Source organism: Harmonia axyridis, chromosome 4 (assembly GCF_914767665.1).
Source record: "Harmonia axyridis chromosome 4, icHarAxyr1.1, whole genome shotgun sequence".
NCBI classification, from domain to species: Eukaryota; Metazoa; Arthropoda; class Insecta; order Coleoptera; family Coccinellidae; genus Harmonia; species Harmonia axyridis.
Genome location: NC_059504.1, coordinates 28,843,204 through 29,111,390, shown reverse-complemented (window position 1 = coordinate 29,111,390; position 268,187 = coordinate 28,843,204). Strand labels below are relative to the sequence as shown.

The window sequence follows — 268,187 nt, the reverse complement described above, 5'->3', positions numbered from 1 at the left end:
TTTGGGATATACAGGGTAATGTTCATCTTATGAGTGAAATTTTACATTCGATAACTCTTTAACTAATCGACCGAATAATTTTGAAGTTTTGTCACCCTTTCCTATCGCCTTCCTTCAATATTTCTGAATTCGAGTAAATCAGATCCGGACTAGGAAAATTTCAGACTTTTCCTATTTTCGTGAATATTGGATCACCTTGTACGTGAACATTATGATTTTTTTCCGTTTTCGGAACCACAAAGAATCAATTCATTATTAAAATTCTAAATCTCTGCTTGGCACGGTCATACAGGGTGATCAATAAACATTCCCTTATGAGTGAAATTTTTTTAGTTCAATAACTCTTCAACAAATCCACCGAATAATTTCAATTTTTCAAGTTTTGTGGCCCTTTACTATCGCCTTCCTTCAATATTTCTGAAATCGAGTAAATTAGATCCGTACTAGGAAAATTTAAGACCTTTTCTATTTTCGCGAATATTGAATCCCCCTGTATGTTGATATCATGATTCTTTTCAGTATTCGTAACCCACAAAGAATTAATTCATAATAAAAATTTTAAATCTCCGCTTGGCGCCATCATTCAGGGTGATCAATAAACATTTCTGCATGAAAGAAATTTCATAGTTCAAGATATCTTGAATTCATCGGTAGAATTATTTCGGAAATTGAAGTTGTTTCACCCTTCACGAATGTCTCACCTAAATTTTCCTCAAATTATTCAAGAAAACTTTTAATCATCAAACTGGATAAAGAATAGAACAAAAATATCAAATAAATTGAAAATATTTGATCTTGAGAACAATGAATCAAAAATAAAATATTTTCAGTCCAGCAGGTATTGTTCAATATGATATTTCTCCATTTTAATACATTTTTTATTCGGTTGAATCGGTTGTACTTCTTTCATGAGGGAATGATTATTGGTCACCCTGTATGACGGCGGCAAGCTGAGTTTTAGAATGTTGATTATGAATTAATTCGTTGTGGTTACGGAAACGAAAAAAATTATGATATTGACGTACAGAGTGATCCAATATTCACGAAAATAGAAAATGTCTAAAATTTTAAAGGTCCGGATCTGGTTTATTCGATTTCAGAAATATTGAAGGAAGGTGATAGTAAAGGGCGACAAAACTTGAAAAATTGAAATTATTTAGTGGATTTGTTGAAGAGTTATTGAACTAAAAAAATTTCACTCATAAGGAAATGTTTATTGATCACCCTGTATGACCGTGCCAAGCAGAGATTTAGAATTTTTATAATGAATTGATTCTTTGTGGTTCCGAAAACGGAAAAAAATCATAATGTTCACGTACAGGGTAATCCAATATTCACGAAAATAGGAAAAGTCTGAAATTTTCCTAGTCCGGATCTGATTTACTCGAATTCAGAAATATTGAAGGAAGACGATAAGAAAGGGTGACAAAACTCCAAAATTTGAAATTATTCGGTCGATTAGTTAAAGAGTTATCGAACTGTAAAATTTCACTCATAAGATGAACATCACCCTGTGTATCCCCAACGAAGGCACTCAGGCGATTGGAACATCTTGATACGGGTCCTCCATGATGACCTTAATTTATGGAATTCGTTTGTCGCATTCTTCCCGGGACACCCTGTATTATATTAGGCTATATGAAAAAGACCTGTAAACAAAGTCTTGGCATTGCATCTATAGTTTATTTATATTCTATTTTGAAATTATTTTTTGTTTTTTTTTTGTTCTACAATGAGTAATCCTAAAATTTAATAAATTCTAATTGCTTTAAGAATTTTTACTGAATATTTAATCGAAAAATATATTAAGAAGAGTATATTTGAGAATTTCTTCACCTCCTAACCTCTTAAAGATGATAACAGAATGCAATAAAATTTTGAAATTACCAATTTGAGAATAATTTCATGCAAAAATGCTTTTAGTGAGTGAATCAAAGCTGTTATGGGCTAAATACTTTATGTACTGTGATAGTATAAAAGCATTTCAATAAAAAATAGAAAACTTGAGTGTACAAATATATCTATATTTTTCATACAAGCTTAACCAATCATTCACGTCATGAACAGTTTCAATAAATAGTGACTTTAGAATAGTTATTTATAATACAAGTGCAGAAGGCATTGATATTCTTCCACGAGTTCAAAATTCAAAAACGAGCCACGAAGTGGCGAGTTTTGGAATGAACGAGTGGTAGAATGAGCCTTCTGTACGAGTATTATACATTATTTTCTCTAATTCATTGCATTTTCATTGAAATATTTCCATAAATATAATTTAGTGATTTTTGCATTGAAAAAATGTTGGTTGGCAGAACTGATTTCTTTAAGGCAAATTGATGAATTGACAGATAAAGCCATGGCGGAAAGTTCGGAGTTCCAACATAGAATAATAAAATATAACCATGAAAACTGTGCGTTTCTGATATATTCTCGCACGATTTTGTTCTACAAGATGTGGAAGAATGAACGGAATAACCACAGAATTAGAGAAAGTAATTTACACATCGGCTGATAAATTGGTTGCAATTTTGAAAGTTACAGTAGATTGATGTTGAAATTCTTCATATACTAAATGAGTCCTTTAAATTTTATTTCTGTCTCATTATGATTTTGTCAATTCATTCACTTAGCCACTCAATTCAAAGTAACAAGACATTTTTTCTGATTGCTTCACCAGTTCAGCTACCACAGCTAAAATGATCCATAATCGCTGGGATAAAATAACACGTTCAGAGTTATACGATTAGAATTTTGCACACAGTGTCCATAAAGAATGTAACAATTATTGAAGAGCCTCTGGTGAGAAGGTATATGCATATTTTAATGATCTTTAATGGGATCTTTCATTGTCGACTCTTAAATGAATGGATATCTCTTCTCTTCATTGGAGTTGCTTGAAATTTGAAGGCATTCCACTTTATTTTTTCGTTATCGAATCTGAATTCCCATATATTCAATCATGATTGTATACCTGCCTTCCTAATTTCGAAATTTTGGGTTCTTTAAGATAGAAAAATGATATGAATAATATTTACTGATTATTTCTATGATGAACCATAGCAATTTTTAGTGATATTTTTGTAACTAGAAATAATGCCGCGACTAGACGTTCACGGCCTGCTTCGATGTCAAAATTCCTGAATGGACTTACGTCTATGTATCAATATCAAATTATGTTTCCATCTGAATGTATGGAATTTTTCTTGTGTTTTTCCCAGATTTTTCCATTTGCTTCCTATTTTGGCTTAGGTACATCCATTCCAATGGGATTTTATATTTTTCAAATTTCGTCATAGGACCAAGAGTAATCATAGTGAAATTTTTCAGGAGAAAGATTATTTTGGGAAGGACTATTAGATACCTAATCATATAATAGGATAAGAAAAAGGTTCTCGCTAGAAGTGTTGATTTTTATAAAAGAATTGTTTATCACATTTCATCAATACATACAAACATACAAATATAGATTACTTACTATACATGATTAACATTATATAAATAATAGAACGAAATTATGCTACCTAATGGTGATTTTGAATGATATTGATAAGAAAAAAATGGAAATGAAATTGTATATGTGCTAACTAATCTTTATATTGATCTAATATGTTTACATTTCATGTTTCAACATAAATATTTCGATATAAAATCTATTTTCCTTATACGATAGGAATTTCAAGAACAGCAAATCTTATAAATGGCGTAAAATAACACTTATTGTTCGTTATTTGTATTTGTTCAATTTTGCTCCAATACATTGGAAGTTACTGGAATAATAAAATTACTTCTCCAGGGTATCTTATCATTCGATTTCAAATTTTCAATAAGTACAAATTTAAGAGTTATACCGAGAAAAAAAAAGCGTATAATCTAACAAATTAATTAAAATTAATCACTTTTGAGGGTTAAAAGCGATGCTGCATGTTTTAATGATAACAGCAACAATATGTTCTGATATTACATGATTTTGTAAATTATTGGATATTGGTGTTTCAAAAAAGAGATCTATGATGAACAAATGTTAAAAGTGAAAATTTATCAGTCGAATGGCCTGATACTCTGTATTTGTTCATTTGAACAAATCCTATTATCGAAAAAAAATGGAATTCAAAATGTTCAATGAACTAATAATGAATTAAGTGATACATTCAGTTTGTTATTATTGTATGGTCTCATTTATAGAGACTTTGACACGATTAATTAGAAACTTGGTAATTTTGAAATTTAGAATATTATTCCTACATATTTAGTGACATACCTGAATATTATTTTTAGATTAATGATCACAGTTTTAAGCGAATATTTCATTCAACACAATTTAAATCTCTGATATATTCACCTAATGATAATAATATTCACAGTTTCAACAGATTTACAAGGCTAGGTTACACAATACAAAACATGCCGTATAATTTTTATATCTAACCCATTCTGTACTACAAGTTTGATTTTTTTCAGATTTTTCCTTAAAGTTGAAATATAACAGAAATATTACGCATTACGACAAATGGAACCTTTCGATGTATTCAGTAATGTAGGAAAACTACATTTTTCAATCCGTTGTGAATTTTATATTTGTAAAACAAGAATTATTCAATTGTTGAAAATTTTTCTCGAACAATTTCACATTTGTTTATAATTAATTAAGTTAAATCGATGGAAATTTCACTTTTTGATATATAAGTTGTTATGGGTCGAACTGATATTAGTTTTGAGAGGAGTGGAATCTGTTAACTTTAAAAAATATGATTAAATGGATGGGCAATGTTTGGAACAGTACTGTCAAGGACCCAGTTTCCTTCTTGCGAAAAATTAAATAACAATTAAGAGGGAACACCATCACGTGGCTGCTCCGATAAAACTGAATTAGAGATGGGTTGAAGTGTAAGAGTAGCATAAGCTAAACTCTCGCCCAATGAAGACGATTATTATTATTATATTTCTTCTTACAAATCAACGATTTTTATGAGGTTTTCATATAATTTTCTTAAACAATAATCTACATGAATAAAGTGAATAGTTTCAATTGGAAAATGAGAAATGAAGAAAAACTTTTCATTTTTCGCAAAAAATTGATGATAATATATGTACTTTGTACCAAGCACATAAAAATTTCAAAAATATTCGTTAAAAAAGATTCCACTACAAAAGAAGTAAAACCATAATTTCTTGAAAGTCGTTAAACAGTGCTGCCCTATACTTATTAGCTTCGAAAAAAGAAGAAATACGAAGTGAATGTACAACTTCGAACAACGTACAAAGTTTAGTCATCGCAGGAGCGCCAGAGGGGAAATGAATGGGTACCAAAGTTTGACTGTTACGCGAAAAACCATATGGTGGTAATCCCTCTTAAAAAACTGTTCATATCATCAATATTATTGAAAAACTCATTTTAAATCATCTTTGCAACCTCGCTGTCTTCTTAAAAATACGATACTTCCACAGCAATTACCCGTTTTCAAAATATAATGAATCATAATCTGAAAAAATTCACTCTTGGGAACTTAGTGCCTTTCAATAACAACACATAAACACTAGAAATTTCAACCGATCACGTAATAACTGCTCACATCATTTGTGCGTCTCAAACTTGACTTCTCTCGTAGTGTTCTTTCTTATCGATTTGTTTTTAACTGGAGGTGTTCCGTGTACTTCAGGGATCTTGGGTATGTTCAAGTTCTGCTTGAGAAGGCCCATCGGTGAATTTCTGGCCATTGGAAATGGCGAAGTAGCTGGGAACTGTGTTGCTACAACGGGAACGAAGGTGTGCGGATGTAGCTTCGACAGTGAACCAGCTGGAGATTATGTAATAATGAGAAACACATCCTAAGGTACTATTAAATGCGGAAAAATATGAAAAAAATTAAAAAATTGAGAAAATTCAAGCAAAATCTCAAAAATGAGGAAATCACTGACTGACATTGAATTCAGAAGCTTTAGTGCGCTAGTTCATTCATGCACCAATTGCTCTCTTGGGGACTACATAAATATAGGTATGTGCCATACGTTACTCGTATGACTGCTCAGTCATACGAGCCTGACTTCACGTCAGTACTTTCCTAATTTTTGGTCCCTCTATATTGTTATTTCAGAATCAGGAAATTAATTCCATTATTCACAGATGTTAGAGAATGATTAATAATAAGCAAGTAATAAGCAATAATAAATAATAATTAATAATAAGCAAGTGATAAGAAGTTGACAGTTTTTTCATATGAGTAGAGCAATTCTATGGGATTGGGAAGGAAATAATACCATTGTGGAAAATCGAAAGATTTCTTGTTAATTTTTGGGTGGATTCAATATCATATTAGTTTCGAAAGTGTCAACCTATCAATTCCTGTAAAAACTCACCATCATTGAATATGGAAGCATTTGCATTTATGCGTTGAACCTGGGATTTCTTGTACGCTTGGGATCTCACAAGACCAGTGGTCCCCGTGTTGACAGCATCTAATGACATACTTCGATTTTGTGTCTTCGCCCACATCGCGTTTCTTTTGCTCCTGTTGATGTCATCGTTCAGCCCTGTCAGATGATCATTTATAGCGTAAAGCTTTTGTGTGATATCTTTACCTGAAAATAACAATTGAGTGGAATTAGGACGCACCATGTGGGACATGCCTTCAGTAAGGGCTCCCTTATAACAAATTTTAAAATAAGAGGTTTCATTTTTAATATCTCGCTAACATTTTTGAAGCTGTCATATTTTGACATTTGACAAGTGTTAACACGTTGAAATGGTTGAAATTCCCTACAAAATGGTGAAAATATTGCAGACACAGTTCGCAAAAATAAAGCACTTTTAGGTCGCCGTGAAGCACCTTCTCTTCTGGCAATTATGAAACTGGTAGAAAAATTTGAGCTACTGGGACAAGATAGTCATGTGAAGAATCGAAACTGTGTGCTATAGAACAACTGAGAATGTTGCTACTGTAGCTTGTAGTGTTGACGAAAACCAAGGGCGTAGATCTTGAACTACCAGTGCCAAATTTGAGTTAAATAGGAAAAATCTGTATCTGGAAAACAATTCGTTTGCGGATCCATGTTATAGGACTTTATTTATTAAAATGATCTGAAAAATCTGTCATATTCGTTTGCACCTTCAATTTAGGAACACCCTGTATCATCACTATAATCATCATAAATTTCATCCCGTCCACTGCTGAACGAAAGCCTTCCTTATCTCTAGTCATCTTTTTCGGTCTTGTGCCGTCTGAATCCAGTTTCCAGGTACTCTTTTTATATCGCCTGTCCACCGACTAGGAGGTCATCCTCTACTTCTAAAGGGTGTTTTTTTAGAGCTATAGAACTTTAAATTGCAAAAAAACAACGATGGATTATTCGATTGCCATGAATTTTATTTATCCGCAAGATAATCTTGTGGCATTACATTTTTAATATGATTTCTGGCATATGACCGCCACGGCTGGCTCGGATGTAGTCCAACATTTGTGGCCATATATCGGCAATAACACGGCGAATGTTGTCTTCCAAATGGTCAAGGGTTTGTGACTTATTCGCATAGACCAATGACTTCACATAGCCCCACAGAAAGTAGTCTAGCGGGGTTAAATCACAAGATCTTGAAGGCCAATTCATAGGTCCCAAACGTGAAATTAGGCGGTCACCAAACGTGTCTTTCAATAAATCGATTGTGGCACGAGCTGTGTGACATGTTGCGCCGTCTTGTTGAAACCACAGCTCCTGGACATCATGGTTGTTCAATTCAGGAATGAAAAAGTTAGTAATCATGGCTCTATACCGATCACCATTGACTGTGACGTTCTGGCCATCATCGTTTTTGAAGAAGCACGGACCAATGATTCCATCAGCCTATAAAGCGCACCAAACAGTCAGTTTTTCTGGATGTAACGGTGTTTCGACATACACTTGAGGATTAACTTCACTCCAAATGCGGCAGTTTTGCTTGTGGACGAGGCCATTCAACCAGAAGTGCGCTCCATCGCTAAACAAAATAAAATGGACGTAGTGCGCGATACGTATTCCGCACAGAAACATTATTTTCGAAATGAAATTGCACTATTTGCCAGCGTTGTTCAGGCGTGAGTCTATTCATGATGAATTGCCAAACCAAACTGAGAATTAATCACCTGACAGCTGTTTAATCGGTAGCCATCTTGAATAGTAATGCCAACTTAAAGTTATATACCTCGAAAAAAAAACACCCGTTATATGCCTCATGTCTAGGTCTCCACTCCACAAGTCTCTTCGTCCACCTTCCATCACTCATTCTCGCCACATGTCCAGCCCAGCTCCACTTGAGCTGTAAGACAGCTTCAACTGCGTCTCTTACTCCTGTTCGGTTTCTTATGGTTTGGTTAGGTATTCTATCTCTGAGGGTAACTCCCAGCATTGACCTTTCCATTCTCTTTCTCATTACTTCTGCAGATGTTCTTTTTTGTTAATGTAAGTGTCTAAGCTCCATACGTGAGAATAGGAAAAATACACTGATTGAAGACTCTCCTCTTCGAGCACATTGGGATATCAGTTGTTTTCAGTACATGCCGGAGTTTACCAAAGGCCGCCCACGTCAAACTTATTCTTCTTTGGAATTCGTGAGTTTGATTATCTCTTCTAATGCCGTTCTCATGGCCTTAATACTTGTATATATGCACTTGTTCTAAGTTGATGTTGTAAACTTTTAGAGGGCTGCTCAGTACCAAGTTTGTTATGTACCTACTGAATTTTTGATAGATTCATTTTCAAACCGAATTTTTCTGAGACATCGTTTAGCATATCCAACATGTATTGTGCTTCCCGTATGTTGTTGGTTATAAGCACAATAACATCCGCAAAGCAGAGATGGCTTATCTGCTCACCATCGATGTTCACTCCTGTTGTACCCCAGTTCACTCTCTTCAACATGCTCTCCATCAACGCAACAAACAATTTAGGTGAAAGTGTGTCGCCTTGTCTTACCCCTCGATCGACATCAAACTTATCAGTGCTCTGATCTATGGATACTCTAACGTTTGCTGTAGCGTTGTTATATAGATGTTCGATAATTCCTGAGTATCTATGATCGATGCGACACTCCCCAAGTGTCTCTAGAAGTTTTCGCTGATCCACATAATCAAAGGCCTTCTCAAAATCCATAAACATAAGCATTAGTGGTTTGTTATACTCGATACATTTTTCGATGAGAACTTTAACTGTCAGAAGATGGTCATTAGTTCCGTATCCTGTTCCGAATCCTGCCTGCTCTCTCGAAAGGAAGAAGTCTATTTTATTTGTCAATCGCTTCGCGAGTATTTTGGTGAACAATTTGTACATGTGGTTGAGGAGGCTTATAGGTCTGTAGTTCTTAAGATCTGTTAGATCCCCTTTTTTGTGAACAACTACAATGGTTGCATTATTCCACTGTGATGGTGTAGTTCCTTCCTCGAGGCATTTATTGAAGAGACCCTTTAGAGCCTAGATGATTTTTGGGCCTCCTTCTTTCATTGACTCTATTACTAGTTCATCGTCGCCGGGAGCTCTATTTTTTTCATATCCTGAATGGAATTTCATCTGACCCCTGGTTTTGTATCTTTGGGATATCGGCTTCGATCACCTCTTGCCTGGATGGATATAATTCTTGATAGAAAAGTTTTATTGACCTCAAGATTTCCTGTTCATGCGTCACTATGTTTCCGAGTCCATCCTTGATCCTCTGTATCTCCTTTCTTCCCATCATAACTCTTCTCAGCAGCTTCAAACTCTTATTCTCTTGTTTCCTCATTTCTCTAGATATTTTTCTGTTGAGGATTCTACATTCCTGTGTGGTCTTGTCCTTCATTTCCCTTCTCTGTTTCATTGAATCTTTTGTTTTTTGGTTTGTTCTTTTACTACTTTCGGGCAGAATTTTTCATCCGCCTTTTTTGTAGACTCTCTTATGTTCTCGTATATTGCGTCTATTGTCATATTTTTTTCCATAATTCAGATTTGAGGATATACACTTCATATAGGAATCTGAACTTTCGGGGTTATCCATTTCTTGCTCTTTCTTTTGAGTATCATATTTGTTCTTTCTTTTTTCATGTTCAATTTCATTTCGGTTCTTACGATACGGTGATCGCTACCTGTCGAAAACCTGTTCAAGACACTTATGTTGTTGATTATGTCATGTCCTTTCTGTTGCTGATTATGAAATCAATTGCATTCTTGGTTTCGCCATCTGGACTGGCCAAGTCCACTTTTTGCTGTTTCTTTTTTTTGAAGAAGGTGTTCATTATATGTATACAAGTTGTTGTGATGGTCAAAATCTATAAATGCGTCACCTCTTTCGTTTCGACTTCCTAGTCCATGAAAGCTGACTGCAACTTCTACTTCATCTTGTTTACTACCAACTTTGGCATTAAAATCTCCAATTAACAGAGTGAAGTATGTTCTTCCATATAGTAGGGCCGTGGGTACATCTTCGTAGAAGGTTTCCAACTCGTCATCTGTGCATGCGATGGTCAATCTTTAAAGAGTGTGTTCTATTTAACTGAAGTATTAAATACAGGACTCGTGAGCTTATTTTTTTGACATGCATAATCTTATTTCTATGTCTCTTGTGAATTAGTATTCTAACGCCCCTTAAGGCAGTTTCTTCACCTGAATAACATAGTGTATTCCCAGACTGAAAAACAGTTTGTCCCACTCCTATCCGGCGGGCCTCACTTATGCCTATTATGTCCCATTTTACATTTTCAGTTTTTCTTCTAGTTCCAGAACCCTGTATCAGGGCCCCCGCAACCGCGCGTGCAACGCGTGCACCGCACGCGGGCGCCACTCTAAAAGGGCGCCAAAACCTCTTATAGACCGCATGAAGAACCGATGGACCAAAGGTTTTCGAAAAAGATTTTTTCAAATTTTTTCAACAATTTTTTTTTTAAAACTTCTTTCGTGCAATTTATACAAGTTTCCGAACGTCGCATTGGGCATGAAATAGCCAGATATTGGTTTACAAAAACGCATACTCGATGCTAATCCTAGGGCATTTTTTGCGCTATGTGCTGCACACAGCTTGAATTTAACTGAAAATGATGCTGCTAAGGTTTCAAATAAAACAGTGGACTCTTTTGATATTGTAAAAGAACTTTATATATATTTCTCTTCATCCACAAAGAGATTGGAATGTTATGAAAAAGCATGATCCTCAGTTACGTCTAAAACCCCTAAGTGATACTTGATGGTCAAGTAGAATTGATGCTAAAGTTTCATTTTATTCAAATATGTGATAGCCTTTTAGAAATAGTAGAAAATGATACTTTTAACATAAAAACTAGACATGAAGCAAGTTCTCTTTTATTAAATATTCATTCTTTTAAATTTATTTGAAGTATCATAATTTCTTATGATGTTTCATTCCAGATTAATATTGTAAGCAACATGATGCAAAGTGTAGCGATTGACATTAAAGTGTGCCAAAACCATTTGAAGAATTTAGTTGATCATTTCAAAAATTATAGGGATGATAATGTTCTCGAGGAAAAACTTGCGGGAGCTGGAAAACTAGCGGCTGTTCTTGAGAAAGATCAAGGTTTTTCTCCATTATATACTGTAAGACGAAAGTATAAACCAAAATTGTTCGATTATGAACAGACGGAAGATCCAAAAATCGCTTTTAAAATAAATTTCTTTTAGAAAACAATTGATCAAACACTAAGTTCCTTAAATATGAGATAACGTTAACGTTTTTTGTTTTATTTGTGATATTCTTAAATTAAATGACAAATATCTATTGAAATGCTGTCATGCTCTTCAACAAAAGCTAACTGATGACAGGAAAAAAAGAGACTGACGTGAAAGAAAATGATTTATTCAACGAGATAAAAGCCCTAAGATTGTTTTCATTATCTGAAGCGAAAATCCTCTTGAAATTCTACAATATATTTTGAAAATAATCTAACTTCCTCTCTACCGAATCTTAGTATTGCCTCAAGAATCCTTCTCACTTTACCTGTGTCCTGTGTCTGTTGCTTCTGGTGGGAGATCATTCACTGAATTAAAAATTTTAAAAAACTATTTGAAGTCTACCATGTCTTAAGAAAGATTTTCTGGATTGGCAATCTTAGATTAGAGATACTCGATAAAATTGATTGATTGATAATATAAAAGAATTTGCAGCAGCCAAATCTAGAAAAACATCCATTCAATTTCTGGATTGATCCTAATTAAATGTTTATACCTTTATGAATAATTTATAGAAGAATACAGCTTAAGTTTTGAAACACATTTGAAATGTATTATGTTACAAATAACACCATAAAGTTCTCAAGTCAATGAAGGTTGCTGATAAATTTTTAACCATTCTACACTAAATTCTCAACAAAACTTAAAAAAAAAAAATTTCCGATTATACAGTAGTACTTCTCTCCACCTCCCCCCTTTAAGGGGCGCCAAAATATGTTCCGCACGCAGGCGTTGATGTCCCTTGCGGGGGCCCTGCCCTGTATAGTCAATTTAAAACTAGTGTCTTCTCAAATAAATTGAAATTTGAATGAAACACATTAAATTGTAAAACACAGCATAGACTATTTTTCGTTGCGAATGTCAGCTCAGTTCGTCGATAACTGCAGTATTGAAATTTTATGGAAACAACGGGTAAGTGTATACGTATGACGAATGTAAAAATTACAGTTGACAAAACAAGGAGAACACCGGCAAAGCGGGTAGATAAAGGAAAATAATAAACCTTGAACATAGACGTGCTCGAACTGTAGTAAGAGTATTAATCTTGAAAGCGATAAGAAACTCATAAGCCGGGAAAGGGTCCGATTTTTTTATACCGTGTCGATTTGAAATAAAAGTTAAAAGAAAGAAGTAAAAAGGTTCATTTTATGGAAAAATTTTCGTTCTTCGTCTTTGAGAGAATTCTGAAATTTTATATTTTGGAATTTTTGTGGGGAGTAATTACCCTTAGTACCCCCTTCATTTCTACGCCCTTGACTAAAACCCAGTTTTGTCTTTTTCTCGTCGATCTCAGAATTAGGCATATCAAGAACAACAATACATACCGGAATTGAAAGATATTGATGTGGATGACGTTTATTTTGAAGAATATGGAGCTACAAGCATCGAAACAATGGCAATCTTGCAAGAAAATTATTCTGGCTTATTTCTCGAAGAATTGATCAAAACTAGCTACCGAGATTTTGTCATTTAACACCTTTAGACCTTTTTCTTCGATTCAAGACTTTAAAGATGGAATTCGAGTTATCGAAGACATACAGTCCCTAGACAATTGGTCATGGAAATTCAATAAAAAGGATATGGTGCTGCAACCGTAGCCATGGCGGCCATTTAGCTGATGCTGTTTTTCATCGTGAATGCTTGCTCCTCGCTATGAAATAAGCATTCATCGATTTCTCTCGAAAGGAACTTGTTTCTTTATATCAAAATGAAACCTGTTTTTGGAAAACCTTTTAGATCTCATTATTTGTGGAGCTTTCCAGGACTACTCACCTATAACGCTATCTAATACAACTTTGAGCATTGGTCTATGTCTGAGTACACGCTCTAACTTCATACGTGGCCAGCAGAGGTACACGCTGTCCTCTTCAGCCGTGATTGTCACTTGGAATACGTCGTCTGATTGATCGTGGTTCGCCTCCCACTCTGGAGAGTCGACGAACTGATATACGTTGATATAGTGGAGATGAGTGTCATCGCATGTCACACGTAACCTGGGGAAAAATATTCCGGTTAGTCTTATGAACGAGTCAATTTTTGTTAGGGGCGGTATAGTATATCTAAAATCACTTGGAGGAAGCCAGAATGTTTTGATCGTACAAGAGTTGTTCAAGTTTCCCGTAATTCATTAGGGACCAGGGAATTATATAGCTTGTAGTGACTATGTCTGCTTACAGATGGCGCTATAGGTTTTCGCGCCACACTACTACGGCCTGGAGGATTGACCTAGCTAATCAGGGTTACCCTGTTACGAAAATAATGAGGATGAAAGGAAAGAAGGGATATCCCATCCCCCTAGTGCTTGTCAGAATAGACAAAGCATACAGGGGAATATTTACAAAGTTAAAAGAATGCTGCGGAATTTCAATCCAAGTGGAGAGTCAGAGGTTAAGGTCGGAAGTAATCCAGTTCTACCGATGCCAACTATATGGACATTCACACAGATTTTGCCATGCAGCCTACAAATGCATGAAGTGCGGAGAAGGACACGTGACAGTGGAGTTCCCCAAACCGATCACAAAATAGCCGAAATGTGCGAATTGTGGAGGAGACCATCTTTCGATACTTATCAAATGCATAAAAAATCCTAACAACCCTAGTATACAGAAACCCAAATACAAAGATGCTCCACTACCTAAAGAAAATGCGTTGACTAAAATAATAGAAAAAGCATGGATGTCAAAAAGGAATAAGTTAAAAAGGATGGAGAAACAATATCAGAAAGCATTCTAGGAAGATTTTGTGCTACCAATGTGACAATGAAGCAAAAATCACTTTCCTAGGAGAGCAGGAAAAACTGATTAAGCTCTTCGAGAAGAAATGAGTCACACCGATAATAAAAGACTTACAATTGCGTTCTGAAACGCAAATTCTCCTAAAAAAGACAGAAATTAAATCTTTTCTTGGAAGAAAATGAAATCGATATACTTTTCTTGGGTGAAACTTATTTGAAACCAACCAAAGAATTTAAAATAAGAAATCATGAAGTATATAGAAAAGACACAGAACAATGTAGATGAGGAGGTACAGCCGTATTAGTGAAAAGAGGAATTATACATCACGAACTACCAGAATTTCTAAGTGCAAATATCGAAGAAAAAAGGGTAAGTGTTAAAACGAAAGCAGGTGAAATAAACATTTATTCTGTGTACCGATCCCCAAACAATGGGATAGAAGAAGCCGATATAAAAAACTTCTTCCGGAATAAAAAACCTACGATAATTGCAGGAGACTTGAATGCGAAGCAGCCTGATTGGAATAGCAGAAAGATAAATCCCCAAGGAACTGAATCGTGACTCGTGAGCTATAGTAGACAAATGTAATCTGTTAGTACTAGGGCCAGAAGATCCTACTCATATTCATTAAATCATGGGTACGATAGACGTACTGGACAATAGCATTAATGAAAATTGTATCAGCGAATTATGAAATAGAAACCAAGATTGATCTTTCATCGGATCACAGGACAATGATCTCGACATTAGAAATCGGAACAGACAGACTACCCACAGACCAAAAATCAATTGATTGGGCAAAATTCAAAGAAATAATTCCAACAAAACGTGTGAATATAGAAAACAAAGAACAGCTAGACGAAGCAATCGAGGATCTAAAAAGAAGAATAATCGAAGCTGAAGTACAGTCCATCATGATCAAAAAAATACCGAAGAAGGGACCGCTACGTCTAGAGGTGAGAATTTTGTTAGAGGAAAAGAAAAAGGCGAAGAAACAGTATAGACGCACATTAAACCCCTGAGACAAAACTATACTGAATAAATTGACGAACGAAGTGAAAAACAGAGTCAGACAAGAGTTCAACGAAGACTCAAGAAGTTAGAAAAACTAGAAGACCAATCACTGTAGAAAATTTCGACAGCAATAACTGAAAGAAAAACGAAAGCGAGGATATCAGCATTGAAGAAGGGAAACCAAGTATCTATCACAAATGAAGAAAAAGCAGAAATGTTTGCAGAATCTCTGGAACATCAATTGAAGCCGAATCAAAAAATAAACGACGATTAATTCAACCAATCAGTCGAAATAAACGAAGATCACAATGATATGGAAGAAGATTCAACAGAAGTGACTAAAGAAGGAATTGAAGAAGTTATAAAAATCTATTAAAACATAGAAAAGCACCCGGAAAAACGGAATGCTCAATCAAGCAATTAAAAACTTACCAGGAGAAGCTCGAGATGAAATCTTTGAAATAGCCAGATTCATACTAAAAACAGGATTATCCAAACAAATGGAAAACGGCGGATACAATATTAATTTGGAATAAAGGAAAAGACAAAAAAGACCCAACGAATTACAGAAGACTGATAGATTTCGTAGAAGAAAAGGAAATAATTCCAGATCACCAGTTTGAGTTTCGTAAAGAGCATTCAACGTTTCATCAACTGGTACGACTAACGGAAAATATTAAGGAGCAGAATCTTTCTACAGATACCGGTGCAATATTCTTGGATATAGAAAAGGCATTTGATAAAATGTGGCTTCGGAGCCTGATATACAAAATGAAGTTGATGAAATTTCCAATCAAACTTACGACATTGATACAATCGTACCTGGCAAATAGAAAATTTAAGGTGAATATCGATACTACCAGGTCAACGATCAGAGAAATAGAAACCGGAGTTCCCAAGTATCGGTGATAGGACCGCTGCTGTTCATTTTATACATGTCAGACATACCGAAAATCAATAGACGCAAGATAGCCCAGTTTGCAGATGACACTGCCATATACTATCACAGTAGAATGTCTGGTACAATACAAAAGAAAGGGGTTGGTAAGGATCAGTTGCAAAGTACGCTAAATTCAGTAATCAGAACAGCGGTTGGCGCTCCGTGGTATATAACCAACCAACAAATCATAGAAGAACTAAAAATTGAAACTATTCAGGAAATAGTCAACAAACAAAGAAAGAAGATAATAGAGACGCTGAAAGAGCACGAGAATGAGGAATCAAGAAAGATACTACAAATCAAAATAAGAATGACAGATAAGGGGAAATACCTCTCTCAAAGAACTAAATAGAAAAAAAAAGTGACATGAAGTAGGGAGGAAAGTCTCCCGATCAGACAACATTAGAAAATAGGCTAAGGTAGGGAATGTAAATTCCGTACCTTATTATTTTTGGATCATATCATATCGGGTTTTTGCTTAAGAATGTTTAGTGAATGAGATTATAGTTTTGATGATTGAAGTAGTGGTTGTGTCAACAAATGGGCATTTATTAAACTAACAAAACCAAACAAGGGTGTATTCTTCCGATGTTCTAGTATGCTCGACTCTCCAATTGCTATAAAGTATAAGGCTAGGAACATAGTGAGGCGACCAAGAGGTGCGAAGAGGATAGCAGAGAGGATAGCGGTTCCCGAGAGTAGCGGCGATGACGAGGTGTCATCTCATAGTGAGGCGAACAAGAAATCAAGGCGATAGTCGAGTTTGATTATTATAGAGGAGGCGCGTTTCCGAAAAATGGATTTATACTGTTAGAAAATTCGTTATTGAAACTCTGGTATGTAATGAAAAATGATGAAAATAGAAGAACTTATAGTGTTCACGAAATTAATAAATCTAGGAAAGTACATGGTGAATTTCATCACTTGTATAAAGAATTACATGATCATCCAGAGAAATTTCTTTCATATTTCCGTACGAATATTGCAACGACTACATTCTGGAAAAAATTGAATCTTAATTAATGAAAAACTGGACTAATTTCATTCGCGACCCTATCACTCCCACGGATTAATTACTTATTTGTTTCATTTCATCCGCTACAGCATCCTATAACTTGTCCAAAATATATCAATTATGATGTTGAGCATCTCTCTGATGCCACAAATTTCTTTTCACAAATATCGAACTTATGAATGCCTCCTTTTCCAATTTGATTTATTTATTGGGCAGCTGCGCGGCGATGAAAGAAAACAAACTTCCCCGATCTCGCCTCTATCCTCGCTTAACCGCCTCGCGCAACCGCATTCGGGATCGCTGCACTATGTACTTCCCTATTAGAATATATTCGTTTGAATTCGCCTCTATCCTCTCTACTATCCTCTTCGCACCTCTTGGTCGCTTCACTATGTTCCTAGCCTAAGGGATTGGTTCAATTTTGAGTTTTGGTTTGTATAAAATTTGATTGATTTTTCTGAATGAATCAGATAACAATTTAATAACAAGGTATGTGACTACAATAACATTTATGAACAAATAGGTAATCTGATTAGCAATATTTTTCTTGAATAGGTTTATCTAAAAACTTGTGGAAAAAGTTTCCATACTTCTTATTCATAGGACCAAATGTTATGTTATATCTGTTACCTAGTATCCTCTCGAGATTCACTGACCCATTCAAAGGTGAAACCGAACTTTTACGGATGGAAAATTTTAAAATTGCACCACGTACACCATTCATACTTGACGAGGCTATAATTCTCAGAAGATACCCTCGAGGTTATACTCAAACATCGAATCTTATGAATAAATAGTGACGTCTGTATTTCTGGCACTTGTAAGTTCTGGGACTCATACAAGTCACATCGGTTCGTGTTTCATTATTTATGGAATCTGATGTCTGATTGAAAACTTACTTTCCTTGTAACAAGATGGAGAGCCTCTCGTCTGCCGAACTAACATCTTCCACGGCATATATGTCGCCTTTCTCCAACTGCATAACTTTACCTTCTCGAATCAGTTCCTTGAAGTGTTTTTTGCTTACTCTAAGAGGTTTGAATACCTGAAACGGGTAATAGTACCTATTTAGAAGAATACTGCAAATTTTACTGTATGAGTTATTATTTCCTTGGACCTCCACATTATAGAAATAGATGGTTTCTATACTATTGTGGTACTTCAAAGAATATCCAAAATATTGAGGTTTTATAAAATAGAAACATTGTATTTTTTCTTGGAACTTGGACCCTAGCTAGCAGTATTTTTGGTTCAATGCTTCAACTAACATGATATAATTCGAGTCCTCTCTGAGGAAATATTCTGGTTGAGGGGTACTATCCAACTGAATAGTTGGATGGTAGGCAAAACATTAACAATTTTTAATCAATAGTTGAAATTAACTATTGAGTAAAAAATCGATAGTACTTTGCCTGAAATTGTGATGAGATACAGCAACAATGCCTACACAGATTAAAACTGGTTCTCCTAACTCGTAGAAGATCTGAGTTTCTGATAGGCCTCAAAAGAGCAATAGGAGAATCAGGAGAGAAAACATTTGAATTTGCAAAAAAAGATTACCCTCTAGCTCGGAAACTCGTTGGAATTTCAAATCTCGCGCTGTAAGAACAATATTCGATAAGAGAGAAGAATTAATTGAAGTTTTTGATCATATCAGCGACAATTTGGATGAATGGGATGATATTACAATACGTGAAGCTACCGGTTTGAAGAAAATGTTGAACGATTTCGAATTTTTGTTCATTCTCCACTCTTTTAATTTGATTTTTACATACACAGATCCCGTTTTTTCTTATAATCCAGCATAAGTTATCAGATATAACTTATTGCAACGCCAGAATCACTTCTTTATTATCGATTCTGAAAAAATTTCGCACAGAAGATGAGTATTTCATTCGCTTATATTCAGAAGTAGAAAAACTCCCAGAAAAAACACAAACATATATGTGTGTGTGTGGCCGACCCACATCTCGAGAGCACGAGCCGTCACTGGTAAGCGGTTAACAAATTGAATGACTAAATTAACATAAAGACAGACGTACGTTTCGGAATTTTTGTATTTAATAATACAATAACTCAATAGCTACCTGTCCTAATTGTTGTTCTGTGAATTCGAACTAGAGAAACATTAATTGTCAGTTAATTTTGAGATTCCTCAATTGCAATTTTTGTGAAATAGGTATACCCAGGTTACGGGTAGAAATCTATATTTTCTGATCAAGACAACTTGTTGACGGAACGTGCGCCAATTTTTAATTGAAAAATTCTGTAGACATAAGTATGGTTACTTGAGGTTTAGAGCAATGCTGAGCGTGTGGACGCAGATCGGTTATACAGTCACATGCTGTTAATATTCATAGAGGAATTTCGAAAATTCATAACTTCGATACTATTAGGGTTAGCAATGCCGTTTCAAATTTTGTTTGTTTATGGTAGTATTTTTTGGATAGGTATACGAATTCTTTGAAATCTGATTTCTTATTTTTTTTATTCATGGATGATGTTCTTGAACTATGAGTATCAATGCAGATCAATTTTTGTATCATATCAAATTTCGTGCAAATGGCTCTCAAAGTGTCTGAACAAGGCTATAGACGGAGGACAGACAGATTTTTCGTACACATGCATTGCCGTCTTGTTGAAAAATAAATGTTGAGAAGTAAATCTTTATTGAAAATATGGTGTAATGTCCTTCGTGGAATGCATAATTCCCAAGATCGGCGAAGAATCGACAAGCTTGGGTTTTCGTCAACACTACAGGCTACAGCAGCTATTCTCAGTTTTTCTTGGGCGACGTAAACTGTTCCTATTGTTCACATCACTAACTTGTCCCAATAGCTCAAATTTTTTCATTGATTTCACTATTATCGTCCGAGAAAGTGCTTCACACCGATCCAAAAGAACTTTAGGTTTTCGAAATGTGAGTGAAAATTTTCACCATTTTTGTAGTGAATTTTAACAATTTCATTGGAGCATGTATGGTTCCATTTTTAGTAATCGCGTACTTTTCACTTCTCAAATGTCAAAAGACGACACCTTCAAAAATGACTGCTGCGCAGATAGAGGGCTTTTGAAAATGAAACCTCTAATTGGAAAACACTTCATAAGGGAGCTCCGACTGAAAATATATCCTGCACAGTGAGACCTATAATTTCAATTGTTGTGTAAAGATATCACACAAAAGTATAAGGCTATAAATGTTCATCTGACAGTACTGAACGATAACATCAATACGAGCAAAAAAAACTTCATATTGGAAAATTGAAGGTTCCAATTTTTTTTCTCTAATGATTCCAAAAGGTTATTTTAGAAAAAATAAACCAGAAGAGCCATAATCCAAATGAAAAAAGTAATATTTAGTGACTAGACATCATATTTATTTGAACTGGGTTCGTTGTGGCTCGGTGAGCCTTCCGGGAACTGCGACCATGTAGATTTTTTTTTCTCTACCTTACTCTCTACTCATTCTTGGAAACCCAAAGAGGTCGTATTAACTGGACTTATATACAAACGAATAATTTATTTCTGATCAGAATTCATTTATATCGTTTATTATCCATTGTTCAATACCTACAAATATTTGTGGAAACTTGCATTGATTTTGGTTATTTATATAATTGAGGAAAATATTTCTACTTTCTGAGAAAATAATATGGTAGGCACTCGGTTTAGAAATCTATTTTCTAGTTTAATAACCTGGAAGTTTTATTGTTAGAAACCTTAAACATTTAATTCTTTTCGATTTAACTTACCTTAAGATATAAATCAGTCATTTCTAGGGATAACGTTGGGGGTAGAAATCTCCATGTCAATATCGCAGTATGTGTTACGTTCAGAAACACAATTAGAGAATTCCATAGCAAAATATCTAAAGCACAAATTTCCACCCCTCCCCATATTGTTATGAAACAATGACCAATGGATAATAATGTCCTGAAACAGACGAATACTGATTGTAATGGACATGATATTGTAGGTATTATTCTTTATAATTAGTTTCCTGTTATACGTTTTAATTCTAATAAATGGGTATTGGCTCGGAGAAAATAAGATTTTGGTATTGTCGATTGTTTGACATATACAGTCCACATAATAGATAACTCATTTATTATCACTTTTGAACAAGTTATCTCATTGAAAAGTAATTGTTCCCTAAATAATAGCAAAGGGTATCATTGATATATAATATTAGTTTCGAACAGTGGAATAGACTCGGGAATAGATTTTCAGGGTAAGATTATGGTTAAAATCAGGCTTATTTGGTTCATCAGTAATAAAGATCTCGGAAAATACCTATACTGATCTGTCCATGTATCTCGCTTGAGTGAACTCTGGAATCAATAGGACTGAACCTTCATAGTTAATTTAAAAATAATGATAATATTTCAGATATTATTTGTCAGATTTCAAAGGAGTTTTGCGGTTTTGAAGGTATGCCGCTAAAACTATTGATCTGAAAATTCAGCAACATTTCAGTTATTTTTAATTGATTTTGGCGAAAATTATAACAGATCAGATATTCATTTGTGATTAGGTTCACATAATCACGATCTTGTCTTCTTCTTCTTCATTCTTCTTTTTTAGGCGATTCGCCTGTTTCTTTCCGTCGAATCTCTGCCTACACCGACAAATTGTCGCTCCATCGCTTTCGAGGGCGTCCTAAACTTCTGCGACCTAGTGGTGATTTATCGTGTGCAATTCTGACCATCCTTTCCTCGTCCATTCTACTTCGATCTTGTCAACGGATTATTAATGTTTAACACAGTTTGGCAATTCATGTTGTGAAATCTTCTAACTTCTATGTAGATAATCTCTAGTTTCTGAAGTTATCAAACTGGCTATAGATTCGAAAAAAAATTCCGTGTGATTCAACTGTATTTCAAGAACTCGAAAGGTTTTATATTTTTTATATATATTAAACCGATTATAGACAATTATTTCGTGAAAGAGCGTAGTGACAACTTCCATTATTGCCTGAGATTGGTACCTATACGCAAGTGGTACTTTGATAGCTATAGTGTTTTCAGCACAATCCCACTCTTTCCTTTCTTCTTCAAATTGAATGAATGCATATTCTCCTTAGTATCAAAAATGTCAAAAGCTAGAATTATATTAAAAAATATTTCTTCTACATTTCAGAGGATACCAATGACACTGAGGCAATTACTTACCATCAAAAATTCTACTTACTATACGATTATATTCAATTTGTAATTTTAATAATGAATATATCGTAATAATTTTCGCTTCTTGATTTGCGGATTTTCCTGTTTTTGAATAGAAAGTAACCAAAAACTCATTATCCTGGTGCGGCATCTATTGATTCTCTTGTAATATCTCATATCATAATATCATTTTCGACGAATTATTCATGAATAACTGTACAGGGTGGGCAAATTTCGATGTCTTAGCACTACAACTTTTTATTCAGACGAGATCAAAATTTGAGTTCTCTTGAGTAGTATTCATTTTTGGCTACCACCTTCTTTTTCTATTTAAAAAAACATAACTTCGGGTCATACCTTCGTAATTGAGAATCCTGCCAAAAAGACAAAGAGCACTACACTTAATTTTTCATGAAAAAGTGCCTGTAGGCACACTTTCAGAGCTCCATCATCAGTATTAGCTGAGATATAAATTTTTTTCGATATCGCTATTTTTCCAATTTTCTCTTATAAATCGAACACAAAGAAAGATAGTCAAAAATGAATACTACCCTCATTAGTTTCTCAGAAGAAGAGAACGAGAATGAAGTATCAGATTTTGTCCTCCTCTGATTTAAAAGTTGTAGTGTAAAAACATCGGAATGGGCCCACCCTGTACATGCCTTCAGTGCGAATGCAGATCAATTTGGATAATCTGAATCATTGATGTTTTGTTATAAGGTGGTCTGAAAAGTTCGTAGGCTGACACATATATGGCAAATCTACTATTGAATCCATATGAGTTTAAGTTAGCCCTAAGCTTCAAAAAAGTGAATAAATTTGATAGTTGTTGGACTCAGTTCATGAGGTACAACATTTTGAGTGAGCAAATCACAATCGAAAAACAACAACGAATCGATGGTTCTGAGCAGTGTTTGGAGCTGTTTTATCATATAAAACGTGATGAAGATGAACCGACTCCAAAATGTGGAAAGACGCAACAGTCGGCTGACAAAGTTATGGCACTATAGTATTTTGGATGACCATGGTATTCAATAATCATGGACTATCTTGAAAAGGAAAACCATCAACGGCGACTATTACATAGCTTTATTGGAGCGTTTGAAGGAGGAAATTGCGGAAAAACAGTCCCATTCGAAGAAAAAAGTAATGTTTTATCAAGACAATGCACGAATAATATCACAAATCAATGGGATCAATGGACAAATTGCTTGAATTCGGCTTCGAATTGATACCGTATCTATCGCACTCTCCAGATCTGGCGTTCAGCCAGATTTCATAAAAAAAAAATATGTTAGCTTACGAACTTTGCAGCACAACTGTCAAGTTTTATTCTAACATTATATTTCTAGTTAGCTCAAAGTTTCCAATATCTTGTATTGTATTAGGTACAATCAACAATTCTGTAGAAACTGGTGTGAATTTATGTGAGTTAGTGACAGATTCATTGAAAATTTTGAATTATAAATTGATAGGATTCTAAATGAAGAGTAATGAGGAATGGAAAAAGGCCAATTTATTATGCGCTTTTAGGAGTCTGATAGTTTGAATAACTGTTGAAAATTGACCATACGTTGATGAGATACAGGGAGCTTCATGCTTTTTATCAAAAACTTTTAACCGGTATAACACTTGAACTACGAGGCAATTAAAATATCGTCTATCGGTAATAGAGTTTTTATTCTGTTCTGATCTTCTGTCAACTGTACCTGAACTAAATTGAAAATTGACAGCCACTACACACGTTTGCAACATACATTACAATCTACAGCGTTCCAAAATATAAAACATAGATGCCACTGCAGGTATCAGAGTAAACTTAATTGTATTTGCCATTTGGAGATTTTCATAGACCTATAATATTATTCTATGTCTATGGAGTTTTCTTATATTTAACAACACTACGGTGGTATGGTTTTTTTGAACCTGCATGTTTTTCTTGATGTATAAGTGAACAAACTTTCCACGCGCAAGAAACGTTTTGGGCTATTCACTGAAAATGAAAAAAAAGTTTGGAGAATTCTATGAAATGGTGCGGTTTACAATTTCTCCTAGGTATGCCCCCTATTACAGTTCATATTCTGAAATATGGCTTGTTGAATCTCAATATTTCAGTGAAAAAAACTATTAACGCACTGTAACAGTTGGAGCACGAAAAACGAAAAAAAGTTTGGAGAACTCTTTGAAATCATGCAGCAATTTTCAATGTATTTTATGTCTTCTCCTGTGGTACATATTCTAAAATATTTTCTTATTTATTAAATAACAATGGATGATAACCAAGTAATAATTCTAAAATATGTTTCGGTGAAAAACTGACGAACGCGCATTGTCATATTTGGCACCAGTCCGATCATACAGTTTTGTAGTGTTCTTCAATGCCTTTTCATTACAGCAAGAACTTCAATACTCACTATGGTCATTACATTCAATGTTTTTATATTTCTCTGATTAAAAAAATCTTACCTTACTAATAGAACACTTTGTTTGAAACTACCAGGCACTAGGAATGCTGCGGCAAAAAAGAAATTGGCAGTTTGGAAGAGACTGTGTTGTGCGGGATTCCATTCTGTACAGGCCCAGGGGGGCCTGTCCGTAGTCTTGGTGGCGTTGAAGAACTGGCTCTCGAAGTCGTAGTCTGAACTATTCGTTTGATTGAAAAATATCTCGCTGCTATTCCAGGTGGAAGGCAGGTCCGTGGAGAACGTCAGGTTCCTTCTGAACCCCTCCAACCTGGAGAAGGATTTCATGAACTCGGTGGAAGTTGACATGTTCAGGTCCCTGGGGAACTTGGGAACATCACTCAGGTTTGTACGAACAAGAGAGGGTCTAGTTTCGTGGTGGAGTCTCGCTTGGATCACAGCTATTTCCATCGTTAATACTGTGAAAAGAAAAAGAAGACTTAAAATACGGAGAAATCACGACAAGAGAGTCTGCGATTGTTAAGTTCATGAACGTAGCCAGTGTAAGGGCTGTAGAATACATTATTTCTTTTCGTCGAAATGTTTGTATTTTTTGCCCGCGAATGGTATCGAACGACTCATTGACGACGAAGTCCTGGTCAAATTCAAGATGTCTGACAGTCCGTTAACATGATAACTCTCGAACGGAACGACCTAAAAACTTAAGAATTTCAGTCTAGGTACAGATCTAAATGTGCAAAGCGAAGTGGTCTAGTGCACTTCTGAATAACAACATATAAAACATGAAATGAAAACTACAATAAAAGTTACGAATACTAGTGTTGAAAACCTTTTTTTTTTATGTGATGACATAAATTAGGTTTTCAACACTAGTATTCGTAACTTTTATTGTAGTTTTCATTTCAGGATGCTGTTAATAAGTGCGAAAAAGAGCCCGTAAACTCTCGATTGGAAAGACCTAGAAACTCGGGAACTTCAGGGTAAGTTTGGATTTCGAATGTCGTACTTTAGTTTGTTGGTGGACAAAATCCGACTAGAAATTTTGTAAAAATCAATAAAATTTCATTTTTCTGATACAAGGCCGTAGCTAGGAAAAAATGTCGCAGGGGGGGTTTGCGTTTGGGAACTCATGCTTATAGTCCTATAAGAACTGTTCCAGAAAAAAAATATCACCACAAATATCACATGATGAAAACTTTGAATTGAAATATCTATATCGAATTCAAGTTGAATATCTTGTGAGGGGCAGGTGCTATGAGAAAAAATTTGAAAAAAAAAACTAGTACCGTGTATCTCGAAAACGAAGCGTTTGCGAACCCATGCTTATAGGACCTTTTTTCTTAATATGACCAAAGGAATCTCTCATTTTTGTTTGTGAGTACCTCCAATCTACTTCGAAAGGCTGAACTATCTTAGTTTTGAACTATGTATTTTCTCTGTAGGAAACGCAAATTATTCAACTCAATTTTCATTCATAACATTCATTCGAAATCTTGATTTTATACATTTCCAAATGTCAATAGTGAGAAAAAAAGTAATCAAAATTCACATCATCAGATAGCAGTTATAATAAACATAAATAGATTTCAGTTCAGTTTCAAGGAAACTGCATAAGTCTGGTTGTTATGGAATTTTTCTCTATAAATAGTGTAATGTAATAACACTATACGACTATATGAATAATAAATTAAACTGAAACTTGATTGAGCGAGGAAGTCATGCACGTACATAATATACTACATGAATTCTCGAAAGTCAATGTTCTTTTTCTCACGCAAACAACCACTAAAACTGATATTCATCGCATATGTGACCACAGAATTAGAGATTATTAAATTATAGTTTCATATTTTTCATGTAAAATTAAGAATGTGAGGTTTTTTTATGGCTTTTGTTAATATTCGGCTTTATTCGTAGATTCAATAACATATAATTTTTTTATGTTTGTGCAATATCTTAGGCCCGCTTCTAAGTAATTCAGGAGGAAAAATAGTACAACGAGTGAAGAATTTTTCCTCGTCATACCTTCTTATACATGCAAGAAGTAGTTATCATGATAAATCAAACAAAATCTTTCTGATTATCATCCACTGTATCAGTAACGATAAGATCGATACATATCGTCCGAGTTCTTGTTTATTATCGCTCCCATATAATAATGACAAGGATCATTTTTCATATAGAAAACATAGTCATATTGTTAATGGATTGGCAACAATGATATATTACCAAATTAATTTGGATATAGTATGAGGACACGTGGGATAGATGATAAATCAATTGAGTATCTGATTCAGAAAAGCAGTGACATAAATTGCGGAGAAAATGATGGGGAAATTTGATATGAATGAACATTAATCCAAACAAGTATTCATTGAGCACTTGAAGCTAACATTATACCACCTAAAAATTAAACTTGTACGAGGTATTGAGAATTGGCAACACTGATATTGCCAGGTGAAATTTGATATTGACATCGTAACATTTGACATTTTTTGTGTTATCCATAACGTTATGACGAATAGTATATCCAAAGTCACTTAGAGGAAGCTGAATATTTGGATTATACAGGGTTTGTCCAAGTTTCCAGAAATTCCTTTGGGACCAGTGAATTTATTGCCTAACAATACTTCCAAATAAACTCCGGTATTTAGTGGATCGCGTTATCCACTTCAAAGGGAAATCTATGGCCAAGCGTTTTTAGCGACTTAGTTCAAGTGACTTTGGATATACTATACTAGCACAATTTTTGTTTACAGTAAATTGAAAATTTCATCTCTGTCAAAATATGGATTTAACTCGTGAAAATTTTCGAGGTATGAAAATTATGACTTTCAACTTAAGAAAAATGCATCTATCAACTGAATTCAACAATGGCGATGAAGCACCTTTTAAAGCCAATGTATATCGCTGGTAGGTACACTGAATTCAAATGTAATTCTCTCACGGAAGAAGTTGAAGAAGGTCGTCGAAAACACGTCATTGTACCGGAAAATATAGATGCTGTGCGAAAACTAATTGGAGAGGATCGTCGTGTGACATATCCGGAAATCGGAAGATAATTAAGCATTAATATGATTATCATACATAAAATTTTGCACGAAGATTTGTGTTTATTAGCTCTGTGCATGTTGGATTCCATATTTGTTGAATGATGTTCAAAAACTTACTCTTGTCGTTTGGGCCATAAAATGATTTCGAAATACGACTGTGGTGCATCCAAAACGGTATACAACATCGTCACAGGTGACGAGTTGTGCATTTATGCATACGAGCCAAAAAGAAAAGGCCAGTCGGCAGTTTGGATGTTTCAATATGATGCAAAGCCACATTCAGTCTTTGGACTCACAATTAATCCAATCAATGGGTCATCCACCTTACAGCCCCGACTTGGCATCGAATGAGTTCTTCTTCTTCCCAGAAATTGAAAAATAAACTTCGTGGGCAACGATTTTCATCGCCCAAAGAAGACGTTGGGGCCTTCAAAATGCATGTTTAGATCTATCATCTTTTGATTCGAAAAAAGTTTCGAATGATGGTTCAATGATGGCGATCAATAAAAATATTTTGCATCTAAATCGCTTGTTAATTTTTTGTATTCTCTTTACATAAATAGTAACCCTTGTATGTTTACCCCTATTTATTATTGATGTAACTATTATTATTGATATAACTGATTTGCATTTTGCATCAATTCTGGCAACTATTTTATATAGGTCATGCAATTTTCGAAATTGACAATCATATATTGTGTTTTATCAATCCTTCATGAAGACTTTGTCTCTGATTATGAAATAAATATGAATTTAAGTAAATTGAGTCACAAATAATTCTCTTATAATCATTTTGTGTTCATACCTATTAATACAGCGCATTCACCATTTAGTAACCCCCGATTTGAAATTGAAATGAGGAGAATCTGGAGAACGAAGGATAAATAGAAAAGAAAGTTTTACTTTCTTGAAGTTCAATATTGTCCAAGTTCATGCAAAACTCAGTTTTTTAACTCTTGAAATAAGTTTTACTCTACGTTACTTGATACCTACAATATGATGTAATACATATGTAATACAAAAAACTTTACATATAGTATATATATTATACGACATACGTTTGAATTATATAATTTTATTTAATGCAGAGTATTCAGGCTGGATTAATTTCATGAAAGACAATTGTATTTCAGTTTGTGAATAAATTATGCATATATCATGTCCAATAACGATGATAGGAACGATCTGAATTCACAAGAAAGCTTAAGAAACTTCACATTTTTCAGAACTCTCAATCATTTCGCAACACCAAAGTATACTTGCGAAGGTACCACTTCACTCGATGAGCCGCGAACCTAACTAGTTAAAACACATAGTCACCTTCGAGACAGTAACATTCTTTTCAGCAAAGAATACCTCAATCAAATACTATCTCCAAAGTAAGGTTAGGTATATTATGTCTTAAAACTTTACAATACTTATCTTCTTATCCAATATAAATAAAGCTTACAAAGAAAATCCTGATAGGGCGAACTTTGATAAAAATTTTATTACACTTAGGCCGATTTTCTCATATGCGACTGAATCAATGTATTTCTGCAGCGTAGTTTTTATTTACGAATAAAACTTGCGTAAGAGGAATACATTTTTTTATTCGCTTTATTCGCTCTCACTGTTCGTACACAATGCAATACATTTCCTTTCGTAATTATCTGTTCAATATTGAATTTTAAGTTAAATTAGAACTGAAGAAGTTTTGACGAATCCGAAAATAATTTACAAGTTCTATAATAGGGGAAAGAATTCCTATGACATTTTTCCCAAAAAACACTTGAGGTTGGCAACAACCAACATTTTTAGAATAGGGAGGAGATGTTGGATGTTGTTAAGTTCACAAGTTATTACAAGGATGTTCAGAGAATGAAATAAATTTTTCAACCAAAACAAATCCGCCATCTCTCAACTATTGAAAAAAAGGAGGTTGGTGGTTACCTTATGACGTTAAGTTTAATATCACATTATTTCGTATATAATTAACCGATTTTGAAAATTTAACTGGGTTGTGTACAGAACATGAATAACTTGCAAACTAATGAACACTCGAAATCTCTTCCCTATTCAAACAATGTTGAGGGTGATGCCACCCCCAGGAGGGTGGTTTATTCGGAATAAACTTAAGATGGAAATTCGTTCCCCTCAAAGTAGAAGTTGACTTATTTTCTTATCAGAGACTTATCAGAGATCCACATGCTTGAATGTTGGGGTGAAGGAGAAAAATTGTAATCGCATGTCTGCATTAGTCATTGACCAATTTTGATTTCAGTTAAGGGAACAAGATCAAGTCGTATATGCTTTTCTGACCGGCTATTCAAATTTATTAACATTTTTGTTATTACATGTTTTCTATTCAAATAGGGAAAAAACTTTTCCAATAGTTGTGTCACTGTATCGGGTGTCTCAAATTCGTTGTTAGTACTCAGAACCCCATTGAGCTAGAAAAAAATGGGGGCTCAGTTTTTAAGAGACTTGATTTGGGGAAAACTGTAACCTCATAAAGTCAACTGTTTTCAAGCTACAAGAGAAAATTGGAAAATGGCGTGAAAAGAGAAATTCTCATAACTTCTTCATTACTGGTTCTTTCCACATGAAACAAAAACATTCTACAGGCACTCCATGAGTTATCGTGTTTTCAGACGGAATTGAATTGAGGATAGATTGCGTAGCGACCTCGGACCTCTGGAGTTCGAAATAAGAGAATACAGAATACTACTCTGAATAGTAAATATTTTCATTTTTTCTGCAACCGATCATTATCTGCCTTTATGATGAAGCAAAGTAAATAATAAGTTTTATATTAACTTTTTGATTGAGATAGCCAGTAATGATTACCTTCAAAAATCATTTCCTGATAACCAGCTTTTGAAATTCACTAATTTGTATTTCAAGATAACTTATTCAAAGTCAAATAGTAACTGAATGAATTTCATTGAAAAAAATTTTAGTTTGAATGGTCAATTTTTATAAATGCTCATCTCAACAATAGCAGTACAGGATTCAACTTAAGGATGATCTAGCAAAATAATTATTCAGCATATATTTGTGCTCAATATTGATCAATAAATATTATATCCATTACTGGCTATAGTGTGAAAAATTTTGATATGAATTTTTGAAAGCGCATTCGCCATTTTGCAAAAATAATGAAGAAATACACATAATACAAATTCGATCTTCCTTATTATTTATACACTTCAATTGATTAATACAAATTTTCTGGCTATCGATTACATACTTTGGTATGTAGAGATTTCATTAGACAAAGAAATACCTGTTCTAAATATCCAATACAATATTGTCACTATTCGTAAAACCCGTGATGGAAAATTCCGCCACGAAATTTTCCATTAGCTATGGGGCTTCTTGCTAGTCATCAAACGCTATTTATTTTTTATTACTCACAACTATTATGGAAAATCTAAAACATGATAAAAGTGATGAAATTGCTTACATATTTTGTTATTGGTGAATTATTCACGATGATGAACCAATATCAAACCGTTCGCAGAAAGAATTTAACATCCATGATGACATTCTTATTTTTCACATTTCCTTATAGCAATTGAAATAAAATTAAGGAACAGTCATAAATTTTCTAGTAAGGCATTCATTATAATCTCGATTTTAATAAATATCCTACACAAAAAGAGTTTTCATCTGAAATTCAAAATGTTCAAACTAGTAGAATTAAACGGCACACCAATTTCATTTACATAATATTATTATATTATATTATTATTATATATATATTATATCTCTTTATTTAACTTCTTGGTTTTTAACTTTTGAAATTTATGAATCGATTTCTTGAAGTAGGGGGTACATCTATAATAATATACCCCAATTTATTGCACATGGCTTTTATATTCTCAAGAGTTTCTTAGAATAGACGACTTTAGGTTTCAATGAAAATCTTGAAATAATTCAAGGAAACAACATCATCTTCTAAAATATTCATTGTTCGAAATTCATTAAATTGTATAAAAAATTACAGCTATACTGTATTAATTTTCCTTCTGAGAGAATACAATTCTTGACGAAAAATATAATCAAGGAACTTGAAAATAAAACTGAATAGAATATTTTATATTGGACATTTATAATAGTGCCGATGTAATGAATGCAAATTTTATTCGTTTTTTGGCATTGTGATTTCTGGGTTCAGACCTTGCAACCGTAATATGTGGTTTCGTGAGAGGATCTCAGAACCCCTTTGAGCTAGAAATTAATGAATGCACATTTTCAGGCTCGATTTTTGAGATAATCAATCTGATGGACACCGCAACCTTATGAGTTCAACTGTTTTCAGAGAATACTTTAAAAAGATATGTAGTTTGAAGGGGAGAAAACTGAAAAAATGTCGTGAAATGAAAAGTTCTCATAGTTTCTTCGTTACTGGTGCTAGAAACGTGAAACAAAAATATTCTAGAAGCATATGATGTATAATTTTCTTATCAAACTATAAAAATCATCAGAAATTTCTGTTTCCCTTGGCCAATCAACCAGTTGAAACAAAAACATTCTAGAAGCCCTTTTTTTCAATAGAATCTATTTTTATAATCATTTTCTAATCATCAATTAACAATTTTTTATTGCAATCAGTTTTGAAGTTATATTGCAAACTTGTATTTTTTTTCAAATTTAAGCCATACAAATTTCAGTAACAAATAAAATCTCTTATTTTTCTTTTTTCAAAAATATATACCATAATGTATAATTTGCTTATCAAACTATAAAAATCATCAGAAATTTCTGTTTGCCTCAGCGAATCATCAATGATCATCTGCGAACTTCAGATAATTAAAATAATCGGTGTTGAAGAGCAGTATCCTTAAGAATTCGCTTTTTTCATGCTGACAAGAAAAGGTTGCGGTTTTCAAAACAAAAAGAAATTAATTATCTGAAAAATCGAACCCGAAAATGTGCCATTCATTTTTTCTAGCTTAAATGGATCCTGAGATCCCATCACTAGACGAAGAATTTGGTATACTCGATACTTTTTATAATGTCTGCAAATGTTTTTCCTTAAATTCGAATAATTCAAATTGAATTTGATTTTTATGAATTTTAATTAATTTTGAGTATCAGAAAATTCATAAATCATCATAATTCTGAATATATCACTGAATACGCTCTACTACAGAAAGAAATTTTTGCGATATTCTATATTTCTTACACTATACTATTTACGGGTGCAACATAACCTCAAAATGTTCATTAACCTTTTCTTCTATATTTTGACGACAACAAGTGTGATATCACGGATATACAAATGAAAACGAGTCGTGGTTCATTAACCGCTCAAACGAACCAGTCTGAACCCAAATTGAATATCAATATTGTTTATTCTGTGCAAGCTGTTACAATTTTGAGGTTACTCACTCCTCACTCAATCGCATCGTATGGAACTTTCCGCACTAAATGCATTTGTAGAAGTCGAAACTGTAACTGGATAGTTCTCGCACTGATGATTTTCCCGAAGCACGAAACATGTTTCGGCCGGAGAGTGTTTACGGGAATGGAGAAAACCTCGACGTAACCTCTATGCCACGCCTCGTTCTAGTGCGCCCCATATACTCCGTAGACGATTTCCATCGATTTTCACGTGACTCACTCAGACTGGTCAACTACCCCGTTGTATACTTTTGCGGGAAATCGATAGTTTTAATGGGCATTGAAGATCCGAATTGACAATCGCGCTCTCGAGGAAATTCAATTATTTTTTTATTACGCCGGGATTGGTTGAACTCTAATCTTGGAGGTTTACTTTGGAAAGTTCAGGAAAATCTGGCGATCAGAAGCTTTCATTCTCCTTTCCTTGTTAAATTTTAATGAGTCTTGAGAGAGAGTTCGGTCTCGTTTGCAAGCAGAGGAACAGAGATATGATGTTCCGATTTTCTGTGAGAATTTTTAATTTGCGGTTTAGTTCATGTTGTGGGTGGGAGAAACGTTTTTAGGAAAGAAATATAACAATTCATACAAATCGGTTCATTATTACCCCTATATCACAGAATTTGATCTAATCGAAAGTTATACATAAGCGTATAACTTTGCTTCCGCCGTTTTCTTCCGAAATTCGAGGCTTTATTTTAAAAAACTTGTTAAACATTTATGATTCAAAGTATTGTCCATCGCTGACCACTACTTTCTCCCATCTTTCGGGCAGTGTACGAATCCCGCGTTGAAAAAACTGGTCATCTTTTGAAGCGATCCACGAATCGATCCAATTTTTTACGTCTTCATAAGACCGGAAGTGCTGATCAGCCAGGCCGTGTACCGTTGATCGAAACATGCGATAGTCCGAGAGAGCAACGTCTGGAGAATACGGCGGGTGGGGTAGGACTTCCCATTTCAACGTTCCCAAGTAGCAAAGTAGCAACACGGAGTCGAGCATTGTCATGCTGTAAAATCACTTTATCATGTCTCTCGTTGCATTGCGGACGTTTGTCTTTCAATGCTCGACTCAAACGCATTAATTGCGTTCCATAACGATCGCCTATGATTGTTTCGCAGTCGGTTTAAACAACTCATAATACACTACGCCGAGCTGGTGCCACCAAATACTGAGTATGACCTTGGAACCGTGAATATTTGGTTTGGCCGTCGACATAGATGCATGGCCGGGATATCCCCATAATTTTCTGCACTTGGGATTATTGTAATGAACCCATTCTTCGCCTCCAATCACAATGCGATGCAGAAATCTCTTCCGTCTTTGCCTTTCAAGCCGCTGATCATAACCAAATAAACGCTGTTCAACATCTCTCGGCTTTATCTCGTACGGCACACAATTTGCTTGTTTCTGAATCATTTCCATGACTTTCAGGCATTTTAAAATGGCTTGTTGCGTCGCTTCTAATGATCCTGCCAATTCTTGTTGCGTTTGACACGAGTCTTGATCAAATAATGCCTCCATATCCATCCTGCATCTTCGAAAACTTTCTATCTTCCACCGCTCTACTGGTCTTCGACATCAAAATCACCGTTCTTGAAGCGTTGAAACCACTCTCGGCAGGTTCTTTACCTAATAGCGGCCTCACAATAGGTATTCGAGAGAAATTAGTAAAAACCATAGAAAAAATCAGATTAACGGAAGGACACTTCTCTTGTTATAGGAAGCTCAATTTTTCTGTGCTCGTCAACAGTTGAAACCATAGAAATAATGAGAATCTTAGGTGAAAAAAGGTTTTTGACCATTTTCTATTATTTATATTGATACGAACCATATAATGTTATATATTTTTGAAATCAGGAAGAATGAAGCTTTCAAAAAATAGCACAGAAATCTAGTGTTCCCATTTGAAAAAACATAACTTTGGGTCATAGCTTCGCAATTAAAAACCCTTTTGAAAAGACGAGCACGCCACTGGATTCCACGTAAAAAAGTGCCTGTATAATGTTTTAATTTCAGAGCTCTATCATCAGTATTAGCGGAGATATAGATGTTTTTCGATATCGCCATTTTTCCAATTTTCGCTTATAACTCGAAAACAAAAGAAGGTGGCCAAAAATGAATACTACCCTTGATAGTTTCTCAAAAAAAAAGATCGAGAAGTGGGTATCAGATTTTGTCTATCTCCTCTGGTTCAAAAGTTGTAGTGCTAAAACATCGAAATTTGCCCACCCTGTACACCTAATAATAATTAAACGAAACCTTATTAGGATTAGGTTGCTTTTCTTAATTTGTGGTTTAATTATTATTATAATTAAACCACAAATTAAGAAAAGCAAAGTTTTACTGAATGAGTATAACTTTTGAGTACGAGCAAGCGTAGCGCTCGAGTAACTTAAAGTTATAAGAGTTATGTGAAACTGTTTTTTCACGAGGTTTGTTTATTCTATTTTTTCGCATTTTGTGTTGATTATGAACAAATAATCATAGATACGAAAGCTTTATAAAGATAGAAATTAAAAAAAATATAGCTTATATACCTGTGTAGAATTTCCGAAACGCGAAAAAAGACCCGTCTTCGTGACTTTTTTTTGAAATCCAAGGAAATGTACGCAAGGTATATGACATATTTTGTAATTGGAGGATGACAAAAAATGCACTGGGAACCGATGAGATTGCAATGCTAACCTCTTTTTTTGAGAAGATAAGCATATATATTTTAGTGTTTTCATACAATGTATTCCATTATTTTAGGTGAAAGCTCTCAAGGCATCCAGTTTATGGTCTACATATTCCATGTTGAAATATACTGTACAATAAACGAAAATATATGGATATTTCACAAAAAAATTACTTGCCTTTTTGAAACGTCAAAATTACAAAGAAATTAAAAGATTTGACTATGGAAGTAGAACATTACATAACAAGAGTTGTAAGAAGCATATTATGCACCAGTAGAAATAGTTACGCACGAGCCTCGAAGCGGCGAGTGTGTAATGCTAGGAGTGCGTAATTGTCTTACAACTCGAGTTGAGTACTATACTTTTTATACGACCACATCCATTTCAATAAAAACTTAGGAAAATCCAGAAACTGGTGACAAATCGCGACACAACTACGAAACCAAGAAGAAAAGTGTATTTACCGTAGGATCAGAGTGCAACGGATATGAAATTTATCATAAGTATTCACAATCGAGACCCAAACAAGTAAAACACAATACATTTTTCATTTGATAAATATAATCACGGTCCTCGCTGACACATGAGCTGATATTCAAATACTCAAAATTTCAAAAATTATATTTCATCAGTAAAAAAAAATGGTAACTCAAGATAATTTAGGAATGCAGATGGAGAACCATAATAGTTTTCAAATAAACAAACAAATATATTTGAATATATTCGATGTTTCGAGCTCTTCAAATTTGAATAATTGTACTTCTAATATTAACAATGTTAACAATAATAAATAAACAAATCTCTGTCAATTTGTGTTTTATTGACATTGACAGTATTATGCAGTAAAGTGGCAGGTGTATGTGATAAAATGCCACTTTTTTTTTGAATTTGTCAAACAGTACATTATCAGTCGAAATGCGAAAGAGATATTCATTATATCAAATGGCTTGAACTCGAAGTTTTTCGTTTACTGTTTGAAATGAAATTTTAGAATTTCTCAAACTAGTAGGGGTATAGCTTCGCGGGGACATATTCTTTAATACGATAATATAACCACCGGCAAAATTAGGGGAACTAGCAAAATCTTATCGAAGTTTGTAACCTTTGACCTATTTTAGCATGTTTTTTCAATTGTAGCTTGATTTCTCGGGATACATCTGTTTGAATTTCATCTTCCGTTAATTTATTTCCTGTTGAGTACAGGGATGACCAATAATGATGGAAATCGACCATGTGGGTGTAAGTGAATCTGTACTCTTCATTTCTGAAAATTTCTTTTCTCAGAATTCAGGTATCTACGATATATTCATTTTGAGAGAAATCGGATTCTCAATAATTTTCCGGTTTTCAATGACAATCATGGACGCCTTATCATTTTTCAATAATTTTCATTTTGCCCCCCCCTGAGAAAATTTTCTGCGGGCGCCCATGAACATATCCATCACCTTTATCTAGATTTCATCCCATATGGGAATAAGCGGCAACGAACAAGCCGACCGTGCGGCAAATCTGGCAAGAACTTCGGAGATATCCATATCTGACATCCTTCCTCACGTAGACCTTAAAGCTGCCCTCAAGAAGAAATATGTCCGAGAATGGCAATTCGATGGGATGCATGCAACCAAAAACTTCACGAAATCCAACCCAAAGTAGACAGCCCTCCCAAAATTAGTTTCCTTAGAAGAGTAAGTGAGTAAGTAAGAAGTAAGTGCTCGTCTCTTTTTATTTCAATAAATGATGACTCTTGACATTTTGAGAGGGGGGAGTTTGAACCCCCTAACACAAGACGCCATTAGATGGCGTTAGAAAGATGAGATTTCGTACTACAGAAACTTCTCTGATAGTTTTGTGTAAAAGATGGACACAAGCAAAGAGACAATATGCTATATTTTAGTTTTCCTTCGGTGAAGGTGAAAATGCAAGCCAAGCGGCTGAAAATGTAAATAGTGTTTATGAGCTGAAGATTGCACAAAAAACCGTTTGGAAACATTTCCTTGACGCTGATCTCAAGAAGAAGCTCGATATATAACACGAGTTAACGCAAAAAAAACTTCATTATTGAATATCCATCTGTGAATCGCTGCTGAATAGTAATAAAGTTGACCCATTTTTGAAGCAGTTGGTGACTGGTGATAAAAAGTGAATCATTTACTACAACGTCAAGCGAAAACGGTCGTGATCGGATGGTTGTCTACACTAACTTCAGATCCTATCAAATTTCAAGACACGTCAATTGTCAATATAATATAATTTGAATATATATTGAAATATTTTTCGCAATTTCTCTTAATTCTTGTGGTGTTAAATCGATTTTGTCAGACATAATTCACGAATTTAATGCGTAATTATAAATAATTCGTATTGGAATAAGAACCCATTCTGCAACTTGTTTTAGAATATACTATTACACCACCCCATATGTGTGTGCGGGAAGTGACTCTTTGCTAGCGGAAAAGGCTTGAAAGAGAACGCTTCTGTAAAAATATTTTCCATTCTTTTGCAAAATGCAATAAATTTTCATTATGAAAGGTAGATTTCACTTTTTGCGCTTGTTAGGAACTCAACTATTTATCCAATCCCTGTTTTACTGAAGGGAATTTTTTTCACCACAGAATATTTTAGAATGTGTCGGAGACCACCGAACTGTATATAGGTATACCTAAGGGTGCAATTGGCGACTGAATAAACGAGCGCTCAAAAATTACCTCATTTTTTTGATATTCTGCTCCGATCATCTATGATTTGATTATACTTGCCAAATCTCAACTTAGAGAGATTTTTGTCATTGTCACTGAAATAGGAGTTTTTTTCGATATCCTACTTGAATTTTTTATGGTTCTGAATTCTGATGACATTATTAAGAGAAAATTTCGCGCAAAATTCAGAACAGCTATTATAAATCAACACGCGAAATTTTATCCCTATCATATCTATGAACATATTTGATAATGTTCTCATAACTTTGAAACCGTGGAAAAAGTTTAAAATTGTTATTTCGTTGGTTTTGTGTTTCCACGTTTTGGTTAAGCGATCAAATTTTGCACCAACCTAAAAATTGCCATTTCACATTGAAATACAAAGTTTCATCAAGTCTGTAAGGAAAACAAAATTTCAAATAGCAAGATTTACGGAACACGGATTATGCCCATTAATTTTGGCATTCAAAATCATTTTATGTTAGGTCTTTTTGTTCGAAAGTTACCATGTTGTCTGCCGGCCGGTCATATTTAAATTTGACTACGAATTTGTCACCAGTGAGTGGAACTTTTTTGTTTGAGACTATTTTTGGCCCAAAATTAAAAAAAAAAACATATTCATCGTGTCGAAATTAAAGAGCGAACAAAAAACTAAAGAGATCTAAGAATAATCGAAGGTTAGTTTTCTCAGCTCTGTATGAAATAATTCAGAAGTTCGGAATAAAATGCCCCATTCTATATTCAAATTATGCCTATACTTTCTCATTTTGTCTTTTAAGACCCCTTTCTCTCGATATAGTTTCTACTCTTTCATATTTGAAATCAAATTCCTTTTTACGACAAGATAAAATTTCATTGATATATTGGCATCATACATGCGAAGAATATAAAAATATCGTGACAAAGTGTCCTCATATCATAACTTATCGTATTATATGCATAGGAAAATTGCCATTCTTTTTCTTTTTATTCTCAAAACTCAATATACTGTATAATTATATCCACATTATTCAATATTTATTCTCATAAATGGCTAATGTTTGGAAAAGTTTATTAAACATTAATTCAAGATATAATACCCTGGTAATGTTAGCTCCCATAGATTGAAATTATTATTTCATAAAAACATCCAATATCTTAACTTCATTGGTTTTGTGACTCTTCGATTGACTGATCAACTTGTTGATTGTAGTTTGAAATCTATGGATGTGTCAAAAACTAATAATTTGAACACAGAACAAAGTTTTATGAAACCCACCATAGGTTATTTTTTTTTAATATTCTTACTGAATAATCTATGGTTCTGTCTAAGTGATGAATAAGATAGGATCTCGAAACTGTTTTTTAAATCTGCAAGACAATTTTATAGAAATTACAATGAACCAACTAGTTTCGCCCATTAGGGAACATTCAAATTCAATTCAAACTAAAATGTATTTTCACAAGTCGTTTTAGAAATTGAAATCAATGGTAGAAAATATTACCCAAGCTGTAATGTAGTTTGCTACCTTTTCTATCTATCACAAATATATGTAGGGAACATGGACAATGGGCCAATGAATAATGAGTGGTGAGAATTTCATGTAGTATACATAAATACATAGATATTAGATACAAATATAAACACATATAAAAAAACTATGACTATAAACTGAACTATACAGAGAACAATGACCTAAACATTTTGGACTTCTTCTGATACATAAGTTAACTTATGTATCAAACATATATTATTTGATCTTAAAGATTAAAATATAATTCAAAAGTTGGATACAAGCGAGATATATAGATCCTGAATCTACTTTGAAAATTTCAAGTTTCCATCATATTCTGTTCAAGAGTTATCGTATAGGTACTCGTGTACACGACGGACGGATAGAAATAATTTCGATCTAGAATTCTCTATCAGTGAGCCGAACCCTAACGTTTGAAATCACTTTTGTCTCAACATTTAAATATTACAGACAATTGGTCAGAATGAAACATTCGTGCGCAAATATAATAAACCGTAGCTCTTTTTTATTTGGGTTGAATGAATGTTAAGGAAATAATTACTTAATACAATAAACAGACATGCATTAATTGAGATATTTCAATTCTACTACTCCGACACTTTTTACCTACATTACTCAATGTATAACCATGAGACCTAGTTGATTTCATAATCCAGCTTTGATCCAAGGACAATCGCGGAAATTTTTTTTTAATCACGAACGACCTGCGTATTAATTTCGAGATCGCTATCAAGAATAATTGTCCGTCGTAATGCACGATGACCTTTTTACTCCTTAAACTTCACCCATGGGCTCAAATTCATTATGGTATTCAAATGAGTTCACGCTTCTATTTATAAAGTGACCCATTTATTCAAATCAGCCATTCAGAAAGCAGGAGTTTGTGTTGAAATGATGTTTGCTGCCTGGGAAACTTTACAAATGAGATGCCAGTTTTGGAGATTTCATGTTGATTGCAGTTTTATCGGATAGTAGAACCAAACGGTGAAGAATCTTAGGGGTGGAGCTGAATTGCATATTTTAGTCATGGCGTGATCAGAATTTGAGGTGAGGAGTCAAGGTGAATCCGACACTCAAAAGTGTATTCAATCCACGTCAGGATTTTCCGTGGATATTTCAACATGCTCATCAAGAATTTCTTTCAGAAACGAAGTTAGCAATTATTTTCAATGTGTTTACATATTATCTTTTGAGTAATCTATCATAGTCAACTTTTTTTTGACCAGACTATAATTAATGAATTGCTTCTTATAAAATTAAGTAATATCGGGTAATATCGACGTCAGAACCATAAAAAACCATAAAAAAGATTGGGGGAATGAATCTTGTGAACTGTCAACGGATTTCTCAATTATTGTGAATGATTTGAAGTGTGAGAGGAAATGTTGAAAAAAGCAAATATTAAATTCAAATTCTTCGAGTGACACTCGATACTAATATAACTGAGGAAATTATTCAAGAAATAATATTATGGGCTTCCTATATCATTATTATTTTCATGTATTCTTCTAAATTCGGCTCAGATGATAAGATACAAGAGGTTTAAGTTCCAAAAAATTCATTTGTTTTTCTTTTGTAGCTTTCATATGATTATTCGAAATGAAATTAATTAAAGTCTAACGTTTTCTATGAAAAATATAGTAATAGACAAATTTTTTAATAATAAGTTTTTTTTTACTTATAATTCCAAATTATAGCCTCGCCGATCCAAGACTACGAAATTAGTTGCAAGAAAAGCAATTTAGAGTCACTATTAGAAGACATTAATTCCAGAGAATATCAGTATTCCTTATCGTTTCTAGCAGAACACACCATTTTGAAGATATCCAAGGGCGAATAGATCAATCCCTAAGCAAAGAAATACCTTGCGCACAGCTCATTGCAGTGCAGTTTTTCGTATATTCAAAGTCAAATAATTTACTTCCTAACGAGGGACATGCAAAATGAGATTTTTGCAAAGACTGCTACTGAATCGATGATGCTAAATTAGGGTTTAATTGCAAAATATTAGCTTTCTATCATTTGTTATGGAATAATAAAACCTCATTTCATATGCCTTTTGACTGTATTTGATCACATTGATTGAAATAAAATGATTTTTGAACATAGAGAATAAAATACTATTCTTAATTCTCATGTCATAATTTTATGCATTCATTAGATACGTTAGTTTTATTTTGAACAGTTTTTCTTGTTCGATCCTTGATGAAAATTCACTGTTCATTGCTATTCTACTTTGAGCTTGAAGTGAAAATATAGGCTACATTTGGACCGATTTAAAATTAAAATTAACCCGAAGAAGTCACAATAATATTGGCAAAACAATCGTTGTTAACATTGAAACATTTGTGTAAATTTTTGTTGGTATAAAACAACAAATTCAAGCTTTGTACAGGGTAGGCAAATAAGCGAGGTAAGCGGCTATATCTCAGGATCCACTCATTGTAGAGAATTGCGCTAAAAAAATTTACCACTGAAGCATACAAAAAAACCACACTGGAAATTGATTTGAAGTTCATACCTCTACCGCTAGGGGGCGTAATAGATATCGTCGAGTAGAAATATGAATTTTACTCGAAAATGTTTTATATCAAGGTGATGAAAAAATATCATCACTGTAATCCTTGGAAAATTCTGTATCTTTTCGAATAATCACTTTCGATTTTACGACATCAAATAAGGGTAGGAGAGAGGGATAAATCTGACTGATTTAAATATCTGTAACTTCAATTTGTCTCAACATTTTTGAGCAAATTAGATCTCGTTTGAGAGATAACATCTTGTTGATCAAGGAAAAAATATACTCAGAATGAATTTGTTTTTCCTCCTTCTGATAGGGGGCGCAAAGTCAGAAGTTCATAGATTTTTCCATTTTTCTCCGAAATTTCAAATGTAATGATAGAATTTTCTCAACAGAAACAGAAATTCCATCGCATTTGCATGAAAAACCTCAAGGTCGCAAAGCGATAGTTTCAGGCGTTCTGGAGTTATGGCCGGAAGAAATTATTCTTCAACACTTTCTTCTTTTTTTTAATTAGAAGCACTGAAAAACCGAATTGTCTTTTGGGGTTCTATGGCCACGCATGTCAAGGTTCAAGAAAACAAAGTATAACCAAAAACCATTTTTAATGGAGCATATAGGTAAATGACCTGAATAATGATGACAAAATTTCGATTTGTTCGATTTGTCTTCATTTGTAGCTCATATTATTTTAATCTTTGTTGAGTGGAGAAAAGAGCCGTTTCAATTTTGGCCACTACGAGTTGTTAAATGGCATTTCGGATTCTATTTTGTATATCTACTCTCGTTGTTGGTTGTGTTTGATACACAATGTCTTTTATGCGTTCTCAAAAATAAAAATCGAGAAACGTCAGATCGGGTGACCTGGCTGGCCAAGGAATAAGGAAATGAGCTTTCCCTTCCTATCCAGCGCCACTGAAAAGTTTCGTTGATGTGGTTTCTCACATCGATTGAAATATGAGCTAGGCATTCGTCCAATTGCAGGAACATGTTTTCCCTGGTTGCCAATGGCACATCTTCTAACAAGATTGCAAATCGTATGTAAAAAATTAAAAAAAAAACGGCACCAGTCAATGGCGTATCAAAAAATTGGCGCCCAATAAATCGATATTATAAAATTCCACACCAAACGTTCAGACTCCAGCGACCTTGGTATGGCACTTCTCGCACCCAATATGGATTTTCAGCAGACCAATAATGTAAGTTATGTCTATTGACTATATGTCCATAAAAAAATTATAAAAAAGAATATAAATAATTTTTTCTGTGATAGGAACATTTGGAGCGTTGCTTACGAGATAACTAAAAAAAAGCATTTTGTATTATCGCAGCCTTTCACTTGAAAATTGATTACTTAGCTTGCCAGGTGGTTCTTAAAATTTGAAACTCTGTGGTTCTCACAATAAAAGAGTTAGACCAAACATATGTTATATATTCGAAATCAGGGGAAAAAGAGCTAGTCAAATATAGAAAAATATACAGGGTCTTCCATTTGAAAAAATGAAGTTGCCATCAATATGTTGCTCACTCGGTATATATTTCATTTTGTGAAATCATTTAAAAAAAAAACACTAGTCGATTTCGTGAAACTTTTGTAGAAAACATTTCTTTTTACCTCTTCTAGTAACAAAGTTAAAGGGGGGGTCAAGTTATGGTGAAAAACCCGGTACAATCATTATATGCTCTGAACACCACGAGCTACTCGCCTTCGCCCAGGTGTACAATCCTACCTTTATTCTTGTTACTTAGACATGGCTCCACCTCGGTATACCGAATTCGACTGTAAGGATACCTAACCACAGTCCATTCAGGAATTATTGACATCGAAGTAGTACATAAACGTCTAGTCGCGGCTTTATTTCTGGTTACAAAAATATCACTTAAAATGGCTATGGTTCATCATAGAAATAACCAGTTTGAATTATTTTCATCATTTTTGAATCCGAAAGATCCTGAATTTTCGAAATTACGATTATTACGAAGGGACGCATACAGTCATGATTTCATAAATTGAAATTAGATCATATAACGTAAAAATATAGTGAAATGCTATCTCATTTCATGGAAATCCAATGAAGAGTATCTATTCATTTAAGAGTCGCCCATGAAAGATCCCATTGAAGATCATTCCTTTTCACCAAAGGCTCTTCAAAAATTGTTGCATTACTGATGGACACTGGATACCAACCTGCTTGCAAAATTCTTATCAAATAACTCTCATGGATCATTTTAACTGTGGTGTCTGAACTGGTGAAGAATACAGAAAAAACTGGTTGATAAATTTAAATAGTGTAGCTTAGTGAATGGAAGAGCCATATCATAATAAGACAGAAATAAAATTCAAAGAATCCATTAAGTAGATATATGAAAAATTTTGACATCACAGTTGTACTGTAACTTTCAAAATTGGAACCAATTCATCAGCCAATGTGTAAATCACTTTTTAAAGTCACAATTATTGAAACTGTTCATGACATGATTAAACTTGTATGAAAAATATAGGTACTATTTGTACTCGAGTTTTCTGTTTTTTATTGAAATGCTTTTATACTAGTTTCTATTAAATTACATAAATTATTTTGCACATAACAGCTTTAACTCACTCACTAAAAGCATTTTTGCATGAAATTATATTTCAAATTTTATTGCATTCTATTATTATCTTCAAGTGGGTAAGAGGTGAAGAAATTCATGAAGTTACTCTTATGAATATATTTTTCGATTAAATACTCAGTGAAAATTCTATAAAGCAATTGGAATTTATTAGATTTTTGGATTACTCATTGAAGAACAAAAAACAGATAACAATACTTAATTTCAATATAGAATATGAATAAACTTTAGGTGCAATGCCAAGACTTTGTTTAGCAATCCAATTATAAAATAATTCTCTCTTCATAGATTTATATAATCCTCATGATCACCACTGTCAAAACAAAACATCCAGGTAAAAATCCAAATATCCAGCATTCAAAATAGTGCTCAATCTACTTTTACCCCTCAATATACCTGAAAAACATTTTGTTTTCTTTCTAGAGTCCACTGTTGAATAATGCTGGCATTTTCAAGTAACTAAGTTTCCTCCAGATAAATGAATTTCACATTTTGTTGCAAATATTCTCTGTATTCATCATAAAATCGTACTCAACTTATTATATTTTTCTGTTTATCAATAAGAATTTTCCTTTTATTAACTGTTTTGAACTTGTATAACCAATTAAGTTTATGTAATATTGTCTTTGATTGATTAAAATCCAGATGCTTTTTGGTCAAATTTCATCCAGGCTGATATATTGGTTGCTTCAGTAACAATCAAATCATTCAATGATTCCACTAATAATCCAGGCTGTAATGACTTGCCTTCTTCTTTTTTCAGACAGTACTGTGAGAAATACTCAAATAAACTAATCAATGTGTGTTTGCAATTGATACAACTTTTAAGTTTCATAATTTCTTCGATCAAAAACAATAACACAAACAAACTGAAATCTAACCTCCTGTCAATGACATTTCCAATGCCAACCCGAAATCTGCAATTCAAAATGTTACTGAATGAGCCAGTACCAACTTAATTTCGATTTTCCAAAGCCACCCGGGATGTCAATAATTCCTGAATGGACTGTACGTGCTCTATCGCAGTGATAGTACAACGACGATAGGACATGGCGGTGTATGTATGTATGTTGGTAAGAATGTTGTTGGCGCATCCACCATTTCTATATCTAATGTGAATGCACCAGGCGTTGACAACTTATTTGCCGATATTAAATTCAAGGATTTTTCGGTCACCTTCCGATGTATATACCGCCCACGTACGTGCATTGGTGATGTCACACTTGTCGAACATATTAATCAACTTGCAGAAAGGAGGAACCTATTTGTGGCGGGGGACTTCAACTTACCTGACGTATCGTGGCCCATTTTGATTCTGTCGCCCCCGAACTCACTTTCACTTCATTATGCCCTTCTGGTACGCAATGAAGGTCTACTTCAGCTGGTTGATGGGACCACAAGATATCCATCTGGAAAGCTACCATCTTTGTTCTTACCTTGATCTTACCAACGATCCCGACCTCGGGGCGCAGATTGATTTTCCACCCTTTGGAAAATCAGATCATGTCACTTTCTAAGCCAAAATTCAGTTTCATACATCCTCTCAGACTTGCAATAAGAAAAAAATCGATATCATCGATAACGTGGGGCTGAACAGTCTGATCTCCGATGTTGATTGGATGGAGAGGTTCGAGGGTTTGGATATTGAGGCAATGTGGGACGACTTATTTCGTGTTATAAAATCGGCACTCAAGGACAACACTATATCAAAGTTTGTCGAGACAAGATCAATGAAGCTAAGAGGGAATTTGAGAGTATCTTGGTGTCCTCCGGGAATGGAAAGAAATTTTTTGAGTACGTCCGTTTCTTTTTCAAGACGAGATCTTTTGTAGCAATAGTGAGATGTAACGGTGGGACGACCCTCGGGGGATGTGAGGTGTCGGCTGAGGTATTTGCCGAATCATTCGCTTCTTTATTCACGGCTGAGCCAGATGGACCAATAACCGCAGTGTATGTGATCGTTGTGCTGATGACTTTAGCTCGGTCCAGTTCACCCCTGAAACTGTCTTGTCTCAGCTTCTTGCTTTGAAGATTGACTCATCGCCTGGTATGGATGGCATAAGCAGGGCCGGCGTGAGCAATTTTGGCGCCTGAAGAAAAGAATTTTTTGCGCCCCTGCTGAATAAGTATCAATAACAACATAATCGATCTCTTTCTTATCTCCCCCTATAATATTCAAATGGAAATGGCGAAATAATAAACGAATAAAAAAATGAAACATTATATTAACAAAACAGCTTAGCAGATACATTTTCCATCTAGTGATGTAACTTACAAGTCAAGACGATAAATACCCCTAAAAAATTAAAAATATTAGCGGTCAATGAAGAATAGCCTTTTCACCTGAAAAGTAGCGAAAAAACTATTCAAATATCGTTTCCTTATAATAGGTACATTTGTAACTTTTATCGCTATGTCTACTTCGAACATCCTAAAATTTGGGGACCAGCGTTGATCAGAGTCTTCTGATCAACTTTTCGTATTGAGGGCATACTATAAAAACAAACAATAATAATATTTGAAATTAACCGGTAACCATTTTTTATTCTTACGTCTGGTCCTTTATATGAAAATGATAATTCATTCCATCGGCTACTGCATTGAATAAGTAGAGGTGATTCAGATAATTGACAACCTTCTTGTTTGTTATGCATTGATTCGTTGAATTTTCGGAGATTCTGAAAAATTCATGTCTATCCAGAAAAATAAACGTGGAAAATTCTTCATTCATGTTATGTGTGTTATGTGGACATGAATTTGCTGACAAAATTAAGAGCGCATTCGCCATTTCGTTACACAATTATTTGTACTTAACCTATACCTACTTTCAAACTGGAAGCGTTCTTTCACCGAAACTAAATAATGAAAATATATTTGACCTCTTCGCGTCGAGAATATTTCTCGAAAATTAGTTATGTATAACATTTTCAATTACGAAAAATTAATGACATTTCATGAAAGATCAAATTTAGTTATCCAAATTTCGACTTTAGTTTCTATGTTTTCCGGAAGTCATAGACTACTCCACTCAGTTAGAAATGTGGTATTTCCTTAGTTCAAGTTTTTACTCGATAACTCTTAAATTGTTCATATTCAGGATCAGAATAAATAGGTATTCAAGGATATAGGTAACCTATTATAAAAACTGTTACGACTCATGGCAGGAAATGGTGAAATATTACTATTTTCTATAAAAATTTTTAAGGTAAATAGAGGAATAGATTTGATTGCGAAATATTCATCTTTTTTTACATAAACCATAGAATTTTGCCAAACATCATAATCGAAATCATTATAAACATCAGTCACACAACGAACTAAAACTACGTAAAAATGCATTTCAATAATACCCCTATGGACCACAGTGGTCTATGCGACTCATTAGAAAGTAATTAAGAAGTGATAGATGCAGCCAATGAGTGTAAACAAAAACGCCTCGCAAGTGTTACGGGGAATATTCAACCAATGAGAAAGATCAAATCGGGACATTCTTGTTTCCAAGACGATTTGCTGAATACCTGGGTTTATTTTTTATATTGCTAGCAATATTTTCATAATTTCCAAAGGAATTTCTGAAAATTCGGACAACCCTTGTATAATTGAAATATTCTGGCTTCCTCCAAATGACTTTGGATATACTATATCCATATAGAATATGTTTGAGATTCTACATAATTAGTTAGAGCAGGGAAGGAGCTTTTTCTTGTCAATCAATATTCAAACTTCAAGAGTTATAGTCTCAACATAACCTAAATTTTTAGGAAAGAATAGGGTTAGGTAAAAATCAATCAAATATAAATATCTTTTAATCTCCATCAACCAATTCACAGCTGTGATATTTCGAACTCGTCTCCAACCAGCTTTCCAAATCATTGGATGCCACATCTTCATCATTGGAGGGTAGTTCAGTGAGAGGCTCCATTTCAGCTTGGTCGTTTTGTGTTGAGCAACTATTGTCTTTTTTTACTCCGTATCTTTCGTTTGGTTTGTTCTTGTTGAATATCGGACCAGGAGACATGGAACAAACTCCTAAAAATTAAAACTCTTTGCAGAGAGAGACATGTTGATTCAGTATTTAGAAAAAATTCTACGATTTTTCGGTTTCAACAGAATTATTGTTTGTAATTCTTTCATATAGGGTTTCCCAATAGAAAATTTCATTTTGAATAATTTTCTATCTGGACAGCTGTCACTTTTGAAGCTTCCTCAGTTTGACATTTGAAAAATTGGAACCATGGCATTACTAAAACTGAAACGATACACGCACCAAAAACGCATCGAATTTGTTAAAATTCACTACAAAAATGGGGAAAATTTGGCAGTGATAGTTTTCAAAATTAAATCACTTTTAGGTCGGAAATAGTGAATCCGGTAAAAAAAATTTGAGCTATTCGGACAGTTAGTGATGTGAAGAAACATAACCGTGGGCTCAAAAACAACTGAGAATATTGCTGCTGTAGCCCGTAGTGTTTAACGATTCCTCGTCGATCTTAAGAATTAGGCATTCCACAAACGACAGTACATCGTATTCGGGAAAAGGTTTTACGTCTTATCTTTTATTTTCAAGAAGACAGCGCTACATGTCTCACGAGCAACTGAATAATTGGAATTTTGCAAAAAAATTTTTCTGGCTATGTTATTTCTCGATGAGATGATCACAATTGGCTATCGAGATTTCGCGGTTTAACACTTTTAGGCTTTTTTCTTTAGGGCCAAGACAAAGATAAAGTATATTATAATGCCCCACAATCGATTCAAGACCTTGAAAATGCAATTCTTGAACTTATCAAGGACATACAGCTGCAAATGTGCGAACTGGTCATGAAAAAGTTATGGTGTTGCAACCGTAGCCGTGACGGCCATTTGGCTGATATCATTTTCCATCGTTAATACTCTTTTCAATCAAAATGACATCCATTGATTTCTCCTTAAAAAGAGTTCTTCTTTGACAAATCAAAATGAAATCTTTTATTGGAAAACTTTTTATATATTTTATTGATTCAACAAAATTCATGAAATAGAAATTTCAAACTACAGAAATGAAAATTCGTTGATCTGTTGAATACCGTTCGAGTCTGATTTAAATTGTGAATATTTTGATGAAATACTGATGAGTAATGTATAGCAATACATAACGTTCAGTTAGTTTAGTACAGAAACTTTAGAAACCTTTCTTGCAATTCTGGATATTCATGGCGTTCTTGTCCAGGGCTAAAGGCACTTTTTGCCTAAGTGTCTGTAAATTTCGAATTCAAAGCCGAGAATTGTCAAAAATGTTTGGAATCAATTTTGTTATGTAGAACATTCGAAACAAGTTATAATAAAAAATGTATTGTTATATATATTTCACAATAAAATTTAATTTCTATCGAGAATTTCGAATTCTTTCAAAAATATTTCTGTATTGAGTGCCAAAATACCAATAAATGGAATCGCTTTATGTAAATACAAACGACACTTGACATAATATATGTCTGTATTCTCAGAATGGTCTCTTGCAACTCATGATACATTATAAAATGTTTTGATTGGATAGATAGCATTCCATATAATATTTTCATTTCAAAACTTTTATATGAAAAACCTTATAAGGTTATTATAAAATTATATTATAAGGCCGATATTTGATGCATTAAGCTGTATAATAAAAATTAATATTAATTAATAATATAATTAAGGTATATAATAACAATTTTAAACTTTGTCCAAAATTTAATGTCAATCACATCAAAATAATCATAGAAAGTTTATGGAGAATATCGAAAAAGAAATACCCAATATTTATAGACTGCGGGTCTATAAATTTCAATCATTTCAAATTTCGTTATCAGAACCTTGAAAAACTTGAGCAGAAAATTGTATATAATTACCGAATACTTTCTTTGCAACTGATTCAACATAGCTAAGATTTTGCAAGTCGATATATAAAATAACAATTTTGAACTTTATGTGAAGTTTCGTGTTGATCGCGTAATCAGATGTAAATAAAATGAGAAGAGTATTGACGTCAAATCAGGAGATTTTGGGTGCTACATTATTCAGGCGCTGATAGCGTCCTTGACGATCATATATAGCGAGATATATATCTAAATACAGTTTATGACCCCAAGGGTGCAAATGGCGCATGGATGTACGAGCGCTCAAAAGCTTCTGAATTCACGTCAGTGCTTTTCTCATTTTTGAACGACACCGTTTCTTTGGTTAATATTTTCTTTCATTATCAAAATATTAGAAAACATTGGAAGTAAACAACTGACAAGAAGGGCCACTTTTAATGAACCAAATGACATTCAAACTCTGCCAGAGTGTAAAGAACAGTTGTCTCAACTTCACGTCTAAAAGTGGCAATCTGTTTCTGAAGACTTTTCAATTCATGAATTTTCGGTAATTTATAGACCGAATGCATATCATAAATGGAGATTCATTGAAATTCTTCTAATAGCCATAGAAATAAAATTTAAAATCATTTCAGACCATCTTATGAAAAAGAATGAGATTATTAATGGATATTAAATGCAGATGGTAACAGCACTTTGAATAAATCGAGTTGAAAAGGAGTTTCAAGGGTTGAACCAAATTATACAAACCTCCATTAGCGTTTTTCATTCTAATCGGTGATCTGTATTCCCCACTTGAAGTCAGGGAAGAAGTTATGCTAGGCAAACGGATATCAAGATGGGATCCTTTAGCGGTTACTATTTTATTATTCATGGCATAAAGTTTAGTCGTAATATCTCTGGCAATTAGGGTTGTAAGGACTGTTGCTATGTAAGTGTCCTTCACGAATAAATATTCAAGGGCAGATCTTTGCCAATATAAATACCGACAAGTACTTGCTGCCACTATGGATACCTAAAAAAAATATATTTTTATATTTTTGATAACTTAATTTTAATGATGAATTACTAAAGATTCACTTTCCCCAACAGTATTTTCAATATCCAGTAATGAAACAATGCTACTGATTTATTTGGATAATAATATTTTCACCTCATCGTATTGTTTAGCATGTATAATATTATTATTATTAGAACTCTTAATTGCAACTTCATATATTACAGAAGTGTGAATAAAATATGCAATGGGTGGGCATATCGCTGAGCGATATCTTCCTGCCACCCCTAAATTATATATTAAATAAAATAAATTGTATATTATATTATATATTATATTAATTGAATATACAGAGTTTATTCTTTAAGAGATTCATTATTAAGATCATTTAAAAATTATCAATACTTACTTTGAATTTGTCATCAACTGTATTTCTACTCGACTCAAATTCTGGAGAATCTAGGAATTCACATGGAAGAATAGGATGAAGAAACTGGTTATCAGAGAGGACGTTGCACTACAATGATAGAAATAAAGTTAAATATTTTACGAAATAAAAACACCTATTTGTTGAATTGAAAATTTCTTCATTCATAACAGATGTGGAGGAATATGATCATTGTGGGATAAATATTTTAAGGTAAATCATTCTTCGTAGTTTCGGTATTAGGTGTAAAACTTTGCTTCCGCCGTTTTGCAATGGATAGCTGTAGCGGTATGTGGAAGTCAAAATAAATAATCATAGAAATTTGTTAACATTACGCCATCGAAATATTAGTCGATTTGAATCTGCATCATAAAGTTATTCTCAACTGAACATGTTACGATCCAAATTTCCGTGATTGCGAGAGGTTTTAATTTTCTGCTTTGATAAAAAGAGTCTGCGGCTAAGGCTGAGACTCGTCGAATGCTGTCAAATTCCTATGATGAGGCCGCTTTTATTCAAGAATGGTGATTTTGACAACCAGCATGTCGGTGGAAGAGATAAGGTTTCCGAAGATACATAATTGGAGGCATTACTTGATCAATACTCGTGCCAAATGCAACAAGAATTGGAGGGATCAATGGGAGTTACGCAACAAGCCATTTCAAAATGCCTGAAAGTCACAGGAATGATTGAGAAACAAGGAAATTCGGTTCCGTATGAGTAGAAGCCAAGAGATGTTGAACGGTGTTTGTTTACTTGTGGATAGCTGTTTGCAAGGCAAAGACGGAAGGGACTGCATCGCATTGTGACTGGAGACGATAATCCCAAGCGCAAAAAATCATGGGGATATCCCGGTCATGCTTCCACGTCGACGGCCAAACCGAATATTCACGGTTTCAAGGTCATGTTCAGTATTTGGTGGGACCAGCTCGGCGTAGTGTATTATGAGTTGCCAAAACCGACTGAAACAATCAGAGGTGATCGTTATCGAACGCGATTATTGCGTTTGAGCCGAGCATTGAAAGACAAACGGCCGCAATGCCACGAGAGACATGATAAGGTGATTTTACAGAATGACAATGCTCGACCCCATGTTGCGAAAGCGGTCAAGAAATACTTGGAAATGTTGAAATGGCAAGTCATACCCCACCCGCCGTATTCTCCATACGTTGCTCCCTCGGGCTATCACTTGTTTTGATCAATGGCACACGGCTTGGCTGACCAGCACTTCCGGTGTTATGAAGAAGTAAAAAATTGGATCGATTCGTAGATCTCTTCAAACGATGACCAGTTTTTTCAACGCTGGATTCGTACGCTGCCCGGAAGATGGGAGAAAGTAGTGGCCAGGGATGGAAAATACTTTGGTTATTAAATGTATAACCAGTTCTTTACAAGAAAGCCTCGAATTTCGGAAAAAACGGCGGAAGCAAAGTTGTATGCCTATGTAGTTATAGGTTTTGAAATCTGAGAGATATTTCAAAACTTTCAGGGCGAAACATAATTTTATTTCATATCATCGCATCAATAAATATTTTGAATTCAAGACATCTCTCACAGTTCCCGAGAAAATCTCTGGACTTGCGACTTACGAAGAAAGGAAAAATTTCATATTTGTTTTTACTTATCCTAAAGAAATATTTCTTCGGTTTTAGCAACCAATATCACTATCTTACCTTCCCAGATAAAAGTAAACCTAGTCTATCTGTTCTGGTCAGATTTTGAACAGCATACGCTTCTCCAGCATGCAAAGACATTATCTGTGCGAAATCTATGCTAACCATTCTTTTGAACTGCAACCTAGTTAGCTGAAATAGAAAGTATTTGTATTTCACATACATCGTCTCTGAATGTGATTGTTTCACCTTAAATGGTTCGAATAGGGCATGGTAAACTTCCTCTAGTTCAGGATCAAACTTAACAGGTCTGATTTGGTAGAGGATATGGAAAACTTGTGCAACGTTCATAAGCATGAATGCAAAATTCCAAGTGAATACATCTGGAGCACATATGATGTTCCATGCCCATGCGGAAAATAGCATGAGACCTACAAATTTACAATGCTTTCTTTAATAGAAGAAATCCTATTCAGAAACAATTTCTTCCATATTACCGATTGAATATGTGATCGGATTATATAACGTCAAACTTGAGAGGATAATGATATAAGTAAATTGAAATGGAAAAAGACATGGTGAAAATGTTGATACTTATTATTATATTCAATATTACTTCGTCCTATTATATAAAACATTTCACAGCGTCCTATGAACAATATTATTTCAGTTATTATTATATCAGAGTTAAATATATCAAATAAGCATTGAATTATCAGATTGGAATGCATGGGTTCCAAAAAATTTCATACCGGGTGTTGAATTTTTAATTCAGAAGAGAATTGAAGTTTTATATTTACAAACAATAAGTTATATTTGATATGAAACATTATCAAAGTTATTCAAAAAAGTTGATCAAAAAAAAATGAAATAATGGCATATTTCAACTAAAATACTGAGTTTTGTGATTTTCGAAAGAATTTATTAGACGAAATTAGGCACAACCACATTCGGAAAAGCGTTATTGGACTACTTTGGTCCACTTTTAAGAAACTTTTCTGAAAGAATTGTTAAACTAACGAAATACTAATTTCATGAGATATCCTAAATAATTTCAAATTCAACATAATCTGCCGAAAATTTATGTGAAATTGTGGCACAACTACAAAACATATATACATACAAACAAATAGGTACATACAGGGTGTCCCATAAGTGGCACGTCACAGTGACACCGGAGGTAAGTCAGCTAAAGAGGGACCTAACCAGCCTAACATGACCCCAGTAAAAAAGTTGCATGGTTTTCGAGTTATTACCAGATTACGTTTTTTAGTGAATTTTCACCTTTTTTAACATTGTCAGGGTCAGAATTCTGCTGGAAAGCTCTCGAAGCTTATTTTTTTTGTTGTAATGGAATCTTAAATAGTTATTCAAGATGACATGAGTATGATTCTGTCAAAAAGTTATGTGGATTTCCATAAATTAATGGATAAATCTTGATTTCAATTGCTAGCAAAACGAGAACTTCGACTTTGGACACCTGCTGTGAAAAAAAATCCTTGAAACAAAACGAGCAAGTAACATAAAAAAATTGGGCATTTTAGACAGATTTAGAAATGGTACAATACACGAATCTTATGCCCATAAAACTAGGTATTTTCATCATTTTATCGATGCCCTACTTAACAAAGTTGAAACTAGGAACCCCGCTATCAGGTAATTTTGCCGCTTGCATTTTGATACCGGGCTTTGTTATTATTTGTTAGTCACAATAGGGAAAAATATGGATTAGGGGAAGCGAAAAAGGAATATTATTGAAAAAAAAGGTAAATTAATTAAAAACAGATTTAACTTTCGATTATTTATTTAATTCTTAAATCTAACTTACAGTAAATGTGGATTGGGCGATTAGGACCCATACTGTGGCCACCGCGATCCCCGGATTTGAATCCACTGGATTTTTTTTATTGGGGATGTTTAAAGGACAAAGTGTATGCAAAACCAATAAGAAGCGAGGAAGAATTGCGTGAACGCGTATTCGACGCAGCCCGGACCATATCGGAAATTAGTTTAAGAAAATTGAATCGTAATTTTATAAAACGGTGTCATTTATGCATTAGAGTCCGAGGGAAACAGTTTGAACATTTACTGGAAGCTAGATTTAAGAATTAAATAAATAATCGAAAGTTAAGTCTGTTTTTAATTAATTTACCTTTTTTTTCGATAATATTCCTTTTTCGCTTCCTCTAATCCATCTTTTTCCCTATTGTGACTTTAACAAATAATAACATAGCAAGCGGCAAAATTACCTGATAGCGGGGTTCCTAGTTTCAACTTAGTTAAGTAGGGCATCGGTAAAATGATGAAAATACCTAGTTTTATGGGCATACGATTCGTGTATTGTACCATTTCTAAATCTGTCTAAAATGCCCAATTTTTTTATGTTACTTGCTCGTTTTGTTTCAAGGATTTTTTTTTCACAGCAGGTGTCCAAAGTCGAAGTTCTCGTTTTGCTAGCAATTGAAATCAAGATTTATCCATTAATTTACGGAAATCCACATAACTTTTTGACAGAATCATACTCATGTCATCTTAAATAACTATTTAAGATTCCATTACAACAAAAAAATAAGCTTCGAGAGCTTTCCAGCAGAATTCTGACCCTGACAATGTTAAAAAAGGTGAAAATTCACTAAAAAACGTAATTTGGTAATAACTCGAAAACCATGCAACTTTTACTGGGGTCATGTTAGGCTGGTTAGGTCCCTCTTTAGCTGACCTACCTCCGGTGTCACTGTGACGTGCCTCTTATGGGACACCCTGTATAAACGGCAGAAAAAAATTTAAATTACTTATTTCCAAAATCTTTGAATGAATCAAGTTGTTCATTTTACTTTCGTCCATATTATTGCTTCTTTGAATGATTAAAACATTTTTTTCCTATTGATTCGTTAAAATGTCTGTATTTTCCGAAATTTGAGCTTGATTACTTTCGACTTTTCAGGATATAGGTTCGGATCTCGAATACCTTGGTCAATTTTGTTAATGGGCAAGTCCGATTTGGGGTTTCGTAAATATGGTTGTTGGAGCTGTGAGGTAGTGACACTCTCCCCAGTCATGGCTGAAATGTTTCTGAACGAAATTTGAACCATAATGGAAAGATCATTTCTTGTGTAATGTAAGTCGATTTTCTGAATCAAATCAATAATAATAATGAAGAGGATTAATACAGGATGATCGAGGTATTTCTGAATTTTTTATAAGAATTTCTGTTTCATGGAAAAAAAAAATTCAAAAAAGTGATAAATGACCTCATTTTGAAAATATGTACTTCACTCACGGCATTCCGTTTTGCAGATAGATTGAGTAATTGTATTCCATAATCATTGAATTTTGGGGACACATATTTCTTCAGAGAAAGTAGAAATATTTTTTTACACCTGATTCTATATTTAGAAAGTAGAAACTTGTGAAATATTCAATTAAAGATGTGATGAGAAAATTTCAAAATACTCAACTTTATTCATTATCCAATAGCCAAATTGAATTTCGTAAGTAATTCTTCATAATATGCTTTATGAGTACACAGGATTATTTCGGAAGGAAGTATACTTTACTCACCCAATATCAGCCAGCAGTGCATAAACAAAACTCCTTTCTTTGAACAAGTGGATGAGTATCCTAGCACAAAACAAATATTGGCCAATTGAAATAGAATATGCTGAGGATTCTCCCAGTAGTCACACCAAGGCCACCAAGTGCCTAGAGTAAAAAATATACCTAGTATTTTTGCCCAAATTCTTCTTGTTCGTATTTGTTTCGAACTACATATCAACCGATATCAAATTTTATATTTGTTTTCTCCTACAATTATTATCATATAGACGGTTTATTGTGGTTATTATTATTTCATTATTGATCATCATTTAAAAGCGATTTTCTGTAACTGCAAATTCGTAAATACAAATAAGATAGAATTATGGTGAGTGAATGACGAATTCTCACAAGGATCAAGCAAATTCTTGAATTTAAACAACTTGTTGCTCGTTGCTCTCTTTCCCAAATAGAGCAATTCCTTTATAAAATTTAAGCTTAGGTAGTTCAAATAAATGGCAGGTACTGTATTCCAATAGTATCCTCCATCACATAAGTGTTACGGATGAATATATTAATTTCTTTGAAATATTCATAGATCTTACTCACCTGGTGGTATGTATGTTAAATTCTTATCCTCGTTAGGCCAAGAGAGGTTGTCTCCGGGGCTGACGTGTAAGAGATTAGGCCTGTCATCATGCAGTAGACCCCCAACGTCAGACCCTGCAGTCATTGCAATAATAAAGTTTGTGTTTTATCAACTTTACCTCCAGCTACCACTGTTTGACTTCATTCTTGTTTTGTCTGCATCAAAAATAACAAATCGATAGATGAGTCGGGACAGAAACGTGCAGTTGCGGATGTATTGATTTTTCAGAATTTGAATCAGCGACCGGTAGAGGGCTCTGTAGGACCTCTACTTATATTAAATTCTCTATGAATCGCGTTTACTTTGAAGAAGAAGTTTTACATAATATGCGAAAAATGATAATTTTTCAAACATAATTAGTATGCTATGATATTTTATATAACAGAATTGTGGCGAAATTGTATTTTTTCAGAGAAATTTTTGAACGGTTTCTTATTATGATTTCTTATTTCTGATTATTTTCGATAATGTGAATGTTATTTTTGAGAGCCCTATCTCATTCCTTCACGATTTAAACAATAAGGTTCAACCTTAGACTTCATAAAAAAAATTTCATGTAATTTTATCGATACCTTAAGAACATTAACCTCATCAATAGCGATCAAAAATCATGTAATTTTATCGATACCTTAAGAACATTAACCTCACCAACAACGATCATAGGTACTGATATATAGTCTAAGGGGTCAACTGTCTGATGGATTTTCAGGAAAGGTTCAGATACCGAAGATGCATAACATGCATTCTTTAGATTTTCTAGCTTCAAATAATATATTTCCCGGAAAATATTGATAGATTATTCACTTGAGAGGTTATTATATACATTATACATTATTACATTACAAATTCATAGGAATTCATTTCAAATTATGCTGTTATCCCATACCAAACTATACTACTAAAACTAAAAAAAAATTTAAACCTATTTAAATATTTACTCTTTAAATATTATTAGTATGTATAGTAAATATGTTTTTCTCCGATTGACAGCAAATATTAATTTTGCAAACACATATCAATCAGCAAATAAGGACTTTCCTGCCTAGGTTGCAAAATGATTATTTTTATTGGGAATAAAACATTTGTTTTATTTCTATCAAATTTTGTTTTAATTCATCAATACAGGAAAAATGAAAATATTGTGAGAATTGAAATATAAATAAATAAAATAATAAATGAAATATAATAAATATAAATAAAATTGAAATAAAATATCCTACAAAGATCATTATAAACAATCGGCAGACAATCTGCCTAGTAAAACAAATAACTATTCTGGCATAACGGGCAGATTATGGTCGACATAATCGTACATCTGAGCGTATAACTGGCGAAACAGAGAAAAAATTCGAAGTATTGGATCTGTTACTGATGTCTTAAGACCCATACATCATCGAAATGCACGCTCGACCGAAAATGTTGCTGCTGTGAGTAAAGGTGTTCAAGAAGATACAAATTTATTCATTCTTTGGCGCGCACAGCCTTTGAGCCTCTCTTGCGCCTTGCTATGACGTATTTTGCACCTGGATTTGCATTTCCATCCTAATAAGGTTCTGTTGAACTAAGCCAGCTGACCATGGAACATGTAGAACATATGCCGATTGTGCTTGAACAACAACCTTGGTTGACGATTTTGCACATACAATTTTCTTTAACGATGAAGCACATTTTCTCACTCGGTGGCTATGTTAACAAGCAAAATTGTCACATAAGAGGCAGTTTCATTCCTTATGTTACTGCTGAGAGACCATTACATCCACAAGAAGTCACTGTATATAATTTGGTCTTGTGACGTGAGTGGCCTGTATTTCATTGGAGTTGAAAAGGGCATCACTAAAACCGTCAATTCTCTACGCTTTTGCCAAATCTAAATGATTACAGATTTTTTTAGGAAATGGACAATATTCCTTCGTTCTAAAATTGGATCCAGAGGATGCCTCATCATTTATCATAACTGTAGAAAGAAATTCTCGTAACGGAAGATCTTACTTTCTTTTTGTTTGAGTTGAAACCATGTATAATTTTCCCTGTTAATTATTTCCAACGAAATTCGAATCAAATAAAAAAAAAAATTTTTGTTCAATCAATCACGGCAAAATCATCTGTCCAAGTGTCCAAAAATCCGAAGAAAAAATAGATTTCTGAATTAAATGCAAATCCTTAGATGGCCTGATTTGTACTGATGGAATAAGTACTTCAAGAAATGGAAAGTGAATACTTACATCGAACACAGTTGCAATCTACTTCCGAGGAATAACAGTAAAGAAAGAGAAAACAGGAAATTTCAAAATAGAAAATCAGACGATAGAATGGAAAAAGTAAGCAAAATATCTGGGAGTAATACTAGATGAAAGAATGAACTTTAACAAACAGATAAAAGCAAACAGGAAAAAGGCAAGGCGGTTGCATGGGAGACTGTACCCGCTGCCCAACCCTAAAAGTAAAATTTCCTTAAAAAACAAGCTAAAGATAATAGAAATATTGCTTACACCAAGCATCACTTATGCAGCAGTAACCTGGTATAATACGAAGGACAATAATAAGGATCAGTTGCAAAGTACGCTAAATAAAGTAATCAGAAAAGCGGTTAGCGCCCCATGGTATATAACCAACAAATCAGAGAAGAATTGTAAATTGAAAGTATTGAGGAAATAGTTAAAAAACAAAGAAAGAAGACAATAGAGATGCTGAAAGAACATGAGAATAAGGAATTAAGAAAGATACTACAAATCAAAATAAGAATGACCGAATCAAAGAACCAAAGAGAATAAAAAAGTGACATGCAGTATGGAGGAAAGTCTCCCAATTAAACAACAGTAGAAATAGGAAAAATTAAAGTAGAGGCGTAGGGAATAAAATTCCAGTCCAAAAAGAAGATCTGAGAGACCTTATTTTTATGCTAGGGAGTATATTTACAATACAGAAATCACAATTCTCTATGCTTTTAACATCCGTGTCAATTTTCCCCGAAATCGGCAAAATTTGCCGATAATTGCGTTTGTCCACCGTCACAATGACTTCCTATTCTCGCAAACGAGCGTAGCTGCGTGTGCATTCATGCCCGATTTCATGCAGGCAAATCAAAACCGAGAGCTGCAAGACAACCTGCGATATAAATCAAAGCAATGGCCCAGTGCCCCAAGTAGTCTCGACGTACGGGCAGCTGCCTTGCCTTGATCAGTAGCGCGGAACAACCCCTAACTGCGGTCTGAAGGGATGGAACCAGGGCCGTATTGGGATATAATATTATGCACGCTCATTTTTGGGAACAAGGTGCAATTATTTTGTCGAATTTGTGAATTTTGAGTCGACTATTCCACTATTGAGTGTTCAATGCTAGCAAATAACATTGTAACGACTTGTTCTTTAGTGGCAAAATTCTTAATACTTATTCATGAGATGAGGGCTAATCCCAAAAATGATAGTTGATTCTACTAAAATCATGTTACTTATCATTGAATAAGCAAGATATCTATCTTCATTTGAACTCGTCGAATATCATCCGCAAAAAAAATTTTCCGACAAAAATTTTCTAGTAGCTTTATTGTTGTCAACTCCGCGGAGTTGACATATCATGAGCGCGCTCATGATATTTGTTTTGATGTAATAACTCGTTTCGACAGCTCGTGGTTTTGTCAACAAAATTCATGGCAAAAAGGCCAAAGCAACAAACTTTCATACCAATCGAAAATTTTGCGGGCAACATTTTTTCTCTTATGACATCATCATTTACGAAAATCGTTTTGAACGAATAGGTCAATAGATTATCTGTGATCATCCGTCCGCCATCAGATCAGTTAGCTGATAATATTCGAATTATGAAAGACTGAGCCTAGTAAATGGTTTCCTCCTTATCTAAGGACACTGAGGTTGACCGTTTGAACCTATATCGTAAAATGAATTTTCTGGCTTCTATAAGGGCAATCCAACTATTTGCTGTTGGGTGTTCCAATAAGAGGTTTCATTTTGAATAGTCCTCTATCTGGGTAGCTGTTACTATTGAAGCTGTCGTCTTTTGATATTCGATTAGTAAAAACTAACCAACTAAAATAGACCAAAAAAACAGTTCTTACCTTAATATTTCCTGTTGCGAATGAGGGATGAAGGGTTGGAAGGATAAAAATATTACTTCTGATCGAATTCAGAAGATGATGAAATTCTCCGAGCAAGAATTCACTCACAATGACTTTATACTTGGTCTATTTTGCAAGAAGAGTTTCCTGGCCGTGTTATTTCTCGAAGGGATCATCCATATTGGCTCCGAGATCTTGAGATTTAACACCTTCAAACTTTCTATCTTTGTGAAAGATAAGGTTTATGCCAATGTTCCATATTCAAGACCTTAAAGATGGAATTCGTGAAGTTATCGAGGACATACAGCCACAAATGTGCGAATTGGTCATGAAAATCTCACGAAAAACATATTGCGCTGCAATTGGAGCCGTGCCAGTAATTTAGCTGAAATCGTTTTCCATTGTTAATGCCATACATCCCTCTTTCCAATGAAGTAAACATCGGATGATTTTTTCAAATATATTCTTTTTTTTTAATATCAAAATAAAACCTTTTACTGGAGAACCTTTTATAATTGGCCGCCTATGTTGGTAGTACTAAGAATTGATAATTTCAAACGTCTGCTAAAATTATCATTTTTTTTGCTGAGTGACGCAACTATTTCCTTTTCTCACGTGGAAAGTTTGAAGTTATATAGATAGATAGATAGATATGTTTATTCGTTCTCATTGAAATAAACAAAAACAAGTCACAGAGATAATTACATATATAATTTTCTGTACGTGACTAAAATAAACTTCATTCTACAGAAACTAAATACACTTTAACCAACACCAAAAGGATAAAAATCTAATACACATTATTAAATTCTGTATCAAACAAAGAAACAAAAAACATCATCTTAGGACTGTTACTCCATCCTGTCCATGCCATACGTCGCATATTGGTGATTCCTCCATTCCATTTTCATCTTTACTTTGTCGCTAATCTAGAAATTCTGTGATATATTACTTTTATATTTTGCACTGAAAAAAATAAAAGAAACGTCATCTTAGGATTGTTGCCTCGTCTTGTCCGTGCTATATGTCGCATATTGGTGATTTTTCCATTCCAGTTCAGTTTTATTTTTTTTATTTTTTATTTTTATTTTATGTTTTGATTCATTTCGAATATTCTAATAACCTTTGGAATAGTTCGGCGATAAACGCCGAAAAAAACGCTCCATAACGAATATCGGGCCAAAAACCCAACAACTTATATATAACCCCTACCGTATTCTCCTCTGATATGGCACGTGTCGGCAATGATACTGTTATTGCTGATTTGATAGCTGAATTTTTTATAGCTAAATTTTATAATTTCCAGCCTCGAATAATCTCAAATGATAGGGTACGACTAACTCATCAAATGCCAGAATTCCCTTCCGTCTGACAGTACTCAGAAACTTTTAGAAATTTTCAGGTTTCATTTTCAGGGCACAGTCTAATAAGTTAATGTACCTGCAGTAAAATAATATATTCGAAAAATTAATTAATAATTACATAATCATCAAGTCTCAATCAAATCAAATACACATTATGCTTTAATCTCGTCTCAAAAGTTATCCTTCTTTCCTTCGTTAGGGATCACATAAACATAAGATTTTAGGTCTATAACTGTTTGGATCTTTTTTATTTTCCATTTTTCCGAATGGTATAAGGGTAGGATCAGTCTCATTGTCAGTAAACACATAGCTGTGGGCGATTTGCTAGGAATAAATACCGGCCGGTGTGTAGAGCCATTGTTGGTTTTAAAGCCTCAGGCTATGGGATTGTCCGTCTGTGCAAATATTGAATATTTTATTGAATGCATGGATCGGTGGATATGTATGGGATGTGGAAGATAAGTCGGTTAAGGCACCTCATGGTTTGTTTCATTCGTATAATGTACTGTAGTTCAAATAAATAAATACTTTAAAGTTTTCAAGGTTATACGCATTTAATTGATTGATGCTTTTTCCTCTCCTTCCTATAGGAATGATAGAGACGAAAATGCATTCATTTTCAATTCTTCCTATGGGAAGGAATTATTATTGCGTTTATCGCAGAACATTAGATCAGAAGTTTTTAACCCAATTTTTCAATTATACCAATTGAAACACAATTAAGCTCTGTCGTAAAATTCAGCTAATTGATTCTCTATAAACATTAACATGGGCGTACAATTTTGCTTCCGCCGTTTTCTTTCTGAAATTCGAGGCTTTATGGAAATACTGGTTAGACATTTATGATTTAAAGTATTGTTCATCTCTAGCCACTTATTTCTCCCCATCTTTCGGGTAACGTACATATAAATCCTTCGTTGAAAAAACTGGTCATCTTTTGAAGCGATCCACGGATCGATCCAACTTCTACTTCTTCTTAAGAAGTGCTGGTCAGCCAGGCCGTGTGCCATTGATTGAAACAAGTGATAGTCCGAGGAAGCAACGTCTGAAGAATACGGAGGTGGGGTAGGATTTCAACGTTTCCAAGTATGTTTTGACCACTTTTGCAACTTGGGTTCGAGTATTGTCATGCTGTAAAACCAATTTATCATGTCTCTCGTCGTATTGCAGGTCTTTCAATGCTCGACCCTAACGCATTGTGTTCGATAACGATCGCCAGTGATTGTTTCAGTCAGTTTTTACAACTCATAATACACGACGCCAAGCTGGTTCACCAAATACTGAGCATGACCTTGGAACAGTGGGATTATCGTAATGAATCCATTTTTCGTCTTCCGTCTCAATGCGATGCAGAAATTCATTTCCGTTTTCGACTTGCAAGCAGCTGTTCACAAGCAAACAGACGCCGTTCAACATCTCCCGGCTTCAACTCGTACGGCACCCAATTTCCTTGTTTCTGAATCATTCCCATGACTATCAGGCATTTTGAAATGGCTTGTGGCGACACTCCCAAGAATCCTGCCAATTCTTGTTACATTTGACACGAGTCTTGATCAAGTAATACCTTCAATTCTGCATCTTCGAAAACCTTCTCTCTTCCACTGTCATTCTGGTCTTCGACAACAAAATTACCGTTCTTGAAGTGTTAAAACCACTCTTGACACCTTGGCTCCGCCCGTAACCTATCTTTCATATAAACCATAAAAATTACTGGAAAAAATTTAGTATTTTTCGAATATCTCGAACAAAAATCAAGATATAGTGAAATAGAGATCGGGGCTTCTTGAAGATTTTTTCTCTAAGTCCAAGTTCTCGAGATCCTCTCAGTGAGCATCGAATTTGGGACACCCTGTACTCCTGAATTCCTTACGACGAGTTTCATGAAACTTTGATTGATCGACTCGTTGATTTTAGTTTGAAATCTACGAAAATGTCAAAAATGAACTGAAATTAATAGACGGAATAGTCGAAATCTATCGATCTAGGAAAAATGATGGACTGCATCTAGAACACAAATTTTGAGCTGCGATTTATTAAGATAGAAAGCAGATAGGACTATTGAAAATATATATTGAATACTTTGAATAATAAAAGATAATTGACTACTTGATGAAGGTTTTTCAATATAAATATCGAAAAATTGATAACATTTTGTCCTTTTCTCTTCACAATATAATACATCTATGTATGATATATTCGGTTTTTTTGTCTTGGGAAAAAACCGAATATATCATAAGTATATATTATATTGTGAAGGAAAAATGACACAATGTTGTCCATTTTTTGATATCTATAGCGAATACTTAGCGAGATATCATATCAGGCTTTAAGAATTACCTACGGAATTCTAGTATGAAGTTGTACTAATCAACTATTTTGCTAGAACTAGTGCTTTCAGCAAAATACTTTAGAAATGTCTGTTATATTAGAAGAGAGTAATTTCGAGATAAACAATATATGGAATGGTGATGAATCGGGATTCTCAATAGTTCCTTCAAAAATTTTCACCTCACGATGGGTGTACTAACCAGTGATGAAAAAAACAGCACGTGTACAGATAGGATTTATATTCCAGCAGATATTATTTTCCAAAAACACAAAATAAAAAATTTATTGATGGACAACGACCAACATGCTTGGCAAATTTATAGTATGCAGAATATTTATTATTTTCTGTATCTACCTGCTGAAATCCAAGATTTGGCTATTTTTGCTCTCTCGTTCTCATCCGTTGTTATATGGATCATAAGAAGTGCGTTATTTGTGAAGAAACTCACGAATTGTGAAATATCTCATCACTAATATCACAATATGTTTTCATTTCCGCGCGCTTAATGTCAAATTTGATGGTTCATGTTGCAAACAAAATTTGCTTACTGAAAATGACATATGTATGCTCCCTCTATCTATGTTTATTACTCTGATTTGCCAACTCATCATTACGTATATTTCCAATATTCTGTTCGTGGCTATTTTGTACTAAATCGTAACGTAACCAATATGATATAATTCAAAATAGCCTCGAGCAGAATATCGGTATCAATATTGTGCCGAAAAATTCAAATAAAACAAATGGAAATTACTCCACAAAGAAGGAAATAACTATATTGTATAAACATCATTTGATTTTTGATTTCTTTGATTAATTCTGGATAAAAGCTTACTTTTCAATTTGCTTTATTCACGCCTGTATATAAAATTGAGACGAGATTATATGAGGACGGAATCTGAACAGTTATGTTTCTGAAAAATCAGGCTACAATTAAAACAATTATTGCTAAAATCTAGGGTCCGAGAGAAAATGAACTATACAAACTTCGATGAGAGTTTGTTCGTTGTCTTAATTTTGCTGGTGTGGATAATTTACTTTGATGCGAGCGAAATTATGTTGAAAATATTTTGATAGTTAAATCGATTATTTATTCATACGTATGAAATGAATATCGTTTTCACAGAAACCTGTGTAAAAAAATCTTTGCATCTGATATCAGCGGAAAATTTATTCAATCGAATTTTATTCGTATTCCCACTCTGTGCAAATCGTTGCATTTCTGGGGTAACCACCGACTGATACGATAGACAGGGCTGTACGGCACCTATTCGTGTACGTTTGCAAGCGCTCACTACTTCAGATGTTACGTTTTCTAGTGGACCGAGTCAAACGCATCTACTACAGTAACATGTTCGAGGGGCTTGTGTTTGAGCGCCCCTGTATGTTTATGTGCTGGAGGGGTGGATACCAGTGCGACGCACCTGTTAAGCAAATTGTGATTTAACAGTCAGATTTTTAACGCTTATAAAAATTTGAGTACGCATTATGCATCAAGTTATTCATGGTCGTTCTGTTTGTTTTTTGGGAGATTTGGATGGGTGGGTAAACAGAAAGACTGGTTGGGTGGTTTAACGAGTGAGGTTATTCGATTTTGTGGCTGCTTGAGAAATTTCCTCCATATAGAATAGTAGAGCTGCGTGAACAAGAGTCCTATAAATTACACAAGAGAAGTTAATACTTCGATGATTTGCAAGTCACGAATTCCTTTCAATTACATTTTGAACATATGTATTAAATTTTCAAATTACGGGTGATACCTGCAAATGTTAGTTATAAATATTATCATAAATGTCTATTTGTAAACACGAACAATGCAGTAGAAACTCGAGCGGACCCAGCAAAAACGAAGAATACGATGAGGGTAGCAGAGATGAAAATATTGAGAACTATTAAAGGGGTAAGTTCGAGAGATCAAATAAGGAGCGAAGTTATAAGAAAAGATCTAAAGGTTCAAGATAAATTAAGATCCACGAGAGCTAGACGACGATATTGGAGAGACCACGTCGACAGAATGATGGAAGATCGATGGGCAAGATGGGCAAAGGATGGAAGACCAAATTCAAAGAGAGCCCCCGGCTGACCTCCCAAAAATGGCACGAAAGCTGGACATCTGCTTCCCAAGAGGCTGAATAGTAGAAGAAACAAGACTACGTCTTAAGAAAAGAGAAAGAAGAAGAACAATACAGTATAGGAAATTATTTCGGTTTATAATAGTTGATGATACGTTGTTCGAAGAACATAAATTTAAAACTTTATTACTCTTAACTCTTTGACATAATGACAATACAAAATTTCATTGAGGTTTTTGATTTCCTTATAATCAAAAAACTAAGATTGTTCTTATTTTCAAAGATAGTGATACATTTTGAAACTCATTGACGTTTTCAAAATTTTTACTTTTATCTCCCATTGCATTGCCGGATCAACATTGCCCATAGATCCACATTTCCCATAGATCCACATTGCCATAGATCGACATTGTTCATAAATCTATCTGCCCATATATATTCATTGATATCCGTATTGCCGGTAGATCCAGTCTCCATAAATAATATTATAATCCCAATTTTAAGATTTAAAATATGTGCACTTCTCCAGAAACGTCTCATTGGTTCTCAATAATCATCCACCCTGTATTAGTCTCGGCAAGTCGGCATTAGTATATACTTTGTATCGTATTATATTGATTATATATGAACTTTATTTCTCTGAAGCAATTATCCAATAGAAGTAGAAGAATGTTGATTTTCTCAATTTTTAGATTCCTAAAGGTTTTCCAGAGTCGATATATGGTTCTCGATGTGGCGAATTTTAGAATAATCGAGTGTTAGGTTGAGCCTTCTGTGTATATATAGTTTCTCTAATTCACTGTATTATTTTTGAAAATTATGGATTATTTCCATAAACATCGCTCAGTGATTTCTGCATTGAAAAATTATGTTTTGCACTAATGAAAATAAACACTGCATAGCCAGAAAAAAATTAAATTCGTGACAGGAGAGTTCCGAGTACCAACATATAATAATGAAATATAACCATGAAATCTGTGTGGAACTGAGATATTCAACTCTCTTTGATTCTCAGCAAATCAAAATCCGCAAGAATTGTAGTCAATAACTGCCGAAAACAATGGAGGGTATTCAAACAAGGATTTGGCAACTTTAAAAATGCAGGAATATCCTTATTACGGAATTAGGTTGCTCAAGTGATTAGTAAATTCATTATGTGCGCATCGATGTGTGTATTGATTTCGGGATTATTAATTATTCTCATTCTTTTACTTCCGGTTATGGGCGTATAAAAATTGAACTTTATAGAACTTTCGCCTAATAAAGACGGTTATTATCTATTATTATTATTTGCCTGAGTGAAAAGTGAGGATTTTGAAATCACAGAAATCAAGGAAGGAAATATTAGTTGAAATTTCGAACTCTATAACAATGATTGTAAAGGGTGTAAAATCTCACAATTATTCGAAGTTGCATTGCACAGATTCAATACACTTCCTGATAAACAGTGGCATGGCGAGAATTGAGGCGCCCCATCGCAATCACTCCCTATTAATTGCTCATCGCAATGTTGATTTTAACGCAAATTTTTATTTTTCCATGGTGGATATTACCTCAACTCTTTTTTTTACTATTTTCCATATATATTAATTACTGCGATTTTTCAAGTGATTTTACAATTATATTGAATCTAAATTACCAATTAAATTTGAGTTGGCGTGGTATCATGGAACTAAGACTGATTTTGATATTCAAAAATTCACTTGTTTTATTCTTCAGTTTCTTTAAATTTCATTGAAAATTTTAATTCATTTTAATGAAATTAAAGGCAATGAAATATACATATATTTACATTGGCGTACCCAAGAGGGGTATAGAGAATATATCCCCCTCAGGAGGAATATCCATTATATGTAACAACCTTATATATCACAATCTTATTATGAGTAAGCAAACTTTTTTGGAAAACTTCTTCAAAAGAAGGAAAATTTGAAATTTGTTTTTCTTTATCCCCCCCAAGGCTTATGTCTGGGTACGCCACTGTATATTTAGATAGATAAATGAAAAGTTATAGGGTGAATTTTTTTAGGAGATGTACCGATGAATGATGAATCCCTAAAACTTGGATGTTTAAGGTTTTTTCCATCAGTATGAGGGAATACTCTGTACAACTTGATATACAGGGTGTTCCTAAATTTATGCGACAAAATTTGTGAGGTGAAAGCTCGTATGAAATTAAAATGGGTCTTTCCTATAACAAAATTTCCTCTGCCCACCCTGTTCCGAGATATCACACTTGAAAGGTGGTTACTAAAATTTAGTTTGATATTCATCTAATTCAAAATGGTGTTCTCTTTATGAACTGTTAGCAATCACATAATTCATCAATTATTGATTCAGAAAATATTTAGATCAACGCAAAAACAATCAGTAAAACATATCCTTTTATTTCAAAAATAAGTCTCATCATAAATTTTTCTATACAATATAAAATATAAAAATAAAGTTATTGACATTTTAAATCACATGAGTAGATGACTAGAAACATTCACTGAATTGTAGGTACAGACAAGTAAAATAAAAAATATGAATTGCAACCTTCCTTTGGTATAATGGTATAATTGTCGAAAAAAATAAATAAAATTTTTAGGCTATTTTCGCTCTGGTTTCTTGAGTCCATAATGGGCATTAAGGCACTAGAACATCATATTTCCGTTGTAGTTGAAGGAACCGTTATAAAATGCATCATTTTCGTAATTACAATTATTATTGTAATTCCTCGGGCTTGCTTCATGAAAACGGTCACCACTATTATAATCTTGCATAAAACTCGCGTTCATTATACTTCCGCTCGTCACTACAGCGTTAGATAAACTCTGTCCCGGAAAGTTTCTCGAAGTTATCGAATTTCCATATTTGTTGATCGAAACTTGTACATTTCCCACATTCACAATCACATTGTCCTGGGAACCGCAACTATACTTATCGAAGTCATTCAAGGTTTCTGTTAAGGCGAAGATGTAGTTGTGGGCGAAGCGCAACGTTTCAATCTTCGTCAGCTTGGTATCTTCAGGAAAGGTGGGTAAGACGCACCGCAGCTTGTCCAACGCCTCGTTCAGCATGTGCATTCTGTTTCGTTCACGATCATTCGCTTTCAACCTTCTCACTCTCTTCAGTTTTTGCACTTGCGACGGGCTTCGCGCTCTAGAAACTCTATTTCTTCCTGTGGCGTACCTCTTCCTCGGCCTGGCCTCCTTCGTGGGTGTGGATGTAACGGCGGTGCCTCCATACAAACCGTTAACAAAAGCAGATTCCTCAGTTGGATCGAAATTTTGCGTTTGATCGTTGACCGGCACATCTTGATATATGATTTTTCGTTTGGGCTCTACGATGGCGTTTTGGAAGGCATGGCTGAAGTGGTTGTAAAGTGCTTGGTTTATCTGAGGTTCTTTTTTGATCGGCGTGTAATGATCGGGGATATCTTGACGTGTGTGGAGGCCTTTTTTGGTTTGGGTTGAGTACTCGCAGTCGTACTCGAAGTAATCGCTCTTATCGTCGTAGTATTCAGTTGATGAATTTGCTGTTTCGGATTTGAAGGACAGTTCGAATCCTGAGTCTATGCTGTCTTCGCTAGTGTCAAAGCTTGATCTGAACATTCTGAAATTAAGAAGTAACCTTCAGTTTAATACTATCGAATAAAAACTAAAACAACAAACAAAAATAAAATATTTATTAATACGTTGTATTGAATGAATATTATATTCATGCGAGGATATCAGTACTTCTTGTTAATGATTAGTAACATTCAGGAATTTAAGTTTATTCAACATAAACTCAGGAATTTTATAAATTATTTTAATATCGTAGTGGTATTTGAAATTTTCAAAATACCTATCGTGGTTTTGTAAACATAAGAATTCACATAATTTGAATAATAATTGATAAAAGACAATAATATATGACTATCAATTTTGAAATAGAATAGTTTCCAATATTAGTGAAAGATATATAGAACAGTCCAAAGGCCCATTTTATATTATCATAATTTATAAATACCCTGTACCGTGCTATTTAGTATATTCAATTTTTTTTATTTTCAGAAGATGACAACATTAATTCCAAGAGGAAATTAAACATTTCATAAAGATTTTATGGACAATAGAGTTTAGTTCTCTATAGGTAGACACTGAAATGTTTCATATGACGCAAAATTGTATAGTGGAAATTTGATGAAATTAACATAATTATTTCAAATTATCAATTCTTGGAAGAATATATATTCTTTTCTTTATCCTGTGTAAATATGAACAATCATTTTGATTATAAATTAAAAGAAATATATCTAGTATGGTAAGTATTCCTTGAGTTTTTTGAAGGAAGCGGCAAAGCTATTTCTGAAAATCATTGTCTTGAGGATGAAGGTCAAATGGAATAAATTTATAAAATGAACCGAAGATACTCTTAGATGTTAAACGACATATACTTCTTATATCGTAAAGAAATTTGCTCAAGTTTTATTAAAAGAAAGAACATTTCATTCAGTTAAAGTAGGTACCTACTTCAGAAATAGATTCTAAATACCTATTTCTTGCATTATCATACGCATTCGAATAGTGTAGGACAACTACAATTTTCAGAATGCAAAATAATTTTTCTTCACAAAAAAGGGCTCTTTCAAAAATTTTGTCAAATGCACTGGTATTACCAGTAAAGTTCTAATAATTGATATAATATTAATATTCTATAGCAACTAGTAATGAATACCAATAGCGTCAACTGAATCAATTCAAAATATCTAGACGAATTCAATTGAAAAAACCATTGGTGTTGAAAAAAATAACCTATTTTTTTTTCTGAATTTGATCAGCGGAATAGGGATTATCAATTTTTTCTTAGAATTGTGAAGATAATCGAGTGTCCACCTTTATTTAAATCACTTTATGCATCGAAGTACTTTCATACTTAAGTATTTTCAGATTACGCCAAAATAGGCGAAAGCTAATCGAATAATAGAAAAAAACCAAATAATTGCTACCAAACTAATAACAAATTTAGAGTAAGTTCTCAAAATATTGAATGAAAAATCAAAGAAAAGCCACTTTTGAATAGGTATCTGGTATTCATTCCTTGACAATGGTTAGTTCGCACACAGAAATGTTATTAAAAATTTTTACCGAAACATCCTAGGTTTATAGTAAATATTCCTTGCTCAACTCCAGCAAAAATTTCACCTACCTATTAAGGTATTCATAAACTATCACTACACTATCATCTCCAAGCACTGTTTCCGTTCTGCATTAGCTAGTCCGTCTGGCGAAACCACTAAGGATGGAATAAAATATCAACTAAATGAGTATAAAGGGTGTTTGATTTTATAGGTGGCCCACCCCTCTACCGTTTAACTTAACGTTCGAGGCACGTAAGGAAGTACGTCATTGGCCACTAGCTACCACCCTATTCCCTGACTGATGGGGTACTTGTTGTGAATGCCTGTTGCAGCCCTCAAATCCTTGTAGTGCGGCAAAAACAATTTTTTCTATGAATTTTTCAATTTCCTGATTCATTGTTAAATGGTCCGTAATAAAAATAAAGGCGTGTTGGTTGAAATGTATCGAAGAAAAGTTATTTTCTTTTTACTCTTTGAATTGAAGCCTATTGTTTCTACAGTAGTAAATAAAAGATTGCGGTAACCATGACAGTACAATTCACAATATTATTTTTTCTTATGCAATATTACATTTTAAAATTTCTTTCACAACAAAGAAAAACATACAGGTTTAACGTTAAAAATTGAAACTATTCGACACATATAGAATATATTTTATAATGTAATAAGTTTATGACTTTCGATAAAAAGGCAAGAGCGAATGTTACAAACGATAATTCACATATTAGTGCAGGAAAATTACATTCGTCTTTAAATTAAAATAACAACTCAGTATTCAGCTAAAGTTCAAAGTTCAAAATGTTTTCATGAAAGCTTTTTACTATTGGTCAATGAAAAAAAGTGAAATATATGTATTCGGCGCATAAAAATTCAATAAACAGAAGTTAAACCATCCAAATAACATTTATTTTAAAACATTTCTATGAAGGTTAAAATGTCTTGATTCTGTAGCTACAATAATCTACAGGGTAGCTCACATAAAACAATCCAGACAAAGTATTACTTCTGGAGAACTCGAAAAAAGAGAAAAAGAATATCTCGTGATTCAACACATTCTGGTATTCGTTTCGGTGAACAAACCTGATTGGAAGGGATGAATGAGTGAATAGCATTTGGTTCTTCAGTGAAGATTTATCTGATTATGTGCCTGTGCAGAAATCGCTTAATCGATTCTTCAAATTTCGTATTGCAGTTGAGAAATAATTCATTAATTCTTGTCACAAAAAAATTTGTAGTTTTCATTTGGAGAAATGAAAATTTTTTTCAATCGTATCTCAATTGCATATTATGTCAATGAAGAATTTCAAAATTTTTATCATGGAACTACCAATTTTTAAAAACACTATTTTATGTCAATTGTGATTTATCGCTTTCTTGGTAATATTTTCATTCATTCTGAATTCTCAACTTGAAATACACGAGAATGATGTTTTTTTTTTTTTTTTTGAACTCTTATTAGATTATATTTTTCATCAGAATGTGAAAATTTGAAAAATTTTTGAATTCATCTTTGGAATAATTGAGATACAATTGAAAAATCTTTCAATTTTCAAATGCATATAATTCAGAAACTAGGTATACATGTTTTTGTCGAAACTGCCATACAAATATTCCTCCAAAAAAATGAAAGAATTTGAGAATGCAAAATTAAAGAATCGATAGAGAGCTTTCCGCTGAGAATCAAAATGAATTGGTACTGAAGAACCTAGTGAGAAAAATAGTGTGCTTCCTTAAGTGGTTGAGTTTCCGCACGAATTTTGGTATTAATCAAAATGATCAAAATTTGTTCAATTGTTCATCTTTTTTTTTTAATTTCAGGTGTTATTTCCTTGAATGCTCAGATTCTTAGGTGATGATCTTCTAGAGGAGAAACTATTTTCCTATAGGTTTAAAGGAACTGTTCTCAAATTGTTGGATTCTTTCTGGAAAAACGTAGGACTCAAAAGATAAACTTGAATGATATCTAGTCTTCAGAACATGAAATAACCCGTGGTGTGCCCCTAGGATACGTGCTGAAACCAATAATTTTCATTATCTACATCAATGATATAAACATTGAAAATTGTAATTGCTTGTGCCTCTACTCTTGTTTGAATTAATTTTTGATTCATTGATCTGATTTGTTTTCCTCTACGATTTCGTGCCAACCTACTGTCCAAACTATTGTAATATGATTGGAAAATAATCTCCAAGACATAATAGAATTAAAAAAATCAAAAGATAGTTTGCTGCAAATTGTCTCAAATGTAATTCCAGCAAGACAGTCAAATTAGTACATATTTGGAAATAAACAGAACTAGCTACTTCCAAATTTTTTAGTGTTGTCTCAAATAATAGGTTGAACAAAGTTGACTTTTGCTCTCTGATAGACTGTAGTTGACAAACCATGTAAATATGAAGGCAATAAATCATTATTATTATTATTATGGGAAAAAATGTTGGGCAAAGGAACTATTACTGTTCAGAAATGATCGGAAGGCATTTCGAATTGAACTTAAAATTAATTCAGAAATTCGACCACTTGATACTCTTCAGCTTTATCTAGTTACAGAAATATTCAACTAGATTTTTCTATGTGAATAATAAATAAATTTTCTTGTATATTGAAATAGAAAACGACATTAAAAGCAAGTTAAACCTAAATGAAATCACATAATTCATTCAATAATAAATCAAAGATATATCTGAGCATATGAATTCAATTCATGGTTATTGCTATACATGAATAAGTTATACAAATACCCCTACTGAAAAGTTAGTTCATTGGTAACTGTTAAAAAAAATAATGTTTGATTTATAGCATTCTCACGTAAACGGCAACGACATTTCGATTGGGTTAGATCGCATATTTGCTCAGTTTTTCATTATATTCGTGGAAAATTCAATCTTAGCTAACAGGTGAATGATATACATCCTGGAAAATGTCATCGGAACCATTAATTGCATTGGAAGGACTATATTCACATCAATGATGCCTCAATTGCGAAGGGTCCTTCCTGGTTATTAATTAATGGAAGGCGATAATAACTCTTACCTTACCATAAAATTATAATTTATTCAGGATACTTATTGGTGAACTAAATCAAATCATCAATACAGAATTCGTGCAATATTCTTACATTATTCGATGTTTAACTTTTCGCTGATGCTGGATATACTAGTTGGTCTCCTTAGAAGTTTAGAGTTTCCAAGACTATGGTTGCATAATTTGTACTTTCTTCACTTAAACTGAAATTTGAACTACAAAAGGATTTCCATACACCGTGATGGACATATCAGCAAATCTTATCAGTAAGCAGTACATAGAATGATGTAATAATTTAACACAACACAATATTTTTTATTAGGCACTGAATCATGAATGAAGGGCATTCTATGCAGAATGCCATTTTTATGCATTATCTTGCATTTATCTATTCCGGATGAAATTTATTTTCATATTGAAATTTACAGATTTTTGAGAATAAATACCTCAACCCTGAAAATTTGATGACTAACGCATTTGGCATATTTCGGTCGAGAGTTTTTTGTTTGTTTTCCATGTGTGTACATGGCGTTTCAGATGGTAGGTATTGCTCGGGGGTAAAATTCGATCGTTGAGAACCACCTCAAGTAGAGAAGGACCTTTCTTCATCCACTGAGGTAACTGGGCAGTATTTTAATTTGGGTGTATTTTAATGCATATTAGCACTCAATTGACTGGACAAATTTCAACCCGGTTCAAATTTCAAATTCTGTAAAATTTGTAGCATTGTTAAAAAAAAGAAGAGCTAATAGGAGCTATGTTTTTTATACATACTTGCATCTTCTAAGAAACCTTAGACTCACAAACTGAAAGTTTCAACCGCATTTTTGATTTCCTCGAGATGTTCATTGTCAAACATATTCAATTCATGTTTCCCTCCGATCGTACGTAATCACTGGTTCGGTGTCTAGGAATGAAGATAAATATCCCAAAGGGTTTATATTTAGTAGCTACTGGAGAAGGCGAAGATAATACGCAAATATAAAATTTCATGCTCAATGGAAGTCAAATGATATTTTGAAAATGTCGAAATATTTCATATCACAATTGGTTTTCGAGGTACAAGCCTGCCACAGTCCGACATCATCTTAATAATATACTAAGTTTGGTAGAGCAGTCCTTGAGTGTTAAAGTGAAACTTACGAACTGTGGGCGTCATCTTCAAGGCCCGGTCGGGTATAAATTCGTTCTCGACGACCCATGATTCGATTTTTCTATCAATTCGAAAACGAGATTTTTTCTTATTCGATCCATTTGTTCCACAGCAGCAAACAATGAAATTCTCCCAACCGTTAAATATCACCCTTTACCTAAAATTTATTGGTTTCCACCTAGTTCTTTTATATAACGAATTACACGCCTCTAAATAACGCAGCCCTTTTTCCAATTTTCTTTCTTGCTATTCCATCGAAATTCCGTGACGAACACCATGTGTTCACGATAAAACGGAATAGGGACCAATAAATATTTGAAATTTTTCATCACATTACGTTTTTTCATGTGACAAATCAATATCGTCAATGATTTTTGCCTCGGCAACCCTTTGATTTCATGCCGATGGTGATTTATACCTTTTTTCATGGTCAAATCGCTCAAGGGGTTGCCGTCATGAAGCCTATACGTGAAGAGTTTTATTGGAGAAGGGTTTTAACCAGGTGTTGTTGAAATAAAATAATTTAGTTGCAGTTTATGATTCACTGCTCTTAGGTTATTCCAATCTCAACTGATGAACAATGTTATGAAGGTCGAAAGGGTCTACTTAATAAAGGCAATGAAGAATATCAATATTATGACATCATTATACCAAAACCTTCACTATCTGATATATCTCTTTGATATTTGGTATAATTTTTAGCCGATTACTCAATTGTACAGTTTTGGATAATTTGTTTTTCTTTTGGTTAGTTTTGATATTTACTCAGTTGGAATTGCATTTCTATACAAAAAAAGTTTATATCAAAATGATATTTCAGATAGTGAAGGTTTTGGCAGAATGACGTCATAATTCTGATATTTACATTGGACTGCCTTCATCGAGTAGACTCATTCAACCTTTATAATTAAAAGTAATAATTTCTCAATCAGAGTCATCATCAACCAAAAGATTGAAATGAATTCTCTAAACTTGTTATTTCAATTGTAAATGATGATTTGCATATCGATTTCACAGTAGAGTAAGAGAGGAGATCTATGGCTATCTGTTGAAATTGCTTTTTCTGTGATTCATAACAGAGGAACTTCCTTTTCAGTTAACCTAAGGTAGTAAGCAGTTGCGAAGCGTGACAAGGTAGGCAAATTCAATAATGAACTACTATACTATTTTTTATAATTAGTAGAGGAAGAAATATCAATATTATGTCATCACTGTGCCAAAACTTTCACTATCTGATATATCTCTTTGATATTTGGTATAATTTATTAGCCGATTACTCAATTGTACAGTTTTGAATAATTTATTTTTCTTTTGGTTAGTTTTGATATTTTCTCAGTTGGAATTGCATTTCTATACAAAAAAAGTTTATATCAAAATGATATTTCAGATAGTGAAGGTTTTGGCAGAATGACGTCATAATTCTGATATTTACATTGGACTGCCTTCATCGAGTAGACTCATTTAACCTTTATAATTGAAAGTAATAATTTCTCGATCAGAGTCATCATCAACCAAAAGATTGAAATAAATTCTCTAAACTTGTTATTTCAATTGTAAATGATGATTTGCATATCGATTTCACAGGAGAGTAAGAGAGGAGATCTATGGCTATCTGTTGAAATTGCTTTTTCTGTAAATCATAACAGAGGAACTTCCTTTTCAGTTAACCTAAGGTAGTAAGCAGTTGCGAAACGTGACAAGGTAGGAAATTCAATAATGAACTACTATACTATTTTTTATAATTAGTAGAGGAAGAAATATCAATATTATGTCATCACTGTGCCAAAACTTTCACTATCTGATATATCAATTTGATATTTGGTATAGGTAATTAATTAGCCATTTATTCAATTGTACAGTTTTGGATAATTTATTTTTCTTTTGGTTGGTTTTCATCTTTTCTCATTGGAATTGCATTTCCATACAAAAAAGTTTATATCAAAGAGATATTTCGGAATAGTGGAGGTTTTGACAGGACGACGTTATAATTTTTTATTTTTATTTATAAATTTCTCTTCGACACCTGGGTCATTAGCGATTTTGGTACAATAAAATTTACATTTCATTTACAAAGTTTAGATATTCATATTGGAGTACATTTATCAAGAAGACTCTTTTGACCTTTATAATTCAAAATAATCATGTATTGATTAGAGTAACCATCAAACAAAAGATAGAATTAAATTCTCTAAAATTGTTATTCCAATTGTAAATAACGATTTGCATATCCATTTCACAGAAGAGTAGGATATGTGATGTATGGCTACCTGTTGAGAGTGCTATCTCTGTATATCATAACAGAGGAACTTCGTTTCAGTTAACCTGAGGTAGTGTAAGCAGTGGCCAAGTGTGAGTATAGACAAGCCTAAAAGTCATTAACGCTCGGTTTTGAAAAAATGGCAACATTTTAATGTGAAATGATAAGATAAATCCACAAGGCTTGTGTGGATGTAGAACAACAAACAAACTGTACTGTTTTCCCTATATGCTCTTCGGAGATTATTCATCATGGGCGAAAGAGGGAATTACTACCATAAAAAACTTTGTGACTAAAGCAGATAAACATTTTACTTTTAAGGAACATAGTTCCTCGAACAAATTTTTCGTTCTTCCATATGCTGGGGATATGGATATATTTAGTGCTTTTCATTATGTTCAAAGTGTTTTTGCTCGTCACGTAACTCGTTTATTTTATTTCATTCTCTTTTGTTGGATATATAATCTGATTATATTATTTATTGTAATAACATTACAAAAATCAAATTTTTGCTTTGATCCCTTAATTCCCAAATGAAGTTATAAGTAAATTGTCTAACCAAAAATTTTACCCACGCTTCGGTTCTGAGTGTAAGTTTGTAAATTCAGATATTTTTTCGAACTATGAGACACCAATCAGGAAATATAGTTTTGATATTTATTCCGTTCACTCGATTGTACACTTTGGATTATTTATTTTTCTTTTGGTTGGTTTTGATATTTCGTCAGGAGGAATTGTATTTCTAGACAAAAAAATATATAGCGAAAAAATATAGGTATCAGTGAAAGTTTTGGCACAATGATTTCATAATTTAGATATTTATATGATGTTGTTTTTAGTTGTTACTTTTCAAAATATTGCGAATATTCGCTTCATGTTCTGAAAAATATGTTCTGCAGAGCGATTATCTTACCACATATATACTCAGTTCTATAGATATTCAGTGTTATCATTAGAAATTGTTCCCGAAACAACTCTGAGGATTCTTCATTCGAATTGACAAAAGTTCAATACTTTGTGTTCGATCCAGACATAATTTCTAAAACCTATTCCGACTCCTTGATGATGAGCTTATCTTGAGAATTCATTAGAAATATGAACAATGTCTCTGGCTATGCAGAATTGTCCACATAAAATAGTTTGACCAGAGTATGAGGTTAATTTTTAATTGGGGAGTGGTACATCTGTTGTGACTGTATGATTTTTTTTCTAAGCAAAGTGTCAACATTTAGCAACATAAAAAATTATTTTGCGTTCGTTTCTTCGTAAGAAACTTATTTTTGGGAATTATGGGTGAAGAACATTAGTTATAGGTGGTCGAGTGATAGCCAAATTTCCCACTGTTCATTTGCAAATAATTATAGTCGTTATGTATTTGACACTCTTCAAATGATGTCTCAAAAAAGTCTAGAACTGTCAAAAAAGGAGACCATTATAGGATCTCCCCTACCAATCCGATTTTCGCGAAAATTACTTCAACTACAGCTAACGAGTCCAAATAAGTTTCAAGGTGCCTTCTATGTTTATAAGCTACCTACAAGTTTGATATTTCAATATAATTAGTATTTTCGTTACTTAGTCCTTATTAGGTACCCGCAACTATACCTTACATCACTATCATTTTAAATAATAAACCAACAACATACTGTTAACGATCATCTCTAAGTTAATATGATTATCGCCCGAAAATAAAAGATTTTTTTTTGTTTTTTATCTTTACTAGTATTATTAATTTCAAATTGCTATTTGGGCTGATTTAATTATTCTGATATTTTGCTATTCCAATTATACCATCAACCCTATTGACACCCTATATCACAAGTGATTGATGACTTAATCCTCTGTAAATGAAAGCAGTATATGAATTTTCTGATTTGATCATAGCCGTCAAAGTATTGACATAATATAAAACGGTAATGAATAAACAAAATTTTCATAAAGAACAAGGGAATATACACGAACACGTGCAAAGTCGAAGTGTCTGGTAGCTCTTCCCAAAATTTTTTGTTAATACCGGATTTGTTTATTCTGGTTCAAATAATTATTTACAAATCACTTGTTATGCTAGTTGTCATCTGATAACAACAGATAAAATGAACAAACGTTTCATACATTTCAACTTTAATTAATATTATTTCATTGAAGCTTTTTATGTTGTTATGTATAGGGGAAAATATAATTATTATGTTGATGAAGAATAAATATAATATTATAAATTACTCAAAAAACTGAGAGAACTTTTCTCACATCGAAACTCGACATTAGTAGAGGTTGATAATACTTTTCATATGTCGTAGAAGGCTCGGATTCTAACTTGATGGAAATTCTTATCAGAAATACAATTACGATTTGATCTATTTCCATATTAATAAATTAATATTTTGATTTATTGATGTGATTAGCGAGGAGCAACTAACTCAAAAAAGTGATCATCATTGAAAATGAATATTCATACTCTTATTGAGGTCTTACAATTCCAATAAAAAGTCGACTTTTTTAATGGATATCTTTGGGATTACAGACACAACATTCATCAATATATTACGAAAATCAAAGAAATTTAATGAATTATTTTTCAAATTACGTTGGCACATAATATACATATAATCATACCCTTATTTCATATAATATATTTCATTTTTAAAAGAGCAAATTGACATATTTTTCAATCAACTAACTGCATGAATAAACTATTATTATAACTTGCAACGTCAAATCTCCTTTGACCTATTTCACCAGGTTCCTGGAAGGGACCTACACTGCAATAGCATATTGTAATTATGATTATGATTCATTAGTCTATTGTAATCGAGTTCAATAAATTCAATAACCCAAAAATCTCTGAAATTTCTCTAAATTACCAAATGAAAAATTTACCTGTACCTATAGATACATTGTAACGAAAAAAGTATGAAGCAAAACATCTAGAAAATGGTTAATTTTGACTAAGAGCATAAGGTCATTTTTTCGTATACCTACTCGTTTTTTCTTTCTTAAAGAATTCTTTTGGTTTGGTTTCTGAACTCTTCGAAAGGAATCCCGCGAAGACTACTTTTATTATTTTCCTTTCATCGCAGATGATTTTGAATTATGAAAATTCCTTCTTCTTCTTCTCTTATTTAGGTCGTATATCTTAATTCTAAAATTCAACATTTTTTTCTGCGGCAAGTTCGAACGATCCAAATTGGTTCTCGGATTGAATTGCCAATGATGCTAAGGTTAATCCCTAATCCAGCAGCCCCATTGCGTTTTACCAGAGCGTCCCTAATATTGATCGACGTACCTGATACATGAATATCTGATGCAACGCACAAAAGTATCTAATCTCCTTCAATCTTAAAACATTTCAACCGAACCATGAAATAATACTTTAATCGCCCTGTAATGGACGAATGCGGACAATAGGTGTTACATATTACTGAAGGGAAGTGAAAATTTTTTCATTGTGGGTTTAAGTCAGCTAAGGGATTTAGCACTGTTATCTTTATGCTACAAACTTGTTTTCACTTATGAAAGTTATAAGTTCGACGATTCAACAATATTAAATTCAATGGGGAATTCTAATTGTGGATTGAAATATAAGTTCCTGAAAATATTTCTAGTAACTTATGTTTTTCTTTCACCTTTATTAGATACTAATTTTTTTAACGGACATTACCAAAGTAGTTGGCACAACAGTTTTTATATTCTTAAGGAGTTTGAGCGTAATTTTCCATTAGTTTTCGTATTATTTCATCTTAAATGTGTTTTTAGATATTTACTATCCACAAAAATATTGATTGAACGAAGAAAAAGTCTGTTCTTATTTCGTATGAGAAAATATCGAAACTCTGATCGAAAACTCAGCAAAACTCATCAAAAATCAACCGTTATTTTCATCATTCATTTTCAGGAGTCAGTAAACGCTACGCGAAAATGTTCATTTTCGAGATAAAGGATGTTGAAGTTGAATATTTTTCGTCATAGCTACTACAATTCTCCAGATATTCAGCTGAAATTTGGCGAAGATGTTACTTATACTTTGAGGTTTGGATCGAGTGTGTCAAAATCAACAGGTTTATAATTTTTCTGAAACAATATCGACTACTCATTTCCAAAACATTTTGGCGTGCAACACAGCTATTTCAAAAAAATATGAAAATATTTTTCCATTTTGGATCTTTCTGATTCCATAATTTTTTTTTTATTTCCAAATAAATATGACATATCCTGCAACTCAAGAGAGAATTGCTTCACAATTTTCTGCTCGAAAGTAGTAGTATATAAGTACAAAAAAAGAAAAAAAGAAAAATCTTTTATTTTTCATTTTAATTCCTTGAGGAGAGAAGGGACATTATTCCAGAAAAAAATTCACTCTGTAGGTAGACTATTCCAGAAAATTCATGTCATATGATGTAAACCTCAAAGTTGAATTTTTTCGCCAAATTTCAGCTGAATACCGTTAGAAATGTGGATGCTATGACAAAAAAAATTGAAACAACCTATCTTCAACATTATATATTTCGAAAGGGAAACGTCGTTTGACACAAGTTGTACAGGGTGTCCGAAATTCGATCTTCTGGTCTCCTTTTTCGAAAAAATAAGATATCAGAAATGATGACCTTGAAGACCATAGAGATATCTCGATTCGTTCTCGAGTTAGAAGGCGTTTCTATAAAATGAATTTTTCAAATATGTATTTCGATATATCTTGGTTTCCGTTCGAGATATTCGAAATATCTTAAAGAATTGACTACTCGAAAACAGATCATTTTCCTCAAAGTAGTTTACTACTTGGGTGGATATTATTTTTTCAATAATTTTGGAGAATATTGGAACTAATGAAATGGGCCTGTAGTTATCATTATCTTTGCTATCACCTTTTTTGTAAATAGGGATTACTTTTGAAACTTTCGGAAAGCATCCTGTTGTTAAACATTTGTTTATTAGCTTAGTGAGATGAAGGATGATTCCGTTTATGTTAGTTTTAAGTATTTGAACTGATAGTCCGTAATAGTCAGTGCTTCAGCTATTCTTAATGTTTTTCACTACTTCGCGGACCTCATTAAAGCTTACCTCACGAAATCTGAACTTGATATCGGGCGGTACTTGTTTTTTGAAAGATTTGTCAAATTGTCTGGGAAGATGTGATGCTATTTTCTCCGGAATTGTGGAGAAATAATGGTTGAACACCTCTGGAGCAATTTCTATAGGAGTCGAAGCCTTTGCTTTCTGTAAATGAGCATTTCCTAATTTCCAAGCAGTTTCACATTTATTATTTGAACGTTTAATTTTTTCATTATAGTAAGCCATTTTAACTTTCCCTATCTCCCTTCTATACGTCCTAGTTAGATTGTTTTTAACACTCAGATGGTTATCTGACCCATATTTCGCGTACAATTCCCGAACAAATAGGAGAGATGATTTCATCTCTCGAAGCTCTTGAGAAAACCACCCGGAGTCTTTTTTCGTGTTATTTACCCTCTTATTTTGCATAGGAAAAGACATCCTGAAGATATCTACAATTGTGTCATGAAATTTATGAAAACATTCATTGCAATTAGATTGAGTATTTATGAAATTCCAATTTACATTTTCGAGTTCTTGGTGCATAGTACTGAAACCTCTCTGTGTTAGAGGCCTTTTTGTTCTGTGGATATAGTAAGAGGTCACACTAGAGTCACTTAATTGCAAGAACTGCGCATCATGTGATATAGTAAGAGGTCACACTAGAGGCACTTAATTGCAAGAACAAGAAGTTTTTATAACACCCATAAGTTCATTATATGTCTCAAAGTTTGTAAATATATTATCAATGCAATTCTTATTTTTAGTTGGTTCAAATATTTTCTGTTCAAAACCAAAGGTCGTCACAAGATCAACAACTGCTTTTGACTCTCTATCCAAAACAAAATCAATATCACAACTTACATTAAACTTAACATTGAATTCCCTTATACTTATTAACACTTGAGCAGTTGAGGACTGATTCTAGGTTGAAAATGAAGATATCAAAGTTTCTAGATGGTGATGAATAAATACATACAATGATATAACCTGTTTCAAGGATCTTAACCGCGGACAACTAGCAGTGTACCTCTATGGATTTTTTCCTGATATACTCAACGATTGAGCACTCTGAACAAACCATTTGGGAATTTACCAGTATCATTGTACCTCCATGTCTTGATGTTTGCCTTGTGAAGGCATGTCCTACATACCAATCGTCAATGCACATGCCCTTATATTCCTCCTTTCTGAGCCAATGTTCAGTAACACATATCACGTCATATTTTATTGGTTGAGCGTAAATCAAACCCTCAAAGTCATTTATTTTATTTCTGATACATTGAGGGTTTAAATGTAACAGATCGAGACTGTCAGAATTTTTAATATGATTTAGATCGGGAATAAATACATTTTTTCGGCAACCGTCCGGGAAGTGCTCACTTCCCGGACGCTTTTTCTCTGAGAAAGTAGCATTTCCCGGCCTAGTCCGGAAAGTACGTACTTCCCGGACTAGGCCGGAAAAGAATCAAAGAATCCATAGCAACTGAGATAACGGCTGACAGTTCATATGAAATTAGTTGTCAAAAATTTGCATGTTTTTTGATCGCAATCGCAATAAAATATGGAAAGCAGCAGCGATAGTGTTATTTTACATGGTTGCCGAAAAAATATTGTACGCAACACGCCCGAAAATGGTTTTTTTGGACTCACAGACTTCCAGGACGAGCGTAAGCGAGTCCTGGAATTTTGTCTATTCGTCCAAAAAAACCCTATTTTCCGGACTTGTTACGTAAATTACTATTTTATGCCCTTGTCAGTGCTTGCTTACTCGTCGATAATGTCCTTAAAGGAACTGTATTTATCTGGTAATTTCGACTTCAGTGCTATACATTCTGCTTCAGGGAAGGTTTTCCTCATCATAGTTTCAAAATCCTCGACTTTGTTGTTAGGGGTAATTCTTGAAACAAATAATGCGGTTATTGCGGTCTTTTTTCCAATAGCTTTAATTGGATTGTCTCTACTCTCACCAATTATATTCCAGTGATGTCTTTTTGTCTTCAATGCTTTGTAGTTGGATTTGTTTGTATCGTTTTTATTGACAATCTCATTCTTTGCGTCATCTGTCAAATTATCAACAGTATTTATAATAATGGGACTACGATTTGTTTTAACTGATATACTCTTTATTTTCGACAATTTTCCATTCCTGTTCCTCTCCCTTATATTTCTTCTTCTCTCTCTAACGTCAGTAATTAAATGTCTGCTTCATCATAGGTAGATTTCATACACTTACTCGTTGAATCTGACAAGGATGATGAACTGTTTACTGACCTTGACATTGGTCCATTATTTATTTTTCTACGTTTTTTTGTCGAATTTTGAACCAGCTTTTTAAGGATATTGATTTTATCATGAAATTCCTCTATCAGTTTGTTTTTTTGTTTTATCAATAGATCTTTACATGCAGACTTACATTTCTGTTTCTCCCATTCAATAACCGCTGAAATGTCTTCTCCATTTGGAGCCTCAATTTCATTTGTGCAGCAGTCATCTGTGCTATGCTGAATGGATTTATCATATAAGGATTCATTCAAATTATGTATTCTTATCTTGAGCTGTTTGATCTCTTCGTCCTCGATTTCGCATCAACAGTTTTTGTTGGTCATGTTCGCACAGCAAATAACAACTCCCTCAGAATTGACGTATGTGCCGCTAATTTTTAACACACAGCTAGGGTGATAATTTCTATTACATTTACCACATATTATATAATTTTTTACCTCTTTAGAACACTTTTTGCAAGTAGCAAGTCGGAACACTCTTCGGCGCCATTTTGTTTACTCATAGTTCTCGTAATGCTTTCAGTGAGCTTTGAATTTTGGGACGACCTGTATCTATCTCCAATTTAGAAACAGCGTGTTAAGAATATCTTCTTCTGCATAATAATAAGGTTAAATGAATTAGGATGAATCAATGTTTACAAAGAAATACCTATTATCAGTTTGTGCGAAAGAGCCCTAAATGAACAAAATGAACCCGTATCCCCAAAATTATCATCTACCAAATTTACTATGAGCATTAAAGTAGACTGCAGGTCTCTGACGGCCCCAAATACCAAATCGACACACATTTGTGGGCATTTTCATGCCCGACATAATCTTATTCATTGTCGATATATCCGACACATTTTTTTCCATAATACTGAAATGGATATAAATATTCAAAAGATTTTCCGCCATCGGAGCTTAAGCTGGCATTTAGACCATCCGAATCTGACGGGGATAAACGGTTTTCACTCAGGAGCAAGGGGCCCCTATAGTCGTAAGCCATGTTAGATTCAAGACAATGGGGAGAATTACACCGGCTTGTGGTCCAAGCTCAGTTGAGCACCCCTGACGTTGCCTTTCAGAGCTATTCTTAGTATTTACTATAGATGATTTATATCGGCTACTGAATACTAACTGATTGATCAGACTGCAACGATAAGGGAAAATGTACAAATTGCTACCATAACCTTGATTGATTTTATTAGATAAGATCTTGTATAATTGACAAAAATCTCTATCGATTTGATTTTCGATTAATGTTTTTACGTTTATGTTAAAACTTTGTTGAGTTTTTTACAACATATTGTATAGAATATCGCAACGTAAAAAATACTTCAAATTCAATTTCTCTTTCAAAAATGATAACACCAATACTTGAAAAAATTCAGAAATCGTTCTATTTAAAAGCAGATCATTTATTGAAATCAAATTTTACTGTTTCTTGTAAACAGTCTAGTGACTCTGTGCTTATACTTGGAAGATGGAGTCGTGAGCTCCGCATCTCTTGGAAAATAGGAACTGCTTGGGATATAAACGCAACTTATTTCATTTTGTTAAAATGAATTTTTCCAAATATTGTGATGATTTCTTTGATTAGGTTTATCTTAAATTGATATTATTAGTTGATGTTAGGTAGAGTTGAGTGATGTTATCCCTTTGAAATTGTATGCATGAAAAGTTCCAGTACAAATCATGAAATGCGAAGCATTTAAAGCGCAAAAAAATATTCACGGTGTGCCATTTGAAAAAATGAACTTATTGACATTTTTCAAAGGTCATTTTTCAAAATTGCAGTGTCTTACGGACCACCTGTAGAGTGATTCGATAATTTGCTGAAGATTTAAAAACTTGTTGGTAATTCAATAAAAAATGAATCGTGCAATAATATCGAACGGTTTTCAATAAATGATCTTCAGTTTAAACCATTATAACTTTATGAATTTTTCGAAAAAAGTGGCATACGTCAAAAAGTACCACAGATGACAAGTAGGATATTTCGAAATATAATAGAAATCATAAGTTTGATATAATAATTGGGCATTCACATTTGAAAAAACAGGGTGGTATCGTGTTTCACCACTTTCGGAACAGTCTGTAGAGTCGAAAATAATTTGTTATCGGGTTATCGACCGATCGAACACTATTGACTCAACCTGTATACGTTTCCTCAACAATTGTTTATTAAAAGTGCACAAATATTGTGTACTTTTTTGAAAAAACATTTACTGTTAAAAATGAAACAATTTGATAAAATGACTAAACAATCAAAGATACACAAAATGTGGATATTTTTTACTCAAGATTCGTGCAGTACTTATTCCAGCCCCAATTTGTGGACATTAGGTTGACAATTGTTCTCAAATTAATGTATAATCATTTTTAGAAAAGCAGATTTTCATTTTCAAGATCAAAATTCGATAATTACAGTCAATGTGAAAAATGATTGAGCGATCTTTCCGCTAAACGAGCTCTCAAGAAGGAATACATTTTAATACCTACATACATACATTCACAAATTATTATAGAAAATATTTCAGAAAACTTGTTTATAATTTGTCCTAGTTCGGATTTCTTTTAATTAATTGTTATCATATTTCCAATGGAATGATATTTTTTTTAAATCTACTATTACTGTTACTGAATACTCGGGAAGATTTACGACGGAGCTTGCAATGAAGGAAAAAATTCTTTTGGAAATAACGGACTCTCATCCCAGATTAAAATCTAACAACTTGATCCCTAGGAGAACAGCTGAGGTCTGTATTCCACAAGGACATTACTCCCCTTCGGATAAAAAGTGAAGGAATCGAATATCACAAAGAATTGAAGGATAGCTCCATAAAAATAAGGCAAATGTCGAGTGTGTAATATTATCTCTGCCATTTTGGAAACGTATCTAAGATCACATGTTGAAACATTGCACAGATTTTAGTAAACTTTTTCATTACTTCCTAAACATTCAATCCCGATAAGCAGGTATAAAATATCATTTTGAGTCATACCAGTTTGAAATGTTATGCCCTAAGGCATAATCTGAATACTTTATGGTCCTTGATGGCCAGTAGTTTTTTAACAATTTGATAATTTTTATGAAGAAAATTATAACAAATTATGAATACCATCATCTTTTTTTATTCGAATATGAAATTGGCAATTCTGAAAGGATCCAGTGAATGTTAAGCTCAATACATACACGCATGCTAAGCAAAGTCGGCTGTGAAGTCTGTTGTTCGCTGCCATCTCTAGATAAATAACATCTTACTCTGATAAATTGATAAATGTTTTTTTTTGTTACATTCTTTTTATATTTGTAACAGTTCTCAAAAAAATATCGTTTTGACATAATTTTTCTCTTGAAAACCAAAAAATTCACAAAAATAAAGTTGAGCTGACATTTCATGCGAGCCAGAAGGCATTCGAAAAAATTGTTGGTGGTGTTTCTCTATGATTCCAAGGGGTAGAAAAAGCCACACTCCAAACTTGTTTCGCGATAACTTTTTCTTTATTCATATTTTACAATGAGTAGATTAATTTTGGATAGACTAATCTATTCTTAACAAATGAGGTCTCTTGTAATTTTTTGCTTTTATTCACAGTTTTCGAAAAAAAAAAATCAACAAATAATACGTCTGAGTTGTGGAGGTTGGAATTATTTTCGACCTCAAATTTATCCAATAGGCGAATGTCAAAACGATGATTTTATCGAGAAATGGTACAAATATAATATGAATGAAACAAAAAAAAACAACAATTATAAACTTTTCAAAAATTGAAAACTACTTTTCGGGAGCCATCTTAAGGGGGCTACAGCTAAGGAGATGGAGGCGCAAAAAAAAAGTTTATATGAAAAACCCACCCTATTTTTTGACAAGTAATTTTTCCCTGAATTTTTTCGCAACTATATCATATACACCCTGTATAATATTGGTTATTATTTTGAAACTTAAACGAAAGTATATGACTCAAATTATGAATAAAAAAATATTATAAGAAAATATAATGGGTGAAAAAAAAATCATCGAAAATGGGGGGCGCTGTCTAACATATTGCCACAGGCGCAATGGTACCTAGATACGGCTCTGCCAAACCATAAGGAACCGAACAGGAGTAAGAGAGGCAGTTGAAGCTATCTTACAGCTCAAGTGGAGCTGGGCTGGACATGTGGCGAGAATGAGTGAAGGTGGACGAGGAGACTTATGGAGCGGCGACCAATAATGTAGGTTGTGGAAATTAGTCACCCTTTCCCTACGACATCTTTCTTCATCTGTTCATAGGATCCTCGATAAAAATCTAGCATTCTCTCTGTCATCATTCAGAATGAGTCGGAAAATTGGAGTCTTCTAGTATACTCACCACTCACCATCTGCTAATCCTTGTACTGGAGTGTAGTGATAGGGATGCGAACGGCACCGACCATACTTTTTTGTGAGATATTCCAAGATCACTGGCAGTCGGGTACTTATTGCAGGAGCATGTTCTACTACCTGTAATATTGCTTCACCTTCATCTATAATGTTTCGAAGTCCTGGGGCACCAGCGTTTTTAGCCTTTTGCGCAGTACATATTTGTTTCCGCAAATCTGCGGTAAGTTGATGAAAAGACAATCATGTGAGGAATACGCCTGTTTGGGAATCTACGTGAGTAATCTTTCTGGGCCTCGGAAGCATTTCCATTGCTGTATCCATACACAAAAAGAATCTTGTACAAAATAATAAAATACTTTATAAGAAATAGGATATTGGGATCTTGATCCCTTTTGATTACACACATCCACTATTATTATACGGAACATTCAGAAGGTTTTTTGAAAAAAATTCTGCTGAAACGAAACTATAGTGACTGCATTCTAACGAAAACTTTTTAAGGTACTGAAGAAGGAATTTGACAGGTTTTTTAAATAATTTTGTCATACAAAAATAGTGGAATTCGAAAGTTGCAAGCAAATTGATCTTAGAAATTTATTTTTTTCTCTTCATTTACCAAGTTTCAAACCATATCAAATCTTTTTCTGCTGAAAATAATCCAAAATTAATCCAAACTTGGTCATCGTATAAAAAAATTGACGAAAAACGATGTATGGTGAGAAATCTTTCAAAAATCACAATAACTCAAATATCCTGTTGATTTTCGGATATCAATAAATATGGCTAAAACGACAGCAAATGAGTCATACTAACACGTGCTCCAAGATTCATGTCGAATTTGGAAACACCCTGTATATGGGTATGTAATGGAAACTATAATATATATTATTCTTTTTTGGTTTATTCCTTTTTGTTTTCAGATTGCATTATATTACATGCGTCGTCAACTATTGGTGGAAATGAAAGATTACTACACGGGGAGACAGAGTTTTTGCTTAGGTTTTTATCTGTGCTATCATATCTTACGTTGAAATGTATAATAAATCAATCCAACGATTGTAAAATACAATATATGATGCTCTGTTCTCATCTCCTCTGCTAATACTATGAGAATACATATGCACATGCTTTATTGTTTGAAATGAACAATGTTTTGTATAGCTCTATCTCAAAAGAATATTCTTATATCATAAAGAATAATTTTACCAGTATTAGTGAAAAATGTCACTTCAAATGCCATTGCGTGATGTTACAATTATTTATGAAGACCCTGTATAACTTTCCATATTTCTTAAAAAGTAGATAACTAATTTATGCTTGTAATAAAAGAAAGATACAATCAAACAAATGGACTTCGAGTTGGCATATACACCATAACATTACCCTACGCCCATCTATAGATCTTATATACCTATATTTCATTTCTGCATTTCAAAAGTGAAGTCTAAACGGTAACCTTATATTTTCATATGAATGAAAAAAGGGACAGATGGTCTGAAAATCGAGCACATAGGAAATTTAATTATTCGAAGGGAGCAAATAACTACTATTGGTCTCGATGGGGGGATTCATTGTTTGAGGGATAAGGGAAATTGGCCCTTATGGTAGCGAACTTTAGGGTGGCAGTAACCGGAGAGGGATTACAACCATGGACCAAACCCATTCGATCCAGATCAAACACATACTTGACTAAAATCTTCATGAATAAATAATTAGCGTTAGGTGTTTATTCAGTTCTAATTGACAATTTGGTCAGAGTAAATAAGGCGATGTCTTATTTATTTTGAGTAAAGGAAGGGTTACAGGAAATGACCATCAGTGTTATTTCTAGGAAATTGATTGCAAACACAGGTTTCTACATAATGTATCAATTACAAATTTCAAAGTTTACAACTTAGATTCAAGTTTTTGATCTAGAATACCACTTAAATGTGAGTTCTGTTTAACTTCGTTATTCTGCAAACTAGACCAAACATGTCTTTAACACTGAGAACTCTATTGTAGTGTTATACATCTTTTAATTCCTGTATTTTGAGTTGAATAATATTAAAAAAATTATATGTTACTAGGTATACAAAATCATTTTCAAAATTAATGATCTAGGAGGTGCGGTGTCATTTAAGATGCACAAAGTATACGTGGTGTTTCAAATTCAGTCGGCACCATTGCTAACTCCGTTATTATTGATGCTACGATGTCGGTTAAATGGGCAAACTAGTAGCATTTTTAGTGGTCTTCTCGATGCCGAAAACAAACCAAAATTGACAGTCGCGTTGTCATAATATTCCATAAAATGATATTTTTTTCAATGGAACATCCTATATTTTTTCATGCATTTCGATTCGTAATAACATTCTCAACAACATTTGACTTTTTTTCGTAAAAGTGAAAATAAGACAGTCGTATTAATAGGAAACATTTATCACAAACGGATTTGATAAAGCGCTATAAAATATCGAGTAAATGGTCAAAAACACCGCCTTCTTGTTGAGCACATATTTGAGCCCTTCTATTGACACTATTGATTCACAAAATGAATGCGGCTAGCGGAATGGCTTTAAGATGGAAATTATCGTTTTGTCTATTAATATCAAATAGCTTAGTGGTGTCGATTGAGTGGTGCTACATGATGATCACGGGTTTCACGAATTCACATACCAGCGCACTTTTTTCTTTTTACTGTCTTATTTTGCTATTATCAACACAATATTGTCATTCGTATAAGTACAAAAAATGGTTGTTTGGACAATCATGAGGTTTATTCGCCAAAACGAATAAATGTTTGTACTAGTGAAAGAAATAATTATTTCAAAATAAGTCGCTCATTTTTCACTTTAAGAAGAAAGGTGATATGAGCTTTGTTGTTGAGAATGTTATAACGAATCGAAATGCATGAAAAAATATAGGGTGTTCCATTGAAAAAAATATAATTTTATGAAATATTTTGACAACGCGCCTGTCAACTTTTTTTTTGTTTTCGGCATCCAGAAGACAACTAAAAATGCTACTAGTTTTCCCATTTAACCGACATCGTAGCATCAATAATAACGGAGTTAGCAATGGTGCTGACTTAATTTGAAACACCCTGTATATTTAGAATAACATACTGAATGATTCATTCCCCATCAAAATATTCTGTCATAGATGTGGCACTATCCTTCCTCGTCCATCCCTACTAAAAATTCAACATTTCACACTATTATATTTTCGGTCTAGTTACACTTTCTCCATATCTCGGCTCGAATACCAATACCAAATTTCATGAACCCCGAAATATTGAAAAGGTGCCGGTTTTAAGACTATGTATGGTCCTAATTTGAATATCCACACCAAATTCCATTGAAATTAGATAAAAATTGTAGGAGTTAAAGATTTTCATATGCAGGGTGACCAATTTCTGCTAAATTAGTTTCAGTGAATTCCAATAATACACTAAGCATTACCATAAACAATTGCACTTATTACTGTTAATGTATTTATTTCGTTATTTCGTAAATAAAGAATATTTTTTATTTTCGGCTCCTCGGTGTCGACAAAATAATTTACCTATGCCATCAGGCCAATGAGAACAAGGTTAGCAAATGTAAATTCAACATTATAGATTATACAGGGTGACTCATTTCAAAAGATCCACTGAAATAACTCCTTGGTAATAGTCTGGATCAAAAAATGTTTCAAATTTGACCTTGACGTTTCATGTCAAATTAATTGCAAGGTGAAGTAGATATTTTAGAATATGGAATATACCATTTCTTTGCAGAATGTTAAACTTATTGAAAAACATTTTGCTAATTCGTTTTTTCATAAAATGACTTTTCTGGAGAAATGTTTATGTTATTCATGCTTAAGAGGTCATGAAAAGGAACTTCATAGTTATGTCTCATAGAATTATTTGTTTTTGAATAAGTATCGTATGAATATATCCAAAAATAAAAACTGGTTTGTTTCCTGAATTTTTTCCAAACTCTTATATCTGTTGACAGGGATAATAAAATGTCTCCTCATGCCGAATTTTGAAATTTCATTATCACTACGTTCCTTCTCCAAAAAATTGTCTTGAAACGGTAAAATATGCTAACCGGTCTTGATAATTTATTAACGATTACATCGTACCAAAAAAAGACGAAAAGTCCTATTTTGAAATCATTTTTGACCGAATATGCTGGTAATGTACTACACTATAATGTAATGCGGAATATGCAGAAATACAATTTTCTCCAAAAACGTGGAGCAAATTCATCTCCCATCCCCTTAGTTCTACCCTTACCTTTTCCCACTCAACGGTGACACAACAACGCTCTCCCCACAAATTCAGATTAGTTCAGATGACATAACCCGACAATACTCAGGTGTAAAGATTTTGCGATGCGTATACTTTCATCATTGTCGCCAACTGATCACCGGAAGATATCACCTTGTTGTTTCTTTTGTCATCGAGGTGTCAACATGTCATGCCAGATTGGCCTGCATTTTCATACGAGTTTTTTACGTGGTTTGGAATTTTAGACGGCATCTGGACTGGTTTTCTGGACGGTTAGGTAAAGCTGTTGAGAATATGTGAAATTTGATGAAAAAAGTTGCATTATGGAAATTTGAGGGTCCATCATAAATCCAACATAATGGGGAATAGGAATTTCGTCGAAACAAACTCAATCAACCAGTTTGAACCCCTGATTGCACTTAAATTGACCACAGGAAGTAAAGTTTCATATTTAATGTTTTTCTCTACGATAAGTATATAATTTAAGGGCATATAATTATCAGTTTTACATATTGATATCGTTTATAATGACGAAGGAAAAATGGTTCGTACTTTCTCTTTTCCTCTAATCTCAACCTTTCCGATAGGACTATATACTTGTGAGGTAATTTTCAATGACTCGCCGGCAAATTTTGGGTAATAGGTATCTCATCATTAACTTAACGGGTGTTATTTCTCAGATCGTCGATATTCTGACGATTATCGGTATAAACAAGATCCTTCGCTTAACCCTAGAAAATAATCCAAAGGAGGTCTTGGTGGCAATTCACAACGCAAAAATGAAAAAAATTACTCGTCCTGGGAATTTTTCTTCCAATATCATCAAATAGGGTCGTGTTGTGTGGCTTATTGCAGTATCTTGCTGGAACCCCAATCTTTTTTTGTTCCATATAATTAATTTCTGACCAAAAAGAATCGGTAATCACTTGGCTATAGTGTTGAGAATTGACGGTTTGAGCTATACCTTCTTCAACTGCAAACCATATAGATACTTTTTGTGGACGTAATAGTCTCTGAATGAGATTTTTCACTGTCCCATATGCGAGAATTATGCTTGTTCACATAGTCATCCAGTGAAAAATGTGCTTCGACGCTGAAGAAAATTCTATGCGAAAAATGGTTATCCAAACTTTGTTGTTCAAGCATCCACCCAATCGGCATATGTTCTACGCATTCCATGGTCAGCTGGCTTCATTTCTTGTGTCAACTGCACTTATAAGGATGGAAATTAAAATCTACATGCAAAATACGTCATAGTGTGCCGTAAGAGAGCTCAAATATTGTGCGCGCCAAGGAAAGGATAAGTTTGGATTTACTTCAACACTTTAGCTTACAGCTTATTGCATCAATATTTTCGGTCGAGCGTGCATTTCGATTATAAATGGGCCTCAAGACATCTGTAACAGATCCAGTTTCATCGAATTTTTTCACTGAGAACACACCCTTACTCTACTGAGACTTGTAAACATGCACAACTAAATAGGTAGGTCTATGTATGTATGTAAGGTAACACTTTTACGAAGGAAAAAAACACAAGATCAATTTAGAATAATCACAAGCTGAGTTGCTGAGAATCACCTGAAATTAGTACTGAAACTTCAATCGACTGGAGTCCACAAATTCTGCAATACAACCCAGAAGTTTATTTTTGCTTTTTCATTTTTCTCGAAAAAATTGAAATTGAAATACAGTTTGAAGGTTCACTTCGAAATTTTATGCTAAATTTGAAAATACAAATAAGAAAGAGCGCACAAAACTCCTGACTCACTACAATAAATTCCTCATTTTTTCATATCATTATCACTAATTACATATTATTATCCTACTTTATTTTTACCAACAATGGGAAATAATTTAATTTCTAGAAATATTATGTGAATATCAGAAAATACCCGAATATTATGAATTGATTGAATTCTCAATAGTTAAGATAGTAAATGTAGAGACTCAATTCGTAACTGATACACTTTCAATAAAGATCTAAATTGTTTTGTTCTTCTTCTTCATGTATGATGCGATGGGAAAATTAGCAACACACTTTTGTTCCAAAGACCAACCAGTTCTACATATTAAAAAGTTTTGCATATATTCCCAGCCACTCATGTGGCCTAAACCAACACCCTCAAGAATATAACGGTTTTTTATCCTATCTTGTAACAATCAGCCAACGCAAAAATCGCTGAAGGACGTAATTGATATCAATGTGCACTTCCAGCGGAGGTGTGACACTGTTTAGCTCGTAATTCGCTTCATTACAAGCGACACGCGCGAAGTCGCGTGCTCTTTATTAGATAATATCCGCAAGACACGTGCGCGGTGAAGTATCATGATGTGGAGCTAGAGGTGGAGCTTTCACGCCATGTGGATCATCTGTGGAATATTTGAGGTCTAAAAAATGATACTTCAGGGTGTTTTGTTCTTTTTATTGGACAGATGATATGTTTTTATTTGGACTAATTCGAAGAGGATCTGTGACACTCGAGAGTATGTCGTGTGTGGATTGGGGAATTGTGTCTGGAGTTTCCCTCGGGAGGAATGGTGATTTGAAAGGCTCACGGGCGTCGATAACCAACGATAGTTGGCGGCTTGTCTATAAAGTTAGATAACTGAGTAAATATTTGAGGGTAGATTTTTCTATATAAAATTGAATAAATTAATACAAGAATGATTTTTTTCTAATGATGATAACTGTTGAGAGTGGGATATAATGAAAGGTGTTGAGATATTTTGCGTTGACAGAAGAATAGTAAACCATAATGTGGCACTATTTCTTAGTTTTTTCTCCATCAATCAAATACTTAAATTTTGATCAAAACTTATTGAAATTCAAATAATTCAATAGTGATTAGTGAGCAAAACAACAAAAAATGATATTATACATTGGCGTAAAATTTTGCTTCCGCCGTTTTTCTTCGAAATTCGAAGCTTCATTGTAAAAACCTGGTTATACATTTATGATTCAAAGCATTGTCCATCACTGGCCACTACTTTCCATCATCTATCGAACTGACCATAATCTTGGAACCGTGAATATTAGGTTTAACCGTTGACGTGGAAACATTGCCAGGATATCCCCATGATTTTCTACGCTTGGGATTATACAAATGAACCCATTTTTCGTCTCCAGTCACAATGCGATGCAGAAATCCCTTCCGTCTTTGCCCTGCAAGCAGCTGTTCACAAGCAAACAAACGCCGTTTAACATATCTAGGCTTCAACTTGTACGGCACCCAATTTACTTGTTTCTGAATCATTCCCATGACCGTCAGGCCTTCTGAAATGGTTTGTTGCGTCACTCTCAATGATATCCAATTGCTGTTGCGTTTGACACGAGTTTGTAGTTCCTCAAATTCTGCATCGAAAATCTTCTCTCTTCTACCGCCATGCTGTTCTTCGACGTCAAAATCACCATTCTTGAAGCGTTGAAACCACTCTCGGTACGTTCTTTCACCATTAACGGCCTCACCATAGGTATTTAAGAGCATTCGATGAACCTCAGTAGCTTATTTATATTGAAGAAAAAAATCAAAACCCCCCGCAAATAACGGAAATTTGGCTCAAAATTGTCATGTTTAATCGAGAATAACTTTATGATGCACACACAAATCGATTTATATTTCGATGGCCTCATGTTTACAAATACCTAAACTTATTGTATGAAACCTACAATATTTATTCCGACAATAAAATATTTACAATATTTATTTCGACTACCTCTTACCGCTACAGCCATCTATTGCCTAAAGGAAGTTCTGGAGCTAATATTATATTGAAGATTAATTTTAAAATCATTATTGATATTTTCAACATTTAGTCTGAATATTTTTAATTTACCAGTTCTGTACCCGAAACGATGCCAAATATTGGGTTATACCCCTTAATAGAAATAAGTGGTCATACTGAATTGTGTCCATCCATCTTAAAGAATATTACCTACTAGAAAGAAGACCTGAAATTGAAATTTTGAGGAAACCTAGGAACCAATCCTAAATTCCCGATAAATAGCCTAATTGAACTTTTTATGGAACCACTGAGAAGATAACTTCTTAGTAAGGAAAAATCTCTATGTAGAACTACTAAGAAGTACATAATCTTCTAAGTGTTTCTTAAGAAAGATCTTTCCTCAATTATTGGGAAATAATGTAATTCTATATAATTCTATTGACTTGAAGAAATGTGAATCATGTGAAATCTCGTGGGAATCTCATTTTTGATTCCTAGATTTTTTTTAGAGATAGAATTTCACGAAAATCACAAAACATATTTTTGAGTCCTATGCAACTATTGTGTTCCAAAATAGCTGCATGCTTAAAAATGAAAGGAGATCGATTTTTTTGAATACATAAATGTACGTCTAATTTCAGTAAGATTTCTCATTACTTCAGTACAGGATGATTGTCTGGGAAATAGGTATATGGAGTTGAATAAATTTGATATTTCATATAATATTGTATATATTTTCTCTGCTACGGGGATCACTACATGAAACGAACACAATGAGAATTACAATTTGGAATAGAAAGAAAAAGGGCTTTATTGAAAATTATCAAATCAAAAAACTTGTAACATGAAAGAAAATATTTTCTATTTTAAAACGATTGATAATTCCTTGGGTGTATACATAAGAAATAAAATCAATTTCAACATGTGAAAAAAATTACGAAGCTTATATATCGGGTGTCCCAAGGTGAGTGGCCTATTAGATTATTATGGAAACTATTGATGGTAAAGATTTCAAATTTTGTGGATAGATATTTGGCCATGTAAGGTACATTTTTAAAATAATTTCACATTTCCAGTGTTGCCGGATGTATGACAATTTGGCAACAACTTTGTTATTTTGAATGGGACATCCGGTATTTCGATTTTTTTTTATGATACTCCATAAAATATTAGATCTATTCACTCTTACTTTTCTTCCCTATCTTCAACGGTTTTTGAGTTATTAATTATTTTTAGAAATTTTAGATCAAATTGGCGTATTACGAAAATGACTCTAGTTCGCTCAATATTTGAGATTCAAGTCAGAAATTTTGCAAGTCCTTAGATATTGATCTGATCTGTGTCACTGCTTTTGAATTATGGTTGTCAATAATACAGGACGGACCAAAAAAAAATCATCATTTGCCAAGTTACAAAATTGTAAAAAAGTCTATTTTTTCAAATTAGACAGCTAGTTTATTTTTCAATTTTTGGAATCAGTACAACACACTCTACAATTTTTCTATTCACGTCCCTATACCTATCTCCACTGGATTCCGAGTTATATGCGTTATATGTGTATATCTTTCTTGAGCCATTATTTATAGAAAAACCTCGAAACAAAACACCTGTTAGGCAATAATTATTTATTTTGACATTTATGGATTGAACTGATTCATTGATATATCGATCTATGAACGACATAGAGAAAATAACAATACAAAAGAAATTAACGCTTATTGAATCAATGTGAAATCTAATAAACGCATATAACTCGGAATACAGTTGAGATAGGTATAGGGACATGAATAAAAAAATTGTAGAGTGTGTTGTCCTGATTCCAAAAATTGAAAAATAAACTGGGTGTCTAATTTGAAAAAATAGACTTTTTTACAATTTGGGAACTTGGCAAATGATGATTTTTTTTGGTCCGTCCTGTATTATTGACAACCATAATTCAAAAGCAGTTACACAGATCAAATGAATATCTAACGACTTGCAAAATTTCTGACTTAAATCTCAAATATTGAGCGAACTAGAGTCATTTTCGTAATACGCCAATTTGATCTAAAATTTCGAAAAATAATTAACAACTCAAAAACCGTTAAAGATAGGGATGGAAAAGTAAGAGTGAATAGATTTAATATTTTATGGAGTATCATAAAAAAATAGAAATACCGGATGTCCCATTTAAAATAACAAAGTTGTTGCCAAATTGTTGTACATCCGGCAACACTGGAAATGTGAAATTATTTTAAAAATGTACCTTACATAACCAAATATCTATCCACAAAATTTGAAATCTTTACCATCAATAGTTTCCATAATAATCTAATAGGCCACTCACCTTGGGACACCCGATATAGGTATATGTGGCCTTTAGCAGTTCAAATGGCGTACATATGAATGAGCACTCAAAGAGCTGCTCATAACATATCGTCGGAGCTTTCCTCATTTTAGAGCCCTCTTTCACCAAACCCATTGCTCCATCTTTACGTCGCAAGATCTGTAATTTTTGAATTTTAAGGCGGGGATAGTTATTTTTCGATATATCGCTTGAATTTGTTATGTTTCTAACGAAGGTAATGAGCACAAAAGTTGAAATTATTATTCTGTACATACAAGGTGAGTCTTTTACTTGTACATATATTTCAACCGAAGATACCTGAGGTCAAGAGAAACACCATTTTTTCTCACTTAGTATAGGGGAAATTCTGTAGTTGACCAGACCGGATGGAATTTTATGTTTGGAAACGATTCATCACATCAATAAAAAACTATATTCCGAAAATCATTACTTCGATTCCAGTCCGTTGGCTAGATATAACTGAAAATAACATTTTTTTATGGATTTTCAAGAGCCTATATATTTTCAACCGAAGTGAATCGGAAGAAATGGTAAAGGAAAAAAGTGTTTCCTCTGAACTCAGAAATCTTTGGTTGAAATATATAAAAGTCGAAGACTCACCCTGCACAAGCAAAATCTCAACCCGATGTGTAATTCCGAAAATATCGGTAATTTCTTTTCCAATATTTTTCTTGAAATTATTCCTAATCATGCGATGAGCTTGAAATTTAGCGAAAAGATGGAAATTGTTATTCCACCAAAGCTTCAATTCTAGAGGTCACGAAAATATTGGGTATTTTTTTTCGATATTCCTCTTGAATTTTCTGGTTCTGGTGGTGATTTAGGAAACTTTGGAAGTACAGCATTTTTGAAGAAACTTACGAAGAGAAGGTAGGTTGGACTATTGGATATACATACAGGGTGTTTCCAACTTCGACGTGAACCTTGGAGGAGATGTTAGTATCACTCATTTGCTATTGTTTGAGCCATATTATTTTATATCCGAAAATCAACAGTTTCCGAGATATTTGAGTTCTTGTGTTTTTCAAAGGTTTTCCCACCTTACTTAATTTTTCGTCAATTTTTTCTAAGTTGGCCAAGTTTGATTAAAATTTTGTATTATTTTCATCAGAAAAGGATATGATATGTATGAAAAAAGCAAAACTATGCTGTATTAGATGTTGAATAAGAATCAATATGATTTCTAATATAATTTTGCCTGCAACTTTCGAATCTACAATTTATGTATGACAAAATTATTTAAAAAACTTGCCAAATCCCCTCTGTATTTCCTAAAAAAGTTTTCGTTAGAATGCAGTCACCAGTTTCATTTCAGAAGATATTCATTTGAAAGGGGATAGGAAACTAACGAATTGAATAGTTTTTTATTGCAATTGAACTCAAAATTTCGTTGGAGAATGTATTCATAAATTATGTTCAAAATGACTTCCACCATTCCATATACAAGCACGTGCTCTCTTTCTAATTTCTTCAGTTGCTACTTTCTGCCTGAAATTCACTGCTTCGTCTTTTCTCTCCACCAAGTTGTGGATATGTATGTATTTCCCTTTCATGTACTAATCTTTTAAACTGCTCTAAACATGAAAATTTAACAGTGTTAGATCTGGACTTCTCGTTGGCCAAATAGGTACTCCCCTACCTATCCAACAATTCGTTTAAAAACATACGAACGTTCAGCCTATGTTGTGCGGGATACCCATCCTGTTGGAAAATAATTTCACGTCGGTCAATCAAAGGAACCTCGTCCAAAAAGCTGTTCATATTCGTTCTCAAAAATTCTCGATAATTTTCTCCGTTTAAATTATCAGGTAGATAATAAGGACCTATAAAAAAATAGCTATTGCTCCTATCCAAATATCAACGCTCAATTTCATTTGGAATGATGTTTCCTTTATCAAATGCGGATTTACGTTCGACTAATAATGTAGGTTGTGAAAATTAGTCACACCTTCCCTACTATATCTTGCTTCGTCTGTTCATAGGATCCTCAATGAAAATCTATAGCATTCCCTATCTCAGCGTTCAAAATAAGTCGGAAAACTGGAGTCTTCTAGCATATGGACACCATCTTCTAATCCTTGTACTGGAGTGTAGTGATAGGGATGCACCGACCATACTTGTTTGTGAGATATTCCAAGATCACTGGCAGTCTTACGTGTACTTATTACAGAAGCATCTTCTACTGCCTGCAATATTGCTTCACCTTCATCTACAAAGTTTCGAAGTTCTGTGGCACCGGTGTTTTTAGCCTTCTGCGCAGTACATATCTGTTTCCGCAAATCTGCAGTAGGTTGATGAAAAGACACTCATGTGAGGAACACGCCTGTTTGGGAATTTAAGTAATCTTTCTGGGCCTCGGAAGCATTTCCATTGCTGTATCCACTATCCATACCTACACAAAAAGAATATCTACATATTCAACATTAATAAACGTCGACATAATCTTGTACCGAATAATAAAATACTTTATAAGGAATAGCAAGTAAAAAAGATATTGTGATCCTTTTTGATTATACAAATTCACTATTTTTATGCCAAACATTCAAAAGGTTATTTGAAAAAAAATTGCTGAAACGAAACTAGTGACTGCATTCTAACTGAAACTTATTAAGGTAATAAAGAAGGAATTTGGCAAGTTTTTGAAATAATTTAGACATGTATAAATACTGGATTTCGAAAGTTGCAGGCAAGTTGATCTTAGAAATTGATTTTTCTTCTCTTCATTCACCAACTTCCAAGTCATTTCGGCAATATTGATTCGGCAAGAGTGATTTCGGCAAGAAAAAACATTGGGCAGCACTCATACAACTATTTGAGTATGTGTAATAGAATATTTAATTACTTACCTGAGACGTGAAATTAACCGCATAAATCTCCTGACGAAAATTTTCAAAAGATATATGCTTGATCTAGATAGGAAGATCGTACAAAAATTGATAACAACTAATGATGCCGGATAACAGCATATACTGTGTCTCACTGGTTTTATTGGATTTCATGTCTTGTTGCGGATATTTTGTTTGCATTCTAGCTCTAGCACAGTTAATTGAGTAGGGAAGAGGATTGTTTCAACAGTGGATGAGCACCCACGCACAACTTCGGTTTTAGTTGGGAACTAATGTTTATTTGTGAAATCTTTTTTTTTTTTAATTCTAAAAGTTTTTTTCAATTCTTTTATCTTGTATGAAATTTTCCGAATAAACATCTATCTTTCTTTCTTCTTTCAAACCATACAAATTCTTATTCAACAGGAAATACAGCATAGTTTTGCTTTCTTTATACTTATCAAAACCTTTCCTGATGAAAATAATCCAAAATTATAATCAAACTTGGTCATCGTAGAAAAAAATTGACGAAAAATGAAGTAAGTTGGAAAATCTTTTAAAAATCACAAAAACTAAAATATCTCGGAAACTGTTGATTTTTGGATATCAATAAATATAGCTCAAACGACAGCAAATGAGTCATACTAACACGTCCTCCAAGGTTCACCTCGAATTTGGAAACATCCTGATATTCCCAGTTACATATCATGAAATTATGAATGGATGTTCATTATGATTTTCATATTGCATTCATATTGTTTCTTATAAATTGACTCTAAAGAGAAGTATATACCGTTTCAGCGATCAGTTCAAAAATAAGTACGCTATATTTCACGTTCGGGGTCATCATTTGAGGTTTTCACTATTTTCAATTTTAGAGAATTCGTCATTGGTCCTTATTTATTAATTTTTCTGGAATGAAAAAAAAATCAGGTTAGTTCATGATTTGAATAATAAATATATGCATAAACAAAGCTTTTTTCATGAATTATCATATAATAATATCTGAATAAAATCTTGTCAAAGGCTGGAAATGCGGTTTTTATAAATTCAAAAATGAAGGCTTAAAAACGTATTTTGAATTATTTCATGAGGTAAAGGATGGTGGTAAATCAGAGGAAAGTTTGAGATTGCTTCACTCATCCAAAAAAGTGTTGGCATTTAAAAAACGCCGTATAGAGTAGTTGAACTTTGACAGCTCACGAGAAAGCCACGTAGTATGAACCCCTTTTGAAATTTCTAGTTTTCAGCTACTTATATAAAAAATTGTTAAAATTATGTCCATAACATGATGAAGTGAAGATTGTGAAAATTACATAAAAATGAAACAAAACACATTCTTCAATAATGCATTCACTACAAAAATTATGGAAATTTTTAAGTGACAATTAGCAAAACTTTAATTAAGTACTTCAAGTTCATCGAAAATGTCAAGTAGGTGATGAGAAGATAAAAAACCGTATGCGTTGACTCAAGAATAACTGGCAATAATACTGCTGTGGTCCATACTGTTGATGAAAATCCAGGTTTGTCAATATCTCCTCGATCTTGGGCATCAGGGTTTTTCTTTTGACCGTAAAAGTCATGAACAAAAATAGATTGAAACACGAATTAAAAAAAAAAAATTGTACAAAAAAGCCTTCTACGCTATGAGTGAGTTTGGATCAGCCATTCTTAGTAGTTTCATAATTTGTCATGTGTGTAATATTTGTCTTATACTCGAATATTGACTATCAATGTTTTAAGATTTAGCCTGTTTGGAACTATAATTTATTTTAAATTTTGACTCCATTTATATTGACATTTAGTTATTATCGATTTGATGATACTTACTTAACTTACTTTATTGATGTATTGACGTCCCATGTTGAAGGGTTAAAATTATTCACTTGTATTTATTGTGAAAAAATAAATACATTTTTTCGAATATAAAAATATCGGATCCAATAGCACAAGACACCCCATAACAAGCATGTCCATTCTCCTTTCTCATCACAATGCACATCATCAAAATGTCATGGACCATTATTCCAAGTTAAATAGTTGAAAGTACGTTAAGCTATTAATCAGCCTGCGTCCATACAAAAAGGAACGCCCGACGCGAGCCCAAAAGGGTTGTCAGTGTTTCGCACCCCTATAGGATTTTCTACGGCGGTGCAACCGGAAAGAACGCACTCATTGAAACTTGCAACACCGCTAATCCAGGAGAAACAACATGTAAATATTATAGTTGGTGCATGATGACGAACTGAGAGCCTTAATTTACATGTGAAGGGAGCTTAATAGCAATCTCATTTTAAAATGATGGTAGATACTTATGGCTGATTGTCGCATGTACGGTCGGATTTTTAGATGGAACTTTGCAAAGGAAGGCATGATTAATCGATAATCCAACCTTTAAAAGAATGTCCATTTTCACTCAAAGTAAGGAATAAATTCATATTCTACGATTCAATTTTAGCTTTGTACAGCTAGCGATCTTATGGTGTATGGTAGTATTTATTTTTATTTATTGTCTAATCTTCCGTTATTCTGAAAATATAATGAACTTGTCTATTTCAAATGAACCACTCTGTATATTTGTTGTTCATGAGAGAACCTTCAATAATTTGTATTCTAAAAAAACGAGTAAAAAAATCATGTAGTGAAGCAGAGAAGTCGCTAGCCAAACTGCCGCCCTAGGCAGAGACCCAATTTGCCGTATAACAGTAGTCAACTCTGCAGAAAAAACAATTAATATTGGACTCGATATTGGGTCACCGGAAGATGAAAAAATTTGAAACATCTTTTTGAAAAATTTTATAATAACATTAACAAAAAAACAACACTTTCAAACAAAATTAAATTCATTTTAAGATTGATATGAAAAACTAAACTTTTGTCCTTTCCTTTACATAATACTCACATTATCTGTACTCATTCATCACTACATAGTTGAATATATATTTTCTGTACTCTCATATTTTTGAGTGGTACAGAGATTTTTTCTATTTCGTTAACTTTTTCAAAATAACTTTAGCGATTTTTCCGAAAGGAACAAATCCTGCAAATACTCCCTGAATATCATAGTTCAATAACAATAATTTATTTGATCCTTTCAGACATTTTTTACAATATATAGGACAAGTCTTATCAGTGGACAAATACTAAAATTCCTTTTACACCATTATTCACGAAATGATTTGTGGAACAATTTGGTATATCTATACATATCTGTTTTTTAATTCTTGCGACCTTGTCTCACAAGATCTACATTTGAATAAAATGAATTCATTCGGCTTGAGGGGTCAAATCCATCAATTGATAAGATCATATTTGTTGAATCGTATGGAGCTAGTTGAAGTAGGTTTGTGTGCGTTCATCTTCTCTCGAAATTAAGTGTGGTGTACCACAAGGATCAATATAGGGTCCATTGCTTTTTCTAGTATTGGTTAATGACATTCCTGATGCCATTGCTAATCCATCGGATATAGTAATATTTGCGGATGACAACACACTTCTGTTCTGGTAAATCAGATAATAATACTTTGACTGTAGCACTCGATAATTAATATGTCGTGAATTTTTGTTTGATTCACTAATAATAAACTATTTATGAATAGTGATAAGACTGTCTATTATGTACTATCGAGTATCGACCATTGCAATAATAGCCTTTTATTGAGAATTAATTCAAAATGTATACAGGGTGTCCCGTAAAGACTACGTCAAACCGAGGGAAAATGTAGATCAAAGGATAACCAACCTGCTATGACAAAATTTCCATTATGAAAGTCTTACCGTTTTCGAGATATTTTTTTTTTTGAAAATAATGAATTTTTGCCCCTTTCATTAGTTTTGGATCTGCATGATGTTTTCCAAAATTTGTCGGCAAAATTGAATTTCGTTGAGGTGAATATTTATGCGAGTAATATTTTCGCACGTAAGCAATTGTACTAAGTAATGCAACATCGAAGATTTCTTAACAGAATTGACAAACTTGATTTTATCAGAAAAGTACCCATTTGGATAAAAACAGCCATATCTTTTTTCTTTGAATAACAAATGACTTGTGTGATACCTCTTTGAAATCACTATAAAATAGACAATTTATTGGTGTAATGTGCAGCAGTAGCTCGGTACATTTTTTCAACTACGATGGGCTAAACTTCATGAACAAAATAATCCACTACCAAAATTTCCAATAAAAATATTTCTCATAGCCCCCCTTTAAAATTTTCGGAGGATGTTTTTAATGTAAACGTTGAAATCCTTCTTCAGCAATATTTTACTGAAAAAATTAACCGGAAGATGTGAAATTGTACCAACTGTAAGGGCAAAACTATTGAAAGGGGCAAAAAATCATTATTTTCAAAAAAAAAATATATCTCGAAAACGGTGACTTTTATAATGGGAATTTTGTCATAGCAGGTGGATTATCCTTTGATCTACATTCTCCCTCGGTTTGACGTGGTCTTTACGGGACACCCTGTATGTATTCCAAATATTGAAATACGAATATGTTAAAGCTAACATTCACACATTTTCATCATTAAATGACAACCATACGTACTATACTCGGAGTATGCATGATTTACCAATACGAACACACAAATTGACTGATTATGAGAAATCACCCAGGTACAAGGGTATTAAACTGTATAATGCATTATCTGATGAAATCAAAAAGGTAAAGAATACTCGTTTGTTTAATATATCAGTAGAAGAATATCTGCTGAAGAAGAGCTCTTATACTCTCAAAGAGTATTTTGGGGATTCTTTTCAATTTATTTCCTTATTTGCTGTTTTTTTGTAATTTTTTTTTGACAGGTTCTATGCCGAATGTTTTTCAATGTAAATATGTATGATTCATGTGATTTATGCAAATAAATTGTATTGTATTATTTTTATTTTACGTAACTTTCAACGATAGGTATTACTCAATGCCGAAAAAATTGATTGAAAAATAACAAATTATAGAGCTAACTTTCATTAACATAATTTGAGGTCCACAAATCCAAAGGTAAATTGAAAAAATAAGTATATGATGTCACTCAGGCTACATATACATACATTGAAGGATTAAAATTAAAATAGAATATTCAGTATCGATAACGGTAGGACATTTGACCGATCGAAGACAATAGTAAGGTAAGCAATATTTGTCGCGCAAAAGTGTTTCATTCAAGATGTTTTCCTACAAAAAATGTTACTTCAAAAAAAGCCATTTTCCAACTTCGACACCCTATATCCCGAATACTAATCATATGATCTACTTGTTCAGGAGGTCATATTTTATAAAATACGAAAAATTTACTGGTGACAATTTTTTCATTAGGCTGCTACCTGGTCCTTTTACAGTGTGGTTTATTATTCCGACTTCTAGCCCGTGACTAAAACAGATACCTATAAGAATATCAATTTAGAAAATGTTTAGATGGATATACAGCGGCAATATTCAAACACTTGGTCATTGCTTCCGATTAAAATTTCAGTATACAAATAGCTTCTGTATTTTCCTTAGAACATTAATACTCTATTTATATACTAAGGTATTTTCCGAAAAAAAAAATTAGATGGCGTACGAAGAGCTAGTGGATTACATTGACTCAATTAACCACAGTGGCAACAAGCGTGGTCTCGTTTTTGATTGGCATTTACCTGATTTTTGGGATTTATTGAAAATATAAGGCCCATTTTATTTAGTAACTGTAGTATTCTTCAGTTAAATGAATTCGTTCTATGTACAATAAAATATTATCAGGCCCATGGCCCAATAATTTTGATTTTGACGTGTGTCAGTTCAGTTCAGTGAATTGTATTCATACGTTTTATGGTTTTATGTCCCAATTCGCCATTTTTAGGCTCAATTTGAACGAATTGTCGCCACTATGTTCAATTAAGTCACTATGGAGTGGATTTGTCATACGACTCCATATTTTCCAAAACTGTAAAAATGTCAGGGTTTTTACATTTTTTCCCGGGAACGATTCCCTTCGAGATCAGTATTTTATTGATGAATAAACTCAATTTGAGCATGAAAATGTTTTCAGTTTTCTCAGTCAATTTTACAATTGTTTTCTTAGATGGACAGTAAGACTACACTTTTTTAATTGTTCATAACAAGAATGTCTATTCTATTAACGTTTGTGCGTGCAATGGCCCAAATACACCATTTGTAGTTGTTCAGTCCTAATAAACAGGAATTAGGTAAATTGTTGAATGAAGCAATAAATAAACGACAAATTGTTTATTAAAATTAATAAGGTAAAACAGAACATGAATACATAATCATTTATTTGCGTTCAATTATATACAATATGTAGGTATTCAATATTTTATACTCCAAAAACAAACGGAGTGGAATTTTGTGATGGTATTATATATATATATAAGATTGTGAGAATTCTGCATGGAGGATCAAAGAGTATCAACAAATCTCATTGATACTCTTCAATTCACCCGATGATTTGGTGAATTGGTTGAACTGTGTGACAATGTAACGTTATTAGCTCAAAAACATAGGGATGAATGCTATAATAATTACAATGTGAATGTCACAGCTTCATCTTTTATCTTTAATTATTACTGAATTCAGGTGGTAGTCAAGTATAAACAGCTTTGGATAATATGAATTATTGACGTCAATACTTGAGTACTATGCCATTGTTTAAAGGAATCGTTCGACAATGACGATCTTACATTTCAAAAATTTGTGCAATTTAGCATGGAATTTTGATCAACGAAATGACCCACATCTTAAAAATAACTTGAAAACGAGACTTCACATCACAGGTTCAATAGAAGAATTAGGATTATGAAAGCAGTAATGTAAAAATATATACAATTCAAACAGACTTGTTATAAAAGGGGGGGAAGAATTATAGTTGAGAAGGTAATAGTTAAGAAATGAAAAAGTTCGTTGACCAATATTTCAAAATTTTCATCCACAACTATATTTCATGTTCGAAAATATCAATTTAGAAATCTCTACTGCATTCTTCAGATGAAAGGAGTAGAGAATGTTTTAATATTATAAGGCATTGCTGGCATTATTCCTTTAACCTATGACACATCTGGCATCTTACCTAGAAGGTCTAATTATTATGTAAGTATGTATTAGCAACAACTTATTTAAATTATTATAAGAATTAACGAGATTCCAAATTCCCTGAATTACATTTGTTTATATATATTTATGAAGTTCGTTTTGTACTTGTTCATCCTGAGTTAATACACCTAGATAAGCATAAACAATCGAATCCTTTCCAGAATACATTCTTTGTACTTCATAGAGAAGGGCAGTGAGCTACACCAACTTCTGAGGTAGATTAGTATATAATTTGTACTGTTACACGAAAATTATAATACGAAACAGTAACAGACAAACAATATGAAGTGTAGATCTTATTCGAGACGTATTATTTAATGCTTTTATATACATATAATTTATTCTTTCAACTGCATTTTTTTCGTTAAATCGAACATCAAAGACATTTTGAGGTTAGGTACGTGAATACTCAGAAATTTCAAAACTGATCATTTCTCTCCTTGGTTCTACTATCTCATTTAGTTGGTAGAATTCATTTTTCTGTAGAGCCTAAGTTATTAGACTTTATCATTCATATCATTGTGAACTTTTTATGACTTGATGATGATGACTATGATTACATTATGAGTTGCCATTAAAGAAGATTGAATGAATCACGGATCAGTTTCGAAATTTCTAAAGGCATGAGAACTCCGATAAAAAATACCAACAAAAAATAAACATGCATTTCGTCGACGAATATTCAAATATTTCATCCACTGTACGAATAATAGACATTTAATTCATGCAATAACATTGCATTGCCACGTCACTCTAGCTGAATTTAAAAATATCGAGACAACTGGGCATAAACAGCTAACTGGGATCATATCTCAAATTCAATCGGAAAATTTCGATTCTAATTCGGGCAACATCCCTCAAAATACATTTTGTGACCTTGAATCTTCATCTATGATAAAGAATTTGAGATTTGATCGTGTTCAGCGCATTTCTGACATGAATTGACAAAAGGCATAGCTAGATGCAGTGCAAAGGACATGTAAGAGGTACATGTAGAGATCACCAACATTTAGAAAATAAGAACACCCAGTAAATCCGATCAGCCTCCATTCATTTGAATTTCATTCACTTCACGTCCAGCATAACACTTAATTCAGAATTCATCCCAACGTAACCATATTGCAATTTTTCGGAAATATGCGCCTAAATAATAACAAAAACTTCGGAACTATAAAGAACTATTCAACTCTTAATTCATTTAGTTTTAAAACTAGCTTAATTAAAAACTTAACATGAATATATCAAACCTATCGAACCCTGATGCGTAAGCACATTATTTATAATATTAAAATACCCGTGATAATAAAATACAGTATGTTCATTGATATAATGTCCCACCAAAGAATCCTCATAAATTTCAAATCAAAAAAGGCTGAAAAACTAAAAGCACTTTTACCCAAACAAAAATAAATCATTGATGGGTGTCAGAAAAAACTTTTCGATGCACCAAATGCCAAAAAATATAGGAATATTCAAGTTATAATTAAAAGTAAAACTTCAGTATGGGAAATTACTTCAATGATTCCATGAAATTAACTTGAGTCATTCACAAGAATGGTCTAAGCATATTCATTCAATTTCAACATATGAAATATTGGACAATACCTTCAATAAATATAATTACAATTTGTTTCCAATATTTCTTACGTGGAAATCTTGACGCAATCACACGGTGAACAAACACAACAATTACTAATATAACACAATTAAATCCGACAAGGAAATAAAATAAACAAATTCAAAGAAAAAAGAACCTTTCCCTTGTAAAGGTAGGAAAGATAAAAATGAGGTAGATACATTTGAAATTGTATATTTCAAGGATCGTCGGTCGATATCTATATTGTTGAAATATATGGAAATCTATTGGAGGTAGAATATGTCACAATTATATTGTGTTTTGTACTTTATTTACAAAGACCTGTATTGAGAACTAAATCTAGCATTTCGATATAGTAAATAATAACTATAATGTTGAGTTGTCATGTTACTGAGGTAGAGAATATTTGTATGATGAAATGAATACTATTATTATTAAAATATAATATGAACAAAGATCCGTAGGGAATCGTAAGAAATACTGTAATATTGAGGTAGATAGATTTGACTAGGAGCGTCTATTTATGGAACTATTTTATAAATGGTGGGCCATCAGTTGTTTAGGAAAACTTTGGTTGAATAACATATCATATAAACTTCATTTCGGACTATTTTTAAGAGGAGATGAAATTTCTGAATCTAAGGTGAATATCTTGAAATTTTGATTTGAAAAAGATAATAATAATATAATGATGGCCCCTTAGAAAATATTCAACCAATGGGATAACCTGAATGGAATCTTATGAATTATTTTTTGGGAAATTTAAAATGGAGGAAATATGTCTTCAGGCCATGGTCAGAAGTAACACCAACCAAGGTCATTCTGAAAATACGTTCAGGGTTCTTTAAAAAAATACGGGGCGAAATTCCTTAAAATAACCAACCCCTCTTAATCTATGAACTGTATTTGAGCAAGAAGCTTCAAACGCAGATATAGGTAAATATTTTAGAGTTGCATGGACAACTTAAACGATAAAATTTATGTTCAGTAAGTGATAAAAATCTAAGAGTAACTTATGTGAATATGATCCACCTGAGCTGTTTTGTATTTGTTTTGCCTGAGTATGAATTAATTATACCTGAGCAATGAACTAAATCCTAAGGAAGTTAAACATGTTGCACATTAAATGACTAGCTGAATATACATGTGATAAACGAATGAGGCAGCTTTTCCTGAAACTATGAGGTAGTTGATGGAATTTTCAATCACATTTACCAGAAATGAACTATTTTCTTCACTTCTGGCAATTTCACTCGAAAACGAATCTTAATAAAAGTATTTAGAAAAATATATAAGTACAACGAAATATAGTCTATTGTAGATAACAAAATAAACAAGTTACCTTTTTTCTGCTGTTCACAGTTACCTACGAGGTAGTTAATGGCAGTTTATATTGTATTACTAAGATTACCTGAGTCGTTTAAAGACCACCTCTCAATAGACAAAACTGACGGTTGTGATCAACTGATCGTATCAATACTATTTTATACTCTGATATAAAAAAACTGTATATTCACACTGAAAGATTTACTCAACTGAAAGTCCAATAAGAAAACTATTTGAACTTTTTCATATTATCAGTAATGTCATTGAAAGGTAGAAATATACTTATTGACTAATCGTGCTGATATTCTGTGAGACTTGAGGAAGATAAATTAGTAAAAGTGACCAGCAGAGTGGAACTTCAAACAACCTGAGAATGAATAGAACATCATCTAATGACGCTAAAAACATAACAAGACCAGCTCGTAATGTTGAATCCTTTCAAGTCCAATTTGTAACCGTACATTCTAACTAAAGTATAAAAATGACACATATCATATTTTAAAGTTATAACAACACAGATAAGAGTTATAAATCCGAGTTTGACGGTAAAAGAGAATATATAATATATATTATATGTACATCAGGTCTCTGATTATACCGCCTAGCTCATAAACTGATGCAACATCAGGTAACTTATTATGGGACGTGGTTGTGTACCTGAGGCTGCTGTTGCGGCTGCGGGTGGTTTTGGTTTTGGAAGCTCAATTCGGTTTTATGCTCCCGAGCTATGTGTCTTCTTACCGTATTGTTTCTGGTGAATGTACGTGAACAGAATGGACAAGGTACTCGGATTCCCTGATGCCTCTGCCTGATGTGGGCTCTCAAATTCGTCTCGTAACCATATAATCTTTCACAAAAAGGACACTTCAATTTTCTTCCTGAAACACAATGTTGTCGTGAACATCAACACGCAATTTGGTGAAAGCTCTAAATTTCACTCTATAAGAGCGCAGCGCATCCACCAATTTCTAACAAAAATGTTGACTGAATTGTTTCATGCTTACCATCCGGTGTATTGACGGATCCTGCCTTGTTAACTTTCGCAGCAACTGTATTCCAGAGAGATGTGGGTATCAAATCGTTGTTATCGAGTTCATGAGAGTAATTCGCCATATTGCCCAATGAACCATTAGCGTTATTGGATGAAACAGTGTTGTTGGCACTTTTTCCATTGCCATTGCCATTACCATTGCCATTACCATTACCACCAGTACTACTCGCAGGCTCTTCTCTTTCTTGCTTAATCGAAGGTTCCATCCGCATTCTTAAATCTAAAAGAAGAATACTATAGACTATATTCAAAGACAGCCGCTTTATTAGAGACGTGCTGCACAGAAGAAGAAAGTAGCGAAGAAGGCTCCAGTCAAAAAAGCCGCTTCTAAGAAATATTGTATTCATGATGAGCCATTGATTTGAATCAATTTTGTTTCACAAAATGAATACCTGACACTTAATTAATAACTGGCATTACAAGGTAGAGGTTATTCACTGATTCCAACGTAATATGTTGATGAATATGGAAAATCAGAAAGAAAAACTTACCTTCTGGACAACCAGGATCTTGACATATGTTGGCACTATCGCTTTCTGGGCATATTAATGCAGTGGCTGGGTCAGGATCGAATCGATTCTCTGGAGGAGCATCTGCTTCCTGGTTTGGCTGGCTTGGAAAGGGACAAGAAGAAGTTGGCGAAGGCCTGTATGCCAAAGACAATGGCCCCGGCGATCCAGGTCTTCCAGACTTGCTTCCGTCTCTTAAAACAGACGCTCTATCTTGCAAGGCTTGTTCGATTGGTGGACTTCTTGTGGGTCTTTTGATGTTCAAGTTGTCGAAGGCTGAACCACTCGATGGTATTCTCTGGTCGTATTGCCTGTAATGGTGGGGGGGCTGCATGTAAGGTGACATTGTTGGTGAATAGCTAGGGGACGGACTTGACTGAGGTTGTTGCTGCTGTTGTTGTTGTTGTTGCTGTTGTGGGTGACTGTTCGAACTTTCTATTTCTTCTTTAAGTAGGCTTAGACGTTTTCGGGGTATTGAGGTATCTAGAGTTGTGTCCATGGTCGGATGACCTTGGGCTACTGCTAGTTTTTCGTGTTCAATACTGAGGCCCTTTACCTGCAACCAAAAATTATGTCCATTCTCAGGAGGATAATACATTTTGATATGAATTTAAGTATCAATAATTAATATTTAATTCAAATACATAAGTACTAGTACTTATTCGAAGCTGGACAGATGATTGTTAGATAATATAAAATTTAATTAATGATAATAAGTTCATTCATTTAGCTTTATTGCTACTTGAAAATACAAACATTGAAATACAAAGCATAATTAAATGCATAACAGTTTGTTATTTAAAATATATATTTTCATAAACATTAATTATAACAATAGCTGATCATTTATTGAAAATATACATTTTTAATTATATTGATTGAATTCTATTAATTTAAATCTCGATTGAATATGAGATTTCGAATAATTTGTGTGCAAGTATTTGGAGTAGCACCCGTCATCGTAGAAATAAATGCTAGTGATTTTTTTTTCAGCAAGAAAATAACCGTAATTCTCAACTGATACAATCGATTTAAAAAAAATAATGGATCTAATATCGTCCATTCAATTCCGTCCAGTTTTTCACTGGACAGATTTGAGGTAGTTCCCATTTCTTCAATTTCATATAATTTTTGGGTGCTGCATCTGAGGTTTGCTACCAAAATTTCATGACAATGAAAAAAATTCAACAAAAAAGTAAAAATATCATATAACTCGGAAAATATCAATTTTTTATGAATGACCTTCCTATATAAAAAGAAAGTATATGAAATTTCCTACAAATATTTACCATTAAGTTTTTTGTCCGATAAATCGTGCTGGCTCAAAGAATAGTTGAAAATACGTGTATTTTACTGTCTCTACAGAAACCCACTTTTTGGGGTAGTTTTGATTTCTTCGATTTCATATTTTTTTTGGAATGCTGAATTTTGAGGCTTGACATAGAAATTTCGTGCTGGAACATTGAAAAATAAAAGCAGAAAAAGGTAAACAAATTTCATTTTTTGACGGTGTTTTGCATATAACTCGGAAAATATTTTTTTGTGAATGATCTCTCCATAAAAAAACAAAGTGAATAAAATCCCTTTCATTAAGGTTTTTTGTCCGATAATCCGTTCTGGCTCAAACGTTAGTTGAAAATTTGCGTAGTTCATATGTCTCTACAAAAACCCACTTTTTCCACTCCAAAACTCCAATTTTTTATGTATTAATGGAATGTCATCCAATACAATCTAGATGAGTTTGAACTATCATCAGTTTGGGAAAAGCTTAGCTGACAAATAGCAATAACTTCCTTACCTGAAGACTCTCCGCAGCTTTGAGAAAACTGGAAAGCGCATCTTGGGAGACGTGTACCTCGCCTTTATACATAAACTCCAGTAGCGCTGACATGTTTGAGGCTGACGTACCGTCAAGAATCACTAAAAGATTTTGTTGCAGCATCGCTGGTGCTGTTTCGAAAAGATCCGCTAGGTGCTTACTGCATGCTGCTAATATGAGCTTGTGTGCTCTGAAAGTAACCCCTGAAACAAGCAGATAATCAATGAAAATCAAGAATTCAAGTATTCAATATAATAATGATAATTTTATTTTCTGATTTGGTGCCGAATACATACAAATTATTCGTCTTAAAACACGAAAGTACTGATAACTTGCCTCTGCAAACACTTTATCAATGCAGATGAACATTTGGTTTCTCAAGAGCAATATTGAACCTAATATACGAAAATAAACTTCGCTATAGGTAGGAATATTTTTATGCAACTACCGGTTATACAGGATGAATTAATATAAAACAAAAACTATAAATCTTTCTGTGAAAAAATCATTGAATTTATTCTGTACTAAAATACCAAGGTTTTTTTTCAAAAATTGAAAAAATCGATCAATTCATTTCTGCACAGAATCAGAATGAATCTGCACTGAGAACCTATAATGAGAAAGGTAGTGCACAATCTTGAATCAATTTTTTCAAATGAACAACTTTATCTAATAATTGTACTATCGGTTTCGAGCAGAATAGTCATCAGACTTCTAAGGCAATCCAATTCACATCCATTTGAAATAACAAAGTGATGTACATAGTTCTGGTAATTGTATAATTAATTGTAAAACATAGATAATATAGCTAGGAGTATTTACTCCTAGCTATATTATTATTATTCAATCATTTGATTGAATTGGGAGAAAAAGATCGTAAAGGTTTTTTAATGTAAACAATTTTTGTTACTCAAATATTGTAGTCGTTTTTGCAAGTTTTTTAAATTTTACAAGAAACCGGTTGTTCGAGGAGATCCAAAGTCGATGTTTAGTTGTTGTAAAAATGCCTTAAGCAAAAAAAAATTCAAATTTATATATAGTAATATATAATAGTGTTGGAATATAGATTGATATTGTGATGCATAAAATAACTGGTGTGTCCAGTGATTAGATTTTTTTCAAGATATTTCTGACGATTCAACCACAGCATTCCTGGAACTTCCCTTCCCTTCCGTTGATGGCGCTATTCAATCGAACGACGCGACGGCGGAATTTTTTGTGTGAGCGACAAAGAAAACGATGCGGAAATCAAGTGAAAACTGCTGAAAATCCAAAAAGGCTGGTCCCTTCAAAAGCCGTCAGTTTCATATCAAACTTTGTCAAGAGTCAGTGGACACGCCATAGTTTTTCTAGATATCTTAATTGATATTACCTATATCATTTAAAGAAACAATTCAAATCCTAAAACGAAAGATCTAAGAAGTAGGTATTCAACTAATGAGCCATAAAGAGATTCTGACGTTATTCATACGATGAAAAGTCAATGAAAGGTCTAGTTCATACGACCAGTAAACATGGTATGTACAATTGAGGTCAAAACAATTGTCTAAATTGTTTCAATAAAAAGTGCATAGGAATTTGCTGACATTGTTGTATATGCTTTTACATCAGACTGCATCGATTGAAATATATTTGAATGATGATATCGATATTCATGAATTCAGGATAGGGAGATAAGAAAAAAAAAAAATTTTCTTCGGTAAAAACCATAGAGTAATAAACATATATAGATGAAGTATACGCAATTTTTACACGTCCCCAACAAGGTCAGATTACGTTGTTGGATTGTGATATATTTTCAAATCCACAATTTTACTATATCATTATGAATGTAGGTATATTATTATTATTAAAAGAAATTACAGAGTAGAGGCAAAAGCCTATGAACTCAAAGAACGGTGAAAGAAATAGTTGAACATACTATATATACAGACATAAACTATTATTATTATTATTAATAGTAATAGAACTAAGAATTAGCAACAAACACAAAAGTAAGCACATATTAACATCTGTATTTATGTAGCATATGTCAAGAATAAACTTTATTATTATTATTATTATAAATAGAATGTTCAGATGCAAAACCCATTTTCAAACCAGGCATCAAGTCTGTTCTTGAAGGTATTTACGGAAGGTGCGTTCACGACGTCACCGGGGAGTCTATTCCATGCACTGAACACTATTAGAAATGAAATATTCGCGGCACTTTGCACGAAAAATTTCACGCTTGAATTTTAAAATGTGAACACGTAGATTGTTTGTGCTCAGTTGGTACAAATGCGAGATATCGGTACCGAACATTCCATGGAGCGCACGAAAGGTGATGATCAAATCCCCGCGCAGCCCTCGATCCTCCAGTGAAGACAGCCCCATCCTCTCCAACCTCTCCGGATACGATGGTCTGAAGACACCATAAGGCAGACGAGTCACTATGCGCTGAAATCCCTCCAAGAGCATCAGATCACCTCTGAGCCAAGGGTGCCAAACAGGAACGACAAATTCTAAAATTGGCCTCAGGTATGTTTTATAAATCTGAACTACGGTAGCGACAACACATCCCTGAAAAGATCTCTGTATAATGAAGAGGAGTCTCCTTGCTTTGTTCAGCGTTTTGGTAATGTGGCTTGACCAGGAAAGATCACTGGTGATGGTCACACACAAGTCAACGTATGTGGTACAACCCTCCACTCCAAGTCCATGAACACAATAACTGCGTCGGGGGTTGTTTGCACCCAGATAGGGAACACGACACTTTGACTGGTTAAGAGGTATGCGCCAACGAGATGACCAGAGGGAAACTCTATTAAGATCTTCTTGGAGTTGTCCATAGCAAGTCTCAGCCTCTCCGAAAAACTTGACATCGTCCGCATAGGATGCACTAGGTGGGACAATAGAAGAAGTCAGATCACTTAGATATGCTAAAAACAGAAGATTCCCTGGAGAAATCCAAATAAATAACATCAACAGGGATCAGTTATATTGGATGAATTATATTTATTTGAGCGATTCTCAATTGATTAAGCAAATTTGAATATTTGGAATCCGATAGTTGTCCTAATTGTCGAATTAATAGTATGCAGAATATTTATTATTTTCTGATTCTACCTGATGAAATCAAAGGATTGGCAACTTTTGCTCTCCTAGTGTAATCGCTTTTTTCATGTCGTATGACGCGCTTGAAGTTTGTTTTCTGAATTTCTGATATATATTATTATGATATATTTAGGTATTCATCTCAAAATATTTTGAGTTGGTACAAAACGTTGATTCACTAAGGCACATAAGAAGTGCGTTTTTTATGAAGAAATTCGTGAATTGAGTGAAATATCGTATCACTGTTATGTTTTCATTTCCGTGCGCTTCATGTCAAATTTGATAGTTCATGTTGGGGACAAAATTTGCGCACTGAAAATGACATGCTCCCTCTATCTATGTTCATTACTCTGAGGTAAAAACCATTTCCTGAAATAAAAAATTCAGTTCAAGCTACGAAGAATCATTCATAACGGGTTTATTTTTTCCCATGCCCATTCATCTTTACGTTTCCTCAATTTTTCGACGCAGTATTTCATACCGACTGTGTTGTTCGCTCATGATAGATTGAACTATTAAATTTAATATTTCACATTGCCGAAAGTGCATCATTATAATTGAAGGCTATTACCTACTTGGTGTCATAGGCATATACAGAATATATGTATAGCATAGATTTCGGAATATGGTGAAGAAGATTATATCTCCATTTAATTTTTTTTATAGAATTAAAACAGGAATTTCAATAAGAGAATTCATTTTGAATACTCCGCTATCTGAGCAGCTGTCGTCACTTTTGAAGCTGTCATTCGGCAAGTAAAAACTACACCAAGAACAATTGAATGGCACATCCTTCTACAACGCACTGAAATTCTTAAAAATCACTAAAAAAAATAGTTGAAAATTCAGTTCGCAAAACTATGACATTTTTGGGTTAAGCACTTTCTCGGCCGTCGAAAGTGGAATTGGTCGAAATATTTGAGCTGTTGGGACAAGTAAGTGAAAATCGAAGAATCAAATTCGTGTGCGTCGCTCAAGAACAACTGAGAATAGGTGTTGCAGCCGACGAAAACCCAAGTTTTTCGATTCCTCGTCTATCTTGTAAATTAGGCTGTGATTTTCATGGCCGAGATTGGAAGTTATTGATGTGGACGACGTTTATTTTCAACAAGACGGTGCTACGTGCCACACAAGCCACGAAACGATCACAATTTTGGGAGAAAAGTGTCCTGGCCGTGTTATTTCTCGAGAAGGTGGCCACAATTGGCCACCGAGAGTTTGTGATTTAACACCTTTAGACTTTTTTATTTGGGGCTATGTAAAAGATGAGGCTTATGCCTATGCTCCATAATCCATTCTAGACCTAAAATATGAAATCCTTGAAGTTATCGATGACATACATCCTCAAACGTGCGAATTGGTAATAAAAATTTCATGAAAAGGATGCTGCAACCGTAGCCGTGGAGGACATTTGGCTAGTACCTATCGTTTTCCATCCATTGATTTCTCTTAATATACAGGTTCTTTTAATATCAAAATGAAACCTTCTATTGGAAAACACTTCATTACGTAGAAATAATTGATATTCCGAAGCTAATGTGAATGCAAAGCTAAGGTTGAGTTGAACAGGATATGCACTTAGTGCATTACTGAACTCCGCCTTTTTTCACATATAATATTCTGTAAAAAAAAAAATTTGATTGTGAAAATAAAGTCATTATTATTATTATTATTGTCAACATTCCTTCAACTCAGAAAGGCAATATTCATGATATTTTGTTATTTCATATAAAAATCGTTTTCTATACTTCAGCTAGAAATCTAACTTATCTAACAATGAATACATTTTCTCTATTTCAGCATCAAAAAATGAGTTCATTACAGTTCTAAAAACAGTGCTGTATAATGAATTCATTACAGCATCGTTTTCAGATATATTTTTCGTTTTGTGGTTTTGTCTATACTGACTTCAAATCATATCAAATTTCAACAAACGTCAGTAATTGTAAATCTAATAAAATTTGGATATAGTGAAATGATTTGTACATTATTCGCAATTTCTCTTAATTCTGGTGGTGTTGAATCGATTTCCTCAGACATAATTCACGAATTTATTGCGTAATTGTAAATTATTGCAAAATTCGAAACGTACAATTCATATATTCAAATCCCGGAATCTGTCAATTTTTGTAACAGTCACACCAACTGCCGAAATACAATTCAAAAGTCACTAGGATATATAATCTGAATTTTTCATTGAATATCTTCAGTATTTCACAAAACTTGACTGAAATAGAGAAAATATAGTCTAATACTCGTTGCAGAAGGCAATTCCAACACTCTTGCGTTTTTCGCATTCGTGTTGGTATATAAGCCTATCTGCAACTTGTGTTAGAATATATTATCAATGAGTCTGAAAAGAGTAATCTGATCCAGAAATATCAAACTATCAATTTTTGTAGTTATGAAATAGCAATTACATTTATTGTGTATTTAGTTTTATTCAAAAGTTGGGCTCAGACCTATATCCTTTCTTATTCCAGAGTTATTTTCCCTTTGGTCATTTGAATGTTAGCAACAGACTTTCACGTGAAGGAAAAATGAAGCTTATACGATATAAGAATAAAGCAGTTTATGATGAGTTGCATCACCCGGTTGAGACTTTCATTTCAGTGATTTTCTGGAATATCAATATTTTAAACACAGTCTCACCTCTGCAACATTTTCGGGAAACACCACCAAAAATTGAATTATAAGCTACTGAATCCCTGCACGAAACCACAGAGTAACTATTTCTATTAAACAACCATCATCGGAGGCAGACATTATAAGTTTAGTCCTCGTAGGCTCTAGACAACCCAGGAAAGAAGTCTCCGCGGAACATCTTCATTAAAACCGGTATCAAAACTCGGAGGGTGATGTAGTTCGCTCTATTAGAGTTTCAAATTATCTAGTAGCTCGCTTTCGCCGAAAACCCACAGCCTACCTGATTATATTCTCACATATTACGCGTTTCTTGTTTGCTCTGCAAAGAAGCGGGATTGGGGGTTCGGCAAACTCAATTTTGTACCTTCCCCTGGCTCTGCGCTTTGTATTTGATAATTTAACAATTAAAGGCTGACGGCGCGGCAGAAGCTTCGACGGGTACACCTTCATCAGCCGTTGAGATAGATGAATCGATTTTGCTTCTGATCCGGGCTCACGTGTGAGCCAGTACAGGTGCTGAGATGCTGAGCCTTAGGTGTTCCCTCAGGTGCGTTGGGGATGGCAGTCGAACTTTGGCCATGGTTAGGAGATCTGAATTCTCGCGGGATTAGAGCCTCTAGATAACGGCCTCTAAAAGGATGCGTTAATGTTATCATTGGTAATTATACGCATTATGGGGCCTTGTGGAAATATCGATAAGATTTTGATGTGTAACGCTGAGTTTGGTCTTCAGAATCTGAACTCAAGATGCGGTCTGTCTCAGTTTGGCAGCCGTAGCCCACAATGTACCAAAAATTGTTCATCATCATTAATGCTCTTCAAAAAATAATATAAGTACTTTGAAGATCGAATGAGTCTTCTTGGTGAAGGCATTCTAATATAAATATCAAAATTATGACAATATCCAGCCAAAACTTTCAAAAAAAAATTATTCAAAAGTGTAGATATAATTCAGTACACGGCTAATGAATCGAATAAATAAATTAACATGAAGACAGATATATGTTTTGGAGTTTTTTATTTTTTAATAGATTTTTTCCTCATCAGTCTTATAGTTCAAAAAACTTACACAATTAACAATGTTATAACTTTTCATCTTTTGGTTTTAAATCAGACCAAAGAAAAGAAAAATAAATTATCCAAAAGTGTATAATTCAGTACACGGCTAATGCATCGAATAAATAAATTAACATGAAGATAGACATACCTTTTGGAGTTTTTATTTTTAATAGATTTTATCCTCATCAGTCTTATAGTTCAAAAAACTTACACAATTAACATTGTTATAACTTTTCATATTTTGGTTTTAAATCAAACCAAAGAAAAGAAAAATAAATATCCAAAAGTGTATAATTCAGTACACGGCTAATGCATCGAATAAATAAATTAACATGAAGACAAACATATGTTTTGGAGTTTTTGTATTTTTTATTACATTTTTTCCTCATCAGTCTTATAGTTCAAAAAACTTACACAATTAGCATTGTTAAATCTTCTCATCTTTTGGTTTTACGAGTACGTCATCGAAATACACATTCGACCAAAAATTTTGCTGCTGTAAGTGAAAATGTTGAAGAAGATCCCAATTTATCCTTTACTTGGCGCGCACAATATATTTGGGCCTCTTTCACGAGAGCTTTGGCGTATTTTACATCTGAATTTGCATCACCACAAGAACTAAATTCACTGCAAAGCGTAGAACATACGCAGATTGGCTGCTTGAACAACAACGTTTGGATGACGATTTTTGCATCGAATTTTCTTCAGCGACGAAGCACATTTTTCACTCGGTGTCTGTGTAAACAAGCAAAATACTCATAAAACATGTAACTACTGAGAGACCATCACAATCATAAAAAGTCACTGTATGGTTTGCGATTTGGTCCAGACCAAATCGCAAACCATACAGTGACTCAACCAGTTGAGTGATTGGCCCGTACTTTTTTTTTAAATAATGAAGGTATGACGGAAACCGTTCATTCTCATCGCTATAGCCAAATGATTAATTATTTTTTGGGTTAAATGTATGATATGGAATTGTAAGAGAGATGGTACCAACAAATTGCTGCAACAAGCCACACCACACTCTTTGACTTTATTGCAATAAAAATTCCCAGGATGCATAATTTCTCATTTCGGAGATGTGAATTGGCCACCAGATGTTCTGATTTATCGGCATTGGATTATTTTTGTCGGGACTGACTCATTTTGGATATGTCTATGCATGCATGCATATTAAAAATTTCAGAAAAAGCTCAGCTGAAGTATTTCGAGTTGCTACCAACAAAACATGATTCTCAACATCATCGATAAGGTATGAAAACCTTTCATAAATACTCTAACTCATTTGAAAAAACACTGTAAATGAAGAATAAATAATTTTTTTTTATTTCCTACTACTTGCTGAAAATTTCGATAAATACTTTTTGTTATTTCTTTGTTATAAGGATGACTCATTGTGATTGAAAAAAGTGTTTACGACGTTAAAATTACGAGTAGAAATCCAAAATCGTATGTGAATGACCCTCGGAATGACCACCTATTACTGTAATCTTGATAAGACCTCTTTCTATAACTCCACCTCCATTCTTGTATGGGATGCTGAACTCGATAATGAAATTTCAACTTGCATAATCTATTAGAATAAATACGTCTGAATACGCCCCTGGCAAAGGTGATGCGCAAGTAGGTTTGTCTGATGATCTCACTATCTCAGTACAGTTTGAAATCGTTATAAGATTTGAACAACCACGTTACTATATTCATTAAACATTCGTCAGGTGTCATTGAATATGCTTTAATGGTCAACAAGACCTCCACTTCAAGGAACAAGAATAATATTTTATATACGGTCTTATATAATTCATTGACAAATGTTGTGGAATAAAATTAAAAACTCTTCCTAATGATGAACCATTGGAATATTTAAAAAAAATCGAAATTGCCTCTTTTCATTTTAAAAGTTGGTTTACTCTACACACTCAAGCGTTTCAAGCGAACTGGTTTGCGCAAGCCAGTTAGTGTATGACAAATTGAAGATTCTGTTTGTGTGAACCAGGTCTAAAGTATGTCCTGAACAGAAAATCAGCTGAGGGTTTTTGCGTTCGCAGGGGCGTCTGAACGATATTAGGGTCTCATCTCCAATTTTGAGTATGCGGTGATGTTTACGTCCAATATTCCCCGATCTTATTGGAAGCTTCGAGTTTATTGCAAAAATGGGCTTTCATCTATAGTTCAGAGAATCGTTTAGGATAATTGCGTAAACAAACAATTTAATTGTTATCAGGAAACAAATCTTTTCTGCAACTCTTATTTAAATCATTTTCATCTATATTCATGCTCAAGTTCACATTTCATTTCATTTGCGTAAGTGGCTTGGGCGTGTAAACCAGTTTTTAGTTTCAAGTCCAAAAATAAATGAAAACGCCACAAAATGAATCATTTTCGATTTATTTCAAGAAATTTGTCAAATCCCTGACCATTATACAAAAATATCCCATGTCAGTTCCAATGCAGTGAACATTAGAATCATTAGAAGACATTCATGGTTTTGAAGGGTCTTCCAATAAATGATTTCCATTTGATATTGAAAAAAAAAACGAGTATATTTCAAAAGAAATCAATGGATGCTTATTTCATTGTAAAGAGGAAGGTATGCAATTAACGACGATAAATAATATCAGCCAAATGGCCGCCAAGAATAAGTTTTCAAACCATATTCTTTAGAAAATTAAACTTCATATATTGTACCTAAGAGAATAATTCAGAATCTTTGGTTTGATAATGGCGAATACGCCGAAACATGTAACCGGATGGTTTAATATACAAGGTTCCAACAACAGAAGTGTTTTATAGACTTTTCCTTCAATGTTATACTCAACACTTCAAAATGGGATTTTATGAGATCATATTCTTTAGATCTTGAATCAATTGTGAATAGGGGTTCATCAAGCCAGGTAGCTTTTTTAATTTTAACATTTCAACAAGTTGGTTAAAATGTCAAGCTACCTGGCTTGATGTACTTGATGAACTGTTTTGATGACTTGAAAATCAAGCTCGTGAAAAATTACATACTTGACTTGATTTTAGACATTTATTGCTTGACTTGATATCAAACTAATTGATATTACTTGAGCTAGATATGCACGCGTCGCACGGCATATATTTCTGCAATCTCGTGCGCGCTTAAACTAAATAAGGGGAATCCTCGAGCGCCGAGAGACTGAAGCATTCGGCAGTGTGAATTTATTAGTAGTTTTCTCATATTTCTATGAAATCTATTGGTAGATTTTGGTTGTTTCAGAAATATCTTTCCAAACTTGGCCAAGGATTTTTATCATCGCCAGCATCTTCAGCTTATGTTGAAAGACAATTTTCCAGAGCTGCTCTTACAGTTACAAAAACCCGCAAAAGGTTAGGCGACAAATCTATAAGATGCCTTGTGTGTCTCAGATCCTGGATGGAAAATTATGAAATCAAACAAAATTTGAAGGTTCGTCAATATTGAGAAACTTTATTTTATTATTATTTGTCATTTAAATTTATGTTTCTATTTCAAAAAAGTTGATATTTTCGCTTCTTTTATACAATAAGTTCAATAAATAAAAGTGTTTTTTGCAAGGTTCCTTCTTACTTCATCATTTTTTTATTGATATGACACTACGCAATAAAACTGCTAAAAATCAAATAGCTTGATATGATTCAAGTACTTGATAATAATACTTAATAAATACTTAACTTGACTTGACTTTGGAAAACTATTACTTGACTTGAAATCAAGTAAAGCTCAAGCCAAGTAGCTTGAAAATCAAGCCAAGCCGTGAATAATTGTGAAGCTTCGGTATAGACCTTATCTTTCCTGTGGCAAAGACAAAAACTGAAGTTCAATCACAAGAGTGGCCAATCTCGAGAAATACCATGACCAGGAAACTTTTCTCATAGAATTGCGATTATTGCGTTACTTGTATAGCACGTATCGCAGTCTTGTTGAAAATAAACGTCGCACACATCAAAATATTTCAATCCTGAGCCCAGTAGCGCAATCCATTCACCGTAACAGTTGCACCAGCCTCATCTTCCGATAAGAGCTACAGAAGCAATATTTTCAGTTGTTCTTGGCGACACACACGGTTTCGAATTTTCACATCAGTAACTTGTCGCCGAACTTGCCCCAAAAGCTCAAATTTTATCAACAGCTGCACTATTGCCGGCCGCGAATGTGCTTCACAACGACCTGAAAGTGCTTTAGTTTCGTGAACTGTGACTGCAAAATTTTTACTATTTTTATAGCGTATATTTTGATAATTTCAATGCGTTGTGGAAGCGAGTGCCAAAAGATGAAACTTTCAAAAGCGACAGAGGCCCAAAAAGCTATTTCTAGTCAGAATGAAGCCTCTTATTGAAAAAACCCTTCTCTTTGAATCGATTTTCAGCAAAGGTTTTTTGGTATTTGGTTTTGAAATTACACCTTCCTAAACTTAGTTTTTTCTTCAGAAATGTGGCCGAAAGATTCTTATTTGCTTTCACATAATCAACTTCTAATTATCGTAACAGTATTGCGGTAAAATGTATCATTTATTTTTATTTAATGGATTCGGTCCTTATTTGATGAAAATTAATTATAGATGAAATAATAGAAGTCGAAATATAACCTGATGAAGCCACAGTGTTGACGAAACGATTGCCGTAAACATTGAAAGATTCGTGAAAATTACTTTGTTTCATTATTCGATTATTTTCAATTCAATTCAAATTCATTCACCACAATTCAACATTTCGAACAAGTTCGAAATAGCCTATTTCCGAAATAAAATGCTAATACCTACTTACACCAATGATTAAAATATGTTTTCGACGCATTTTCATCAATAAATTTCAGTACAATAGCGCCTAATTTTCTTTTATCGACATAAAAGTGAAAAGACAAAAGTTTAGAATTCGAATAAAAAAGGGAATTAATATTGGTAATCAAACCTCGAATCAAACCAAAACGTAGAGAGAATAGAATGGAATTGAAAATACTAGCACTCTGGGAAGATATTCACTCGAAGAAGCAACAGAAGGCTTGAAAAAAATCCTATTGTTTTCAGGCCAACAACTAGAGGCGAGCATAAAGGAACGAATAGGTGTGAAAACAAACATCCTATCCGCCATATTCGACTAATGGAGGCGCAGAAATACCATAGTCACAGCGAATAGACGGAATTGCTATTGGGAAAGATTGGAATCCGTCTCATCCTTGGAACAGCATTAGACATATCCGGATGGGATTGAAGTCCGAATATGCCTCATTAAAAATAATTGTTATTAGGCTAGATACAGTTACTAAATTGCTATTCTCCTGCCGCCACTCGATGTCAGTGTTGTTGCGGTGCATTTCTTCTTGCATCGCTGCTCTAACTGTACTCCACGTTCGTATTACAACTATTATGGCATCGGCCGAGTTTCTATGGCACGTTGCACCTTTTCTTCGAATGAACTTTCGTGCTATCTGAGAATGCTAACTGGCGGTTTCTCCTTGTGGTTTGTAATCGTTCTTCAGATCGAGGTACCTCGAATGATGTTCAAGTTTATTTTCTATCATGCATTGCCAAATCGGAAAACGGAGTCATTTATACATAAGTGATTATTAGATTTCTAACCAAAAATAACTGATTGAAAATTTTCTGCTGTAATTTCATAAATATATTCGGGTTATGGATAACAGAGCACATAACGGGCGTCCCAAGTTATCGTATACGGGCAATATCTAGCTCATTTGACAAGATAATAAAAAATTAAAAAAAAATCGCTTTGAATAACATCAAAGTACATTTCCAATGATATATAAAAGAGGTGATAGCTACCCTTTTTATTTTCAAATCGCTTTCCCTGTATATTGTCAGTGAAAATTGCGTGTCACTCTATTTGGAATACAACGATAGCACGTACTTGGTATTTTTTCCGTGATAATAACAAAAACATTAATATTTTGTGACTTCTTTTAGGTTATTTACTTTAATGATCCTTATAAAAATGAAATGCCTCCACCCATGTTTGTACAAACTTCACATATGAGAAGAAGATAAATTGTTTGTTTTAAAAAACCGATGTTTTTTATAACAAAAAACTTGCTTTAAATGTTTCTTCGTTTTTGAATTGCATAGTAGGTATTTTGATTGCAATTTATACTTCACACAATAATGTTGATGTTTTTGTTGTTATTAATAAAAAAAATACCAAGTATGTGCTATCGTTATATTCCTAATAGAATGACACGCAATTTCCACTGACAATGTACAGGGGGTGCCATTGGAAAATGAAAAGTGAGGCGTAGCTACCACAAGGCTGTCAAATGAAAGAACCTTTTTTATTCATAATTGGAAAGGAACTTTGATGTTATACAAAGCAATTTTTTTTATTATCTTGTCAAATAAGCTAGATATTGCCTGTATGCGATAACTTGGGGCATCCGGTATATTGACTGTTATCATAATAGTGAATCTGCTGATTTTTATCTCCTTCAATGAAAAATTGTTCAAGTTTTTCACAACCAATTGCATTGAATATTGCAATGTATGATAATAAATATTTCATTTTAATTTCAAAATTTCTTTCAAAAATGATATCACCAATGGTTGAAAAAAATCAGAAATCGTTCAATTTTAGGCTTGTTTGGACAGACCGCAAATTTTGCAGAAGCCTATGTTTACATATTCACATAATTGCATTTACTCTCAATATTTTCCAACTGGTTTGGGACTATTTATTTCATGATCGTGAACAAGCAATTTATATAATAAGATCTTTCGATTCAATCTGAGGTCTGATTTCAAAATTTTACCTATGTTGCACTAAATTTGTATGAAAAACTGTTCACCTTCCAAAGAGATGGCGTCGTGGACTACGCATCTCTCGGAAAATTGGAACCGCTTGGGATATAAACCTAACCTTTCTACGTTAAAGTCAACACTACCTGAGACGTATATGTGTGTTTTGCTTTAAAATACCTCTAAAGAATCGTTACATCACTCACATCTATGTAAATAATTGAAAATAAATGAAACATTTTTTTCATTAGATATGATCACAGATTAGGTACTAATTAAAATTATAATTTGAACTAGTACGCCCATAGATCTACCTTGTAGGTAGATCAATATATCCTGTAGATCTACCTAATAGGTAGATCAATGTTGTCCATAGATCTACCTTGTAGGTAGATCAATGTTGCCCACAGATCTATGTTGTCCATAGATCTACCTTGTAGGTAGATCATCATAGCCCATAGATCTACCTTTTAGGTTGATCAATATAGCCCATAGATCCATATTTTAATTCATTCATAAATACTTCCATATCTCCTGTAAAATCGATATCGCACTGTATAAAAAATATTCATCGCACGTATATCTTCGCAAATTATGCAAGAGAAAACAAATCTAAAGCTCTTATTCCAATTTCCAGATTTCATAAGGTCTCGATTTTCCAGAAATGTATAATTGGCGCTTGAAAATTGTACACCCTGTATATAATCGTCAATCCCCACCTGTATACCTTCAAGAATTATGCAATTGAATGATAACCTATAGAGCTAACATGACAACTATAAGAAAAGTTTTCAGTTCTCCAGAGACATTTCGGAAATTGTACACTCTGTATAAACGTTATTCATCGCACGTATATCTTCGCAAATTATGTGAGAGAAATCTAACTTGAAATTTCAATTTTCAGATTTCATAAGTTTTCAATTTTACAGAAAAGCATAATTGGCGCTCGAAAATTGTACACCCTGTATAATATGGTCAATTTATCGAAAAACCTCCAATAGGCAACTTGAAAAAAAACAATGTATAATCGTTATTCTTATATGTACTTTGAAAATCGGAAAAACATAATTATATGTGTATACTACGAAATCATTCACACAATAGACTAAACAAAAAATTGATCCATTTCAATAATCCGAAGCATTCACCGCCAAATAATATAAAAATTAATAACTGGCGAAAAATTAAGAAAAAAAAAATTATCACCTGCTGCAAGATTTGAACTCGCATCCCAAAAGAGACCTCAGATTGTACGACCGCATCCCTAACGACCCGGCCACAATGCCTTTGCATAATTATGTGCATTTGTGCTCCTTATAGGAATAATGTCAAAATAACTGGTGACAGAGATTCTATAAATTGATGAATTTTCATGAATTTCGTTTGAAAAATCGTTAAATATAAGGGAAATCGAATTAAAATATCTCTACCTACCAGTTTTTTTCGCCTCAAATGCTGATATCTTTCCAAAATGATATATTTACCTTAACAATTCACATGAAACGGAATGCTTCAAGATTTGACCAATTTCCATGAAAATATCAACAAAACGCAAAAATACCATCATAAAAGGGCGATACATACAGGTGTAGTCTATTATTTCCTCAAATTTCTCGTTAAAAACTTTTCAAATAACCAAATGACTCCTGTAGAGGCTTCTGGCAAACCAAGCTTTCCACTGACACAAAACGATTCCGATTGAAAATATCATAAAATATACATGGAAAAAGGGATATAAATCGCATCTGATTCATCTTTTCTTGCATATTTCCTCTCGATTCGTCCAAATTTCAACATTTCCATTAAAATATCATCTGACGTTTCCCATTTTCATTCTGTATTTCGACGATTTCATGAATGAGCACAGAATTGGTTAAAACGTCAGAATATTTTGAATAGATTATTAGATTGATCCTTGATTTTATTATACAGTTATTCATATTTCAAATAGTTCTATTCATCAAGAGCCCTCTAATGGACACAGTAAAAATAATATAAAACCTAAATATTCTAGAAACGTCAATTGCCGCGGACGTTGCTAGGCCCGTTGCTACCCAAGGACATCGTAGTATTTTCCTATTGGTTGTTCACGTCGACGTGAATCTGGAAATTCGTCGGGAAATTTCCCAAAGTTTATCCGTTCATTCCCAGGTAATCCCGAAAAATCGGGAAACGGGAATATCCGCGGGAGTTAATTCGACATTTTCTCTTTCTTTCCGTACTTTTAGTTTTTCTCGTATCTCTCCCAGAGCCGAGAACACTCGACCGCAAAATCGGTCCAAAATCGTTCGATTTTCGGTGGGAGGAGCGCTTACGAGTTTAATATAGTATACAAATGTTTCATGAATATTAATTGTAAAATTTAATTGTAAATAGCCATGTATATATAGATTAGGAAAGTAATAATAAAAATGCAGCATATGATATTTTTTTTGGTTTGGTTGAAACCAACCACGCTCCGCTATGGAGATGGTAGGTGTATTTAACAGGGATCACTGAATGCCAAACCTATGATTCCATTAGTGATCTCTGGATGAATAACTGCGATCCTCTGAAAGAGGAGCACCTTTAAAATTGGCCTCGCCAAAGCAGAAGTAGAAGTTCACAAAATTTATTCATATGATATTCCTCTACAATTGTCCATAAAACTGCATGCATATTGTGTAAATTAAAAATGGCAACAAGTGTTGCAATGAAACAATTGATAGAATTACTTCGCAATCAATTCCAGTAAAAATTCGCGTATATTAGGATGTCAATTGTTCTTAAATTGTACAACCATTTTTAAGAGTGTACCTACTTTCCTTATCGGCTGTTATGTGTTTCAGATATTTAACTTTGTTTTCGTGTTTCATCTATATTTGAGGGAAAATGGGAATATTGAGAATACATAATAAAGGGTGAAGATATAATTCAAATTAATTTTTATAAAGCTAACCGCAGGTTTTACCTTTGTGAGGTATGTTTATAATTATTCGATATAGATAAGAATAATGCATTTGCATCTATAGCTGCTGAAAACTGTCCTGCAATTTTATTACGGAAATATATTTGCTATTTGTTCTTTCTTATTCCTATTTACCTCTTTTTCTGATTATAATAGGGAGATAAGTAACAAAAATCTCAATTGAAATCAATTTTCGATGTGGAAAACTGGATGCATTCCTAAATAGCGTATCTATTTCAAATTTTGACAGCTTCATAGGCTTATGGTTTCTAATGAAAAGCAGTAGAATGTCTAGATATTTTCAAGTGTAATTTTTTTTGTAATTACCATGTTTTACCAGAAACACATTTCGAATACTCACATTCCGTATAGTGAACATTTTCAGAAGGATCCGTATATGTGTATATGAGAGCTAAAGAGTCTGTACTTATGAAGGTGTTGAAAAAAAAACGCAAGTAATTCCTCTTGAAGTGGGTAAATAGAATTAAAATTTTAATTTAATCCAAAAAGTTCCTGGAACTAGATTACATATGTTAATACATTAATTTTCCTTGTCATCTTTGAACAAGATAGGTCTTTCGTCCTATCTATCCTATAAGTGTTAAGTATATTTCACATCGCAAATCAACACGCCAAGCTCGTGCTTATTGTGTGTTGACTTTATATGCTTAGGTTTTTACCATAAACTTCGAATATATAATAGTAAAACCGTGATATTTTATTTATTCTGCAAAATAATTTTAGCTTCAAGTTTCATTCATTGTTTGAAAAGTGATATTCAAGTTCAATTAATTGATCACTTATTTCATCTACTTTCAAGTTGGTGAAATTTTCATGTTTGCGTATAGACTTAGTGGGCTCAGAAAAATTAGTAGAAGTGATAAAATAACTGTTACTCACCATCACAGAATAACGTCACATCAGCTAAATTCTCCGATTTGAAGAGATTACTGAAAGAAGTGGCAAGATTCGTCCCGAAGCTATTCCATTTCAGGCAAAACTGTTGCTGCTGAGTTTCCATCTCAACACCGGAATGGAAAGTATTATGAGCTGTAACAGAAATATATATTGAAAGTTAAAGAGAAATAATTATCCATTATCATAACAATTTAAAATGATATTGCAATGTTCAGCATTTCGGTCATGTAGATGATTCAAGGAAAATATATTCGTAACAATAATGGAAAAAACGGTTAAATATCAAGAAGTGTTACAAACATCCATTTTTACACTTTCACTGAACGAAGTATGCAGGTGGCGCTTGATGTTGTTTGTTTGCTTCTTTCTACATGACACTATTTTTACACAAAACTCTAAGCTTCTTGAAGGTCTCCTTTCAAGCTTTGGGTAATGTTGAATCAGACTTTTACCATTCAAAATGATTCATCTCCCTAGAATCATCTTTAGCTTATCCAACCAGAAACTGCGTCATTTTTTCATGCACGTTTGTCAATAATTGATAAAAAACGGAGAGCCCAATTCTATTAGGAAAAATAGTGAAGTTGAACGTACAAATAACCCTAAAATAGTCTTATCAGTGAGATAAGAACCGCATTGCTCCTTTTTTATATTTTCCTATGTTGTGGAAAAAAGTTACATCTCTGACCCATATATTATATATGATAGCGTGGCCCTAGAATCGCATATACATGGTGACCCATTTTTCAGTCAAAAGTGAATTGATATTTTCCAAAGTTTCCTCATGAGAAGGGATAAGATGAGCATATTGGTTATTTAGTTTGTTAACAGTGCTTCATCTAATCATTTTTGCGAATTTAATTGAATAAAGCAAGTATTCTTCTGTGCACAAATCGCTTGATCGATACTCTAAATTTTTTGGATGAACCTTCGTATGGGTGTTTAAAATGAAGTCAATGATTTTTCCCGAATGAATTTATAGTTTTTGTTCTACAAAAGTTTTTCAATCGGATCTCAATTATTTCAATGATGAATTTTAAAATTTTTGGAATTTTAACAATCTGATGGAAAAATACATACAATCAGTTTAGAGTTTCTCATAAAAAATCTATTCGTTCTCAGTTTTTCTTTAATTTGAGGATTCAGAAAATTGAGAATGGAATATCAACAAGTAAGAAAGCGATAAATGACAGTTAGCTGAAAGCAGCGTTTTAGAAAAATTTATAATTCCATGTTAATGAAAAAATTCTTGAATTAATCATTGAAATAATTGAGATACTAATGCGAAACATTTCAATTTTGAAAGTGATATAAAATGAATACGTATTATAATGTTTTTCTGGAAAAAATCAGTTAGTTTATATTAAACTGCCATAAGAAGGTCTCTTCCAAAAATTGAAAGACCTGATAAAGCGATTTCCGCACAGAATGAAAATGAATCTGAACTAAAGTGAGAACGGTAGTAGTATACATCTTCAAGTGTGCTGAAGCGCTGTAAATATTACATAATCCGTCAGGTTTGAAAGTGATCAATACCATACCTAATCTGCTCTTTTTTTAGCAATGAAAAATTCGATTTATCGGTATAGATAGGCATATGTGTGAATAGTTTTCTTCTCAGAGTGATAAACATGGATAGAGGGAGCATATGCCATTTTCAATAAGCAACCCCAACATGAACTATCAAATTTGACAGGAAGCGCGCGAAAATGAAAACATTTCAGTTATACGATATTTCACTCCATTCGCGAGTTTCTCCACAAAGAACACACTTCTTATGCCCCATAGTGAATTACCGTTTCATATTAACTCAAAATATATTAAAATAAATAGCTAAATATATCAGTAATTCAGAAAACAAACTTCAAGCCCGCCAAACGACCTGGAACAAGCGATGACACTAGGGTCACTACGAGAGCAAAAGTTGCCGAACCTTGGATTGCAGGAGGTAGATATAGAAAATAATTAATATTCTGCTTAGTATAAATTCAACAATCAGAAAAAATATCGGATTCCAAATATTGAAATTTGCATATTTAATCGGAAATCACTCAAATAAATATATTTCATTCAATAAAATATACATTCATAACGATATGAAAAAATTGTGGATTTGAAAATTTATCACAATCCGACAACGTAATTTAATCATGTTTGGGACATACAAAAATTACGTATACTCCTTCTATCTATGGTTTTCATAAAAAAAAACATAGGTTATGTCATTGCTTGAGAAATGTGTGTCTTTCTAAGTAAAAGTAAAGTGTTTAATGATAAGTTTGGAATTTGTGGAATTTCTATGCATGGAATTTCTATGTGCATTTTCTATGTGTCAGTTTTTATATTCCTGAGATACGAGTATCATTCATCATAAAGAATTCACTTCGAAAGCAAGTTGAAGGTTCAATTCGACGTCAACCGATGATTTTACCTACAAACTCCTAGGAATCCCTTCGAATCGATGACAAACAACCAACAATTTTGCCTAATTAAAGACTTCAACCATAATTTCCAGAAAATCGAATATTCACCGGCAGCCATTACCTCGTTGATAAATGGCGTTTCGGAAACTTCAACTGGTCGTTAACGATTTAACTCCGAAATTCCGGACCCGACCATTTCCAACTTCAAACGAGAAAAAAAACGCCCAGCATAAACGACAGGAATATGGTATTCCTGCATCCTGCTGATTTTGCATCAGATGGCGTCGTTCTGTCAATTTCGTAGAGTTCCTGCTCTACCAGCTCGATTCGGTGCCGCATATATGACACGTTCATTAACATGCGTCCAAATCCTTTGTTGAAATTATTGATTTTGCTGGCGGCACACTGCACCTACGGGGTTGCGTGTCCCGTTTTGCGTTGCAGGAATTCGAACGTGGCATGAAGGGCCTGCAGGAATCGAAAACCGGACCAGAGAGAGGGGTTGAGGATGTATCAATCACGGGGAACCCTTTCGTATGATACCCCTTGATTTTATACAGAATATTGAAGATCGTAGCAGATTAAAATTTTAGAATATGTTTCAGGAGTTAGTATTGAAACCAGGTACTTCAGTTATCTGAAACTATTGCAGTAATCGATTTAGGAATATTTTTCTCTTTTACTTAATGAAAAATAAGTGCTTGGATTTTTTCATGAATGATTTTCGAAACATTCACAAATTGCTATACATTTTTTGAAACTTCTAGATGTACTTCAGTCAAAGTTCATATCGAGAGCTTTGTGAGTATTCCTCAATACAACTTCATGATCAACAACTTGCACAGAAACTATATTGCAGTATTTGATTTAATCAAATTAATTTCTATGGGTGATTCATGTTTATTTGCTGGTTTTATGTTTTTGTTCCAACTATTATTTCTATGGTTCCTAATATGTATCTTGGCTTTGTTTTTTCAAATTCAGCGAATAAACTTATTAATATATTATTATTGTTAATTAAACATTCTCTTCTGTACACTCTTCGACACTGGAATATTTCTGGTTAACCAACTGAAAAAAGTTCTTAGATTTTTTCCCTCAAGAAGAATTCTCGAAAAAATTGTTATAAATTTGGTCGAAACCTCCCGATGTATTTCATTGTTAGGTCATATCAAAAAACATCATAACTCGCGTAGAAATACGGACTAATATTCAATGAAGAACATGGTTTTCTCGGACCGAAAATAATATTTTCAATTTTGTGAAGATTTATCGAAGAAAAATCTAATGCATTATTTTCTTACAATGAGATATACGAAATGAAAATAAAAATTGCTTCAATGTGTGACCACTTTCTTTCACTATTCAAGGAAGATTATTGTGTAGAAAATCAATTTAGTACTGAAACGATTTTACTAATATAACTTGACATTACGTTGTGAAACGTACTTTTGTTAATTATTTTTTGTTGAAAGATTTGAAAATCCAAATTGATTTAAAAAAAAATTTATTCAGGATTCAGGTGAAGAAATTCTAAGCATTTAATAACATCTGATCGTTTTACTTTTGGGTACCTACTGTAGAATTGGATTGTCGTGAAGGATAAGATAATCTATGAGATTTGTTGAGATAATATTCGTTGTAAAATCTATGGATCGCTTAACACTGAAAACAAATTAGTAATCAAATTCAGTTAATTTTTATTCCGAATTCCGTTGGATTTTATGAGTGAGAAAAAAGACTACGATCGTCATAAAGATGCGGTTCACTCCTTTCAAATTCAACCTTTCTCTGCATTCTTCCTTCCTAATCCATTGAATGCATCAGTTAACTTCTAATGTATTCACACATTTCCACGTGTAGTTGGAAAGAGTCAATGAATTCATGAAGAGTAAAATAATAGGTATAGTATATGTATCTTTTTGACGCCTTCCAGTGGGAATAATGGAATGATATTCATTTTTTCAATAAAGGAATTAGGATTTCACACCAGAGGTCAATGTACAACTTTCACAATATTATAAGATGCACATTGCAAAAGAATTCATATAGTAGGTATTTATTTTGTATGCAGATATGATAAAGGGTTAGTTGGCATACAATCAATACTAATATTTCTAGTTCAATAATCAAATTAATGAATTTTTGAGGAAAAAACCGAAACCTATAGTAGGTAGGACCAAAACGGATGAAGGCAAAGTGATATCGAATCATTTTTTTTTTGTATTATCAAAAGAATATATTCGCAATAAGGAGAGTAAAAATAACCTTCTGTTCAAAAATCGCATCGAAATAATCATTATAAAAATTTTTCAAACAGACAAATTTGCTATTCTATAATTAAATTCAAGACCATTTATTCCTTTATTTGCTGAAAAATATTTCATAGAAAAATGATTATTTTACCAAATAAACCAAGAACATTATGGTACTGGATGATTCAAAATTCAGTATCAAGATTTCATGGGCGTACTTTTCAGGCCAAAATAAAACTTTTTTCTATTATTATGTGTCCGCAAACACTTCCTTACCTTGAGCGTTAAAGTTTCAAGATTTTTTCAGTTTTTCTTTCATAGCTGTTTCATTTTTGGATATATTAAGATCAAATTTAGTATGCCATCAAGTGATAGTAACAAGCTATAGGGAGATATTTCTTGAGTGTCAAACCCTTTTTCACCCCATAAACTTTTTTGTAGTACACCGCTGATGGTTTCTTACATATAATTTGAATTCTATATTTTATTGATAAATTTTTTGTCTCGCGTAATTTTTACGCTTCTACGATCGTAATTCGCCACATTTAGTTGAAATTTATAACAAAGGTAGGAACCTATAATCACAATGAAAACAAAAATTTTAGGTTTGTGATCTGAATTAAGTTTTCTTAAAAAAATAAGAAACCTTCATTTCACCTTCGATCTTAATACCTCAAAAACTGATATAACTATGAAAAAAAAACAAAAGTCTTGAATTTTTAACGATCTGTAGTTCGGCAACAAAGTGTTCGAGGACACATGTTCATACAAAGAGTCTTATTTTGACCTGAAAAATACTCCCCTAAAACCTTGATACTGAATTTTGAATAATCCCTGTATAATATTATGAAAATCTGATGTGTGAGAACATTAAAAGTTTTGTTGCAAATAGGGTAGATTCAAATGAGGATTAAACTTTTTCTAATAATGATGACACAAAAATATCCTACATTAACAGAAGGAAAATGCTTTGCAAAAACCAATCAACTGAGATAACGCGAGTTAAGAAGTAATAAACTGAAATCTAATTCATAACAGTATTCGACTCACAGAATCAGAAAACATACCTTCTCAGAAATGTCAACTTAAACTAAACTGCAACACCGACACTGAGTCGAATACATCATACATCGAACACTGAGATACAAATATTCCTCTTATTTATTCTTAAAAAATAAAAAACATTGATTTTTTCATTAAAAACTACAACGAAACAAGAGCGTTTTTCGGAGAATGTAAGACACCTACGGAACCCTTTCCCATCTTCATTACCATGAAAATGGGCCACCGGTTGAAACGCAACATTCCGTCCCATTTCCTCAGGCTGCATTTTCCAATCATTTTCCTTTGTTAGTGTTATTGATTTCCCTCGCAACACAATGCACCTTTGCGTTGCGTGTGCTCCTGCCGGGTTGCAGGAACCGAAGAGCGATGCAGGGCAGCAGGAACGTCCCGTTGCGTTGAAGGAACCAGTTTCTAAAGGGGTTGATTATTATACTGAAACTTTGGGGTGCACGTATGTTTTTGACTGAAGAGAAATGGGGATAATCTGAGGGTTGAAATTATTATAGGGTATTTTAAAAGCACCCAGGATTTCCTGCCCTGAAAAGAGTATTTTTCGCCTTTGTGAAGACCTGTCCTGAAAAGATCTTCCTGCTGAATAATGAGGAATATTTTTATTCATTTCAAGGACCTTTGTTGAAGAACGACATTTCATTTCCCACGACCAATCTTTTGAAATTTTTCGATAGGAAAACATTCAGCATATAAGTTTTCAATTGATGATATACGTATTGTACGCCAATGTTCATCTTATACTTGCATTGAATTTGCTCCAAAATTCAGATTGGGTATTTATTTGTATTTCTTCTACTTATTCCATCTAAAACGAATCATTTGAATGAGTATAAAAAAAATAGAGAAAACACAATAAAGGTTCCTGAAATTCAGCAAATCTCGTATATTCCTAGGGTATTTCCTGCATGGAACTTAAAAATTTTCATAGAATCATAAAAACTGTCCAAAGAATTTGATTGAATTTTGAATATTAGTGCCATCAATGTTGAAATATAAAAACTTGGTGTGGAATCTGTAGCGATGTTTACATTTCAAGAAATACAATACATACTTAATGAATGAACATTTTGATGTTGAAGTTTACCTAATGGAATACAAGGCTGGTCATTTGAATGCATACCTATATTCAGTTTTTGTCTTTGCAAGCCTATTGTTTTCGAATTGTTGTTTGGAAACCTCAGAAATTGTTTGAATTTAATTAGAAACCAGTGTCTATACGATATGAATGCAGAATATAAAATTCGTAGATATTAGATTATGTAGTATCTATATGCTTAGTCAAGCAAATTTTCCACAAGTATATTATTTTTCCGTTCGCGACAAAATATTTTACTCATTCAAAACATTCCGTTTCAAGGACTATTGTAGTTTATTGAATCAAATTTGATGCAAAATGCACTTGAAAAAATTTTCTAACTATATAAAGATAATTCGTCTCAAAATTTTGAACCAATTAAAAACTTGAATTATTTTCATATAGATTTATATAGATTTTTATTCATTTGTTGCAATAAAAATGGTAGAATTCGATTTAAATTTTCTTCCTTATAATTTATATTAGTTTGATTTCTTGATTTTCACAAATTCAATATCAAAAAGATATATTGTTTTTCCGAAAATTCCAATCTGGTTTCCATTCCTCCTAAGATATGAAATTAGTACGAGTAATTGCATCAACCAGGTGATTAGCTCAATTTGAATAATAACTGATGATTATCGACCATTTACAATTCATCGCAGTAGCCATAATAATATTACTGAAAGTGTGTAATTTACGTCAAAGCCTCTAGACCACACAGTAGCTTAAGAGGAGAAAAATCCATTATGTTGTGAATAATTGCTAACCGTACTTTGTCGGTAGCTTTTCAAAGGGATAATTCTTATAGCATAGACTACTTTTCTACTACAGATAGATATAGGAAATTGCTTTTATCTTTTTTTATAATTTCTCACTTTATTACGGCTGGATAAGGAACAGAATAGAATATCTCTCCTTCAAAATAAAATTGGATGAACTAAACCGTTCATTACCTTGAAAATATCTATGAACCAATCACATCAAAAATTGATAACATGGACTTTGTCTTCTTCAATGAATTTTACAGCAACGAATATTGATTACTTGAAACCTACTGGATGTAAACACTTGGCTGAAAATCCAATAAATGGTATTATGTCGTGGATATGAATGAAAATTTTTCCTCAAATCAGATTTTCGTAATATATAATTTTATTATTGGTTGCATGAAATATGAATATAGATTCGAGCAGTTGGATGACGATGAGTCAAATAATATTTTAGATATCAACAAATATTGTCTCATGAATCTTGCTGACTTGGATTCATCAAAATGTGCATTGCCGGTTACTAGAATTTTGGTAATAAGTAAACTTATTCCAAAGAAACTATTCTCCTGAAATATGTTACTATTGCCCATGCAAGTTCGAAAGATCGATTCTTGAATCCCGAAAATCCTATTAGAAATATCGGAAAATGATAAATGAAAGTACAAAAATTGACTTAATGTATTATAACGTTTTCAGATGGCAGGTTTCAGATTTGCGAAAGAAACTCGTACAATTTTAAATTTTTGTGAATATTGTTAATTGTTTAAGTCTTATAAATTTTATTTCTGAAATGTTCAATTAAAGGCCATCTTAAAGCGTTATTATTATAAGGCTTTCAGATAACGGTTATTCGCCATGCGATTTATTTCACAGATGCTACCATATTGGTTGTTGATCGTGCTTTCTGTTTACGGTAAAGTAAATTGCACAGTTTTACGTTCCACTGTAAAATAGGCAGTTACACAGTTGGCGAGATGTACGAATAACAATATTTTTAATAATAATTGAAATTGAAAATATATTTCCTATACTAATAGTTATAAAAGTCTGAACATTTTGTTCAGAATTTAATGTATATTACGATAATGATATATAAAATATATATTTTCCATCTAAATTTTTGGTATCGTTTTCAAAATAGAGTTCCACTTAGATCTATCAGAATTTTTTTCAAGGATTTTCAGTAATGGGCATGTAGACTCGATGAAATTTATTGTATTTTACATCAAGAATATGTTGCCGTGCTTTATATTATTTCAAAATCTTAACATTTCAATTTCCAGCATTTCAACCTCCAATATTCCATTGTTAATGTGGAATTTTAGATAGATTTTACTGTTCGATATTTTAAACTTTATTGTATACTCCAAAAACACACTTCAGATGAACAGATAGTTGTATAGGGTACAGTTGTATCAATTTACTTACAACAAATTTCAATAATTTCTTTAAGCAGGCTTTCAAGATAATAAATTCCAAGATATTTATGAACAAAATATATTAGTTTAATAATAAATGAGCTGAAATTATGTGTCAATAGGGAATACAAATTCATCATAAAAAATGGCACCATTCCTGCAGTATTATTGAACAGAAAAACTCTGCCAATGTCTAGTTTTCCTTAAGAAAAAGGATGAAGAAAAATAATGCAGGACGCATTCTGATGAAACTGAAAGAGTTCGATTTTTGAATTCGGCATATTCAACAGATAATTCATAGCTATTTCTGAATGAAATTTATTGAATCTACAGTTTTATCATTGGAAAGATAGACCAAATATCACTTATTCCTTAAATTCACATGATGACATTACAAAGTACAGAATGAAGTACCATGATTTTCTGTACGCTCCTCATAAAACGACGAATCATAACCGAAGGGCAGTAACCTTTCTGAACCTACTCAACTATATCCTAGCAGTGCCACAGATAGCAATCAATCTGATTCACCGGCATATCGACCGCCTAGAACAACAGCACGATAATCCAATTTTTTTTCTAGCCAAGGTATCGATCCAAAAGGGCAACGGAACCGTTCTCGTGACGCAGCTATCTATTTGCAGATTGAACTTTCGCTTTCAACGGCCGTTCCGTTCTATTGCAAAAAAACGCGGAAAACTATTTCAAGGAGCTCATATTTATGTTTATATTATCCTAGTCGCGATTATTCCGCCACGTTGGCAGCAAGCCAGAAGGTTAACGCTCGTTTTACTGCACAGCAGGACTATGCCGAGCCTTTCGCTCTCGTTCTGGGTAGTTTTCGTCTCCGAAAGACCACGAAAATAAAACTATAAATCGGGGAATTTTATTGATGCTCCGGGGATTCTTCATCGGGGGTTTTGGGGTGCTTGGGGCACTGTGCTTTGTGCAGATCGAGGTCAGGAGTTGGACGAACTTTGGACTTACACACTGAACGGAAAATCAGACAAGGAGGCGAGCAAGGATGACGAAAGATTCAGGCGAGATGTTAACCCCCAATTATAAACGAATCGATTCAAGAATATACCCTGCAGAAGTTGTTATTTGCTCATCGCCTAGTCTCGAATACGTATAGTATTTGAGAACAAAATCACCAGGCCTATGTTTTGTGGTGAAAAGTAATCAGTTCATATAAGACGTGACAACTGACAATTTCAACATTCAATATCATATGGGTTTTCATTGAAGAAATTATCAATTTTTATACCAAATTGAACTTTTGCTCACAGAACGAATCACTCTCTGATTTTCTCACAATTATTTTTAACTATTTCCCTAATATTATTTTGTGCGATATAATCTTAATATAATTTCATTATGAAGCTAAACCCAATGCAAACAAAGACACCTAGATAATACCTGGTGGTAATTAAAAAAAATAGTCCTATGAACATGAGCCCGCAAACACTTTGTTTTCGAGATAGAGTGATTTTTGTGATGATTACACCAGTTTATCGAATCTGTAATTATCTTCGCTACAAATTGTGTAAATAAGTACCAAAACTTATAATTCATCACAGCTCACGAAATTTTGAATGTCTTGTGAAGGGAAGGTGTTATGAAAAAAAAAACAAACTTCAATACCCTATATTTTGAAAACAATGTGTTTGCGGAATTTTTTCCTTTAAATGATCCGAGGAATCTGTAATTTTCGTTTGTACCTCCAATTTATGAAAATCCTGTACTAAGTGTTCAATCATAAGTGTTTAAGTGTTCATATAGTGAAATAAAGTGAGAGAATGAGAGAAGTCGTTGTATATGGACTGTGAGAAGAGCGCATGATGGAACAAAAAATACTGAGAAAAAACAAGACATGATTCGTTTGGGGAGCAATCTTACTAAAAGATGTAAAAAGTGGTACAAATAGCGTGGAGAAAATTTTAAGTTCGTTTTTCAAATTGCTCTAATGCCATTTTCTTTATATCTCCAGGAATCTCATAGCCTTGCATTTTGAAATGTAAATTAGAAATGTGTTGTGAATCAAGAGTAACATTAGAAACAATAATTGGCGTTCAAAATGTTGTTTTTCTCTTATGAAACTACAGATTTGATTACAATGAAAATTTTCATTTGGATGTCTTGAGACAAGAGCAAAATTTCAAGTTAATCGTACGCAATTAACCTTTTCATGCGTATAAAGCTATGTAAAATTGAAGAATAATATCGTGAAAAAATTAATCAAAATCGACAAAGTTGGAATTTGATCACATATTTTCAAAGATGAAAAATTCAATAGGATAATGAATTATTCTGATGAATTTCATGCTCCTAGATGTTATATGTCGTTTGAAGAAAAGTCTTTTTGATTTAGTTTTTTTATTCCAGAATAGATAGAATTTTATATGATATTAAAATTGATGCCCCAGAACTTGAAATTAATTTGAGTCTAAAAAATTTTAACTTTTCCTGGGGTTATTTTTTTTGTCGTTGGGTATATTCACTACAAAATGCTCATTTGTGAACGTCCTCATGAACTCTTACTGTTAATTATGCATCGAACAGTGACGGTGATTAACCAAATTCATTACAAACCTCAGACAGATTCTGTGCCAATTGTAGTTGGAGGCCAGACAAAAGCGAGAGTGCTTCCAAAGCGATGTCTCCACTAGCAAATATATTCTCGGGTTAATTAAATCTTCTGAGGATTTATTACCTTCGTTTTTCGCTGAGCTACATTGTACAACTTATGTAGGCGAAAACTTGCCAAGTTCATGAGTACTACAATGTTTTGTGCTTTCATCATTGCCTCTGCTGACATCGAAACTTCGATATCTAATATAATTACGAATTTAGATCGCAAATTTCCGTAAATCAGGTCCTAAGCATTTTTAGTTAACCTCGATTAATCTTACAAACTTTATTATAAGAGTTCCTGACAAGCTACAACTTCAAGTGAACCAAAATTTCGAACGATTGTAGTGGAAATTGTGAATTTTATCTACATTTCTAAAATGATAACGGTGAATTTTGATAAATTTCGGTGTAAAAGGATGTGAATTCGATTTAATCCGTATCTCACTGAAATGTTATTTCTTATCGTGAAAATTTGTTTATAAATAATATATCATAGTTTGTTATATTCTTCCTTCAATGACAGAGCGGTATTTTTGACTTTTTTCAAAGCTTACACATATTCAAACTGCCTAATCAACGATGGAGTAGGTAAGTATTAGAAAGGATTTCATTATTAATTTGAGGAATTAAAGTTATACAATTTGTCAGTTTTTTTTTTGGTCATTTCAATCGAATTCTAGAAAAATAGCCCCTGCTCAAAACATGAACTTCATCGTGAAATTATCAGGAAAAATAGAGTTATTTGAATTGTGCATATTGTGAAATTTTTCTTTTTTTAATATTTTTCTGATCCATCTCTTTCATAACTTATCTACTCATTGATGCTCCCATTCCATTTAGATTCGACAATGAATTTCATATTCATTGTCAAATAAAAGACGTGGGAGTTGGAACATCAAATCTCCATTAAACATTAGAATATTTTCCATTAAACAATCCTATACCTAGACAGTCCAGAATCTACCTGATCTTCTGAAATCGAAGTTCTATGAAGACTGCTGCTGATGTTTACGATACCTACCATTTATGTTAACCGCTAGATATGTCAGAAAATTATTCAAAACTATTCAAATAACGATGACGGAATTTCTCTGATATCTACAGAATCGAGATGAGCTATTTTGATTCTTCTTTTGATGCTGCAAACGATCAACCTTCAAATAGATTAGATAAGTGAATATGTTTGTTATTGTCGAAATCAGAATTTTTTAAGTCAATTGAAATGAACTATAACAGAGCACCAAGTATCTTTATGAAAAAAATTAAAATTCAAACTTTTTCAAGCATCTGCAGAAATAGGTACGAGAACAGGATAATTTTATTATCCTGAACTACTTAGTAGAAAAGATATTACTCTATTCAGAACAATTTCATATTATTCTGCAATTTAGGGTATCTAGTTTGATTATTTTTCAGTTCTCTGATATGTATATTTCGAAATATGATGGAGGGATTCCACTAAAGTTTTTTGGAAGAGTTTGGTCAACGCAAACCTTCTTAGTTCAATCCATTTTAATTTTTGTAATGAGAGTACGGAATTTGTTACCTTCAGTATTATGAAGTGGATAATCGACACACAATAGACTTTTTCTCTGGTTCTGACAATAGAAACCCATCATGCACAAAAACTTAAAGTTGTAATTCGTCTTAATTGTAGTTTTAGAACTCGAGATAAGTTTCATTGTGAATAAAATTTGGAGGTCAGTATTCCTTAGCCTATCTAGGCACTGAGATAATTATCTATTTTTATTCCGTAATCGTTGTTCCTAGTTCAATTTACATAATTCAAGTGGTGATCTTTGATTGAACGACGCTTTAACCGTCTATTGACTAGGTTACAATCATTCCGATTATGAATTGGGAGAGTTTTGGTACATCAAGGACGAAATGTGATAAGGAGCTCCTTGCTCTGCATAATAAACTCTCAATAGGAATAGGAAAGAAACACCAGTGGAAACTATTTCATCAGAAACTTGAGAATATTGGTTGCCATGAACTCGTATATGATAAAAAAAGTTGCTCCAAACATGAAAATAGATTAGCAGTCGTGGTTTCTTCAAAATTTGGAGATCATTTTGAGATCCTGAGAATGAAAACGAAATTTTATTCAAAATATAAATGAACAGAGATGACACACTGAATTTTTCTATCGGTTGGTCTAGTTACATGGTGAAGACCGTCATGTTACATCAAAAGTCTTAACTCCAAATACCTATCTACTGCTCTACATTGTTATCATGACCAATTCACTTCAAAGTAAATTTTTTCAAATGAATTAGGTGAAAGCAAAATAGTTCTTGCGGGTATTAGAAAAATATGGATACGTATTTTAACCAATAACCAATCGATAATGTGATATTCAATAAAGTCATGAAAATTTCGATAGAAATGTTGTGGATTCATAACATAGTTTGAAATACTTGTCAGAATGATTCGAATGCATTAACTCCACTACGTATATGTTGGCATTGAGAAACTGTATTCATACATAAAATTGAATCATTTACAACATCCCAATTTGATGAAAATTAGTGGAAACGTGCGTTGAATAAAAGAATCTAAAAATATTCCAGTTTGGAGCCACGGCAAAGTTAATCTGTGGAAGTGTTTCCTAACCCAAAATTGAAAAGAATTCGGGTCCAAAGGCACTTATATCTTGATTTTTATTGAGCGAGAAGTAGGAGTTACATTGTCCACGTTGCACAAATATTTACAAAAAAGCCAGTTGAATTTTCAACGAAAATCAATTCAAAATATTCAATACCATCATAGAGGAGCACGGCAGGCAGTATAGAGTTATGGCAGAGAAAAATAATACCAAAATATTTTAGAATATACGGAGAGTCTTTTTAATATACAATATTAATCCAAAAATTAATTATTTATTCTGAAAAAAAAAATGGTATCCTTTGAAATGAACAGATATTTAATTCAAATATGATTAACACACGTGGCTTTTAGGAATGTCAAAATAGTGATACACCCAATGAGCCAAAAATTTGTAGTTCAATGGGTTACGACTAGGTTGAAACTATTGTTAATCATTAATCAACAGTAAAACATGTAAACAAAGTGAAAAAAATCTGAACTATAAACAATGAAAAATAATATAATTGAAAATGTATTGCCGATCAACTGTCTTATAAGGAAATTTCTGAGCTCTGTAATTTCAAAAATATAAAATTGAAGATTTCAAAAACATGGAATTGAACAATTGAATCAGGAGTTGCGTACAATTCAATTTTATGATTGAAGGAAATGATGAACTATGGTGTGAAATCTAAGCGTTTTTTTTTTCGAAAAATTGAAGAACCCCCTTGATATTGGGGAAATACTGAGCCTTCATCCAAAATTTGTATTGTTTCTCATATTTATATCATTTACTTCAAATTCCCGATAAATTAGAGGCTGATTCAAACAATATCAGTTATCATATTGAACGGTTGCAACCTTCTTATCATTTTTTATTCATATTAGGAACCCAAATTGCGAATATTATCCATTTCCCGCTACCAAAAAGCCACGCCGGTCCTGTAAGCCTCGTGCTGTCCTATGTTACGCACTCATAGCAGCCTCAAAGCGCAAGGCCAGCAGGCGCATGAGTCTATCCCCCTTACTCCACGCAAGCTTGCACCGCGCGATGTCATAAGCATAACCTTGCCGCTAAAACTCGACCGAATAGAAAGGAAGGAAACGGAGCGCGCTGCAAACAAAGGGTTAAAGCAGGCGATAAACTGGGAAAAAATCAACTTACTCCAATACTAAACCCTCGAGAGACATATATAGTTTATCCAGATATCACGACAATCCAAAAGAGGGCATGTCAACGCGTTCCTGGTCCTTCGCGGCGGATTCAATTCTCGCTACACGCAACTCGCCTGCTGACCGCGCGCCTCTATCCGACAACGAAACAAGCACCGACACTCTCACTCCACCCGTTCGCAACGACGACTAGTTTGCGAGATTTCGACACTGCGAACACGCTCACTATCTGTGCGTTTTGTTCAATGCCAGTGCAATACGCATATGCACGCATAGTTGCCAGCGCACCACGACGGACGTCGAAAATCAAGTTGGACGGAGGCGGGACGCTCGGTCGACGCGCTGGACTCAAATTGGGGCTAGTAGCGGAAGGGTAACAGCTGATAAAAATGTCAGTCAGTGACTCAAGGAACAGGAAGAGATCCAGGTTGTTTCAACGGAGGTGGGAAGGCACCAAGAGTACCTGTTTCGGGTTGATCCATGACTTCTCGGTATGCTGATCATAAATGATAAAAACGTCAATTAAATAAAAGGTTCAGCAGGAAGAATAATTCAAAAATATAATGACCAAACTGCTGTCACTGGAAGCATAAGAACCAGAAACGTTTTAGGAGGATAATAAAAAGGGCAACGTACTTAGTTTTTTGATTTATCTAAAAGAAAAAACTGGTAATTTTGTCCACCTATGATTCTGAGGCCGAATCATTTATGATTAAGGCATAAAATGCTCAGTAGGAAGAATTTGAAATAAATGGTTTTTCTATTGATGGAGCGAAAGGATGAATATTTTAGTCGAGTTATGAATGATACATGTTCTGCAAGGTAGTTTTCGTAGAAGAGGCAAAGTAGTATTAAGTAGTTGTAACGAGGAGAGTAACAGCTGATAAAAATGGCAGTCAGTGATTCGAGGAACAGGAAGAGATCCAGGTTGGGTCAACGGAGGTGAAAAGGCATCAAGAGTACCTTTTTCGGGTTGATCTATGACTTGGCGGTATACTTGGGGCGATTAAGGCTGATAAAAATGTCATTTAAATTAGAGGTTCAGCAGGAAAATTAATAAGGAAAGATAATGACCAAACTACTCTGTCACTGGAAGCGTAAGAAATAGGGATTGTTTTGCAGGGGAAAAGAAAGGCAACGTACTCAGTACTTTCATTTCCTCAAAAAAAAAACGGAAATTTTGACCATCTATGATTCTGAGGGCTAATTGTTTATAATTTAGGCTTGTAATGGTCAGTAGGAAGAGTTCAAAATAAATAGTTTTTCTATTGATGAAGCGGAAGGATGAAGATTTCAGTCGAGTACTGAGTGATACAGGTTCTGTAAGGTAGTTTTAGTAGAAGAGGCAAAAAGATATTTAGTAGTTGTGACGGGGAGAGAAACAGCTGACGAAAAGGTCAGTCAGTGACTTGAGGAACAGGAAGAGATCTAGGTTGGGTCAACGGAGATGGGGCGGCATCAAAGGTACCTGTTTTGAGTTGATCTATGACTTCACGGTATTCTTGGGGCGATCAGCAGGAAAATTAATACAAAAAGATAATTACCAAGCCACTGTCACTGGAAGCAAACGAAATAGTATAGGTTCAGCAGGAGGAAAGAAATGCACCGTAGTTCGTTTTTGATATCTCTATGAAAATGGTGATCAGAAAATTACTTTCGAGGAAATTTTGATAACCTATGATTCTGGGGCCGAATTGTTTAAATGCAATTTAGTCTTGAAATGGTCAATTGAAGAATTCAAAATAATCAGTTTTTCTATTTATGAATCGAAAGTATGAAGAATTCAGAGTACTGAGAAATACAGATTCTGCAAGCTAGTTTTAGTAGAAGCGGCAAATTAATATTAGTATTTGTAACGGGGATAGTAAGAGCTGATAAAAATGTCAGTCAGTGTACAAAAAGAGATCCTGTTCGGGTCAACGGAGGTGAGAAGGTAGCAAAAGTACCTGTTTCTGGATGATATAGCTAAAAAAAAATATTAATTAATACATCAGGATACCGATCAAGCTACTGTAGTTCGTAACTGAAAGCGTACGAAATAGGATAGGCTCAGCAAAAGGACAGAAAGGCAATACAGTTGTTTTTTTTAATTTTTCTATGAAAAAAACGGTGATCAGACAATTACTTTCGGGGAATTTTGACCACCTACAACTCTGAACCCGCATGGGTCAGACAAGTCGTCCAATAGAAAAATCCTTTGATCGATTTGAGAAGTCGTATTGCACTTATCACTTATTTCATGCAATATCTCAATTCATATGAAAAATGCTGAAAATTATGCCCAGTGGTTTATTATTTTCAAAAACCATGGAAAAAGTCTATCATGAAAAAAATATATATGAAATATCAGCATTAAACACTCACGATAAATATTTAGCGATGGAGATTTGAAACCGTTGTTATTCGTTCTCAGATACGAATTCAAGTTCATGGTAAAAGTATTCTTAAAAAAAGATTCAAGTTTCTGAGCGATAATATATTTTTATTTTATTTCTAAATTTTCTGATTTGGAAACGCATGGATTGTTCTCGTGACCTAGGAAAATCAATGCGCTATAGTGGTTTTTACGCTGGAATTTCTCATGAATATTAGCACGTGAGGCTTGATTGGGTTGATTTTATTAAAATAAAATTTATCACAAAAAAACTATCATCATGAGTAATGGTTGTTAGTAAAAAAAAATTACTAAAGGAAAAATATGGATATAAGTCAATTTCAGTATTGAATATTATTACCCTATGATGATAGATTTTCCAAGAGAAATTATGTGAATAGTCTGAAATATTGTTTTGGATAATAAATAATTCGTGAATTCCATATGAGTAAATATTACTAATGTAATATCGCTATCGATTCTATATGTTCTTGAATAATGTCAATATCATTTTCATAAATGATCTACAATGACTACTACACTAGGTATATATCTGATCATTAAGCAATAGCAAGTTGGAGAAAATTTGGGTGTATTACACCTTGTAGTTGTTACTGTATGAATTAACAAATAAGTATTTATATTATATCATTTTGTGAATAGTAATACAACTCTAAACAAGGAATAATTCGAGGCGTTTGGAGATTTTGAGCGCTCCTTCATTCTTACGTCTTTGGAGAACATAGAATTGTGCATATATGACATGTGATTTACTTTACGTTAATGTTCTAGGTTAATTCATCTAGAATTAAAAGTTCTGAATCTGATAATATCATATTTTTAGATTGGGAATCAATATTTGAGTGTTCATTTCACATAATATAAATTTCAAACTTATCGAATACCGTATCACGTGAATATTTTTGCGATATTCTGCTTCTAATTTTTTGAAAAGCTTGAAATATTCATTTTCTTTTCTTTACATCTTTTATAATTCAGACGTTAGACAGTTTTTCATTTTCACAGCTATGGCTCCTATCCTATCAAAACGAGAAAATATTCAAAGCAAACATTCACATAATAAATATTTTCGATGCCTCATCCACTGATGGAATAACCTTCGAGAACTTCCTCGTTGGCCAAGTCGATTAATTATTCTCTTGAACTGATTTGATTACTTGATTTTTGTTTACGATCAGAATCGTTATTTCATAATAATACGAATTTTACAATCAACTTCGAGTTCATTATCAAATTTCTCGATAGTTGAGATTTTTATTGTGAGATGTCTGATGTCGAAGTTGTGATACAAATTCGGACAAAATCAGATCCACTGACGACATTCATGTAATTATTCAAGGTCCAAAATAGTAATCAAAATAGTTGAATCGTCGATAATTTTAAATGATTCGTGGCATCATCGGTATATCTAAATGATGTGAATTTTTTCTTTCTGGACTTTGATTTGTCACTGCAGAATTGAAACGATTTTTTCAGTGAAAATCTACTTTTATCACGAGTCAGGCCATTTTGAATAACAAGTGATGATGTGAAAAAAAAAAAAACAATAACAAAATATGAACGAAAATTGTAGAGGCACAAAATCACTGACCAGCTGTTATTTTATTTTTCATGATAGTTTACACTGATTGCATTCAGTAATAAGCTATTCAATATATCACATTTTTTCTTTAAGAATTTTTCTCGTTTTGCAACCGTATCATTTGAGACCAATCCTCAACGGACATAAAGAGCTCTATCACTGCTGCTTTTTTGACAATTTATGAAAAATTTTCAGGAGGTGTATGAGTTCCTTATGATCTAAATGAAAGTGGTCATATTAAAAATATATAAGGAATTCTTTATTCCAGTATTAAAAGTGTGTAATCATATAGTATAGTAATAATCTTTCCTACTGATGTTCACGATGAGGATCAAAATCCTCAAATCTTCGGCACGTCTTGTCCATCAGTTTTCTATTCCTGAACCGCACTGAAGGAGCACCTTTAGGAAATAAAATTCTCTCGTCGTACGAATAATAAAAAAGAGGCCCCCTACAACACAGCGGAATTCCACCGTTAATGAATGAACCATCGAATTTAGGATCCTTTTCGCTAGTTCTATAGGCGAGCTGTTCCCCTCTGGTTTTTTTCGATTCATCTCAAGGTCTTCGACCAACACGTGTTTGTTCTTTTCAACACATGCAGATATCGCATAATTAGAATTCGAAATAGACGAGCTGAACTGGCGGTGTACCATTAGCATATTACACTGACTATGGTCATATCTCATAGTTTTTATGGCAACATTTTCACGTTTTAATCCGTTGTCGCTTGGTTGGCACTCCTGGATGCTCATTCACCATGATGGTGACGGAAAACTTTCATTCGATTGAGAATTGGTCATGCTGCCGAATAAGAATCGTGGGATATTCAACTGTGGAATTATCTCATCAAATTCTTACAAAGTTTTGGTGGTACACGTATAGTTACTTATGCATTTCGTATATGGATAGCAGCTTCGCTTGATCAGTTGCACACTGCACAATAGATACTAGCATCAATCAATATACATATCTAATGAAAACTATTCTGAAATGTGCTGAAAAACCTAATACAGCAGTTTATCATTCAAAATTATAATGATAATTAGGTAAATAAACCAGCACAAATTCATATCTTCATTTGCAAAATGTGGCAGGTAAAAATACCTACCTATTTCATTCGCTACTACCAACCTCAAAATGTCGTTAAATTTTTGAGTAATGCTTCTGTGGAATTCTTTATTTTGGTTTATTATTTTCGATTATAAACTTACGGAATTTGGAATTTTTAAACCTATTGGATCTGCTGAAATTTTCACCGTTTATGTTTCGCAATGTGTATGTGTATAATACAAAAATCGAATGAATAAAATCATATAATATATGCATGAATTTTGCTGGGAATATCAGTTGTTATACCGCATCACCCGTTATGCAGAGAACAAGATCTTTAAATTTCAAAGGTAAAAAATGATGTAATCGAATTTTGAAAAATTAATATCTCTAAAATAAAATTCAAAAGATGTGTATGACCATCTTACTCATTACGCTATTTTTACCGCAAAGTCTTATCACCCATAGTTATCAATCTTTTCATATTTTCTTTTTTCTTTTCTGAATACCACCAGTATGTAACCATAAGACTAGATAGCTACGAGAGATAATGTCAGGAATACCGGAAGAGGCATTTTCCCAATAAATGTCCATATTAATTAAGTCACCTATTCATTTGTAAGATTTATTTTGAACCACTTCAAGAAATAAAGACAGCTTCAGCATTATATTTCCAAAATTGCCATAAAATTTTTAAAAGGTCAGAAAGAAGGAATTGTTCCACGAAAGATTTCGAAGGTTCAACCAAAATAAAAAAAAGAGTTATCATACAAAATGTAAGATGTTTATAATGGAATATAATCTTTTAATTCAGGTCACTTGATTATTGACCGTTTGGAAGTTACTCAATAAAAAATCCATCTTATAATCAATACTATTATTGAATATTTTTCTCAACGTAATGCAAATATTTCTTATAATTCATCAATACAGCATGCATCCTAGGTTATCTGATGATTGTTTACATTTGAAACACGTTCAGTGATCTGAATAAAAACAACAACGCAATGAAAACGCTGCACATTTCTCTGGAGGGTTTATTATTTACACTTCAATCGAATTAGTTATTATTCAGAAATCTTTCAACTCAATATCTTGCATCTTGTGAAGTAATTCAGTTCAACAGTTCTTCTTGAGTTTATATTCGATTTGATCAATCGATCAGAGTTAATTCTTGAATCTAGAAAATTCATACAGAGTAGCCACTAGTTTTTGACTAAGTTCCGTTCATTCAGAACACATCTCGGATTAAGCATAACTCAAAATTTTAATGTGTTTCTGACTTGTTTGAAGAACCTGTTCCATGATTTTTTGGAGGATTTATATTAAAATATCAAATCAAGAAAAATCATTTACATGTCAATATTGGTAAAACATGAAATTGTTAATTAGAAATTAGCAGTAGATGATCAATTGATGAAAAAAACTGCCAAATTCTTGAATTGGCGATACTTGCAAAATACAATAATTACAGTGTTGCCAAAACCACCTGGTCATATCTCCTGCTTATTTATATTCGACAAAACGGCCACATTCCTCAATTTGAATGCCATAGCAGCACTCGCTTCTAAGAACAAGAAGGAAGCCTTTAATTCATCCTTTATTTTTGACACCCACTAATTCTGGTCATGTCAAGCAATTATTTCATGATATACGATGAATATCTACACGACGACCAGCTTTGAATCGCTAAATCGACGACAAAAACAAAGGTCCCGATGGCACGCATGTCCGACAGTTGCATTTGAATAAGAATTCGAATTGAATGAAACGCCAAGTATGCGTTGCAAAGAGACTGGCCAATTTCACCTATGTCTAAGAGCGCAGAAAAAGAAAGTTCCTCTTGACACAGATTCTATGCTGCACTTTCTTCAGTGTACATAGAGAGCAAAAGAGGCGGATCAATAGTTGCAAGCGGCTTCGTTATCGTCGTTGCTATGTTCTCTGTGTTCTACTTTCGGGGTTTCGTTGCATCTTCTATCAGAGGAAACACACGCCTTGACCTAATAATTGGTATTCGAAATATCGGCATGATTCGATTGTCCCATTAGGAAATTATAAAATCTGATGATGCGATGTGCGTTTCTATCGTTGGGTCTAGAACTTGCGTCAAGGACAATGGAGGAACTTGTAGTAGAGACGATTATAAAAAAGAATGTTGAAATGACCACTGATTTTCAGTTGACATAAAGGGTGATTTATTACTTTTTCTAATGAAACATCATGTAATTTCAACAATAAAAAACATTATGGAAACATAAGTCCAATCCAATTTGAATTATTTAAGGTAATAAATAGCTTCAAAATAATCATTTATGCCTACTGGGTTCGTTTCAACTGGCATCGATACAAAAATATTGATGCAAATGTCGATTTATGAATTTGAATGAGGAATATAGAATAATCAGCGTTAAGTAGAGCGTTTTGTGTTCTAAATACGGAACAATCTGTTTTGAATAATCGAGTTTTTCGTATTATTTTTCATTCATGCAGATCCCACATAAAAATTAAAGAATGAGGAACATTATGATGGAAGTAGTGAAGAAAGTAAAATTAAATTTAGAAATCACTAGAGAAAGTTATAAAATTCACAAAAAATTTTAAAGAATATTTTATTTCCTAGGAGAAGCACCAATGTAAGGTGCATTTCCAATGCAAATGCCAGATATTGATCGGTTGAAAAACACTAAAAAATTTGAGTTTTTTGCACAAATGAATTAATGATTGAATAATGCAATACTAGTTATTTCAATGACTCCACATGTGGAATTAATATTTCACCGTAATAACTATCATCCATTTTATTGGGAAATAAATCTAATGCTATAATATTTTATAGTTCAGAGGAATGTTCATTTAACTTTATATGTTATGCCTTGAATAGATACTTAGTCGCGATAAACGTATTTGATTTATTTTTTAGATATTATTACATATTATAGGGGTTTAACCTCTACACTAAATTTGGAATTTAGTTGCTCATATTTTCCAGTATTCAATTTCAATTTTATTCTTATCTAAGTAGTTAGGTAGGTATATGGAAATTTGTATTCAATGCACCAATGAATTATTGATGTGGCTTGGAAGAAAATATTTAACAACAAACTCTCTATTTTGCTTCATACATATAGGCAAGTTTAACGAAAATAATTTCATTCGTCAACAGGAAAAGTAGATGTTCATCACCCAAAAGATTCTATTTGAAATACAAACCAATACTGAACGATAATCAGTTGCGTATAGATTTGTAAAAAGGCAAATATGTATTTCAATGAAATAACAAGACATTAAGACAAATCTAAAATATCAAAGTAGGGTTTTCAATAAAATATGCATAAACCATGTTTTACATGAACTAGACTAATGATACCTCATTTTGAGGGTAACTCGATTGCTTTTTCATAAATGCCGTTCTCTTGATCTTTTTTGTGAAAGAAAGAAGAATTGTTACAGTAGCAATAGTTGCAGTGAAACATGAAAATCATGAAATATTTTTTACTATAAATGATTTTCAAAATGTTGTCCATTATTTTGCAGACAAAAATATAACCTATTTTCAGATAGGTTTTGGAAAACATCAACTTAAATTTCTCAGCATGTTGTGGGTGTTTTCACTTTCAATTCTTTTCCATGTCAGGGCTATGATTTATGCACAAGCGACTTCAAATGTAGGTTTAATTATTGCCTACAAAATAAAAAACTACCAAAATTGAATTATTTTCTGATAACTCGTGGAAGAAAACTTACTACCGCTTTTTTCTTTCATGGGCCATAAAATTTCGTACATAATTGTATACATCCCAAATAACAAAGCGAAATATCAACTGGAGAATATTCTTATTCAGCTCACAGATTGCTGCATACTAACTGCAACATTCAAAAATAAAATCTAGAGCAAGCTAGATGACAAATGATAATCCACGAGTGAAGAGAGATCACTAAAAGCATTTCCGTTGTCGATAACCCAATTTCGATAGACAAGCTCACTCTATATGCGTATATTATTACCTAACTGAATATCTATTTCGGTGGTTTCCATCTGAATCGATGTTCGCAATGAAAAGTATGTTGCGTCAATAGGTATTACAAAATGGTGGCAAGGGAGCTCTGTCTGTTCAGATAGAGGCTCGGCCGAAATTCTGATAAGGTAATGGTAACAATTATTTCAAGTTAACAAGGACAATATCAGAATGATCATAACTAATTATTCAATAATGAGTTAATTGAAAGATTTGAGTTGCTATTCTGCGAAATCCGAAATTGTTATTGCGTTGATTTGCTAGATCTTTTATTTCTATTTTTCATGATTAACAAAATAAAAAATTCTGGCTAAGTTAATATCTTGGATCTAACCTAAATTGTAATTTTGAATAGTCACTGGAGTCTTTGGAGGTTTTGCCTTGCTAAGGAGAAGGATTCTTCATGGAATGGCTATATATAGATTAAGACTTCTTCGACTCATTTTATGTATGGGTTATATACTATAACAAAATAACATTTATATTATATTATACTTTTCAAAAATGGTTCAAGTACTCACGCAATAGTTTTTGACAGATCACTCAACGAAAATTGTTCCTCAGAAATTTTTCACATTAATCGACCTCTCTTACACTTTTTGTCTTTCCATTGATAAAATTTTAGTTTTTCTATTCGATTGATTCCTATTCAATATTTGAAACACTGCAAATTCAGAAGAGATTTCTAAATCAATCGAACCAATGTTTAAATTTTTATGAAGGTTATATCGATAAGAGCGCAAAACACAGAGTCATAACCAATGACTCATTCATTCTATCATAACAGGCCGAAAAGTTGAATTGATGTGGAATTAAAAAAAAAACTTTTCATACGATAGAACAAGGCTAAAAATTGGTATCTTGAAAACCTAGAATTGAAATCCCATTCCGTACATATAATAATTTTATTAGTAAGGCCCATTTCACCTGAACTTGCGCATTGTATACGTAATAATCGTCTGTAGAAATCTTTGGAGGCGATCCAAGTAAGGCAATAACGAAAGATAGCGAAAGTTATCTTGCTTGGAATAATAAATTCATCGTTTCCCACTTCGGAGATTTTGTTTTTTGACATCCAACAGGACATCATTACTTGCCACATCCTTCACGAAACCACTCATTTGATTTTTTTTCCTATTTATGTTATTTCCCGAATTGTTGACAATAATTTGCCGAAGCCTTCTGCAACTTTGGCAATTTTGGATTATTTTTTTAATCTGGCGATGGCGTTTGGAATCCAAGGTTTACAAAGGTCCTCATCGTCGAAACATTGAGTCCTAATTAAATACTGCGTCAATGGAATAGCACCATATATGTGCAATATCGTTATTAAAAAATTTCGTAAAATGAGTACACCTGAATATCTGTGAAGGTTATTTATCAAATGTGTTGTACCATGCATAATTCGCAGATATCTACTTTATAAACTAATAAATATTGCAATGCATAGTAAAAAAACCCTGTATTGTTGAATATTTGAATCTTATACATTGATAAAATAAGAATAAGAACAGAAATCTCTCATTCTTGGGAAACCACTGAATGAAAACTCATCTCATTCATAAAAAATATTTGTTGTTGAGTATTCGAGTTGAGGGTACGAAATTTCATGTTCCAATTATTTTAAAGGTTCATTATTGGAAATAATAAATAAAAATAATTATTGTTGTTGCCACGTAAATCCAGAAAGAAAACAACATTTCACAAAGCAAAACAAAATTTATTTCGGGGTGAACTATTTTTAAGTATCGAGTATCGACAGGATAAACCACATTTCAGCATGGAATTTAAAGTTTATTTGTGATAGTTGCAGGTATAGACAGAGGACGAGGTCAAACAGTTTCTCATATGTTAGTTTACTCGAAGCGTTGGAAATTAAATTTTTTAATTCGCTGTATAGAATAGAAGAGACCACAAAAAGTTGTATGAATTTAGGAAGAGGTTTTCGATAACTTGAGATTCTTAAAGAGAGGATAACAGATTTTCAACTAACCTAACGATTAAGAAATCCATCTTGCCAAAATGAATTATTTAGTTTTAATCACTATTTAATTTAATTGTTGCTTCGTATGTGGAATTAATGTTCAACAGTAATAATAATCATCCACTTTATTAGCGAATTACTCCAGCTTAATGTGGTTTCCGTAATAGGTATACTATTTTCATTTAACGTATGTATGTATGCGTAATGCCTTGAATTTATATATTCGCAGTAAATAAATTTGATGCATTTTTCATTAATTTGGATCAATTTAGATCCAAGCATAAACTGTCCATTCTGTAGGTTCATGACTATTTATCATTTCGAACGAATAGTTATATTATACTTCCATAAAGAAATCAAAATTTGATATAATATTAGAAGTTAATACCGAGAGTTATCTTTTTTCAGAATATATTAAGGATTTTGAATTATGTTCAACGAACTTCATAGTTTATTTATATTTCAATTATTGATGGTATGTTTTTCTTCATATATGGGTATTATTATGTTAGTGATCATATTTTAGTATCAATAATACATATAATAACATTGAATATTTAGTAGTTAGATAGCTAGCTAGTATAGCTTTTATAATGCTGAATACATATCTTTGATCATTTACTTCCACACATCATATCAGAAGTTCTCGAAAGTATGTGAAAAATGAGTAGTTTAAAAGTTGAACTACGAAGTACATATTTGAATATCTAAAATCTTATTTGTCAGATGAAATAATTGCATGTGGCCATCCCTCAAGCAATGTTATTCTAACCAAAATGCTGAGTTTGCCGTTTCTTTAATTTCATTGAATTAACTATAAGCAATGCTGTGAGTGAAAATAGGAGATTTTTGAAAATAACAAACATCTAACATATCATATAAAACGAGCAATTCATTAGAACATCCAATGAATTCACAAAACGTTTTCGTGTTACAACAAAATTGCAAATGATTGCATACACGCCTATTCAGACAGACACAGTGCAAATTATAAACGGATGATTATTATTTACACATCAATCTTATCTTCAAAATTACAATGCTCCATCACTAGTAATTGTAGGAATTTTCTAAATTCTAAATAAATAAACATCTACGATCATAATCGTAGACAAAGAATTACAGTAATATAGAATTTTTACGAGTTTCGCTATTTTTTAAATCAGGAGTCCAGAGGTTCATTAATCATTACACAAAATACAGAAAAAACCCATCTGTTCAAAGCATTCTTTCTCAGTAACTATGGGAGGTAACTACATTAATTGGGTGCAGTGATATAAACTATGGTACATCAATTATTCTATGTAGATAGATGCAAACTCTAAAACAAAACAAAAATACTTGCGACAAGCTAAACAACAGCTTGTTTAGCTGCTCATTCACCCTCAAAATTCACCCTGAAAATTTTTGAATAATTGCTCAAAATGTTACATATGTATAAAAGAACGATCACTTCCCCACACCATTTCCATATTCTACTGAACTCGGAAAACTGCTGATAGTAGGAAAAAATATTGGTTCCCTGTTTTGTAGAACAATGTGCAACCACTCTAGGTATGTATACAGGTGGCCAAGAGATTGACGTAAAAAAAAAAACAGTTCCCTTGTGTCATGGGCTATTCGAATCATCCCCATGTATGTTATGCGATTTTTCACGGTTTTCGAGTTATGAATTTTTTTATGAACATTGAGAATTTTCGACTTGACCATCTTAAAAAAGATATAAAAAAAAGTACAAGACTTTTCTGCAAAAATTTTTTTGCCACTTAATCTCCATGAATTTTACTTTTATACATAAAATAAACAGCTCCGTAACTGTGATAAAAATTATGGAAATGTTGGTCTCAAGTGAAAAAGTTTTGGAATATGATCTAAATTTTCGAATCAAAATTAAAAATGTAAAAAGGCTAATTCACTGTTTCTTAGTATAGGCTTAAAAACTGCGCTCAATAGTCAGCTTTTAGAATCATTAATAAAAAATGGTACTTAACAGTCTACTTTTGCTAGAATAAGACTTCAAAGTCATTTACTCAAATATTATTTTTTGCTATTTTAAGATTTTTCTGATCAAGTTATGATAGAAAATGCTGAAAATTAATGAATACTAACACGTGACTGCGCAGTTCAAAACGAAAGAATTTTTATGAATAAATCACATCGTGAACTATTTTTGAGCATGAATTGATAATATCGAAATTAATAAACTTATGTTACGCTATTGCTATAGTGTCCGGTGACAAGGAGTGACGAATGTTGGCATCAAAACAAATGCATCAGTTACAAGACGATTTCCGTTCCTCTTATTGAAGTTCTAAGGACAACATAGATATATTTACCGAATGTGGAATCTGAATTTCCTCAGGTTGATTTTGAATATAATGGCATAAAATAAATATGAAACTACCACTTTATTTACAAATTCGAATTCAGAATCGATTGAGAATTCAGAAAATATGAAGAAATATTATGAAGTATATCCGTTTTCTTGAAAACTAGAAGTTCAAATGAAGAAAAAAATGGTGATAAATTGTCCATAGACCATCTTATTTTGAAAACCAGTCAAATTTTCAAAATAAAATGGTTTTTCCTCAATATATTTCCATGCCCTGGTTCCATAGTTTTTCCAACATATTTGTATAGCACGTGAAAAATACTATCCAGTTACCCGCTTACGTGAAACACCCTGTACAACTTCGTACACCGTACAAAGTTTGATCATTGCAGGAGCGCTAGAGGGGAAATTAATGGGTACTTGATTTTTGACTGATACCCGAAAAGCCACGTGGTGGTAATCCCTCTTAAGAGACAACAATGGATGTTTATTTCATTGTAAAGGGGAAGGTATTAGCGATGGAAAACGAAATCAGCCAAATTACCGCAACGGCTACGATTGCAGCACCATATAATTTTTTTGCAATTTTCCATGACCAATTCCCACATTTCCGGCTGTATGCCGATAATTTCACAAATTCCATCTTTAAGATCTGTAACCGATTGTGGAGCATTGGCATGGACTTTATATTTCACGTATAAGAAATTTTTATGTAGAAATCACAAAGTTATCAAAATGTGGATGAAGCCTTTTTTGAAAAATTCAAAGAATTTTTTTATATTTCTGGAAAATATGCAAATGATCCATTAAAACAATGTAGCATTCAAGGCATAATTTGATTATAAACAAAAAGACGGTGTGTTAGATTTAAAAAAGAACGTTGGTATCATTTCCGTTGAAACCGGAAGTCAAACGAATATCAAGTTTTTTCTAAGAATTTTTCTCTCCCAACAAAGCTTAACTAAAATATTTCAAGGTCGAGTCTTTCTATGAAATATTTTAACAAAATGTCTTCGTGAATCACCCTGTATATGCAAACTGGACGGACCAGGAACTATATCTGTTCCGAAATTGAAGCAGCAAGGGATAACAAAGGGCATGCAAATGTCCCGTTAGACCGAATGCAAGACTTGACCCAAATAGAAAAGAACGAATGAGGGGAGGTTGGAAGTGAAACCAGTGGATACTTTCGTCGGCGTCGGTAGGGAAAGTGATTTATCTTTTTCAGGCTGCCCGAGTCTTCGAAGACGGTAACACATTTAGAATGCGACCTTGAGAGTTTCCACGAAGGGTTTCCCGGCTCGTCCGTAATTATTTGCGTGTTGCATAAGTTGGAGGGTGAATTGGAGGTGCGAATTATTATGTTTTTTTTAATACGCTATAAAGAGGTTGCTCTTTATGCTAAAGTTCTAGGGGGTATGAATAACATTATTTAATTTATCCTGAATTTCTGTACATTTTGTTCTATTGGGTACTTCCAATCTCCAAAAGCTGGAAGTTTATAAGTTTGGAAAATCGGAAGATATCCGTTTGTATATCTTTCAGAGCTTTTATCATATACCCATTGTTTTCCAATTCGTTAACTACCAGGGTTACTATTTATGTATTGAGAATACTAAAAATAAACAAGCGATTTTGATGCAAAATATTTTTCTCTATTTCAGTATCGTAATGAGTTAATTACAGTTCTAAAAACAGTGCTGTAATGAACTCATTACAGCATTCTTTTCAGTTATATTTTTCGTTTTGTGGTTGTCTACATAGACTTAAAATTCCGTCAAAATTCAATACACATCAATGGTCAATATATTGTAATTTGGATTGAGTGAAATGATTTGCGACATTATTCGCAATTTCTCTCAATTCCGTTGGTGTAAAATCGATTTCGGCAGACATAATTCACGAATTTAATGCGTAATTACAATTTACTTCAAAATTCAAAACATACCATTCAAATTTATATTCCGTAATCTGTCAATTTTGGTTACAGTCACACCAACTGCCAAGATCAATACAAATGTCACTAGGATGTATAATCTCAATTTTTCATTCATATTTCAGTGAATTTTTCAACAATATTTCAGTGAACTTGACTGAAATAGAGAAAATATCGTCTAATACTCGTTGCAGAAGGCAATTCCAACACTTATGCGTTCGAATTTCGCATTCGTGTTGGAATAGGAGCTCATTCTGCAACTTGTTTTAGGATATACAATTAGTGTTTTCTAAAATAATCGCCTTTAAGATCTATATTCGTATACTTTAGCATGCGATTGAACCACCATTCGACACATTTTCTCCAGTCGAAAGATGGTAGTTCTAAAACATTTTTTTTAAGACGTCAACCGCATCTTCGGGTGATGAAAATCGTTGTCCACGAAGTTAATTTTTAATGTCAGGGAAGAGGAAGAACTCATTCGGTGCCAAGTAGGGGCTGTAAGGCGGATGAACAATTAATTTGATTGTTTGTGTCCAAATACTCGTCCGTTGCATTTGATGTGTGTGAGCTCGCATTGTCCTGATGCAAATGATTCTTCGTTTTGGGTTTATTTCTCTAAATTCACCAAAAACTTTAGGCAAAAGAATGGTTTCAGACCACTCTGAATTAACGGTCTTTTGATTTACAAGAGCCACAATTGCCCCAATACCAGTTTTCGTGAAGAAAGACGCCACCATTTGCTTCTTAACGCTTCGAGAACGAACAACTTTTGTTGGCTTCGTTTCACATTGAAACGCTCAAACTGCCAACAAGCCTTTCTGGCTCATATGCATAAATCCACAATTCGTCACCTGTAACAATGTTGTATACCTCTTTGGATGCACCACAATTGTATTTCGAAATCATTTTACGGCACCAATCGACAATAGCAATTTTTTGAGCATCATTTCAACGATGTGGAATCCAACTTGCACAGAGCTACCGAACACACAAATCTAGTCATACTAATGCTTGAATATCTCTCAATTTTGTTGATATGTCACATGACGATCTTTTCGAACTAATTTTCGCACAGCTTCAATATTTTCCGGCACAACGACTGATTTTGGACGACCTTCTTCAACTTCGTCCGTGAACGAACAACGTCCACATTTGAATTCAATCAACCAGCGATATACAGTGGCTTTAAATGGTGCTACATCCCCAAAAGTTGAATTTTGTTGATAGATGAATTTTTCTTAAGTTCATGTCGAAAGTCAACTGAATCCATATTAAGAGATTAAATTTTCAATTTACTAAAACAACAAAAATTGTACTCGTACGACAAAACGTTATGGGTAGATATTTATAACACAAAAATGTCAATTTCTACGATGTCAATATCAGATTTCACCTGGCAATATCAGTGTTGCCCATTCTCAGTATAAAATAGAAGCCCTTGTATCTGACCTAAGGAATTCTTGGTAGACAAAATTCACCATAGGATTATTCATGAAATTTCAATGAAGGATTTAAGTTAAACATATCCACAGATAGTTCTAAAACCACGACTGCGACTGGCGCTGGACTATTCAGGGCTATCACCAAGTGCTCATAAAGCTACTATCCAAGTATCTTTCAGTCTAAGATACTTAAAATCGAAAAAAGTAAATGAATTCCGTAAGAAATTCGATATAATGATACATTCTGACAGTCAAACTGTCATTTAGTCATTCAGCTCACCTATCGTCAATTCTGATACGATATTGAAGTGCCGAAGGAAAGTCAATGAATAAGAAGGTCTGTTTAATCTGAATTCCCGGTATCTCAGGAATTAACAGAAACGAAGAAGCCAACACACTTCCCAGAAAAAGGGAACAAATTCCTTTCATTGACCCAAAACTATTAGTGATATAGATAAATCTATCTATAAGAAAAATAAAGGACAAATAAAAATTCGAAAGGAAAACATTCTGAAGGAATCTTTCTAGGTTGGATCATTCCAAGAAGTTACTTTGATACTGCAAGATCTACGATTAGGTAACTGGATCTGGCCAAAATATGCTACACCTCCTAACTGGATTTCTTACAGCGCATTCCCGTCTCAGAGAGCACTTCATGAGAATGAGTCTACCAGAAGACGATGAGTACAAATTATGTGGCGAGGAGAAAAAAACTCCGGATCACCTGGTGACCGAAAGCCCCGCTATCGCTAGCCAACGCAAAAAATCCTTTTGACAAAACACTTGTAGAAGTATCTCCTTAACCAATTCATGATATATTCATAAATCTGATCAACTGTGAAGTTACTACTATCAACTACTTTGCAGTTTTTATAAACTTTTCACTGAGGAATGTATAGATCATTCACCGAATTAAATTGACCATCTTTACATCTTTTGCGGCCATGAAATTCTAAAACCAATTCGCACCAGAATGAAGAGTGTTATCCTCAGTAATCAAATGAATTGAGATCTGGTTACCTTGGAGTCCATACAACTAGACCAATTCCAAGAGCTAACTAAAGGCCTAAACATATTTAATAGGTCAACATGAATTTTGATTTAGATAGAGTCAAGTGGAAAACAGAGAGTTGGATAATTCTTTCGGACTATTCTTATATTTAACCACCGCTGTTGTTTTTCTCGAAATCTCCAATAAAATAATAGATCTGGAAAAAAAGGTATCATCCTTGTAGGTCTAATTTTTTTATTATAATAGGCAAAAAACTATTGTCATATTTTTTAAATTTTCGAATTATTTTAAGGTTACCACCTTAATATTTCCCTGCGTTATTCAGAGGCTATTCAGTAATCTGTACACATATCTTGAAAATCAAAGTGTTAAATGAAAAAATTATTCAATATAAATGCAAATTATTGAAGCGATGATACTGAATAGTGAATACACATTTTTTATGGCCTGAAAGTTTTCAAATAATGGAATATTCTATTGGGAGTTGGGAACAAAAACACCTACGTTATTAAGATTTAATATATCTACGAAAGATATTCATTTCAATGTTGAAGTGAAGGACAATGAGTATTTTTTTTTGTAATATTCCCCAATAACGACCAAAGAATTAAAATAATTTATTTGAGCACATGCCGTCAATGGTCCTTGAGCGTGAAATCTCCCATATACTGTATATAGTTTATTTCATTAAAAAAAGATGCGTGAATAATCAAAAATTGTATAATTTCATTACACGTGTAGATCACGTTGCTATTGAATTTCCTCGAAAATTGGTTGGCCAAAAATGAATATGAATATTTTTGAACAAAACTTCACTATCAAGCTACATAATTATTATTAGAATCTGAAAAAAAATCTCTGCCAATTGATGTGGCAAGGTTATGGAATCAGTATTCTGGGATGCGAAAGGAATAATATTCATTGATTACCTCCAAAAGGGTCAGACCATCAACAGCGATTATTATATAGCGTTATTAGATCGAAATCGATAATAAACGGTCTTATTTGAAGAAAAAAAGGTGCTGTTTTATCAAGACAATGCGCCGTCTCAAAAATCAATGAAAACAAGGGCAAAATTGCATGAATTGGGCTTCGAATTGCTTCTACATCCACCGTATTCGCCAGATCTGGTCCCCAGCACCTTTTTCCTGTTCTCAGACCTTAAAAGAATGCTCGCTGGGAAGAAATTTAGCGCCAATGAAGAAGTAATCGCCAAAACTGAGACCTATTTCGAAGCGAAAGACAAATCGTAATACAACAATGGTATTGAAAAGTTGGATGATCGCTATAATCGCTGTATTGCCCTCGAAGGCAACTATGTTGAATAATAAAATCGAATTTTGCCAGAAAAATGCCAGAAATTACGCACAAGCGGGATTACCAAATAAGCTTAAATTTTTTTTTAACCAATTATTACCAGATCCAAATATCCGTTCCGATTTTCATTAACACCGTCCTAGTAGAACACGGAATTCAATGATTTTCGCATGCGCTTTTCTGCGAAAGCTAAAATTCCTATGGGATCATCTACAGCCCGAACTAAATACTCATACCAAATTTCATCAGAATCGGATGAAAACTGTAGAATTTCAGATTGTTACGAGAATATGTCGACATTTTGAAATCAGAAATTTTTTTCCATCCCAAAAGTGAGCACAATGGCGCACCACCTTCGGTACACCAAGATTTTTTCAAACTTCGAATTAAAAACTATTCAAACAATGAAGATTCGAAAATTCTAGATATTGATCTCGGATCGATAGCATGCATGCTTACAGTCATTCATGATTGTGTATGAATGGTTGTCTAGTATCTATTTCTTCTATTTTTTTGTTAGTGAGAAAAAGAAATGATATTTATCATTGTTTAACGTCCAATGCTGGGAACGAGTTATAATTTTTTTTCTAAATGTCAGTTAGTATTGAAAAATATACATTATTTAGTCTAGGACCTAGGCCATCATATAAGCTAGGTATGTGACAATGTAGGTAAAAAATAGGTGAAATAATGCAAATCTTAATCAGTTCATGATTCAAACATAATTCTTACTAATTGTGGATTCTGCAATTATTTTTTTATGTTATAACTTGCAATAGTTAAAAACAATAAAGAATCGACTGATTATATTAACAATTATGATCATTACGTAAGTCTATTGTTTGAAGATACTTAAGAAGTCATGATCTAGATGAAGTACTGTCCGTGTTATTCAACCTATGTACTTTGGAATGTTTCCTGTCTAGTGACATTACAAATTTAAGAAATGAATTTTCTGAATACCGCAATAAAACGTGTCCCAAAAGATTAATAGTTTTTGTCATTCTGTTTCCAATCAACCAATCCAATTTAAGTGATATTAAAAAATAACGGAAAATAACTTATTTATCCAAATCTATTATCGACGATAACAAGGCCGTAACCAGAGGGGCATCAAGTGTGATTGAATATTGATTACCCCAGAAATAAAAAAATATATGTAATATTTTGATGTAGTGGGGAGTGGGGGAAGACATAAGACGGCTGAAATGTCTGAATAGATCGACCAACATGTGTTATTAAAGCTCCTATAATTTCAAACATCCACAAACTAATGAACATTTTGGACACACTGCCTCTTACCACATGTACCCCTGAAAGGACTTCTTCTCTAGAACATCTCAAAATTTATTTAAGAAAATCTAGAAGCCAGGAAAGATCAAACGGTTTTAATGTCATTTCATCGCAGAATGGACATCGACACCGAGTTGGTAATAAGGTATACAGGGTGGCCATTTGAAAACGAAACAGGCGAGATTACAGACGAAATAAAGTTTTTCGATAGAAATGCTCGGACAGGTCGATTTCTGTTTCGAGGGGGACAACTTAAGATGTAGGTTACGGACGCATAGCGCTTCAACCCTTGCTACTACAACCCTCACCCCCAAATTTTGAATAGGGAAGATGGGGTGAGTGATACATCATTTGAAAGGTATTTTTATACTGATTTCAGCACAGTAATTGTTTTTTCATTTTATGCATTAGTTCTCGAAATATTCTTAACTAAGTATTTGAAAATGAAGTGGTGTTTTCATGGCACTTGTAGTGTTTTTTTGTGAAAAATCGACATTTTGAGCTTCAAAACAACCATGACTGTGGCTTCCTTCCTCCAATCCACTGACATAGAAATCTTTAATCAAGATGTCGAACAAACAAAGCGTATTGCGAAGGAGCTCAATCTTGCTGAAACTCAATCTAAATTATCATCGATATAAATTTGCAGTATTTCCAATAACATGCGGTAACACTGGATCGATAGAAATCTCCAAAAAGTCCAAATACGTACATATCTCTAATCAGATTACCAGGTAAGAAAATCAAATCATTAATGATGCCACAGAAATATTCCAGTCCCAATTCGTGAAACGATTTCCGACTTAATTATGAAGTGTTTTCTCAGTTGGCTTCAATATGTTTTCATTTTGTTAATTATTGAATTCATATCTTTTTCAACAAAATGAGAATCGATGATTTTTTATTTATTACGAACAGATCATTAAGTTGGCTTACTGGTTCTTTGACATGTGAATTATTCTTAGTTTTGCATCGAGACTTGTATGTGTTCTAATTCATTGTTCGACATGGTTTATTCAATTGCAGAGCGGGTGGAAATAATTTCACTTTTTTTTGCAAACAATCAATGTGCGAATAGAACCGCCAGAATAAGAGAATTAGAATTCTTCAATCAACGACATTTAGATAAACATGTTAATAGGAAGTATGTTTTGGAATTAGTGTCAAAGTTTCAAGAAACCGGGTCCGTGGCTAATAAAAAACGAAACATGGAAAGAAATGGAGCAGCTGAAGTAGCTGTTCTTGGACAGATTGCTCTGAATCCAATGACGAGTACGAGGCAGCTAGCACATGAATCTGGTTTTACACGAACTCGAATTGCAAATATTTTGAAGCATCATAAATTCCATCCTTACAAAATCCATCTTTCACACGCACTAAACGAAGATGTTTTTGACCGTCGTGTTGAATTTTGTGATACAATGAGTGAACGAGTAACTGCTAATCCCAATTATCTGTACAATGTTTGTTTCTCCGATGAGTGTTCGTTCTTTCTAAACGGCAAAGTAAATCGACACAATTGTCGTTATTGGGCCGATGCTAATCCGAGATTGTTCCACGAAGTTTATACTCAACAACCAAAAAAACTCAATGTTTGGGCTGGAATATTTGGTGACAACATTGTCGGCCCGTTCTTTTTACCTGGTAATCTTACTGGAGATATGTGTTTGGAAAATCACATTGATCCAATTTTGACGGAAATTATTGAAAACAATGCTGGAAATTATGTGGAAGATCAGATTGTGTTTCAGCAGGATGGAGCTCCCCCACACTACGCCTTACCAGTTCGAGAAAATCTGGATCAAAGATTTCCGAATCGGTGGATTGGAAGAAGGGGTCCCACTGAATGGCCAGCCAGATCGCCAGATCTGTCACCACTAGATTTTTTCTTTGGGGCCACTTGAAGAGTAAAATTTACTCTACACAGCCCGATTCCATAGAGGATTTAAGAAGACGTATAGTGAACGAATGTAGTCAAATCACTCCAGAAATGCTGCAAAATGTGCGCCATCGTTTCGAACAAAACTTATTTCATTGTATGGAAGCTAATGGTGAACAATTTGAATATTTAATTAATTGATGTGAGTTTTTGATAACTTATTTACTTTACTTTGAAAAGTCTTATTTCTTAGATCAATACTTCAAATCGTTCTGATACCGTACAGTTGGAGAATGATTTCAGTGAATAAAACAGCTAGTCGAACATCTGGCCCTAGTAGCATTAACACGTACTTCATTTGTCCAGTGGTAGATGTTTTGCAATTCCAGATACAAGTGCGGAAATTTTGGTGTTTCGGGAGCACGAAATATCAATTAATTTAAGTGATAAAATTAACTAACGCATGAATATTTCGAGAACTAATGCATAAAATGAAAAAACAATTACTGTGCTGAAATCAGTATAAAAATACCTTTAAATTGAGGTATCACTCACCCCATCTTCCCTATTCAAAAATTGGGGGTGGGGGTTGTAGCAGCAAGGGTTGAAGCGCTATGCGTCCGTAACCTACATCTTAAGTTGTCCCCCTCGAAACAGAAATCGACCTGTCCGAGCATTTCTATCGAAAAACTTTATTTCGTCTGTAATCTCGTCTGTTTCGTTTTCAAATGGCCACCCTGTATATTTCTGTCATGGTTTTCAAACAATTTGATATCTTTCGACTATTCTATCAAACCGAACCCCCCTCCGAATTTTTTTCCAGCTACAGCCTTGGATGTATTTTTCGAAATGATAGTCGCAAGTTGAAGAAGTGCCCTCTTATGTTTGCTACTTCCCTTTAGAGATGAGGTAATCTTAGTTTATGAAGCAGTATACCGAAGGGCGAAGATATATAAAATACGATAGTTGAGTGTTCGGTCAAAAACTCATTCGTAGTGTTATTACCATAGTGAAAAATCCAAGTTTTTTTCACATATGTAACCCTTTCGATGCAAGAATTTATGGTAAGCAACACCAGGGGAAAATAGTTGAAGACGGTCACTTTTGATCAACTTTGAACTGTCTAATTGGAATCTTATGTACAATGAAACTTAAATAGGTAACTTTCTCTTCATTTCGATGCACTTTTACGCTGTACCATTTGTAATAAAGAATTCAAAACTGATTTCGTCTTCGATACTACTGACAAAATGAAATAAAATTAACTAAATCAAAATAGATGACTCTCAAATTGCCGAATAAAGTTTAAATATATTCACTACAATTTTGTAGGTTCATTTTTGTCTTGATGTAGCGTCTTGTTTGACCAAGAAAATCACACAGTTTTTACCCTGAAGTTTATGAATTAAGCGAAACGTCAGCCAATGACAGCATCAATATTATAAGTGGACCTGTAAACCTATTAAATATTCCTTCGATTATATTATAGACTAAAAGAACGTAATACTCATATGGCTATCCAAAAGTTTCACAAATAAAGTTGCCTATTTGCTCCGGAAATCATTCCATATTGCTGGAGACAAAAACTCAAAAGCGCCGCCTATAACTCAACCAATTTTACCAATTTACAAGATGACAACCAAGCACTAGTTCCATTTTAGACTTGATGCATGTCGTCATGCTTCTGAAATTGAAAAATGTTTTTTGCAACCGTTAGTTCAAGGTTGGGATAATAGAATTAATGAATCTATATCAGTTTGATTAACATCTGTTTCTGTGACTCGGACGGTAATAGTGTGGAGTTACGATGTTTGAAACTCGTATTGAGTTCGACAGGTCAAGTTTATGCTAAGATTGTTTTGTAAACACGTAACAACCAAAATTGATAACGAGGCTTTCAGAGAAAAATACTTATTTACAATCATATGAATAAAATCGGGAAGGATTGATCAATACCAAACTTCCTGGGCATAAAAGAATTTTCAATTATACATTCTTATATTGCTTATTGAAGTATTGATTTGGTATGATGATATTGAATTACAGGTTTTGAGTTCCTTGTTACTCTACGAATCTAATACAGGCCTAATATTATCCAATGAATCATCACAGCTTTGTTTTGAGTTGCGCATTATCCATCTCTGATGGACGATGTACTACATTCTGTCAAGAATAATTTCAGGAGCCCACTGAAAAAAGTTGTATAAATTATACGTTGGCACAATTACCTTCAATACTTATTTGTCCAAAAATTTATTGGAACAAGGAAAATTATCCATTAACGTATAGGAGAAAAAGATCTGCTATTGATAGTCTTCTCAAGAAGACAATCTTGTATTTTGTTACGAAATTAGGGGACTCATAAAAGTAATGGGACTTTCTGAATAAATTCCAGATAATTGGCGCCTATTTATTGACAGTTCAAAGCGAAGTTTAAAATGTGTCCTTCTACATAATGAGAATAAGTATCCTTCAATACCACTAGCTCACTCAACGAAACTGAAAGAAGAATATAAAACCATAGCTTTGGTCTTGCAGAACATCACGAACATCAATGCATGATTTGTGTAGACTTAAGAATAGTAAACCTCCTTCTTGTGCAGCAAAGTGGTTACACGAAATAATTCTTGTGTCTCTGGGATATTAGGGACAAAAAACACCACTGGGTTAGAAAATATTGGCCTCAGAGAGAAAACATGGACGTTGGGGAAAAGAATGACATTAGCGACGCTTTGGTTGGAAGAGAAAAAATCATACTTCCTCCTTTACATATACAGTTGGGCTTAATGAAGCAATTTGTAAAGGCTCTTGATAAGAATGGGTCATGCTTTGCATATATAAGGGTAAAATGCATCAGTTGAGCACTGAAAAACTCAAAGCAGGGATATTTGACGGCCCACAAATAAGACAATTAATTGAAGATCCTGCCTTCATGAATTCAATGAATCAAGTTGAACAAGAAGCTTGGACATCATTTGTTGCAGTTGTAGAAAATTCTCTAGGCAAACATAAAGCTCAAAACTATGTTGAAATGGTTAACAAGATGCTTAATAGTTTCAACTCCCTGGATTTGATTAAAATGCACTATTCCCTCAGCCACTAAGACCGTTTCCAGAAAATTTAGGAGACATGAGTGACTGAGTGAGGAAAAAGAAGAAAGATTTCACCAAGATGTTAAAATGGAGAACCGCTACCAAGGAAGATGGGACGTGCACATGATGACAGATTACTGCTGGAGTTTAAAAAGGGACTGTTTGAAAAACATTCAAGAATGCCGCGGAAAAGAAGCTTTCGAAGAGTTGATGAGTGACTATTTGATTTCTTCAGTGTTTTTTTTTGTTTGTAAGTACAACGTAATATTGTATTTTGTATAACTAAGATAAAAATTTCATATCTACTTTTGTTTACTACTCTTGAGGATTTGAGTTAAAATAATGTAACTTATATTTCTCTTATCTTGTAGGTATAAATGAATACGTTATTTGAATTCAGGACATCAAATTGATATAGAATCAGCTCAAAAAACTAAAGTAGCTGTTACCCTGTGAATCCAATCAACTTTCGATGTTGATTGTGATTAATTTCAATTGTAAGTTTCAAGTTAAAGTACATGTTGAGCTGATTGGTTTATTCCTAGTGTGTGTTCCTGCATGATCAATGTGCAAAAATTCCAAACGAAGCTACATGAACTGATTTGAATTCCTTATTATGCAAACAAGCTCACTACCTCCAACGATGAATACTGAAATTCGTCCTTATCAAATATCATATTTTGGCAAGGCGTCATTATCTACACGTGTGGACCTTTTCAGCGATTAGAGTTTCTTGAACTTTATTGCAACAAACGCAATTTTTCCATAGATTTGTAAATGAAGATGGCTATAATTAAACAAGATAACTGGGTAATATCGAATATAATTCAATGATACATAAATTAGCAGGACAACTTATCAGTTGCGGAGAGAAAATTATCTTTTCCGTAGTTAGGTATTATGATGTTTGTGTATGAGACTACTGCAGCATTGGAGGAGGTAGTCGTGATGTATAATTAAAGTCTGATAACCGGTTGCTAGAAACCGTTATTGTAATGGGTTGATAAGATCAGGTTGAAAGAAATAGATCTGCTGAGTATTCTGAGAAGACTGGATGTTGTGATCTCCATTCAACATTGTAATTAAAATGGATACTACTTCTTGACATTTCTAATTCGTATCTTTTACATGATTTACCAAATGCCAATTTCCTGCAATTTGAAATGTGTTTCACAGAATAAGCATTGAGGGAATCCTTGAATTGCATTCTGATACTAAAGAAAAACGAGTATATTTCGAGAGAAATCAATGTATATTTATTTTCATTTCAATGTAAAGAGGAAGGTGTGAGGCCGTTATGAAAAACAATATCAGCCAAATGGCTGCCACGACTATGATTGCAGCACCATATCCTTTACATGAAATGTTCCATGACCAATTCGCACATTTGCGGCTCCATGTCCTCGATAACTTCACAAATTTCATCTTCAAGGTCTTTAATCAATTGAAGAGATCTTCTCTGTCACTTGGCACCCTTGAAAAAGATCTTAAGGGGTTATATCACAAAATCTCAGAGGCCACCTCGAGAAATAACAAAACCATGAAAATTCTCTTGCAAAATTGCTATTGCGTCGGTGATTGTGTAGCACGAAGTGCCGTCTTGTTGAAAACAAACCTGGTCTGCACCAATATCTTCCAATTTCGGCCATTAAATATCTTTAATTCCTATGATAGACGAGGAATCGATAAACCTGTGTTTTCGTCAACACCACGGGCTGCAGTAGCAATATTCTCAGTTGTTCTTGAAAGACGCACACGGTTTCGATTCTTCACGTCACTTACCTGTCCCAACAGCTCAAATTTTTCCAGCGGTCTCACTATTGCCGGCCGAGAAGGTGATTCAAGACGACCCAAAAGTGCTTTAGTTTTGCAAACTGTGATTCAAAATTTTCAACATTTTTGTAGTGCATTTTATCAATTACAATTTTCGTTTTGGGTGTGTATCGTTCCATTTTTAGTATTAGTGTCAAATGTCAAAAAAATTATTTCGCGAAATTCTTTGTATATTATGTATGTATAAAATTACAGAAAAAATTCAAATAGTTGAACTTGAATTAATTAATACCTTAAGATATATTATTTTATATTAAATTTGGGATACACATTTCTGTTATTTTAATATTATCGCATCATTGTAATCGAACCAATAAAAGAAATAAAAATCATAATATATTAAAATGCCAACGTTTCAAACTTAGAGTATCAAGTAGGTTATATTAGGTAAGTCGTTTGATTATGATGAGTTATTGACTGTTGATTAAATGAAATGGGAGTAAGAGTGCGTTTTGGCTTTTTTCGAATACCTCTTTGCGGTTTATTTATTTTCTAACAGTATGGCAACGTTCATCTGGTCCATTTCATTTAATGTTATTTTCTCTTTCATTATGTTTTAGAAAAGTAGAAAAAAATTTCATTCACTAAAAAATGAAATATTGGGGAATGAGATCAAACTGCACAGCAGGCGACAGCAAGGTCACAAGATGAAGGCATCAGGATAGACTACAATGATGTTAAAACTTTCCTCCAAAAACAACGAGTTCAAGAAGGGCAGACAGTGTGAGATAGAAGCTATTCAAAATTGAAGGAGATCAAGAGTTCAGGATATGAAACTAAGATCTCAAGAACAGTAGGACGAAGAAAGGATGATTGAGAAGATTGAGAATAGGGCACTGCAACATCACTTCGTTGTATATGCTGAGGGAAATGAACAAACCAACCAAGATGCAAAAAGCATAATGAGAAACATATACTCGTAGATTGCACTTTTTACGATGGTATTCACGAAGAACTGAATATGCGCGGTTTTCTCAAGGAGATACTGATAGAATATGAGAATTCAGAGCAGAAGGTTTTAAGACTCTTAGAGAGATCTGACTATTTGGTGAAAATATCATTATTTACTAGTCGGATTTATTTATTGCTTGTATATTATATTCCTTATTGTTGTACTAGTCTGGGTTAGCTGCATTACTGTTTTATAATCTAAAACAAGCATGGCTAATGATTATAGTTGTCGATACCGCTAAAAAAAATTATATTTTATTTTGTAACAATCTTTTTTTACTTTTATGTTTGTTGTTCATTTGTATCCTCAAAGTTTGTTCGTATAATTTCTTGTTATATTTATGTTGCAGCACTGATGAAGAACTAATATAAAAGTTTGAAACGTTGGTAAAATGAGAATTTTTGTTCCTTTTTTAAACCATCATCAGTCCTAGAGCCGAGATATTATTAATTTTTGAAATACGTTATAAGAATATCGAGACTCCATGGACATGAAAATACCTTCATTGATCATTTCAAATATTACCTAGATGACGAAGTCGAAAGTCCTAAAAAATGGTCACACCCAACCCATCCCCAAAAGAGTCCAATCACCTACCATAAATACCCGATCCATAAAACAAGTCATTCGAGCAGTTCATGAAGCTCACCTATCACGTTAACATGAATAATTTGCAACAAATTTGGCCGCTCGCAGTTTGCAAAGTTGGAGGTGGACCTTGAATTGAACGTTAACCTTAACGATTACATAAAACATAATCACCATTGAATGCAAACTTGAAATTTTCGAACGTTGAGTTATTAATCATTCAATCTGCCGGTTCTAAACACTGCCAGAAGGCAGTGGCGTAGATGCATTGGCACGATAAGGCCTTGAACTTCGCGCATGGAGGACCACATGTTGATAGGCGATTGTTACCAAGAAAGAATGCGGTGGTAGCCAGGGAAGAGTCTTAGTTGGAGACTGCGAGGTTTTGCGATGGTAATTCAGGTTGTGCTAAAGATGAAACATGTTGGCAACAGTGATATAGAACATGCCGTAACAGAACGAAAAAGTGAAGCATTATGGCGCATTTGAAGAAGCGAAATTTCTAAGCTTAAAACCGGTTTTTAATGAAAATGTGATGCAATGATGACGTACATAGAATTGAAATGCTATCGATTCGATTCTCATGTATCAGATGAATTTTTTATATGACCCTCACTAATAATTGGAATTTTTTGTTGAATTTCGGTCAACATATTTTATTGGGTAATCTTAGAAAATGATAAGTTCAAAAGGGAGAGGGGCATTGGACTATATTTTGGGGATTTTAACGAAATTAATTCAAACAGAGATGACAAAATAAATATCTCTTAACCTTATATTGAAGATATCTTTTTGTAGATCGCTGAATTCTTATTGGATGACATAGTCCCAATCTCAATGCACTAAAGAATTCGTGAAAATAAAGACACTTCAATGAAGTTTACCTCATCCCTCATAGAATATTGTAACGGTTATATTTTACACCATTTGAGATTTCGGTTGTTACTGCGCCCTCTGGAAGTTGATTGTTGATTCAACTCGGAATATTCCGTATTAAATTAAATTTGAATTTATTATGGAATAGTTATTTCCGGATAAATGAGGTCGAATATCATTACCGTGGGGAAATATTTTATAGTTTCTGGATTTCTTGTTTGTTTTCTTCTGTGTGGGAAGTTTCGTTTGACACCTGGTAGATTCTGTGGTTATGGATTGTCAAAATGGAGGTTATCGGCGATTTGAGATAGTTTTTTGAAAGAGAGTTTTTTGGAAAGAAAATTTGCCTGATTGAAGAATATATGATCTAGAATCATCCTTATTATAGGCGATTATTTCTTCAATTTGGATAATTCCCTATATGGTTTATGGTATTGTGAATATTTCTGGGATATACGTTTTATACGTGATTATAAAATTTTCTTCCACAAGGCCCATCTCTGGTATTGAATTTTACTCTGAAGATCTGAGAGGTATGATATAATTCCTATATCTTGTGTCATTATCTGAGATTTCTATTTTATTAGGATTCGCTTCCCGCCGATAAGTTCGAACACCTGTTGAACTTCACGAAGAATATCAAGAAGATTCTTTTCCCTCGAACAACAACTGAGAGGTATAAATTCCGTTTCATTTTGTGAACAATATCTTATTGTCTTTTATTAGGGTCCTAGTGCCTGGTTGGATTTGGAATCCTAGTGCCTGGGTAACGTTGACAATCCTAGTGCCTGGTAAGAGTCTGGTTGAGTTTGAAGAGTCCTAGTGACTGATTACGTTCAAGAGTTCTGGAGTCTGGTGTATAGTACGGTTGGAGTTTATGGTATTATTTTCTGGTAGATGGTAAATTTCTGGTGCAGTTCTGGTGGATGGTATTTTCTGATAGATGGTACAGTTCGAGTACATAGTATATTGCTGACATATGGTGTACCTCGAGTAGATGGTATATTCTACGTATAGAGATCTCACCGTTAGATTTGCTGTCAACCTTCAATATTGATTTTGTATCAGGTAACCGGTGCTTGCACTGGGTATTGTATTGAGATTTAGTTTTAGAAGTAACGATTTAGTGTACTGATGGTAAATCAGTCATTTGAATAGAAGTTAACGATTTTTATTATTAATTTTCTGTCCATTGACAGTTATACTGAAATATATTGAATAAAGGTTGTTTGTTGCTTATTATATACTGTGGAAATTGTAAACAGTTTGCGGTGAGGTGCACTTCATTAACTGGCCATTTAATTTAACAACTTTAATACTTGTGTATCCCTTCAGGATTTGCAACTGGAATTTATTATTACCTTATACAACCGGCTATTTTATACCAGCCAGTTATTACAACCACTGTATTTGTATATTCCTTCTGGATCTGTGGTTTAGGTCAATCTTCTTGTTTACTTGGTTATTTGTCTTGTTTATTATCTGGTATATTTGGAGTTTGTTGAACTCTGTTTACGTTTAGTTTTGGTATTGAAGTTTTAGGTTTAGCCTAAGCCAAGTGTAGGCTGATATAAGGATCCTGTTTTCAGGATTAGTTTAGGCATATAGGTTATAGGAAGCCCTTCTGGCATTTGTTGTTGATTATAGGTTATAGGAAGCCCTTCTGGCATTTGTTGTTGATTATAGTTTTTAGGAAGCCCTTCTGGCGTTTGTTAGTGTTAGGTAAAGTTTTGGGAAGCCCTTCTGGCTCTTGGCAACTTTGAGAATTCTTTTTATTTTATTGTTTATTATCAACCACTGCATAAATTTTAATTTTATTAAACGTTTGACTTGAGTGATTTGTTTTATTGCTACTCTGGTAGAGGAGTACGCAATTTATTCTTAAGACAGGCATATCTCTACCTGGCGCCCATTATTTCCACCTTATTTTGAAGAACTCACTCCCGTCTTCACTGAGTGTAGTCGCGAGCCGAACTTTAGCCTTGTGACCCGGCTTACTCAAGGTCGACACGTCACAAATTGGCGCCCAACGTGGGGCCTAAGAGTCTATTCTATCTGACTTGCAGTGGTTGATCGGTCTTGTTGTTATTATTGATATTTTTCGTATTCCGTTAGTTTTCAAAGCTACCTTGTTATAAATTCTTTCTGTAGTGTCGATTTCCGTTGTATTTATTGGCGCGGCCAATATTTTGCATATTTGAGGTTAGGTAAGATTGTGCTTTTGGTATTTTGTTAAGTATGGAGGGTCGAATGGACGTGAATCGTCTCGACAAAGATGAATTAGGTTATGAATTGGCTATTAGAGGTGTAGGTGACGTGAATACGGTTGTTGAGATGAGAAAGAGTCTTAGAGGTTATTTGAGGTTAGAAAAATCAGGAATTGAACCCAAATACCCACCATATCCATATCGGTTCGAAGATGACTCAAAGGTGATAGAAAACTCGATTTCGTTATTTCAGAGAGAATTATTAGACTTTTCGGGTGATGAGAAAAGTCCATCTTTTCTGAAGACGTCTACACGCTTGGTACATTTGTTTAAGCGAGCGGAAAGATCTCAAGCGCTCTCAGAGGAAGAACAGGTTCTCCGGTCAGGATATTTAGCGAAAATAATTGAGTTACAGGCGGAATTAGGATCGCGAGCTAGGAAATATCGGAGATTATCGCTGCAAACTCGGTCACCTCTGGAGTTGAGCATGCTGATGGATACTGCTGGTATATCTGATTCATCGTCGGAATCTGAGTCGGATGACGTCACAGTTAGTGATATAGTTCACCGGACCACTAATACAGCCTCAGCTCCTCAATGTAAGGTACCTTCAGTATCAGTAGCTAAGTGGAATATTACCAAATTCAGTGGAGATAATTCTAAGTGCTCCCTGAGTTCTTTCCTTGAAAATGTTGAGGAATTGTGTATTTCCCGAAACGTTACTGAAGAGCAGTTGTTCTTGTCCGCTAGTGATCTATTTGTGGGTAAGGCTCTTATCTGGTTCCGATCTGTTCGGTCTACCTTGTCAACGTGGTCTCAGTTGGTTGATGAATTGAGAAAACAGTTTCTCCCTCCCAATTATAACGAGAAACTTTTCGATGAGATTAAACACCGAACACAAGGCCCTGATGAAAGCATCGGTTTGTATCTGGCAATGATGGACACTATGTTCAAACGTCTTACTGTACCAGTCAATGAGGATGCTCGACTGAGAATCCTTCTTCGTAATATCTCACCCTTTTACCAGAGTCAGTTAGGTTTGACTAACATAACCTCGATTTCGCAACTGTTGGATATCGGAAGACAACTCGAGGCTCGCAAAGAATCCATCGAATCCTTTGTACCTCCTCCACGAAATAGGAGCTCATTGATGGAACCTGATTTAGCATATGTATATGCCGAACAACCCTCTGCCTCTTCTGTTGATGTGAGTACCTCGTCTGCTGATGTAAGTACCTCTGCGGCTGAGGTAAGTGCAGTATTGACTTGCTGGAATTGTAAGCAACCTGGTCATGCTGCTAGGGATTGTAAGATGACCAAAAATAAGTACTGTTTCAAGTGTGGTCGTCCGGGTTCCACTGTTCAGACCTGTCCTAAGTGTAAGCCGTCGGAAAACTGAAGGGGAAGACCTCTAATGGCAGTATGTGTGCCTTCCCTCATTTCTCTGCCCGTGATCGTTTACCTTTGCACCAAAAAGCTCTGTTGGATTATGTGTTGGCGCATGCGCAAAATGATGAACGTCCATATTTGTCGGTTTCTGTTTTTGATATTAGTTTGTTAGGTCTTTTGGATTCTGGTGCTTCATGCACGATTATTGGAGGTCCTGGATGGGCGATGTTGAAGAATTTAAATTTAAGTATTAATGTCGATAATGTAATTGCTTGTAGAGTCGCTAATGGACAAAGTTGTTCTAGTATCGGTTCGGTGGATTTACCGATTAAGCTTGAAAATAAGGTCAAGATGATTTCAGCCTTAGTAGTTCCTGAGTTGCCGCACTCTTTAATCCTAGGCATTGATTTTTGGAGGAAGTTTGGTGTTGTACCGGATCTTCGTTGTGGGAAATGGGTATTTCAACGAGATGCTGATGTCACTGTGGATGCGATTGCATCAGAGGAACACCTTACCCCTGAGCAATCTAGGATTTTGAATGAGGTTGTGCAGGAGGCTTTTCAGAACATGGGTGACGAGTTAGGGTGTACTAAACTGGTGGAACATGAGATTAAAACCTCGTGTCGTCCCATTAAGCAGAGGTATTATCCTGTGAGTCCGGTAATGCAAGGTCATATTGATGCAGAGTTAGACAACTTACTGGAGCAGGGCATTGTCGAACCTTCGACCAGCCCCTGGTCATCCCCGATTCTTCTTGTTAAAAAGAAGGATGGCTCGTACCGATTCTGCGTTGATTACAGGAAATTGAATGCCGTAACTGAAAAAGATGCGTATCCTCTCCCCTATATTAATTCCACCTTGGATCGGCTCCGCAACGCCAAGTTCTTGTCCTCTATGGACATTAAGTCGGCTTATTTTCAAGTGCCCTTAGAAGCATCCTCTCGCCCTCTGACTGCTTTTACAGTGCCCAATAGAGGTCTGTTTCAATTCCTCCGTCTGCCTATGGGACTGTCTAATAGTCCGGCTACCTTCCAGCGTTTGGTTGACAGAGTTCTTGGTCCGGATTTGGAACCATATGTGTTTGTCTATTTAGATGACATAATAATAATTACTGATACCTTTGAGAAGCATGTAGAGGTACTAAAGGAGGTCTTTAACCGCCTCCAAGCAGCTAATTTAACGGTTTCAAAGAAGAAGTGTCATTTTTGTCGACCGGAACTCTTGTATCTAGGTTATGTAGTGGATTCAAAAGGTCTAAGAATGGATCCAGCGAAGGTTCAAGCCATTTTGAACATACCAGTCCCCACTTGTGTTTCGGAGGTTCGACGTATACTGGGTTTGGCTTCATGGTACCGGAGATTCGTACCAAACTTTGCGGATCTGACTGCTCCCTTAACGGAGCTACTCAAGAAAAATCGGTCCTTCAGATGGAGTTCCCAATGTAATGAGGCTTTGATTAAGTTGAAGGAATGTTTGATTAGTGCCCCTGTTTTATCTTGTCCGGATTTTTCGAGGTCGTTCACCATTCAGTGTGATGCTTCCGGTTATGGGATTGGTGCTGTCTTGACTCAGCAACAAGAGGATGGAGAAAAGGTGATATGCTATCTTTCTAGGTCTTTAACCCGGTTAGAACGCAATTACACCACCACGGAACGTGAATGCCTTGCCGTTCTATGGGCGATTGAGAAACTGCGACCGTACATTGAAGGGTCACATTTCTCTGTTATCACCGATCACGCTAGTTTGCTCTGGCTGGATCGACTGAATTCACCTTCTGGAAGATTGGCCCGGTGGGCTATCAGGCTCCAACAGTATGACTATACCATTATCCATCGTAAAGGTAAGGATAACATCGTACCTGATACCTTGTCTAGGGCAGTACCTATCATCGATACTGTTGATACTCCTCAGAGTCGTTCCTCGGATTTGTGGTATGACAAACTTCTAGGAAAAGTGACTCATGCCCCTCACCGGTTCCCATCCTGGCAAATCATTCAGGGTAAGCTTTTCAAGAATGTGACACCTCGAATTCCTGAACTGGCCTCTGACTCGGATTACTGGAGAGAAGTTGTTCCTCGTCCTCAACGAAAATCATTAATTAGGCAGGTCCATGAATCTTTACTACATGTAGGAGTTTTCAAAACTTATAGTAAGCTTGCCCAACGGTATTACTGGCCAAAGATGCGGTATGACGTGGCTTCGTTTATTCGCTGCTGCAGAACCTGCCATGCCATCAAACCGAGCCAGGAGAAGCCTTCTGGCCTCATGCTCTCCAAACAGGTCTCAATTTCTCGACCATTCGAGCTTCTGTCTGCGGATTTGGTTGGTCCTTTACCTCGGTCTCGCTCCGGTAACCAGTATATTTTCGTCGTCGCGGATTGTTTCAGCAAGTTCCCTCTTCTTTTTCCACTGCGTACGGCTACCGCGTCAGCCATTGTAAAAATACTGGATACACATGTCTTTCCTGTCTTTGGGTGTCCCAATTCCATCATTGTCGATAATGGCGTACAGTTCCGGTCTAAAGAATTTGTTAAATTTTTACAATCTTATAATGTCACCATTCAGTATACCGCGCTATACCATCCCCAGGCTAATCCGGTCGAAAGAATTAATAGGGTTATAAAAACCATGTTCAGGTCCTACCTGTCAGAAGATCAGAGAGGTTGGGATAGACAGTTAAACCAGGTTGGGTTAGCTATTCGTTCCTCGAAGCACGAAGTCACCGGTTATTCTCCAAATTTTATTGTTTTTGGAAGGGAAGTTTCGTGTAAGGGTGAAAATACCTGCCCTGATCAGATTAGTTTCGACAGGTCTGCCTTGACTAAGGACCGAGAAAAAGCTTTCGCGAGAGTATATGGTGACGTAAAGGTTAAGTTAGCGAGAGCGTACGAGGCTAATAGTAGAACTTATAACCTTCGACGTCGGGATGTCCAATACACGGTTAATCAGTTAGTATGGAGGAGGAATCAGGTGCTTTCGGACGCCGCGAAATATTTCACAGCTAAGCTGGCACCGAAGTATGTTGGACCTTTCGTGATTTCAGCGCGGGTATCCCCTTGGACTTATGAACTGCAGGGTGAGGACGGTAAATACCAGGGAGTTTGGCATATAAAGGACTTAAAAGCTCATCCACCGGATCAACTGACTGATGAACACTTGTCGGACTAATTTTGGCTGTTTTGTTTTTGTTTGGGTTAAAGGATGGTTAACCCTTGCCTTGAGCATAAATTTACTAGGGTGGTCACTACCCCCATCTAGTGGCTGACATATGCTTAACATCTTTTGTATCGTCAGAACCACGATAGCAACATGCTATAATATCCATCTCCGTTTCAATTTGCTGAGATTGGACTGTTGAAGTTAATTCAAGTGTGACAATTCTGGTTTTGGTTGTGTCGGTATTGGAGTTTTGCTGGTGTCGTTTTCTTTGGGATTCATTGAGGTATTGTCGTTATTTGGTTTACCGTATTTGGCTTTTTGAAGTTACTGGCAGAAAAAAAAATTTTTTGACCCTTCTGGTAAATTTTTTTTTAAAGTAAGGGGGGATTTGTAACGGTTATATTTTACACCATTTGAGATTTCGGTTGTTACTGCGCCCTCTGGAAGTTGATTGTTGATTCAACTCGGAATATTCCGTATTAAATTAAATTTGAATTTATTATGGAATAGTTATTTCCGGATAAATGAGGTCGAATATCATTACCGTGGGGAAATATTTTATAGTTTCTGGATTTCTTGTTTGTTTTCTTCTGTGTGGGAAGTTTCGTTTGACACCTGGTAGATTCTGTGGTTATGGATTGTCAAAATGGAGGTTATCGGCGATTTGAGATAGTTTTTTGAAAGAGAGTTTTTTGGAAAGAAAATTTGCCTGATTGAAGAATATATGATCTAGAATCATCCTTATTATAGGCGATTATTTCTTCAATTTGGATAATTCCCTATATGGTTTATGGTATTGTGAATATTTCTGGGATATACGTTTTATACGTGATTATAAAATTTTCTTCCACAAGGCCCATCTCTGGTATTGAATTTTACTCTGAAGATCTGAGAGGTATGATATAATTCCTATATCTTGTGTCATTATCTGAGATTTCTATTTTATTAGGATTCGCTTCCCGCCGATAAGTTCGAACACCTGTTGAACTTCACGAAGAATATCAAGAAGATTCTTTTCCCTCGAACAACAACTGAGAGGTATAAATTCCGTTTCATTTTGTGAACAATATCTTATTGTCTTTTATTAGGGTCCTAGTGCCTGGTTGGATTTGGAATCCTAGTGCCTGGGTAACGTTGACAATCCTAGTGCCTGGTAAGAGTCTGGTTGAGTTTGAAGAGTCCTAGTGACTGATTACGTTCAAGAGTTCTGGAGTCTGGTGTATAGTACGGTTGGAGTTTATGGTATTATTTTCTGGTAGATGGTAAATTTCTGGTGCAGTTCTGGTGGATGGTATTTTCTGATAGATGGTACAGTTCGAGTACATAGTATATTGCTGACATATGGTGTACCTCGAGTAGATGGTATATTCTACGTATAGAGATCTCACCGTTAGATTTGCTGTCAACCTTCAATATTGATTTTGTATCAGGTAACCGGTGCTTGCACTGGGTATTGTATTGAGATTTAGTTTTAGAAGTAACGATTTAGTGTACTGATGGTAAATCAGTCATTTGAATAGAAGTTAACGATTTTTATTATTAATTTTCTGTCCATTGACAGTTATACTGAAATATATTGAATAAAGGTTGTTTGTTGCTTATTATATACTGTGGAAATTGTAAACAGTTTGCGGTGAGGTGCACTTCATTAACTGGCCATTTAATTTAACAACTTTAATACTTGTGTATCCCTTCAGGATTTGCAACTGGAATTTATTATTACCTTATACAACCGGCTATTTTATACCAGCCAGTTATTACAACCACTGTATTTGTATATTCCTTCTGGATCTGTGGTTTAGGTCAATCTTCTTGTTTACTTGGTTATTTGTCTTGTTTATTATCTGGTATATTTGGAGTTTGTTGAACTCTGTTTACGTTTAGTTTTGGTATTGAAGTTTTAGGTTTAGCCTAAGCCAAGTGTAGGCTGATATAAGGATCCTGTTTTCAGGATTAGTTTAGGCATATAGGTTATAGGAAGCCCTTCTGGCATTTGTTGTTGATTATAGGTTATAGGAAGCCCTTCTGGCATTTGTTGTTGATTATAGTTTTTAGGAAGCCCTTCTGGCGTTTGTTAGTGTTAGGTAAAGTTTTGGGAAGCCCTTCTGGCTCTTGGCAACTTTGAGAATTCTTTTTATTTTATTGTTTATTATCAACCACTGCATAAATTTTAATTTTATTAAACGTTTGACTTGAGTGATTTGTTTTATTGCTACTCTGGTAGAGGAGTACGCAATTTATTCTTAAGACAGGCATATCTCTACCTGGCGCCCATTATTTCCACCTTATTTTGAAGAACTCACTCCCGTCTTCACTGAGTGTAGTCGCGAGCCGAACTTTAGCCTTGTGACCCGGCTTACTCAAGGTCGACACGTCACAATATAGTGGACTACCAAGAGGTACAAATATCCCATTCCAAAAGCAGTTCTATGTTCTACTCTATCCTCGGACTTGCTGTAATCCATATTTACATAATGCGGAGACCCTAGATTTTTTTGGAAGAACTCAATTTGAAGCCGTAACTTCAATCTTCGAATTTTTTATCAAATATAAAATCAAATACATTTCTGGTATTGATACCAGGAGATTTATGGGTTTACCTTATCCTTCATGGAGTTTAGCAGATCACCAAGAGGTACAAGTATCCCATTTAAGAAAAATTCAACAGATATAAGGTGTAATAAGAAGAAATCCATTATTTTTGCATGAAAAACAAGACTTTAATTATCATAGAATGATCCGATTTAGGACAAATATGTGCCGTTTTGTTCAATAACTTGTTGCCATTCTGAAGGATATATCATTATGCCGCTCTCATAGAAGCCGTCTTCCTTATCGACAAAAAATTGATACAGTCGATTTTAACAAGCCTCTGTAGAAGTGAATTTTTCATCAGCAAAATTGATCACCATGGATAGTAACAGATGGTTCTCACATGGTGTCAGGTCCGGACCATGAGGTGGATGCATAAGAACTTCTCAACCAAGCTCCCGGAGCTTCTGTCGACTCACTGTCGATGTGTGTGGCCTGGTGTTGCCTTGATGGAACACGATTCCTCTCCTATAAGCCAAAGTTGACCTATTCTGGACAATTTGTTCCTTCGGACAGTCCAATTTTTGACAGTACAGTTCCGAGTCAACAGTTGTGTCGTAGGGGTACAGCTCTTAGTGATAATTCACTGCCAATTCCACCAAACACACATCTAAATCTTTCTGATCGTCAATCCTAGCTTGGCCACCGTTTCCGCCGGCTCACCACGTTTCGACCAAGACCATTTTAGCTTGATGTTGTCGTAAGTGATCCACTTTTCATCACCAGTCACCAACCGCTTCAAAAATGGGTTGTTTTTGTTGCAATTCGGTCCATGATTTGTTTTGCGTTAACTCGTGTGGTACCCATACATATAATGAATAAATATATTATTATTATAAAAATAGTATTTTTAAAGCTGAAAATAAGGTTTTTCCCAATTTGTTATAGTTCACTTAACATAAGAGACATGTAGATCTACCAAAAATTATGAGATTTTGCATCTATCACAAGAATGTTAAAACTCTAATTTTTCCATAATGTAAGGTTTTTCATTTTTAATAGGCCTCTATCTAGGGAGCTGTCACTTAAGAAGCTGTCATATTTTGATATTTGACAAGTAAAAACCTAGTCATTACTAAAACTGAAACGATACACGCCTCAAAAAGGTACTGAAATTGATAAATTCACAATAATAATTGACAATTTTACGGTCCAGTTCGAAAACTAAAACTAATATTGAAACTGATGAAAAATTTCAGGTGTTAGGACAAGTCAGCGATGTGAAGAATCGAAACCATGTGCGTCGCTCAAAAACAATTGAGAATATTGCTGCTTTAGCCTGTAGTATGATATGAATTGAAAATAAGGAAAATTGTTAACTCTTTAAATGATAGACGACGCTCAATTTTTATGTGAGAAGGACATAGAGCACGGGTCTTGACAAATTTTTGACGCGAGCTCTTTAAATGAACAACTCCTGGTACTTTATTGTCTGATGAATGTATAAAAGTAAGAAATGTATGTTTCCTTATGAAATAATATTCTTTATGGAAAATTAATCGATTTTTTTAATCCCAAGCAACTCAATCGACTCAACAAAAACCCTCAAACAAAAATACTCAAGATGAATGTCTTCCCCATTACAATTTTGACCAAATTGTCCCTAGCAAAAAAAATCCTCTCACGAGCGTGAATCCCATGGATCAGTGACTCCAGTCATAAACCCACCTAAAAACTAGTTGGTATTTGACCAATTTCGGAAGTGCCAATGGAGAGAGAGAAAAAGTTGTTGTTGCAGCTCTGTCTTAACCTTGAATCTATAAGTGCATTGTCCTACACAAACATCTAGGAATAATTTTCGCTAGCTCGCTTCGGAATAGCAAAGTTGGTGGGAGTCGCTCCATTGGCATGCCAAATTATTAGCTTTACATATAGCCGGGTCATTCAACATCGAATATATCTACGCAGTAGATTCTTCTATGTAATCTTATTTCAATTTATGCAGGCATACTATGAATGTATATTAGACGCGTAGGAGAAAAAAAGCATTGAACTCATCTATTATTGTCGAATAGATGTCATGAGATGATTCGTTCCCATGTTTTCGATTCAGCAGTGATTCTCAAATGGACAACTATCTTCTGTCTTATTGCTAGATCATTGTAATGAGAAACGCTGCTGACTGTAGAAAATACTACTGAAGTTGTAGATAAATGCATATTTGCTTATAGTTTGAATGTTTAAACGACTTGAAAATAACAACTGAATCATGTGAAAGAAATTGACTGCCACTTTATTGTTGTTAATAGTAATAAAGTAGGTGACCAATAGGGTTAGGGTTTTTGAATAGCCCGCTATTTGGACAGCTTTTTTTTTGAAGCTGTCATCTTTTGACATTTGACAAGTAAAACTACGTTATTACTACAAATGAACTGAAACACTCTTAACAACGCAATCAAATTGTTAATTCACCACGAAAATGTTGATAATTTTGCAGCCACTGTTCGTGAAATTAAAGCACTTTTGGTTCGTCGTAAAGTACCTTCTCAGCCCACAATAGTGAAGCTGGTTAAAAAATTTGAGCTGTAGGGAAAAATTCGTTTTATGATTCTCATCGAAAAATTATCATGTGTGATGAGGCCACCAGGTTCTTCTGATTTAACACCTTTAGAATCTTTTCCCTCGGCCCACGTGAAATCAAAGGTCTATGCCATCCTCCACAATCGATTCAAGGCCTTAAAGATGGAATCCGTGAAGTTATCGAGGAAAATGTGCCAACTGATCCTGCAAATTTCATGAAAAGAATATGGAGCTTCAACCGTAACACATAGGCAATTTGGCTGATATCGTCTCCCAACATTAATAGCATACCTTCCTCTATACAATTTTTAAAATAAAAATGAAACCTGAAAAACCATTTATTACTACGAATACTTTGGTATTAAGGTAAATAGTTCAAAACTTTACAAGGAAACATTTTTTGGGTAACCTATTACTGTTAAGAGGGAACACCACTGCGTGACATTCACGTGATCTGACAATAAATGTCTTGAGGAGGGACAAAAATAATGTATGGTGTTGCCAGAACGATTGAATGATCAGTAAAAGTTATGAATATTACAATAATTCCAACTTTCGTCGACTTTCAAATTATTTTTATAAATATACACAAAATAAGAGTTTTTCCACTTTTGTAATTACCGAAGTTACCGAAATTTAATTTTTTTCATTCGCAAATTGAAAATATTGAAATACTCCATAAAATATTTTTCAAAGAAATTATGTGAAACCCCATAAAAATGGATGATTTGTAAGAAGAATATCTCTGATTTTGTTTTGAACTGAGCAGTCACGTGGTGGTTCCTTCATAGTTGAATTAAAAGATTAGCAATCGCTGACCAACAACACAGTTTTTCCTAGATGTCTCTATGCGAATTATGTTACAAAAATAATCTCGATGGCAAAGATGCACTATATTACCTTTTCCTGTTTTCACATAAACTTTACTCACTTATATGTCTTATTCAAACTGCAACATTTGACTGGTAATTTTACGTTGACCCAAAAGCGAAATCAATAAAATCACTAACAGCAATTTTGTAGAAACACATGAAGAAACATTTAAAACACTGATTTTTAAGCAATATTGATACATAAAAAGAAATTTCAATAAATCACACCCCTAGTATTTTCAAGCTGCACGCCCCTGATGTTCGATCCGGAAATATCGAGAAGGCGAAGGTAACAATTTTCGGTGGCCGAAATCGAGCTAAGCTAGAGAAAAAGATAGACGTTGCAGCTTTTTTCTGACCTTGGATCATTAAGTGCATTGTCCTGCAATAACATTGAGGCTGTTCACAACCTCAAGAGTTCCGCACTTCTCCAACTTAATAACAGGCCACGGTGGGAGAGAATAGAGTATAATAAGTGGATAATAGATTCTTCTTGGACGATGAACTTTCGTTTTGGCCATCAAGTCGAATTTGGAAGATGACGGCTCGGGTTATCATCTATTATAATCAAGATACTGAAGCTGCAGATCAGCATCCAATTTGTTCTTTATCATTTGTTACATGAATATAATAGTTTTGGAGCTACTATTGATAGTGAAGTTTTCTGCCATAAATTTAATTATCTCATCATTTTGGGCTCAATTGCTATAATTGTGAAGAAGAGAGTAAAATGGAAACAATGAAAATACTATGTCTATGGGAGCGCTCCTAACGTAGTACCTAGGTTGTTCTTGGTTATCCCGGAAACTTCTAATCTACGAAAGCGAAATGTGCACCTATTTGAATAAGTTGAAATTTTTATGGAATCATTTGTCTCAACGGGAACACAAATACAAATCGGTCTATGGTCAGAATATTGTTTTCGATAATATCATAGCAATATATTTTTCACTTTAATGTTTGATGTGGTATATTTATCAAGAAATCAATTTTGAATATTTTATTCCATGAATTTATAGACTGGATCTCCATGGATTGGTTTCTAAAAGCAAGAGTAGTGTAATAACTGATTTTGATATCAAACTACAGTCGATTATATTCCCTAGTATTCCATAGTACTTAAATTACTATAAGACATACTGGATCATCCTTTTCGTGGTTCGGATTCCACAGCCATGACTGTGAAAAAATTCGACAAGACTGGTTCTGTTACCGACGTCTTACAACCCATGCATTATCTGAAGGTACTCCTGAACGAAAATATTGCTGCCATAAGCGAAAGTGATGAAGAAGATCCAAACATATCCATTCAACATTTGAGCATCTTTCACGGCACGCTATGTCGTATTTTGCATCTGGATTAGGATCTCCATCCCTATAAGGTTCAGATGACATAAGAGCTAAGGCCAGCTGGCTATGGAATGCGTAGAACATATGCCCATTGGGTGCTTGAAGAACAACGTTTGAATGACGATTTTTCGCATAGAATTTGCTTCATCGACAAAGCACATTTTGCACTCAGTGATTATGTAATCAATCGAAATTGTCGATATGGGACAACAAAAATTATCAAATGAATGTTTAGAGACCATTACTTCCACAAAAAGTCACTATATGGTGAGCAATTTGGTCTGGTGAAGAGATTGGCCCATACTACTTTGAAAATGAAGAAGGCGTCACTCAAACTCACAATTCTCATCGCTATAGCCAAATGGTATGCGTTTTTTTGGCCTGAAATGAATGATGTGGAGTTGGAAGAGATGTAATGCAAGCAAGATAGTGCGGCAATATATACAACAAGACCCGTTTTGGCTTTAGTGCAAGCTTAATTCCCAGTCATTAACATCTCGTGATTTATCGCCATTCGATTTTTCTGAGATTTTTTGATCAGGATCGAGTTCATGCCGACAATCCTCAGACTATTAGATACCGATCTGAATATCAACATCAGTCAACTTATTGGTGAGTTATTGCCCGAAATGTACCGGCGAGTACATATTTCAATTAATTACGAAATCAATAAAAATTTGATTAATATTCTGAGTTTGTGTTTTATTTACGTTCACTTTCGGAACCACAAAATGGATAACCCTTCATAAACAAGCTACTAGATATCGTGAAGAACTTGTACTGGATAATTCAGTAGGAATCGACAAATATTGTATTCTTATCAAGTAAAAATTACCACAATAATAATTACCGAAGCAAAATATTTACCACTTTCTCTGATTAGATTTAGCAATAATTCTCCGGATTGCATAGACAAATCCTATCGAAATCATCGGGTCAATCTGCTGGAATAACGTAAATAGGCTACGACGATATTCCGGATCATTTGACACGGTGTCTCTTTGGAGATGGACAAAATATCCAAAAAGAACCGTCGTAAACATCTCGAGAAAATCGGAATACCAACGACCTATTTCATGATGCAACAGAAATGAATTTGACCGATTATCTAAATAATTTTAATCTCCCGGGTTATCATTTGAAACATTAGGAATACGGAAAATAAGACACTGGATGTTTGTCCAAAAGATTTCGATAAAACATCGTGGCAAATATTGATAACGCAGAATTCGCGAATGCAACGAACTCTAGAATGACTTTCGGATGAGGATCAGTCAATAAACTTCTCTGATTGGCATTATCAGCACTCTTAATTGCACTCTTGTTTTTGTCATTTCGAGAGTGTGAAATATTGTGTATTTCAGATACAATCTAAAATTAATTCATATCTTTCAATTATGTGAACTTGAAGTGCGTTTCAGTAGATTTAAAAATGACTACGCGAATTCACGAAGATGTTCTACCATTGATTTTAACCCGAATATTTCGATAAATTCTCCATTTTTCAGATGAATTCGGCTACTACTATTCAGGTCAGAAATACTTATTTTAGCACTCAATCTTGTTTTATAAAATGTCATATATTTTTCATATTGCTGACTAGATCTTCGGTGATATGATTGACTATTTCAGTATTTTAATATCATTTTAATTATATGATTATGTCCCTCGTCATTTTCATATATGGATGAATACATTTCCTTCAGAACCTTATTTTCAATATTTGAAGGGAAATATTTTTTCTGAATTCTCAAAGTTTACAAATATGTAATTAAACGAAGAATGGAGCACAATTCCTCTATTGAATATTTTCATTTCTTCCTACATAAAAGACTATAATATCTATTTCTATTAATAAAAAATCATATCACAATGTAGGGATCTCGAATGTTAGGAAATCATGACAAAATATATAAAATTCAATTCTTCGATTTTATAGTAACAAATTTCATGCGAAGAGGGCTAGTAGTTTTGAAAATTGATTCAGAAAAGTAGAAAACGTAGTTTGTCGAAAATTTTCGACTCCCAAATTTAACACTCTCCAAAACCTAAACTTTGTAATTTCAGGGAAGAGACATTTTTTTTCCTTGAACTATAATTATCATTAGTAATGATAAAATGAAACCCCATGATCTCGTAAAGTTCCTAGGACACAATAAGAGTTATTCACATGATAATCGATAAAAAAATCAGTTGGTGTACTGCATTGATCTTTTTAATTCGATAATGATTTTAGTTCTGAACTCCTTAGGATAAAATGACCAAAATGCAAGAATCAATTTTGCTTATTACGATAACAAACGACAAACACCAATTTTATATGCTCGATGTTATTTTGATAACATTAACATGTAACAGCTATCATAAAAAATTATTTCAAATTCAATAGAAAGAAAGATAACATGAATATCTCTTTTTGGTAAGGCTGCAAGTGAACATAAGGTGCGTTTTATGGATTGCATTATGATATAAAAGAGAATACAGTACACACTAAGTGATAGTGACAAAAATGAAGCATAAGCGTACTTTTCACGATTTTGTTTTTTTCACAAAATATAAATTAAGAATAATGGTATGCATTGAGAATACAATTACGTATGACAACACTTTAAATTCCGGAACGATAGGTTAGTATCTATATAGAACATAATTACAGAAGATAATATGTTATTATCGTATCATAAGACATTTAGCAGGCACCTGTTCATAAGAACAATCTGTCATTCATATTTTCTCTCTGGTACTCGTTATTATAGTTTGAAAAAAGCTAAATTGAGTATCATCAATTGTAATAAGCATGACCTAAATGAAGTTTGTCAACTATTCTCACTAATTTCTGTATTCAAAGTATTTATGAGAAATGTCAAATATATCAAATATTCTCAGCGCACAAATCAAAAACCAACAAAAAATTACCAAATGGCAATTTGAATGCGCATTCGCCATTTTGCGAAGTGTATCCAATACTTTGTCAATATTCATGATGTTGAACATATTTTTAGCCGAATGACTTATTAATTGCACTATTGTTTCTTTTGTTAACTGCATTTCAATGGTTGTTTTTGTTTCGTCATATCGTCATTGATGAGGTGACAAATATACCGGATGGATTTAAATGTTTTTCGGGGATTTCCGTTAATTGTTATTATTACAATAATAATTGTGTATGAATGGCAGCCGACATACGTTTCTTCATTGTTAACTTGCAGTTTTCAATTATTTCACTGATTAGAACTGCAATTGTGCTACATGCACGACAGTCATCAATATTTTAAGATTACGTAATGAAACATGACCCATTCATATCCGCTGGTGGATTTTTTGTAAAATTTGTGGGCCTTATTGTTGATTAAGGCGATTTTTTTTTCTCCACGCAGACCTTGTTAACCTATTCACATTGGTACCACTCTTTTCAATTTGACTCAATTGATTCAATTCTGAAGTGTTTATAGAGTACCTTCAAAAATACTTCATTCAATGTAAACTGTCTCATTTGACAAAGTAATTCTTATTTCGCTAGGTATTTCATGATTTCATGAAAGATGAGATTAACAACAAGAACATTAATTGCAAACGGAATTTAGTTAGGCAGTTATTTGTGTAGGTCGAATGAAAAATAGTAATACTTATCTGTAAAGAATGAGAAATTTCAAAGAAATAATGCAAATAATTCAGTGGATAATCAAGTGAAAAATTTGAAAAATAATTTCTCCTACCCTCTTATCCATTGTAAATCTTGTGTGTGCTTGACCTTGTTGATTTGAAGAATGTTGTTCTTCCTTTTGATATTCTCAAGATAGGAAATATAAACAAAACAAAAAAAAAAGGTTGATTATGATTTTCAATATGATTTGAATTGCTTCAACCTCTATTGAATAGATATCATATTATTCAATATTTTCTCATGAAAAAATATGAATAATTCAAGAGAAATACTGAATATTTTATTTTTTATGTTTACTAGTTATAGTAAACATTATTCCTTCATGGATGATGAATTTTTCGTGATTATAATAAGCATCGTCCTTAAGGTTGAAAAATTGCGAAGGCAATAATCCACGCACAACGCACAATATTCATTTAATGAGAAATTGAATGGCTGAGGATAGAATTTTAAATCATAGTATTTCAGAGGAAATTTGATAATTAGTGAAAATAAAGAAGGAATTAATTGAAATAAAAATTAGTTTGAGATATTACAATAATATTTTAACGAAAAAGGGAACAATAAGTCTAAATGCAATGGTTCTAAATTCTTAGTCATTAATAAAAAAAAATTCTGACAATAAAAAAAATTGAAATATAATCAATAATGAAAAATGGTGACGAAAACTCACCTCTCATTTCCATTCTTCACTCATTCGTCGAAAGATAGGAACGAACTAAACGCATAAAAGGAACTGACGTCGACCGGCGTCACTCGCGGCCAAGTTCGTATTAAAATCAAAGCGCAGCGAAAAAATCGAAAAAAAATAATCCGAAAAACATTCGCACTCTCGCTGTCTAATTGCAATAGTTCTAAGCGGCCCGCTATTTCTGGCAACCAGGAAAAAATAATGTTTCGACCGGCAGCGAGTTGCCAAATAATTTCGGGGGACAGGGGGGACGGGGAACCCGGGTGGGCCACATTCGCATAGGCCCCATTACGTAAGCCCGCACTGGTGCACGTCCTATCTAGAATTCGCAAGGTTACGTTGCGCGCTGGTTGCCTCGATGCGTTATCCTATTCGCACAATCGATCTACGGGGGACGGTCGACAAGTCACGCATCGGTCGATGTGCACGTGACGAAAATAAACGATCGGTAACCAGGACATTTCAATAAAATAGAATTAGGAAAGGACTGACGTCTAGTCATGAGCTCTTGAAGACTCGATTTTGTTGCGCATATAGCGCCCTTGGAAACCATAGTACTGTATGTACAGGATGGGCAAATTTCGATGTTTTAGCACTACAACTTTTAAACCAGAGGAGATAGACAAAATCTGATAATCCCTTCTCGGTCTCTTTTTCTGAGAAACTAATAAGAGTAGTTTTCATATTTGGTCACCTTCTTTTGTTTTCGAGTTATAAGCGGAAATAGGAAAAATGGTGATATCGAAAAACATTTATATCGCCATTAATACTGATGATAGAGCTCTGAAATTGAAACATCATACAGGCACTTTTTTACGTAGAATCCAGTGGCGTGCTCGTCTTTTCAGAAGGATTTTTAATTACGAATCTATGAACCAAACTTATGTTTTTTCAAATGGAAACACTATATTTCTGTGCCATTTTTTGAAAGCTTAATTTTTCCTGATTTCAAAAATATATAACATCGTATGGTTTGTATCTATATAAATAATGGAAAATGGTCAAATACCTTTTTTCATCTAAGTGTCCCAATATTTCTATGGTTTCAGCTGTTGATGAACATAGAAAAATTGTGCTTCCTATAACAAGAGTAGTGCCTTTCCATCAATCTTATTATTTCTATGCTTTTCTACAAAATTCGAATCTAGGTATAATTAATAATTTTTTATCTAAAAATGGATTTGGAAATAACGAAAAGATCTACAGGATCGTATGTTTCAATCGAAAGAGTTGTAATGAGATGGATGCATCAAAAGATTATTTTCATAGGTCTCCAGAATGAATAGGTACGCACAAGTACCAATCCATTTCAAATAGCATATGAAACAATGCATATATGATTGAATAATTTAATTACGAAGGGAACAAACAAGAAATACTAATTAACCTAATAATAACAACAATTGCACAATGCACAATCGACACATCTTCTCGATATTTTGCACCGAAACTGTGTTCAAGCAACCTAGGAAATTTTCTCCGAGTTCATTTATATTTTCGTAACTATTTTTATAAAATATATCTAGATTCGAATTTTGAAGAAATTAGTTAGAAGCATAGAAATAATCAGATTGATGGAAGGACACTTCTCTTGTTATAGGAAGCTCAATTTTTCTGTGCTCGTCAACAGTTGAAACCATAGAAATATAGAGACCTTCAGGTAAAAAAAGGTTTTTGACCATTTTCTATTATTTATATTGATACAAACCATACGATGTTATATATTTTTGAAATTAGGAGAAATTAAGCTTTCAAAAAATGGCACAAAAACCTAGTGTTCCCATTTGAAAAAACATAACTTTGGGTCATAGCGTCGTAATTATAAACCCTTCTGAAAAGACGAGCACGCCACTGGATTCTACGTAAAAAGGTGCCTGTATGATGTTTTAATTTCAGAGCTCTATCATCAGTATCAACGTTGATATAAATGTTTTTCGATATCGCCATTTTTCCAATTTTCGCTTATAACTCGAAAACAGAAGAAAGTGGCCGAAAATGAATACTACCCCTGTTAGTTTCTCAGAAAAAAAGACCGAGAAGGGGGTATCAGATTTTGTCTATTTTCTCTGGTTTAAAAGTTGTAGTGCTAAAACATCGGAATTTGCCCACCCTGTAGTGTTATGGATCAATATTAATCAAATTTTAATTTTGTTTATTTAATAAGTCTAAGAATAATACATAGGCGCACAACTCTGCTTCCGCCGTTTTTTTTTCAGAAATAAGAGGCTTCATTGTAAAATACTGGTTATTTATTTAGGATAAAGGAAAAAAGTGTTTCTTTTGACCTCAGGAATATTCGGTTGAAATATATGTACAAGTCAAAGACTCACCCTGTATAGTAGGTATAGGTAAGTATAAATATAGAGCGTCAAAATTGTCATCATTAAGATGTCAGTATTCATGTTGCACCCAAATTTATTGGTTATTCATTTATGATTCAAAGTATTGTCCATCGCTGGCCACTACTTTCTCCCATTTTTCAGGCAGCGTACGTATCCCTTATTGAGAAAACTGGTAATCCTTTGAAGCGATCCAAAAATCAATCCAATTTTTTACTTCTTTATAAGACTGGAAGTGCTAGTCAGCCAGACCGTGCGCCATTGAACGAAACAAGTGATAGTCCGAGGGAGCAACGTCTAGAGAATACGGTGGGTGGCGTAGGGCTTCCCATTTCAACGTTTCCAAGTATGTCTGCACAACTTTCGCAACATGGAGTCGAGCATTGTTATGCTGTAAAATCAATTTATCATGTCTCTCTTTGTATTCCTGCAGTTTGTCTTTCAATTCTCGACTCAAACGCGTTAAATGCATTCGATAACGATAGCTTGCGATTGTTTCAGTCGGTTTTAACAACTCATAATACACTACGCCGAGCTGGTCCCATCAAATACTGAGCATGACCTTGGAACCGTGAATATTCGGTTTAGCCGTCGACGTGGAAGCATGACCGGGATATCTCCACGATTTCCTGCGCTGGGGATTATCGCAATCAATCCATTTTCGTCTCGAGTCACAATGCGATGCAGAAATCCTTTCCGTCTTTGCTTTGCAAGCAGCAGTTCACAAGCAAACAAACACCGTTCAACATATCTCGGCTTCAACTCGTACAGCACCCAATTTTCTTGTTTCTGAATCATTCCCATGACTTTCAGGCGTTTTGAAATGACCTGTTGCGTCACTTCCAATGATCCTGCCAATTCTTGTTGCGTTTGACACGAGTCTTGATCGGGTAATGCCTTCAATTCTGCATCTTCAAAAACTTTCTCTTTCACCGGCATGATAATTTACGACTATTAAACAAATGAAAAATACGCGTTCAGATGTTTCAATTTTTTCAACAAAAACGGCGCCCTATACGAAAAAAACAGAAGAGATTTTTTATCACAAATTAAACGAATAATTCAAAAATGATTGTTGTTGAGATCACCACTCGAGGTGCGCTCTCGTGATGTTTCGCGAACTAGATCTCGCGAATCTGTGTATAATCGAATATTGTCTATGCTCTTGTGATATTATAACTGATTACAGGGGAACAACTGTTTTGGTGTCGTGGTTTTTTGGGCTAATGTCATATCAATCAGGCATAATCTCTAATTTATTGTCTTATTTTTGGACCGTCAAATATCCCTGCTTTGAGTTTTTCTGTCCTCAACTGATGCATTTTTACCCCTATATATGCAAAACATGAACTATTCTTATGAAGAGCCTTTGCAAATTGCTTCATTGATCCCAACTCTATATGTAACGAAGGATGAATAATTTTTTTTCTTCCATCCAAAGCGTCGTTAATGACATTTTCCCCAACGTCCATGTTTTCTCTGAGGCCAATATTTTCTAACCCAGTGGTATGTTTTATCCCTGCTATCCTAGAGGCACAAGAAACACATATATTTCGTGTAACCACTTTGCTGCCCAAGAAGCAGTTTACCATTTTTAAGTCTACACAAACCATCCATTTATTTTCGTGATACTTTATCTTCTGTAAGACCAAAGCTAATGTATTTTTTTTTCAGTTTCTTTTAGTGAGCAAGTGGTATTGAACCATATTTATTCCCTTTGTTCCTACATTAATGCATATATAATAATTTTAGAACTCTCATCAATGGATATACGAGTACTTACTGAATGGTAGATAAGTTGATGTATCTAAAAGAGTAGAGCTGATATAGAATAATGGATTGCTGTACAGATTTCACGTCTCAAATATAGTTAAAATCAGCTCTAAAATCCCAGGCACCAAAAAAATTTATTTTGCCCTGTGAATCAATCAGCTCAAAATTTATTTAAGCAAACTTATTGTATTCAAGTAAAAAATCAAGATAAATGAATTCAACTGTAAGGTAAATAACCTAGAAAAACGTTTTTTTTTAATTCATATCATTATTTTTTTGTATGCAGCATGCATACGGCGCCGGCGGTTCATACTGGCGATTAGGTTTCAAACCGTTGATCATAAGTTCATGTCTCTCTCCAAAATGAACTAGTGCACTTAAAGTCCGGAACCAAAAAAAAAATTTTTGAAAAGAAATGGATCTTGATGAAAATTGGTAATTTGAAAAAAATTGACCACGACATTTTTCCACAGGATTTTTCAAATTCAGGGTTCGACAGCAAACTTCTGATTAACCCTGCATAGTGTCTTATAAGCCAGAACTCATACAAATATTGAATATGTAAGTTGAAATTAATAATGTTATCTACGGTTTACTGAAAAAATGTTGAAATTCGAGCTGAAAATAAGAAAACTTTGAGAATTCAAATTTTACTTAATATAAACTTGTTGCGTTTTTGTTTTACACCTGAGTGTATTTTCATTTTTTCCATAGTTTATCTTTCCAAACGTTGCCTCATTATTGATAATGCGGTATCTAACTACTGAGCTCTAACCGAAATTTCCTTTCCATTAATTTTCTTTTCATGAATTATTTGTAATTACAAGTTTAAAATCAATATTCTGGTCATCAGAAATAGCTATTTGATGTACAAAACGATTAGGTACCTATCTATTCTTAATGCAACAAAAAAATCCTGGTATATTGTAAATTGTTCCTTAATAGAATTTCCAAAATGGACTCGAATTGATCCCGTTTGGTTATTGATTAGTCCTGCTGGCTCGCATGTCGAGTGAATTTTTATGGATTCATTGCGTTGTTAGATAGCCAACATACGTAATAAAAACCTTTGAAGTTTACGTGCTACTTTTATGGTTATTATTAGCCTTGATTATGGTATCTTCGGGGGTTGTTGCTCATGAAATTTTGATACAAGGTGGTCATTTAATTATAGGTAGGCGCAGAGAATTTATATTGAACTACAGAGAATATAGAAGTGAATTCAAAATTAAAGGAAATATGTTTTTGGTTGAATATATTTCACTAATAACTTATAGTTCGGGATATATAACAATAAACCTTGATATCGTGAATCAATTGTTGGTGTATTCGATTAATTGAAATATTGAACTGATATGTTTTCGAATTATGTTTTCCAAATAGGAATAAATATTGGCCTTTTTTCACATAAATGGCTATGTGTCTTAGTTATCAATTGAGAGCTCAGTACTGCTCTATTTTTTTTGTAAGAATTTCTCCTCGATAAAAGCTAACAAAATATGTAACATACAGTGAGTTTATATGTATATAAAAATGATTTGAAATGCACAAAAACCAATTCAGAATGGTTATTTTGTATGAACGAAATCAACTTAGTCCAGAACTATTGTCAACTTGCAACCAAAACTGCTCCATACACTTCATAACTAAAAAAGATTTGTCTAAAAAAAAACGAAAGAGTTCATTTTTTTGTGTCAGACTATAATTGTCTATTATACGCTTCGGCCATAGCTAGTATTTTCCTGTGATAATTTGAAGTTATTCTTAAAGGTTGAAGATTAATCTGAAACCACAATGCGTCAACCACATCTAGTTGGTCAAGGTTAGAAAAAATTATGAAATTCATTCTAGAATTTGTTTCATTATAACATACCTTTAGATCATTAGATTAGAAATCAATTATCTAGATATTAGTGATATTTAAAATTTTGTATATCTTGAAGTGATTGTTCTCACGTCTATAGGATGGCGCTACACGCTGAGAAATACTGAATAACACTAATTGAATAACACTTTTTGACAGTTTCTTATTCAGAGCTTCAAAATGATAGATATATCAAACTCTTTTATATATTGCATCAGAATTTGATGCTTCATTTTTCATTATGGGAAATTCGAACAAAGAGTCAAATTAAATATACACCTAGTCTGTATTATTACTTTTTCTCAAGAAATTGTTATACATTAATTACAAAACAATATAATCACTTGAACTCTATTCGGTTGAATTAATCGAATATCTCATATCATAAATGATATAAAAGATACAATTCTTCTGGTAAATCAGCTTACGTTAGAGGAATGTCACTTCTTGTAATTCTGAAATTTTATCATGGAAGGGTGAGAAACCCCTGCAAGGTTTTAAGGGGGAAAGGGCTCAGAAAAATTCATCTAATTAGATGAATGATCTTCCAATAATTTTCGATGGAGTATATCATCAAGTTTTGAAATATTTTGCATCAATTCAGGCACCCTGTATATGAGGAATTGTGTAAGTGACAATATAGATTGAGTTGTCCACTAAAATACTATAGGTCTTTTGTTGTAACATTAAAATCACTGTGAAAAACCTTTTCAAATTGAATATGACCTCTAAAGATAAACGGAAATTCTCTTAGGGGAAATATTTATTTTTAAAAATAAAATGTCGTTTGGCACTGCACACCAGACAGTTTACGAAAGAAACTATAAATATAGGGTCTCTCCATATTTCTGACAATGAAACCTTGAAAATGCAAATTTATATCAGACGTGGTGCTCCAATTTACAACTAGATCACACTATTTCAACTACAGAATGAACAGAATCGGTAGAACACATTTTTATTTCAACTACCTATTTTATATTTATTGTTTGAGGGAAAATTTGCATTAATTTTCGTTGCCATCAAATGCTGATTTTTCTTCTAAACAATAGATATTTGGTCATCAATTGAATAAGAAAAAATAAAATAAATAACTTGAAAATATGGACTTACTGAATGAAACTAAACCCGCACCGAACAATAAAATTCACAGAAGATAAAATTTCTCTCATCTAATTCTAATTGTTAATAAGTTATAGGATCTAGAAATGGCAGTTTGACAGAGAATGCTGAAATGAACATAATTCAAAGTAAAATAATTCTGTAATTGATGTATATCTTACATACAACACGTCACACAATAATTTCCGGGCCTAGCTTAAGGATTGCATTTTTTTTGTGTTCGGAATGTATTGATGGGATAATCGAGATATAGAAAGATCAAAAAGGAAAGTATAAACAAATTTCAAACTAGATCCACTCCATGTGTCGACTCTGCTTCATAGCTTGCTTTGAAAATATCTCACACATAATTACTAACTTATATAGTAAAGTTTTTGGCCCCATGTTGATTTTCTCATAATGAAAAGTTATAGCTCAACTACCAGTCTCATAGCTATAGATAACAGATAACTTATGTAATAACTTAAACAATCTCAATTATTAATTTGAAAAAATGACTAAAAAATCAAGGCTGAAATTAGAATATAATTTCTCTAATTCTGTGGTTATTCCGTTCATTCTTCCACATCTTGTAGAACAAAATCGTGCGAGAATATATCAGAAACGCAAACAGTTTTCATGGTTATATTTTATTATTCTATGTTGGCACTCCGAACTTTCCGCTACGGCTTTATCTGTCAATTCATCAAATTGCCTTAAAGAAATCAGTTCTGCCAACCAACATTTTTCAATGCAAAAATCACTAAATTATATTTATGGAAATATTTCATTAACTTCAATGAAAATGCAATGAATTAGAGGAAATAATGTATAATACTCGTACAGAAGGCTCATTCTACCACTCGTTCATTCCAAAACTCGCCACTTCGTGGCTCGTTTTTGAATTTTGAACTCGTGGAAGAATATCAATGCCTTCTGCACTTGTATTATAAATAACTATTCTGGAATGAAATTGCGAATGCAGCTCTGAATTCTATTATCGGGATCGCGGTTTACTCATTCGTGAATATAAGGCAGGCATATGTGGTAGCTGAACAATCCGAATTCTATGTACATAATTCCCTAGCACAGAGATGATTATTTCATATTTCCTTTTATAAATTGTAACGCACTGGTTATTTCAAATTATGGAAAACCCTCGAATAAATATTGGGGATAGAAAATAAAATAAAACGAAATGATATGATGTCACAAGTCTCAAAATATTGATGTTGTGACAAAGGAAACTGAAGAATCAACCGACAACAAAGAAAGTTCCGTTCTTTAGGTATCTCCTATATAATTTTTAATGAAAACTGCAGAAACACTTTCAACGTAGATGTAGAATATAAAATAAAAAGGAAACACCGATTATTCACTTCATGAAATTAAATAGAAATAAATAACATGAGTTTGTTCTAATATTATGTACTTCCATTCGAAAAATAATTGGAACGACCAATGTTTGAAGTCAATTTCATTCATTAACGGATAAAATGAGAAAAATTTAAATACCGTCAGAATGTATAGAATAAACATATTCATAAGACGGCTTACTGTAATGAGTCTTCCATTCACTAAAATTAATATTAAAAGAAAAATATTGTTTTGAGTTCGAACATTCAGTTGAAACCATGTAGGTATATGGCCAATTGAAAAGTCCCCAGTCTGATGCACAGATGACGGTGCTAGTATTAAATCCATATGATTTTTAGTTAGTACCAACCTTCAAACGATATGTGTCAAAATTTGACACCAATCCGACCATCAGTTTGTGAGATATTGCGTTATGAGTGTAGATACTTTCGTTATTTGAAAAAAGATGAAAAAAAAAAGAATTGACAATGGATGAAACATGGCTCCATCATTTCACTCCGGAGTCCAATCGACAGTCAGCTGAGTGGACTTCACACGATGAACCGAGTCCAAAGCCAGGAAAAACACAACAGTCAGCTGGCAAGGTTATGGCAACAGTATTCTGGGATGCACAAGGTATAATATTCATTGATTACCTCCAAAAGGGCCAGACCATCAACAGCGATTATTATATAGCATTATTAGATCGTTTAAAGGATGAAATGTTCAAAAAACGGCCCCATTCGGATTAAAAAGGTGCTGTTCCATCAAGACAGTGTCACAAATTAATAAAAACAATGGCAAAATTGGGCTGTGAATTGCTTCTTTATCCACCGTATTCGCCAGATCTGGCCCCCAGTGACTTTTTCCTGTTCTGAGACCTCAAAAGAATGCTCGCTGGGAAGAAATTTAGCGCTAAAGAAGAAGTAATCGCCGAAACTGAGGCCTATTTTGAAGCGAAAGACAAATCGTACTACAAAAATGGTATCGAAAAGTTGGAAGCTCGCTATAATCGCTGTATCGCCCCCGAAGGCAACCATGTTGAATAATAAAATCGAATTTTGCTAAAAAAATTTTTTTACTATGGTAGACATAGACCAGGGACTTTTCAATTGATCTGTTAGATATATACGTGTAAGACTAACCCCAATTCCTTTTAGTAACATATATTTCATTTTTCAAAATTCTTATTCCACATTAAACTTATTAAGTATTAGTCATTAGTATTCAAATTACAAAACATATTATCAAACTTGGATGATTGATAAAATTTCAAAAAATGTATATACTTTTCCTTCAATTATTCATAAAATGTGTACAAATGTTGTGCACTTCTTTAAAAACAAAAACTATCAAAAATGAAACAATTTGATAAAATTACTACACAATCAAAGATACACGAAAATGTATATATTCTTTTCGCAAATTTTGTGCTGTACCTATTCCAGCAACAATTCGTATACAATATATCGACAAGTATTGTTAAATTGTACAACCAATTTTAAGAGTGTAGAGGGATTTCATTATTCCAACGTTCAATTATTGTCATTCGAGTTATTTCTGTTTGTATAACAAACCTATATGCCTCGTCACTTGTTCAGTGAAGTATGTAAGTAACACCCTATCAAAATCTCAGAAATCTTATCTTCGCCCAAAAATACCACAGGAGTAGTACCTACCAAAATCACCGCTGGGTATATCGAATTTCCATTAAAGCAAAGCGACGAACGCAATTTTCCGCGTCATGTTCAGGTGGAACGCCACACGGGCTTTCCATATGAGCAATTAATTGAAAGTTTCGCTGGGGCCTCTTTGAGAAAGTGTGTTTGATCAATTTCACCCCCAAATTTCGGAATATGCCTACCTCGAACGTAATAAGTCCTAGCGAACCTTGTTTGTATCCGTAAAATTTGATTTTCGACGAAGTTTTAATGGAAACGTCACCTGGGGGTTGTTTTGGTGCCTTCGAATTAATGGCGGGCTCCATTTCTCCCGTTATGATTTCACCTCCATCGATTTTCAATGCCCGGCCCACGCGCCACGTTGTCATTGACCCTGATCTGGACCTTCCGATCTGTTTTTGTTATCTGCTGGAGACGATTCGGTGGAAGGAGGATGGTCGCTATCCTAATTGGAGGGCACTCTGGGTTTTGGGAAGGGAACAAGTTATTTCCGAGCCAAAAAATATTTTTTTCTCAGATCGGTGATGGTTTGTGATTTCTCTATTGGCAAACCTTATGACTTCATCGGATGGACGACTCTGAATTAAGGGGGAGGGAGGCATATTCGTGGGTCTCCACGCCTTGCATACCCTCTGCACCCAACGCATCAAATTTCTTTTATGTGCAAATTTGTTCAACGCAATTTGGGTTTGAATTGAAAAATTTGAGTCTGCAGGTGAAATGACCGATTTTATAAATTCTTCAGATTAATTTATGGAGGAAATAGAAGAAAGGGTTGTAGCAATAATGTGTCATACTCCTTAATATTCTATTGTTTTATATACTGGGTGAAGCGAGGGATGAATTCTCTTGAATTGTATCGGATGTCCCAAATTCGTTGTCCAGTGAGGGAATCTCTGAATCCCGTTGAGCTAGAAAAATGAATGGCACATTTTCGGGCTTGATTTCTAAGGTAATTAATTTAACGAAAACCACAACCTTATTAATTCAACTGTTTTCAAGCTATTAGAGGAAATTAGAAAATGGCGTGAATAAATCATCTGTTTTTATAACATTCAGTTTAGAACTTATAAAACAAACTTTTGTTTTTTTAAATGTAAGCCATACATATTTCCATAACGAATGAAACCGCTCGCCTAAATTTTTGTTGGTACTCTCTGAAATATCACATGAACAAAGAATACAACATGAATTTAAAGTGAACTATATGGACATGGAAAAAAGGTTATTTGATCTGAATTTTTCGAAAAATAGACATTCAAAGTCGAAAATAGGAAACATGTACCAATTTTAATGAAAAATTTCAGAGGTTTTCTCATTTCATAAAGTTTTTTTTTTCTGTTTTTATATATTCAATGAATGCTTTTCCCTCACCAGCACTATCTTTTCATGAAATTTTCATGACTACATATAATACTAGTTTCCCTTTATTCTCCGATTTTTTTCGATTCCCTCCCAAAAATCTTGCCTCCCCATAATAAAATGCTGGCCTATCTTAGTCCCCCTATTCTTGAAAGCTGGCGTCACCAGACTAAAATTTTATTTGGAGATCAGATTGCTAATGAGTGTTTTCCGAATTCATTTTATCTAGTTCATAACTGCATGTTTTCATGGAATATTTTCGATGATTTTCAGAATTGTGAATTAATAATTTCTTTAGCTAGCGATGTACAGAACTTTTTTCCTTTAATAGGCATTTGGAAATTAACAATCACAAATGAGTGTCCATCCCTGGATATTGAAATACTTTCATATTGCAAGAATCATCTCAAGTTCCTATTACCATTACTATTCTCTAAAATTCGACACATTTGAAATTTCTCAGATGAACTTCATAACCGTGTTCTTTGAAACCTCGTTTCCTCTACAACCGCCTAAACAGAGTTAAAGTGAGAACGGCAACTTCCTTCTTTTCTAAAATGGACTTGAGCGGTATATTTCAAACATTGACGAAAAAAAAATTCTCGCTGAATTTTATTACAAGTAAAAGACGTTATCTTCTCCATATCTCAAGATAATAACTGCCAATCGCACCTGCCAGTTATGCGTGAGCCGGTTTTCGTTAATCGACACAAAATAATCAAAAATACCTGGGCAATGGGGCCCACTTTTAATAGAACAGGACAGGGACGTATTTAGTGAACAATTCAAAAGATATCGGAATATTTAGTAATTAACAAAGGTAATGTGCTTATATTTGGAACTGAAATGACTGTTTAAAACGTCTGAACGAACCTTATGGTTGAAACTATTGTAACTAAGTTATATCTAGAGTCAAGCTAGAAGCTAAAGAATGCAAAATCGACATGGAAGTTCCTGAGAATAGCGGATGCAGGTAATGTCAAAACAGCAATTGTGCTTTTCCAGGTAAATGTGGAAGGAACACTTTTCTTTCGAGTGGAAATACTGAAATGACTGAAATTTCTTTTGAAAACACGTTTTATTTTTTATCTATGAACGGTTTGGACAATATTTCTTTACGAACAGATTTATTTCTGAAAACAGACTTTGAAAAGCAAAGCACCTACTTATATGTCTTAGAGAGTATAATTATTATTTCATAAGAAGGAGAAGTGTGACTTTCCATTGAGGAGGGTTAGAATATAGAAGATTTTTTCGTCACTTTTTCAAGCGGTCGGTGAATAATGGAAAATTAGGAGGATTTTCAAATAAAAATTTAATAATAATCACCATTTTGAGAGACTTTTTGAATGGGAAATTTTCTAGAACTGTATGTCTAAATCTTTGAAAGACGTCTTACATTTTATGATGCGATTCAAAAAAAATATATTAATTTTTCATTTGAGGACATCTTTCAGCAATGATTTAAAATAGCTCTACTATACATATAATAATCATATCATAAAGAATTTGTTATAACACATAGTGAATCATAAAAAACAAATTTTGTTTTCTATTATATAAGAATCGAATATACGAGTATATAAAATTAAGCATTATACATGGTGTTCCACTATTGATGCGACGCTCTAATGTCAAGAGCTGAAATTTTTTAATATTTTTCCGTCACAGTATCATTAAGGTCCATTAGAGCTACATTCTCAAATTTTTTGGAAATACGCAGGTTGTACCAAAAGATGTAAATGGCCAAACATATTATGTTTTTTTTATGGAACACCCTGTTTTCCATTGAATTTTCAGATTGCATGAAATTCAAATGAACCCAAGTTCATTCAACTCTTCAGGATATATTGATGAATTTATTTAAATGAGAATTTGAAATGTCAAATTTTATTATTTTCGAAAAATTCTTTACCAAATGAGAAAATAAAATTTAGGATGTGTCAGTTGGAATAAGCCCAATATTGACATTTGAATAAGTCATCAATGATTCGTCTCTTCTTGAGCACCCAGTAGAGTTCTCAATGATCATCCAAAAATCAGTACTCGGAAATCTCAGAAGTTTTGAGCATATGACATTGCGAATGAATTAGATTATTTCATAAGAATAAATATATGGCTGGTCATTTTCACTCTTTTGTTGCATCCTGCCTGTGTATTTCCGAACAATTAAATAATGCAGCTCAAATAGAACCTGATACCTGATACTGTGTCAAAAAAATTTTTCGAAAATTTCAGCGTTGCGTCAATGATGAAACATCCTGTATATAAGATCAACTTATGATTCATTTTAAACAACAGTTTGTCAGCCAACCTTTCGAAGAATCATGACGAATGGGATTATTCAATTCTTAATTTGAACAAATTTTTTGAGGCCTATTGAAACGTTTTGAAATTTTTCATGCAAATTTCGGATTACTATTTTTAAGTACCAACGATCAGCCAGATTATTTATCATCTTAAATCTATATGATCTTTTTTCGTTGGGTCACTCGAACCCTTGCTCCTCCTAATACACCCATTTATACTAGATCATCCCCTCTCCATCAACGTCCCACATCCCCTCCCGTTTTCACACTAAGTAAGAGGACCATAGAATTTCAGTTCGCACACAACTCTAGTTAATGCGTTCATCTAATCTAATAGGATTCGTGTAGTGCAGGTTTGCAAATATCGTTTCATCGAGATGGCCCTGAAAAGTTTGGGATTAGAGGGGGAGGGAGCAGCGAGGGGGGCATCATCGGGCATTAGCCGCTTCTAAGGACACTGCGAGCAGGCGGCATGTGCACGTTGACGTGTGCGTGTGCGTTCTCCGCCTCTCCTCCATTCCCCCCACCACCACTCACTCCATATCATCCATCCAGGGCTTGCTCGGATGCTGCCGGCCCGTTCCACTGCCGAATAACTCTATTATTGCGAGCTGCGATCTCTATCCATCCATTGCATATTTCAATTTGGTATTTTTATCATTCTCGAGGTCGAAACTCGACGTCCTATTTGTTCCGTTCAATTCGCTGCTGGTCTGAAGGGGTATTAGGTTAGGAGCCTTTGAATGGGAAATTTGTATCGATGAACTTGTTGAGTCATTCACAATATGAGATAATAGTTCCGATCGATGATTTCAGAGATCTCTTGTTCGAGTGCCAAGTAAGCGTGAAGAATGAAGAAGGTAATTATGTCAATCTCGTTATCCTTTGCGTTACTCTGAAGGTTTTAGTTCACTGCAATATGAGGCATTTTACCAACCATGTGATAAGTTGGAGTAATCTATCGGAAAATCAATCGAAAATTGCTTCTGCGATATTCTAACGGGTACTTGTAGATATTACTAGTGATTCTATCGGCTCACAGATGGCGTTATGGGTTTTCACGCCACACTACTTTGGCTCCGGCGGATTTAAAGGGTTCGTCGTGTTGCAACAGAGGCACCTCTCCACGATGGTGTCAAAGGGTATGTATTGGACAGAGATCGCTCAATAACCCATCTGATGAGTCCACCAGTGATTTCGGAACAGAACACAAAACCCTTGGGAGAGGGCGCATCTTGTATCTTGACTTGAGAAAGACCAGAATAATAATCTAAATTATGAATTTTATGATTGAATTATTTCTATTTTCAATTTCAGTTTGTTTTTGGTCTAAACAGATATAGCACAAAATTCAATGAAAAATCAGTTTTATGAAAGATGTTCCAATAAGTAGTTTCATTTTGATATTAAAAAAACTAGAAATGAATGGATATTTTTGTTGCATTGTAAAGAGGAAGTTATGCCATTAACGATGGAAAAATATATCAGTCAATCGCTGTTATAGCTCCAGCACCATATCTTTTTCATGAAATTTTACATTATGAATTCGAAAATTTGAGTCTTTTTGTCCTAGATAAGGATAAGGAAACACCACCACGTGGTTGCTTAATTCAAAATGGAATCAGAGATATTTCTTCTTAGAAATCACCGATTTTTATTGAGTTTCCACATAATTTTCTTAAACGATAATCTACATGGAAGAAAGTAAATATTTTCAATTTGCGAATGAAAAAAAAGGAAAAAAAATTGGTAACTTTTCATTTTTTCCAAAAAAATTTGATGATATGTAATTTGAACAAAGCCCTAATATATTTTTAAAATATTCGTAAAAAAAACAAAAAATCATTACAAAAGAAGTAAAATGATGATCTACTTATTTGCTCCGGAAAATAAAGAAGATGAAGTAAATGTAAAACTTCGTACACCGTACAAAGTTTGGTCATCGCAGGATCGCCAGAGGGGAAATGAATGAGTACCAAATATTGACTGATACATGAAAAACCACGCGGTGGTAATTCCTCTTAAGGTCTTGAATCGTTTGGGTTGCATTGGCATACACCTTATCTTCCACAAGATCTGGGTGGCCAATTCCCTTCGAGAAATGACATGGTCAGGAAACTTTACTTTTAAGATAGTTCGCTGCTTGTGTAGTACGTAGCGCCGTAGCGCCGTCTTGATGAAATTAACGAGGTCCACATCAATATTACCCATTACAGCCAAAAAAAATTAATATTCATAGCGTGTTAGCGCAATCCATCAACCGCAACAGTTGCACCCCTAATTTTCGAATAATCACACCACCATCCCAAAAACCGCACCAAACAGTGACACGTTGAGGATGGAGAGGCTTTTCAACCAACATTCTTGGATTTTCCAAGGCCCAAGAATAATTCTGCTTATTTAACATAGCCTCCAAAGTGAAAAATTTTCGATGAAATTCAGGATGAAAAAAAATATTTTGATGAATTTCAAGAGCCAATCAGCGAAGTTAAAACGTTGCTGAGGATCGACCGGCTTGAGTTATTGTATTAATTGAACTTTAAAAGCCTGAAGACCTAAGTCTTCACGCAAAATATGGTGTTATGTCGTTTGTTGAATGCTTCAATCCCAAGGTGAACGAGGAATAGGCCAACCTGAGCTTTTGTTTTGCGAGTTCGATTGTTTACATCATTAACTTGTCTCAGCACCTTAAATTTCTTCACCAGTTGCCCGACGAGAAGGTGCTTCAGAACTACCCAAAAGTACATTAGTATTGCTAACTGTGACTGGAAAATTTTCATAATTTTGTAGTGAATTTTGAGAATTTTAATGCGTTGTTGAAACGTGTATCGTTTCATTTTATATGATGGCGTAATTTTTTCTTATCTCTCGAAATATGATAGCTTCAGAAGTGACAACTGCTAGATAGATAGATAGATAGATGAGGTATAAAGTTGTACTTCATTTATTTTATTTTACAAAATTGAAAAGCGCAATCGGTTATTAGGCCTCATCAGTGCGTTACCTGTAGGTGAGTTAAGGCAAAGTTGAAACATTTGAGAAGGCCAAAGATTATGTTACTCACTCGTACAATTTTATTCCTCCTTGAGTAGGACGTGTACACAGCTCAACTCAATTCACCACAGATAGATAGATAGCTTCAAATGAAACCTTTTATTCTTAAACCCTCTGTTAGGTTTTGTCGATATTATTTCTGAATTTTCATTTTTACAGTTCAGATAATGCGATCAACAAGATATTTTGCACCAAGCATGAAACTATTATTCTTCATCTGCCCGCAAAATATCAATTCGGTTGGATCTTTAGCCACTGAAATGTTGTGCATCTTTTCCAATATTCTTCTTGAATTCATTTGATTCTGGTGATGCGATCAGCATGATATTTTGCATATGATTGGAAATTTATCATTTTATATCAACATCGAATTCGTTGTTTCGAAATTAACAGGAAACGGCTATGGACGAAACCCCTTGTCGAATTCTGTCCATTAACCGACTCAACCGCACCATTCGAGGTCTGAACTCTGAAAATTTCAAGTTTCTAAGTTGCTTCATTAGAGTTATCATATGTTTAGAAATAATGTTTCTTGTTTGCACAGATTTCTGATGAAATTAATTTCGGTAAATTTCATTGCGTTTTTGTTGTATACATGAATAGAAATAGTTGACCAAAAGGTTATAATAGATGGATATACCTTAAAATGAACCTCTATCGTTTTCAATCAACTGAGAAAAACCAATAAATGAAAATGATGACCTTAATCTTATGATATTTTCATACCGAACGGCCAAAACAAAACCAAACAAATAGTTACTAATGCAATCTCTTTAATAACTATTTTATATGATGAACAGAATTGATTGAAGTATTTCTTGAATGGTAAAGTCTTCTGTCAAGATTTTATCACTAACATAATATTTTAACCAGTCAAATCATTTCACCTAGCATTAAACTTAGTGTTTATTTGAAATTCCGACATCGTAAAATGTTCAAGTTAAAATTCAACCCTTATTTAACCCTTCTATTAATTCATTAATCGTAACACATTGCTTTCGGAATAAATCCAAGTTAGAACTCGATTCTCCAACGAGTTAAAGGGAGTTCTAGAGCCCTAGCGAACTTCAAGAATAAATTCGAATTAGCAATATTACATTATGGCGAATGCGCCAGGCTCAAGATACCGTTAACACTGTTTCTGAGGACTGAAAATGAATTACGATTGTTTTCATCATCGTATAAATCGGTTCGGTTAGTCATTCGAACAATCTCAAGTGGAAAACAATTCATTTATGAAGGAGATATTTGCTTGCTCCATCGACTGAAATTATATTTGCCACAAAACACATTTCTGATGGTCACACGTGACACCCAATTCTTCTTCAATCAATCCTGAACCTTCATCCCATACAATACCTATATCAATTTCTTTCAGAAGCTTTCGGTAACATAATATTCACCTATACACGTGATCATATCATTTCCAATTTTTTCAATCAAATTTTGTTAGATTGCACATACATTTATTGGTAGAAGAACAACCAAAATAACTATTCAAAATAATATTTCTTGAGGAAGTCATGGTTAAATGTTCATTTGTTTACACATTCACGAAATTACACAACGAATTTCTAGAAAAGTGAAAATCATGAAAAAATAATACATATGCAGGGAGTCACCGCGATGGCCTATAACAAGGGCGTAGATCTTTTTTTTTTCTTGGGTGGGTAATCGAAATTTTTTTAAGACAACGTTTACTCATATCTGCCATATGAGAAAGGAAGGTTTGATAACGAAGTTTGAACCAAAAATTACTCGAAATAATAGCATTTTTTTGATTCGATTGTTCCCAAATTGGAGGTACATGCGAAGAAAAATGAAAAATTCCTTGAATGATTTTAAGAATAGAATGTTCTATACATGGGCCCCAAATGCTTTGTTTTCGAGATACAGGGTGTTTCTGATGGTCGTACCTTTTTGTGATGCATATAACAGTTTATCAAATCTCTATTGATCTTCTCTACAGATTGGGTAAATAAGTACCATAATTTATATTTGATTATTTATTCATCACAGCTCACTGGATCTTACAATAATTTGAATTTTCCTGAGGATTACTGAAGAATGGTTCGACAAGAACCCACAAGATACCATAAAGTGTAGTTAGTACTGAACCACAGTTTCGTTTTACACTTTATTTCTTAAAATGATCAGAGGAATCTGTCATTTTCATTTTTACCTTTATTGTAGGATTACTCTGTATTATCAATACAAAACTGATTTCTTTACAAATAAACGACAATTCAATGAAACACATCACATTGTAAAACACAACGCATAGGTACAATTTTTCAATGCGAATAACTCAGTTCAGTTCTTTGATAAATGCAGTTAAAATTTTGTGAGGAGAATTATACAAAAAACCGAAAACAACGGGTAACTGTATACCGATGAATAATGCAAAAATCACAGATGGCAAAACAAGGGGGGACGCCGACAAAACAGGTAGATGAAGGAAAAAAATAACCTCGGACTTGTAGTGCAATAAAAGTAATCATCTTAAACGCGATAATAAACTCATAAACCGTAAGGGTTCGATTTTTTGCTGCCGTATCGATTTTGAAGAAAGGTAAAAAGAATATTGGTTCATTTTATGGAAGAATTTTAGTTCTTCGTCTTTGAGAGAATTCTGAATTTTTATATTTTGGAAATCTTTAGGGGGATAATTACCCCCAATACCCCTCCGTTTCTACTACCTTGGCCTATTAGACGTTTATTGAGAACTAATCATAATTTTGTGCTGGAAATTCGCATGTTGGAGTTTCAAACAATGATGTTTCTCCCTAAAATATTTTGAGATCTCTACAATTTCCGGTTATACCGGTAACAGACTACTACTTCATTATTTCAAATGGCACACCTAGTATATTAATGCAACATTAGATAACTTTTTCATGACATATTCAGCAAACTTCATGCTGTATCTTTTAAAATCATCGGTTTATGAGTTATTGGGATTCTTATGAAAAAACTCGCGATGAGGACTGACTTTTTTTAAGATATTTCTGCAGAAGTTTTTTTCGAAAAAACTTTTTTATTTTCGATTCTGCAAATACGTAGTATTATAAGACTGCTTGCAGTTTGGATCAAAAATGTACAGGGTGTTTATCAGAAGATCATGAACTTGGACAACTCAAATTGATCATAAATCAAGATTTTCAAATTAGAACCTATACTTTTTATTATTTCAATCAATTTTACGTAAGAAAAGAGGTGGAGTTCTTCAAGCAAACCCTATACCTAAAATGAATACTTTAATAGTTATCGAGAAAGAACTTTAAATGAGGGAAAACCGCAATTTCGAACTGTGTGTAGTAGTCTGTGACTTCCGGAAAGCACAGACAGAAAAAACAATTCGATGTTTCGATAACTAAATTTGACATTTCATGAATTATAATCAATTAAAAAGTAATTGAAAATTTTATTGGTTTAGGGATTTCTCAACAATCCCTACAAAAATTAATTACAATTCATGAAATGTCATATGAAACTCCTCTGATATCCAAGCATAGAAATTACAATTTCAAATACTTTCCTTTACAAAAAAGTATAGTTCATTAAACATGTTTTGCCATGTTTTCATGAAAACATTGCATATAAATTCATTCAAGAACGAAATAAATCAAGAATGTTTTGTTGAAAAAGTGTTCCTACTCTATAGAGGAGTAATATTTCGACTCTTATAATATATAATTCATAAGTTAAATGAGGTATTAATACTTTGGCCTCTCCTAAAGGATTGACTAAATTATTATTTTTATTATCCATTGATGATATTTGAAGTCATTCAAATAGCAGAGCAATACGATCAAGGTGAAAAAATAAACATAAAAATAAACATTTCTTGGTCAACTAGGAAAGTTTCTCCTACTACAATCAATCATTCGGGGTGAAAGACCGAATCCACCTCCAAAATGAAATTTCACCTACGTTAATATCGAAACGCTCTTCAGGTTTTCATGAGGCGGAAAACTGTTATTGCACCCATATATATTTTTGTTCTTCACGCGATGCGATAGGAAGGTATAGGAGTGGTTGTGTGTTAACCGATGACGTGGAAATTTATGTATGTAGATTGAGTAGGCGGAATAATAATTTATATCATATTGGGAAATTTATATCCTGCTGTTGAATTGGAGCTAGTTGATTTCGATTCGTTAATGGATTGGAAAGGTGGTATCCGGATGTAAAGGAGGCAACAGATAAATCTATGTTTATTCTATGTTAGTTCTGAATAGAATAATAAAATTGAATAAAGGGTTATTCAATTTATAATTCCAAAAGTAGACGAAAATGAAATACACTTTTATTTAGATTACTTAGAATATCGATAAAATTTTTATTTCAGTATTATACTTGGACCTGGTCATTATGTGTGGAATATAGCATCATTTGAATATACTCAGGGTGATAGCTTACAGGACTCATTCGCTGTAGTTTTCGATTAATCCCCGGAACTTTTTGAACATTACTCAACAATAACTTGACAGATACTGGTTTTCAGATCGTCACTTGACCTCAATACAACAAAATTGTTGTATTGAAACGGACAACATTTTGAGTATCTGCTGTGATCTCATTTCCTGCAGTAAAGGCGATTAGATTTATTAGTTTAGGCGATTAGAAATTTCAGATAACAAAAATGTACAGGGTGGGCAAATACGATGTTATATATTTTTGAAATCAGGAAAAATTAAGGTTTCAAAAAATGACACAAAAATCTAGTGTTCCTATTTGAAAAAACATAACTTTGGGTCATAGCTTCGTAATTAAAAACCCTTTTGAAATTACGAGCACGCCACTGGATTCTACGTGAAAAAGTGCCTGTATAATGTTTTAATTTCAGAGCTCTATCATCAGTATTAGCGGAGATGTAATGTTTATCGATATCGCCATTTTTCCAATTTACGCTTATAACTCGAAAACAAAAGAAGGTGGCGAAAAATGAATACTACCCTTGTTAGTTTCTCAGAAAAAGAGAATAGGGTATCAGATTTTGTCTATCTCCTCTGGTTAAAAAGTTGTAGTGCTAAAACATCGAAATTTGCCCACCCTGTACATATGTTGTTAGGGTGCAAATGAAAAAAAAATTGATCAGAAATTGTCTCTGAACCATTGAATTCCGAACCAGTCGAATTTGCGAAAATTTTTTTTTTTTGGATCACTTTTTAATTTTGCTTTTAACACAAAATCCAGTGGCCCGCTTACGTGAACCACCTTGAACAAAATTTGAATTTCTGTTATGTTTGTTATAAGAAAGAAGATCTATAATACAGAGACCTATTTTATTTTGAGTAACCTGGAAGTTCAAGAATGATATTCCTTTATATTTATCGGTAATGGTTATGACTTGGATGGGTGACCGCTTAGGAACATACGTGCTGTAAGCTTTTAGTTTATTTCCTTCAGGCAAAGTCCACCTCTATAGGAATGGAAGATTTATTTGGCAGAGATCATTGAGTGCCAAACTGTCGATTCTATCAGGAAGAAACAACAGCTTGAGTCGAGTAGGTACGCCTTGCTAAACATTGTATGTGTTTAAAATATTCAGAATGCACCCGAATAATGACCAGAATAATTAATAAGTGTCGTTTCTTCGTCGTGTGAAATATATAAACAATTGTTTATATACTTAAGTGTTCGATCAACTTTTCTGTTGATATAATAAAACCGTATTGGTACGTTTAAAAGCAGCGTTCAATATTGATATACTTCTTCTTCTTCTGGTACCATGACCGTTTAACGATCGTTGGTAATCATGTTGGCTATCATGTTGATATACTACTTTGATCAAATAAACGTAATTTCCCGCGACGATTTTTCTGATAATAAACGGTTTGTTACCATTTCACAACGTTATATCAACGTACCTGTGCCCATTGGGTGAGAAATTTCAATGATTTGACAGTTTGTTTATGATTTGACAGTAAAAAATTTCAAACTGTTGACATTTCTGTTCAGCAACGATTGATCATGAGTCATTCAATGTCAGAAAACGCTTACAAATTCTGAAAATTTACATTCAAAAAAATAAATCTGTTCGTTAAGTTTATAGAGTAGGTGCTGTGCTCCATCCATGAGCGGTCTAGTGAGCAAACAATTCGTACAGTTATTAATCGTTTTCGAATAATTTTACTCTTCTCGATTCAAAACAATCAATAAGATGAAATGAGAGAATATTGCTACTTTAGCGCGAATTATTAAAGAAGAATGAAGGAGCTGCGGTTACGGTGGAAGGCGAGCGTTATCGAGTAATGCTAACTGATTTTTTTGTTCCCAAAAATTAATCATCTAATCATCGAAGACATTTGGTTCCAACAAGATAGAGCCAAGAAACTTTCCATACAGCGCTTAACCATCAATTTATGGCATAATCAATCTTGTGAAAATTTCATTTCCAGAAGTGGTCCTAAGCCACCATTGAACCCAAAGGCCAGATTCATTGAAAAAAGTAGTGAAAATTGAAATGATCGGATGGACTATGTAGTTCGTAGTCGAAGACAAACAAACACTCAAAAAAAAAAAAAGATTTGCATGTTCTCCCCTTTAAAAAATCAAAAAAAAATTAAACAATATTTATAGGTAGCCTTTGAGCTGATAGAAAACGCCTAGAAAATGCCATTAATTCAGATGTTCTGCGATTTCAAGAAAAAAATAAAATACTGTAATTTGGGATGAATAGGATAGGTGGGGTATTTCCGTATTGATTGGCAATACTGAATTATGAGCTTAACCCTAAATATGCGACAGCTATCTGTTTTTGAAGTCAGAAGTTGCTTCTACTGGAAACGTTGTTTGTAAAAAATTTACAAAAAGTACGCGTGCAACCTATTTGCAACCTGTTGTGGAGATATGAAAATAGTTTAGTGAGAAAGATCATTTTTTCAAACCCCAACATGCAAATTTTCAGGACAAAATCAAGTTCAGTTTTCCATAAACGTCTAATAGGCCATCGCGGTGGATCACCTAGTATAACAAAGTAATATCATAAAGTTCAACAGAAAATTTCAATAAATATTTTTTATGGTGATACATTTTGAGATTCAAATCGGAGTGAATAGGATTAACTATGCCAATGAAATAAAACCCAGACGAGAAACGTTACAATAAAAGAGGTTTGCATGTAATAAAACTTACCAATACCCAATTGCAATAATATATTAGTATGGTGTTATACCTTGAATCGTTTTTGCAATGCTAAAATAGGATTTTTCTTTTACTATATGTAATATAATCCTATTCTTCCAGACAGATAGGATCTCAAAAAAAAATGTATAAGGTGTGTGAATAAGTCTTTCCCGTTTTTTTTCAAATTTTGAGCCTTTATTGTGAAAAAATGGTTACAAATGAATTATTGAAAGTATTGGCCATCGCTAGCTACAACTTTTCCCCATCTTTCTGGCAACATACGAATCCCGTTGCGAAAAAATTCGACCGGTTTGGCCTCTATCCAGTCATCCACCCATTTTTTGGCTTCCTCGTAGGAATGGAAGTGCTGGTCAGCAAGGCCATGCGACATCGATCTGAAGAGATGGTAATCAGACGGAGCAATGTCTGGACTATACGGCGGGTGGGGTAGGACTTCCCATTTGAGCGTTTCTAAGTATGTTTTCACCGGCTGTGCAAAACGCCGTTCGACGTCTCTCAGCTTCAGTTCGTACGGCACCCAATTTCCTTGCTTTTGGATCATTCCCATGGCTTTCAAACGCTTGGAAATGGTTGTTCGGTCAACTCCCAATGCTTCAGCAAGTTCTTCTGCGTTTGACACGAATCTTCATCAAGCAAAGTCGCCAATTCTTGATCTTCAAAGATTTGCGGCCGCCCGGAACGCTCCTTGTCTTCCACGTCGAAATCGCCACTTTTGAAGCGTCGAAACCATCCGCGAACACTTGAATCATCGACACAACCTTCTCCATAAGCTTCCTGAAGCAACCGATGCGCCTCGGCAGCAGATTTCTTCAAATTGAACCAATAAAGTGAAACTTCCCGCAAATGACGTCGACTCGGCTCAAATTTCGACATTTTCACGATTTCAAAAATTTATGATGCGAAAAAATTTCAACTAATGTGTTAGTGTGGAATTGTTGACAGATGAATAAGCTTTGATTATGACATATGTAACCATTAAATACTCGCACAGTATTGGTGGCACCATCTCTTACAAAAAACGGGAAAGACTTATTCACACACCTGATATATGTGATAATTAGACAGTGATGTGAATAAGTTGTTCGATAGTACACATTAAGACTAATATTTTGGTACCAGAACAAGTTTCCTACCTCATGTGATAAAAAAGGTATAGATTTTAAAATTTGAAAATTGATCCTTTTCACCCTAAATTACCGATACTTAAAGCTGACTCTGTATACAGCAGAAATGGCAGGAACACCAAATGAATGAAATCTGACACTAATGATAGCTGATAACACCTAATCCCAACTCAAAAACAACCGAATCCCATCCCATATTGCCAATAATTGAAGTTTCCAGTGTGTGACCTTGCAGGAGAGTCAAACATCAATCAGTCCAACCCGGCCTACACAAAGAGAAAACCTCCGAACCCCTCGACAATTTTTTCATCATCACCGCCACCCCTCCCAAACCCCAGTTAACCCAGATTTCCGAAACGGAATTTCCTCCGGCCTACCGTTTTTTCCCATATCAAACCTGTACATCCTCGTCCTGCAAACGTGACCGGCATGTCCTGATCTTATTCCTCCGACTGTTGCCTCGATGCGTAGGGGGACCAAACAGCCTTGGCCCTTGCCTCGTGGGCAGACGTCTGGGGGCAGAGGGGGACGGGCAGTGGCGTCGAGTCGTCGCGCAGACACCTTGCACTCGCTTTGCACCCGCCCGTCCGCCCCCGCGAGCCGCCATGACAACGCAGCTCTTGACGCCAGCTCCGCACTGCGTGCCCGCATCCAGGCGCCGTTGCCAAGCCGTTGCTACAAAAGCACGTTTATTTTTTTTTCGACCAAATTAAGGGGAAATGATGAATCCAGTCGAAGTAGGTCATACGCTAGGTTGTCAAGACAAATATGATATTTTCCCCCAAAACAACAATGTTGAATTTGAATATGTTTAGTTAGGTTCATAAAATTGTTTTCCATTTGCTTCAAGGCTGTAATTAAATTCTTTTTTAATGCCTTATCAACAACATCCATATGTGGGCAGGTAACAACCAAGAAATATTTTTCATAAATCTTAATATTAGGGGTAGCCAAGTTCTTGAATTTCAAGATTTTGAAGATCAAGATGAAGGTAATTTTAATTTTAGTAATTTCAGAACAAGACAAAAAAATTTCGAAAAAAAATCATAGAATATCTTGGCCAACAATGAAAACGCTGAAACGTATTTATTTGTAGTAAAGATAATTTATTAAAAGAATACATAGACATAGATTTCTGAGAAAGATTAATACATAAAATTGTAAACTTCAAACAATAAAGCACCTGTAGATTAATCTTAGTATTAGCAGAGGAAATGTGAATGAGACATCATACATTTCAAGGTATGATACAAGAGTACAGATGAAAACCTCATCAAATACTCTGTCTCCCAGTATAGATGTAGTGATTGGTTTGTCTATTTGTTTACAGACTAAGCTGACTGAAGCTAATACTGAAGGGCATCTTCTTCATTTAAACAAAATCTTTTCCATCCTTCCTTTTCACCAAAAGTTGACGACGCATATATTATTATTAAATCTGATAATGAAACTGAAAAGATAACTTGGAAACCACCATGAAATTTATAAATTGGACAAGAATTCACCAAGTGGTCAATAGTTTCTTCTATACTATTCACTCATACAGGGGCCTTTCAATAGAATGCCATTTGAAGAGCATACTTTTGCAACGACCACTACTAGTCCTAAGTCGATTTAAACTAAAGTTTCCTAGGAAGATTGAAACCTGGAACTTTCTTTGAAAGATCAACCATTAGACTTTTGTTGAAGACATTACAAGAACTCCAATCCGAACGCCAAATTTCCTTGTCACTTTTATTAGATTGAAGAAAATCATTAATTCATAAAGGTTCACGTTACTTAAATCTGGCATTTCTAGTATTTGGGAGGTAAGATACAATTGAAAATAGGTTCGTGTAAATGTAAAAATGAAATTTATCCCAAGATTTCTTGTCTGCAACCTATCCACGAATATAGGGCGAAAGTATATGTGATAGCACTGGTAACCAATATAAAAGTGTGGATCTATTAGATTCACTGATAATTCCATAGAAACTTTAAGCTGTGCATCAATATTATGAACATGAGCACTATTGAACCAAACAGAACAACAGTATTCAGCAGCAAAAAACCAAGGCCAAAACTGCCTTCCCTGCTTAAAATTATGTGTAACTCTAACCACATGCCATTTTTGAAAGAGTTGCCTCACTGTTCAAGGCTATGATATAACACCCACGAATTTACAATAGTAGTCACCCTCTAGATAAACATTGACCTGTGTCGCTTTCCGTTTTACTCATTAAAATATACGGCTGGACTGTTTTATGTGGGTCACCCTGTATATCTAGGGCCCTTCAAACTGTATTCACAATAAATACAGGAAAGAAGCCAATGTTTTTCCAGGAAGTTCAATAAGGAAAAAAGGGGAGACTCGATAACAAAACTGATCTCATTTGAATCACTCAACATGAAACTGTAGTGCGTCCGTCTTCCACGAAATTTTTTGAAAGCTGATAAAAAAGAATTAAATTCATCATCTTCTATATTTTAATTAGATCTACACTTATACTCATCAGCAAGCAATTCCAAGTATCATTTAAGTTCATTACACTTGTTATTTTTGTGCCAAAATAAAAGAATTATTATCAATAATAATGTGCAAGTAGGAAGTTGTTTATTAAATAGAAAGAGGGTTGTTTCTTCCTAGCTCATTTATTAGGTCACTAGTTTCGCTCAAAACATAATGATGATGCTCGGACGTTTTTGAGCGAAACTATAGATTCCTAATAAATGAGCTAGGAAGAAACAACCCTCTTTTTATTAATATGTAAAAGAATTATTGTTGTACATCAAAATAAATAGTAATATACAATCAAATTCCACAAAAGATAAAATAATTAGGGTTTGAGTGTAAGAACAGGGTGAATAACCCATCTGAACTCCGCCCTGGAATCGAATTTGAATTACATTTTATTTTTTTTTGTTCTTTATGTTCTTTCTATTCAACAAATTCAATAAGGCTCTTATTATTATTATTAATGATGATTGTCTTTCTTTGTTGATTGTTTTGTTTTGATTGAATATTTTATTCCGATTCTCCTCTAGGCCACTAAGATATCTCAGAAGCAGAGAGCACGTGTGAGGTTATAGATGAATTCACAAATCATTTTCATTAAGAGTATACCGAAAATTATCCGGTCCATCTTAGTCCTATTCAACAATAGGACTAAGATAGTTGATAGTTCAACTACTATCATAGTTCTCAATAACAGATTCAATCCATCAATTTTGAAATCTTAAATAAACAAGAAAATTCTAGAAAAGAACTGACATGGTGTCACGAGTTTTCGAATACTCCTTCATTCATTGTCACTGAAATATTAAGTATTTTATCCAAAATTTATCTTCAACAGATCTGTGATATTGCATTCACAAAGAAAACAAAATTTCGAAGAGTAATTAGCATCCAAACTGCTAGCCTGAAAATTTCAAATTTCTATACGTTTTTCCGTTCAAGAGTTATTGTGTTTATTGTCGGCCGGACGGACAGAAACCAATATCGTGACGAAATTATGTTCGAGGAAAGTACACTCAAATTCAAACGATTTTCTAAACTATATATGGAATTTTGAAAAGAAAAAATCAATATCATATGCTAATACCACAAAATAGAATAAATTTACAAAATAATCACAACACTGATCCACGCAGTAAACAACCCTTTAATTAGAGATTCAAATCAAATTTTCCCGAACCGAATTAGCAAGTAAATTAGCACCGCGAGACATCTGCAACAATGAATAAGCTGTACTTTTGAGTTCCTGAGATTTTCATCTTTCACCTCTCTCCCTCCAGGCAATGCGCGGACGCTTGGCAACGTAGCTTTGAAATATTTAACCCTGAGCTTTCACTTTCTGTTTCTCTACATTCAATTACTCCCAGACCCGGTTACCAGGACACTATCGTTTGTTGAGTAACATTTTCGGTATAAATATTCTATTTCACCGGGACGGAGGTGATTATCCTCCCGATTCAAAGGAGAATGTCAGGAGATATGAACGAATATATCATTTCATTAGGTAGGGAAGCAAAATAGAGGGAATAATGATCCGACCTCTCTGCTTGCTTATTCGTTGTACACTAGGGCAATGTGACGACTTCAGGGCTTTTGTTGAATAAAAACTGATTTCAGTTTTGGTGGATAACGTGACTTTACTGGCGAAAGGGATGGTTTTTATGGGTACAAAATAATAACACTTCTACATTTTGGACGACTAATCAAATTTTGTAATTTGTTTCATATTTGATATGAAACAATTTTACTCAATCATGTCAACATTACACAGATTATACAACTCATGTTCTGATTAAGCAATAGAATCCCTAAATTTCTCATATAGTTACGGCGTATTGATAAGTGAATACTACTTGAAGACGTGGTATAATCGTGTTGGTGTTTCGCCTCCTGCCATATTGTGAATTTCCATAGTAATATTCTTGGACATTCGCCAAAAAATAAAAGTCAAGCACAATGAAATGTAATTGAATTATCAAAATGTAGTGCTTTGGTTACAGTAATTGAATTTATTCGTTATATAATCATAACGAATACCACTCGAGCATAGACAATATATTTCGATTATATGAACCTTTCACTCGACGTAGTTCGCGGTGTATAATCGAATATTGTATAGGCTCTTGTGATATTATAACTGATAATTGCATTCAGTGCAACTATCAATCACCATGACAACACGATTAAGTTTGACAACTTCATTCCAAATAAATTTCAAAACGTTTCAAAAGTTTTGACAATGCGTGTGTATAACAAAGTAAAAATACGCTAATCAAAGAAAAATTCCCAGAAATACAACATATAGACACAAATATATAATAATGATATTTATTCACCATCAAATTTTGCAAGATTCGTCAAATAGCAATCATATCCAAATTCAACAGATTGTGATTACATACAATTAAGCTTTGCTTAGGTCTTTCACAATCATGTTATTTTTTTTCATATTTTACCTTATTGTAACAGTGATGAATAAACGTTATTATTATTATTATTAAAAATTGAAACATAAAAATTCTTCTGAAGAATAAGATGCACCTTTCACCAATATTTCATTAATTTTGCTCTTGAGGTTTTTTCGGTGAATTCTTTATTTCATTAGGAAGCCTGTTGAAAAGCTTTATTCCCCAATAACTCGAAATATTCTGAGTGTTCTTTTCCCTGGATGTATTAATGTGGGGAATATTTATGGATTTTTGCTGCGAACGAGAATATGAATTGAATTGAATAAACATAGGAGCTTGGAAGAATTGACGTTGATACTTAAAGATTGGCGGTCAATATGAGGAAGAAAGACGGTACTGAATATAAAGAACTAACGGTGAAGACAATGTGAAACGTTTTGTACAAAAAAGTACTATAATGATTATGATTGACCCGTTTGACAATATAGTATTAAAATCATCCCGAGATGACCACGAAGCACATGCAATAAATCCTCTATAGTAAAGAAGAGCTACGAATATAATGTTTAGTTAGAGTCCTAAATTTTTTTGTCAAAAAATTTTCCGCCAAATATTCATTTGCGTCATAATTTTATGAGGAATTTCTCAAGCTCGTATCTTGGTAACAACCCAAAGCCGAATGCTGAGGGATGTTACCCTTTCGATTGTAATCAAATTATCTCGTCTCACAGGCAAGAAATTTTTTTTGGTGCCTGGGATTTTAGAGCTGTTTTCAACTATGTATATTTGGGACGCTTAATCAGTTAATGCAATCCGTTTTTCTCTATCAGCTCTTCTTTTTTAGATACATAAACTTATCTAACAATGTGGGTTTCATTCAGTATATTCATTTATGAGAGTTCTGAATTTATTATATATTCATTAATGTAGGTACAATGGTTTTATTGTCAGTCTATAATTGAGTAAATTCCAGGTAAATCTATAAATTGTGGAACCATTGCCTATCAGATACCTTCAATCAATTCAAAATGAATTAAATGATCTCACCAGGGATCTCAATTTATCGAAAAAAGCATCTGAAGGACTGGCTTCTAGGTTGAATGACAAAAATTTATTGAAACAAGGAACCAAAATTACCTTTAACCGTACAAGAGGAAAAGATCTGCTACCATTCGTTTCTCAAGAAGACAATCTTGTATTTTGTCACGAAATTAGGGGGCTCATGAAAGAAATGACAGTTTCTGAAAATATTCCAGTTTGAAATGTGTCCTTCTAAATAATGGGAATAAATATGATTCAATATCACTAGCTCACTCAACGAAACTGAAAGAAGAATATAATACCATAGCTTTGGATAAAGTATCACGAACATCAATGGATGATTGGTGTAGACTTAAAAATGGTAAACTTTCTTCTTGGGAAGCAAAGTGGTTACACGAAATATCCGTGTTTCTTGTGCCTCTGGGAGTAGGGAAAATATACACAACTGTGTTAGAAAAGATTGGCCCCAGAAAGAAAACATGGACGTTGGGGAAAAGAATGTCATTAACGACGCTTTGGTTGAAAGAGAAAAAGTTATACTTCCTCCGTTACAATATAGTTGGCCTTAATGAAACAATTTGTAAAGTCTCTTGATAAGAATGGGTCATGTTCTGCATATATAGGGATAAAAATGCATCAGTTGAGTACAAAAAAACTCGAAGCAGGGATATTTAACGGCCAACAATTAATTAAGGATCCTGCCTTCATACATTCAATGGATCAAGTTGAACAACAGTTGACATCATTTGTTGCAGTTGTGGAAAATTTTCTAGGCAAACATAAAGCTCCAAACTAAGTTGAAATGGTTAACACGATACCTAATAGTTTCAAATTCTCAAGGTGCAATATGTATTAAAATCCACTAAGACCGTTTTCCATAAAATTTTGAATTATTAAAAACAATAAGCACAGCAATCATCCGTCAAAGTTTGTCAGGGAGCTTGTAGAATAACTTGTATAATGATACGTAAAAGGTTATTTTTAAATAACTTACTACAATTGCCTTAGGTATTAAAGGTTTTTTTGCAGAATTTATGCAGAATATGGGTAAGTTAATGAAGAATACCTATTATCTCAACATTATGTGGCGTTCAAAAGAGAAAATATTCATGGAAAGAATAGGATTCTGCTCCACATTAGACGAAGCTATCATCATCAAGATCCAGTAAAAAAAAATTATATAAATCTTCGATAATTATGGAACAACCATTGAATTCCCCTGATATGACTCTGGCCGGTTTTATCCTCTTTACAAAACTCAAATAGCCACTTTTGGGTAAGGCTCCTGTTTTCAAGCAATAACAAGACAAGAGACACAAGTGCATTTGAAAATTATTCCGGTTTATCCGCTAGTGTAAGTTCCGAAAAGGTTCACCTAAATTTCAGGGTTTTTCTTGAGGTTTTTCAATTTTTCACTTGCCTGAGCTGCGGAGAAGAATCAGAAAAGCATGAAAAAATCTTACTATGCAATCATGTATAATAAAATTAGCACTATACTGCACATAACTTGCAAAATTTAGAGGAGTGGAGTTTTCTCGTTCTTCTTCTTAATGAGCATTCTTCATCAATGGAGGTTGGATATTACCGTGGCAAATTCTTTCTCGTTAAAATGAAGTTATCCGAAAAGACTTTTTTTTTTGAATGACGATCACTTAATCAATTTTTTTCGAAGAAGATAAGACTAGGAAAGTTGGAGAAATAATTCAGTGACTTGTACAACATCAATATAAGTACACACCCTTCTGTATTTGTAGCATTAACTAGGTCATTAACGAATAACCTACGAGGTCAACTCAACACGCAACAAAAATGATCACTCTTGTTTTCAAATTCACTATACAAAAATCCACGATCAACTTGTATGGAAAATTATTCAGTCTTCTTTAAACCCTCTTTTCGAAATGAGCATTTTATTCCGAAGTAAGTATTTTATTGAATCGATTAAGAGAATATTCTCATACAGGGTGAGTCTATAGTGCTCGATCGGTCGATAACTCCTGTAAATTTAGGATAGGAGAATGATTCAAATTTTGACGGAATCGACAGCACTCAACGCATAGCTTGAATTATTTTTGACTTCACAGGCTGATTTGAAAGTGGTAAAAGACGATACCACCTTGTTTTTTAAATTTGAATGCCCCTTTTTTATATCATACTTATAATCTCCATGAAATTCTGATTTCGAAATACTCTACATGTCATCATTCATCTGTAGTACTTTTTGAGAAAAACCTCTATTTTCGATAAAGTTCATGGTTATAATGGTTGAAACAAAATAAAATTTCTTGAAAATCATTCGAGATAATTGTACGAATTATTTTTTATTGCATTCCCCAAAAATTTTCAAATCTTTTGCAAATTTACGGATCACTCTACAGGTGGTCCGAAAAGGAATGAAATTTTTCAAAAATAAATTTTAAATAATATCAAAGTCCATTTTTTCTAATTTGTTCAAAATGCTTCGCATTTCATATTTTATACTAGAACTGAAAGGATACTTTTCACGTATACAATTCCAAAAGGTATTAGAACACTCATTTCTACTCAATATCTACTAATAATAGCAATTAAAGATATGCCAAATAAAAAAATCATCAAAATATTTACATTTTGACAAAATGAAATGGAGATCACGTGAACAAACAGAGACATAGTCGGAACCCTTGAGGAGCTTGAAATAACTGTATATTTTCAGCTAAAACGGTCTTGTCAATATTTATCGCTCACAATGATCTGATCAGATGTCTGCAAACTTTTTTAATAATTTAAATATGATTAAAATGAGGTGCAGTTCGATTTGAAAAAAGTTTGCAGACATCTGAGCAGATCATTTAAGCGAATAATAGTAATGGGACTTTTTCAGCTGAAAATATCCATTCATTTCGAACTCCTCAAGAGAATTCTGACTATCAGGGCCGCCGCCAGACATTTTGGCGCCCAGGCAAAATCAAATGTCCCTGCATTGCTTTGCCTAATCATAGTATGAGGAATTCCTTATACTATGGCCTAATGTACCTAAATTTTATTTGAAGCAGCCTCTGTTATTCCTGTCAGGCATCTTTCAATTCGATATGAAATCGTAATGTTGAACTTAAAATCACCTTGTCAAATTTATCAAAGGACTTTTTGTCGATTTCATCGAAAAAAGCCCTGAATTGTTTGGAAGTTTGGCTCCACAGTAAAATGACAACGCTTTTTAATACCCATCTATTTGCATTTTCATAACTGGATTTCAATAAAATTGGCACTTGGCAATTTTTATTTTTGCATTTTACTACAAATAATTGTATTTTCACATTTTTGTGTCAAAATGTCTTGACTTTGCGTCCCTACAATTTGTCGCCCCAGCTAAATGTCCCTTATGCCGGTCCTGGCGGAAACCCTGCTGACTATGCTTCTGTTTGTTCACGTGGTCTCCATTTTATTTCGTTAAAATGTGTTTTTGAATATTTTGACATTGTATGCGTGAAAAGTATACGCCAGCCCCAGTACAAAACATGAAATGCGAAGCATTTTGAAAATAATTCAATTAGGCACAACATGTCTAGACAAAAAAATGAAGACTACTCGCTAGGCTATGCCATTTGAAAAAATGGACTTATTGATATTTTTCAAAAGTCATTTTCAAAAAATTACAGTCTCTTTCGGACCACCTGTAGAGTGATACGTAAATTTGCAGAAGACTTGAAAACTTTTCGGGAATTCAATAAAACATCATTTTTACAATTATCTCGAACAGTTTCCAAGATATGATCTTCAGTTTAAATTATTATAACCATAAAATTTTTCGAAATTGGCCTACCTCAATAAGTACCATAGATAAATAATGACAAGTGGAGTACATATTTCGATATCAGAATTTCATGAAGATTATGTGAGTATAATATAAAATGGGTATTCCCATTTCATAAAACAAGGTGGTATCGTCTTTCACCACTTTAGGACCAGCCTATAGAGTCAAAAATAGTTTGAGCTTATGCGCTGAGTGTTGTCGATTCCGTCAAAATTTGAATCAATCTCCTAGCCCAAAATTTATCGAGTTATTAGGCCACTTAGTGAAATGACAGTATAAACATTCAATTTTTCCTTAATTTGAACTCACTTGGTGGTAAATTTGAATCAAATCGAAAAGTTTTTAAACGTTCTGAACCTCCAAAATTCTGCCATAATGATCCCAAGATCATATTCGTTCCATTAGGTGTAACTTGATGTTTAACACCACATGAAGAGTAATGACAAGAATCAAAGAGAAAACGAATATTTAAACTCTCAAAATCACGAAGGATATACTTTTTAAAACATCCCAATATATTCTGACTACTGCCCTGGAGTTTTCAGCGATATCTTCACGGAGGCTGCACATAAAAACAGAAGATGTCGCCAAGGAGTTCGTTTCTGAGGAAACGTTTTTTCATCACCATGGTTATTATGGGTTTTCTAGGACCTGTGCACATGTTCCCGAAATCAATATTTTGCGTTGACCGGTATGACCTGATTTTTTACCTGTTGAGCACGTGCCATGCGAAAATAATTCCATCTTCGTGTGAAACGATAAAAATTCAAAATAATAAAAATTTTAATAAATAAATTTTATACTCTAATTTTTCCAGGCATAAGAATCATTTAGCAACAAATTTATTATATACCTACCTACATAATGTTTGTGTTAATTTTCTTTCATCATTGTCTTGACGTTATTATGATGGATATCAAAACTCCGAATAATTTTCAAGAAGGAAATAAAATGTAAAATTATCGAAAGTAATAGGTACCACAAGTGCTTCAAATTTTATCGACAATTTTTTTTCCACGAAAACTTATTTATTTGGTAAAAATATGAAAAAAAAAACGATCTATATTCGGTTTGTTTGAATGTTTCTCAAATGAACAAGTTTGAGTAATGAAAATTAAAAATTATCTGATAAAGTTTCAAGAATGATTTGCCTTTGGAAAGATTTTTTTTTCAACAATTTAAATGTTCAATATTCTCTTGGATGGTGGCACTGAATCAGTTCGTGTTCATTTTGCAATAATACTCAGAGCATTTTAAGCTGTCAATAATGATAAATTCGAAGTGAAATTTTGACGTTTTAATGTAAACAAGGTATTATTGATGAGGAAGCAGTGTTATCAGTATACCTAATCCTGACTGATTGGCTAGAATAATGCATTGTTATTAGTTGAAAATTCAGATTTCCACATATGAAAAAATAACAAAAAAATGGGGTACACTGTAACATTGTTAGTATGCACGTTTTCCTTCGCCATTCTGCAACTCTCAGTAATTGGATTTCAATCTATCTATATCAATTTATTTTTTATTTGAACCCAGTTAATGCGGGATCGATCATCTTTCACTTTATTCATTATTTTGGAGTATGATTTCATGAAAGAATACTGAAGAAACACGATGTTTCGCGAAATGTTAGTTTCCCTTTTTGAAGAGAATATTAATTCTGAGCCAGTCTGAACTTTTGTTTTCACTTGGGTTGAACAAGAATAATTGAATAAGGTTCCTCGAAAGAATAGTTTCGTTGAATCTTGAATATAGCTACCGCCATCCTAATTGAAAATAGTATTGGTACTTTCGCCATTTTGCAACGTATTAATTTGCTCCGATTTTTTTTTCCATTGAACTTAATAGATTAAAAAACCATTTTTTCAGTAGTATGTTGGTCAGAATAATAACAAAGTTTTCATATGAAGTACACCAGATTTTAATTAAAAAGATTTGTACGTTCTTACATTCTTAATTTAGTAAATCAATTCATTGAAGTAGTTAGTTGTTTCACACAAGTAGCTCAAATTATTTTTTTTATTCTATCAAGAAAAGCGTAACCCCTCAAAATGTCAAAATAAATGTTAATAATGAAGATTAAAGAAGCATCTACAAAAGAGAAAATGAAACTAAATTATTGAATTGAATCGCTTTCATAATGACATTCGAAGGATATGAAGCAATCATATTCAACAATGCAAATGTTCAAAACTTTTTTATTAATCATTAGCCTATTGGCTTTACTATTCCTATCTCTATTTTATGTATTTGAGATATCGTGATATGATAATTTTCCTGAATAAAATACAATTGTCCCAACCAAACCATAAATTATTAGCCATAATAAAAAATACGTAATGTAAAAACAACACAATTTCTCTAGACTAATAGATAGATAGATAATAGATAAATATCTATTTTCAAACCAAAAAATGAATTTATTGTCTCATTGTTTTTCTCCAGATCTGGTATCAGACTTTTAATGAATTGATTCAAAAAATTCAAGATGTTTATACAATGCGCTTCATTTATTAATCTCGCATAATATAAATGAATACATTGTGGAGATACATATTAGGAAAATATTCATAATATGCCCGGAAAGATGTGATATAGCTTCATTCCCGAGAAATAGGCACATTCACATTGACATCATTTATAAATCAATTTATTCATTTGCATTCAATGAAATTAACCACTTCGAAAAAGCGCATCCACCATAAATTGTCAATTCTCATGAAAACCTATGGTTTTAATCAATATATCAGAAATGATCGAATGAATAAAATACTATAACACCAACTGGCGTATTTTCTAACTATTTTTTATTCAAACAATGAAAGAAATAGCAGTTTTATTGCATATACAATAATAATGCATTTTCCACAACAAATGGTAACTTTCAGAAGTTAGGTACCTACTTAATCTTCTCAGTATCATAATACAACACACTATGAAAAATCACGCAACTCACCTGACTCCAATTATTTGAATAATATACAATACTGGGAAAACTTCCAACGATTTTCCACAGCAAATTCAGGTACAGGAAAAGTGAAAATAGCGCGATTTAATTTTAACCTATCATTTTATATCACAATTATCACAACATTTACGGAATGTTCAAAATCATCGGAGAAAATTCACAATAACACAGGAGCATTCTTCCTCGAGGAAGATGGTGTCAATTTTCCATCATTATATACACATACATGCACGAAGAAGATTAAGGATGGCAACTCTGTCATACGGAAAATCGCACGCATGTCCGATAGAAATGGGGAAAATGAGGTGAAATGTCCCAAGTTTTCTCTTAGTTTAAATGTGCAATAGGCCTTTCGTTTTCGTCCCAAGGACGTTCCAGTGTCCTTGAATGACACTAGAACTACAAATTATGATCCTTCAAATCTAACCTCAAACTGTCATTCAACAGTGTTCCCAACAAAAATATATTTTATATAATATTAATTGACCATATTCACCGTCGCCATATTGTTCTGCGACAATACCAACGACCCAGTGTTCCCAACGGAGAAATATTGAGTTTACTAGAGAAATACCGCTTATATCAAAAATACTATCAGTCAAAGAGATTATTCTTCCACTAACTATTTCCAAAAATAGAGCGAAACCTTCATTTATACACTCGGCCACAGTTAATTTGTATATAAAACTACCTTTCACTAATGTTTTTATTTCCAAAAGGTGAAATTTTTGCGAAATATTGTCCCAAACAAGCCTATCTGGCGTAGCAGCCAGAAAAGGTACTCCGGAATTTACACATAAACCACAATTATAAACTTTATATTGTGGAATTTTTCTAGTAAACTCAATAGTTGGTATTGTCGCATAACAATATGGCGACGGTGAATATGGTCAATTTGAGTAAAGTGATATGTGATGTTGATTATCCTACAGTGACTTTATTAATAAAGTCACTATAGATTTTTCTATCTTGTATTAAATGTATATAGAAAAATGAATAAATTACAAAGGATTCTATTTGTTACTCGAACATTGCCTACCAATTATAATTATAGTACCAATACTACATCTCTTTATTGCTTAGATCTGGTGAAGTAAAGAGTATACAATAGTGTAAAATTTGCCTCTTCAATTTGTAATTTTAGGAAATTCGACTATGAAAATTTTATGACTGTGCTTCTGTTAGAAAATACCTCAAGATCAACAGCTCTAGCTGTAAGAAGCTTCAATGTGGAACTATCAAAAGTCTCTGAGCAAACAAGCCAAATTAATACAGGTCAGGCTAGATTACAGTTTTGGGAGAATACAATAGAGGCGTGTTACAAGGAAGATGTTAAAAAAGTACCTCAACATCCAGTGGCAATGGAAGTATACAAGGTACCATTGAAGGAATATCGGACGAAAACCTAAAACATTTTAATTTTAGCTGTTTTAGGCAGTTAAGCGATCAAATCTCACCCAAAGATATTTCAAAAACTTAATAAAATGTCGTCATGATTATCTCAATCGAAACTTTTTTGGGTCTTTAGAGGAAATGGAGAAATATTCAGAGAGTGCTGTGTCAAATTTATATTATCTTATTCTCGAAGGTTGTGGTGTCAAGAATATGCATGCAGATCATGTAGCATCTCATTTGGGAAAGGCCCAAGGAATATTGAATTTATTACGGTAAGAATTTGTTTAAATATTATTTTTCTACATAGTAAATATTTTCATTTCAGAAGCTGTGTTGTTGCAAGGAAACTTAATTTCATATCAATACCACAGGAAATTTTAGTTAAGTACAGTGTTAGTGATCAAAGTATATTGAATGGAGCATCAAGTCACAAATTAAATGACTGCGTATTTGAGGTTGCTAGTAGAGCTCATCACCATCTTCAAAAAGCTAGAAAGTTATCAGATAAACTTCCTAGCAATTGTAATTCAGTCTTTTTGCCAGCTGTTACTATTGATGGATACCTTACCAAACTACAAGTTGTAGGTTATGACATTTTTCATCCATCCTTGAAAAGAAAACCTTTGTTCTGGTTACCTAAGTTAATGTGGTATAAATACAGAAATAAATATTAATCATAGATTTGTTTTATTATTATTGTGCATGTTTTACATCTTTGTATATTCAAAAAAAACGAATGTATATTTACATATAATAGAAATTATTATTAACTCCATTCGAAAACTGTTCTATAATTAGTAATTGATTATTGAATGCAGACAATTTTCTCTGGGTAGTCAGAAATTAATATTGATTTACTTCGGGAGATTGTAAATAATTTAAATTATTACATATAATCACATACAGGTAATAATGTATTATACCTCAGTGATGTGATTTGTTTATTTACCGAAATAAACTCCATTATTATTATTATTGTTGATAATGAAGAATTAGTTGGTCCAATGGACCTACTTGAACACTTTGAAATAAATAAGCTTAATAAATCCACAGAAATAAACCTAACAGTAAAATGGGAATGTCCAAACCACCTTTGTTAAATTTATTTTAATATAATTATTCTGTACTATATTATTCTATGCATATTAGTTTTGAACATATGATACCAACTTTTTCATAAACAATTGTGTAGATGATATTTCTTCAGTATGGTTCTTGATAATGGAGTAATTACCGAATCCTGTTGTACAGAGAAGAAAATTAATAAACGATGGAAATTGATAAAATATTGTTCTTTATTTCGTTGTGTTGAAATAATGATCTGATACTAGAATGAATTTTTTCTTCATTGCATCTTATAATGTGCAAAAATATCTATTTGCTTCAAAAAAAATTATGCAGTGACAAGAGCTTGAATAATAAAGGAAAAAACCGTTTTTATTTGCGTTTAATTCATCGATGATCTTCTGTAAAATTGGAAGTCTTTGTTTAATAAAGTTTTACCTTTGAACGTGCGATATATAATTTCATATTTCCAAACATTTTTCTTAATTTGTTCAACATATAAATAATTTCTGAGGAATCTGGACGTTTGCTGAAAGATATAAAGCTCTGAATGAAGTGGTCCTTTAATTGAAACTTCTATTCAATTCATATACCTATGGCATTGTTGAAAAAACGAAATCCGTATTAAATGATGAGTATATATATATATCACTCGATATTGGATGTTTTTTTTTTAATTTCACTTCAATAATAAAAAACACATATTTGGAATAAAAAAAGGGAGCATGCAAGGGGTATTTTTCATGGAATTACCAAATTTTTGCATCTTATCAATTCCTATTAAAAGGATTCGGCTCTTACTTCATGAAAATTCATTATCAAATGAAGTAAGGCAAAATAATTCCCACAAATGTTTGTAGCAATTATTTTCTATAACTTTTTGGTAAGTTTTATTCTTTATTAATTTTTTGTTCGTAATTACATTATACATCAGAACTGATAATTATTAATAGTTTACATATTAATTCGAAAAAACCGCTCTTTTAGATGAATTCTGATAATTATTAATAGTTTACATATTAATTCGAAAAAACCGCTCTTTTAGATGAATTCTGATAATTATTAATAGTTTACATATTAATCCGAAAAAACCGCTCTTTTAGGACGGTATGCGCAGGCGATAAATTAATATCGCGCTCTTTATTCAACTCTCTTATCAATCTCGATTTCCTCATATGAAATTTCTAGAAGATTCCTGCCTTTGCCAGACGACAGCGCGAGTTGCTTTAGTAGATCCCGAATTGTCCGATCAGTAATCGTTACCAGTGAATAGGCTAATTTTAAGCTTATAAAAAGCCGGCGACTAGAATTATTAATTAATTTACTGTTTTTTCCTTGTTCAAATACCTCATTAGAAGAAAAAGGTAAGGATAAATCATTTATTCAAATAACTGAGAATACTATGTTTTCCATAGAAATCGATAGATTAGCTCGTCTATTGAAGCACATGTTCACCGAAACTTTTATAGGCTCAAATCTCTGTTCATAACTCCTCTCATTCCGACATTCAATCTTAATGAGAGTAAGTAGTAATTTTTGAAGGTGTGGGAGTAAATTTTTTGATATAATTGTTAGATTTAATTTCCTTTTTAGGTTAGGGCAAAATGCAACTTGAGATTGGGGGTTTATCGGTTTCATCAAAATTTATCAAGTTGACTATGATACTTGATTCCATAAGAGAGCTGTCAGATAAATTGATTTTTCTATAATTCAGTCAAATTATTTTTACTAAGATTCTTATTCTTATAGATGTACCGTTTACCAGCAACATTGAGAACCACCGCTTTAGTTAAAGCTAACAGATTGAATAATGTGCAGAGGTGGTATGCTAAAGATGTTAGGTTTGGTGCTGAAGTTAGAGCCCTTATGCTGCAAGGTGTAGATGTATTAGCCGATGCTGTGGCCATCACTATGGGTCCAAAGGTTAGCTTTCATATTGGCTTAGTAATTTTTAAATGCAATCCATAAAAGATTTATTGCACTAAAATGTTATATGGTGTTTTTTATCTTCAGGGTCGAAATGTAATCATTGAACAGTCATGGGGCTCGCCAAAAATAACTAAAGATGGCGTTACTGTCGCTAAAGGTGTAGAACTCAAAGACAAAATTCAAAATATTGGTGCTAGGTTAGTACAAGATGTTGCCAACAACACAAATGAAAAAGCTGGTGATGGTACCACCACAGCTACAGTTTTAGCTAGGTCAATTGCGAAGGATGGTTTTGATAATATTGGCAAAGGTGCCAATCCTGTAGAGGTTAGAAAAGGTAAAATGAGTTTAAATAATCTGGCATAATATTTCACAATATTTCCTAGATGTTTTCTCTAATCATGTGATTTGCAGGAATTATGATGGCTGTTGAGAAAATCACCGAAACTCTTAAAACTTTATCAAGACCTGTCACAACACCTGAAGAAATTTGTCAAGTAGCCACAATTTCTGCTAATGGTGATAATGCCATTGGTTCCCTTATTTCTGATGCTATGAAGAGAGTTGGAAAAGAAGGAGTTATTACTGTTAAAGATGGTAAGACCCTTAACGATGAATTGGAAGTTATTGAGGGTATGAAGTTTGACCGTGGATACATTTCTCCCTACTTCGTCAATACATCTAAAGGTATGAATACCATAATTTGAATTGAACTGATGATTCAATGATTTAGTTTTTTATAGGAGCCAAAGTTGAATATCAGGATGCTCTATTACTTTTGAGTGAAAAGAAAATTTCTTCAGTTCAAAGCATTGTTCCTGCTTTGGAGTTGGCCAATGCTCAACGAAAACCATTGATTATTATTGCGGAAGATGTTGATGGTGAAGCATTAACCACATTGGTAGTAAATAGGTTGGTTGCATTGTCTTTGTATTTTGTTGTTTGATCAATATACATAATTCAGAATACAATTTGAAATTTTAAATTGTTCAATCCAGGTTGAGAATTGGATTGCAAGTAGCAGCTGTAAAAGCCCCAGGTTTTGGAGACAACCGTAAATCCACTCTGCAAGATATGGCCATTGCTACAGGTGGAATTGTTTTTGGGGATGAAGCCAATGTAGTCAAAATTGAAGACATTCAGCTGGCAGACTTGGGCCAAGTTGGAGAAATTGTAATTACCAAAGATGACACTTTACTCCTCAAGGGAAAAGGCAAGAAGGATGATATTGACAGGCGCGCTGATGCAATCAGAGACCAAATTCAGGAAACTACTTCTGAATATGAGAAAGAAAAACTGCAAGAAAGGTTAGCTCGTTTGGCATCTGGTGTTGCTGTTTTGAAAGTTGGGGGCAGCAGCGAAGTTGAAGTAAATGAGAAGAAGGACCGTGTTACAGATGCCTTGAATGCTACAAGAGCAGCTGTTGAGGAAGGTATTGTACCTGGAGGCGGTACTGCCTTGTTGAGATGTGCTAAGAGCTTGGATTCTTTGAAAACTGCCAACAGCGATCAAGCTAATGGTGAGATCATTTTATTTATATCAAAAATATTGATTTCTTCTGCAGAAATATGTGATTTCCTCCAATTCTGAAATTTACCCAGAATAACTTTGAGGAAGGCTCATATTCGGTTTTATTAAATCAACCTCTAAATACTTTTAGTATTGAGTTAGTTCAGCTTCGTTCATCCAGTTCTTATACAGGATGTTCCACCACTGACGCGACGCTTCATTACAGTTAAGCTTTGAAATTTTTTATTTTTTTGTCACATCATTATTATTATGTGAACTGGGGTCGTTGTGGCTCGGTAAGCCTTCCGGGAACTGCGACCATGTAGATTGTTCTCTACCCTACTCATTCATGGAAACCCAAGGAGGTTGTCAATGAGGTTATGTCACATCATTAGGCCCCATTATAGATGCCCTGGTAAAATTGTTTGGAAAATACGCTGGATGTACCAAAAAAAGTGTAATTGACAAAACATATGTTTCTTCTTGTGAAACATCCTGTTTTTCGTTGAAATTTCAGATTATTTAGAAGAAATGAATCCATGTTTATTTGAAGTTTGAAACTTTTTCGAGATAAATATTTTGATTTTTCACAAACCTTTGGAGAAATACCTAATTGCTCAGAAATGAATAAATTTATCTAAATGAGATTTTCAAAGTGAATTCTTGAAGAAAGGAAGTAAGTTTCGACTTTTTAATAAACAATGAGAACTCTACTGGGTGTTAAAGATGCAACAATTCATTGAGGACTCATTCAAATGTTAATATCGGGCTTATTCTAAATGGCATACCCTGTACTCCATTTTTTTTATTAGATAGCAAATTTTAATATCTTGAAAAAATTGTAGATGAGGAAATAAAATATTACCTAACATTTGAATGAGTTATCAATAAATCGTCTCATTTTAAACACTCAGTAGAGTTCTCAATGATTATCAAGAATTCAGTACTTACCTCTATTCTTCTAGAATTCTTTGCTGAAATCTCATTAAATAAATTCATTTAAAAGTTATTAGATTTTTCCAAAGACCCTTCAATTTATGAAAAATCGAAATATCTCAAAAAACGGTAAGTTATATTAAACTTTGAACGGACTTGGGTTCGTTTATTCCTTAGATTATTTACAACAAGATGGAGCAATCCCTTACTAGATGAACTGAATGTTTTGTTCCCATAATAAACACTGTTTGTTTACAAACAAAGTGTGTTGTCGTAAATAGAAGTCAGTGGCGTGGATCTAAAAATTTGTTAAGAATAGAAATAAATCCTTCAAAGGTTATCGAATCTTTAATTATTATTTCATTGGATGCATAATTAATGTCATTATTTTTATGAATTTTGTTAACCTTCCCGATGTTTTCATCTTATTCTAAATCATTGTTATACGCAGAATTTTTATAGTGCAGGCATATTTTCGATTCGAAAAAATATTCAATATGAAAAGAGATTTGAAATAGCAAATATGATATTCAAATATTGTTGTTCTGGTTTTAATAATTACAAATACCTATACAATTGAATGTTATATCATTATCAATGATTTTATTAACAATCCTATTATATCGAATACATCTATTCAGGTCACTTTTCAATAAGGCTGCATGGTAGGTTATTACCATACAAGATGATGCTGTATCTAAATTTGGATTTTAACACAGCTTGATATCTTGTTCTGAGGTGAGTCCAGATTTTTATTGGGGACCACCATGTTATTACAAATGGAGCTCATTTGACTGCAAAGGTTTGAAATTTAAGGGTATTACACCTGAATACTATGTTAAATTGAATAACAAAAATAACAATAAATTTATTGATCCAGTTCGACATGAAAATGTATTAGATAGGTCAGTTTTACATCAAGTGTGAAGTATAATCATATCAGTTCTCATTAATGCTGTAATAGGCCTTACTTACTTACTGAAACCTTGTCCATCCATTACCTGCACCTTTGAGAGCAAATGATATTATGAATGTATAGTTTTGTTCCACTATATAAGATAGATGATTGGAATTTTGTGAGTTTTGCAATGGAATGGACGGAGAATCAGTATTTATAGTGGAATAGCAATTGAAACTTGAAAGCCTGCATAATCAGGATTGATTATCAAGCAAGGATGTATTAATAACTTCCATAAAAAATAACATGTAACATAAAATAAATGATTTTTACAATAATGATTTGAAGAAATACGATAGGTAACTAAAATATACTGATAATCGATTCTTCAGAAATGTTTATAATAAAATAACTAAGAATCCATATCTACTACTGCTATAGTCCTTGGTAATTGAATCCAAACAGGATCGAAAAGTACACAATCAAAAAAGAGTGTTTTATACACCCTGATCACCCTAAAACTTAAAACTAACAATTGTAAAGATAAAAAAAAAACTTATTGATTCTGATACAAAATCAGATGTGTGAGCATGCTTCTTACTCGATTCACCACTTGATCGCTCATTTTTCTTGTCTCGTGGTGAATTCTTATAGTGAAATATCTTTTCAATATCAGTTTTATCAAAGGCAATTCATGACTTTCTAGAAACCCTTCATCAAATACATGATTGCCAAATGCATTCAAAACATCATCTGGTAAACAGACAATACAATTATGAATCAACTTATTGATTAAATTTTCAGACTTTGTACTCAAAATATTAGGGTTGTTAGAAATCATATATCTTATTGTTTTTTCTGCTTGTGTGCATATCTTAATGACAAATTTGGATGCCTTGAATAAATTGCCATACGTTTTTCTTTTCTGTAGAAATGAATATGTTTCACAAGTCTCCAACATATCAAGACATTTTGAGCAAGTGATACATTTTTTCAATGACTTGACAACGAATCCTGCTATATAAATTAAAACATCCTGTATATATGAAGATAATTGCCATCCTGAAGAACCAAAGTAATCATGATCATTTAACGCTGCACACAAATTTTTATACTCTTCAGTCTCCTCCAAGTCCTCCTTATGATCATTTATTGTTATTTTTTTATATGACGAAACATGAAGAATTGATGTATTGTCCAAATTAACAACATTTCCAGAATCAGCACCTCTCACTTCCCTTGCTATCAACAACTTTTTATATGCTGACTGAAATTGTCTGGCTGTGGGATTGTTGTTGTATCCATTCAGACTCCTGATAGCACCAAAAAATACCTCCAGATGGTCTTGAGAGAACTTATAGGTCAATAAAAAGTCTAATTTTTTTGACACCACATACATTCTAAATATTTCCTCAAGACTCTCCATACATATTAAAAACCCTAGAAACCCTGTTTTCCTTCTTGAAGATAATACTGGTGTTCCATTCAAAGTCAGTTCCATGAAGTATTCTTTTGCTTCAGAAAACCTTTCCACGTATAAATCAATGTTTTCAAAAGATAATGCCCTCTTATATGTATATGGAGAGAATTTATTTCTTGAGTTCAAGATGTCAAATAAATCATTAACTAAGAGACAGAAATTTGCAGTCTCTTCAGCACCTTTAAAATTTGTCAATTTCAAATCAAACTCAAGGAATTTAAGAGCATCCGACACACTCCTGCTGAATGTCTGCGCAGCAATCTTCACTCTCATTTTTTCTTTCACAAAATGTAAATGACGTTTTCTTATCTTCGTTGCTGCATTCAATCCTTCTGTGTCTTGGAGATTCACAAGTTCTTCAAGATAGGTCCATTTGATTAATTTATCATTTTTTGTTTTCAAAATCTTACTGTCTCCTAAACAATTCCTCAAGAGTTTGAGCATGTGACAAGGGTCAAGAAAAATTAATACCTTCTCTTTGGTGACTGGATGTTCAAAGTGAGTCTTCAATGATTGAGGATTCGAAAAATCAGCACCCAAATGACTCGCCATATTCAAATTCGAAGCTGCTCCATCAAAAGTAACAGAAGTTATTCTCAAATTTACTTCATTCAAAAACTCCAGACAGTTAATTACCAAATTGGCTCTTTCTCTGCTTGATAATCCATCTATCAAAAAATAGCCTACTGGAATTTTCCAGTGACCATTGATGCAGGTAACTAAAAACACAAGTGCTTCCTTAGCTTCTGGTAAAGTATCCACTTCAGGTTTTTCTCCAAAACTTATTGATCCATAAAATTTACCAGCAATAAATTCGATTTTTTTTCTAATGGCCATCTCGTCAATCACCAGATTGCAATAAATTTGTTCTCCCGCAGACTGCTGCACTTTGTTCTTCAATGCACTGAGGGCTTCAGTTGTGAAGCCAGGAGTTCCATCGATGGTCTGATACCACTTAGAAATAGTCTTTGGGTGTGGAAGTGAATTATTGAATTTTTCCCTAACATAATTATAGGCCCTAGGCGAGTAAAAATGTAATGATAGGGCAAATGCTCGTAGAGAAGGTGTAAATTTCTGATTTTTTGATCCCCTTATGAGTCTATTTACCATATCTCTACTAGGACCTGGTAACGATGCCTGAAATATTGAAAATAATTACATTCCACAAATATATGCAAAGCTGAATCTTACTTACCTCTATATAATCTTGAGCATTATCGGATATAAGGTTCATTTCCCTCAAATTATTCAGTAGTCCTGAAATATCTGAAATTTTCTGTTGCAGTCTTCTGTTCTTCATCCTCAATGCTTTCAGTTTCTTTTTCTGTTCTGCAATTTTTCGTTTAGCAAGGGAGAAGGCAAATTTTCCTTGTTTTGGTGTCCTGAAATCTTCATCCCTTACATCACCAACAAAACATTTTCTTTTTCTTGGTCTTGGTACAGAACTTTTAGCTTCAGAACTGAAATAAGAAGGTTTTATATAATGAACCAGAATATATTTTGCAATATTATAAATATAAAATTAAGTAAAACTTACGTAGTTGGATGTGCTACTGTTAATACTTCCGAGGATACCAAGTTGCTTGACGATTCTGAAGCTGTCATAGTACCGGACAATTCTGAAACTGTCAAAGCACCAGAGGATTCTGTATCGGTCAAAAAAGCAGATAAATCTGAAGCGGTTAATGTATCAGATAAATCTGAAGCAGTCAATGTAGCAGATAAATCTGAAGTAGTCAGTGTAGCAGACAAATCACTAGCTGTTAAAGTTCTGGATAGTTCAGAATTACTCAGTTTTGAGGATTCCCTGACACTACCTAGCTTATTAGTATCTAATGGTTCTGGAGTCACAGGCCTTTCATCTGGAGATGTGCTACTGGAACTGAAATTAGAAATATTATATTTAGATGTTCATATTATCCAAATCAAATTTTAAAATAAGTTTACAATATGCTTATATTGAGAGCTAGGTATTCCTAGCTACGCCTATGGTAAATTATTATTTGTTGTGTTTACTTACCGATGTATGGATCGCCCGCAGTCTTTACTGGTGCTTTTTTTACATATCACACAGGAATTAACCATTTTTCAGCTTAATACAGCAAATAATTATTGTCCAACCTCGTTTTCACTACAAAAATCACTTGGTTAACTCAAAACGATGAGTTTGAACTTGTTGCACCTAAGCATCAGCTGTCAAAGAAGGCGGCCATAATGAAATTCATTCGCACGTCCAGGTCACGTGGTAGAAAGCCACCAATAGGGAGCTGCGGGAATGTGTTTTGATTTTGACGAAAATAATAAACATATTGCTATCTTATTTCGGCCACGTTTTCTCTCTCACTATGCTCTATCTTGGTGTAAATAATCTAAGGTTTATTCCATGCAATCTGAAATTTAATAAAACACACGGTGCTTCCACAAGAAAACCTTGGTCATTTAAACTTTTATTGTACACCCTGTGTATTTCCAAACAATTTGAGAATATTGCTTTTAATGGACCCTAATAATACTGTGACAAAAAAAATCAATAATTTCAGCGTTCTACAGTAATAAAGCGTTGTGTCAATAGTGGAACACCCAGTATATGTCAGGAAATTGTGATAATTTGATTATAGTAGATTTTTATATGTAGGTTGTTATTTGCATATGCTGAGGATATTTTCTAAAATTTGACCAATCATAGAAATTGACTCGAAAGTTGTGCTAAATTGAAATACAATATTGGTGTTCATGATTCTATTTTTCTGTAAATTGTGAGAAAATTTATTTTAACAACTTAATTGACTACTTTCTGTAGCCTTCCCTGCTCAGGGGGTCCTGTCTGATTTGTAGGAATTTATTGATCAGGTACCACTCCTCATTATATTGAATGGCAGTTAAATTCATTCATTTGGTTTTATAATTTTTTTCCTTATCTTAATTTTTCCAGGTATTTTCATTGTTAAACGTGCTTTGAGGGTACCTTGCATGACCATTGCTAAGAACGCAGGTATGGATGCAACCCAGATAGTAGTTGAAGTAGAACAGAAAGGCGGAGACATTGGTTATGACGCTCTCAACAATGAATATGTTAACATGTTCGAGAGAGGAATCATCGATCCTACCAAAGTGAGTTCTTAATTTATTTTCATTGTTCTCATTGTTATTGTTTGAGATTTGAATTATAGTTTTTTTTTGCCCAAATTTTTCCCTATATTCATCTTTGATTCTATACAGTAGAACCTCGATCATCCGGCCTAATGGAGGGGAAATGGTTCCCGGATAATCGAAAAACACGGACAATCGAAATTCCTCAAAATACGCACAACAACTATGAAAATTAGAGAAATGTATGGGGTACAATTATTTATTAAGCAACAAAATCAATAGAATCATAATATCATATAAAAATATACAAATGAAAAACAAATCATTGCATTGGTACCTATAATACATCGAATGTATATATTTTAGTTGAAAAAGTATGTAATTTTTGTCTGTCTTTTTTTATTATTCATCTTGAGACAAATGTGAGCCCGAATTTTCCTCAAGTGGAGGACATTAATATCCGGTGTGTGAATAAGTCTTTCCCGTTTTTTTTGAAATTTTGAGCCTTTATTGTGACAAAATGGTTACAAATGAATTATTGAAAGTATTGGCCATCGCTAGCTACAACTTTTCCCCATCTTTCTGGCAACATACGAATCCCGTTGCGAAAAAATTCGACCGGTTTGGCCTCTATCCAGTCATCCACCCATTTTTTGGCTTCCTCGTAGGAATGGAAGTGCTGGTCAGCCAGGCCATGCGTCATCGATCTGAAGAGATGGTAATCAGACGGAGCAATGTCTGGACTATACGGCGGGTGGGGTAGGACTTCCCATTTGAGCGTTTCTAAGTATGTTTTCACCGGCTGTGCAACATGTGGGCGAGCATTGTCATGTTGCAAAATAACTTTGTCGTGCCTGTCGGAGTATTGTGGCCGTTTTTTTCGCAGTGCGCGGCTCAAACGCATCAATTGTCGTCGATAGACCTCGCCTGTGATCCTTTCATTCGGTTTCAGAAGCTCATAGTAAACCACACCTAGCTGGTCCCACCATATACAGAGCATGAGCTTGGCGCCATGAATATTTGGCTTGGCCGTCGATGATGATGCATGGCCGGGTAGTCCCCATGATTTTCTTCGCTTCGGATTATCGTAACGGATCCACTTTTCATCGCCAGTCACGATACGATGCAGAAAACCCTTTCTTTTATGTCGCTGAAGCAGCTGTTCGCAAGTGAAAAAACGCCGTTCGACGTCTCTCAGCTTCAGTTCGTACGGCACCCAATTTCCTTGCTTTTGGATCATTCCCATGGCTTTCAAACGCTTGGAAATGGTTGTTCGGTCAACTCCCAATGCTTCAGCAAGTTCTTCTTGCGTTTGACACGAATCTTCATCAAGCAAAGTCGCCAATTCTTGATCTTCAAAGATTTGCGGCCGCCCGGAACGCTCCTTGTCTTCCACGTCGAAATCGCCACTTTTGAAGCGTCGAAACCATCCGCGAACACTTGACACATCGACACAACCTTCTCCATAAGCTTCCTGAAGCAACCGATGCGCCTCGGCAGCAGATTTCTTCAAATTGAACCAATAAAGTGAAACTTCCCGCAAATGACGTCGACTCGGCTCAAATTTCGACATTTTCACGATTTCAAAAATTTATGATGCGAAAAAATTTCAACTAATGTGTTAGTGTGGAATTGTTGACAGATGAATAAGCTTTGATTATGACATATGTAACCATTAAATACTCGCACAGTATTGGTGGCGCCATCTCTTACAAAAAACGGGAAAGACTTATTCACACACCTTATATAATCCGTATCATTTTCCTGCTCTAAATAGTGCATCAGACCATTTGCAAATCTCAACGCGTCTTCGGCAGAAACAGTGTTTCTCTAATTCTGTGGTTATTCCGTTCATTCTTCCACATCTTGTAGAAGAAAATCGTGCTAGAATATATCTGAAACGCACAGTTTTCATGGTTATATTTTATTATTATATGTTGGTACTCCGAACTTTCCGCCACGGCTTTATCTATCGATTCATCAATTTGCCTTGAAGAAATCAGTTCACCCAAACAACATTTTTCAATGCAAAAATCACTAAAAGATATTTATGGAAATATTTCATTAATTTCAATAAAAATGCAATGGATTAGAGAAAATAATGTATAATACTCGTACAGAAGGCTCATTCTACCACTCGTCCATTCAAAAACTCGCCACTTCGTGGCTCGTTTTTGAATTTTGAACTCGTGGAAAAATATCAATGCCTTCTGCACTTGTATTATGAATAACTATTTCCTGCGTGGAAAATTCTTCAACACTTTAATCGACAATCGTCTGTTTCCATACAGTGGTTAGGTTGGGAAAATTTCGATGCGATTTCTGAATCACCCAGTATCTGATAACCGGGTTCATTTAAATCCGAATTTAGCCATTCCTCAACATCATCGACTAACACATTTTCAAATTATACCAAATTATTACTATGGCGCATGCGTAATGAGTTGAATCCCGGATAATCGAGTGGATGTCTGCTCGTGGGAACGGATGAGTGAAAATGTCGACGAGCACGGATTACAGAGTAAAACGGATAATAGGAGAACGGATAATCGAGGTTTTACTGTACATGCATTGTCTGCCAAAGGATCAAATAATATATTATTATTGTTCATTTGAAATTAAACAAATTATTTTGTTTGGTCACTTCATGAATGTGTATATTACAGGTTGTAAGAACAGCCATTACTGATGCTTCCGGAGTAGCATCCCTCCTGACCACAGCTGAGGCAGTCATAACGGAAATTCCAAAAGAAGAGCCAGCAATGCCTGCGGGTATGGGAGGAGGAATGGGAGGTATGGGTGGTATGGGAGGAATGATGTAATGACTGAATCCTTCCACTACTAAGTTCATCTCATTTTTTCCTCATCGAATAATACATTAGTTTACGTACAACAGAGTATGTATGAGTGTGTGTGCATCCTCCTAATGACTGAGGCATTGACCGATAGTTTCCATTACATTTCGGTCATAAATGGGAGCTTATATTAAGTTCTATATTCGTGGTAGCATTTTTCTCACTTGATCACGAATATGTATGTATGAATGTTATGACTCTTCAATTTGGTATTTTTTCATTACCATAAGGAGTTCAGTTCTCGGCCAATTGGTTTTCTTGATCTGAGAATATTTTTGTAATAGATCAAAGCTGCATTTTTTTAATGTTTGTAAAATTGATTGTAGAGATTGTTAATATATTGTTATTTTTTATTAATGTTTTTTATTCGGATATATGAAGTATAGGAGTCTATGAAGAGATTTTACAGGAAATATCAAATTATGCAACCTGAACATAATATACGTTTTAAAGATGCAAGTTTCAGAGTAATACAATACATAGGATCAATTGCATTTCAAAAAATAAATATCGTTTCCATAATCAATGTTAGTATTACTGAAGTTTATAATTTCTACCGATTGCGCCGTTTGATATTATCGGTGTTTAGCTGAACAGGAGATATTTTTGTCGTTTGAAAACATTGCAAAATCTTGACGGTGAACATAGAGAAATCAGGAATTTCAAAATTTAGTACAATTTTTCCTGCATTTGTGGTGGCAAAGTAAACATAAATTATTATAAATCGTCATCAAATGAAAATTCACAATCTAAATTCATATTTGAATTTTATCACAAAACCAAACACAGAAATACACATACAAGTGTCAATTCCGTCCGTAAATACGAAGCGGTTACCTTGAACATTGAAAACCACTAGTAACAGCTCATAAATTCTCGGCGATATACGGACCATACCCGTAATAAGTCATATGTTTTGGGGTGCGCAGAACCCTGTTTAAAACTAATCGGGAAAATAAACGTCCAAATTTTCCTGTTTAGTTAAGCCGGCGATTAGGCCACATTAATGCCTGTATACATTATGTTCCTAAATTGAACGTACAAACGAAAAGGGGGAATTCCTTAAGTGAGTTTAAGAAAAAAAAATCCCATAAACATGGGGTCGCAAACGTTTCGTTTTCGAAATACAGAGTGTTGAAGTTTGAATTTTTTTCAAGTTTTTTTCTCATAGTATCTACACTTCACAAGATATTCAACTGAAATTTGGCATAGATATTAAATTTGAGAGTTCTCACCACGTGACATGGCAATTCCGATAGAAGATCTACAGGGTGATATTTTTTCTGGAACACTGCCACCTGTTCTTCTGCAGAACTTTTTTTTAGTGAGCAACTGATAATTTCAAAAAATGTAAGAAGAAGCTTTGTTCTTATACTAAACTTTTCGGTCTCTTGTAGTTTTGTCGTATCTACCAACGATTTCGAGAAAAAAAATTTTGAACGATTCTCTCGAAATCCTCGTGAAAATCCAAATTATGATGGGAAGGCCACTTTGTAAGCTGTGGTGAATGAATTCAGTGTCAGTTTTTATGGAAATTTTCCTGATCTGTAGCGATGATTCATAAAGATTCGATAAACTTGTATAATCAACACAAAAAATGTATTACAACAAGAAACACTCTGTATTTCGAAAACGAAACGTTTGCGACCCCATGTTTATGGTACTTTTTTTTCTTAAACTCACTTAAGGAATCTCCCCTTTTCGTTTGTACGTTCAATTTAGGAACATCCTGTATATTCCAAAACAAGTTGCAGAACACGAATGCGAAATTTCGAACGCATGAGTGTTGGGATTGTCTTCTGCAACGAGTATAAGACGATAATTTCTCTATTTCAGTGAAGTTTTATGAAATATTGTCGAAATTCAATGAAAAATTCAGATTGAATATCCTAGTGACATTTGTATTGTATCTGGGCAGTTGGTGTGACTGTTACGAAAATTGAGAGATTACGGAATTTGAATCGTACGTTTCGAATTTCGAAATAATTTGTAATTATGCATTGAATTCGTAATTTATATATGAGGAAATCAATTCAACACCAACAGAATTAAGAGAAATTGCGAATAATGTTGCAAATCATTTCACTCTTGGAGTATAGAATAAACAGGAGGGAGCATAACGTCCCAAAAATGATGATCAGAAGGGGAGCTGAATATGGCCAACTTACGCTTCCGCTTAACAGTGGCGTAGTAGGATAAAAATTTACTTCATTCAAAAATAATACATTTCGGTGAAAATTAATAATTATATTAGAAAATGTAGCTGAAAACTAGCAGATATAGGGGTACATTGATCTTAATATAAATTAATAAATTTTATTAACGAATTGAATAATTACAAAAATTACCAGTAATTATATGTATTATAATGGAATAATGAATACATCTGGTTGAGATGGGTTTATTCAAACTTCACATATACGATTCTATATTGAATTTTGAAGTTTTATCTTATTTATAGTTTTGTGAAGGACAGCTTGGAATTGAAATGAACGAATTTAAGATGGGGTAGATGAATGATAATAATAAAATAATTTTTATTGATAAATAAAAAATTGATCAATTAAAATCATCGATAAGTATGTACTGGGTATAATGAATTGATGAACAAACTTGGCTGCTATAATGAGTAAATTCTGTAATTCGGAGTGTGTCTTCCTATTTTATTGGGGGTATGTCATCAAAAAGTGGGGGTTTGCTCTCTAACTGATATAATAATAATAATGTTTATTTGTCAAATTCTACAAAATTTACAATTCGTGTATTAAAATCCAATATATTATTCTTTTTCCCAACATGATGAATAGAGAAATCAACTAAATGAAAATTCCCATGAAGGTACAGCCATACCTGAAGATCCAGTAATTGAATATAAATAATCATGATCCATTAGAGCACTTTCCACACATTTCGAGGGCCTGGTCACTATTGCATTATAATTTTTCACCTGATATAAACATACATAGAGAAATGTATGATTTTGTTGAGCAAATTTCATTATAAATGAAGAAATATCCTTGGGCAGACAGAATAAACATCAACAAAACATTGAATCTTGAAATGGAAAGTTGTACAAGAATCGAGGGAACTGGAAAACATTTATATAATGTGGAAAATGGTTGTCCTTATAATTTACTTACATATTTTAAACGATCTACTACAATTGTTGGTACAGCAATGGGATGCAGTCTCACTATAGCCTTAGGAGTTCTTCTTCTTCCTCTTGTATTACGACGGAGTCCTGTCAATTCTGTCCTCCAGCCTCCTGCGATGTTGACGTCCACCTATCGTACCAACGTTTTGGGGGCCTACCAACTAGTCGTCTAGTTCCTGGTTTCTGTGTTTTGGCCCACTTTGCAATTCGATCTGGACCCATCCGATCTACGTGATCCCTTAACCCTTTTAGGAGTTCGATCAAAACAATTATCAGCTAAATGACGAAAGCATAAATAACTTTGAGTTTTAGGAACAAATTCAGGCTCATTTATAAAATGAATCCATGCCGCTCTCCTATACTTTCATCTTTTGGAAACCTAGAGCAGAAAAAAATTAAAATCGTGAAAATAAAATACTTACACGAATAATTGATAATTATTTTTCCTATAATCAATATTATTTACAGAATAATGTAATTAGCTAGTAATATGATAAGAATGAAGAGATAATAAACCTGAAAATGTAATAACAAGAAACCCTTGTCTTATCTTATGATACGCCTATGGGTTTTGTTGGTTAACTTTGACAGCACGAAACGCTAAAGTTGACTGAAAATTGAATCATGGAAGGTAGCTCATGGCGGATTTCCGTTCAACAGTTTTATGCTACTTTCTGGTATTCTGTGTTCTAAGATTTCACCACATCCAAATTGTATTGACAATTGACGTGTGTTGAATTTCGATAGGATTGGAAGTCTGGTCTGGGTGGACAACCACAAAACGAAAAATATAACTGAAAACAATGCTGTAATGAGTTCTTTACAGCACTGTTTTTAAAACTGTAATGAACTCATTACGATACTGAAATAGAGAAACGTTATTTAAAAGATGGCGCTAGAGATATCAGAAACAAATCAATGTTCAGGCAAACGGTGCAACTGGCCAATAAAGATGCCCTGCCTTCCATAATTAATAGTATAGGTGTTCCAAATTCGATGTACACTGACAGCATCTCGAAAACTAAACCTAATAAAGTGAATATGTACTTCAATGCCTGTTTAGTGTAACCAGTGTTAAGGCCACATTAAACATACTTTGAGAAATGGTGCAAAAGAACTCAGAAAGTAGTCGACGTTTAAATTTTTAATCAATGTTTAGGCAAGTAATGCAACTGGTCATAAAGTTATCGAGGAAGAACTTTGGATGAGTAAAACTAGGAATTTCTGCGTGTTGCCTGTGACTTCCAGAAAATACAGAAAGATAATATAATAAAATTTGATGTTTCAATAACTAAATTTGACATTTCATGAATAGTAATTAATTGTTTGATTGTCTCAGTCTTTACTTGTCGGAAATTCATCTTGATGAAAAAAAAAAGTAAAATAACTTATTTCCGCTTTATATATTTATTTTCACAACAATTGTTTCGTCATGATAACATGACTTCGTCAGTAATTAATTGTTCGTTTGGGATTGTTAATGAATTCATCATCATCACTCAGCTCTCTGCGTCCACTGCTGGACATAAGCCTCCCCCATTTCTGCTCATTCCTTCCTGTCTTGAGCTCTTTGTATCCAGTTGCCTGCACATCTCTTTAGATCGTCCGTCCAACGGCTAGGAGGTCTTCACCTGCTTCTTTTATCCAAGCGCGGTCTCCATTCGAGCAGCCTCTTCGTCCATCTCCCGTCCGTCATTCTTGCCACATGTCCAGCCCACTTCCACTTGAGCTTTCGAATTACATCTATGACGCCTGTTGTTCTTCGCAGATCCTCATTTCTTATATGATGACATGACACCCCGAGCATGGACCTTTCCATATTACACTGTGTTACCATAAGTTTGTTAGCACTTGCTGTAGTTAGTGTTAAGGTTTCAGCTCCCTAGGTCATGACCGGCAACACGCATAGATCAAACACCTTCTTCTTTAAACATTGTGGTATGTCGCTTTTGAAGACGTCCGCAAGCTTTCCATAGGCTGCCCAGGATAGTGTAACTCTTTTTTTAATTTCGCACGTTTGGTTGTCTCTTGAGATTTGGACCTCATGACCAAGATAATTTTACTTGTTCACCAAAGCTACTTCCTCCTCACCAATGAAAATCTGCTCACTGGGAACTAAATTTGACATATATTTTGTTTTTGAGATACTCATTTCTACGTCAGCACATGCTTTTTGTAGTTCCCGTAACATATCTTTAATGTCCCTAAGGTTATCTGGTAGCAAAACTATATCATCAGCAAAACGTAGATTCGTTAAGTTTCGACCGTCTATATTTAGGCCCTTGTTTCCCAAATGTAGTTTTTTAAAAGCATTTTCCAAGACCGTTATAAAGAGTTTGGGCGACATCGTGTCTCCCTGTCTGACACCTCTGCCGATTTGAATGCGTTTAGTATTTTCATGGAGTTTTACCATTATTGCAGCATTTTTGTAGATATTGTAAATCAGCTTTGAGTATCTGTAGTCAACCCGACATTCCTGTAATGCACTGAGGACCACCTTCGGTTCTACCGTGTCGAAGGCCTTTTGAAAGTCTACGAAAGCAAGGACTAGTGGTCTATTGTATTCAATGCTTTTTTCAATTACCGTTTTTATGCTCTGCAAATGGTCATTTGTTCCGAATTTAGCTCGGAAGCCCGCCTGCTTCTGAGGCTGATAGAAATCCAGTTTTTTCTCAAGTCTTGCTGTTATTATTTTTGTGAGTAGTTTATAAAGGTGACTCAGAAGGCTTATGGGTCTGTAGTTTTCAAGTTCCGCCATATTACCTTTCTTATGGAGTAGTATTACAATAGCATTGTGCCATTTGTCTGGTATTGTACTATTGTATATGCACAAGTTAAATAGCACTCTGATCTTTTCGAGTAAACGCGGACCACCGATTTTTATTGCATCTACAACTACATTATCTTCTCCAGGAGCTTTGTTATTATTTGTTCTCTTTAGCGCAGCTTTATTTCATCTATTGTGATGCATGGCAATTCTTCTGAACCTTGGTTTACAACCCCTTTTTTTGGCTGTCACTATATCCGGTTCCGTGCTAGAGTTCATTGTATCTTCGCTTTGGCTTGTGTACAGTGTCTGGTAAAAGTCTTATACTATTTCTAGGATTTCTTCTCTATTTGTAGTTGTTATATCTTGTTTGTTCTTTAGCTTGATTATATGTTTTTTTAAGATTCAAAGTTTCCTTCTCATAATCTTCATACTTTTATTATCTTCGATCGTTTGTTGGATGTGACCCGTATTGAATGCTCTAATGTCACGTCTTATGGCTTTTGCCACCTTTTTATTTGCTCCTTTTTATTCGTTGTTGGCAACTATTGCTCTTCTTTCTTGGATCATTTGCCTTGTATTTTGGCTGTTTTTGGGCAGTATTTCTTTTGGCTTTCTAGCATGGCGCTGGTTAATATGTCATCGAGAGTGTCATCTTCGTTTGAATTTGCGTCGCAGCTTGCCAATCTATCATCTATAGAGCGCTGGAATCCCCTTATATCTGCTGGTGTCTTCCAAGGTTTATTTGTTTCCTTCTTGACCATTATGTGTCGTTCTTTATCGATATCAATAACTACTTTAGCTCGTACGAGTCTGTGGTCGCTTCCCGTGGAGAACCTGTTCAATACTGTCACATTTCCAACGATGCGTTTTTTGTACGTTATAATATAATCTATTTCATTTTTTGTGCGACCATCTGGGCTTTGCCATGTCCATCTTCTATTTTATTTTTTCTTGAAGAAGCTGTTCATTTGAAACAGGTTATTCTGTAGCCAGCATTATTTCACCTCGCTCGTTTCTACCTGGTGATCCAAAGTTGCCTGTAAAAGATTGCTAGTTTTGTATTTGATTTCCTCGGTACCACCCATATCTGGGAGGCATCCCCCTATCCGCCACCTGGGGAGGCTCCCAATAGGGGCCTAGCAAAAACCCCCACATAAACTAATAAAATTTTCAGTCCTCATTTGAAGTTCTTCCTTGATAACACTTATAGTTCATTTAAGGTATAGGGTTTGCTTAAGTAATCCCCCTATTTTCACATGTATAATTGACTAATAGAATAAAAAATATATTTTGTAATTTGAGAACCTTGAATTTTGATGAATTAGATTTGTTCAAGTCCATGATCTTCTAATAAACACACTGAACATTTTTGGTACAAACCAAAAACGGTCTCTTAATACTACGTAACAACGTATTCGAGAATCGAAAATGAAAAAGGTTTTTTCAAAAAAAAAACTTTCTGCAGAACTTTCAAAAAAGATGTGAGTTCTTGATGTCGCCATTTATTTTTCATAGGAATCCCATCAACCAAAGTACGGCATATTGCAAAAATTGTCATCAAAAAAGCTATCTAATTATGCAACAATATACTGGGTGTGCCATTTGAAAAAAGGAAGTAGTAGTCTGTTTCTGGTATAACCGGAAGTTGTAGAGATCAAAAAATATTTTAGGGAGATAGATCATTGTCTCAATTGAGCTGTTTCCAAACATGTTTGGTACTTGTGCTCTAGCAGACAGAATAATGAAAAGAAAGTATTTCTTATTTTTATACATTTTTATTAATCTAAAAATGTAACAAACTACAGGGTGTTACATGCGAATCAATTGCCGCTAAACAATAAGTATTTTTGATAATATTGTTGATTGGACTAATAAAGAATGTTCCGCGTTAGATACTTTATGGCCTCACACAAAATTATTGTATTCTTGTCCAGCCTGTACCAATTGGAATCAACATGTGATACATTTTTGGAATCAGCTCAGCTATAGTAATCGTAAAATTGAGATAAAATGGAGGTTTTCCATTTGAAAATATGACGGTGACGTCATTACTCGAAAGTAATTCACCCTGTATATTAGATTATTATTTTAAAATACGGTCAATTAAAATAAAAATCGACGTGTTTCAGGATTATTCCTTAAAATGGTCTGTTTAGCTAAAAATGAATTTGTTCCATACTTTACGGACACAGTGTATGTGTGGATTTATTTGTAAAATTTTATTGAAAGATAAATTGATCAAACAATGTGATATGTAAAAAAAATTTAACCTTTAACAGTGAAGAATTGGGGGACATTGATTTTATTCAGGTAAGGCAGTACAACCACGGAAAGTTGACAAAACCTGGGCAATGTGTAGCATTTTTATTTAGGCATTCCCTAAATTACCTTTTTCATATTATTCCGGGAATTTGTGAAAAAAACATTACCCTATACTTAAAATCGTTGGAATTCAAAATTTTAAACTGTAATGAACATAGTTTGGGGGGAAAATAGAAACAATTTTCAGGTGTTACTTGCAATGGTGGTGCAAGCAGGTAAACGAAATTATGAGTTCCTTCTAACTTCCCCTAGTGAAGAATTGATTGATCCAATCAAAATAGGGGCAAAAAATCTTTGATACAAAGAGAAAAAAGAAATGATTTATTTATTCATATCTTCATTAAAATTGATTTATTCATTAATATTAATTTATTTATGTTATTTATTTTTTTCTGAAACTAATTTATTCATTTATTGTTTATGATTTAATGTTGATGCTCCTTTATTTATTTAATGTTGATTTATTTATACATGTATATTGTTTATTTTCTGTTGATTTTTTTTTCTTTGGTTACTGCTAATTAATTACATGTTTATTCTACTATAGACTTTTATTTGCACAATATATTATATCATCACATATTATTATACCAGTTATTTATAAAAAAATTCAAATGGTTTTTGGTCATCATAGCACCAAACTTCATTCGAATTGCTCAATATTTCGTTAATAAATTCAAAACAAGTAGGTATAGGAAAACCACTCACTTCAAATTTCCCGAGTTTGTCGAGTTTCTTCTGATCTCGACCGCCAGGGGGAGATAAGTTTCAAATAATTCGCCTTTAGGTAGGGGAGTGTCGCATCTATGTTATCCGTAATCTGTGAGTTCACCTCTCCACGATGCTGTGAGAGGATGGGTCTTAACTGGAAGATATTAATTATTACCGTTCTAGAGAAATAAAACATTACTTGGATAAAAATAAAAAACTTAAGCAGAGATTGCTGGATAGCTTAACTGAAGAGTCCACCAGCAATCTCTGGACGAAACACCAAACCTCTGGGAGAGGGCGCATCTCGTAACTTGGCTCGAGAACGTATCGCCAAAATCTGTTATGACCAGTGAACAAACTGAAATCAGCTCGCTCAGCTGTGTGAAGCTGGCACCCACAAATGCGAAATCAAAATTTCAGGATCGTTTGTCCATCGTAGGTCCACGTTTGTACACTTTTTTTCATTTGTTCAGGCACTGTTCGAAAGTTATAAGAAAATACATCTTTTCCATTCATTTTCTGAGCAGCACCCCCAAATTGCATAAAAGTGTTCAAAATGACATTGATCGTTTGTTCAACTTTAGTCCACTTTTGTCCAACCACAGAAACCAAAATATCTTAAACATCGATCATTCGAAAAGTGTGAATTGTTGGCAACCCCAAATGCGAAATTTGAGTTCAAAATTCCAGGATCGTTTGTCCATTATAGGTCCACGTTTCTCCACCTTAAATTCAGCAGCGGTGATGATGAGATCCCTACTATGATATATAAAATAATAATAGTCAGGTTATCATGACCAGCAGTTAGCGAAATACTTAGGTACATACCAACATAATACTACAATAATAAATAATTTTTTCAAACATGATATATTTCCGGATACCTTGAAACTGGCATTGATAAAGCCAATCTTCAAAAAAGGAGACCCAGAACTACTCAACAACTACAGACCAATAAGTTTATTGCCAGTATTCTCTATAATTTTTGAAGTTCTTGTCTCAAAAAGATTGATGGAAAATTTTAAAGAGAACAATCTCTTCTCATACACTCAACGTGGATTTCTACATGGACGATCAACACAAATAGAAATTTTCCAGTTCATAGAGTATATTTTAGAGTTACTTGAGGCTTTGGGCATATTCCTGGACATCTCTAAAGCCTATGACTCATTAAATAAGGAATATCTTCTTGAGAAATTGGAGTTAGAGGAAATACTGTCAAATGGATGGATTCATTTCATTCATGACTAACAGAAAACAAAGAGTTACCATCACACAAAATAATAACCAATCAAAGTCAAATATAATGAAGAGAGCAATAGGTATAGATCATCGGCATGCTCTTATTTTTAATACCTATATACATAAATGCTTTAGGCCACATAAAACCAGAAGACGAGGGGAACACGGACAATTTTGTGACTAGTGACGTCGACCCAAATATATTAACGGGTGCAGAGGATTTTGAAGAACTCATAAAACGAGCAAACCACATATTCTCAAAATCGAAAACATGATTTGACCAAAACAATATGGACCTGAGAACAAACAAAAATTGTTCTTTTTGATAATAATAGATCAAATAAAAAAATAAGATTCAGTAACCTTATTGCAGCATAACTACCACCAGTATCACCTATCAGACTTTGTCAGATTTCTCGAAGTTTACATTGATCAATTACTCAATTGGCGTCAGCACACAGCATTGTTTCAATGAAGTTGAGTAATACATTGTTTCGCACTGAGATCAATAACTAAGTATATGAATGAAAACACATTAAAAATTTTATTTCGTATATAGTACCTATATTTGGAAAACTTTGAGTCCACTTCTAAATATGGGATGATTTTCTGGGGTACAAACGAAAATTTGGAAAAAATATTCCTAATTCAGAAAAGAGCAATTCAAATAATTTACAAATTGGGGTTCAAGGAATCATGTAGAGGAATATTTAAATCCAATTAATTCTGCACATTATATGGTTTGTACCTGTTTGAACTTTTGATGTTTTCACATAAACAATTTCACAAAATAAATATAAATTTTTGTCTGAAAATGTAAAAACAGAAAAGAGAAAAATAAATCTAGATTTGATGTTTCCCATAGATTGAAATCAACTCAGAATAGTACCTACTGGATATATGAGTATCAATATCAAAGTCTTCAATAAGTTACCTAATAATATCAAATGTATAATGAATTATTAATCATTCAGAAAAAAAGTAAAACATCTACTAATTACATTAGCATCATATAATCTTAAGGCATATTCCGAAGCTTTAAAGAAGCTTATATTTTGTGACGTCATTTTTATTAAATTTTAGCTGAGTGTAATTTATATGTAAGTTGAATTTATTTGAAATATCTTATCTCAACATGAAAGCCTCATCGCTCAAGGGGGATGTCGGTCACGCCTCCAGCGTCCCCATATTCTGTATCTGCCTCTGTGGGATTATAGTTTGCATGTCCCCTATATCCATAACTACATACTACTATTTTTTGCAGTTTTCTCGACGGAGGACTTTTTGCGAATTGTGTTAGTCTTCTTATATCTTGTCGGAGGCTATGTACTTTGGCTTCTAGCTTTTTTTGCCAATGTGGTTTATTCATGGGTTTTTTTTGGAATGGTTGTCCACTTCTAGGTTCTGGCTTTATGCCGAGAACTGCTAATATTGTGAGGCTGCATAGTGGGTAAGATGCAATGACCCGAGGTTCTGGTCATTCGGAAAAAAGTTTGGAATTATTTAATTGCTCATTATATGCAGAATATGTGAGAGTTTTTTGATGTCTTCGGTCTAGAATAGTTCGTTTAATACACGTTTAATATAGTAACCTCGAATTCTGTGAAATATATCTATCCATTGTAGCAGATAATCGCTCTAATAGATCTCTTTAGCCTTATTCTGGGTTTTCGACAGATGTAGTTTGTATATTCCGCCGTTGTATTGATGTTGTGTTGGTTTCCATCACTATCGTAGTTCAATCGTCGCTTCGGTGGTATTGAGGTTGCTGTTCTGTAGCCTCAGTTGGACTTCATTTTTGTGGTGTTAAGTTTCTCATCGGTTACAAATTTATTTCTTAAAAAGACCTGGTATTGGTCGGATACTCTTTGCTCATAAACTTGAAGTTCTAGATAGTTTTTGTGAAATTCTGAAAACAGCTTTTGCTGGTAGCCTATTTTATCCTCTTCGATTTTTGACACTTTATAGTATAAGCGCATGATCGTTTCATTTATAGAACTTGTCTATTTCATGCGTCTTCTCAGTAGACCTTCTTTGGCGAGTGCTGGTTGAGGAGCCTGGGCAGCACCTTCAGCAGTCGGAGAAACTCGTTTTATTCTTCAGCTGTCGGAGAAACTCGTTTTATTCTTCTCCTAGAATTTTGAGATTGTGGAGGCATAGCATTTTTTTCGAAAGACGCCCGAGCATATGCCGGTCTCCTTAGAACTCTGACACCGACGTCATGCATGCTGTCATGTCCAGCACCGGCTCCAAACTTGACGAGCTTCAGACAGCAGCTTTATATTCCTGCTTCTCAAATTAGAATGTTTTCTGCTGAACTGTTCGTTACAGTAGTAGTTCGATGGAGCACTTGAAAATGGTGAAATTATTTGTTTTTGATTCGAAAAACTTCCCATTAATTATTAAGGGTGTATCAATTAAAAGAAGATTATTTGGAATCTAGTTGAAATCTCCATCAAGCCGTTCATCTTTTGCTCAGAACGTTTTCCATTGTTACAAAGAATAGTTGGACAAGTAGCGACTAACGTTTCATCTGAATGATTAATGAAACGATTACATTGAGGTCGTTTGGACGGAAAATTCAAACTAGATTCAATTCAATAAAAAATACTATTTCCCAAAATAAACTTTATTTCGACAATATGTTCTAAGACATATTAGGTGTAGAACTTTGCTTCCACCGTTTTGCAATAGGTGGCTGTGGCGGTCAGTGATAGTCGAAATAAATAGATCGTAGATGTCATACAATAAGCTTAATATATTTGTAAACATAACGCCATCGAAATATTTGTCGAGAATAACTTTATGATGCAGACGCATCATAAAGTTATTCCCGATTAAACATGTCAGCTTAGAGCTAAATTCTATTCATTTGCGGTAGGTTTTAATTTTCTGCTTTAATATGAAGAAATCTGCGGCTGAGGCTCATTGAATCATTCATTTAATTATTGACTACCAGTTACAAAGGAAATGTACGCCATTTACAAAACCATCGACAAGTAGATGCAATGCGAAGCAAATTATGGCACACTTGGATCCAACATTATTATCTTACAAAACAAAAATTTTTGAAAAAATCTAGCCCCCTAAGATCTTGGGTTGAATCCCAACTGCCATTAGTTGACCAATCAAGGTCGAAAAATTCATTTAAAGTTCGTTTTTAAGATCCTTCATCAAAATTACGAAAAAGTTCTTTCGACGTACTATATTTCATTCTTCCTGTGCCATACGCTGAAAAATATTCCATAAAAGTAAAATTCATTGAAAAAAACTTCAAACTCCTAAGTGTTTTCCTTTCAAAAAAGTTAACTACCAAATTGATAAACTCTTATTTCCTCATAAATTCTCGTATGACTTCAGACAAACTGAAAATAATTCTAGCCAACTTGTCAGGTGCAAACTTCGAGGTATCATCTGATCCCAGGATCATTAGCGCCGAAGCTCGGGTCTCCTCAACTCTCCCCTTCCCACTGCTCTACCCGCCACCCAAAAGCTTTAAATATCATCTTACATTTTAACGACGAAAACAGGGAACATCGAGCGATCCCGAATTCGAATAAAACTGTTTGCATGAAACCTGACCCTTTCAGTCTATTTGGCAGTTTTATCAAATTGCTCGAATCGAATTCAGTTTGAGTAAGTTTCCCAGAAGGAGAACTGTTAGAGCCCGATAAAATAACTTCCTAAGCTCCCGAAGTTTCCGACACAATACACTGATAAGTTCGGCGACTTACTTTTTTTTTGTATTGTTTCGACTTTTGGGATAACTTCTGGAGATATTGGGAACCGTTTGCGTCATTCGGATATTTGCCCGTCAAATCGTCGGAAGGAATCGAGTATTTTTACGAGTGTTTTATATCTTGATGGGAGTATATCTCTTATTTGGAATGTTTCCCTTTTTGGAAGGTTTGAGATAGTGAAGCTGTGATTATTAATTTATACAAGTTCTGGTGAGGAATTTTCTAAGGTATAGATTCAGTTACGGCGTTCTACTTCATGAACATTCAAAAGTAGGTGAAGTTGGAAGGAAATTTTCTGAAAAAGTCAGAAAAGATATGCTCTATATGCATATCTATTCATGATCAGGTGAAAAGGCTTCCGAATGATACATTTTTCGTTGTCGAGACATATATCGACCAGTTGGATAAGCTTGAGGTGAAATTTATTGAAGGTGAAATACAATACCTACTCAATTATCTGCCGGAGATCAGGATGCATCTCTTTCGAAATATTTTAATTTTCTCGAAGTCGGTTTAAAAATTGGAACTTGATGTTATCGCCAGTTGACCAATTCCCATCAAGCTGCGGCTATTTCTTCTCCTTGTTCTTCTTCTTCTGTTGATCTCCCCCTTCCTAGGATTTCTCTTCTATATTTTGACGGACATATAGAACAATGGCCCGAAATCATCTCCTTGTGGACAAAAATAGCTCTCTTCAGGATATTCAGAAATTACAATTTCTCAGGTCGTCAATTACTGGTGAAGCTGCTGCCGTTATTGCGGGTTTTCAACGAACTGTTCCCAATTATTGTCATGCTCACCAAGCTGCAAGATCGGTATCAGAATCATCGACGTTTAGCTCAAATGTATATCAACCAGATATTGGCGTTCATTTAAGTTCGTGATCAGAGTTCTGTGGAGAAATTAGAGTGGATTTTCTGTGATTACAAGTAGCGCTTAGCTTCTACCATATCGCTAACATTTGTTTACAAACTTCGAATCTGGGAACTACATGGTACAAACTTAGCGCTACTTGTAATCACAGCAAATCAACTCTAATTTCTCCAAAGCATTCTTGGCCGCAAATTTGAATAAACAAACGTTATTTGAAAAAAATTATAATATCGTTAAATTTCAATGTATTGAATGTGAAAAAAATAGTTCGAAAATGATAGCATAAGATTCTATAGTAAACATCTAATATTAATCTAGAAATGTATCAGTATCACCTGATGGAAGGAATCAATGACTCTCTAACTAATTGACCGAATAATTTCAAATTTTGAAATTTTGTCATCCTTTACTATCGCCTTCTTTCAATATTTTTGAAATCGAATAAATCAGATCCGGACTAGAAAAATTTCTGACATTTTCTATTTTCGTGAATATTGGATCACCCTGTACGTGAACATTATGATTTTTCGTCATTTTCGTGACCACGAAGAATTGATTCATAAAAAAAATTCTAAATCTCTGTTTGGCATGGTCATACAGGGTGATCAATAAACATTCCCTCAAGAGTGAACTTTTTTTAGTTCAATAACTCTTCAAATAATCCATCGAATAATTTCAAATTCTGTAGTTTTATCACCATTTACTATCGCCTTCAACCAATATTTTTGAAATCGAATTAATCAGAACCGGACCAGGAAAATTTTCAGACTCTTTCTATTTTCGTGAATATTGAATTACCCTGTACATTGATACATATCATGATTTTTTTTTCGTTTTCGTAACCACAAAGAGTTATTGAACTGTGAAATTCCACTCATGATACGAACATCACCCTGTATATCACAAACGAAGTCTCTGAGGCGATTGAAAACTCTTGATACGGGTCCTCCATGATGACCTTTATTCATGATATCCGTTTGTCGCATTCTTCCCGGGATTATGCTTCGAATACCTGTGAAATTGATCTTCGAAGTGTAAAAAAAATTTCATAATCATCTTCACAATTTTCACTTTTTCTGATTCTATCCATACTGGACGTTGCTCTTGTAGAGTCTTGACTCTGTTTTCTTTCAAATAACCTTCTTTTCAAGGAACTCCTTGAGGTTTGTAAAACATGGATACGTCTTTTAGGGTCATAAGACTTTTTATAAAAGTATTTAGCTTTCGGTAATAGTCCAACTTTTCTTGAAACATCAACTTCTTTTAGTAAATGATGTTTCTCTCTACTGGGGCCAGCCAATGATTCTTTCACAACTGCAATAAAAAATATTTTACGAACTTCGACTACTATGAATACATGCATAATTAAGTGTATAATATAACTTCATTCAATAGATTATTTGCAAAGTACAAATCATCAGAGCA

The 268,187-nt window shown here is 33.8% G+C and overlaps 6 protein-coding genes across 9 annotated transcripts; 2 read left to right on the top strand and 4 right to left on the bottom strand.

Annotated features, from left to right (window-relative positions):
- Positions 1 to 4,317: 4,317 nt before the first annotated feature.
- On the bottom strand, positions 4,318 to 33,572 carry LOC123678415 (blood vessel epicardial substance-A-like). Its single transcript, XM_045615434.1, has 7 exons — positions 33,407 to 33,572; positions 25,018 to 25,432; positions 21,139 to 21,319; positions 18,286 to 18,431; positions 13,456 to 13,676; positions 6,355 to 6,576; positions 4,318 to 5,795 (listed from the first exon to the last, which is right to left on the bottom strand). The coding sequence occupies exons 2-7, from the start codon at positions 25,422 to 25,424 to the stop codon at positions 5,572 to 5,574; spliced, it is 1,401 nt and encodes a 466-aa protein (XP_045471390.1). The 5' UTR covers positions 25,425 to 25,432; positions 33,407 to 33,572; the 3' UTR covers positions 4,318 to 5,571.
- Positions 33,573 to 49,229: 15,657 nt separating this feature from the next.
- Positions 49,230 to 58,704, bottom strand: LOC123677773 (popeye domain-containing protein 3). Its single transcript, XM_045614471.1, has 7 exons — positions 58,459 to 58,704; positions 57,877 to 58,017; positions 54,565 to 54,746; positions 54,376 to 54,507; positions 52,685 to 52,792; positions 52,029 to 52,293; positions 49,230 to 49,470 (listed from the first exon to the last, which is right to left on the bottom strand). Exons 1-7 carry the CDS (start codon positions 58,580 to 58,582, stop codon positions 49,247 to 49,249), a joined length of 1,176 nt encoding a protein of 391 aa, XP_045470427.1. The 5' UTR covers positions 58,583 to 58,704; the 3' UTR covers positions 49,230 to 49,246.
- Positions 58,705 to 70,733: 12,029 nt separating this feature from the next.
- LOC123678029 (basic helix-loop-helix neural transcription factor TAP) lies at positions 70,734 to 86,140 on the bottom strand. Of its 2 annotated transcripts, none has more exons than XM_045614798.1 (2): positions 86,021 to 86,140; positions 70,734 to 71,933 (listed from the first exon to the last, which is right to left on the bottom strand). In XM_045614798.1, the coding sequence occupies exon 2, from the start codon at positions 71,930 to 71,932 to the stop codon at positions 70,973 to 70,975; it is 960 nt and encodes a 319-aa protein (XP_045470754.1). In that variant the 5' UTR covers position 71,933; positions 86,021 to 86,140; the 3' UTR covers positions 70,734 to 70,972. The 2 variants fall into 2 exon arrangements, with proteins under 2 accessions (XP_045470754.1, XP_045470752.1); XM_045614796.1 differs by lacking the exon at positions 86,021 to 86,140 and adding an exon at positions 73,512 to 73,597.
- A 24,788-nt stretch (positions 86,141 to 110,928) lies between these two features.
- LOC123679206 (zinc finger protein chinmo) lies at positions 110,929 to 237,007 on the bottom strand. 3 transcript variants are annotated; one of them, XM_045616648.1, is made up of 6 exons: positions 236,782 to 237,007; positions 135,504 to 135,653; positions 118,086 to 118,309; positions 116,270 to 116,843; positions 115,732 to 115,998; positions 110,929 to 115,605 (listed from the first exon to the last, which is right to left on the bottom strand). In XM_045616648.1, the coding sequence occupies exons 2-6, from the start codon at positions 135,622 to 135,624 to the stop codon at positions 115,364 to 115,366; spliced, it is 1,428 nt and encodes a 475-aa protein (XP_045472604.1). In that variant the 5' UTR covers positions 135,625 to 135,653; positions 236,782 to 237,007; the 3' UTR covers positions 110,929 to 115,363. The 3 variants fall into 3 exon arrangements, with proteins under 3 accessions (XP_045472604.1, XP_045472602.1, XP_045472603.1); XM_045616646.1 differs by lacking the exon at positions 236,782 to 237,007 and adding an exon at positions 198,953 to 199,244; XM_045616647.1 differs by lacking the exon at positions 236,782 to 237,007 and adding an exon at positions 150,931 to 151,190.
- A 142-nt stretch (positions 237,008 to 237,149) lies between these two features.
- Positions 237,150 to 238,869, top strand: LOC123679208 (NADH dehydrogenase (ubiquinone) complex I, assembly factor 6). The gene is made up of 5 exons (XM_045616649.1): positions 237,150 to 237,273; positions 237,686 to 237,886; positions 237,938 to 238,169; positions 238,228 to 238,460; positions 238,514 to 238,869. The coding sequence occupies exons 2-5, from the start codon at positions 237,786 to 237,788 to the stop codon at positions 238,860 to 238,862; spliced, it is 915 nt and encodes a 304-aa protein (XP_045472605.1). The 5' UTR covers positions 237,150 to 237,273; positions 237,686 to 237,785; the 3' UTR covers positions 238,863 to 238,869.
- Positions 238,870 to 240,428: 1,559 nt separating this feature from the next.
- Positions 240,429 to 252,303, top strand: LOC123677410 (heat shock protein 60A). The gene is made up of 8 exons (XM_045613908.1): positions 240,429 to 240,617; positions 241,003 to 241,176; positions 241,267 to 241,519; positions 241,597 to 241,869; positions 241,926 to 242,094; positions 242,181 to 242,701; positions 248,938 to 249,116; positions 251,762 to 252,303. Exons 2-8 carry the CDS (start codon positions 241,003 to 241,005, stop codon positions 251,915 to 251,917), a joined length of 1,725 nt encoding a protein of 574 aa, XP_045469864.1. The 5' UTR covers positions 240,429 to 240,617; the 3' UTR covers positions 251,918 to 252,303.
- The last annotated feature ends 15,884 nt before the right edge of the window (positions 252,304 to 268,187 follow it).

Excerpts from the sequence above, each read along its gene's own strand:
- LOC123679206 (XM_045616646.1), bottom strand. Across the intron at positions 118,310-135,503 it reads TGTGACGTTATTCTGTGATG|GGGTTACTTTCAGAGCACAC; the intron begins GTGAGTAACAGT and ends TGCTTGTTTCAG. Across the intron at positions 115,999-116,269 it reads AGATCCTGGTTGTCCAGAAG|ATTTAAGAATGCGGATGGAA; the intron begins GTAAGTTTTTCT and ends TTCTTCTTTTAG.
- LOC123677410 (XM_045613908.1), top strand. The coding sequence starts at position 241,003 with ATGTACCGTTTACCAGCAACATTGAGAACCACCGCTTTAGTTAAAGCT. Across the intron at positions 242,702-248,937 it reads CAACAGCGATCAAGCTAATG|GTATTTTCATTGTTAAACGT; the intron begins GTGAGATCATTT and ends TAATTTTTCCAG. Across the intron at positions 249,117-251,761 it reads GAATCATCGATCCTACCAAA|GTTGTAAGAACAGCCATTAC; the intron begins GTGAGTTCTTAA and ends TGTATATTACAG.
- LOC123678029 (XM_045614798.1), bottom strand. The coding sequence starts at position 71,932 with ATGTTCAGATCAAGCTTTGACACTAGCGAAGACAGCATAGACTCAGGA.
- LOC123679208 (XM_045616649.1), top strand. The coding sequence starts at position 237,786 with ATGAATAAATTACAAAGGATTCTATTTGTTACTCGAACATTGCCTACC. Across the intron at positions 237,887-237,937 it reads TATTGCTTAGATCTGGTGAA|GAAATTCGACTATGAAAATT; the intron begins GTAAAGAGTATA and ends TTGTAATTTTAG. Across the intron at positions 238,170-238,227 it reads TGGCAATGGAAGTATACAAG|GCAGTTAAGCGATCAAATCT; the intron begins GTACCATTGAAG and ends TAGCTGTTTTAG.
- LOC123678415 (XM_045615434.1), bottom strand. The coding sequence starts at position 25,424 with ATGGAAATAGCTGTGATCCAAGCGAGACTCCACCACGAAACTAGACCC. Across the intron at positions 21,320-25,017 it reads CAAAGTGTTCTATTAGTAAG|GACATTATTATCCATTGGTC; the intron begins GTAAGATTTTTT and ends CGTCTGTTTCAG. Across the intron at positions 5,796-6,354 it reads TGCTTCCATATTCAATGATG|CTGGTTCACTGTCGAAGCTA; the intron begins GTGAGTTTTTAC and ends CATAATCTCCAG.
- LOC123677773 (XM_045614471.1), bottom strand. The coding sequence starts at position 58,582 with ATGACTGCAGGGTCTGACGTTGGGGGTCTACTGCATGATGACAGGCCT. Across the intron at positions 54,747-57,876 it reads GCACTGCTGGCTGATATTGG|GTCTCATGCTATTTTCCGCA; the intron begins GTGAGTAAAGTA and ends GTAAATTTGTAG. Across the intron at positions 54,508-54,564 it reads CCCTATTCGAACCATTTAAG|CTAACTAGGTTGCAGTTCAA; the intron begins GTGAAACAATCA and ends TTTCTATTTCAG.